Raw genomic sequence first — 288,358 nt, forward strand, 5'->3', positions numbered from 1 at the left:
TCACAACATCATCTCGTTTCAAATCACCTAGACCTAGATCCTCATAAATATAGTAAGGCATTACATTGATCGATGCACCTAAGTCTAACATTATCTTTTCAAATGTCATGTTTCTAATTGTACAAGGGATAGAAAAACTCTCTGGATCCTTAAGCTTTGGTGGTAGCTTCCGTTGGAGCACGGCAGAAACCGTCTCACTCATTGTGACAACCTCATTCTCTTGAATTATCCTCTAATTGGTGCACAATTCTTTCAAAAACTTAGCATACCTAGGATTCTGTTGTATGCATTCAATAAGAGGCATGTTCACTTCTACCTTCTTGAAGATGTCGAGCATGACTTGATCAGAGTCATTCTTCTTTTGCTTTGCAAATCTATTGGGGAAGGGAACACGAGGAAGAGCATTAGTTGAAACTAAACCACTAGAGTTAGGATCCTTACCTTTGTCATGCGCAGCATAATTACTTTTGGGAAGAGGCATGACATCATTAGCTTTAGAGGAGGCAAGGTCCTTCTCTATGTCATTAGCATTGAAACTCTCGGCCTCTTTTCCTTTAGAAGGCACAATCTTCTTGTTTTGCTGCAATTGAGCATCCAAGATCCTCCCACTTCTTGTCATCATAGCCTTCACATTAGGATTTGGCTTAGTTTGGCTCGGCAACTTACCTCCTTCATGAATCTTGCCCATGAAGTCGATCACTTGTCCCATCTGCTTCTTAAGCTCGGTTATGTCTTTAGAATGAGCTTGTTGACCTGTAACTAAAGCTTGAGTAGCAGAGTTTAAATTTTGTTGCCCTTGAGCAAGGGACTTCAAAAGTTCATCATAGTTAGGTGAAGATGCATTATTCGAACCATGAACGTTAGAGTTAAAGAGAACATAACCGTGAGGTACCTGAGACCTTATAAAAAAACTTGAAGGACGAGATCCTTGACCTTGAGCATTGGATGGTTGAGCATTGTTGTTCCAACGAAAGTTGGGATGGTATGTGTTTGAGTAAGGATCATACCTAGGCCTTTGTTGCCCCATGAAGTTCAACTCCTATTTAGTCATTGCACCATTTGGACAATTTTCGGTTGTGTGATCTTTGAGTGAACAAATGCCACATGCTTGAGTGTTGATGGTTGAACCATTGAGTGCCTGACTAGAACGTCAAGCTTTCTTTCTAAAGTAGCCATCTGATTTCTTGCATCAACATCATACATCCCACGGCTCTTGCTTCCTCTATTCTCCTTAGAACTAAATTGGCGATTGTTGTCGGCCAACTCATCAATCAAGGTGTAAGCTTCTTGACTGGTCTTGATCATGAATGTGCAGCCACATGCCGAATCCACCATATTCTTGTTAGTGGTGTCGAGTCCTTCATAGAAGAATTGTACCAAGTCATCCAACAAAATACCATGGTGAGGGCACTTCCTTTGTAGTTCTTGAAATTCCTCACATGCCTCGTAGAGTGAATCACCATCCTTTTGAGTGAAGTTCTGAATCTCCCTCCTTAGTCTTTTCGTGAGTTGAGTAGGGAGGAATTGTTTCAAGAACTTCCTAGTCATTTCGTCCCATGTGGTGATGATTCCCGGAGGCAGAGAGTACAACCAACGCTTAACATCATCCTTAAGAGTAAATGGAAACAAAAGCAACCTCAAGCCTTCTTAAGACAAATGATGAATTGATTGGAGCTTACAAATGTCCAAGAACTCCCTAAGGTGAACATTAGGGTCTTCCATTGAGGAACCAGAATACTTAGGCAGTTGCCCAAGCAATTGAACCGGAATGGAGAAGTTGGCTTCATTAGGTGGAGTGAAAGCAATGCATGAAGGTGATTCAGGGGTGGTGGGGATGAAAGCATTCTTGAGTGCCATTGGAGCACCAACAAGAACTATATCACGGTCTGCAATTGTGTCTGACTCTAAATTGAAGATGAAGGGGAAGGAAATCTCCTCCTCTTCTTCTGATCTAGGTGGAGAGTTTAAGATTGAATTGCTTGGAAATGATTCGAAATCTAAGGGTCCACTCATGAAAGAGTTGTTTAAATCTCTAAGTGCTTGAATTCGATCTTTGAGCTCATATTTTCTCTTAGATATTTCGGACATGCATAGTTCCTGTAACATGAAAATATAAAAGTTAGCATTGAATAATAGAAAATGAAGACATGAATCGTGCCCTTCCTTGGTCATATACACGGCACACTTATGGAAGAGGCATGACAACTATGTTGTCATGTTACAAAGTTAGTTCTTTATGTTTACAAAGTTCATACAATTCACAAGTTCTTTTTGCTATTTCAATGATTGAATGATCGATTGATTCTAAGTTGTAAATCAAGGTGGATGTGCGGCCTAAGTATGGATGTCTAGACACAAGATCAAGTCTTTGTTTCAGAAGGCCGTATAGCTCAATTAGAGATAGTGAACATGGTAGGACTCATTTGTTGAACTACGGAGAGCGAACTCCCTATCGACTCCATCACTGAGATGTATGTCATTCAATAGTTCTCTGAGATCCAATTTTGGTCCCATGCACCAGGGTAATAAAAGAGCGTGCCCCTTACTCAGCTGGACAGAAACTTGGGTGTTAGACAAATCTCCAAGTGTTAATAAAAGCCGCCCTCAACCTCATGCAAAAACTTTGGAAGAAAACATGAGCAGTTCATGCTAATATTAACAAAAGGGACTTTACCTATTCCGTTCGATTTATAACCTACAAAAATCATTCATTCAATCATTAAAAATAATAACCTAAGATAAAATTACTATATGTTACAACAAAATAAGATAAGCATATACAAATTTACAATATGAACAATGCATTCGAAATTAAAAGATTAGAGATCCATAAAGATGGATCCCCGGCAACAGCGCTATTTGAATTCGAAATTAAAAGACTAGAGATCCATAAAGATGGATCCCCGGTAACGGCGCCATTTGATCGGTTCAATTACTCGAGATCAATATTAAGCATGTAAGCATCGTTAGTAGTATAAAACAAGAGGATATCGTTCACAAACCGGGGATCCAACCAGGGTAAAGAATCACAAACATTTAACAACGAATTCATAAGAGTTTAAAACATTTGAGATATATTTCGGATCAAACAAAAAATAAACCTAAACTAATATATACATGTGATCAACCAACCAATACATAAGCAATTACCAAACAAATAAAAGAAGAACAAAGGTAACGAAATCTACTCTCAATCATGTTCATGCCGTAAGTATCATAGTTCATCTTAAATTCGATCATGCATCAAATTCCTACTTGGTTCCTAATATTATCAAGCTCAACTACTTGTCTTGCTACGAAATCTAACATACCAATTCATCATGCAATTACGTATTACAAAGAGAATTCAACATGTTTAAAGCACCTATCCAATGTCGAACATAAGATCATAATCGGTGGGAGAACAAAGAACAAACAATTAATCCACTACTTGTATCATAATCGTTACTAGCTTTGAATGATTAACATATGCAACATCAACTACTTGTCTTAATCACACATGCAATATAAGAACACACCGAAAATGAATTAAGAACATAAACAAACAGAAACTCATGGCATAAAACCTAAAATCATTGAGTTAAAATCGAAAACCTTAATTCATCATGTCACTAAAAAGTTACAAATATCTCATAGACAAGAATAAAAATAACTTTAACAAAACCAAAACATAAATCATCCAAGAACAAGAACATAAAAACCCGAAAACTAAACATGAAGATCATAGAGTTACACTTTATAATTCTCCTCCCAAGGTTTCTTACAAAGGTAGTCTGAAATCTTCAAAAGTATGGTATCCAAGGCTCCCAAGCTTTGGACAGAAAATATGGTGAAGGGTGGTGCATTCAGATTCTATGGTGCTTGGTGAATGAAAGTGTTTGGACAGAGCTTTGGCAAGTCTTGTGAGCAAGGTTGATGATCTTTTTCTGTGAAAATGAGGTGCTATATATAGAGGAAGAAACTCAAGGGAGGCTTACCACAAAGTCAACAAAGTTGAAACCAAATTGGTCTAGATTTTCTCAATTCGGCAGATCTGACCTTTGTCTCTTGTTTCGGCCATAACGTTCTCTAGAAAATAGATATTGAGCGGATTCCAACGGAATTGAAAAATAGACTCCCATATCTTTTCATCCATAAATCATGCATTTTCTCAATCATTTTGAGCTGTCCAGGGGAGCCCGTCAAAGTTGGATGATCTGCATTGCCATAATTCTGATTTCTATAAGGATTGGACATTAATTGCATATCTTCTTCATTATTTAATGATAATTTCTTTTGCACGAGTTTCTTCCTTTGAATTAGGGATGCAGCAAAAGTCTTTAATTCCTGCTGCAATATTTGATTTTTCTTACCTCTTCTCATTAATTTGTTGCATGTCTTCTTTGACTTTCTTGCCTCTTCTCATTAATTTGTTGCATGCCTTCTTTGACATTCTTTGGTGCAGGGATTTATGGAGATTCTGATACATATTTGTGCTCTATATGCAAGAGAAACAAGGTCCCAAGTTTCCCTCATAGCCCTTGGATCAAAAGCAAATCAATGGCTGAGATAATTCCGCCGAGCTCACTGGACTTCCGAATAATGATTCGGTCATATCTCCATGTAGGAATAAGATATTGATTTGATTCCAAATCCTACAGAAACTAGACTCACACACAGCTTTCAATCTATATAAGGTACATCTTCTAATTCGATCTGAGCTGTCCATGGGAGCCCGTCGAAGTTGGACTACTTGATAACATTTTGATTCTTGCATGGATTGGGCTTTTAAGTGCATATCTTCTTCTCTTTAATAATTATGATTTATATGCACAAAAATATCTTCATATACACCTTGGAAATTCATCTCCAACTTGGTTTTAGAATCCAACTCCCAATAGGAAACCATCAATGTCGCACGACCTCTCCTTATTCCTTGCGCAACTAGGATTCCTTTTCTTCTCCAACATGGATTTGTATTTCCTAATAAAAATAAGTACGTTAGAAACAAAGAAATAGGAAAGGATGAATTCTACACGAACAAGGAATCATATCTAAACAAGCATTCTTAACACTTAGCACGATTTCATCATCAATTAATTCATAATCGATATAAGCTATACCTAGACATTTATTTATACAAAAGAAACTAATACATACTAAATAAGAGGTAACAAAGAGTAAGAATAGGGCATAAACGCATTAAGAACGTCACACTTTGTGCTCCTACCAGTTGGTCCAAGAACTAATCCCCCACGACCTCAAGAAGGATCAAAATAACCTCACCCAAATGTATTCGAATGAGCTTGAGGAGCATGTAGCATGAGTGGTTAACAATGACAAGCGTGGTTGTGTATCTCTCATACCATGTTAAACAACGACAAACGTGGCCCGTGGACTAACTATACTAATACTGTCCCAACAAAGCCACCTCGCAGGTGTTAGGTTTTAATCATAAAAGACCACGGTACAATTAGGTATTATTCACCTATTTATAAGCTTTATTTCATTAGTCACTTTTCAGAAATGGAATCTCTCATCTCCAACACGCCCCCTCACGTGCAACCTAATTTATAGGTTTTCACATGAAACAGATTAATCCACACTTTGGGATTGAACAAACCCAAGGCCAGCCTCCAACGAACACTTAATGATAATCAAATCGGAAACTTTCCAATGATAACATAATGGAACCCAACTCGGGCCTATGATAAAGTGGTGCTCAAATTTGGGCCCACAAAAGATTGGAGACACAACTTAAGAGAGACCCGCTCTAATATCATGAAAGAACAAGAGATAATTTATGAATGTAGGCTTGAATCTCTTAGCCTTGCGTATGCATCTATATATAGCGATAGCAATTAGAATCTAATAAGCACAGTTTACAAGACAACTATGATATGTCAATATACAGCTAAGAGATCATGAACAACTAGGATAAGATATAGAGAAATCAAGGATTCCTCTATCGGAACTAGAAGAAGTCATAGAACCGGACTCTACAGCTTTTGTGCGTACAGTAGACGCCAATACACTTGGTTTATCAAGTCTTTCATGATGACCTCTAAAATGCATATCCTTGAAATTTTTGACATCTAGTTGCTAAAATTGAGGTTTTGATTCGTAGTCGGTTCACTTTGATTTGTTGAGCACTGTATGAAACGACCCGTCCGAAAATTAACCTATTTACGCGTCAAAATCCAATTTATAACAACCGAACCAATATCTAATCTAAAATGATTGCGGCTGCACCCAAACCTTAGTTGGGCTGTCTACGTACCTTTTACAAGGGATCAAGCCATTCGTAATTCAACTTTGTAAGGTAGCACCATTAAGATCGAGGAAATAAGCCAAGAATCCTATTCTCAAGTATTTAATACATCAACAAATCTAGTAAATCTGATTAATTAATTCTTACTTCCTAGGACGAAAACAAAATCAATCCAACAGTTGGATTTTCACGATTTACAATTCGCAAATGCGTATTTTCAACAAACTTAACGATTCTTCTCTTCATCGATTCAATCTCACAATCCACTCATGAATTCCTTACACTGAGAGCGTTATTTTGAAACCTACGACCCGGCTGGATTCTGGCGCCACGCGTTGCCTACCCACCGCTGCCGCTACCGGCAGCCTACGATCATCACCAAAATTTATCAACACAATCTACACAACATTCTAACAACTCTCTAATTCATTAAAAAGACCGAATCGGAGTCTAAACACATCAATCGAATACAAATAGAAAAGTCCCAATTCATGAAACCCTAGAATTTCAAATCGTCGATTCTCTTACCTCGGTGCATGTTGGCTCGATTCCTTTGGAGGGTTGCTGCTGGAGATGAAACATTCAAAACCCCTCAAGAAACTCGAGCTTGGGAAAGTGGGTCTTTTACCCCGATGAACATGCCGCCAAAAATTTGAAATTTCAGTTTCTTCTCCTTTTTTATTTATTTTTCACACCTTATTTATACAATTTTCTAAAAATACACCATATCATTTTTGATTCGTAACTTTTTCATACGAACTCCGATTTGAGCTTGTCACGTGTCTACGAATTCATATCGATGAGTCTTACAACTTCTGTGAATGAAGTTTTCCCGAAAAACTTATGCAACAAAAAGTCATTATTTAGAGTCTCTACACTTAGTACGACTCCCGATAAATGTAAAAGTAAAATCGTAAGGGTAAAAGATTCGAGGCGTATCAGTTCTCCCATTCTTATAAAAATTTCGCCCTCAAAATTTACTTACCTGGCAAAAGGGAAAAGGGGTATGGTTGCCTCCCCTAACCTTTTTTCTCCCAAAATTTAATGATGACCTCCCAGGTCATACACGCATCAGAAGGTGGTCCCACCATGCCTCAATCTAATAAAACATACATCTCAGAATACGACTATTGTTCTATATATCGGAATGAAAACCACTCATGGCACCACTCCCCTCTTCCGATGCCGCTGGAAATGTGCCAAATCCTTTTTCTTAGATTTGTCCAACTATTTTGACAGAACCAATAATTATCATCAAAAACTCTAGAAGCTGCCTCTTACAACTGTAGCTACTTGAGCGTACACTTGTATGCACAGTTTCACTCGTATCAGGCAGAAAGATGCAAGTATCAGGCAATATGACTTGCATCTATATTCTTTGCTTTTACCAATTCTGCAATATGGAATTTACACCCCAAATTCTAAATTATGCTCACCACAACACCTCATTACTCTTGGAAGACAAACAACACTTCCATATACACTCGCTCTCCACTCAAATGTGGATATTTTGAGATTCTTGATCCTCTCCCTTCTTCCACTTGCCCACCTAAGTTCTTCTGTAATAGCTGAGACACGGATTCCATTCACTCTTGGGGCAAGTCCTTTGAAAATCAAGGATTAAAGTACTATAATTATTGTAGTGCATACGGACATCTCACATTATTAACCTTCTATATATTGAGATCTGAATGTCCTAAATTCTCGGTCTTTTAGCTTCGACAATTTCAAACATTCTTTATTGATTCACTTTACCTCAACCTTCCAAAGCGATCATATAGAAGGAAAGTTATCCTAAATATCTCATCTCACGAGGAATAACCAAAGTATAAATTAACTCATCGCCTATTTCTTAAGATCTTTTAGCCCCAAATGAAAAGGACACCCGTCCATAAAGATCATGACCTCTCGGGTAAAAACTGAATCAGCAAGTGGTCCCACCGCACTACGATCCAATAAAAATGTGTTGCAAAATACAAATATTGAACTACGTATCTAAATACACACTACCCTTATTACTCCACACAATAGACAAGCTAGAACTCGAATTGCTTTTCGAGCCAATACGAAAATATTTACTCCTAAGAGTTCTCAACTCATATTTCAATTCTAGATAATCAATAGTGTCACCTCAATCCGTTACTGTGAAGCATGATATTCAACAAACAGAACTACTATCAAAAGGAGATTACCAAAATAACCTAATAACTAGGGTGAATCGTGCAGGGACCACCATCAAAGAAGGCATACCAAACTTTCGGCATAATCTCTCCTAAAAGTAGCTGACCCTACCTGCACGAAAATGACACTTCTAGTAATCACACAACCACCTCAACACGTGGAGCCCTCTGATCCTCTAGTCAAAACGGTCTCCGTGATATTTAAAACAAATTCAGGCATCAACAATAATAAATCACAACCTACAAAATTCATAAAGACGTCTGTTACGCTATGAGACGTTAGGACACATAATATCGATCGACCCTTGGAGCTTTCTGCTCCTCTTAGACCACAACTGTCCAACCTACTTTACGACAACAAGAGTCGTTAATTAACGTAAAATATAATTCTCGAGAGTCTCATTTCTGAAGTAATTACTAAAATACCGAAACTAACTTATTATTTTCTGAGATTTCCAATCTCTGATAAATATTCGACGAAACATAGAAAATAAACTAACCCTGCAAATCTCTGAAAAGTAATAATCATAAAATAGAAACAGACTAGCCCTGCTACTCAAAATAATAACTCAAAAACAGAAACTGGACTAGCGTAAAGATATCTCAAGTCATAATGTAAATTAGCCCCACTAGTCAAAATAATACTATCAGGCCGTATAATGTGGACTTCCCCGCTAGTCAAAATGATACTATCAGATAATTAAGGATCATTATAGAACTTCGACTAGCCCCGCTAGTCTACATAAATAATTAAGAATAAAAACTAGAAGCCGACTAGCCCTGCTAGTCGAAACAAATATAGAAAATAACTTGAAATGGACTAGCCCCGCTAATCAAATAGGATAACCAGTAAAAAGTGGCCTAGCCCCGCTAGCCTGAATTAAATAAATAAGAAACGTTGTACAATATGCCCCCCCGGCAAAATATATACATATATAAATATCAAGTTCTCAATACCGTCACGTTACGTTCACAAAGAGGGTATTGAATCATCATATCATTGCCGGCTATGTAACATCGCCTCCCAGGTGGAAATGAGGATAATCGTAAAAATGGATATCATTCTTATCCGTTGATCATGCCTCCTTTTATGTTGCTAAAGGAGAAGATAACGGAAAGATGGAATATGATTACGTTAATCGTGCCCCATTTATAGGATAAAAGGAGAGGATGCTGGAATATAATAGAAAATCATTATTATCTGTTGATCTGCCTCCTTTATATAGTTAAAGGAGAGGATACCGGATAAGAATATATAGAACGAGTACGGTTCCCAACTGTACGTATAAATCTCAATATCAAGCAAAGAATTTGAAGAAAGAAATAATATAATCCGACATATCCCACACGTCGCAAAATAAGAAAATAAAACAGTCAAGAGAAATAATCATATATGAAATTCAAATTAAACGTAGACACCTAGAAATCTCATTTCCTAATAAATGTTCATCAAGATTTTCCGTGAATCCCATTGTCGGATAATTATAGACAACATCTAAAGATATTAACTAAGGCGTTAAATAAATCTCACATTCATTTCCCAAGTCAAATAAATGGAACTCTATATAGATAATCAACAACATAATAATATAATTACGGTTCCTAACCGAAATAAATAAATAAAAGGATGTATAATCAATTAAAATTCAGGGGATTGCCATTCCCGGCCACACCCACTCAATTTAATTATTCAAAAGCCGTTATGAATAATTAAGAAAATAAACTCAATATAACGCCAAAATTGATTAAATCCATTTAATCATGCATGCATATAATTTAAAATAACAGAAAAAAACTGTCTATTCACGGAAAAATCTAGCATCTAAATTTGATGCTTGTAAACGTAAACTGGGCAACCTCAATTAATTTCAGCTTTACAACCCCATTTCGAGAAGAACATGGAGAAAAGCCGAGTCAAATGGATAAAACTCACTCAACTCGGTTCTAAGAGAACGCACACATAAATCCATAAAAACCTAAGATTTCAGAGACACAAAATTTTCCAAAATAAACGTATTGTCTCCCACATCTCAGCAAGCCCATCGGTCAGAGGATCATGTTCTGATACCAATGAAACGAACCGTCCCAAAATTAACCTATTTACGCGTCAAAATCTAATTTATAACGACCCAACCAATATCTAATCTAAAATGATTGTGGCTGCACCCAAACCTTAGTTGGGTTGCCTAAACCGGGAGGGTTATTTTGAAACCTACGACCCGGCCGGATTCCGGCACCACGCGCCGCCAGAACAGTGGTAGCGGCGCCGCTACCGGCGGCCTCCGATCATCACAATAATTCAACAACACAATCTACACAACATTCTAACAACTTTCTAGTTCATTACAAAGACCGAATCGGAGTCTAAAGACATCAGTCGAATACAAATAGAAAAGCCCCAATTCATGAAACCCTAGAATTTCAAATCGTCGATTCTCTTACCTCGGTGCATGTTGGCTCGATTCCTTTGGAGGGTTTAATGCTCAAGATGAGACCTTCAAAACACCTCAAGAAACTCGAGCTATGGCGGCCGAAGGAGGGAGTTCCGATCAAAAAAGCGATCGACGATGGCGAAACTTCTTGGCAATGCCGCTGCCACACGGCGGCGAGATCGGGTCGGCTACCAACCCAGATCGACAGACGGTCGAGCTGGCTCTCAAATGGGACCGGTGCGTCGGTCCGAAGTGGCTGGACGACAGCGTTCCGGCGAGAAGAAGGCGGCGGGGTCGGCTCGGGTGTGGGCTCGGGAAAGTGGGTCTTTTACCCCGATGAACAGTTCCGCCAAAAATTTGAAATTTCAGTTTCTTCTCCTTTTTTATTTATTTTTCACCTCCTATTTATATTATTTTCCAAAAATACCCCATACCATTTTTGATTTGTAACGTTTTCATATGAACTCCGATTCAAGTGTGCCGCGTGTCTACAAATTCGTATCGATGAGCCCTACAACTTCTATGAAGGAAGTTTTCTCGAAAAACTTATGCAACGAAAATTCAATATTTAGAGTCTCTACATTTAGAACGACTCCCGATAAAAGTTAAAGTAAAATCGTAAGGGTAAAAGATTCAGGGCGTATCATTGTAAGTTTCAACACCCTTCAAATATGTTAAGACTAATTCATCAAATTTGAGGATGATATCTATGCAATTTTATATTTGGAGTTAGGATGTTCTCCTTGTGATTCGAAACAGGACAATTATTCCCATCTCTAGCTTTCTTCCAGTTTTGAAATCCAACAACAGTGAATGTTGTTCCAGAGTCGTTCTAAGTATAGAGACTCTAAAAGTTGACTTTTTGATTCATAAGTGTTTGTTTTCAAGAAATTTCCTTTCCGAAAGTCGTAGAGCTTGTCGATACGATTTTGTAGACACGTGGCACACTTAAAACGGACTTCGTATGTGAAATTTGTTAGCAACCAAAGTTTGGCTCTGAATTTCGGAAAGTTATTATTTTAGGGGAAAGGTTATAAATAAGAATGGAAAGTTTTCACTTTGGGAAAGAGAGAAGAAGGAGAAAAAAATATGTAGATTTTCTCTAAGCTCGTGATTTTCCTCTCGACATTGGGCTGCTAGATCTCCGTCGTCTGACCACCATAGACGGGCGTACCAGTCCCAAACGAAAGCTAGCAATGTCCCTTACAAATTTGTGGTAGCGGCACCTCCTATTTCGCCGCCATTCAGAAGTGGCGACGCCCGAAATTTCCTCCGAAAAGTGCAGAAAATCGCCGAACTTCACCTCACCGGAACTCCCTCTTCCGGCCACCAACTGGAAAACTTCTTAGTGCGTTTTGAAAATCTCCTCCCACAGTATAATCTCTCCAAAGGAATCAAGCCAATTCAAAGTGTAAGTACCTAAATCAAATGTTTGAAATTCTAGGGTTTCGATTTAGGGGTGTTTAGATTTTTCTTGAAATTGGATAACTTAGGCTTAAAATTGGTTATTGTTGTAGTTGAGAAAGTTATTAAAAATGTTGTTTAGGTTGTGGTGGTGATCGGAGGTGGTCGGAGTGGTGGCGGCCGATTGCCACTTTTAGCTACGCCGAGGGTGGTTGCCATCGTGCCGTAGTTGTTTTCGATGGCCTTTTGAGTCGTCCTTTGGTTGAGAGCGGTGTAGGAATTTTTGTGGAATTTTTAGAGGGGTTTTGAGGTGGTTTATGCGATTAATTCCCCATAATTAATCGTAAACGAGATGAGATCTCGATCCGTAAATCTGGAAACTCTTAGTATTAAGATCCTAGAATATTTTGGGGAGTGTACGGAGGTCGTTGGTGAAGTTGGAGGATTTTCAGTTGAAGTTAGAATGATTTAGGTTCTTTTACACAAATCCGAGAGGATACTTGTCACATCCCGGAATTGGAACATGACAGTATATTGAGATTTTTTAAAGAGGATTAGCAGGCAAATAGAGCGATTAGGTTTTGCTCAGACACTCACTAACGTGAACAAGTGAATAAAATTTTTCGACAAGATTAACATGCTCACGAAATAATGAATAATACTACTTTACATTTCCGCAAAAATAAATAAATTTATACAATAAGAATGCGGAAGGTAGCGTTAATGCTACCGGCCCAAATTAAACAAGTAGATAACCTAATTTTTATTACAAAATAAAGGTGGCTATAACTCAAATTATAACCTCAGGAAACTTTACTCGCAAAACATTGTTAATAAATATAGGGATGAGATGCAATAAGGATGAACACGAACACTAACTCTCAAACGAGGCTCCTAGCTCCGGAATTAACAATTGGACCTGGAAGACAAATATCGTAGGGTAAGCGTCGTCCTCGCTTGCCCAGTAGGGGCCAGCCCCGCCCATGAGGTTTGAAAATAAATATCAGGTAAGGATAAGTTTTATAAAACATTGAGGGTAGGTTTTTGGCCAGAGAAAACCATATTCGAAATATAATGCAAGTTTGGGAATATCATGCTAAAATAGTTTATGGAGCTCCAAATATAGGGTAAGGCAAATTCAACTTCAAGCAATGCTCGACCGATCCTAGCGACTAAATAGTCGAGGCCAACTATACGTCTGTTATAATAACAGAGTAGCGAGAGTGTCCATTTAAACATAATACCCTCAATAGTATAGAATAAAATGGTTCCAATAATAAATTGGGCATTGCCCCTCCGGAGGTTCACGAACATCGACACCATAGGATTACCTAGTATGTTAGGCTCATGTCACTCTCAGGTCACACACGCGAGGATTCACTACTTACCCTATCTCCAAATCGTGCCTAGTCTCGAGTTGTCACAACATTTAATGCATCATAAATTATTCAACCGAGAACTAGACCATGCAATTTATTTGGCCAAATACAACACATGAGAGTTAGCTCCCCTACCTGGAATGACGTGCAAAATCTCAGTCGATATACAAATCCAATGTATAGCTCCTGCTGTCGCTGCAAGTCTCCAAAAGATCCTCATAACATCAATTTATGAGTTCATGAGGTATACAAGAGTCAACATCAAAGTCAAATATCGAAAATAAGTTGACTCAATCATTTTTCTAGTTTGACCAGGAAAATCAAACTTTGACTTTCTGTTGACCAAGTCTTTCCTGGTTTGACCAGGAATTTACCATGTTGCCCAATTCTCGGAAAATCTGAAAATGATCCAACTTCAATAGTCGATAGATACTAAGCATACTTTATGGATATATAAGTTACTCAGCATCATATCGACGATTTATTTATTATAATGACACATTTCTAAGTTAAATAGTTCTCGATTCTCGAACCGGGGAAGAATCGGAACTATTATTAGCGTAACTAAAAGTTACGTTTATTCGTTGTCTTTTTAGTTAAAATCGGGTTTTCACTAAGTTACCATAAGTAAAAGTAAAACCGTTAAAATCATTTAGTAAATGGTAAAATGTAACTTAGGATAAAACCGTAAACAGTAAAAATAAATAGTAAAACAGTAACTTTCTCTTACAGGGGCATTTTGGTCAATTTACCCTTTCAATTCCGATCTATTTTCCGGTCACAAATCTGGTCTCTAATCTCTCCCAAAACAACATGCAAACTCCTAGCAAGCTTTACAAAAATCCCAATAACTCTACCATTCCAAATTCATAGACGTAGACGCAAAAGATTGAAGTTTGCTACCTCAGTGAATTGCCAGAAACTACATCGATGAAGGTTGAGTTCTCTGCCTTCAAAAAACGAGCTGCTGCCTTAACAATTTCCAGGACTTGTCCAAGCTCCCTATATCATCGCCCGTTTTAAAGAATAAAGAAGTCGGCAGGGAGGGGGTTTCACGACGGAGGCCCAAACAAAGAGAAGACATTAAGATCTGATTCTAGCAGATCGAAGAAGAACTGAGTTTAAGAAGCAAAAGGGATAAAAATTTGATTACCAGTAATGAGAGGAATCAGTCACTGGAGCAGCTCAATCTCGCCGAGGAGATAGAAGAAGAATCAATGGTGATGTGCGTCGGTGTGAACCCAGAAAAGAAATAGAAGAGGAAACTCAAATCAGTTTAAATTTTTAGGATTTGAATTGAGAATCAAACTGGGTTCTGAGGATATAGAGTCGGGCTTACCGTTTTCGAGATTGAAAGAATGACTGGAGCTCCAAGCTTCATCGGAAATCCTCAGATTGAATTCCACTGCTCTTAATTCGTTTTGGAGAAAATAATTGATGCATGAGCCACTGTTGGTATGGCCGTGAAGGGGAGAAGGAGGAGATGATGATGATGATTCTGCATGTGTGAATCTCGCCGGAGTGGTGGCGCTAGACGGAGGAGAAGGAGACGGTGTGGTGGTGCGGTCTTGGTGAAGGAGAAATGAGGGAGAGAGAGCACGAGGAAGAAGGAAGCAAAGAAGTTGGGCTCGGGCTCGGGCCCGGGTCAAGATATTTTTGGGCTTTTTCTTAAAAGCCTGAAAACAAATACCCAAAACAGAAAATTATTTGAAAATAAAAAAATAAAACGCAACTTTAGAAATTTGTAAAAACAAAACCGTGCGTCGGAAAAATATTCCGAAGAAATTTCCGAGCTCGTGGGGACGTGTAGCTTAATAGTAATGTATTAAACTACATTTTCGACACTTAATATAAATGTCAATTAATTTGTCCTAATCTGTCGGTAATTCGAGATTAAAAATCTCGGGTCTTACAATACTCACCCTGAGGAGAGCTTGGAGCACCGGCATGGGTAGCCATACTGTGAGTTTACGTGCTTGTAGTCTCACATTTAGAATTATGGGCTAGCTTGATCTTTGTTGATTTACAACACCAAAAGGATACTAAGTTCGCTTTATGGGCTAAGTGCGTTCTCGATTCTCAAACCGGACGAGAATGACAGTTGTCGTTTAATTGAAATTAGATGTTCTTGTTACATCACCATTTATTTAAATTAAATAAATAATTTTATGTTTAAAAGTAAGACCTTGATAGCCACCTACAAGACCGTGAAAGTAACTTGTAAAACCAAAAGGCCATAATCGTAAAACCTGATATCGACGGTATTTTGATACTTTCACACATCAATAAAATAGTAAATAGGCGTCTGTAACAGTAAACCATAGACTTACCCCAAACCTCCTCTGATAAATCTCTGGCACCAAATTCGGCCTAACAACAATTCGAAATCAACATGCAAGGTTACCCATACTCTAAGATTGATTTCAACAAGCGCAAAAGAACATCAACTATTGTGCTGAATCAGACATGAGCTAAATATTGAGATGACTTAAATGATGAAAAACTAAGAATATTGAAAATATGATCAAAGTATAAATCAAAATGTGATAAAGTGGCTCTACTAAGCATAGAAGATGGTAGAATAAAAGTCCCAGTGGCTAGTAAGCATTTTTCCTTTTGTCTGTAAATCTGTAATATGCTCTCTTTGGCCCAATTTGGGTTTGACGTGAAAATATCAAAAATGAAAAACTCAATTATAAATAAATAGGATCAGTGTTCCGGGAGAATTATTATTTTACCCTTGTGTGTGTCTTAGCCTAATAGGTTTCCTGTTAGGAGATAGATTAACATCTCCGTAATAGATTAGGACTCCGAATCCTACGGGATTGTGGTTTTGTAATGCCTATATATAGGCCCCCATATCATTCAATAATACACAATTTTTCATCCTGAAACACGTTATCAGCACGTTGCCCTAAAACCCTGAAATTTTTAGAGTCCTAGAATTTTTTTCTTCTTCTCCTCCGCCGGCCGCCGTTGTCTCCGGCCTCCGGCATCTCCTCGTCGGCGCGCCTCCTGCTCGCCGCCGCATCGCACCCCCTGCAGCCCTTGCTCCCCGCCCCGCACATAGCCCCTGCACACACGCAGCCCCTGCATGCACGCTCGCCACACCTGCACGCCCCGCTCGCGACCCCTGCAGCCCCTGCATCCTGCCCTGCAGCCCCTGCGACCCCCTGCTGCCCCTGCACGCAGCCTCCGCAACCCCTGCACGTAGCCCCGCAGGGTCTCCTCCACATCGCTTCGCAAAAACATCTTTTTGCCCCGCAAGTCCCCGCATCAAAGCATTCAAAATTGCTCCTCCCGCATATTCACAAAAGAAACGTGAACTTCACAAGCAGTCTTCGCTCAAGAGAAGCTACTCCCGTCTTCTTTACCCTTTTGGGCCTATGGCCTGCCAAGACCAATAGCCCTTTGGGCTTCATATTATATATTTTTTTCTTTTTCGGTTTTTCCTATTGACTTATTACATCGTTTGTTCGCACGTTTAGTTTCTAACTAATGTTCACGTGCTCGTATAGGAAAAATGATCAATTGTCGTACCATTGTGATGACATCCATGCCTGAGACGGACGTTACTCATGCGCAATTTATGACATCAGTACGAAGATCGAAAAGGAATTCATCAAGCAACTTCTTGCATGACGATCGATTTGCAAAGCAATTTAATTATATGCGGTCTATTTGGCAGACCAACAAGTATGTTTTTCTTAAAGTTGCTGCTTTTGAACATATATATACATAAATTATCGGGCGCTATTAGCCTTTTTCATGTCTTCTTTTCCGGTCTTTCTTATAACACCGATGAGACCAAAGAGGGATATGATTCCCCTCTTGGTCGACGTTTTTCGTGTGACGGTCCTGGGGGAGTCACGTTATTATTTACAGGGAAGAAATCGATTTCGTGTGGTTGTCTGAGTACACCGCTGTTTTGGGTGCGATCATGAGAATCGCCGATATGCATCGATTATTTTATGACCATATACATCACAACCCTTCTAATTCCGGTTACATACTTGAATATTTCGATTATTCGAAACCTATACAACCCTCGTTTCTCATGGATGCGTCGCCATCGCGACTGTTATTTGAATGTTTGAGTTCTCTTAAACTCATGTCTATAAACGATAATCCCAAGGTCTACGTACTCATTTATTTGAGTTGATTCATTACTCTGAAGCAGCACTATTTGCTGACAAAAGATCCCAAAAATAACGAATTATATGGGACACACTTCAAGTGATTTAATGAACGTCTATGACGTTGTATTATCAGAGTTGACCTTGATGCACACTCCACATCCAAGAAACGCATGCCATTTTTGGCACCTTTATCTATTTCTTGAGGGAATTTTGGAGATGGAAAAGTAACATTCTTCCATTCTCAAGTAAGCAAACATTTTGAGCCTCAGGCTAAGGCTCCGCCCGATCTGATATGCAAGATTTTGTTGCTACGGACTTTTGATTAGTCAATCTATTTTGACTATGTCTTCTGCTTACTATTTTTCAAGTATGACGTTGGCATTGCCATGATTATTGCTCGACTTTAGCTTAAGTCGTCTATTGGAATTGGAAGTTTGGTTGTGTTGTATTAAATATTAGCATATTCAATAAAATTTCTTGTTTACAAGATGGACTCGTGAGAATTTTATTTGCCTTGGCTTAGCATGCATGGTCAACGTTTGCAACTCACGTGGTTTTTAAATTGGCCGCTTTTGGGTTACATGGGACCCCAATAGCACTACATTATGATTTTGGACCTTCAAATTTGGAAAACGGACCTCGAAACGTCAAAATTGACGTTGTTTTTCCCGGTTACTGTTCCGGCATTTCCGGAACGTTTTCCGGCGTTTTACCGGCGTATTCGCCACCTTCCGGCCATATTCCAGCGTTTCTGGCACCGCCACCCGGTTCCTACCAGCGTCCCCGGTTCCTACCAGCATCCCCTGTTGGACCTGAAGTTCTGGCCTCCATACCAGTCAGTTTCCGGCCGCCGCCGGCCGGTTTTCCGGCAATCGGTGCCGCCGGTTTCCGGCGAGTTTTTCCGACGATTTTTTTGTTGTTTCTCGTCATTTTTCCGGCCTATTTCCAGCAGTTTTTACTGCCACGTTTTCCCAGTCCAAATTTCACCCGGTTTTGAGTTATTTTGACATGGTTTTCCGGTTAATTTTCCGGTTTTCTCCGTTTCATAGTTCAAACGATTTTATTATTATTGGTGACCACCCACACCAATTGGATGGTCTTTACCACCCAAACTGTTTGGTATTCAATTGCTCCAATACCATGTTTTTCCAACTCTTAAGTTGAAAAATGTAATTATATTGCCATGTGATACACTCGATGGGATTGCAAATTTGTTTCAATCCCCCCTCTTATAATATCCTACGACGTATTGTTTAGAGAAGTTCACCGCGTCGCTCACTCTCTTAATCTAAATTTTGAGAATGTCCCACCGTGAAATCGAGTGTCTTGCTGATTGCGTAACCACCCACACTGTCCTACGGCGCAGGTAGTTGTTTTACGGATCTCGTGCGGAGATTGTGTTCTATATCTTCGTGCCTTACTAAGTTTTTAAGGCCATACATGCCAATGATGGATTTTCATCTTGATATTTGTGTTAAGAATGGAGAGAAATAAATCTGTCAGATTTCATTGACAATAGTTTTTTCAAGCTTAGACAATAGCTTTGTTAGCATGCAGACATAGCAAAAGCTATGTCTGCAGCAGTAGCTATAAGTAACCCAAGATTCTTTGAATCATGGGTTCGGTTTTGCTGTCTCCTCGGTTTTGACATGATCGTTTTTTGGTCATTTTGAACAAGATATGATGATTCGAGTTCTTTGAAATTCACATTATCATCTATTTTTCATATTCACGAAGCGATTGGAGGACCACCTCACCCGTGCTCCACACGGTGAGGCCGAGCCTGCCCTTCTCGGCGGCTCCATGGCATTTAGGCCATCGGTGGCGGCATCCCATCCTTCACAGGAGCTTGTGATGCCTCTCGTGTTTTCTAATGCCTCCATGGCAATCTCTGATGCCCATCGCTCATTTTGCAAAGCCTTTTCTTTTGCTAGATTTCAAGGAAGTCTTTATTTGCTAAGGCTCCAACCGAGAACATTCCATTCTTACAAAGTATTTAAGGTGACATTAGTGGACCCTATCCAACTGAATACAGACATTTTTCGGTATTTTTATGGTATAGGTTAAGAGCATCGAAGCGTTGGTCACACGTCGCTTTGCTTTCCACAAGGAATGCTGCATTTGCTAAGTTTTTTGCTATGATCATCATACTAAGGGCTCACCACCCTTCCTATCCTCTCAAATCTATTCGATTGGATACCGTTGGAGAGTTCACCTTCACGACTTTGATGATTTCGTTTTGCATATCTACTAGGATCGTCGTTGAACATATTATTCCTCATGTTCATTCATTGCACGATCCAGCAGAGCTCGGACTTGGTTATGGGTACTAACCTGTCGATTTTTGCATGGGGATATGTAATGATGTTCCATGCAGCGACACCTAATCGTTTTAGACCCACAACTTGCCAAGTGTTTAGTGCGTACCAGATGGTTACTGGATACGATCCCAACGTTCTTTTCATTAAACGCCTATTTGGTTAAAGTTGTTTATGTGCCTCTATTGTAGTTATCTCAATGGGTCTACTTGAAACGATTAAGTATTCTGGTTGGTTATGATTTATGAATCACCAACATTTGTCCGCTATTTCCAATCTACAATCGTTGATCTCTATCATGCGATATTAGCAGACGGTCACTTTGATGAGACATCCTCCCCGTCGTTAGGGGGAGATATGGAATGCTCCCATTCCGGTTTTAACGCCAGGAATTGACGTGGTATGGCACTATGTCTCATTAAGATCCCGCACTACTCAAAGTTAGCAAATGTGCAACGCATTATCTACCTCTAGAAAGTCAAAGATTCGATGCTCAATGACTTTACCGATATTGAGAAAGTGACGAGATCGCACATAAATGCTGTGATGTGCCGGTAAGGTTGGAACTCTCAGAATATGAGAGAATCTCATATGACCTGGTCCTAGCACCGTTGGCACCATCCCTGACAGTGGGAAGGAAGCCGGCGATGGCACCATCGTACGCTGTGGTGTTATCGGCGCCCGTGGTATTGCACCACAAAACAAGGGCGGCAAACGCAAAGATGGACTAGTAAGGGTCATAGCTTCGGTCTTGGCTCCTACCTAGATGAGGGGGAGACCATTATTCTCTGGAATCAAAACCAGAAAGAAGCGAGATGCGTAGGCACAAGTATTTCGCCCATCATCAAGAGATATTCTCTAAACATATGTATCAACTAAGTTTATGTGGGACGCTACAGACTCCTTTTGTTGATGTTAGAGAAGAATAGAAATCTCACAAATTGATCATATACAGTGCGCACGTGTGTTTAATGGATTGATCTCCCATGATTGATGATGTATTCGCTTATGCTCTTATTCCGTTGTAAAGTATCAACGATGAGCAACTTGACCGAAGTGGAAAGAATCAATATAGGCTGAACTAGACTTGTTATGTTGATCGTTGTTCGTAAGTGTAATGAGAAAGATGAAGTCATGCGATATATGCAGGACTTATAGCCCAAACATTGTCTCATTATCCTAGTATTGACTACGATGAGTTATATTCTCTCGTTATGGACATAATTGCTTTCCGCTACTTGATCAGTAGTAGTATTCATGAAAACTGATTTGCAGCATATGATAGTGGTCATAGAATATCTGTAAAGGGATCTTGACGCAGATATGAGAGTGCCCGAGGGACTTTAAACGCCTCCAGACCACGGAGAGCTTATGTAATCAGATTGCGACGTTCGAGAGAACGTAGTACAATCGGTTACAAGAACTCATACCCATATGTGTTCATATGAAAGCTAATTCTTGATTCTCTATTCCGTCTAAGTATATATGATGAAGAGATTCAATGAGCAATAGATTCATATATGTAAGTGTTGTTGGGACACTATTGCTTTCATTATGACGTGATTAACTCTGCGCCTATGCATCGTCATTGGACTTGCATTGCTCCTTTGACATAGGTTTAGTTCTACACTTATTGAACCAACACAAATCCTATCCACACCAACGCCGCCAGCAGCTCCAGCAACATCAACGTACGCCTTGGTGTAGCAGTCGACACTGGTAGCATAAAGGATGCGTACGGTTCCGTCTCGGACCAAAATCAGTCCTTCATTGGTCCATTCCCCCATTCTTTTGTGAAAGACACATTGAATGTGACAAATCAGAATCTGTCCAGTTTCGTAGGTCAACTTCAACGAGACCTACAAGACAGCTCGCTTGATGAAATATGGTGAAATTAGTACCGTTAGAAAGGCCTATGTGTCTACTTTTCAGGGACACTAACCATTCATTCATAGCTATCATATTGAGTGAGTTATGGCGTTTTAGCAAAGTAGGACAGTTCTGTCCGAAAATTTGCAAGTCAGTCAACTTCGACAGAGCATTGTGAACTGCTCCGATCGGATTAGGTTGTGAACTTTATGTCATTGGAAAGCCACGGGTGTCTACTTTTCAGAACATTTTACGGTTCACTGATACCTATTTGAACGAAGAAGTTATGGCCATTTAAGTGAGTGAAGGTCATTCTACCCGAGAATCTGATTTTCATTGCAAACTCTTGTTTTGAGTTGTTATGCAATCTTATTTCCTAAGATATAAGTTTGGCTAAGTATAGCATGTATGATCTAAGGATGTGTGGCTAGATGAATGATTAATCATTAGCCTAAGACTACGTTTGAGAAGCATGTAATGAACGTTGTATACGTTGTTCTTTGTACTTCATGATTATGGCACTAGTCAGGGGGAGTTGTTTCGTAGACTTCAGGGGGAGTCTACCTCACATGATGCTATTAAATGTAGACGGTGCGTTGTGCTCTTTTCCCTTCAATCAAGCTTTTGTTTTTACCCAAGAGGTTTTTATTTTGCTTGACAAGGTTTTTACCGAGGCAACGATGTGTGCACCATGCAACCTAGGCATGCGACACAAGGGGGAGTGTTCCGGGAGAATTACTATTTTATCCTTGTGTGTGTCTTAGCCTAATAGGTTTCATGTTAGGAGATAGATTAGCATCTCCGTAATAGATTAGGACTCTGAATCATACGAGATTGTGGTTTTGTAATGCCTATATATAGGCCCCCATATCATTCAATAATACACAATTTTTCATACTGAAACAATCAGATCCTATTTACTTTATAAAATCGTACATGGTTATTTAAACTAAATTTTACAAATACACACATTATAAAAAAACTTACTAAACAAACTAACACTATTATAAGTAAAAAATAAGTGCTCATGTTACTCAAACCTCAATACCAAACTAAGTTTTGTAATAACCCTTTATGATAGACTTACGAAGACAAGAATTTTATTACTAGATAATGTAAAAATAAAAATAAGAGATGTGGGAATGAACGGTCTAGACTTTACCGTGTATATTCTCAGTCGTGCACATAAGATACTTTCAATATAATGACAGAAATATGGGGGCATTTTTAATAATGACCACTAAATTAAAAAAATTCTTCACTTCACCAACTTTCCGATCTTATATTCATACGTAGACCATTTAATTTTCAGATATATATGAGTAGATAATTCCTGTAAATTTTCATCAAAATTGAAATTGTTAAGGCATTCATGACAGCAATTTACAAATTAAGTATTTAAACGATTTATCTTTGATAGTTTTGAATATTTTGATCTGTCTATTAATTTAATATATTTTTGATATCCTAAAAATCATGCATTTTGGCAAAAGTTTGTAGACTGGATCTACTAATATAGACCTTTTTTTAAGGAGAAATTTAGACAATTTCTCCAATTATGTGTGTCATCCATGCATAAGAGCTATGCTAATCTTCTTTGTATCGTTCCAATTTTATCGGATGTTCCATGAGGAGGGAGAATATAGACTCTTTGTTTTTGGTTAAGAGAATATTGACCTTAGACCTATGTAAATGGTTTAGATGTTAAAAGACCAAAAAGTGGGTTAAAGTGAAAAAGTGATTAACTAGTCTAGGAGTTTTCTTAATTGAAAAGGCCCGTGAGAAATATAAAAGAAGAAATAAAATAGGAAAAGTAGAAACACATAAATTGGGTCATTTGGGTGAACAAATTTGATAAGAAGGAAAGAAAGAAAGAAATGGGAAGGAGATGTAGAATTTGGTGGCCGAAGCAGCTCTCCTCGACGAGATCAGACTCCAGTTTGTTGCTTGGCTGGTTCATTTCCTCTTCTTCTTCTTCTCTGGACGTTGTCATAGCTTTCGCCTTCTCCGATCCCCAGAAAACCCTTCAGGTGAGAGCAATCCACGATTTCATTTATGGGATTGACAATTCGTTACAGTAAAATTGCACACTGTTTTCAGGGAGTTGTTGATGACACAAATGCAAAGATGTCCGTATTGCTTCAGGGCAGGTCAAAGTTGTGTGTTGTGGGTCAGTTTGATTCACTCGTTAAAACTGAACAAGATGACCAATGCCGGTCATTCTCTTGTGGATGTAACAAGCTCTGTGGGTCACTAGAAGAAGTGAATAGGTATTGGATTCACATGTTACGAGAGGATCAACATCTGTTTGGGAAAGACATGAGTTGGGTTCCTAGAATGCAGCACATTCATTGGAATGGGGAGATAGTGTCTCGATGTCATGTCCACGTATGTAAGTCATGAATGTTTCTGTGGCTTGTGTTAGCTTAATCTGTCTTCTTTTGGCATTTTTAATTAGACGACTTGTGTTGGTGAATAATACGATTTCGTTTGATGATCAACTTTAGCTGATATTTTATGAGACTCCCATCTTTGGAGCGCACCATTTCTCATTACATCTTTGGAATTCTTTGGACCAAGCAAAAACTCCCTTGAGAAAACCCAATTGGGTTCATGAACTCAACCAAAAGCAGCCACTTCTTGATTTGGTAATAGAGTAACCCAGGAATATCTTGTGATCCGGTCCTATCTACTTCGTAACTGTATTAATGTTTATTTGTTATCTTTAAATTCAGGATACGGTTATTTTGGCCATTAATAGCGCCTGTGCCGCTGAAAAGGCTTTCAACAGATGCTTGGGTGCCAAGAAATCTTTTGTTGGCTTTAACATTATTTACTTGTATGCTCTGGACACGCTGTCCCTTCCCATTTTCTGCATCTTATGTCTATCTCTTCTCTTTAGTGCTAAAATAATTTGTTTGGTATCGTTTCAGGTTTCTTGGCTTCATATGGAAACTCTTTTCTGTGCTTGTAGCTTCGCTATCCACCTTATTCTACGCCATCCTTCAGTTTCTGTATAAGCTTCTGAATTATGCATCAGACTCTTGGACATACATTATCTTAGTAAAGGTATTCAGCAGTGCAAGGATAAATATGAGAATCCGATTTTCTCAGATTGTTTATTGGCCAGTTTTTCTTCAAGATAATGGCACGAGGTAATCTGAAGATTGATTCTGAATCCTAGGAAATTTTGGACTGATATTTTTAATGTCCTTACAAATTGCATTCCGCTTGATAGAGTCTATGCTGCATTCAAATGTTTGTTTGAATTTAGTAGCTCATGTGGATATGTATGTTGAAGAAAGCGTAATTATCATTACCGAGTTGTGTGCCATTCTGATATATATATAGAGGATTTTCAGGTGCGGATGTCCCGATTCCGGCGACGGCAGGCCGCAACGGCGGGGCTACAGCCACACTCCCCACCTCCCGGCGGTCCCGTTTATGCCGGCTGGAGCTCCATCGGCGACACACGGCTGCGGAATCACGAAATCGCCAGAATTTGCCCAGAAACTTGAATTTTACAGATTTTGGCTGCCGCGGGTAGTTAATGGAGCTCCGGCCGGCATAGATGAGACCGCCATGAGGTGGGGAGTGTGGCTGTCATGGTCCACCCTGCCGTTGCGGCTTGCCGTCGCCGGAAACGCTGAATCCGCACGGTGCAGACGTCCGCACTGGAAGCGGCCTATATATATATATATTAAACATAAAATATAGGACATGTTTATTTTGGTGTGTCATAAACTTTCACAGTTAAATTCCTTTTTTTTCAATAGTCTAAAGGTTTTTGATCGAAGTTGTTGCAGGCTTTTATTTTGTTTACTTATTTACCATGATTGTCATTCATCTCACCCTTTTCATTTTCTGACCTTAAAATTAAGCGTAAGCATCAAGTAGATAGTCATTGATGAATCTACCTCATCTTAAGTGTTCTCTAGTTTATTCTTGTTTCTTTTGCTAAACCGTCATCTTTGGAGTAGGTTCCTTTTATGTTGTTGTTGTTGGGTTTTTTTTATTTATCTTTATTTTAGGACTACGCTCCTCTTATATATTCTCCGATTAGACTGCAATTCTATGTTTGCTAGGTCTCAATCAAGTGTAGAAAATGCAGAGAAAGCGGCATTGCTTAAGCATTCCATGTGGTCAAGTTTAGCTGTTGATGCACTACTGGGGAACTTGATTGGTCTGGTACTGTTGAATCATGCCGAATCTATTTGCATATTGGTTCTGAAATTTGCCAGTGACGTCACCAATGAATTGCTGCGCTCTGGTTGTGTGTGGTTGATGGGAGTCCCTGCAGGTTTCAAGTTAAACACGGAATTAGCAGGAGTTCTTGGGATGGTATCTCTAACTGCTATACAGATTTGGACTACCATATGGATCGCTTTGGGTTTTCACTTTCTTTATGTCATCAGAGGACTTGCCATTTCTGGGATCATTTTTGGGTTGACTGTACCTGCTGCTTTGATCATAGACTTCATTGCACTAGTAACATTGCATGTGTCTACTCTTCATTGGTTGATATCCCTTCTGTATTCAACTCAGATACAGGCATTAGCTGCTTTATGGCGCCTTTTCAGGTAATACTTTCGGCTGTTTTTTTTTAATTTTCTTTAAATAAAATATCAGTGCAACTGAAAGTACAGTAAACCATACTTTGTTCTGCCAAAATGACTAACACATATTCAATTTTTAATAGATGTGATAGTGTATTTTCTCTAAATATAGAATTATGATCTCTGTTACAGCACTTGCTTCTTTGTCGAGCATTTACGATCATAGTGGAGTTTCAATCGGTCCTCTTGACTACATTTTATTCTCGTAGTTCTGGTTGTTCACTACTTAGTATCACCTTTAGCTGTCCATATTTCAAGTGGCTATAACCATTAAAGCAAACTCAAAAGTCAAATTGGTATGCCCTTGCCAATTTTAGGGAAACCAGCCAGAGGGAAATGTTGTCTTACAAGGCTACTAGAGTGCTAGAGGGTGAGGGCAAAGGAATGCCGATATAGTGAAGGTCTGTCTGTAGGGAGCAATGAAGTCCACATTAATCCCCTAAAAATAGCTGATTATATCAAAGAATTAATGTGGGAGCCAAGTTCAAGTTATGTCCAATTATTTCATCCAATTACTATCAGCATTATATTAAGAGTTATTAACAGTTTGTTCTTGTTTGATAATGCAAATCACAGTCAGGTTACCCTGTTTTTTGGTTTTATTTAAAAAATAATTTTGAATTATTAACCGTCATTTTTTTCTGTCTGAAAAATCCTAATTGAATTTTTTTTTGAGGGATTTCAATGATTCCTGTATTCTAGGCGAAGTGTCTTTTGATTCATGCCTTATACAAAGGGGGAACTTTTGAAATTTGAAAGATCAGAGATAGTGAAAAAAATGTTTTAGATTTTTTGCTTGTCGTTGGAGAATGGGTGCTTTTGAGTTCCCTTTGTTGTGATGCCAAAGGAACATTGTGAACCCTCTGCTAAATTTTATATGGGATCGATTTCTAGGACCTTATAATTGTCTAGCTGGTAGCTTCTATCCCTTTCTATATTTTATGCATTGTAGTTCTAGGATGATGAACATGACTGGGCTAACCTGAATATGGTTTAGAAAGCTTTTGAGATCATATATGATAATATGAATAGAACTAAGTGACATGGTTCAGACTTCAGAGGAGATCCTTGGTATGTCTCTCAGATGTGTTAGCAAGATATCGGACGTGCTGCTGCAATTTTTTTTTCTGCATCCTTGAAGATTGTTTATGGAGATGTAAGTAAGATAATAAATTCTATGAGTCTTGTGTTGTTTTATTCAGCAAAACGGTTTGAGTTTGTTGGTGGATAAGATTTGGGTCTGGACTGTTGCTGAAAGGGGCATTGAGTCGATCAACCAACCTATGGAGATATAGCTTCGTACTCAACCTAAAGGGAGATTCCATAGATATACAATGCTCCATTTTAATGGGCGTAGACCCAGGCATGCTAGGAAGTATAGCTACCCTAAGCAGGAAAAGATCTTTACAGAGGGGACTGGTGAGAGAGTAGGAAGAAAAGAGAGGGAATGGTATAGCACTACAGGGAATATGAAAACAAATAGGAATTAGGAAGCATATGGGGATGCCATAACAGAGGTCAACTAAAGCTTATGCCAAGGATGACCTTGGTGCTAGGGAAACATGCTGTGTTGGCAATTTTTTTTAGGGAGAAAACTCAGAAAAAGGTTGGATTTGTTCAGTTCAAAATCAGTTTTTGCCTTTTTGGGTCTCTCTTTTCCTTTGGGCATTGGTATCTTCCGAGTTAGACTGTAAAGGAAATACTTCTTTTATCTAATCTCTTGTATAGGGTTTCTGTAACTTTTTGGTCCTTTTTTTTCATTTTTTTTTGCAGACAGCCTACGTCTGCAGCATTCTTTTGTTTGTACAGACTACAGAGTGTCATTAATGCTTCATATATAATGTAGAATGATCTCCTTGTAAGAGTGCTGTAAATTTATAATATACTGTACTAATTTTTTTGCATTACCATGTAAGTAAAGGATTTATGGGTCTGACTCCTAGTCTAAAAAGATAGCTTCTTTTCTATCTATTGTATATATATGTCTTTATATCTGTGTTGATGAATGTTTGTATATGTGCACTTATTCTCGTGCAAAACTTGCTTTGTCTTATGTCAATAAAAATGTTCTTAAGGTTTGATTTGATGTGAACTGCACTTTTCTGTAAGCGTTTTTTCTTGTGATCTTGGCAACAGTTGTTCACATTCATAAAGAAATAATATTTACAGTTAACTACATGATAATTTTGAATTTCTGGTTATGTATAGTTTAGGAAGTGACCCAAAATATGTCCTTTATAAGTGATTGGTTTGGCTCTTTCATAACATCTAGTTGCTCATTAAGTTGCTAAATATTTCCAGGGGTCGAAAGTGGAATCCTCTTCGTCAGAGATTAGATAGTTATGACTACACCGTGAAGCAGCACATCGTTGGATCTCTTTTGTTCACACCAATGCTGCTTCTACTGCCCACAACTTCTGTTTTCTACATCTTTTTTACCCTTGTGAACACAACCATCAGCTTAATCTGTATACTGATTGAAGTCACTATATCTGTTATTCATGCTACTCCATATATCAAAGTTTTCCTGTGGTTGGTCAGGCCAAGAAGATTTCCTTCTGGGATATGGTTTGAAATCAAATCTGTTTGGAGTCAGGACCCTGATTCTTGTGAGGATATGCCTGTTCCAAATTCATGGCACTCTCGTACATCAACTCCTTGGTACACAGACAAAGCGCTGATATGATGGTCTTGTATTCTTGTTTAAGCCCACGTAGAAACTTCTGGGCTAAGGAGGTTACACCCATTGGCCTGACATACCGGTACAACTGTGCAAAATGAGTCTCATACTCTCTAACAGTCATATCCCCCTGTGCTAGCTCAAGGAACTCAAGCTCTAGATTCTCCTGCACTGTAGCTAGAAAATACTTCTCTCGAAAGAGTGTCGTGAAACCATCCCAGGTCAAGGTAGACACATCTACCGTCTGCCTCGTACTCTTCCACCAATCTAGTGCATCATCTTTCAGAAAGAATGTGGCTATCATCCTCTTCTTTATCTCAGACCACTCTATCATCTCAATGTAGGTTTCCATGCTCTCGACCCAGTGGTCCGCTACCATATGATCCAGCCTTCCATGAAACGACGGCGCTGACATACCACTGATATCCTTGATCAACTTTAGCACACGACCATCGTCTCTAATGACAGCTGTGGGGTCAACCTGTCCTTCCTGTGGTGCCACCTCCTCATAAAGGTTCTCCACATTGTGGACTCGGCCTCGACCTCTCGCCCGTCCTCGGCCTTTTCCACGGCCCTTTTCCAAATTCATCACCTTGAAACAATTAAATACTAGTCAATACATGTGAAGTCTTGAATCTGAACAAAATAGATCCAACATATATTAACATGAAATTTCAAAAGATGGTGAATCATCGAGTATCATCACAATACTCACTAGAGGACCAAACCTTAAGGTATGGCTCCTAACACTCTTGCGTACCTGATGACATATCAATACCGAAAAGCATGTGATGGGGGCCCGCTGCAGTTGGGTCATCGCTCCTGGATGATATTGATAATCGCCAAATACGCACTTAGGCTCTGATACCAACTGTCACGACCCCAAAATTTTGAGTATGAAAAACTGTAAAACAATCTCATTAAATCGAAATCATTTTAATGTCACAGCGGATCATTTCTGAGTTCAAAATACAACTCAGTCAAACCGATTATTACAAACTAAATTTATAAATCGACATTATAACAAATGAAAATGTATAAATCCTATCAAAATCCTCACAAAAATCCACACAAAATCCTCACCACAAGATCGGATAAAAACAACTTCGAGTCCTCAGAGCGGTCCATCGATTTCCGCTAATCCACACCTACGGAATTATCCCCTACACCATCGAATAGGTGCACCGGGATTGTAAACTGATAGGAGCACAAAGTGTGACGTTCTTAATGTTTATATGCCATATTCTTATGCTTTGTTACTTCTTATTTAGTTGTTTTAGGTTCATATTTGTCATTTCTATGTTCTAAGTAGAGCTATGCCGAATTTAGATGATTTGATGATGAAATTGTGCTAAGTGTTACAAATCCTTATTGAGCTAGGATTCCTTACTCGACTAGGACTCTACTTTCCTATTTTCATTCTTTCCTATTCCTTAATCGTCGATTTCTTTTCAGGAAAGACAAATCATATTTGGAAAGGAAGTAGAGTTGCCGAGATGCATTCCTAGTGAGACAAGGAAATCAAGTCCGAGTTGAAGAAGGAAAAGAGGCGGCCGGCCTAGCTACTCCTAGTTGGACCAAGAATGTTGCCGTGCAGCCCTTAAGTGATCTTCCTATTGGACTTGGTTTCCTACATCAAGTTGGATATGGAGTACATGAATCAAAATCCATAACAAAGAGGATTTCAGTTTCCCAATTGGTTTCTATCTCCTAAATGGGACGGCAAGAGGCTTCCTAGACTCCTATATATAGAGGCTCGGCCTTCCCATATTTTCATCATCAACCTTGCACATAAATCCCAAGCCATAGCTCTGCCGAAATACTCTTCCATCCTCCAAGAAATCCTAAAACCGAAATTCATCATTTTCCACCCTTTGGATTCGAAGCAAGTAGCCTAGGATCTTCGTTTGCTTGGAATAAACCCCGTAGGAATATTCCAAAGTGTAACTCTATGATCTTCATGTTTTATTTCGGTTTTATGTTTTCTTGTTCTTGGATGATTTCTGTTTTTGTTTTGTTAAAGTTCAATTCAATCTTGTCTATGAGATAGTTGTGACTTTCGAATTGTGTAAGAACTAAAGATTTCGATTTCTATTTCAATGATTTCTGTTTTGATGCCCTGAGTTATTGTTCCATGTTCTTGATCAAATTTCGATGTGTTCTTATATTGCATGTGTGATTAAGACAAGTAGTTGATGTTGCATATGTTAATCATTCAAAGTTAGTAACGATTATGATACAAGTAGTGGAGTAATTGTTCTTTGGTTTTTCACCGATTTTTGATTCTAAGTTCGGCATTGGATAGGTACTTAAGACATGTTTATTTCTCTATGTGATATGTAATTGCATGATGAATTGGTATGTTAGATTTCATAGCAAGACAAATAGTTGAGCTCGAATGTATCTATGTATTAGGAACCAAGTAGGAACTTGATGCATGATCGAACTTAGTGTGGAATCTTGATACCTACGGCATGAACATCAATGAGAAGGGAATTCGATGGCTTCTGTTCTTACATGATTTGTTTGGTGATTGTTTATGTGTTGGTTGGTTGATCACATGTATATATTAGTTTAGGTTTTATTTACTGTTTTTATGTCTCAATCCGAAACTTATATCAACTTTTTATATCTTTATGAATTCGTGTTACTTGATGTGATCCTAAGCCCTGGCTGGATCCCCGGTTTGTGAACGATACCCTCTTGCTTTATACTACTAATGATGTGTTTAGGGTTAAATATTGATGTCGAGTAATCGAGCAATCATCAAATGGCGCCGTTGCCGGGGATCCATAAGAGATGGATCCCTAACTTTTAATGCGAATTCATTGTTTATATTGTACATTTGTATATTCTTATCTTGTTTTGTTGTACATATAGTAATGCATCTTGGGTTGTTGTTTTGGTGCTTGAGTGAATGATTGTTGTAGGTTGTAAATCGAACGGAATAGGTAAAGTCTCTTTTGTTAATATTAGCCTTAACCCTTCATGCTAGCTCTCGAGTTTGCATGAGGTCGAGGGCGGCTTTTATTAACACTTGGAGATTTGTCTAACACACAAGGTTAAGTCCAGCTGAGTAAGGGGCACGCTCTCTTATGACTCTGGTGCATGAGACCAAAATTGGATCTCAGAGAACTAATGACTGACATACATCTCGGTGATGGAGTCGATAGAGAGTTCGCTCTCCGTAGTTCAACAAATGAGTCCTACCATGTTCACTATCTCTAATTGAGCTACAAGGCCTTCTGAAACAAAGACTTGATCTTGTGTCTAGGCATCCATACTTAGGCCGCACGTCCACCTTGGTTTACAACTTAGAATCAATCGATCGTTCACGCATTGAAATGGCAAAACGAACTTGTGAATTGTATGAACTTTTGTAAACGTAAAGAACTAACTCTTTGTAAACTTGACATAGTTGCCGTGCCCTTCCCCATAAGTGTGCGTGTGTGTGACTAAGGGAAGGCACGAATTATATGTGTTCATTGTGTATTCTTCAATGCTAACTCTTTAACTTTCGTACAACAGGTACTATGCATGTCCGAATTTTCTAAGAGAACACAAGAGCTCAAGGATCGAATTCAAGCACTTAGAGATTTAAACAACTCTTTCATAAGTGGACCTTTAAATTTCGAAACATCTCCAAGCAATTCAATCTTAAAACTCTTCACCTAGATCAGAAGAAGAGGAGGATCTTTCCTTCCCCTTCATCTTCAATTCAGACTTAGACACAATTGCGGACCGTGACATAATTCCTGTTGGTGCTCCAATGGCACTCAAGAATGCATTCATTCCCACCACCCATGAATCACCTTCATGCATTGCTTTCACTCCACCTGATGAAGCTAACTTCTCAATTCCGGTTCAATTGCTTGGGCAGCTGCCTAAGTACTCTGGCTCTTCAATGGAAGACCCTAATGTTCACCTTAGGGAGTTCTTGGACATTTGCAAGCTCCAATCGATTCATCATCTTTCTCAAGAAGGCTTGAGGTTGCTTTTGTTCCCATTTACCCTTAAGGATGATGCTAAATGTTGGTTGTACTCTTTGCCTGCAGGAATAATTACCACATGGGATGAAAAGACTAGGAGGTTCTTGAAGCAATTCTTCCCTGCTTAACTCACGAAAAGACTTAGGAGGGAGATTCAGAACTTCACTCAAAAGGATGGTGATTCACTCTATGAGGCTTGGGAGGAATTTCAGGAACTACAAAGGAAGTGCCCTGACCATGGTATTTCGTTGGATGACTTGGTGCAATTCTTCTATGAAGGACTCGACACCACCAATAAGAGCATGGTGGACTCGGCATGTGGCTGCACATTCATGAACAAGACCGGTCAAGAAGCTTACACCTTGATTGATGACTTGGCTGACAACAATCGCCAATTTAGTTCCAAGGAGAAGAGAGGAAGCAAGAGCCGTGGGGTGTATGATGTTGATGCAAGAAATCAAATGGCTACTTTAGAGAGGAAGCTTGACGTGCTAGTCAAGGCATTCAATGGTTCGAGCATCAACCCTCAAGCATGTGGTATTTGTTCTTTCAAAGATCACACGATTGACAATTGTCCAAATGGTGCAATGACGGAAGAGGAGTTGAACTTTATGGGGCAACAAAGGCCTAGGTACGATCCATACTCGAACACATACAACCCTGGACTTAGAGATCATCCAAATTTTCGTTGGAGCACCAATGCTCAACCATCCAATGATCAAGGTCAAGGACCTCATCCTTTAGGTTTGTTTGTGAGGCCTCATGTACCTCAAGGTTCTGCTCCCTTTAACTCTAATGTTCATGGTTCGAATAATGCATCTTCACCTAACTATGATGAACTTTTGAAGTCTCTTGCTCAAGGGCAGCAAAATCTAAACTCTGCTACTCAAGCTTTAGTTACAAGTCAACAAGCTCATTCAAATGACATAACCGAGCTTAAGAAGCAGATGGGACATGTGATCGATTTCATGGGCAAGATCCATGAAGGAGGAAAGTTGCCGAGCCAAACTGAGCCTAATCCTAACGTGAAGGCCATGATTATAAGAAGTGGGAGGATCTTGGATGCTCCATTGCAGCAACACAAGAAGGCCGTGTCTTCTAAAGGAAAGGAGTCCGAGAGTTTCGATGTTAAGGACTTAGAGAAGGACCATGCCTCCTCTAAGGCAAATGATGCCGTGGCTCTACCACAAGGAGATCATGCCGTGCATGACAAAGGTAAGGATCCTAACTCTAGTGGTTTGGTTTCAACTAATGATCTTCCTCGTGTTCCCTTCCCTAGTAGATTTGCAAAGCAAAAGAAGGATGACTCTGATCAAGCCATGCTCGACATCTTCAAGAAGGTGGAAGTGAACATGCCTCTTATTGAATGCATACAATAAAATCCTAGGTATACTAAGTTTTTGAAAGAATTGTGCACCAATAATAGGATGACTCGAGAGAAGAAGGTTGCCATAATGAGTGAGACGGTTTCTGCCGTGCTCCAAAGGAAGCTACCATCAAAGCTTAAGGATCCATGGAGTTTTTCTATCCCTTGTACAATCGGAAACATGACATTTGAGAAGATAATGCTAGACTTAGGTGCATCTATTAATGTAATGCCGTATTATATCTATGAGGACCTAGGTCTAGGTGATTTGAAACGTGACAATGTTGTGATTCGATTGGCTGATTGTTCCAACAAAGTCCCTTTGGGCTATGTTGAAGATGTTCTTGTGCAGGTTTCGAGCTTGATCTTTTTTGCCGACTTCTATGTCATAGACATGGAACCAACTGAGGCATATGACAAGGAGGTCCCTATCTTTTTGGGCCGCCCCTTCATGAGGACTGCACGAACAAAAATTGATGTGTTTAGTGGATCACTCACCTTTGAGTTCGATGGTGAAGTGATTAGCTTCAACATCTTTGAAGCTATGAGGTATCCTCTTTCGGAGTTAAGTGATTGTTTTTCAGTTGACATTCTTGATTCCCTTGCAGATAAATATCTAGATACCTTGACAAATGACGAGTTGGCACTCACCATTGCCCAAGGGGCCGGATTTACAAGTGATGGTTCTAACATTTCGGAGTTAGAAGCTAACAATGCCGTGCCATCCTTCATTCTTGAGAACGTGACCTCTCTTGAGGTTGCACGTGAGGTAAGCTTTGTCTCTCCTAGTCCAATTCTCTTAACTACTAACAAAAATCTTCCTTCGGTGGTGCAAGCTCCGAAGCTTGATCTTAAGGTTCTTCCGGACCACTTGAAGTATGCGTTTTTAGGAGAAGAGGATACATTGCCCGTGATCATTTCTTCTGCACTCAATAAGGAACAAGAGGAGAGATTGATTGAAGTGTTGAAGAGACACAAGACGGCAATAGGATGGACCCTAGCCGACATCAAAGGAATCAGCCCTACCATGTGTGTGCATCGAATATTGCTAGAAGATGGTGCCAAACCAACCAAGGAAGGTCAGAGATGCCTTCACCCACCAATGATGCAAGTTGTAAAGGATGAAATCACTAAGTTGCACGATTGTGGCGTGATCTACCCCATCTCGGATAGTAGGTTTATCTCTCCCATTCAAGTTGTGCCAAAGAAGTCAGGCATCACGGTGGTGAAGAACAAAGATAACGAGTTGGTGCCTCAAAGGACAGTGACCGGTCATAGAGTGTGTATTGACTATAGGAAGCTCAATGCTACAACAAGGAAGGACAACATGCCATTGCCATTCATTGATCAAATGCTTGAGAGGTTAGCTGGTCACTCTTTCTATTGTTTCCTTGATGGATATAGTGGATACAACCAAATAAGTGTTGCGGAAGAAGATCAAGAGAAGACTACGTTCACATGCCCTTTTGGTACATTTGCTTATCGTCGCATGCCTTTTGGTTTATGCAACGCCCCAGGTATGTTTCAATGTTGCATGTATCACATTTTCTCTGAGTATATTGGTTCTAAAATTGAAGTTTTCATGGATGATTTTTGTGTCTATGGTGAAGATTTCGAAACTTGTTTAGAAAATGTTGTACTTGTGCTCAAACATTGTGAAGAAACTAACTTGGTTTTGAATTAGGAAAAATGTAACTTCATGGTCACGCAAGGCATTGTCTTAGGCCATATTGTTTCATCTAGAGGAATTGAGGTTGATAAGTCTAAAATAGATCTTGTGCGTCACTTACCCCTCCCCACAAGTGTGAGGGATGTTCGATCGTTTCTTGGACATGCAGGTTTCTATCGTAGGTTTATCAAGGACTTTTCCAAGATTGCGAGACCAATGAGTTCATTGCTTCAAAAGGACGTTCCCTTTCACTTTGATGATGATTGCAAGCATGCATTCGAGACTTTGAAGAAGCTCCTAACTTCAGCACTGATCATGGCACCGCCGGATTGGTCTTTGCCATTTGAGTTGATGTGTGATGCCTCCGACTATGCAGTTGGAGCCGTGCTAGGGTAGAGGAAGGACAAGCAGCCCTACACCATCTACTATGCCTCACGAACACTCAATGATGCTCAACAGAACTACATCACAACTGAAAAAGAACTTCTTGCCGTGATCTTTGCTCTAGATAAGTTTCGTTCTTACTTACTTCAATCCAAAGTTATTGTTTACACTGACCATGCAACTTTGAAGTATTTAATGACGAAGAAGGATGCCAAACCAAGATTGATTCGATGGATTCTTCTACTCCAAGAGTTTGATCTCGAGATCAAGGACAAGAAGGGAAGTGACAATGTTGTGGCGGATCACTTGAGTCGTTTGGTGAGAGATGCCGAGCCCTTGGCTATCCAAGAGAGTTTTCCGGATGAGCAACTCTTTCGAGTTGAGGTAAGTGAGCCATGATATGCAGATATTGTCAATTATCTTGTTTCTAAGCAACTTCCGGATACTTTATCGCATGCTCAAAAGAATAGACTCAAGGCATTAGCTAAGCATTATGTTTGGGATGAACCATACTTATGGAAACATTGTGTTGATCAAATCATTAGGAGGTGTATCCCTGAACATGAACATCATTCTATACTTACTTTTTGCCATTCTGAATCTTGTGGAGGACATTTTGGTTCACGTAGGACTGCTCTTAAGGTGTTCGAATGTGGTTTCTTTTGGCCTACGATTTTTAAAGATGCATATCATTTTTGCATGACTTGTGATAGATGCCAACGCATGGGGAACTTAGGATCTAGAGATCAAATGCCTATGACACCGATTATACATGTCGAAATCTTTGATTGTTGGGGTATTGATTTCATGGGACCTTTCCCTAGCTCTAATGGTTTCTTCTACATACTCGTTTGTGTGGATTATGTTTCGAAATGGGTGGAAGTAAAAGCCACCCGGACTAATGATTCTCGAGTTGTTGCAGATTTCCTTCGTTCTAATATTTTCTCTAGGTTTGGTATGCCGAGAGTTATCATTAGTGATGGAGGATCTCACTTTTGCAACCGGACCATCGAGGCGTTGTTGAAGAAGTATGGAATCAAGCATAAGGTTGCTACGCCTTATCACCCTCAAACAAGTGGACAAGTGGAGCTATCTAATCGTGAGATCAAGAGAATTTTGGAGAAGTCTGTTGGACCATCACGCAAGGATTGGTCTCAACGATTGGATGATGCTCTTTGGGCCTATAGGATGGCATACAAGACTCCTCTTGGCATGTCACCATTTTGATTAGTCTATGGCAAGGCGTGCCATCTTCCTGTGGAGCTTGAACATCGCGCATGGTGGGCGGTGAAGAATTTTAACATGGACATTGATGAGGCCGGATTGCATAGGAAATTACAATTGCATGATCTTGAAGAGATTAGAAATGAGGCCTATGATTCGGCAATAGTTTACAAGGAGAAGACTAAGACATTCCATGACCGCATGATTAGGAAGAAACACTTTGTCGTTGGGCAGAAAGTTCTTTTGTTTAATTCTCGACTTAAGTTGTTTCCTGGTAAATTACGTTCTAGATGGATAGGTCCTTTCATTATTACTAACATCTTTTCTTCAGGTGCTATCATGATAAAGAGTATGGTGAAAGGCACCGAATTTCAGGTCAATGGACATCGCTTGAAGCCTTATTTGGAGAATATGGAGAATCATGTGATTGAGGAGACGTCTCTCCTTGATCCTACGGCAAGAAAGTGATGATTTGGAGATAGTCTAGGCTATAGACTCTAAACTTAAGCCAATGAAGGAGCCATCAACGAGTGTTTGCATTTTCTATCCCTTATCTCTTTTTAATTTTCGTTGCTTATCATATTGTACATTGAGGGCAATGTAAGTTTTAAGTGTGGGGTGGGGTTTACATCATTCGTTGTATTCTATTGTTGGATGCTTATGTGTTTCAAATTTGTCGTTTTGATTTTCGAATTTTAGTGTAAGTTTTTGTTCTGTTTTTCGATTTTTAAGTTGTTTAGTTGTTTTGTTGTTGTTTTGAGTCCTAGGTATGCCTTTGACTGTCTAGGATGAGTTGATCTTTGAATTTATGGTTGAGAGATGATCATGATATTGAATTGAACTTCATTGTTATTTGATGGTTAATCGATGTGTAGATTTTGTACGAACATGTAGTAGATGAGGATTTTGAAACTTAGGTACAGAATGAGCATGTTCCTTACTTGTTTGAATTCATGTGACCTATGTGAGATTCGAGCCATACTTGTGCCTTTCTTTAGAGAGTTTTATTCTATCGTTTCTTGGCTTTATAACCTCATTACGTCTATTTTGATCAATTCGTATGCCATAGAATTGCAATGAACTAGAGAATGCTAGAACTTACTTTGTGAACCTTTCGAAGCTTTATGTCATAATATACTCTGATTTTGAAAAGGATTGTTGGATCTTTTTAGGATTTCCACCACTTAAGCCAAAAAGCCGTATATCCTTATTTGAGCCCTGCTTGGGACACCTTAGTGTTAACCCCTTTGAGTCTACGTTAAGCCTTTTCTTTCATTACCAACATGTTATATCCTTGCTTAGTATAGTTATATCTCTACCTTGTCTTTGAGGCTTGGCAGAGCCGATTTTGGATGTTAATATGGAGTGATGCTTTGATTCAAGTGTGGGGTTATGCTATTGTATATATGTATGCCGTGAAAAGAGTATGAAAAGAAAGAAAAATGAATGATGCCGTGAGAAAAAGAAGAAAAAAAAATATATGCACGATTAAGAAAAAGAAAAGAATGAATGAAAAGAATGATGAAGAGATCTCGGCATACAAGTTGTTTTTGGTGAATTTGGAGTTGTGATGTATTTGTTGAAGGCTCAATAATGTTATATTCTAGCCTTTGTTCGTTTTCACAATGTTTAAAGTGAAGAATGGGTCCAACATGATGATATTTGGCCCTTGTTTTATGGAGTATGGTGACATAAGGTGGATGCTTTGCTCTACTAAGTCTTGAGGATGACCTTTGTGATTCCTTTATCCTGAAAAATAATATCAATGCCGAGCCTAAGCCATCCATTTTCTAAAGATCCGCATGAATCTTAGAATGAGTAGCTCTTGATTTGCGGAGTTTGTTTCATGAGTAAGCTTATGGTTTGGGTTCATTTGTGCATATGATTGGTATCTTTCATGAGGTTTTTCGATTTCACTATATGTTTATAACTCTTGTGTGTGAAAAGCTTTTAAGCATATGCCATGTTCTTGAGAGAAAAGATTTGGAGTGCATATCCTTTGTGAGTTGAATTTGAACTTGTTTTGAACATGTCGAGCTTAATTTCACCTTTGTTTCTGCCATGTCTTACTTGTTAAACGAAATCTCATGTTTATTAACCATGTCTTACTTGTTATTCTTGATGCTATGAGTTTGAAGATCTCTGAGACAGAATGTTCAAGGCATTAGTATGTGTGTCGTTAGTTTTGTTGCTTTGATTTTGTTTTATGTTTTGATTTCTCTTTTTATAGTGTTTGCTAAGGGACTAGCAAAGTCTAAGTGTGGGGTTGTTGATAGGAGCACAAAGTGTGACGTTCTTAATGTTTATATGCCCTATTCTTATGCTTTGTTACTTCTTATTTAGTTGTTTTAGGTTCATATTTGTCATTTCTATGTTCTAAGTAGAGCTATGCCGAATTTAGATGATTTGATGATGAAATTGTGCTAAGTGTTACAAATCCTTATTGAGCTAGGATTCCTTACTCGACTAGGACTCTACTTTCCTATTTTCATTCTTTCCTATTCCTTAATCGTCGATTTCTTTTCAGGAAAGACAAATCATATTTGGAAAGGAAGTAGAGTTGCCGAGATGCATTCCTAGTGAGACAAGGAAATCATGTCTGAGTTGAAGAAGGAAAAGAGGCGGCCGGCCTAGCTACTCCTAGTTGGACCAAGAATGTTGCCGTGCAGCCCTTAAGTGATCTCCCTATTGGACTTGGTGTCCTACATCAAGTTGGATATGGAGTACATGAATCAAAATCCATAACAAAGAGGATTTCAGTTTCCCAATTGGTTTCTATCTCCTAAATGGGACGGCAAGAGGCTTCCTAGACTCCTATATATAGAGGCTCGGCCTTCCCATATTTTCATCATCAACCTTGCACACAAAGCCCAAGCCATAGCTCTGCCGAAATACTCTTCCATCCTCTAAGAAATCCTAAAACCGAAATTCATCCTTTTCCACCCTTTGGATTCGAAGCAAGTAGCCTAGGATCTTCGTTTGCTTGGAATAAACCCCGTAGGAATATTCCAAAGTGTAACTCTATGATCTTCATGTTTTATTTCGGTTTTATGTTTTCTTGTTCTTGGATGATTTCTGTTTTTGTTTTGTTAAAGTTCAATTCAATCTTGTCTATGAGATAGTTGTGACTTTCGAATTGTGTAAGAATTAAAGATTTCGATTTCTATTTCAATGATTTCTGTTTTGATGCCGTGAGTTATTGTTCCATGTTCTTGATCAAATTTCGATGTGTTCTTATATTGCATGTGTAATTAAGACAAGTAGTTGATGTTGCATATGTTAATCATTTAAAGTTAGTAACGATTATGATACAAGTAGTGGAGTAATTGTTCTTTGATTTTTCACCGATTTTTGATTCTAAGTTCGGCATTGGATAGGTACTTAAGACATGTTGATTTCTCTATGTGATATGTAATTGCATGATGAATTGGTATGTTAGATTTCGTAGCAAGACAAGTAGTTGAGCTCGAATGTATCCATGTATTAGGAACCAAGTAGGAACTTGATGCATGATCGAATTTAGTGTGGAATCTTGATACCTACGGCATGAACATGAATGAGAAGGGAATTCGATGGCTTCTGTTCTTACATGATTTGTTTGGTGATTGTTTATGTGTTGGTTGGTTGATCACATGTATATATTAGTTTTGGTTTTATTTACTGTTTTTATGTCTCAATCCGAAACCTATATCAACTTTCTATATCTTTATGAATTCGTGTTACTTGATGTGATCCAAAGCCCTGGCTGGATCCCCGGTTTGTGAACGATACCCTCTTGCTTTATACTACTAATGATGTGTTCAGGGTTAAATATTGATGTCGAGTAATCGAGCAATCATCATAAACACAAACCCGGTAAGCTTTGCAGCTCGAATGAGTAAACAACAAATGCACCTTGCATAAAAATATATACGAAAATCCATAAAACATCAATTATAAATGCACTCATGACTCATTAGACGGCCCATCTGGTTGTCTAATAATGTAAAAATATATATGCTCATGAGAAGTTGGGCAACCCCTCTGTTTACCCAAATGCATTTATAATACGGGTACTCATGAGCGCTGGTACACCTCTGTTACCCTTACGTAATACGCCACCGACATTGGATAAGTACCTGTTACCCAATATCAAAAATATGGGTACTCATAAGCCGATAACCCATCTGTCACCTGTTATGTAGTATCCCGGCAGACAGACTAGAGCTCTACTGTATCGTAATTTCCCCCGGTCAAATGCTAGGTTCCGACATGCCGTAACTTTCGCTCTACAGACTAATCCGAAGACATAACACATCCGAAGACAAAAACACGTCCGAAGACAAAAATGTTTTAACAAAACTCGATGTTAAAACCACGTACCAACAATCATCACATGATATTGTACAAATCAAATCAACATGCTCGATACATAAATCTCATCACCAAAATAAACTTATTCGCAATGAAAACATGGCAGTATATAATATAGCAAACTATATATATGTATCTATTTATCATTTATATAAATACAGATTCCACTATATCATATACATGTCATATTTCATTCTTTTAAATTCTGCATAATCTTGAATCTCTGCAAGGGCAGATTCGTAAATGTGAGATTTTACTCACCCTATAATCTCGAGCGTAATTCCACGATTCCGAAAGTAAATCCTTTACTTGAATTATCGATCACCTTGAAAAGATAAGAAGTGAGTTTAGAATCGTTACGTAAAACCTTAAATGCCGAAACAGTAATAATATTTTATTGTCCAGCAAATTTCTGGTTTTTATAAAATTACTGTTCACATGTTACTATTCACGTAATAATGTACAAATACACATTAAATACATTTCATGTACGAGTACATACTATTTACGTATTTATGTATGTCGAAACACTATTCAATTATACTATGCGTCTATGCATTGTCATTGGACTTGCATTGCTCCTTTGACATGGGCTTAGTTCTACACTTAGTAAAATCAAGGTCGCCAACAGCTCGAGCAACATCAAGGTACGCCTTGGTATAGCGGTCGACACTGGTAGCATAGAGGATGCGTACGGTCCCGTCTCAGACAAAAATCAGTCATTCATTGGTCCATTCTCTCATTCCTTTGTTAAAGACACATCGAATGTGACAAATCAGAATCTGTTCAGTTTCGTAAGTCAAACTTCAACGAGACTTACATGACAACTCACTTTATGAAATATGTTGAATTTGGTACGGTTGGAAAGATCTATGTCTACTTTCCAGGAACACCAACTATTTATTCATAACTATCGTATTGAGTGAGTTATGGTCATTTTAGCAAAGTAGGACAGTTATGTCTAGAAATTTGCAAGTCAGTCAACTTCGATAGAGCACTGTGAACTGCTCTAGTCGAATTAGGTTGTGAACTTTATGTCATTAGAAAGCCACAGGTGTATGAATATATAGCTCATTGAAACTCTTCATCATCTTTACTTAGATGGAGTAGAGAATCAAGAATTAGCTTTCATATGAACACATATGGGTATGAGTTCTTGCAACCGATTGTACTACGTTCACTCGAACGTTGCAATCTGACTGCATAAGCTCTCTGCAGTCTGGAGGCATTTAAGGTCTCTCAAGCACTCTCATATATGCGTCAAGATCCCGTAATAGATATGCTATGACCACTATAATATGTTGCAAATCAGTTTTCATGGACACTACTACTGATCAGAGATTGCCATAGAGGTATTAAAAACATGGAAGGCATCACAAGCTTCTGTGAAGGAGTGGATGCCGCACCGACGACCTGTATTCCGTGGAGCTACCGAGAGGGGTAGGCTCGGCCTCACCGTGCATGGCACGGATAGACACGGCCTCACTGTGAGGAGCACGGGTGAGTTGGTTCTCCAATCGTTTCATGAACATGAAAAATAGATGATCATGTGAATTTCAAAAAACTCTAATTATCATATCTCGTTCAAAGTAACCAAAAATGATCATGTCAAAACCGATAAGATAGCAAAACCGAAACCATGATTCGAAGAATCTTGAGTCACATAAAACTACTGCTGCAGGGAAGCAAAGCTATGTCTGCGAGCTAACAAAGCTACTGTCAAATCTTTAAAATGTTATTTGTCAAAGAAATCTGATAGATTTATTCCTCTCCAATCTCAACACAAGTATCAAGATGAAAATTTATCATTGGCATGTATGACCTTTTAAAAGTTAGCAAGGCACGATGGTATAAAACACAATCTCCGCACAAGATCCGTAAAACAACTACCTGTTCCATAGAACAGTGTGGCTAGTTACGTAATCAGCAAGACACTCGACTTCGCCGCGGGCATCATCCAAATAAATTAAAAGAGTGAGCAACACGAGAAACAATTCCAAGCAATGCCCCGTAGGACATTGTCAGAAAGAGGATTGAAAACAAATAGTACAATCCTATAAAATGTATCTCATGGCAATAGAACTACATTCTTCAACTTAAGAGTTGGTAAAACATGGTATTGACGCAGTGACATACCAAACAGTCAACTAGGATGGTAAAAACCATCCAAAATCGGTGTAAAAACACACTTAAAGAGTGTCGGTGAGTGTAGATAACAGACTTGGATAAAATTGGAAAATTAACCGCAAAAACCATGTCAAAAAAACTCAAAACCGGGTGAAATTTAAAATGGGAAAACGTGGTAGAAAAATATATTGCAAATATGCCGGAAACATGACAAGAAACAACGAAAAAACCGCCGGAAACTGGCGCCGCCGATTGCTGGAAAACCAGCCGGCCGCCAGAGCTGGCCAGTATGGAGGCCAGGGACGTCAGCAAGAACTGGATGGTGGCGCCGGAAACGCTAGAAAGTGGCCGAAAAGAGGGCAAACTAGAAGCGGCGCACAAGGCTAGGAGGACGGGGACGACGTCAACCGACTGGTTTTCCCGAAGGAGAATATGGGTGCCCAGAAAAATTTCCTGGGTGCCCATAGTAGATTCAATTTCTGATTGATATTTTCTTTATTGTATTTCAACAATAATTGGTCAGCAACTTATAGTTTTTTCCGGCGATGCCAATGGAAGAGGTTGCCAGAGCTAAGGATTTCAGGGTTAGGATTGATTTTTCTAGTGGTGGCCTCGTCGCTCAGACACTTTAGAACAAAGTGCACGATAACTTGTTTGAGGAGGAACAAACGAGAATAATAACATAATGGAACATAACGTAACTCCAAAATATATACGCATTACATAAGTGCAATTCCGTAGGATTAGGAGTCCTAATCTATTACAGAGATGCGAATCTATCTCTAACAGGAAACCTAATAAGGCTAAGACACACACAAGGATAAATAATAATTTTTCCGAAATATTCTCTTAATTAAGGCTAATAAACAAGACATCCCTGTCCTAACCCAAATAATAAAACAATAAAAAATTCTCATAAGCTTAAATGGCAACCCTGTCCTAACACAAATTTTTTTTTAAAAAAACATTTTCATAAGCATTTAATTTGAATAAAATTGAGAAACGTTATAACGCATTTTTATTGATATTTTGTCTTTTTTTAGGTGAACATGTGTCCAATTGCAACATCAATTTACTAATTGCTAACATATTAGAGTACAAGGTAACCATTAACGTTGAAACCCTCATCCATGCTTCAATTTATTTTCTATCTAGGTTTTCTGGGTTTATTTTCAAAAATTATTCCCTCCACGGCCGTGGAGGGTCACAGCAAGTTAACATGACATGTGGCAATTATTTATTGGTTCAGTTAAAATAGTAAAAATTAAAACCTCGGGTTGCGCGTGGGATATATTACAGTATTTTTTATTTTTCTCTTCCCATTTCTCTCTCTCTCTCTCTCAAAGTCTCAATTCCAGCCGTGCAACATCAATTTGATCAATTCTCCGATCAGAGGATTACCTCCACCTATTTCTGTCACGAATCTCTAGCCTCACCATGACTCCTCACTCCAGATCGCGTCCGAGCCCCACTTTTTCCAACACAAACTCTAACAAAGAATATGTCGCCAAAGTCTTCACGCTGACGCTGATGAGCACACACATGCTTCGATCTCCTCCTCAAATTGATGCCACTATGTATTTCTCTCACTAGCTGACCATGAAGAACAAGGTGTAGTTGAGGTCAAAGCCGATGAAAGCACCGTCGTGGTTTGCATCGTGGCGGCGAAAGATTATAGATCGAGTCGGGTCGTTTCTGACTTGAAGTCAGGTATGTGAGCCTAACTTGGTGCAATAATTGTATATCTTATTAAAGTCTTTGGCCACTCAATGAGGTATTAGAATTATTTGGCTCTGGATTTGATGAGAATACCAAGGACTTATGTGCAACGACAGTTTGAAAGATTTGGATCGTCTGGGTTTTGGGGGAAGGAAGAGAAACAGATGAGAGTGCACACCGTGGGTAATCTACTATAGAATATTCACGAAGCGTGGATTTTGAAATTTCGGGGCGCGTAGAAACCCATGACGAAGCGTGCTAAGTACGCGCTGAAAATTAACCCATGTGAAAGCTCATGCCGTGGATCGAATAACCACCGGTTTATTTTGTGTAGGTCTATTAAAACCTTGTTCATTTGATAGCTTGCTTTATTTATACTAACCTTCATGCGCACGCAATGCGTGAGCGGAAGGGCCAGACTCACGTGTGTATTTGTTTTTGCTTCAATTGGGACCAAACTAACATTTTAGAACTGCCCCAATTTTTTTTCTTCTCCCCTGCTCAATTCTATGCTTGGGGAGTTTTTGTTTTGGATTTAGTGTGTGTATTTTACCATCATGTTCAATCAACAATAAACCAAGAGAAGTATAGTTTCATAAACTTTGATTGGGCAATTTGAGTAGTTCAAAAATTTAACCAGACAACATGTCAACTCTCATTTTTACTTTATTAATAGAAAATTAGTGGCTCGATTTTTTTTCTTACTTCTTAGTTCAAGACCTTTTCTAGGTTGTTTTTTAAAGGGTATGTGTTTGCATTATGAGGAAATTAGAGAAAACAAGGGTCTTTAAAGGGAGATAGAAAATTGAGTTTTGGTTAGCCTTTGTGATTCAAAGCAACAAAAAACCCCGAAGCAGAGAAGGGAGCCTTGGATTTGGAGCTTGGAAAAGGAGGGGTGTGGCGTTGCATTTGGAAGTCTCTGTCGATAACTGAATAAAAATAAATACATTACAATAAATACATTATCCTTCTTTTTACAGTGATATTTACACCACTGATATTTCAATTTCTGCATGCAAGAAAATGATGTCAAGTTGTCACCCTTTTTTTGTAGAGAAAATATATATGCTAACATAGTGTTGTAGCGACTCTAAATTCTGAACAGTAAAATTTCAAAATTTAGAACGCTAACACTCTAAAATAATCTCAATATAATTGAAATTACAATATAGCTGTGGAATATCGATTTTGAGTTCAAACAAATAACTCAATTACAACTTGAATCGAAACTCACTATTTACACTTAAGTAAATAAATACAGTTGTAGGACTCCACTATAGCCTCACCAAAACTAAAAAAACTGAAATCAAAACAGCAAACTGCTAACAGCTGCTCGACTCTCCAACTACAACTACATACTGCCTGAAACATTACCCCATGCACTATTGGTTGGTATACCGGGATTACAAACACAAACTCGGTCAGCTTCACAGCTGATATGAGTAAACTAAATATGACTACTCAACAACATCACAACATGTTTGGCACTATGCAAACCTCAACATTTATCTCACTACCACAACACTAACTCCCCAAACGACATTCACAATCATACCGGAATGTACATTATATTTACCATTTAAATGTACATATATATAACACCAAGTATATTACAATCTCACTATATTTAAATCAAGTATTTTACTTAAATAAACAAGTTAAGAGTAGATAAAATTTAGTTATCGCCAAGTGTAACTTGAATAAAATGAGGTTTACTCACCTCAAACTCCGCTTTCGCAACTTCAAGTGAGACTTCCTCACTTGCTTCCACACACACCTAAGAGACAAGAAAACTTCACTTAATAAAAGGAACTCTGAATATAAATAAAACAACTCAAAACTCACCAAAAATTCAAAGGGCTTTGTGCCCTCATCTCGCCTTTCTAACACTCTCAATTAATCCCCTTGACCACAAAAACGTGTCTAGGAACTTAGCTTTGGAATTTCCTCTCACCCAACCAAACTAACGCTTACCTTATCAACAACTCTTCTCTTGGAACTTCCAAACCGAAAACTACCACAACCAAACACCTCTCCACCTACCCAAGCTAGTAACCAACAACTAAACTTCTAAACCACCAATTATAGTGACACTTCACTCCAAACCAAACACTAACACAAGAATTGAACTCAACTCACTTGACTGTCACCAAAACCCACTTAAACAAGTCCTTGATTGACATTAAGATTTCTCCCAAATCAAAGCAACCAAAGGGTTAGTTTCAAACTTACCTAAACTATCCTGGAACTTAAATGTAAGTCACAAACTACCTCTCCACTGGAAAACAAAAACAACACAACATCACACACACCCACACAGCCGGCCAAACCTCTTAAAATACCTCACTACTCAACTTCACTTGCGTAAACCGAAACTAACTTCCAAACATGACCTCAGGAGATCACTCTAACACTGTGGCATCTGCTACCTGCCACTTCTAACTCAAATCACCCTTCACTTCCGGCAAAACATCACCCAAAAACCCCCAAGCTCTTCAAACTCACTAATACTCTCAAATCTCCCATGAATACCAAATGTGCTCAAAACCTCAACATGAAAGTTGTAGAATACAACTAGATAAAGGTTTTCTTACCCCCTACCAAGCTCGAAACGGCGGGAAGTCGTCAGAAATCGGCCAGAAAGTTCTTGAGATTTGAAATCCACCAACAAGTTTAAAACTACAAACCAAGCTTTTAAAACTATTGAAATCATGCCCAAAGGGGAAGCCAAGACCGAAAGATGCAAGCCTCTCACCTTGGACTCACTAGAAAACACTGAAATTGGCAGAACTGAAACCGGGTCAGAAACCGGGTCAGCGGGTCAACTTTCAGTCTTCGATTCCCGCCGCTCAATGCAAACTGGTGCAAGCCACCAGCACAAGGAAGAGCGCACGAAGGAGACGAACGGATCTGGGCTGGTCGCACGGTCGAGTGACGTCGGACGGCGCGAGAAAAGCCGTGTCGGGTCTGCCGGGTCCGGGTTAGGTCAAACGAAGATCTTTGGTTCTGAAGGAAAGAGAGGTGCGGGGACAAAGAGAGGAAAATGGATTAGGATGAAATGATATTTGTGAGGTTTCTATTTCTCTTTTTCCTTTTTATACTTTTACCAAATCAGAAACCAAACTTCTGTTGCTAACAATTTTCACATAAGACATCCGATTAAAGTGTGCCACGTGTCTACGAACTCGTATTGACGAGCTCTACAACTTTTGTGAATGAAGTTTTCTTAAACGAGCGACGGATTAGAAGTCAACTCTTGAGTCGAATGAATTCAATTGAATAACGCGTTTTGGTTCACGAACCCAATTCTACTTCGAATGAAGGCTATTTGAAATAGATAATAGCATTTTAGTTCCAAGGAAGTAGAAGAAATGACAATGAAAATTTGGGTTATTACAAGTGCACTATAAGAGATAATAGCAATAACGAGCAATTTTTTTGTGACAACCCAAAATCTGTTGCAAAAACTTGACAAATGCGAGGAAACTTCATTTGTCCTGCACAATCTCATTAGCGACAACCAATTTGAAGCAAAAAGTAAGCATTTGCGATAAATTTAAACCAAAATATTAGTTATGCGACAACATTTACCAGTTGTCAGCTACTGTTTTTGTGACAACTCTAATTTCCTAGTAAAATATTGATTGGGCGACAAATTGAAAAGATGGTCGCTTATTATTTATGTGACAATTTGCTTTTTGTAACTGAAGACAGTTTTGACGACATATTCTGCAAGTTATCGAATACCGTATTTGTGATAAATTTTACTTGCTGAAAATCAATTGGGTGACAACTTTAGTAAGGTGTCATGTAATTGTTTCTGTGACAACTTGATGTTCCTCGCTAAAAAGTACTTCAATAATGAATACTGTTGGTTGTCATTTAATGGTTTTGTGACAAATTTAACTTTCTCGCATAAAGTAGGCATTTGTGACAAATTAATAGTTATCGCTTATATGACATTTTGCGACAACTAAATTCCCTAGCAAAATGTTAATTATGCGACAATTTTTTTAATTGTTGGTTAATATTTATACGATAACTTTAATTCTCTTGCAAAAAATTAATTATGTAACAAATTCAAGGGAGCATCACTTTTTTGTTTATGTTACAATCTAAGTTTTCTCGCTGAAGGCAATTTTTACGACAAATTGTGAGTTGTCAGATCTCTACTACTATAAAGCCAGCACCCTTCAAAAATCACCAAATTATGTTTTACCAAAAATACCCTGTTCATTAAACACAATTACACAAAAGGATTGTTTTTAAAAACCTTTAAAAAACAAAATAGAACATGTAACGACAAATAAAATTTGTTTTATAAGATGACAAATGCGATAAATTAACACGTGTATCGCACAGGTTACAAATCTAGTAATATTTATGTGACAAATTTATTTACAAATTGAAAATTAACCAATTGAGCGATAACTTTGTGAGTTGTTAGATAATATTTGTGACAAATTTTATTTACTGTCTCACATATTGCAAAAGCAATAACTGTGTATTTTCATAAATTTTGACAATGGGAGAACACTTTAAGCGACAACTGTTTGCAACAACTTTCAGTTGTTACTTTTCGAATGAAGAGAGAAATATAGACTTTATATGACAATTTTGGATTGTCGCCAAAGTCGTTATAAGTTGTAGTGGTGCAGGTTTCACGTTTGATTCCCCCCTTTTCTAAATCTGGATGTTTGGTTCTTCCGTGATGAGTTGATCGGTGTTTATACAAATTCGGGAGCCTTATGCTCTATATAAGCTCCGAGCAAACAATATATCTCCAAATTAATATGGCCACAATAAGTAGGTGAGTTCTTCCACGTCCGAGGAGCCCGCGGTTTGCCAATTTTTATTAAAGAGATTATAAACAACCACAATTTAAAACTTTATATATCTCGATAGTTCTACTTTCCCAAGTGACTTTGACTTCGTTCCGTTGTCACAGGTATACCGGAGACAAGATTACAAGAATGTGTTTGGCCCAGCATTCCAAAGCTACCCCAAAACACACTTAAAGAAATCACGTCACTCTCCCTTAAAAAATATAAATAAATAAATACAGAAATTGTCATTCTTGGACTCCTGTTGTTATAAGGAAAACACGAGCTGCTCACGTCCTTCAGTTAATTAGTGTTATGTGATTACTTAATTGATCTACTTCATGTTGGACACTGACACGACGATACGTCTCCTGATCTGTATGGTCCTAATGCGGTATGTAACCCAGGGTACCTCATTTTTCTTTCATAATTTCTCTCTTCATTTCATGAGGGTTCTTACCCCAATAATAATATCTCATCGACTTCCTCAAACCTGGTTTGACAATCTCTGCAGTTTTCAGTAACTGGAACTAGGTCATGCCTTGGTTGTCAATAGACTTTGTAATGGAGGACAAGCACAATATTAGTCCTAAAATGTTGAAATTTATCGCTGTACGTGTATTTAAAACCAATGTGTGACATGTTATTCCATGAATGCCGCGATAACATCTGCTCGAAAATCATATATACAATCATGTCATGTGTTCAAACAGCTGCACAGTTCTCAGTTTGTCTTTTCTATTACATGTATTAACAACACATTTGGGATATCATTCTAGCATGTATCAAAAGAAGCATATACAAAATCACATATGGGATCATTTAGTATGTGTCAAAAGAAGCAATTACAAAATGAAGTAAACAACGGCAGGTATTAGGCAAAATACCAAACAAACAAATTTGTAACCATTATATCATGCAATTTGCAATCTTCAATTCTTCCTTAGAAAATAACTTACTCTATACCCTATGCTTCTGCCATTCGAACGGTACAAACAATAGCTTAGTGATTCAACTGAGGTTTCTCCAACCAAATAGCTTCTACAAATTTGTTGCATCTGCACTATTTAAAGATATTTGATCAGCTGATACCATCCAACACAGGTATACTTGGGCAAACATTATTATCATTAGTACAGACCAAAAACATATCATCTGTGCATTTCACTTGTCCGATGCAGGACTTACATAAGGATGCTTAGACACTTGGATTTTTTCCAAAACTAAAGGATATGATCTCCCTCTCATATGCTGGTGACATGACAAGTGTAGAACTTGCAAGTTTCTTTCACCAAGATGATATTATAGGTACTTTCTCGTAGATGTAATTATGTGTAGTTTGAAAATGAAAATATCCATAATCTTTTTGTAAAGCCCAATATTAGTTTGCACACATTTGTGCAGTTTGAGCTCCCTTTTGCAATTATCATCATATATTTATTTTATAAATTGAAAGAAGAAAAGTGGGAGGATATGCACTATTACCTTAGCGAATGACTTCTGGCTTGAATGGGTTTGGAATTCCATTATTCGGAAGAACTGTTTCAAATGCCTCAACAAGCAGTGCTACTTTTCTACTCCGAGCTGGAGTTAATTTAGCAACAGCCTTTTGCAGTGCATAATCAAGCATCCACTCCTCTGCATTCTTCCTCTCATCAATGTTTTGATGCTTTAGATTAACTTTTTCTGCTTCAGGATCCGGCTCCAAGAGCATGTTCTTTGGCCTTCGTGGGTCGGATTTTTTTCCTTTCTCCAATGCTTTGATAAACCTATTAAGCAGAATCATTTTTTTCAGATTTCTCCAGTTCTTTGACATTTTCTGTTTTGGTTTTTCTACCATCAGTACTTCCTTGACTTCATCCCCGATGACAGCATTATTAGAGTTCAGCAATATTTGTTCTGGATCTTCTCCTGCTTTCGTTTTAGATCCTCTGAAGCTACCTCCGGAAAATTTGGAAAGAGTAGCGAAAGATTTTCCTTCTATGCAAACTTTATTTACTGCTGGTTCCTGGTCTGGAATGAAGTTCCTAGTATCTGCTTGCTCGTCTTCAGATTCATCCTGGCTTTCAGGAAGAAGGATTTCATCAATCGCTTTCTCCACCAGCTTGACAGTTTCAATACGGCGGAGTTCATTATTTTTATTGTCTGGATGCTCATTTGTCAAGCTCAGCTTTGGATCCATCTCCGTGCAAGGCAATTTTTCTGTGTTTTTTCCTTCTTCCTCGTCTGCTTCATCACGTTGTTCACCTCCATCTTTTTCAGCAATGCTTGATACCATGTGCTTATATACAAAGTACCATAGCCTCGTATAGTTCTGTTTTTCCAGTTGAGTAACATGTGTTACATCAGCATTGCTCCCTGAATGAGATTCTTCAGGTGGAGAGCTTCCATTTGATCTTTCTCTTGCTGTCATTATTATGGGAGCTAAAGAGATCACCATGGCTTCAGACAAATCTGATTCTGCACCACTCCTGTTGTTGTTGTTTAATGCAGCTGTCTCTCCATCACTGATTTCCACATCAGAATTCAAACTGCCAACAGTCATATATTCTGCAGCGAATTCTCGAACTGTTCTGTTTTCAAGAACTTCATAATTGGTGCTACCATATTCCTCATGCTTCAACGAGGTTTCCTTACAGAAGTGGGGACCTTTACTTCCTGAAGAAGAAACATTGGGAAACTCTGTACCATTGTTAATGGTAAAGACTTTGTCCTCGCCATCAGTCTTGAAAGAAGCATGTGTCCCCTGCTGCTCCTCATCTGTGTCTCCAGAAGCAGGTATATCGACTGCTATTTTAGTGGACCCGTTTCCTGTATTCGATTCTTCAAGCATAGAAGATTTCATTGGACTTGCCAGTTTATCCATATTAACAGGTAAGTTTTCTTCAGGACATGACATACCGCCGAGCAAGATTCTGGCAGAAGTTCCAGAATCACTCTCTTCACCAGTTTCATGAGCATTTTGAATCAACAAGCCATTGCAGGCTTGAAGATCTGCTCCAATAGAATGTATTGCATTGGACCTCTGGTGAGTTGTAATATCAGGGAAAGGGAGAACTGTTTCAAAAGCTTCTACGAGTAATGCCACTCTTCTTTGTTGAGATGGAGGTAGCTTACTTATCACCTTTTGAAGTGCATAATCAAGCATCCATTCATCAGCACTCTTTTTGTCTTCAATTGCCAGCCGTCGTAGATTAATGTTTTCTGCCTCCGGGTCAGGATCTAAGGGTAGGTAATTTGGCTTCCGGTAACTGAAGTTTTTTACCTTTTCAATTGCTTTCACAAATCGCTTGAGAAGAATAAACTTTTTCAGACTGCTCCAGTGCTTGGGCATGTTCTGTTCAGAGTTGTATTCTGCTGCTTTCTCCTTGGGAGCATCATAGTTTGCAGCTTCCAACTGTGTTTCTTCTGCATTGTGTACCATTCTGTCATCTGAATAATCACCAAGAGTTAAGATTCTACGCTCCTCTCCTTCATCATTACTCAGCTGCAATCCTTCCTCATTTGAGTTTATGTCACTAGTAACTGATTCATCATCATATGAGCTGTCTAGAACTTCTGGGAGAAGAATTTTATCAAATGCTTCCTGGACTATATCAATGGCATTTTTCTGACAGAGCTCTAGTACTTGATCTCCTTCACTTGAATTTGTTGACACTCTATGGTCAATACTTTCAGGAAATGATGGATTGTTGGTTTCAAGCGCACCACTGGTACCTTCTACTTGATATTCTTTGACTTCCCCATGAAGAGGGAGATAGTTTCCAACAGCTGCTGAATTACCCTTTACTGCATGTTTGTACATCAACTTCCACATACTGATATACTTGTTATTTTTTGCTTGCATGCTACACTCTGCACTTTCATTTTTGTCTGACTCCACATTACCATTTTTATCAGTCACCAGACTACCATGTTTTAGCTCAAGGGCTATAATTTGTTCCATAGGTGCCACACAACCAGAAGCGCAATTATTTTCATGGTTTTCATTGTCAGTTGTTGGTTTCACAACTTCATCAGGGAGCTTGACAGTGGTACAATCATCAGATTCGACATCTACTGGAATTGGTTTAGGACTGCTGATCTTCATTTTATCAGTGGAAATGAAATCACCACCATCATTGAGACCAGATGCAGCACATTTCTCTTCTTTTAGGTCTGAGTTGGTGACTTCAGAAGCTGTTCCAATGCAACAACCTTCCAAACATAAATCACTAAGTGATGTGGGTAACCCCAAATCATGTTGTACGACTGTGGTCAGATCACTCGTATCCTTTAGACTCTCCTCCAAAGTTTCATGAAACAGCTTCTCCGGATCATCAGATAGATCATAATTGTCTTCATCTTCTTTGCTGCAAGTTTCAGCAAGGTCATGCAAGAGCTCTTCACTGCCCAATTTTCGCCTCACAGGAGAGATCGTTCCATGAACTTCATCATTTCTATTGATGACCATGAGAGTCGGTGCATCTTCCTTCATTTTGCTGGACTTTTTCGCTCTCTCTGGGGATTGAGTTGCCTGTATTGTTCCCTTCTGAGTCTTCAATAAGCGCCTCCTTATCGAAATGAGCCTCTGGAGTGGAGGTACATTTGCGTGGCGATGACCATGCAGAGAACAATAAGTAAATGGACAAGGCTTGGTGGCTGAAGCTCCTTCAGATTCACTTCCTTCTGGACGAACATCCTTCACCTGAGGAGGGGACTTGCAATGCTTGAGAGCTGAAGAGCAAGTGGCTCTTTGTACCCCCAAGTCTGGAAATTCAGAAATTTCGGATTGTTTCCGAACCACACGAATCTTGGATTTTGCTTTAGACAATCTAGCTGACTTGTGAACAGAGTTGGGGGTTGAATTACAACTTGATTCCGAAGAGCAGTGAGGACTTCCCTGAATCTGGGTCCTTTTCTCACTAAAGCAACAGGTCTCCTTCAAAAAGTTTGGCGATGATGATGATGATAATGATCTATACTTATTCAATTGGGTTCCTCCAGAGCTTTGCCTCACCAAAGAGCTCTTGAATTTCACACTCGACATTCTTGTTAGATTGTTAACAGGCTTAAAACTAGACCTCCTTATCAATACTCTACCCGAGTTCTGCAGAAAAACCACCACCCAGAAACAAAAACAAAAACAAAAACAGCCAATGATCCTCAATTTCTTTGTATAATAACCAAAGCACTAAAACTAAAGCTAGATGGCAAAAATGAATAGTAAACTTGCCTGGGGATCATCTGCAGTTGCATCATTGGATCTGCGCTTGGATCTTCTCCTCGACGGCGATTTTGCAAGCTTAATTGATCTCAACTTGTTCAGCTTCTTCTGCAGCTCTGGCTCTCCTCTGCTTCTGCCATTCTGGTTTTGGAGAACATATGATTCATCAGGCGTCATCATCATCATCGGAACCTGCCCCGAAAATAGGGTATCATCAGAATCACATGCCTCCACAACTTGAAGCTCCTTTGAACTCATAGTTTAGATGGCTTCTCGTCTTCGGATATTGAATTGGAGATCGGAAACCATAGACTGGTGCACACAACACAAACAGGAAGGCTGACTTGGCCATCATGACTTGACTATAAATTTATTCCATATGACACAGCTAACTCAAAGTCTCTGGGTCAGAAGGACCGGCACTTTATGCTCTGTAAATCCCATTTCAATGAATGATAAGATTTTGCCCAGATCAGATCAATAAATGGTAACAGTAGTGAATGTTAGATGAGAGAAAACCCACCAGAAATGGTCACATACGTAGATATGTCAGTTATTACTTGAATATAATTTTACTATTGTTTTTTTAAGGAGAAAGGCTACATAATAATATTACAAGATGAATCTAAATTATACAATGTGTAATACTAATACGTTGAACTGTTGAAGAAATCGATAAAGCATAATTACACAAAAAAACACATCTGAAAATTGAAAATCATAAAAGAAAATAAGATGTACAAACACATTGAGAATGACTTGTAAACTTGATGTCACGAGACCTCACTGCACTACAAATGTCAATAAGAAAAGTGTACAAATAATCGTAACAATAACTATGACCGTATCTGATTCAATTACGATGAAGATTCGACCCAGATACCAACTCTCCCACATCACCACTATCCTCACACTCCAAAGAACATTGCCTGCCCAAGGTTGTCACCAGATACCAACTATCTTGGCCATACATAACCGCCTTTATAGATCTACAACCATGGAACACTACAGAGAGTTGTGGGTTTAGAAACCAATTTGGGTTTCTTGAAGAGAAGAGATATGACAAAAGTTGGATCCTTTGTCTACGACAAGGATGTCGAAGATGGTACCCTTCGAGGAGAAGAGACGGTGTCAGAGGTGCTGGCTTTCCATGCCCAAGAGCACCCCACTCCCAACCCTAGTAGTGAATCTTTGCTAATTATTGTTCGGCAATTTTATAATTTTAGGGGAGTGAAATTTGCAATCCCTAAATTGTAAACCACACTCCCTTTACAATTTTTTAAATCGTTTCCTTATCTCTAAGGCATGTGCTTTTTGCTCTATATCTTTGCCTTAGTAGAAACCATTTGACCGATATAATTCCTACAATTTCTCATTTGACAACTCGAGACCTTGAGTGCGAATTCCTCAGACAATTGAATAAACTTTAGGAAGAACCCGATATTTGCAATGGGGATTGTGGGAAGGGTGCAATACCAAAAATTGTTTGTAGGATCTTAATCGGAGTTGTTGTCATCTACCTGACATTGAGATTCAATATGTTTCTGGTACTTCTTTCGATACACGATTCACACCTAGTGTGCCAATTGGTAAAAATTGGAAGTTAACTTCATGGAGCAACAAAGATAACTCAATACCTATGAGCTTCACCTTTATATTTGATCAAGTAGGGAATGTGAATATGTTTACCAACTTAGAGGAATCGATTCTTTATTGGAAAGTGGAGAGCAAGGTATATGATTAAACTCATATGAGTTTCGTCTTCAAGTACTCATAACTTGCTTTTGTTACTAAATTAGAAAGAGATCTTCTCTATAAACAATTTGGCCGAAAATTGCATGATAATTATACAAGATTGGTGACAAAATTTTATTTGAGCATTCAATGGTTTAACCTGGAATGACACCAACAGTAAGTAATCTTCTTGTCTAAGACAAAAGAGTAATGTTGTGTTCTTCGTTTCCTTTTGGATCTCACGTGAAATTTTCTACAATTGGGTTTCCTCAAATTGATGTTCAGTTTTATTGAGACAGTCTAGTACATGACATGCCTGAGAGATAAAGAAATGGTGCTTATAAATGTACCCAACAAATTTCTTTGTATACCAAACATTACAAACATTACAACTTTTACCACTCTTTTTCTCATTCTGCTCTCGTATTTAAATATATATTTAAAATATTATTTATGTGATCAAATAAAGAAACCCAACACCTCTTCTTTTGAACAAAGGAACCCAACACCTCTCGATTTTTCCATTACCAAACAAAGAATACCAATACCTCTCCATAAAAATATGAAGATGACGGGATTCAAGACCAAACAACTTATCAATCGCTTTTTCTTTATTTCACACATATGTTCTTAATTTCAAGATTTTTCATTCAACTAAACAACAAAAAGACCATAAGTTATGATGAATTGCAAGATATGATATAAAAGATGATAATTGACAAACAGAGTTAAGAAGTTCAAGGAAGTAAGTGGGAGAGGGATTGAGAGACCAAAGAGTCCTGCAACACAACCCACCATGCGACCACTATTCTTACGTAAAATTCTATCAAATCTCGGTACTTCCCAGATTCCCAGTACTCCCACGCAATCATTTTTGTTTCTCTTAAATTACACCAACTCTAACCTAACCTCATAATCATATTATTTAATAATCTGATATATTATTTTTATAATTGTGCTCTCATATTCTTCATACATACAAATTCAGAAAATAGTACGGTGATACGGTGAAGGGCTATAGAGGAAGAGCTCTCCAAGATACGAACTGATATATATTATTATATTTTAATTTGTTTTCTCAATCTAAAGTTGGGGTAAAAATGTTAATAAAAATAATGTTGGGTCTACTAAGACATTTGTTGGGTACATTTAGCAATACCCATAAAAAACTACATGGGTACTGTTAAATGTACCTAGCAAATATCTCGGTATACCTAGCAGTAAAAATTTGTCTCTTAAATTCCAACTTTGTCCTTTGAACAAGAAAAGGTAGATTTGACACCCAACTATTTTAGCATGGGTGCTTCTAAATATACCCAACAAATTTCTATTTAGTTATTTTCCAAATTTACCCTTAATTCTAATGATGAACCCAACAACGCAAAAGCAGGTGTTTCACCTTCATTGAATAAAAGCTCAGGTAACTATTGATGAATCATGTATTTCAAAACGGATTCCATTCATTGGTGCAAGTACATACACCATCTGGATATGAAGCATAAGAGATTAATGAATCATTAGGTGTCAAAAAAAGTTTCATCCATTCATTATTTCGTTTCGATTCTTCAAAACATATATGCTAAATAAGTTATAAAAGTTAAAACACAAAAGTTAGAGATCAATTTATGGAGCAGGAAGCACTGGGCTCTATTATTTTATGTTTTCTATTCATTCGTTCCTAGCTTAATTATTCTTGAGAATTAAGATTGATGTGGCGAGTAAAAAAAAGAAGAAAATGGGCATATGTAAAAGAAGAGGATCATTGCCCATAAAACATGCAGAATGAAATTGAAAAACAAGACCAGTGCTCTAGCGAAACTTGATTAAAAAAATTTCTTTTTGCCAGTTTTGTGATAAGTTTATGTCGATAAACTTTTTGCGTTTATTGGGATTTGAATTTTCTTGCTGAGTGTAGCAAAATAAAGGACCAAATTTGAATGTTTGTGTTGCTAAGTATAGTTAGAAATTTATTGGGTATATTTAGCAACTCCCTTTCAACATTTGCATTTGAAGGGGCTGACCAACTTTCTGGCTCCCTTTCTCAAGTGTTTGAGTTTTTCTAATAAAAGTTCTACGTAAACTTGAAGTCAATAATACGTTGGATGCAAAGTTTTGGAAAGTTATTGGCTTAGATCCGTAGTATAACAAAAAAAATTCTTAATAACTCAAAAAGGATTGTGTCTTGCATCTAATAAATTGGGGAGAGATCTAAATTGGGTGACATCTAATGTAGATTGTAGAGGTAGCGGGGAAGGAGAAAGCACTGGATTGTGAGTGATCAACTATTGAGGGCAACAAAAGATAAAAATAGTGTTAGGTCAACATTAACCTTGTCATTCTTGCTTTATTTTTAGTTTTTTTGCTTTACCTTTTTGTATATTTTTCTATTTCTTATTATGTTTCCTAATCATGCTAGGAAAATGAGGAAATGATCGGAAACACGTCAAAATGAGTGGATTTATGGCACATTTCGGAATAAGGTGAAGAATCAAAGTCAAATGAGTAAAAGCGAAAAAGTCACTAGAAGATGAAATTAACCGTCAAAGTCTGGCTATGAGAAGGTGATTGCCGGAATATAGTGGTGGTTGAATTCAACAAGTCAATAGAGCATTGTTGAATCATTAATGGTGGATTTAAATTCAAATTAGATGAAGATAAATGAAGGGGACCATCTCTAGGTTTTGTCTTTAGCTAATTACCCTCATACCTTCACCATTTCTTCTCCACCAAAATATATTTGGCTGTGTTGGTTATTTTATGAGACAAGATCCACTATTTGTGCTTCCATCCTTGTCTACCACATCTAACTCTTCATCTCTTTATATTTCCACCCTCGATTCTTCATTTTAGATGACAACTCTAACAACTCAAAAAAATGCCAACTCTCAACTCTTTCCCTCTCCACATTCTTCAATTATCATAGTTCTTCATTTTTTAGGTAGTTTAGTGTAGCCCTTGTGTAGAGAGAAAAATGTAGCATCTTGGGTTGATAACCAAAACCTAAGATTCAACACCTCTTGATCAATCACAGTTGTGGATAGATTCATGAAGCTTTGTTCTTAATCTTTCTTTTGTGTATGTAGATTTGTATAGTATTTTGGGTTTGAGAAAAACCAAAAAGACTATACTTTGAAGCTTCACATCCTATTATTTTATGATGGCTTTTATGTATTTGTCTATCTATTGTGAGTAGTGGAGTTGAGGCTAGGCTAGTCTCACCCACAGTTATGTGCAACAGTGTAAATTCTTTATTTAATTTTATGTTGTTACACGTTTGAATCTATTGGCTTCTATACTTAATGATACTAAATGTGTTAGCTACTTTTGTCACCTATAAAACATGTTTAGTAAACTAACGAACCAAAAACTTAAAATTGACAACTTCTTGAATCCGTAGCATAAGTAGAATTTAGGTGGTGGCTTAGTGTTTTTTACGGGAAATATTAAGTGTTTCTTACGGGAAATATTAAGTGTTTCTTAGTACATAGCCCACTTATATTATAAGGTAATATATAATTGGGACTAAAGTTGTGTGGTCTAATTTGGCTCCAAAAGACTTTATAAAATTTTATGATTAGTTGGTTTCTTGGTAGCTTCATCAAAGCACTAGGGGAAAATTTGTCAAACATATTTCACATCAATTATGGGTTACATTTGTACATGAGTAAGGGTAGGTGCTATGCCTAAGTCTCTACTCCTCTCATTGATCTACTCTCTACACTTGTTAGTTTAGTTGCTTTATTTTTACTTTATCTTATTTTAGTTAAAATTAAACCCAACAACCGTTTCACTACCATCCATTGTTAATATTACCACTTGGTGGTGTTGGCTTATAAAGGGCTTACACCACTAAATTGTAAAAATGTAGACTTGCATGTGTTTTTAAGATTTTATTCACGGTAATTTAGTTAGGGTGGAGTTACTCAATCTCTTGAGTACGATATTCTTATTTTTTCACTCTATACTAAAACTTGACCTCCTAATCTTGGAAGTAGGTAGCTTCACACATAAACACATACAATTATCTTATGTGATGCAACCAACAAATAGAAATGGACTTTTTTTTTATTGCTGAGTATACTAAGATATTTGATAGGCACATTTAACAACACCCATATTATATTACCACTTGCTCCTTATTTGGTGCAACTTGGTGCACATATATGATTATGGTTAGGATCATAGTACATGTATACAATTGAAAACGACTATGTAGTGTAGTTTTGTCATCCAACATCTAGTCATATTGTTACGACCTAGATTTTTTATTGTAATTATTACCGTTATGTTTAGGTATAGTCATTATTTTTATCCTAATCTTAACAGTTATGCTTTTGTTTGGGTCAGAAAGACTTTAATTAACTCGTAGACTCTGAGTAGTCTAAATTGGAGTTCCGACGGAGGAAAATTTCTTTCGGAAAGTTACTATTTTCAATGGAGAGTTTTAAAGAAGGAAGTTTCTATTTTGGGAAAGGAAAGACAGACAAAAAGAGAGATACCAAAAAAAAAAAGCAGAGTAGCTGATTTTCTCGGGCCCCGTACCGCCACCTTCTCCTCGTCAGATTGTCGCCGTCTGATCATACTAGACCGGTGCATAGGTCTCGTTCGAAATCTTACTCAATCCTCGACATTTTTGAGTTGGTGGCCGGCCCTATTTCGCCGTTGTTCAGGAGCGTTGAGATCCGCAAGCCCACCGCCATAGAAATCTTTTTTTGGTCAGACCTCCTCCCTCCAGTCACTAAACCTCAAATTTCTTGTTGAGTTTTGCTTATCTCAATCTCATCGACATTCTCACAAAAGGAAATGAGCCAATTCGAAGTGGGTAAGAAGTTTGAACAATCTAGGGTTTTGAAAATGATATTTTTCGGATTTGTTTCAATTCGACCATTCTGAGTTGAAATTGGTTGTTGTTGTAATTGAGAAAGTTGTTGAGCGTATTGTGTAGATTAACCTGTTAAAATTTGGTATTTGGTTGGAGTTTGGTTGTGGGCTGCCACTGTTAGCGGTGCCGCCACCTTTTTAGGTAGTTTTGGTGTTGGTTTAAAGTGCAGCTGCGAGTGTAGAATAGAATTCCCAATTTTACTTAAGGTGAAGGGTGATATGTGAGAATCAAACATTTATAGAGGTAGTATTTCTCTAAGTTGGGTAGTGATTATAGAGAAGAAACCATTTATAGAATATAGCCAAATTAATAGCTTAGATAGATGAAGTGTGTTGGTGAAGCGGGGGAGATTTGGGATAACTTTCAATTAGTTAGGAAAGATCAAGGATGTGAGAACGAGTTTAAGAGTCCGTAATTCTATTATTTAATCATTTTTAGTTGATTTGTTAATTGAAACTCGTCTCTTAAACAGGATGTGAGGTAACTCAAGGTCAAGAAACTTCAAACCGACACCTGGCGTAGTTGGTTATAGTGAGTGGATAATTATTTTGAAGTAAATGCATGCATGATTAATTGAATGTCTCTATTTTCTTGAAAAATAGTTCTTGATTTATGAATGTTGAGTTGAAAATGGGATTTTCGGGAATTTATGCTCTATTTAAATTACACCTATTAATTTCATTGATTTTGGTTTGGATATTTATTCGAAAATGAGATTTCTAAAATTTATATGATTTAACCAAAGCTATGTTTGTATGTTTGAGATCAAAAGGAAGAAGTATGCAGTCTCAAATGAGGGAAGGTTCATCCGGCCATAAACAGAAAAAAAAAAAAGGAAAGAAAAGAAGAAAAAAGAAGGAGAAGACTAAGAGATATTTCATAAGAATGCATGTGGCCTAAAAGAAGGGAGAATGCATGTCACCAACAAAGATGATCATCATTAAATGGTGAAGGAAAGAAGAAAAGAAAAAGGAAAGAAAAAATCAGCCCATAACCATGCAGTCCCTCTCCCTCATTCCTCTATAAATAGGTGGCATTTTTTCACATTGGCATCACTTCTCCTTTGCAAATCTACACCGAAACTCTGCCAAAATAACTCCACAACTCACCACAAAAATCAACAGCTTTTCCTCCATCTCCATTCACTACTCACCTATGGGTCATTGTATTTTTGTAACTTTAAGATACTTTGTCTATGAAGATCTTTTTGTTTTGTGGATGTTTATTCTTTGGTTTTGTATATTGTTGAATAATTTCATATTTTATTTGTTATTTATGACAATTTGCAATCCTTATATTATAACAATTTATTTATATGTGATTCAATTCATGTATTCTTCATTGCATTTATATGTTTTTAGTTAATTTTTAGATATGTGCAACCGATTTTAGTGTTTAAATTCAGTTTTTGTGATATTGGGTGCTATTTTCATCTACCAATTTGGTACGCATCAAAACATGCGATGAGTAGATTTGGTTTGTATCAATTTAAAGGGTTTAAAATTCTGAAAATTTGCATGTATCTCATGGTGAGTGACGCCGCCATGTTAACATATCTCTGATAAAACTTTTGGGCTTATATGTTTCCTTGTTTAATTTATACGTTGAATGTCTTCAAACGGGTTAGCATTAAGTTTAGGATTTGGCTCTGAGTTAGTTCTAAATACTTAAGAAGTCTTACAACAATTAGATGACCGCTAAGGCTCTAATTAGATTGGAACTAAAAATATGTAAATATGTGTTGAATGCATAATTGAAACTGAATGTGTAATTGTTATGTGTTTTTAAGATTGTTTTGATGAAACTTTGTAAAATAGGAGTCGATCATGTAAACAGTAGTTTATGTTTTATTTTTACGTAATAATTAGATAAATATTTTTAAATCCACATTTTTATTTGTTAACACTTTTAAGTCTAAATTTCACTTCAATTCCCGGAACAGAACTATCTCTGCTTATTATATACAAACGATGACATTTTACAGGATTCATTGTGAGACGCTCACACGTCGCCTCAAGCAGTATAATGCAAGAGGATATCGTTACAAGCCGGGGATCCAAACCAGAGAATGAATCACAAACCAAACAACAACGAATTCACAAATAGGATATAAGTTTCGAAGATTACGCTTTAAGGACAGAAAATAAAACCGAAACTACTATGTACAAGTGATCAATCAACCAACACACAAACAATCACCAAACAAATCATTATGAACCTAAAATAACAAATTCCAATCTCATTCAAGTTCATGCCGTATGTATCTCTAACAACTCAGAATTGATCATGCAATTAGGGTCTTTTGAGGTTATCCTATCACATTGACACTTAACACATTCAAGTTTAACCCCGAGCCTTACAAGAAATCTAACACACTAACCCTAATGTGCCACCCAAGTAACAAGTAGAGAAACGTGTTCAAAGCACAAGTCCAAACCGAAACCTAGATAGTCATGCTACGCCCCAAGCATACATAACAACCTAAGCAAATAATTAGTGAATATCACAAAGAAAAAAAATAACTAATTAACCCCAAGCACCATAACTGTTTGTACCTTTGGATAATTAACACATGCAATCATCAACCCCAAGTATCAATCACACATGAAACATAAGAACACACTGAAAATTCTCTAAGTATATGAAAAAAAGCATCACGGCAAGAAAACCTAAAATCATAGATTGAAATCGAAAACTTCTAATTCATTACATAATTCGAAAATCCAAAACAATCTTATAGACAAGATCATAATAAACTTTAATAAAACCTAAATAGAAATCAACCAAGAACAAAAACATCAAAAATCGAAATCTAAAGATGAAGTTCATCGTATACACTTTATGTTATTCCTCCAAGGCTTCACAAGAAACTAGCACGAAAATTTCCAAGGAATGGATGTCCTAGGTTCTAAGCTTTGGACAAAAAAGATGATGAAGGGCTAGATAGTTCACATTCTAAGGTTCTTGGTCTTGAGGATGTGTTTGGACAGAGCTTTAGCTAGTACTTTGGCGCAAGGATTGATGATGAATATATGTCCATGTCGTGCTCTATATATAAAGAGCAAATCATACCCCTAGCCGTCCCCATGAGGAAATAGAATCAGATATGGAAGCTGATATCTTATTTGATATGAACTTTGATTTTTAAATCTAACTCCAACTCTGAATGAGAAACCAAATACGCAAGGGAGATTGTCCTTGGGCTACTTCTCCAAATCCAACATGACTTTGACTTCACACGACAACAAGCTTTCCTTGTCAAACTCGAGAAATAGTCTTCTTGTTCTTCTAGGAATGCATTACGGCTCCACTCCTAGTCCATATAGGATTCGTCTTTTCTGAAAAGAATCGATAAATTAAAAATAGGAAAGAATGAGAATAGGAAAGTAGAGTCATAGTCGAGTAGGGAATCATAGCTCAATATGGATTTGCAACACTTATCACATTTTCATCATCAAATCACTCATATTCGAGTTAAGCTCTTCCTATACACGTATTCATACAGAATGAACTAAAACACATTAAATAAAAAGTAATAAAGAGTAAGAATATGACATATATACATTCAGAACGTCACACTTTGTGATCTTATCAACGATTACTAGACCTACGACTAAGAGCTCTGTGTTCTCGGCATCTACAATGAGCGGCTCTGCGACGAGAAGGTCAAGTGGAGTACTCTTGATGCCTATTTGTACTTGCTTATTTATCCCAACGACTCCTATCTCGTCGTTGGTGGGTAAAATCAAGATAGAAGATGAAGGGAACAAGGGGAGGGTAGAATAGGGCAGTAACACCAGGTCCCTTGCGTGGGCCAACCTTAATGTCAAAGAGGATCGGGTGCCCACAACAAATTTCTTCCAACCTCCTTTGTGTTCATGTATTGAGACGAAAGTTTTGTCTTCAACTTTGGGCTTGAAGCAAAAGTATCAAATTTTGATTATTAATCTTTACTGAGGGGCAGTAATTCTGTTACTGAGAGGTCATAATTTTATTTCAGTAATAATTCTAATACTAGTAATAATAGTTTATTGAAGGCCAATAAGTTTAATTATTATTGAGGTATAGTAATAATAATATTTATTATTTTGATACGGTGATAATTATTTTACTAAGTGGTGGTATAATTTGGTTTACTAAAAGTTGGTAATTTATTGTTTGAAGTTACCAGACATCAGTTATGATATTTTGGAATTCATAACATATTTATTTAGAGTTAGTAATTTATTATTGAACGTTACTACATCAATTTATTATTTGGGGTTATTATGAGTGAATAATTTATTACTAGGGGTTTTTGAGATTAGTAATCTATTATTAAATGTTACTGGGGCTAGTAATTCAATGCTTAGAGTTATTGTATATCAATAATACACCATAGTTGAGATTATAACATGCTTAGAGTCAGTAATTTATTATTGGACGTTACTATGTGATACACCTCAAACCTTTTAACCTTCTTACGATTTACTTTTACTTTTTACTCAGATCGAGAGTTGTACTAAGTATAACGACTCTAAAAGTTTACTTTTTAATGTGTAAGTTTTTACAGAAAACTTCCTTCACGAAAGTTTTAAGGCTCATCAATACGAGTTTGTGGGCATGCGACACGCCATAATCAAAGTTCTTATGAAAAAGTTACAAATCAAAAACTATATTCGCGCATTCATCTCCATAGCCCTTTTTCTTTAGGCCTTTTAGGCATTTTTGGAAATTGTATAAATAAGGGGGTTGAAAGGAGGAAAATGAGAAATTTTCAGAAATTCAAAAATCGTGCCACTGTTCACCAAGTAACCTAGTTTCCGTCTCTAGCGCCAATCATCATTGTTCGGCCATCGATCGGAACGCTACTGGTGCCAATCGATCTGCCTCGCCATTTCTAGTCGATCCATACTAGTTTAACGCTACACCAACCACCATACGCGATGCAACAATGACTGCAAGTTCAAGCAGAAGCCAACACCATCGTGCGGCCTGTTTCTGACGACTCTGGAGCTCGGGGCTACTGCAAATCGACATTATTCTTCTCTCTGGGATCGAATCAATCGGAGTTAGGCTGGGATTTGGCCTACATCGTGATTTCAAATTCGGTGCACTATTATGAATTTCAAAGGGGTTTTCCAACCACTTTCCGGCCGATCTGGACTTCGACATAGGTATGAAAAATGTGTATTTTCGTGTGATCTACAACTTTGATGTTGGGGTGAAGTTGTTTTGGAGAGGTTGAGTGTCACATCCCGAGAAGGGATGCAAGCAGTATGTTAAGGAAAATAGACGAGAAAGAAACGAATTAAGTAAAGAAGTCTTACTTAGAATACTCGGAACATAAAACAAAACATGTTAAAGGTGTACAACTTCAAAGAATTTAAACTTGTACACTTCTATATAACAAGAACCTAGCTAGAAGCTCAAGACAAATGAATAACTACACTTTACATTTCTGCAAAATAGAAGAGTTTACAAAGTGTAGGATAGTGGAAGATATAATAGTAATGCACAACCGATCCTAGCGACTAATAAGGCCAAACTGTTGACCTCAAAAGTCGAGGCTAACCGCCTCTGTTGCAACAACAAAGGAGCGAGAGTGTCTTCACCAACGGAATAGAACCCAGATTGGGAATTTACCTTTTCTTTCATTCCTAAATCTAGAAATCCAAGATAGGAGTCATTTCTTTGTTTCTAGTGAATTCCATAATCAATAATATGTGCTCCCACTTGCTCCAACTCCAATTCAATCCAAACAGAGACATTAAAAGAACACAAATTAACACAACAGCTCAAAGTGTGTTCTACAACCCAAATTGGAATTCACCAACTTAATCAACATACATACATCATGTTCTTTACCCTTTAGTTTAATTCCAGAATTTGGAATCTCTAACAGTAGCTTCTCCATGCTCCATATGGTTTCCAATATCGAGTTCTAGGCTTTTGCTCCTCACCCAAACTTAAACGTTTTACCAAAAAGATAGTTTGACGATCCAAAGCTCCTCATCAACTCTTGCCACACCAGAGTCACAAGGAAATGCAAAGACGTATACGAACCCAGGAAAAAGAGGAAAGAAGTTTAGGTTCGAAATTAGAGGAAATAGGTACACCACCGAAGTGAAATAAAAGAGAAAAGATAAGCTTACCGTCATTTCGTCAAAGAGATGCCGAGAAAGTTAGGGGTCTTGCAGAAGAATTCGATACCACCTCCAACCCAAACGTCATCGGAAGAGGAGGAACACAGAGATGTTCATCGGTGAACTCAAACCCATAAAAGAAAAGGGGTTTTAGTGAACTAATCATAAATCACGAAACTGAAGATTGGAGATAAGATATAAATGGGCAACGATCCAAGCTTACCAATGAAGTAGTCATGGGTTTCGTCGGAGCTCGATTTCCTTAAATCTTGATTGATTCCCAAATTGACATCTTCTGCTTTTCGGGCTGTAAGCTTGATCTATCAACATCAATAGAGAGGAGAAATAGAGAGGAATGTAATGGTGAGATTGCATGTTGGAAGATTGTTGTGTTGGCGGTGCTAGATGGCAAGAAAGGAGGTTGGAGTTCCTGGAAGAATAAGAGAGTTTGGTTCTGTGTTTCTGTCGAATAAAGAAAAACACTGAGGTGGAAGACCAGAGCTTATTCGACGCACGGGCCGTATAAATGCACGGGTCGGTTGCAGAGGCACGCTAAGAATGCAATTTGGCTGTTGTTGGACAGCACCACACATTACCAGCAAGTGGCAGCACACAACTCCTTCTCTAAAAAGAAAACAAAAAAAAAACCCTTCTGTGGGTACAGATACTTCCTCTCGTCCCCCACCTCATCTATAATATCAGATCTCGGCACTTCTCAACTGATTTTGATTTTCGATTGCTGCATCCTACTTCTCATCTCATACTACATCTTCATCGGAGCCGTCCCGCTTCTGTACACATTCGCTTTGTGCCACCGATCCGCCGCTCAAGGTGTTCACGTACGATCTGCACACAGTCGCAATGTGCCACCGGTCCGTCGCTATGAATCTGGGCCGTGTTCAATTTCGACGATGAAGGTGAGGGAATGGTGATGATGGTCAATGAAGAACTAGCGGCGAGGGTTTGCAGAAAAATGAAAGATTAGCGGGGGGTTTATCTCTTGATATATTTTGTTCTGGTGAATGAATTTGATTTGGGTGGGATTTTGGGTATTGTTTTGAATTTTATTTTATATTAATCCTTAAGATTTAGAATTAATAAGAATTTAAGACGTACCATATATGGATAGAAAGCTGTGTGAGTCTAGTTTCTGTAGAATTTAGAATCAAATCAATATCTTATTCCTACATGGAGATATGACCGAATCATTAGTCGGAGGTCCGGTGAGCTCGGCAAAATTATCTCAGCCATTGATTTGCTTTTGATCCAAGGGCTGTGAGGGAATGTTGGACCTTGTTTCTCCTACATATAGAGCACAAATATATATCATAATCACTATAAATTCCTGCACCAAATAATGTCAAAGAAGACATGCGGCAAATTAATGAGAAGATGTAAGAAAGTCAAAGAAGACATGCAACAAATTAATGAGAAGAGATAAGAAAAATTAAACATGGCTGCAAAAATTAAGTTCTTACTGGCTCCCTAATTCAAAAGAAGAAATTTGTGCAAAAGAAATCAGCATTAAAGGATGAAGAAAATATGCAATTAATGTCCAATCCTTATAAAAATCAGAATTCTGGCATTGCAGGTCATCCAAATTTGACAAGCTCCTCGGACAGCTCACAATGACTCTGAAAATGCATGATATATGGATGAAAAGCTATGGGAGTCTATTTTTAAATACCGTTGGAATCACCTCAATATCTATGTGTTAGAGAACGTTATGGCCAGAACAAGGCACAAATGTCAGATTTCCTGAATTGAGAAAATCTAGGAAACCTCAACCAATTTGGTTTCAATTTTGTGGAATTTGTGGCCAGCCTCCCTTGGGTTTCTTCCTCTATATATAGCACCTCATTTCCATAGAAAAAGATCATCAACCTTGCATACAAGTATAGCCAAAGCTCTGCTTAAACACTTTCATTCACCAAGAACCATAGAATCCGAATTCAGCACCCTTCACCATATTTTCTGTCCAAAGCTTGGGAGCCTAGGATACCATACTCTTGAAGATTTCATGCTACCTTTGTAAGGAAACTTGGGAGGAGAATTATAAAGTGTAACTCTATGATTTTCATGTTTAGTTTTCGGGTTTTTATGTTCTTGTTTTTGGATAATTTATATTTAGGTTTTATTAAAGTTATTTTTATTCTTGTCTATGCGATATTTGTAACTTTTGAAGGACATGATGAATTAAGGTTTTAGATTTTAATTTAATGACTTTAGGTTTTATGCCATGAGTTTATGTTCATGTATGTTCTTGATTAATTTTCGGTGTGTTCTTATATTGCATGTGTGATTAAGACAAGTAGTTGATGTTGCATATGTTAATCATTCAAAGTTAAAAACGATTTTGATACAAGTAGTTGATTAATTGTTTGTCCTTTGTTCTTCCACCGATTATGATCTAAATTTCAACATTGGATAAGTGCTTAAACATGTTGATTTCTCTATGTGATATGTAATTGCATGATAAATTGGTATGTTAGATGTCGTTGCAAGACAAGTAGTTGAGCTCGATAGTATCCATGTATTAGGAAACAAGTAGGGACTTGATGCAGAATCGAACTTAAGATGAACTATGATACCTACGGCATGAACATGATTGAGAATAGATTTCGATGGCTTTGTTCTTATGTAATTTGTTTGGTGATTGCTTATGTGTTAGTTGGTTGATCACATGTATATATTAGTTTCGGTTTTATTTTCTGTTTTGATACCGAACCTACATCCCAAAATCCTCAAACTCTTATGAATTCATTGTTAAATATTTGTGATTCTTTACCCTGGTTGGATCCCTAGTTTGTGAACGATATCCTCTTTCTTTATACTACTAATGATGCTTACAGGGTTAATATTGATCTCGAGTAATCGAACCGATCATCTAAACACCCAAGTTTGAGTCCAGCTGAGTAAGGGGCACGCTCTTCATACAATTGACATACAACTCGGTGATGGGGGGTCGATAGGGAGTTCGCCCTCTATAGTTCAACAAATGAGTCCTACCATGTTCACTATCCATAATTGAGCTACACGGCCTTATGAAACAAAGATTTGATCTTGTGTCTAGACATCCATACTTAGGCCGCATGTCCACCTCGGTTTACAACTTATAATCAATTGATCATTCAATCATTAATGGAAAAATGAACTTGTGAATTGTATGAACTTGGTAAACGTAAAGAACTAACTTTGTAACATGACAACATAGTTGTCGTGCCTCTTCCATAAGTGTGCCATGTATATGTCTAAGGAAGAGCACGTTTCTTGTCTTCATTTTGTGTTGTTCAATGCTAACTTTCTAACTTTTATTTTACAGGAATTATGTATGTCCACTATATCTAAGAAAACACAAGTGCTTAAAGATCGAATTCAAGCACTTTGAGACTTACAAAAATCTTTCTCGGGTGGACCCTTAGATTTCGAATCATCTCCAAGCAATTCAATCTTGAACTCTTCACCTAGATCAAAGACAAACACAATTCCGGACTGTGGCCTAGTTCCTGCCGGTGCTCCAATGGCACTCAAGATTGCTTTCATCCCCACCACCCCTGAATCACCTTCATGCATTGCTTTCACTCCACCTAATGAAGCCAACTTCTCCATTCCGGTTCAATTGCTTGGGCAGCTGCCTAACGACTCTGGTTTCTCAATGGAAAACCCTAATGTTCACATGAGGGAGTTGTTGGACATTGCAAGCAATCAATTCATCATCTTTCTCAAGAAGGCTTGAGGTTGCTTTTGTTTCCATTTACTCTTAAGGACGATGCTAAGCATTGGTTGTACTCTCTGCATGCGGGAATTATCACCACATGAGACGAAATGACTAGGAGGTTCTTGAAGCAATTCTTCCACGCTCAACTCACGAAAAGACTAAGGAGGGATATTCAGAACTTCACTCAAAAGCATGATGATTCACTCTACGAGGCATGGGAGGAATTTCAAGAACTACAAAGGACGTGCCATCACCATTGTATTTCGCTGGATGACTTGGTGCAATTCTTCTATGAAGGACTCGACACCACTAACAAGAGTATGGTGAATTCGGCATGTGGCTGTACATTCATGAACAAGACCAGTCAAGAAGCTTACACCTTAATTGATGACTTGGCCGACAACAATCGCCAATTTAGTTCCAAGGATTAGAGAGGAAACAAGAGCCGTCGGGTGTATGAGGTTGATACAATGAATCAAATGGCTACTTAGAAAGAAAGCTTGACGTCCTTGTCAAGGCATTCAATGGTTCGAGCATCAACACTCAAGCGTGTGCAATTTGTTCATTGAAGGACCACATAACCGAGAATTGTCCAAATGGTGCAATGACTGAAGAGGAGTTGAACTTCATGGGGCAACAAAGGCCTACGTATGATCCTTATTCGAACACACACAATCCTGGACTTAGAGACCATCCCAACTTTCATTGGAACAACAATGCTCAACCGTCCAATGCTCAAGGTCAAGGACCTTGTCCTTCAGGTTTGTTTGTGCGGCCTTAGGTACCTTAAGGTTCTGTTCCTTTTAACTCCAATGTTCATGGTTCGAATAATGCATCTGCACCTAACTATGATGAACTTTTAAAGTCTGTTGCTCAAGGGCAACAAAATTTAAACTCTGCTACTGAAGCTTTAGTTACAGGTCAACAAGCTCATTCTAAAGACATAATCGAGCTTAAGAAGCAGATGAGACAAGTGATCGACTTCATGGTTAAGATCCATGAAGGAGGTAAGTTACCAAGCCAAACTGAGCCAAATCTGAATGTGAAGGCCATGATGGCAAGAAGTGGCAGGCTCTTATATGCTCCATTGCAGCCAATCAAGAAGGCCATGCCTTCTAAAGACAAAGAGGCCGAAAATTTCAATGCAAATGACCTAGAGAAGGACCATGCCTCCTCTAAGGTCCATGATGCCGTGCCTCTGCCCCAAAGTAATCATGCCATGCATAAGACAGGTAAGGATCCTAACTCTAGTGGTTTGGTTTCAACTAATGCTCTTCCTCGTGATCCCTTCCCCAATAGATTCACAAAGAAGAAGAAAGATGACTCTGATCAAGCCATGCTCGACATCTTTAAGAAGTTAGAAGTGAACATGCCTCTCATTGAATGCATTCAACAAATCCCGAAGTACGCTAAGTTTCTGAAGGAGTTGTGCACAATAAGAGGATGACTCGAGAGAAGGAAGTGGTCATAATGAGTTAGACGGTCTCAGCCGTGCTACATGAAGCTACCACCTAAGCTCAAGGATCCAGAGAGTTTTTCTATCCCTTATACAATCGGTAACACAAAGTTTCATAAGATAATGCTAGACTTAGTGCCTTACTACATTTATGCTAACTTAGGTCTAGGAGATTTGAAAAAAGATAGTGTGGTTATCCGAGTAGCTGATTGTTCCAACAAAGTCCCTTTGGGCTATGTTGAAGATGTTCTTGTGCAAGTTTCGAGCTTGATATTCCCTGCGGACTTCTATGTCCTTGACATGGAGCCAACTGAAGTAGATGACAAAGAGGTCCCTATTCTGTTGGGGCGTCACTTTATGAGGACTACAAGTACGAAGATTGATGTGTTTAGTGGATCACTCACCTTTGAGTTCGATGGTGAAGTGATTAGCTTCAACATCTTTGAAGCCATGAGGTATCCCCTTTTAGAATTAAGTGATTGTTTTTTCAGTTGACATTCTTGATTCCCTTGAAAATAACTATCTAGATACCTTGGGACATGACGAGTTGGCACTCATCATTGCCCACGGGGCCGGATTTGCAAGTGATGGCTCCAACGTTTCTGAGTTGGAACCCAATGATGTCGTGCCATCTTTTGAACTAGAGAATGTGACCTCTCTTAAGGTTTTGCCACGTGAGGTAAATTATGTCTCTCCTAATCCAATTCTCTTAACCACTAACAAGAATCTTCCTTCTGTGGTGTAAACCCCAAAGCTTGATCTTAAGGTTCTTCCGAACCACTTGAAGTATGCGTTTTTGAGAGATGAGGATACATTGCCAGTGATCATTTCATCCGCACTCAAGAACAAGAGGAGATATTGATTGAGGTTTTGAAAAGGCACAAGACGGCCATAGGATGGACCCTAGCCGACATCAAGGGAATCAGCCCTACAATGTGTGTGCATCGAATTTTACTTGAAGATGGTGTCAAACCGACTAAGGAGGGTCAGAGACGTCTTCACCCACCAATGATGCAAGTTGTCAAAAACGAGATCACTAAGTTACATGATTGTGACGTCATCTACCCTATTTCGGATAGTAGGTGGATCTCTCCTATTAAAGTTGTGCCAAAAAAGTCTGGAATCACGGTGGTGAAGAACAAGGATAACGAGTTAGTGCCTCAGAGAACGGTGACTGGTCACTGTGTGTGTATCAACTATAGGAAGCTCAACGCCACAACAAAAAAGGATCACATGCCGCTGCCATTCATTGATCAAATGCTTGAGAGGTTAGCTGGTCATTCTTTCTATTGTTTTCTTGATAGATATAGTGGATGCAATCAGATTAGCGTTGCGGAGGAAGATCAAGAAATGACGACATTCACATGCCCTTTTGGTATGTTTGCTTATCGTCGCATGCCTTTTGGTTTATGCAACGCTCCAGGTACGTTTTAACGTTGTATGTATCACAGTTTTCTCTGAGTATATTGGTTCTAAAATTAAAGTTTTCATGGATGACTTTTATGTTTATGGTGAAAATTTCAATGCATGTTTAGAGAATGTGGAACTTGTGGTTAGACGTTGTGAAGAAACTAATTTGGTTTTGAATTGGGAAAAATGTCATTTCATGGTTACGGAAGGCATTGTTTTAGGCCATATTGTTTCATCTACATGAATTGAGATTGATAAATCAAAAATAGATATTGTGCGGCACTTACCCCTTCCCACAACTGTGAGGGATGTTCAATCGTTTCTTGGACATGCAGGGTTCTATCGTAGGTTCATCAAGGATTTTTCTAAAATTGCGAGACCATTGAGTTCATTGCTTCAAAAGGACGTTCCCTTTCACTTTGATGTTTATTGCAAGCACGCATTTCAGACATTGAAGAAGCTTTTAACGTCAGCACCCATCATGGCACCGCCGGATTGGTCTTTGCCGTTTGAATTGATGTGTGATGCATCCAACTATGCAGTTAGAGCCGTGCTAGGACAGAGGAAGGACAAGCAGCCCTATGCCATTTCCTATGCCTCTCGAACGCTTAATGATGCTCAACATAACTACACCACAACTGAGAAAAAACTTCTTGCTGTGATCTTTGCTTTAGATAAGTTTTCTTACTGACTTCAATCCAAAGTTATTGTTTACACTGACCATGCAGCTTTGAAGTACTTAATGAAGAAGAAAGATGTCAAACCAAGATTGATTCGATGGATTCTCTTACTCTAAGAGTTTGATCTTGAAATCAAGGACAATAAGGGAAGTGAAAATGTTGTGGCATACCATTTGAGCCATTTAGTGAGAGATGCCGAACCCCTGGCCATTCATGAGAGTTTTTCGGATGAGCAACTCTTTCAAGTTGAGGTAAGTGAGCTATGGTATGCAGATATTGTGAACTATCTTGTTTCTAAGCAATTCTCGGATACTTTATCGCACGCTAAAAAGAATAGACTTAAAGGTTTAGCTAAGTATTACATTTGGGATGAACCATACTTGTGAAAACATTGTGCTGATCAAATCATAAGGAGGTGTGTCCCTGACTTTGAACATCAATCTATACTAGCTTTATGTCATTCTGAGTTTTGTGGTGGTCACTTTGGGTCACGTAGAACAGCCCTTAAGGTGTTCGAATGTGGTTTCTTTTGGCCTACTATCTTTAAAGATGCATATGCTTTTTGTATGACTTGCGATAGGTGCCAAAGAACAGGTAATCTTGGTCCTAGGGATCAAATGCCGATGCAACCTATTATACATGTTGAAATATTTGATTGTTGGGGCATAGATTTCATGGGACCATTCCCTAACTCTAATGGTTTCTTGTACATACTTGTTTGTGTTGATTATGTTTCGAAATGGGTGGAAGCCAAAGCCACCCAGACTAATGATTCTCGAGTTTTTGCAGATTTTTTTTGTTCTAATATTTTCTCTAGGTTTGGTATGCCGAGAGTTATCATTAGTGATGGAGTTTCTCACTTTTGCAACTGCACCACTGAGGCTCTGTTGAGGAAGTATGGTGTCAAACATAAGGTTGCTACGCCTTATCACCCTCAAACGAGTGGACAAATGGAACACTAACCGAGAGATCAAGAGGGTATTGGAGAAATCAGTTGGACCAACTCGAAAGGATTGGTCCCAGAGGTTAGATGATGCTCTTTGGGCTTATAGAACTGCATACAAAACCCCTCTTGATATGTCTCCTTTCAGGTTAGTCTATGGCAAGGTATGCCATCTACCTGTGGAGTTTGAGCATCGTGCATGGTGGGCTGTGAAGAATTTTAACATGGACATTGATGAGGCCGGATTGCATAGGAATTTGCAATTGCACGAACTTCAAGAGATTCGGAATGAGGCCTATGATTCAGCCATGATTTACAAAGAGAGGACTAAGGCGTTTCATGACCGTATGATTAGGAACAAGGCCTTTGTCATTGGGCAGAAAGTTTTATTGTTTAATTTTTGACTGAAGTTATTTCCTGGTAATTACGTTCTAGATGGATAGGGCCTTTCACTATCACTAACATTTTCCCTTCTGGTGCAATAATGATACGGAGTCCAGTGCAATGGAAGGAATTTCAGGTAAATGGACATCGCTTGAATCCGTACTATGAGAACTTTGTGGAGCATGACGTTGAGGAGACTTCTCTCCTTGAACCTAGGCCAAGCAAGTGAATTTTTTGGAGATAGTCTAGGCTTTGGACTCTAAACTTAAGCCAATGAAAGAGCCATCAACGAGTGTTTGCATTTTCTTATCCCTTATCTCCTTTTAATTTTCATTGCTTATCATATTGTACATTGAAGGCAATGTCAGTTTTAAGTGTGGGGTGGGGTATACATTATTCGTTGTATTCTATTGTTCAATGCCTATGTGTTTTGATTTGTTGGTTTGATTTTTATTTGTCTTGCTTTGATTTTCGATTTTTAGATTGTTTTTCGATTTTTGCTATGTTATGTTGTTTTGATTTTGTTTTGAGTCTTAGGTATGCCTTTAATTGTCTAGGATGAGTTGATCTTTGAATGATTGGTTGATAGATGATAGCGAAATTGAACTTCAGTGTTATTCTTTGGTTAATCGATGTGTAGAAATTGTACAAACATGTAGTAGATGAGGATTTTAAAACATAGGTACATAATGAGCATGTTCCTTACGGAATGAGTTTTAAGATCCATCATTGCTTCCTCCTAGAGCAAATGAGTCAAAAGTAGAAGATAAAGAATCATCTTCATTCCTTGACATGCTTTCTTGGTTTCTTTCTCTTGTTGTATAATATTTTCCTATAGCACCAATACATGTTCATGTTCTTCTACTCTTGTGGTCTTCATCATGGGTTACATGTGTGAAGTATGGTTCACAAGTGAATGGGCTCATATGACCTTCTTGGCTTCCATTATAATCTTGAACTCCATCATCACCTCCACCAGCACCGCTGTAAATTCCCACTATCATCACCTCTAATGCTTGATGAACCTCCTGATCTTATACTAGAGTCATCATTTCTTCTTGAAGAAATATGTGAGTCACGAGAGGAATGAGGTAAAAGATTAAATTAATACACTAAGTCATTAATTGATTCATTATCAGTTCCCAAAACATGTTCTTGAACAACTTGCTCTACATTTATTCTTTCTGCACGGGCTTCTCGTGCAACAGTAGGAGATGGATTGCCTTCTTTATCATCTAAATACAACGGTCTAATCCATTTCATAAAGTTGATATATTTCTTCATCATCAAACTCAGTACCAATATCAAAGACATCCAAAGGATCTTTTTGATCAACATGTGAATGAGCTGCTTCTCTATCTCAAGTTTTAAACTTCATGTTGTAATAACAATAAAGCAATTTCTCTAGGTGAATATATCCCAACTTGTTTCTCTGGTTGGTATGGATTAGTGCAATTGTGCTCTAGTTCCTCTCACACGCAGACGCTGATATTGTTTATGATAATACTTTAATAGCCAACTTTCTCATAGTTGGTGCACTACTTCCTTACATTACCCACCAATTAATTATATTAAGAATAAATAATGTCAATCAGATTCTCAATAAAATAATTATATGAACTTATTAAATATATGTTATATACTTACTAGGAGACATTTCTGATTTGGCTGCAATTGTTGTTGGTGTTCTAAAGTTTAGTTTTGCATCTTTGAAATATGTAAGTTGAATATCACAAATAATAACATAAATAAAATTACAGCTTATGATTACAAACTTTGAAAATATAAGTTATAAAAGAAAGCATGTTGCATCAAATTAACCTCTTTTCCAAATAGTCTTATTGTTGGAGAGTTCGGGTCCAATCTAGAAAGTATTTTATGCACTGCTTCAATAAGCTCACAATCATCTCCAACGCCTGATCTGTAGTTGTATCGAGGATATAAATAATAACTTATATCAAATATGCATACACAATATATATATATATAATTAATGAGTAGTAATAAATATGATTAATAAGTATATTTTGTATATAATAACTATAGATATATTTTCTAAAAACGAAATAACTGTAGATTTAAATATACATGCCGAATGAAAAATCGTGCAACAAAGTGTTAAACCACTAATCGTTGATAATTTTGACCACCCATTTTGCTTCATGTTTTTTCTCCAAGTCTTGATTCACCACACACATAAGCTCATAAACAACACGCATGGTTGGATAAACTTATGTATCAACAACGAGTAGTATTTTGTAAAGTGGCTCAAATATTTGACAGATATTCTCCGCCTGAGTCCAAAGCGCGTGTCTAGAATTATTGTTTCGACAACCCGGCGATGACGAGTTCGACTAAAATTGATGCTAACCCACCAATCACTTGCAAATATTTCTTCAATCCATATTTTTTCTTGATCAAGTCTTCCAATGAAATAAAGTTTGTTTCAAATCAGTTCGGTGCAGCACGAACAATTTCTCCTTTACAAAACTCTCACATAGATCGATGCAATGGGCTGCACAAGAAGTCCAATAAATATTATGGTGCTTCATCAACTTCTTGCCAACTTCTTTGTGCAGGTGCATGCTCTCTTTCCCATTGTGATTGTTTAAAGTATAAAATTGTTCGTCGCATTTATACATGCTCTTCAGGACCCATGTCGTTATCGTCATATTCTTCATCATCACTATCATCTTCTGAGCCAGCTAATTCCACACGGAATTCTGCTCGAATGTCTTACATCATATGTTGTTTCTTTGGCTTCTTAACTTGTTTATTCATCAATAAGGACTTCTTCACTTCCACAAGAATTGATTCACACTGTTGCACATTGTGAACCCCTGAATTTTTTCCTCATTTCCCGACAATTAGAACACACTAATCGACATTTATCTGAGATGTTAAACAAATAGTTCAATATTTGTTTATTAAACTACACGACACCACGAGCGCGGAAGTATTTCTGCACTTGTATTATTTTCTATGTTTTTCTAAAGATTTTTATTTTAAATTGATTTTCAGTAATCCTTATATTCTATTTTTAACTCCTAGCCGTCAAAGTATTTCCCTCTTCTAATTTGGCCCAAAAACCATCCTCTCCTTCCCCCCCCTCTCTCTCTCTCTCTCTCTCTTCATCTCCTGCCCTTCCTCTGAAACGGAACAGAGGCAGCAACCTTTGACCGGCCGCGCCGCCGCCGTCCAACTGCGTTGAAGCACGCCGCCACTACCATTCTCTCTCCCTCACCGAGACCTTTAAGACCTCATCCTTGTATGTAATATTTGAGTAATTTCCAACGAGATTGAAATCGAAGCAGTACGATGTTGACGAGCCTCCGGCAAGGTTCTGGGGTTCGACGCAATCCCTCCTCCCTCTTTTCTAGTAAGCCCGAGCATCCATCCTCTTTCATACTCCTTATTCTCCTTCGAATTGCCGAGCCCAAGCTTTAGTTCTCAACCCTATCCTTTGTTTTTACTCCGCCATGAGCTTCCCACTCCGACGACTGCGTTTCTCCGAAACAATGACCTAGGCAAACTCGAGGAGCACTGCAAGGCATCAGATTGATGCCAAAAGCTTGAAGGAGAGCCACGGTGAGCAGCAGTAGCTCAGATTCACAGCAGCAGTTCACAACGGCGACTGCCTCCATCGTCGTTCTTCCTTGAGTTATTAAACCTCCTTATATTCCTCTTATTTTTTTTGTTGTTGTGTTGGGTTTATGGTTCTGAAGCTTGTTGTGAGATTGCATGATTATTTGGAGTAGATCTAAGTGTGGTTTTTTGCTTGAATTTGTGATCATAGAAGAAAGGGTAAAAACCCTGGCTTTTACTGTTACGGATACCACTTTTCACTGTTTTACAGCCATGTGAAATTATCATTATGCCCCTGACAGATTTATGTTTGGAAAATTACTAAGCTTTACTAATTTTCTATTAAACTTTACGGTTATACCTTCCACAGATTTAAAAGCCTTACTATTTACCGATGTGGTTTTACAAAATAATTTCTCTGGTCTTTTGTTTTTAAATGTAAAGTTATTTACAAAGTTTAACTCAAAAATATGGCGACGTAACCCGCGACGTTTAATTCAAACGTTGACCTTGGTCCTCACCCAGTTCGAGAATCGAGAGCACAATAATATTAGAAGTGTGTTGGAAATAATAATGTAAATCACCATTACATTATCAAGTATCTTTAGCCCCTAAAGCGTACTTAGTGCAATTTGGTAAACTAAATCGACAATTATCGAGTTTAGCGAGTTTTGGTCAACTCGGTGAACTTGGTCTATACTCTAGTCAACCTAAGGGACTTGGTCTATACGCCACTAGCACCTAATCCAAGTCCTTGCGAACTAGCTGCTAGGTGCTTAAAAGTAGGGGTGATCACTTGTCTTCTCTAACTCGATGCAGGTGAGACGACCCAACTGTAGTTAGGTTTAAAAACCATTAATATATATACATATATATAAATATAACAGTATATATATAGACAGTAGCGTAAAAACACGTAATGAAAGCCAACCCGAGACTATAACAAGTCTCGTAAGGTTTAGGGCAAGTCAAGTAAAATCATTCATATGTAAAATATGTGACTCAATTCGAAATAAAAAATGTGCCGATGGGGTATACCAAACCCGACCGGCTCGAAAAATTTGACATCTTGGAAAAATATCGGTTAGCGTGACAATTATACCGGAAATATAAAAAACAATTTCAGAGACTCACACTATTGTTACATCCTGGGACCGCTCCGCCGTAACACAATATTGTTCGCTTTAGGCCTAGCCCTCACGGTTTTGTTTCTGGGAGCTCACGAGCAACTTCCAAGTAGGTCACCCATTGTAGGATTTCTCTAGCCCTAAAAGGTTAACTTCGGAGTTCCCATCACCTCTGAAACCATTGAGCCCCTAAAAAGCCTCGTGTTAGATGGAAGTGGGCATGTACATATAAGGCACATCACCCTCTCTCCGTTGGCCGATGTGGGATATTACATTACGTAATGCTCCGCTTTATTTAATTAATTTCTTCGTAACCGTATTCATCATTATTCGCGTACTTCTTTAGTCAACGTCTCGAGCACTCCACTCGAGTTAGTTGGTAAATTTATCGAGATACTTTTATTAACATTGAATCTAGTTTACGTCTCAAGCCCCCACTCCAGACTAGATGGTTTAGTTATTAGTCTAATATTTATTTATGAGCGGTACTCGTTGTCCTGATTTCTTGTACTGTCACTCATAATTAAGTATTTGATAACACTCGGTTTATCCGAGCGGGTCAAGCATGGCACCTGTTCAATGTGTTGCGAGAGATTTCCCTTGGGAAGTTAATGCACGCTGTCCACTACATGGCAATCAAAAACCACTCTACTCCCCTTGTCACTTAAAGGCCTGAAGAAGAAGGCCATAGAGTGAGATGTATCCCGCTTAAATGCTATTATTTTGTAGCGGGTGAGTACTTAGCTACCAGGAATTAAATACTATAGTTATTGATATACAATATTTAGTTATATAGTAAATTGGTGATTCGATTGTCTTGATATCCGACATCGTATGTCTTTTCAGTATTGATAAAGTTGTTAACCAAATGTCCCGCTCTAGATTTTATTCACGGTGAAACCGTCGTCCTGATATTCGGCACCGTGTGTTTATTAGTTTTGGTGAAACCGTTGTCCTGATGTCCAACACCATATTGTATTATCGGTGTTTTCGTTGTTTTGATATACAGCACCGACTGTGTCTATTTACGGTGATTCTGTTGTCCTGATATCTGGCATCATATATTCCATCGTGGGTGGTACCAAGTTTTAAACCTCGGTACCGTGACTCATGATTAGGTAGTGCATGATAACTAATTCACCCGAAGGTGAGCTGAAGCATCGAACACTAGGGATTTCGATTCCCCTACAGTTTTACTTTATTATATTCTCCGATCGTGGTGTTAGCCCCCCGTTTTCGCATATGATATCATTTTGCTTATCAATAACCAAACGTTGTTTTGGTTTCCCTTTTACTCTGACTTTCTTACTTTTTACTTGAGCATCTCTTCTTATGTTTTCTTATATGAGCATTGCACCGTTCTCTTATCTTCTTTCATTTTCAAACCCTACCTCGATAGGGTATAGGCCCCAAAACGGGTTAGCGAGGACGAGTGCTCACCTCCTTATTTTGTAGGTAGTGGCGTTTTTCTTGAGGCTAGTAGCTTGGTAGCGTTTGAGGCTCGTTGGTTGCTTCCCATTCCCGAGGATCTTACTCCTCAGTGCTTCAGCTTTCCGATCTCCGAGTTGGATTCAGTAGACACATTTGGCGTTCTCTGGTGATTCTCGTTTTCCGATCTTGTCATTTACTTCATTGTCAGACCGAGTTGGCTCGTTAAGACTTAGACACGTTCTTTGTCTGGTGTTTGAGTCTTACATTTCTATCTTCCACATTTGTATTTATTTGCCTATATTTTTTATGTGCTCTTCATTTCTTATTGCCAGTGGTTTATTTTTTTATTCAGCCTTGTAGTTTCGAGTTGATAGGTAGTCGACGCATCGGGTTCAACGTGTCGTTTGGTTATTAATTCGGGGCTACGACGAATATTGTTGCATTCCGGTCCTAGAAATGGTTCCGGTTGTGACACTCATTATGTCAAGGATTCAGGCCGTTGTGATGATCGTGTCACTTCACTACTTTTCATTGCAAGGTAGTTGCATATACTCTCATTTGTGTTGCGAGGGGTTTGCTCTCGGTGCTCCCATGCTAGATCACGTCTATGTCAGCCACTACTCATCGTATCACCTTTGAGAAACTCCTTTAATAAAATGAATAAAATTAGAGTTCTAGACAAAATAAATTAAATTAATAATTAAATACGTAAAAATCATTGACTAAAATAATTATTACTATAATTAACTAAAACAACAAGTAAATTACAATTTAATAATTCTAAATTTCTAATGTACTTACCAGCAAGGAACAAAAAAGAATATTAATTTTACTTGTTAATCTCCTATATGATGTAGGATTGTATTTGACAACGTAAAAAAAATTATTAACTGACTAAAAAAATATAAATTACAATTTAATAATATTAATATGTTTACCAATAAGGAAGAAAAAAGAATATCAACAAAGCCTCACTCATTAATATATTTGAAACTTGATGCTAATATATTTAGAACTTGAGTAGTGGTGCAAGTGTGCAATAATGCATTACGTTCTAATGTATTTATAGTGTTTTAAACTTTTAATTTGAAAAGTAGTTATAAAATTGAATTGTAATAATGTGATAAAGTTCGTTGGGATTCGGTAACCAATTTTTTTTTGTTGGCTACACATTTGTCCTTGCAAATGAAGGATCAGGTGTTCGATTCCCCTGAAAAGCATGATTGAGTCTTAATTTATGGTGGCGATATGTGGCGAAATGAGGTGGTGGCGCACACTGAATGTGTCTATATATTGATCTTTTCCCATAATTTTGAAACTATCGTGATATATCCAAAAATTTCTAATATTTCCAATATATCCAGAAATGCAGTTCGGCACACGAAATTAAGCTGAATGTGAAAGATATATCCCTTGCCGAGAAAAAACGAAATTATTATTTCAGCGATAAATTCGATTTTTCAGTCTTTGTGCTGAACAACATTTCCATGAAGATGAACGCGAAAAAGATCGAAAATCAAAGGTTTAGGCATCAATAATGGCAGAAACTTAAAGCTCGATCAAGTCGGCTGCAAACTTGTTTTGCTACGACTACACCATGCAGAATAAGCTCTATATTGATCGTTGTTATTCATCTGGCAAGAGAACTACCACTGTCAAGAGAACCACCACCGTCAGCGCCGAGCGGCTGAAAACGCATAGATGTCTTCACTTTAAAGGCTATGCGGACATCCGGTCTCGATTGCCCCTATATATATACACACACTAAATAAAACAAAGAACGAAGTCATGATCACAATTGTCAAAGCATTACAATCACAACAAACTATAGAAGTATAATCAAATTGAACATGAAGATGCATAATATTATCATTACAGAACCAACACAAAGTTCTAACAAATAAGTACAATCAACCAAAATGAAGGTCTACACAACTGGGTTTATATATATAAATATATATATATATATATATATAGATTCTCAGTCACAGGCCTTAGTTTTTTGTTTATGGATGAACAACGTCAACCCTCAGATCCACTTAATTGACACTCAACGGCTATGATTAGAAACAAAAACAAACGGGTCTCTCTTAAATCTAATATGGGTGGGTTTTAATAGATCCACCTCGGTAGTGTCGGGGGAGTAAGAGTGAGAATTGACCTTCTCACTTTTCCCAGATTTGGGTTCTTGAAGGCCTGGAAAAAAGTTTTCAATATATGTACTTCACAATTATGCATATATCTATATATATATATATATCACTACTATTTGTGAGTCTAAGACATAAGATTCAATAATATCACCAAAGCCATTGATGAAGCCAATTTCTAGAAGGTTTACACCATATCAATGATTCAATATATGACAAAACAATTATACAAATCAAGAATCATACCATATGTCATAACAGATTCAATCTTACTTCATTAGAATTATAGATGTTCAAAATTGTGAGTGGACAACCTTATAAATGAAAACCCAGAAAAATATGATAAGGAAAAGATAGATGTTTACAAATGGTTATTTTAGATTCCTATATTCAACCTTGCGTTGCCATATACAACCAAGAGGAAACCCAATACCTCAAATCGACAATTTGATAAATATATACATTCCCTTATCATCTGGTATGATTGGTACCGACATGAATCTGGGATCCATATAAGAATTTGAGAGGATCAGATCGATTATGCTCGCTCTCCTAATCTAATTCATGATTCTTCCAACCTTACCTTGTGAGCTTGCTTTCACCCTTTAACTTCACCTTAATTGATTAATTTGTTTCTGCATTTCATTCGAATCTTTGTCAGGTGTATTCACCCAATCAATTTTATTTAATCACTTCTCAGTCCTCTGACACCACTGAGATGGACAACTGGAGATGGAATGTATTACCCATTAAAACCAAACCCGTATCCGATTTATGTTGAACTCCGGTAATTAATCGCCAAATTCATGTCGCCTGACTCTGATCCCCGATCGCTAGACTTCTATTGCCGGAATCCAGTTGCTAGAATAATTTACTGATCCTAAATATCGTCTATTAATAAATTACTGACCTACAGTGACACAACCTGACATGACCTGTCCTAAATATTTACTTAATATTTTAGGGTAAGTCATGCGGGGATCACTATTCTAGGAACTATACCAAAATCTCGACATAGTATCCCTTGAAAGTATGCCACCTGCACAAAAACAACACTTCTATAATAACAAATCCAACCTCAATACTTGGAATCATCGTGCTTCCCATAATATCCTAAACTCCACAATCATAAATGAATATTTTGAATCTAAGTAACAACTTAGAATATAGGAGCAACAAACGAGGATATAGTCATAATATCCAACCTCAACATCCATATATATTCAACAACAAATTTAAAATCATAATGAAAATTTTGTGGTAATTAGAGCATCTAAAAGGAAATACAGTGACTCGTAGGTTAAACAGGTAACCTACAGTCAAATGACGAGACTGCGACCTAATTCTCAACTGCTACTAAGTAAATCCGCTAGCCTGCAACTGGACATTGGAAACCAAAGGACCTAGGGGAAAGCATTTAGAAGAAAACACGTTAGAGTGAGTAGACCATAAATAATAAACTTAACTTACAAATAAGTTAAACATTTAAAATAATTAATACTTTCCCACTTTGATATTTATAAATAAACATGCATGAGAGTAACAAATTTAAAATAGACGTAATTATGATGATTGTTCAATTACTCGACATCAATATTTAACCCTGTAAGCATCATTAGTAGTATAAAGTAAAGGGGTATCGTTCACAAACCGGGGATCCAGTCAGGGCTTAGGATCACAAATACTTAACACGAATTCATAAAGATATAAAAGGTTTGATATACGTTCGGATTGAGATATAAAAACAGTAAATAAAACCTAAGATAATATATACATGTGATCAACCAACCAACACATAATACATCACCAAACAAATTCATACAAAGCTAATGAAAATCAAGTTCTAGTCCTCCTTTAAGAGTCATGCCGAGACACTATCATGAATAACTAAGGTTGGATCATGCAATTAGGGTCCTAAGCAGTAACCTAAACACATAGACACTTAACACATTCGATTCATTCCAAGTGATCTTAATCGAAATCTAACATACTTATCCTACCATGCAATTCCAAAGCCATGCATATTGAACTCATTAAGCATGTCACCTACTTAACCCCCAATCATGCAATTTCGAAAATCACATAGAAAAGATAAACACATTCATGGCATAAGTCATAAATCCAACAACCTAAATATCATGCTACAAGCATAATCATAACACTTAGGAATCGAAATTATTCATACACAGTACACGGCAGAAACTAAAATCATAGAACTAAAAACCTAAAATCGCAACTTTACATAAATTGAATCAAGTAGCTATTTCATAGAAAAAATCGAAACAAGATTACTCTACACAAATCGCATGCTCAACCAAGAACAAGAAAAACCAAAACCCGAAATAGACAAAGAGAGAATCATGGTTACATTTTATCAATCAAGCGATCTCACAAAGTATAGCCGTGGCTTCTAGGTGAATGGAACGTCTTCACAAGCGTGCTTGAAGGCAATAGATTGGTGGAGAATGGTGGAATCGGTTTTAGGATTTCTTGGAAGGGTGAGGGATTGATTCGGCAGAGCTAGGCTTGTACTTGTGTGCAAGGTTGATGATGAATGAATGGGGAGGCCGAGCCTCTATATATAGGAGAAAATAAACCCTCTTTGCCGTCCCAATTAGGAGATAGAATCCAATTGGAAAACTGAAATCTTCTTTGATATGGATTTTGATTCATGTACTCCAAATCCAATTTGATGTAGGAAACCAAATCCATCTTGATGTAGGAAACCAAATCAAATAGGGAGAACACATATGGGCTGCACGGCATGTCTCCTTGTTCAACTAGGAATAGCTAGGCCGGCCTCCTCTTATCTTTCTTCAACTCGAATATGATTTTCTTGTCTCACTAGGAATGCATCTCGGAAACTCTACTTCCTTTCCAAATATGATTTGTCTTTCCTGAAAAGAAATCGACGATTAAGGAATAGGAAAGAATGAAAATAGGAAAGTAGAGTCCTAGTCGAATAAGGAATCCTAGCTCAATAAGGAGTTCTAACACTTAGCACAATTTCATCATCAATTTATCCAAATTCGACATAGCTCTACTCAGAACATACAAATAACAATTATGAACCTAAAACAACTAAATAAGAAGTAACAAAGCATAAGAATATGGCATATATACATTAAGAACGTCACACTTTGTGCTCTTATCAACAACCCCACACTTAGACTTTGCTAGTCCCTTAACAAACACTAAAAAGGGAAATCAAAACATAAAACAAAAATCAAAGCAACTAAAACTAACGACACACATACTAATGCCTTCAACATTTTGTCTCAGAGATCTTCAAACTCATAGCATCAAGAATAACACTCAATCAAGATAGATATGATGAATTCAATGGTTAATAAACATGAGATTTCGTTTAACAAGTAAGACATGGCAGAAACAAAGGTGAAATTAAGCTCGACATGTTCAAAACAAGTTCAACTTCAACTCACAAAGGATATGCACTCCAAATCTTTTCTCTCAAGAACATGGCATATGCTTAAAATATTTTCACACACAAAAATTATAAACATAGTGAAAATCGAAAACCTCATGAAAGATACCAATCATATGCACAAATGAACCCAAACCATATGCTTACTCATGAAACAAACTCCACAGATCAAGAGCTATTCATTTTAAGAATCATGCGGATCTTTAGAAAAGGGATAGGTTAGGCTCGGCATGAATATCATTTTTCTGGGTAAAGGAATCACAAAGGTCATCCTCAAGACTTAACAGAGCAAAACATCCACCTTATGTCGCCATACTCCATAAAACAAGGGCCAAATATCATCACGTTGGACCTATCCTTCACTTAAAACATTGTGAAAACGAACAAAGGCTAAAATATAACATTATTGAGCCTTCAACAAATACATCACAACTCCAAATTCACATAAACAAGTGCCATGCCGTGATCTCTTCATCATTCTTTTCATTCATTTTTTCTTTTAACCGTGCATATATACTTTTTATTCTTCTTTTCACACGGCATCTATCAATTTTTTTCTTTTCCATACTCTTTCCACGGCATACATATATACAATAGCATAACCCCACACTTGAATCAAATCATCACTCCATATTAACTCCAAGAATCGGCTCTGCCAAGCCTCAAAGACAAGCTAGAGATATAACTATACTAAGCAAGGATATAACATGTTGGTAATGAAAGAAAAGGCTTAACATAGGCTCAAAAGGGGTTAACACTAAGGTGTCCCAAGCAGGGCTCAATGTATGGAATACGGCTTTTTGGCTTAAAGTGGTGGAAATCCTAAAAAGATCCAACAATCATTTTCAAAATCAGAGTATATTATGACATAAAGCTTCGAAAGTTTCACAAAGTAACTTCTAGCATTCTCTAGTTCATTGCAATTCTATGGCATATGAATTGATCAAAATAGAAATAATGAGGTTATAAAGCCAAGAAACGATAGATAAAACTCTCCAAAGAAAGGCACATATATGGCTCGAAACTCACATAGGTTACATGAAATCAAAACAAGTAAAGAACATGCTCATTCTGTACCTAAGTTTCACAATTCTCATCTACTACATGTTCGTACAAAATCTACACATCGATTAACCATCAAATAAAAATTAAGTTCACTTCAATATCGTGATCATCTATCAACCATAAATTCAAAGATCAAATCATCCTAGACAGTCAAAGGCATACCTAGGACTCAACAAAACAACTCAAAATCGAAAAACAAAACCAAAAATGACACTAAAAACACTAAAAATCGAAAGTCAAAACAACAAAATTGAAACACAAACATCAAACAATAGCATTCAACGAATGATGTATACCCCACCCCACACTTAAAACTTACATTGCCCTCAATGTACAATATGATAAGCAACAAAAATTAAAAAGAGTTAAGGGTTAAGAAAATGCAAACACTCGTTGATGGCTCCTTCATTGGCTGAAGTTTAGAGTCTATAACCTAGACTTCTTCTTACAACAACTAGGAATCCATCTCTCTCTACTTTGGAAATCCCAATCCGGATGGAAATCTCCTTCTTGATGACACACGCACGCTTTCCTTGTTTGACTAGGAGTGTCATGGCCACTCCTCTCCTAATCCAACTAGGAATTGATCATGTCAACTCCTTGAATTACTCCATGGATCCGTTAAGCATCGGTGGTAGCTCCAACCTATTGGGGAATGTACACAAGCAGGGACATTAGTTGAAATTAATCCACATGAGTTAGAAAACTTACCTTTGTCATGAACGGCATGATCAACTTGGGATAAGGACACGGCATCCTTGTCTTTGGAAGGCACGGCCTTCTTTGGTGGTGGCATGAGAGTGTCGAACTCTCTCACTCTTCATCGCATGAAAGAATAAAAAAATCGTACAAGAAAGATACAAGGTTTCGTTCAAAAATCATACAAGAAACATACAAGGTTTCGTTTCTTTCACAAAAGTCTTCAATCAAAGCGACATCCTAAGATAAAATTACTATATAGTACAAGAAAATAAGATAAGAATATACAAATGTACAATATGAACAGTGAATTCGAAATTAAAAGATTTGGGATCCATTTATATGGATCCCCGGCAACGGCGCCATTTGATGATTGCTCGATTACTCGACATCAATATTTAACCTTGTAAGCATCATTAGTAGTATAAAGCAAGAGGGTATCGTTCACAAACCGGGGATCCAGCCAGGGCTTAGGATCACAAATACTTAACACGAATTCATAAAGATATAAAAGGTTTGATATAGGTTCGGATTAAGATATAAAAACAGTAAATAAAACCTAAGCTAATATATACATGTGATCAACCAACCAACACATAATACATCACCAAAAAAATTCATACAAAGCTAACGAAAATCAAGTTCTAGTCCTCCTTTAAGAGTCATGCCGAGACACTATCATGAATAACTAAGGTTGGATCATGCAATTAGGGTCCTAAGCAGTAACCTAAACACATAGACACTTAACACATTCGATTCATTTCAAGCGGTCTTAATCGAAATCTAACATACTTATCCTACCATGCAATTCCAAAGCCACGCATATTGAATTCATTAAGCATGTCACCTACTTAACCCCCAATCATGCAATTTCGAAAATCACATAGGAAAGATAAACATATTCATGCCATAAGTCATAAATCCAACAACCTAAATATCATGCTACAAGCATAATCATAACACTTAGGAATCGAAATTGTTCATACACAGTACACGGCAGAAACTAAAATCATAGAACTAAAAACCTAAAATCGCAACTTTACATCAATTGAATCAAGTAGCTATTTCTAGTCCTCCTTTAAGAGTCATGCCGAGACACTATCATGAATAACTAAGGTTGGATCATGCAATTAGGGTCCTAAGCAGCAACCTAAACACATAGACACTTAACACATTCGATTCATTCCAAGCGGTCTTAATTGAAATCTAACATACTTATCCTACCATGCAATTCCAAAGCCACGCATATTGAATTCATTAAGCATGTCACCTACTTAACCCCCAATCATGCAATTTCAAAAATCACATAGAAAAGATAAACATATTCATGGCATAAGTCATAAATCCAAGAACCTAAATATCATGCTACAAGCATAATCATAACACTTAGGAATCGAAATTGTTCATACACAGTACACAGCAGAAACTAAAATCATAGAACTAAAAACCTAAAATCGCAACTTTAGATAAATTGAATCAAGTAGCTATTTCATAGAAAAAATCGAAACAAGATTACTTTACACAAATCGCATGCTCAACCAAGAAAAAGAAAAACCAAAACCCGAAATAGACAAAGAGAGAATCATGGTTACACTTTATCAATCAAGCGATCTCACAAAGTATAGCCGTGGCTTCTAGGGGAATGGAACGTCTTCACAAGCGTGCTTGAAGGCTATAGATTGGTGGAGAATGGTGGAATCGGTTTTAGGATTTCTTGGAAGGGTGAGGGATTGATTTGGCAGAGCTAGGCTTGTACTTGTGTGCAAGGTTGATGATGAATGAATGGGGAGGCCGAGCCTCTATATATAGGAGAAAATAAACCCTCTTTGCCGTCCCAATTAGGAGATAGAATCCAATTGGGAAACTGAAATCTTCTTTGATATGGATTTTGATTCATGTACTCCAAATCCAACTTGATGTAGGAAACTAAATCCATCTTGATGTAGGAAACCAAATCCAATCGGGAGAACACATATGGGCTGCACGGCATGTCTCCTTGTTCAACTAGGAATAGCTAGGCCGGCCTCCTCTTATCTTTCTTCAACTCGAATATGATTTCCTTGTCTCACTAGGAATGCATCTCGGCAACTCTACTTCCTTTCCAAATATGATTTGTCTTTCCTGAAAAGAAATCGACGATTAAGGAATAGGAAAGAATGAAAATAGGAAAGTAGAGTCCTAGTCGAGTAAGAAATCCTAACTCAATAAGGAGTTCTAACACTTATCCCAATTTCATCATCAATTCATCCAAATTCGACATAGCTCTACTCAGAACATACAAATAACAATTATGAACCTAAAACAACTAAATAAGAAGTAACAAAGCATAAGAATAGGGCATATATACATTAAAAACGTCACACTTTGTGCTCCTATCAAATTCCAAATTCAATATAGAAAACTAACAAGGTTATGTTCACAACTCACGCTTCTCGAAATAGCAATGATCAAACTCCATACTCTGATCTGTCACATCACTCACCAAAGCAAATACCATACCGCAACACACTGCTCCAAATTACAAGTGTATCCTCTCACTCCCTTGAACTATATTTGCAAGATCTATATCGTCACCGGTACATCCCCTCTCTTCCGGTTCTATACTATCTACGCCTTGCCGATTCATTCCCTCTCTTCCAGTTTTATACTCTCTACGCCCTGTTGGTTTATCTCATCTCTTCCGGTTCTATACTCTAAAGAGACCACTAGTTCATCCACTCTCTCCTAGTGTCTCAACACACACCTCAAAGTCTCCGACACAAGCTTCATGAAATAACCCCGAAACTTACTCAACAACATAAAACCCAACACCCTTTTTCTAACTCAGCCACAACATGTCATGACTAACCAACAAAAATCTCCAATATCAGGTACAACAAACAAGACAATCACACAACACCAAACATGATCACACAAGAAAATTAACAACATTCTCTAAAAATAGAACAACATGCATTTATATTTAAAACAAAGTCCACTCACAATATAAAGCTAGTAGCATTCGAAGTGAGGATCCTCGTCAAGCAATGTATTCGTACGTCATCCTAGATCACCGAACAACACATAAATAACAATTTTTATTCATACACGTTCACAAATTCGTAAACTACAACTCAGACAACTCCCCTGAGACGGCTGCGTATGGGCCCCACAAGCCACTGCATCCAACTACTCCAAAACCACTTGATTCCAACATCAAAATCGTAGATCAAGAGAAAAAGAAACATCTTTCATACTTGCAACAACGCCCATATCGGCCGGGAAGTGGCCAGAAAATGATGTTCCAACTTGGAATAGTACCACGTAATCCAAGATCACGTTATAGCCCAAACTTCGTTCCAATGCTAGTAGAAACCAGCCCATAGGAGAGAAACGAGTCGACTTGATGTAGACCCTAGCTCTGGTTTGCACCAGCACAGCGGCGACGATGCAGTCCCTTGCAGCCTTTGCTGCTCTTAGCACATCGGCTGGACGGTTGCGGGGCTAGGCTCAAAAGATAGATAATGTCGAGCCAATCATTTTGACATGTGGCTCAAGCCGAGGCGTTGCCGGACGGCGGAGAACGGAGGGAAAGAAGATCAAGCTGGGAAGAGAGGTGTACAGTGGCGCGATAGGGGGATTTTTTTGAATTTTTCTGATTTTTCTCTTTAATACCTCATATTTATACTATTTTCTAAAAATGTCCCAAACACTTTTTGATTTGTAACGTTTTCATATTAACTCCGATTTGGGCGTGCTGCATGTCTATGAGTTCGTTACGATGAGCTCTACAACTTTCCTAAATGAAGTTTTCTCAAGAAACTTATGTATCGAAAAATCAATTTTTAAAGTTGTTATGCTTAGTACAACTCTCAATTTGAGTAAAAAGTAACCGTAAAACCATAAATAAGAGAATAAGATACGGGTCGTATCACGACCCGCCCCAAAATATAACCTAATATCTAGGGTAAGTCGTACGGGGACCACTATTAAAGGAGGCATATCTTAGCATAATCTCTCTGAAAAGTAGTCAACCCTTCGAGCACAAGAAGGATACTTCTATTTTAATACATCCATCCTCAACCCCTGGAGACTCTGTGCTCTCCAACACACAAACCCATCTCCACCACAAATTCAAAATAATCAGAGCAAGACTAAAATCTTTCAATTAAACTGATGAAAGTTGTAATAATGACTATGCCTCACTCCAGGTACCATTTACCTGCAAATTGAGCGGTTGAAAACAAAGGGATCAGGGGAAAGTAATTTTAAAAAAAAAATCGTTAGAGTGAGTGGACGAAAAATCAATACTGAAATAAAGTAATCGATTATAATTACTTCCCCTATTTTCTATACTACGAAATACTGATGCGTGCGATTTAAGGTTATAAATACGAAATTTAAAGTATTACTCCCAATGATTTCTCTCCAAGGAACACAAGCAAATATGAGGTGAGACAATGACTAATAATTACCACCCTCACTCTCAAAAATAGAAGCAATCAACACAATAATAAAGCAATGCCGAACCTCACATGCATGCCCGTCACATAGATCACATACCACTATAACACCACCACTCACATCATACAAGTACCATGCACATCCCCCCACTCTCGGAATATATACTTGTGGTCCATTGGTACATCCTCTCTCTATTAACGATCTAGTAACGCCTGCAATACTGCCGGTTTATCCATTCTCTTCTGGTATCATCTCTCAATAACATCATAATATTGTCGGTTCATCTCCTCTCTTCCGGTTCTAGTAAGAGGACTAGCCCCGCTAGTATCATATCATCAAAACACTGCCGGTACATCTCCTCTCTTCCGATTCTAGTAAAAGGACTAGCCCCGCTAGTCATAATAATATAATCATGTTATATAGTATGCCCCTGGGAAATAATAATACTCCCAGGCTCCTAATACCGTCACGTCGACGTGATGGTATTGGGCTGTCGTGGTATCGTCGACTATACCACATCGCCTCCCAGGAGAAAGAGGGATATCAAAGAATACGGTTCTTAACCGTATGAAAATAAATCAATAAATATGCTAGTCCATCCCATCTACATCAACTATACCGAAACATCACCACGAGTCTCACTCGTAAACCTAAATCCAACACTCTTCTCAAACTCATACTCCACATCGATACCATCCAACTGACTAACAAAAATAACAAAAATCACAACCCAGATGATCACCGACTTTCTACATTTCTCCACATAACCGATATCTTTCCTTTGCAATTAATATCACAATCTCACCACAACCACACAACACGTATATCAATTCCGACACGACGTAACATAACACATATCTTTTTTCTGACAACGAAACCCTCAACCACCACATCAAAACAGACACACACAACCCACATCATATCAATCATCCATTAAGCCAATCACACAACTAGACATATCACAATTTCAATTCCAACTAGACATATCACAATTGCATCAACAAACCAATGCTAAAGGAATAACCGATAGTTTAGGAAAACAAACCACATGCATATATATTCAAAAGCAAGATCCACCCACCATATATAGCTAATAGCGTCCGGAGGGAAGATCTCCATCAAGAAAAGTATCCAAACGTTGTCCTGAGTCAAGGATCAACATATCAATAATGATTCACATTCATATACGATCACTAATTTGTGAATCTCAACTTAGAAAACTCCCCACTCGCTCCACTACAACAAATAATGACTTTGGCGACAACCCAAAGTTGTCACATAAAGTCTATATTTCTCGCATAATTGGAAAAGTGACAACTAAAAATTGTCGCAACCGGTTGTCGCTTAAAGTGTTTCACTGATTGTCAAAAGTGACGAAAATACACATTTATCGCTTTTGCAATATGTGAGACAATTGATTCCTCACATTTGATATACAACGAGAAACGTAAGTTTATCGCAAAAACCATATGTGAGACTTTAAATTTGTTATAATTTTCAATTTCTGAGTCATAATTTACGTTGCATATTTAATTGGCGAGAGGTTATTTTTGTTACAATTGTATAACACAAGGTTTTATTTACGTCGCATATTTCATTGGCGAGACTTTATATTTGTTACAATTTTCAATTTCTGAGTCATAATTTACGTTGCATATTTAATTGGCGAGAGGTTATTTTTGTTACAATTGTATAACACAAGGTTTTCTTTACGTCACATATTTATTTGGCGAGACTTTTTTGTTGTCACATTTTCAATTTCTGAGGCTTTATTTACGTCGCATATTTCATTGGCGAGACTTTATATTTGTTACAATTTTCAATTTCGAAGACTTAATTTACGTCACATATTTATTTGGCGAGACTTTTTTGTTGTCACAATTTCAATTTCTGAGGCTTTATTTACGTCGCATATTTAATTGGCGAGACTTTATTTTGGTTACAATTTTCAATTTTCGAGGCTTAATTTACGTCGCATATTTCATTGGCGAGGCTTTATTATATTTCGTTGGGTTTGTATCGACAAAACAACACTACATAACCACTTATTGCTCAAATCACCACCGCACGCGCTGCCATAGGCGCCGCTACACGTAGGCCCCATGCGCCACGCACTCAATGTAATACCCTGATATTAATTCTCGAGTTATTAATTCACTCCCAATTTTTTTCTGATTTTCTTTTAAAGTTCCGACTCGACACGTGATGATCACTACGATGACATACAGGTTGTTACGAGTTCCTGAGCATTCGTGGTTTAATTGTCCGACACTTGATGAATTTGCTACATTTTTTTAAAGAGTTTATATTTTAGAGAATTATTTTCCTAAAACTAAAAAGCGTGGTTTAATTGTCCGACACTTGATGAATTTGCTACATTTTTTTAAAGAGTTTATGTTTTAGAAAATTATTTTCCTAAAACTAAAAAGCCTTCCATTTTTCTAAGCCATTAGATTTCCCATATTTTTATCCTAGACATTAAAATTATATTTTCTTTCTTTAACTAAATTGGTTGGCACGTGTAGGACACCAACCCCTCATTTCTTTCCCTTGTGCCACCAAAGATATACATATATGTTTTCCACCGAAAATTATTCAATGCACGGCCTGTGTAGATACACGGGTTATCCTAGCCGTGCATTCCTCCAAGTGGAACTAGTTTGGGTTCACACTCCAACTCGGCAAAAAAATGGCGAGAGAGGTTGAATATAAATTCCTCAATTCTTTAATCTATCTGTGGACTGTGGGCCACAACACTGACAACATAATCTTCATCCTGTGATATCTTCGCAGCTTTGAGATGTGATGTAGATAGTCATGATTCTGTGTTCTAACCATGAACCCAGTTCTAAAGAATGGTAATAGTGGCGAATCTTTTTAATTTCAGAGGCTTATATAGCAGCGGTGGTATCCGGGCGTCGATTCCTCCATGTCGACGGAATCGGAGGAGAAGGGACAACCGCCAAGGAGTAGGCGGCAGGGATGGTTGGCTGCATGGACAAAGATATCTCCCGAAGAATGGCGTCGTACACGGCACCGGAAGTCGCTGATGAGTGATTTGCCCATAGAGGCAAGGAGGACGAGGCCTCAGGGATGTGGAGGTCGAAGAAGGTTATCGACCGCAAGGATGCTTATAGGCGGCAGAGGCTTGATCAGATCATATCACCGGAGCGGCAAGATCCATTTGCAGCGGGGAAGAAGAAACGAAATCTGATCTTCTATAGTGATTTGAAATAGAGTTGTAGCCTTTACAGCATCGATCACCCAATAAGAATTGTCAGAGAGTTCCCGATCGTCTATATGTTTCAATCTAAATACTGAATATGAATTTGACCTTGTCTCTAACTGTATGTAGATTTGGGTATCTGGAAAACACGTTTGGATATCTGGGGTGCAGATTTGGGTTTATTGGGTTATGGACCGTTTTTATAATTGATTTTAAATATATTCTTTTAGGATTACTTTTCTGATTTGTTAAATATTTTCAGTTAATGTAGGGAATTTGGAATATTAATCTCAATTAAGAAATAAATTTTCTAATTTATTGACAGTTTTCACTTCATGATAGAAATTCACTAATTCATGTTTTTGTTCGGGTCTGATTTATAAGGGCGACACTAATTAACACATTATATACGACTAAAGGCAATCAATGCACAGTTAGAATTATTTTAAAATTATCATATGTATTGATAAAGTAAATTACTGTAAGACCGTATTAATTTTCTGTGAATTTTTTAAGCACAAAGAATATTTTATAAATTTTTAGAAGATTACTAATACTTAACTAAAAGCCAAATATGAACACGTGACGAAATCCTCCCCACCATCTGGCCACGTCATTTTGTCTTTGATTTTTTAAATGATTTCAAAAATACAAAAACTCTTTAAAAATAGCACAATACCCGAAAATATCACAAAAATTACTATGCACTCTTATTGATGCATCTACTCATGTAAATTATATATATAATTATATTTATTTAACACGGCCTCAATTTAAGGACTATTTAAGGAATGAGGCAAAACAAATTAGTCGTGTCGATCGCGTTCTAAATAGCTGGATAAAGGGCATCAATGTGAGAATGTACTAATTTTCGGTGATTTTTTTGAGTTCTGGAGCCATTTCTAAGGATTTTTTAAAGCTAAAAAATAATTAAAGTCAAATAAAAATATAGAGTGTGGTCAGGAAACTGCCACATGGCAGATGTTAACTTTATATGGGTTTTTAAACTTCTGAAACTTTCTTAAAATGTTAGAAAATGGCTTTAGGGTTCAAAACATTCCATAAAAATTACCACTCTCATAGAATAATGCATTCTATTCGGCTATTTAAAATTTTTTAGATGTTCATATGTGGATGTAGCTGCCCTTATGGATGTATAATGGTACATGTGTTCTACCTCTCGATCAAGACCCAAATATTGACCAAAATAAGTAAAATTTGAACCAAATCCAAATATCACTACAGTGATCGCATCTAACGGTCAAATATTATTTTTTTCAAATTCAATAACATGAATTTTAACGTGCCTACTAAAGTGGTATAACTTGTTTTATAGGTTTTATGTACGTGTGTTCGTTTTCAAACTAGCTACACTATGGAAAAATAATTTTCAAATTTCAACTGCAAGATGTCATTAGTACTATGCATGATGGCAACTGTAAAAATTTCACATATTTTCGATTACGTTTGGGTCTTGAACCACTTAGTTGACATTATGTAGCATTTTTCATCCCTAAGGGCAGCCGTGTCACTTGAACATAAATATTTAGAATTGTTTAAAGATCTGGATAGAGGGCATCAATGTGAGAATGTACTAATTTTTTCGGTGAAATTTTTGGATTCCAAAGCTTTTAATGAGGAGTTTTTGAAGCTAAAAAATAATTGAAGTCACTAAAAAAATATTGTATGTGGGTTTTTAAACTTCTGAAATGTTCTAAAATTGAAGAAAATGGCTCAGGGGTTCAAAAAATTCCATAAAAATTACCATGCTCTCAGAATAATGCGTTCTATTTGGCTATTTAAAAAACTTTAGATTTTCATATGTGGAGGATGTCGATGCCCTTATGGACATACAATGATACATGTGTTCAACCTCTTTATCAAGACCCAAACATTGACGAAAATAAGTAAAATACCATATACAAATCTCACTATGATGATTGCATCTTACGGTCAAGTATTAGTTGTTTTTTCAAATTCAACAACATGAATCCCAACGTGTCTAAAGTGCTATAACTTGTATTATAGATTTTATGTATGTGTGTTCAAATTCAAACTAGCTATACAAGGGAAACTAATTTTGAAATTTCAACCGCCCGATGTCATCAGTTCTCTATATGATGGCTACTGTAAAAATTTAACATAATTTCGATTACGTTTGGCTCTCGATTCTATTAGTTAACATTATGTAGTATTTTTCATATGACAGCCGTGTCATGTGCGCATAAATATTTGGAATTTTTTAAACACCTGGATAGATGGCATCAATGTGAGAACGTACTAATTTTCGGTGAATTGTTTGGGTTCCGTAGCTATTTATGAGAAATTGTTTAAGCTAAAAATAATTGAAGTTACTTAAAAAAATATTGTGCAGTCAGATTTCTGCCACGTGGCATATTTTAACTTTATGTGAGTTTTTTAAACTTGTGAAACTTTCTTAAAGTGTTAGAAAATGGGTTGAGATTTCAAAAAATTCCATAAAAATGACCACGCTATTAGAATAATGCATTCTAGTCGGCCACCAAAAAAATCCATAGGTGGAGGACATAGCTGCCCTTATGGACGTATAATGGTATGCGTGTTCTACCTCTCGATCAAGACTTAAATATTGACTAAAATAAGTAAATTTAAACCAATCCAAATCTCACTACAGGTCTTCGGTGATCGCATCGAACGGTCAAATATTATTTGTTTCAAATTTAACAGTATGAATTCCAACTTGCCTACTAAAGTGGTAAAACTTGTTGTATAGGTTTTATGTATGTGTGTTTGTTTTCAAACTAGCTACACTAGGGAAAAAGAATTTTGAAATTTCAACCACTCGATGTGATTAGTACTTTGTATGATGGCTACTGTAAAAATTTCACACATTTTCGATTATGTTTGGGTCTTGATCCACTTAGTTAACATTATATAGCATTTTTCATCCTTAAGGGCAGCCGTGTTATTTGAACATAACTATTTGGAAGTTTTTTAAAGAGCTGGATAGAGGGCATCAAATATGAGAATGTACTAATTTGCAATGAATTTTTTGAGTTCATAAACTATTTATGAGGAGTTTTGAAGCTAAAACAATAATTGAAATCACTTAAAATATATTGTGCGGTCAGAAATCCGCCACGTGGCATATATTTTTTTAACTTTATGTGGGTTTTTTAATTTCTGAAACTTTCTTAAAATGTTAGAAAAAGGCTCGGGGTTTTAAAAATGTGAGATTCTATTCATCCCTCTCAATATAATATTTGCACATCCATCTATTTCCTAGATCGTTTTGACTATGTTAATGCATATGAAATTACCAAAAAAATATAACAATAATAATACAAGAAGGGAAATAATTCCTTACTTATCTATTATAAAATATAAATGTAGATAATTATCATTTATATTTATTGCTAGACAATCCAAAATGGGATAACAAATTGCATTAAATGATTTAATTGATTACTTTTTGATAAACATCATTAGTAAAAAATTTAATGTAGTTGATAAACATCAAATTGAATGTGAACGATTTAATGTATAAACTATAAGGTTAATTCCTCCTATGGTACCTAAAGTATAACTATATAGAATTTCTCATAAACTTCGATTTGAGCCAAAAAACAAAACTCGTTAATTAGATGTTAGAATATTTCATATACGTTGATGAACAAACCTCGTTAATTAGAGGTTAAAATATTTCATATACGTTGATGTTACTATCAATAAATGAAAAATATAGTTTACAAATTATTATGAATATAGAAAACGAGTGGAAAAGTGATCGAATTAATTCGAGAGTATAATTTGTGTGATTATTATGCATTTTTCGTGTTGTATATAATAAATGAATTTGAAAAAGAGTATGAATGAAATTAATAGATAGTAGTATGATTTGATATATTAAATTAGATAATGGGCATTTTAGGAAAACTTTGGATGTCTAAATAATATTTTAGGAATCTATAAAAGTAAAATAGTGGTTTATTGAGTAATGCTGTCTAAATACTGTTTTTGGAGGTATAAATAGATGCTCTCTTCAAAATATTCCATACAAATTACCACACTATTAGAATAATGCATTCTATTCCGTCATTTAAACCCTTTTAGATTTTCATATTTAGAGAATGTAGTTGCCCTTATTGACATATAATGGTACGCGTGTTCCACCTCTCGATCAAGACCCAAACATTGACCAAAATAAGTAAAATTTGAACCAAATCTAAATCTCACTATGGTGATCACATCTAACGGTCAAATATTTGTTTTTTTTTTCAAATTAAACAGTTGAATCCCAACGTGCCTACTAAAGTGGTAAAACAAATTTAGGTTTTATGTATATGTGTTTGTTTTCAAAAGTAACTACACTAGGGAAAACAAAATTTGAAAATTCAACCATGATGTCATCAGTACTCTGTATGATGGCTACTGTAAAAATTGCGCATATTTTCGATTACGTTTGGGTCCCGATCCATTTAGTTAACATTATGTAGTATTTTTCATCCTTAATGGTAGATGTGCGCTGTGCCATTTGAACATAAATATTTAGAATTTTTTTAAAGAGTTAGGGCATCAATGTGAGAATGAACTAATTTTCAGTGAATCTTTTGGGTTCAGAGCTATTTATGAGGAGTTTTTGAAGCTAAAAAAATAATTGAAGTCAATTAAAAAAAATATAGTGCGTTTAGAAATCCGCCACGTGGCATATTGTAAATTTATGTGTGTTTTTAAATTTTTGAAACTTTTTTAAAATGTTAAAAAAATTACTCGTGGTTTCAAAAAATTCCGTAAAAATTACCACACTATTAGAATAATGCATTCTATTCGGCCATTTAAAAACTTTTAGATTTTCATATGTGGAGAATGTAGGTGCTCTTATGGACGTATAATGGTACGCGTGTTCTACCACTCGATGAAGACCCCAACATTGACCAAAATAAGTAAAATTTGAATAAAATCCAAATCTAACATCGGTGATCGCATCTAATTGTTAAATATTGTTTTTCTTCATATTTAACAACATGAATCCCAACGTGCCTACTAAAGTGGTATAACTTGTTTTTATAGGCTTTATGTATGTGTGTTCGTTTTCAAACTAGCTACACTAGGGAAAAATAATTTTGAAATTTCAACCGCACGATATCATCAGTACTTTGTATGATGGCTACTATAAAAATTTCACATATTTTCGATTATGTTTGGGTCTCGATTCTCTTAGTTAACATTATGTAGCATTTTTCATTCCTAAGGGCAGCCGTGTCATTTGAACATAAATATTTGAAATTTAAAAAAACATACTGGATATAGAGCATCAAAATGAGGGCAGCCATGTTGCATATTTTAACTTTATGAGGTTTTTAAACTTTTGAAACTTCCTAAAAATGTTATAAAATGGCTCTGGGGTTTAAAAATCCATAAAAATGACCACGCTTTTAGAGTAATGCCCTCTATTCGACTATATAAAAATTTGGAGATTTATATTCGGGGGACGTTCGATAGTACAGTTGTTCTTCCTCTTGGTCAAGATTCAAATATTGACAAAAAATGATTTTTTTACCAAATTCAAATATCAGTATTGTGATCACATCTAAGAGGGGTGTATTCAATTAAGAGTTTGTTGGATTTTTTTAGACTTCAAAATTCTATGGGTATTCAATCTGGATTTTAAAAAGTCCATGTAAATCTTGATGTATTGGATTCGGATTTTAAAAATTCTATTAAAATACGTTGGTATTCAAAACTCTATGTATTCTCACCGATTTTATTAATTGTTGGATTTTGAAGGAGTTTAGAGACCTAGATATAAATACAAAATCGATTGGGAAATCTGGCCTCCTCCCTCAAGATTTTGAGATTTTGTCTCCTCTCTCTCTCTCACACTCCCAAAAGATGAGAGCTCACTGGATTTTCTCCACGATTAATACCAAGCTCAGGCTATGATGGATGGAGTAGACAAGGGCTATGAGCCTATGGGTGATGGAGTAAATTTTGATGTGGCTCCACCCAAAACGGCGTAATCGCCACCGCGAGCGACTCCAGTAACTCCCTCTTGTGACCATCGATCTCGACAAAAGTCCAATATCTTGTGCCATCACCTCGGAAGGTATCAAACCCACTCTTTATTTTCATCTCTCATCATACATAGTTGAATCTTGATCTGGTAGTTCTTACTGGGATTTTGCTTCTATTGCACATTTGTTAAGGTTCAATCTACTTAAATCTACTATATGTTTCTCAAGTCCTCAGAGCTCGACGTTCACTTAAGGACTTTCAATCCACCACTTATTTTCTGGTTGTACGTCCAGTTCTTCAAGAATTATTACTCCAATAGTGCAACTGGGAGAATCTCGACTTTGTTAGTATATACTATATATCTGTGCTCCTATCCTTGTATGAAAGCCAGTTGTCAATTTCCAGGGTTCAAATGTGTGTCAGATTAGGATTTTTGGAGTTAGACTGAAATATTGTTCTCACTCATCAAGTGCTAATTAATGATCATATCATGAGCCTCGTATTTGTATTGATCGATGATGAAAAGGGTTGTTAGCTCTATAGTTACCTCTGTCGCTTAAGCTTCTTGAAGGACATTCTAGTGTGTAAGTACCTAGCTATGTAATCATTGGAATTTTACAATAGAATTATGACAAGAACATTACAGGAACTCATGTTGATAAAATTGCTTCTATGATTTAGGGACTAGCTAGCTTGTCATGAGATAATGGAAATGACAATGAAATATTGGATCCATGATAGGAGCACAAAGTGTGACGTTCTTAATGCGTTTATGCCCTATTCTTAGTCTTTGTTACCTCTTATTTAGTATGTTTTAGTTTCTTTTGTATGAATAAGTGTCTAGGTAGAGCTTATATCAATTATGAGTGAATTGATGATGAAATCGTGCTAAGTGTTAAGAATCCTTGTTGAGATAAGATTCCTTGTTCGAGTAAGATTCATGCTTTCGTATTTCTTTGTTTCTAACGTACTTATTCTTATTAGGAAATACCAATCCATGTTTGAGAAGGGAAGCTTCCTAGTTCCACAAGGAAAAAGGAGAACAAGATTTGCACTTAAAAGCCCAATCAATGCAAGAATGAAAATGCTGTCAAGATTCGTAGTCCAACTTCGACGGGGTCCCCTGGATAGCTCCGATCGAGTTAGAAGATGTGCCTTATATGGATAGAAATCTATGTGAGTCTAGTTTCTGTAGGATTTGGAATCAAATCAATATCTTATTCCTACATGTAGATATGACCGAATCATTGATCGGAGGTCCAGTGAACTCGGCGGAATTATCTCAGCCATTGATTTGCTTTTGATCCAAGGGCTATGAGGGAAACTTGGGACCTTGTTTCTCCTACATATAGAGCACAGACACGTATCAGAATATCCATAAATCCCTGCACCAAACAATGTCAAAGAAGGCATGCAGAAAATTACATGAGAAGAGGCAAGAAAGTCAAAGAAGGCATGCAGCAAATTTAATGAGGAGAGGTAAGAAAATCAAACATGGCTGCAACAATTAAGACTTTTGCTGCCTCCCTAATTCAAAGGAAGAAATTTGTGCAAAATAAATCAGCATTAAAGGAAGAAGAAGATATGCAATTAATGCAAAAGATATGCAAACCTTATAGAAATCAGAATTCTGGCAGTGCAGATCACCCAACTTTGATGGGCTCCCCTGGATAGCTCCAAATGACTGAGAAAATGCATGATATATGGATGAAAAGCCACGGAAGTCTAGTTGAAATTTCCAGTTGGAATCATCTCAATATCTATTTTCTAGAGAAAGTTATGGCCACAACAAGGGACAAAGGTCAGATCTGCCGAATCTAGGAAACCTCAACCAATTTGGTTTCAACTTTGTGGACTTTGTGGCCATCCTCCCTTGGGTTTCTTCCTCTATATATAGCACCTCATTTCCACATAAAATGATCATCAACCTTGCACACAAGCCATAGCTCTGCCCAATCAATCCCTCACCCTTCCAAGAAATCTTAAACCCGATTCCACCATTCTTCACCTTCATCTATAGCCTTCAAGCACGATTGAGAAGAGGTTCCATTCCCCTAGAAGTCTTGGCTACACCTTGTAGAATCGATTGATTGATAAAGTGTAACCATGATTCTCTCTTTGTTTCAATTCGGTTTTTGGTTTTCTTGTTCTTGGATGAGTATGCGATTTGTAATCTTGTTTCAATTTTGTCTATGAAATAGCTACTTGATTCAATTTATATAAAGATTCGAATTTATGTTTTGGTTTTATGGATTTTCTGTTTTTGGTTTCTGCCGTGTACTATGTATGAACAATTTCGATTCCTAAGTGTTATGTATGCGATTGTAGCATGATATTTAGGTTGTTGGATTAAAGACTTATGCTATGAACATGTTTATTCTTTTCCATTTGATTTTCGAAATTGCATGATTGGGGGTTAAGTAGGTGACATACTGGATGAATTTGATATGCATGGCTTTGGGATTGTATGGTAAGATGAACATGTTAGATTTCAATGAAGCCGAGTGGCAAGAATTGAATGTGTTCAGTGTCTATGCATATAGGTTACTGATTTGGAACTTAAATTGCATGATCCAACCTTAGTTGTTCATGAGCTAATCTCGGCATGACTCTAAAAGGGAGACATAAGACTTGTTTCGATTTCTCTATGTGAATTGTTTTGGTGATTGTTTATGTGTTGGTTGGTTGATCACATGTATATATTAGTTTAGGTTTTATTTTCTGTTTTTATATCTCAATCTGAACCTATATCAAACCTTTTAAACTCTTATGAATTCGTTGTTAAATGTTTGTGATTCTTTACCCTGGTTGGATCCCCGGTTTGTGAACGATACCCTCTTGCTTTATACTAGTAACGATGTTTACAGGGTTAATATTGATCTCGAGTAATCGAACCGATCAATCCACTACCTCCATGTTTCTTGACATACATTTGGCCAGTTTCTATTATGCTGATTTCAAATATTTCAAACCATGCCATGACATCTCTTTTGCATTTTCCAATCATTGCTCCTACAGAATCCAACGATCGGTAAGCAACATAGAGGCAATTAGTTAATTGGGGATTAGACTGTAGGACTGATGGCATGTTAATTTGCATATCTGGCTATTATGGTACCTGTAGTTTGATTGGTTTTCTTTGTAATTTATGTGCTTGCAAAAGTATGTGTATTCTATATTGATGGTTTTGATTACTGTATAAGGATAAGCACATTCTTGAATATTTTGGGTGAAGTGGCTGGTCTATAAGGTTACTAGGCATGTCTAATGTTTCATTTTTCAAGGTTGCAAAATACCAAAGGACTGGAAAAATATACAAATCAGTTTCATGATGTCATTATTGGATTTTGAAAGGTTGCTGGAATATATCTTTGATTCCAATTTTTTTCTGTACTGATTGCCTCTCTGTTTCATGTTCTTCTTCACTCTCTTGTGTTTTGAGACACATTAATTTCCTCTTATAAGTTGGCTTTAGCTTGTACTGTTGGAGCTCCATGTTCAATATGTTGTAGTCTACTTTGCAACTTTAAGAGTGATAGACAAAAGATTAAGTAACAAGAGGTTCAAACTAAAACTATAATGTTGACACTGGTACCTGGGGAACCTATAATGTTGTACAATGACATATTATTTCAAGTCAACATGTTTTAACTTTATGTTCTATGTTTTGATCAATTTTTTTTCTTTTATTTATTACAGTTTCAACAGTCTATGGACTTATAAAGTCTAAAGAAATCAATCTAATAAAATCTGACAAAGTCTATATGGAATCAAAACAATCTATGGAATTTACATATTCCATAGATTATTAAAAGTCAGTCAAATTTTGATTTTTAAAATTTTTGTACATCATGATTATCTATTTAATATTTATTACACTTTACAATATATCTTCTCTTAAGTAATTTAATTATTATTAAAAAAATTATATAATTAACTTGAACGTATTGTTAAGAAGTGAGAAAATTAGTTACTTCTAATTCGATCTGAGCTGTCCAAGAGTTTAAAAGATTTGAGATAGGTTTCAGAATCGATATAAAATAAACCTAAACTAATATATACATGTGATCAACCAACCAAAAAATAACAATTACCAAATAAATAACATAAGAACAAAGGAAACGAAATCTAATCTCAATTAAGTTCATGCCGTAGGATTCATTATACATCCTAGAATCGGTAATAGTTAAGTTCCTCCCAAGGTTCCTAACTCAATAACACTTTAACACATTCGAACTCAGCCCCAGCCTCATTCGAAATCTAACATACTAACCCATCATGCAACCCCAGTCACATAAAGAAATTAACATATTCAAAGGCACAAGTCTAACAGAACCTAGGCAATAATCGGTGAACGTGACAAAGAACAAACAATTAATCAACTCCCAAGTATGAAAATTGTTTATAACTTTGGATATTACACATGCAACGTCAACTTTCGGGTATCAATCACACACATAAGTAAGAACACACTGAAAATCCTTTAAATAAATAAATAGAAACTCTTGGCATAAAACCTATAATCGTTGAATAAAAATTGAAAACCTTAATTCATCATGTCATTCGAAAGTTACAAATATCTCATAGACAAGAATAAAAATAATTTTAACAAAACTTAAACAAAATCATCTAAGAACAATAACATAAAAACCCGAACTAAACATGAAAGTCATAGAGTTACACTTTATAATTCTCCTCTCAAGGTTCCTTACAAATGTAACATGAAATCTTCAAGAGTATGGTATCCTAGGCTCCCAAGCTTTGAACAGAACATATGGTGAAGGGTGGTAAATTCGGATTCTATGGTTCTTGGTGAATCAAAGTGTTTGGGCAGAGCTTTGTTAGGGTAATATTAACCTCGTAATGTTTATCTTATTCTTATTCTTTTGCTTTATCTTTTCGTATTTATTTATTTCTTATTATGTTTCCTACTCATGCTAGGAAAATGTGCAAATGATCGGAAACACGTCAAAAAGAGTGGATTTAGCGCACATTCTGGATTCGGGTGAAAGTTTCAAGCCAAAAAGAGCAAATGTAGAGATTTCACAAGAAAACAAAAGTCAACGCCGGAAAATGATGGTTAAACTCCGGCAATGAGAAGATGGTTGCCGGAAATTGTGATGGTTAAAGTCAATAAGTCAATGAAGCATATTGGTGAATTATGAATTTTGTATTTTAATTTACAATTTAAATACAAAATAGAAGAAGACAAATGAAGGAGACAAATTAAGAATAAGATCCACAATTTGTGTTCCATGAATTGGGGATTTAAATTTAAAATAGAAGAAGACAAATGAAGGGGACAATTTTAAGACAAGATCCACAATTTCTGCTTCCACATTTATCCACCATATCTAGTCATTCATCTCATTACATCTCCACCATTCATTTGTGACCTTAAGGCCTTTAAATACCCTCATTCTTCCCATATTTGTGCAATCTCTTTTACCACATTAAAAGTCCATCAAAACTTCATCATTTCCATAGTTTTAATATCGTTTTCTTAGGCCTAAGTCATAGATATCAAGTTGTGCAAAGAGAAGTGTAAAGTGTCTTGAGTTTTCACCAAAAACTAAAGATCCCTTACACCTTTGATCAATCACAAACTTGTTTCATAGATTTGGGTTGGAGTAAAGAGTTGTGATAGTGTGTGGGGTTTTACCAAAGTCATACTCACTTCATTCTCTTCATCCTCTACTCATCCTCATTGTCAACCCTTGTTCTTTGTTCCTAGATTGTGTGGATAAATAATGGTGTTCATGGAGTTCTTCCTTTGTTAAAACCCATTAATATCATACTTAGAAGCACTTTCTTTCTTATTACATCTTTGTGGGTAGTGAACCTTTAGAGGTACGGTTTGGTATTATTTGTACCAAACACTTGGTAATCTCTTTTCTCTTTACTCTATTTCTCTTTTGATGTATTTCATTTTCAAGGGTTTGTTGTATTTAATGGGTTGTGAGTAGTTAGATTTGAGGCTAGGCTAGCCCTAGCCAAACTCATGTGCTAATGAATTCATTTTACTTTTGATTGATGTTGATGCATGTTGAATCTATATGCTTCTACATTTAAAATACTTACTAAATGTGTTGCTAGTTTTGTCACCTAGAAACATGTTTAGGTAATTAATGAATCGGAACTTGAACTTGACAACTTCTTGAATCCGTGAGCATGGGTAGCCTTTAGGTGGTGGTTTAGTGTTTCTTATGGGAAATATTAAGTTGCTTGAATTTCTTACCTTGAACTTAATGCTTGTGCCATGAGTGTAATTAGTCTAAGGGGGTGTTATGCTTGTGGTACATACCCCACTTGTATTATAAGGTAATATAAGTGGGACTAAGGTTGTGTGATTTAATTTGGCTCCAAAAGACTTTATTAAATTGCATGATTAGTTGGTTTCTTGGTAGCTTGACCAAAACACTAGGGGGAAGTTTTTCAAACATATTTATACATTAATCTTTAGTTACATTTGTGCATGAGTAAGGCTAGGTGCAATGCCTAAGTCTCTACTCCTCTTTTGATTCTATCTCTACATTTACATTTCTTTGTTGTTTTTGTGCAAGAATTAGTTTGCTTAGTTTAATTCTAAAATCAACCAAGTAGATTCACTACCACTTGTTAATACCATCTCCATGACTCATAGCTTCCAAAGGGCTAAGGTTGTGAACTTGTAAAAGTTAGAATGCATGTTTTTCTAGTTTTTTTTTCCTTGCGGAAATCTAGTTAGAGTTGAGTTTCCCCCAATCCCTTGGGTACGATACTCTACACTTTCCATTACTAAAACTTTACCTCCTATACTTGGGAGTAGGTAGTTTCACACATAAATACACAAAATCATACTTAAGTGATTCAACCAACAAGTTTTTGGCGCCGTTGCCGGGGATTGAGGTAAAACTTAATTCTTATTAGGTTGTTCTGGGACTAGAGAACCCAATTTTTTTTCTAGTTTACTTTTTGTTTATGTTTAATTTTTGTAAATATCTACTTTATTTTTGAAGTTGACACAAGTATTTTTGATAAGTGGAATGGTAGTTGTGGTAAGAAGAAAATAAATTGCATGCATGTTTAAAATGGAAAAGTAATTTTGCCTAATTATTATTTACTTATTACTTGTGTAAGCTCACATTCCAATTGGTTAAAATTTGTAAATTTAAATATAAGGTACTCACTTTCTTTAGAATTAGAAGTTGATTGGAACTTGTAAATTTCAAAATAAATTGGATTAGGGGCTTTATCCTTGTACCGTCGAGTTTAATCTCTCTTCATCGAAAAGTTGAGTGGTAAATAACACCCAAGGATGAAATTCCTCTTCTATTTTACTAAGTGAATCAGATTTAGATATTTTTTGTAATGTATTTGTTTATCGCTCTTCCAAATAGGCGCACTTTAGTAGGATTATGATGTCTAGGTAAGTGGATAGGGATTTTATCCCGGGCGTTGTGCCGTGTACTAAGTGGCCTCACCTACCAAAGCCGCGTCTACGCTTACCTGGTCATAATTCGAAAAATGTTACCGGAAAGAAGAATGTTAAACTAATTAGTGCATTGTTTGGAACTACGCCAAGATGCACTTGGATTGGAATTATGCCAATTTCGTTACACTTGAGTTGGAATTACGCCAACTTGAAAAATCCTTATCCTTTTTGTTTTTCTCACTACAAGTTTTGATTGGTTTCTAATTTTCTAGAAATTATTTACAAGTACCTTGGTAAATTCTTAAAAAAACAAACATAAAAATAAATCTAAATAATTATTGTTGCAATTTTAATTTCTTATATATATCTTGCATGTTGTTTTATTGCTATTTACTTACTTGATCTTTAATTGGTTCCTTACGTGTTCATGTCCTTATCTCCTAAGTTTGAAAAAGGTTTACAAATGATTCTAGAGGCCACCGATCAAGAGACTCCCATTGGGATTGGACAAAAGTTCAAGACTTGTGCATCTACTAGTTTGTTTGGGGAAGATTCAAGTGATTCAAGTGAGAATGTGGAAAGTCTGGAATTGGTGGTTAATGACCTAGCTACCTTTGAGAGGTTGTTCAATTTTGACAAAGAGGCACGAAAATGGAATCCTAATTTTGGTCCGAGAATATACAAGATAGTCATGGCGGATGGTGAACCAAGGGATGAGTTGAGAGAGCAAAGGCCTATCCGAGATTGTGTCTTGCCTACACTTTCTACACACTCAAGATGCATAGTGCTTCCTCCATGTGCATCATCTTTTGAGATCAAGCCTAGTTTTCTTCAAACCTTGCCAACATTCTATGGGTTACCGAACAATGATCCTTATCACCACTTAAGTGAGTTTGAGGATGCATGCGCAATTTTAATTTCTTATATATATCTTGCATGTTGTTTTATTGCTATTTACTTACTTGATCTTTAATTGGTTCCTTACGTGTTCATGTCCTTATCTCCTAAGTTTGAAAAAGGTTTACAAATGATTCTAGAGGCCACCGATCAAGAGACTCCCATTGGGATTGGACAAAAGTTCAAGACTTGTGCATCTACTAGTTTGTTTGGGGAAGATTCAAGTGATTCAAGTGAGAATGTGGAAAGTCTGGAATTGGTGGTTAATGACCTAGCTACCTTTGAGAGGTTGTTCAATTTTGACAAAGAGGCACGAAAATGGAATCCTAATTTTGGTCCGAGAATATACAAGATAGTCATGGCGGATGGTGAACCAAGGGATGAGTTGAGAGAGCAAAGGCCTATCCGAGATTGTGTCTTGCCTACACTTTCTACACACTCAAGATGCATAGTGCTTCCTCCATGTGCATCATCTTTTGAGATCAAGCCTAGTTTTCTTCAAACCTTGCCAACATTCTATGGGTTACCGAACAATGATCCTTATCACCACTTAAGTGAGTTTGAGGATGCATGCGCAATTTTAATTTCTTATATATATCTTGCATGTTGTTTTATTGCTATTTACTTACTTGATCTTTAATTGGTTCCTTACGTGTTCATGTCCTTATCTCCTAAGTTTGAAAAAGGTTTACAAATGATTCTAGAGGCCACCGATCAAGAGACTCCCATTGGGATTGGACAAAAGTTCAAGACTTGTGCATCTACTAGTTTGTTTGGGGAAGATTCAAGTGATTCAAGTGAGAATGTGGAAAGTCTGGAATTGGTGGTTAATGACCTAGCTACCTTTGAGAGGTTGTTCAATTTTGACAAAGAGGCACGAAAATGAAATCCTAATTTTGGTCCGAGAATATACAAGATAGTCATGGCGGATGGTGAACCAAGGGATGAGTTGAGAGAGCAAAGGCCTATCCGAGATTGTGTCTTGCCTACACTTTCTACACACTCAAGATGCATAGTGCTTCCTCCATGTGCATCATCTTTTGAGATCAAGCCTAGTTTTCTTCAAACCTTGCCAACATTCTATGGGTTACCGAACAATGATCCTTATCACCACTTAAGTGAGTTTGAGGATGCATGCGCAAATATCAAACTCAATGGCATGAAGGAAGAAGCGCTCAAGCTCCGGTTATTTCCTTGCTCCCTTAAGGAAAAGGCGAGGATGTGGTTGAACAAGCTCCCATCCAATAGTATTGGTTCATGGGAAGATATGCAAAAGAAGTTTATTATGAAGTACTCCCCTCCTCAAAAGGCTAATGCAAGAAGAACCAACTTGATGACCATTGAGGAGCAAGATGAGCTCTTTCATGAGACGTGGGAGAAGTTCAAGGATATTGAGCTTAGTTGCCCTAATCATGGCTAATCTCAAAATATGCTTATGAGCCTATTCTATCAAGGCTTGACATCTGAGACTCAAAGGAAGGTTGATAATGCAAGCAATGGTGATTTCATGGACTTAGTGGCGGATGAAGCCCATCGAGTATTAGAGAAGCTTGCGGAGCGGTCTCAATTGTGGGATAATAATCCGCAAGTTCGTAAGCCTTCTCCTTCTTCACATTTATCTCTAAGGGAAGCAACTCAACCGAAAACCGGTGGCATGTATGAAGAAAGGCATCAAGCTTGGATGTGCATTAATAGTTTAAGAGGTTAGACCTACTCCCAAGTATAGGAGGTCAAGTTTTAGTAATGGAAAGTGTAGAGTATCGTACCCAAGGGATTGGGGGAAACTCAACTCTAACTAGATTTCCGCAAGAAAAAAAAATTAGAAAAACATGCATACTAACTTTTACAAGTTCACAACCTTAGCCCTTTGGAAGCTAAGAGTCATGGAGATGGTATTAACAAGTGGTAGTTAATCGACTTAGTTAATTTTAGAATTAAACTAAGCAAACTAATTCTTGCACAAAAACAACAAAGAAATGTAAATGTAGAGATAGAATCAAAAGAGGAGTAGAGACTTAGGCATTACACCTAGCCTTACTCATGCACAAATGTAACTAAAGATTAATGCATAAACATGTTTGACAAACTTCCCCCTAGTGCTTTGGTGAAGCTACCAAGAAACCAACTAATCATGCAATTTAACAAAGTCTTTTGGAGCCAAATTAAATCACACAACCTTAGTCCTAATTATATTACCTTATAATACAAGTGCGCTATGTACCACAAGCATAACACCCCCTTACAGTAATTACACTCATGGCACAAGCATTAAGTTCAAGGTAAGAATTCAAGCAACTTATTATTTTCCATAAGAAAACTAAGCCATCACCTAAAGGCTACCCATGCTCACGGATTCAAGAAGTTGTCAAGTTCAAGTTCCGATTCATTAATTACCTAAACATGTTTCTAGGTGACAAAACTAGCAACACATTTAGTAAGTATTTTAAGTGTAGAAACCTATAGATTCAACATGCATCAACATCAATTAAAAGTAAAATGAATTCATTAGCATATGAGTTTGGCTATGGCTAACCTAGCCTCAAATCCAACTACTCACAACCCATTAAATAAAACAAACCCTTGAAAATGAAATACATCAAAAGAGAAGTAGAGTAAAGAGAGAAGAGATTACCAAGTGTTTGGTAAAAATAATACCAAACCGTACCTCTAAAAGTTCACTACCCACAAAGATGTAATAAGAAAGAAAGTGCTTCTAAGTATGGTATTAATGGGTTCTAATAAAGGAAGAACTCCATGAACACCATACTTTATCCACACAATCTAGGAACAAAGAACAAGGGTTGACGATGAGGATGAGTAGAGGATGAAGAGAATGAAGTGAGTATGACTTTGGTAAAACCCCCACACTATCACAACTCTTTACTCCAACCCAAATCTATGTAACAAGTTTGTGATTGATCAAAGGTGTAAAGGATCTTTAGTTTTTGGTGAAAACTCAAGACACTTTACACTTCTCTTTGCACAACTTGATATCTATGACTTAGGCCTAAAAAAACTATCTTAAAACTATGGAAATGATGAAGTTTTGATGGAGGTTTTATGTGGTAAAGGAGATTGCACGAATTTGGGAAGAATGAGGGTATTTAAAGGCCTTAAAGTCACAAATGAATGGTGGAGATGTAAGGGAATGAATAGCTAGATATGGTGGAAGCACAAATTTTGGATCTTGTTCTTGAAATGGTCCCCTTCATTTGTCTTTTTCTATTTTAAATTTAAATCCCCAATTCATTGAGCACAATTTCCGGCAACCACCTTCTCATCGCCGGAGTTTAGCCGGCATTTTCCGGTGTTGACTTTTGTTTTCTTGTGAAATCTCCACATTTGCTCTTTTTTGGTTTGAAACTTTCACCGAATCCAGAATGTGCGCTAAATCAACTCTTTTTGACGTGTTTCCGATCATTTGCACATTTTCCTAGCATGAGTAGGAAACGTAATAAGAATTAAATAAATATACTAAAAGATAAAGCAAAAGAATAAAAATAGGACAAACATTACTAGATTAATATTAAAGTCTCGAATATTAAAAGATAAAGCAAAATAATAAGATACCTAATGCCTCGGTCTTCCCCAATAACAATTCATGCCTTGATAAAATTCTCGAAAGATTTAAAGCAAGTTCTAGATTGTAAGCACAATGAAACAACTAGTGCATTATAAACATTTATGTACTATCATCGGCTCAAAATATCACATAGGCATAGATCGTTTCAACAAATATAGTCCTCATCTTTCACACATGAATGCATTTAAAATGACATATGCAATATGACTCTAAACACATGTGAGTACAAAATGCCAAATCCTCATATTAACAAAGCATTGATTTTTAACCGCTCAGCATTCTCAAAATCAATCTATCCAAATATGATGATTGTTTTGTTATTGGCACCAAGCAAGTAAACCACAAACAAATTTTTTTTGCATTTTTCAAAATATCTTTATTTTTATGGATTTTTTTTATTTTATAAAGTGCCGTGAACAATAGTGAAACAAATATAAGGTGTAAACTATGTTTATTAATTACCACATGCTAGTCAATACAAACTAACCAACACAATTGCCTAGCAAGCACCTCACACTTAAAACATCATATAGTCCTTAATGTGGTATGAAGCTATTAAGATCCTATCAATGTTTTGGGGAGCATGCATCAGTAGGGCCACAACTAGCATTCAAAACAACTAACTAATAAAGCAAGAGAGAGAAGGTAGTCACCTCACACTTAAACTTTGGATAATCCTTTTAATAAAAGCTAAATCTTTTGTGTTTCATCCATTGGTCAAGTATGAAATGACTATCCAAACTCTCATTGTCATAATTTATTAACATGGAAACACAAACACAACTAATCATACTTAGAAAAATGAGAGTGAAGGATAAGAAAACGCAAACTCTTTAAAGATCTCATGTAGTTCCATAGTGCAGATTGTTGATGGTGAAAACCCACAAAACCCGTTGGGCCTTGCAATCCCTTAGCTCCATCTTATTGTGCTAACTCTTTGAGTTCGCCAAGATGGGTTTAAGTTTAAAGACATTAACAAGGTCCATAATTCTTCTTCAAATGGTGAGAGGGTCCTCGAAGTACTTCACCTCCGTCTAAGTATCTTTTGGTGCACCCACTACGTAAGGCTTTACTCGATGACCAAACCTTAAAGGTAGATCCATCTCTTAAGTTCTTCAATGTGACCTCTCCATGACTAAATACTTCAACAAGCTCAAATGGCCCAATCCACCTTGATCTTAGCTTGCCGGGAAACAACTTTAATTTGGAGTTGAAAAGAAGTACAAGTTTCCCAACCTCCAAGTGCTTGGTTTTGATCTTTTGGTCATGTAATGCCTTAGTTTTCTCTTTATAAATCTTTGCATTCTCATAGGCATCCATTTGAAGCTCCTCTAGCTCACAAAGCTCTAACTTCCACTCCTCACCACACTTTTCTATGTCAAAATTGAGGGTCTTCAATGCCCAATAAGCCTTATGCTCCAACTCAACGGCAAACGTCAAGGATTTCCATAAACAAGGCGATAGGGAGACATTCCGATAGGTGTTTTGAATGCGGTTCGGTAAGCCCATAGAGCATCATCAAGCTTCATTGCCCAATCTTTTCTAGTTGTAGACACCACCTTTTCAAGGATGCTGTTTATCTCCCGGTTTATTTCAACTTGGCCATTTGTTTGGAGGTGGTATGGTGTCGAGACTTTGTGCTTAACCCCATACTTCTTTAATAAGGCCGCAAATGGCTTGTTCATAAAATGAGAGCCTCCATCACTAATTATTGCTCTAGGTGTGCCAAATCTTGTGAAGATATGCTCTTTAAGGAACTTGAGCACAATCTTGTGGTCATTTGCCTTGGTGGCCACGGCCTCAACCCATTTGCTTACATAATAAACTCCCACAAGGATATAGAGATAGCCATATGAACTTAGGAAGGGTCTCATAAAGTCTATGCCCCATACATCAAATATCTCCACTTCAATCATATAGTTCAACGGCATTTGGTCTCTTGAGAAAATATTGCCTACCCTTTGCAACGATCACAAGAGCTCACATAAGAATGCATCTTTAAATAATGAAGGCCACCAAAACCCAGAATTAAGTACTTTTTGGGCCGTTTTCTTTCCTCCATGGTGACCGCCAAATGCTTGATCATGGCAAAAAGATAAGACACTTTGTATCTCTTCCTCTGAAATGCACCTCCTCACCAATTGATCCTTGCATTGCTTGAATAAGTATGGGTCATCCCAAAAATAGTGTCTTGCTTCTTTAATAAGTCTCCTCCTTGAATGGAAATCAAATGTCTTAGAAAAGCATTTCCCCCCACTTGCCAAGAAGTTAACCAAATGTGCAAACCATGCTAGCTTCTTCTCAACAATGAAAAACAACCTCTCATCCGGAAAGGATTCATTCAAAGACACCCCATTATCTTCACTTTGATGAGTAAGTCGAGAGAGATGATCCGCTACCAAGTTAACCTTGCCGGGCTTGTCGACAATTCCAATGTCAAACTCTTGATGAAGTAAGATGCACCTCAAAAGTCTTGGCTTGGCATCACTCTTAGACAATAAATACTTGAGTGCGGAATGATCCATGTGGATAATGACTTTAGACCCCAAGAGATAGCTTCGGAATTTTTCTAAGGCAAATACCACCGCCAATAACTCTTTCTCGGTGGTAGTATAGTTTACTTGGACATCATTCAAGGTCTTGCTTGCATAGTAGATGACATGCAAGAGTTTCTCCTTACGTTGTCCCAACACTGCTCCCAAGGCGTAATCACTTACATCACACATAATTTCAAATGAAAGAGTCCAATCCGGTGAGCAAATAATAGGAGCATTGGTAATCAACTCCTTTATCCTCTCAAATGCCTTCAAACATGCTTCATCAAATATAAATTGAGTCTCCTTGGCCAATAGATCACAAAGAGGCTTCATTATCTTGGAGAAATCTTTTATCAACCTTCGGTAAAAACCGGCATGTCCAAGAAAGCTTCTTACACGTTTTACATTCACGGCAGGGGGCACTTCTCAATGATTGCAACCTTTGCTTTATCTACTTCAATCCCCTTAGATGATATTTTGTGGCCAAGAACAATCCCTTCTTGCACCATGAGGTGACATTTCTCCCAATTAAGCACTAGATTCGTCTTTTCACATCTCTTAAGGACAAGGGAGAGATGACCAAGACATTCTTCAAATGAATTCCCATACATAGCAAAGTCATCCATGAAGACTTCTACAAACTCAAGCAACTCGGCAAGAATGGCCATGACACACCGTTAGAAGGTTGTGGGTGCATTACACAATCCAAAAGGCATTCTCCGGTAAGCAAAAGTTCCATATGGGCATGTGAAAGTTGTCTTCTCTTGATCTTCGGGGACAATTGGGACTTGATTATATCCACTATATCCATCAAGGAAACAATAGAATGCTTGTCCCGCAAGCCTTTCTAACATTTGATCAATGAAAGGGAGTGGAAAGTGATCCTTCCTTGTTGAAGCATTCAACTTGCGGTAGTCGACACAAACCCTCCATGTGTTTGCAATTCTTTGTGGAACCATCTCACCCTTGTCATTCTTCACCACCATCATTCCTCATTTCTTAGGCACCACTTGTATCGGAGACACCCATTTGGAATCGGAGATAGAATAGATCATTCCATTATCAAGGAGCTTAATAATCTCATTCTTCACCACCTCTAACATGTTGGGGTTCAATCTTCTTTGAGCTTCCCTTCTTGGTTTTGCTTCATCCTCCATGTAAATATGGTGCATGCAAAGAGAGGGACTCAACCCCTTTATGTCACTAATCTTCCATCCAAATGCACTCTTATGCCTCTGAAGAATATCAAGAAGTAAAGTCTCTTGCTTATGTGACAAGCTTGAAGAGATAATGAGGGGCAAGGTGCGGGAATCATCAATATAAACATACTTCAAATGTGAGGGAAGAGGCTTCAATTCAATAGGGCCCGAACTCAAAACCGAAGGATTAACATTCATTGAGAGATAATTGATAGTGGCATGCACCTCACAAGTCTCATCTCTTGAATAGTAACCATCATCTTTTGTGGGCAAAGGCAAAGCAATATAAGTGTCAAGGTGATCCCCGACTTCCAAAGTTTCATCCTCACAAAAATACATCCCAAAGTGTGCTAGTGCCGACTCAAATGCATCATTTGATGAAGTCTCATGAAACATGTGCTCCACCAAGTCATCAATCTTGTCTTCCACTTCAATAGAATAAACTTTTTGCAACCTCATGGGCTTTATTAATTCATCAAAGATCTTGAACCCAATTGTGGTGTCATACACAGTCATGGTGAGCAAACCCAATTTCACATCAATCTTTGTCCATGTTGTGGCCATAAAAGCTCTACCAAAGATAATATGGAGATCATCTTGGTAAACATCCTCCATGTCAAGAATAATGAAATCGGCCGGTATGACCAACTCGTCAAATTGCACTAACACATCTTCCACAACTCCTCTTCGATACCTCACACTTCTATCGGCTAGTTGGAGAGAAATTTGTATAGACTTATGCCGCTCAACCCAAGATTTTTGTAGACACCATAGGGCATCAAATTTATGCTAGCCCCAAATCCATGAGTGCCTTCTCAAATGGTCTCTCACCAGTCTTGCAAGGAATAGTAAAAGAACCCGAATCTTTGAACTTGGGCGGTAACCTCCTTTAAAGTACGACACTAATTCTCTCATTCAAACACACCTTACCATCATTCTTCAATGTATTCTTATACCGCTTGTGAGTGCTTAAGTCCTTGAGAAATTTAGCATAAGTAGGAATGGTCTTGATTGCATCAAGAAGAGGAATATTGACCTCTACCTTCTTGAACACATCAAAACACTCTATGGACTTCTTCTCTTTCTTACTCAAAGCATTCTCTTGGTATACCGCTTGTGGAAAGGGAAGTGGCGCTTCTTCTTGCATTTCTTCCACACTCGACTTAGACCCACTTGCTCCCATAATGTCACTCTTGGACTTGCCTTGGCTCTTCAAATACTCATCACTATACCCCAAGATCACTCCATCATGTCTCAAAGTATCCTCCATGCCCTTGTTCTTCTTTTGAAACCCGGGAGGCACTCGTGACACTTTAGGATTCAACAAAGGTTCCGTTGGTGCATCCACCTCCTTATCCTCATCATTAGGAGCAACCTTGTTGTCATATACCTTCCCTCTTCTCAAAGTTGTTATGGCCTTGGCTTGGTTGATTCGTGGATTGTTCTCAATCATGGAAGGCAATTATCCTTGCTTCCTTTCTCTCATCTCATTAGCCAATTGCCCCATTTGTACTTCAAGCTTATGCAATCCTTGAGTAGTGGAGGCCACATCATTTCGAACATTTTGAATAAGCTCATTTTGATTTGCCAAAATCTTGGCAAGCATCTCTTCAAGGCTTGATTTAGGAGCATCCACTTGAGAAGGAGGCGGCACTTGAGTATTAGGAGCTTGAAATGAGGCCTTGCTTGATAAGGTGGCTTAGGATAAGTATTGCCACTATAACTTCCATTAATTGCACCCTTATTTCCTTGGAAGCCGTGGCTCCCACTAGCACCTCCATAGTTGCCACTCCCTTGATTGTTGCAATTCATGCCTTGGTTCTCACCCCATGAGAAATTAGGGTGGTTTCTCCATCCGAGATTATAAGTGTTGGAATAAGGGTCATTCTTGGGTCTTGAGTATGTCATTTGCTTACATTCTTCAATGATCTCGGGAAAACAATCTCCATGAGGGCAAGATAAAGTGTCATGATTCACTCATTGACAAATTAAACACACTTGTGGCCCTTGAACCTCATTACCTTTCTCACGGCCTCCTTGCTTGTCTTACTTCAAAAGCATATCAAACTTCTTGTTAAGACTTTCTTGTTTCACACATAAATACACAAAATCATACTTAAGTGATTCAACCAACAAGCTTTGGCTATACTTGTGTGCAAGGTTAATGATCTTTTTCTATGGAAATGAGGTGCTATATATAGAGGAAAAGACCCAAGGGAGGCTGGCCACAAAGTCCACAAAGTTGAAACCAAATTGGTTTAGTTTCCTAGATTTTCTTAATTCGGCAGAGCTGACCTTTGTGTCTTATTGTCACCATAACTTTCTCTAGAAAATAGATATTGAGGTGGTTCCAACGGCATTTGAAAATAGACTTCCGTAACTTTTCATCTATATATCATACATTGTCTGATTCATTGTGAGCTGTCCAGGGGGATGACCTGCACTGGAAGAATTCTGATTCTAATAAGGATTGGATATTAATTGCATATCTTCTTCCTCCTTTAATGATGATTTGTTTTGCACGAATTTCCTTTTTTTTTTTTGAATTTGGGAGGCAGCAAGAATCTTAATTGTTGCAGCCTTTTTTGAATTTTCTTACCAGTTCTCATTTATTTGTTGCATGAAGTCTTTGGCTTTGTTACCTTTTCTCATTTATTTGGTGCATGACTTCGTTGACATTCTTTGGTGCAAGAATTTATGGTGTAGATTTGTGCTCTATATATAGGAGAAACAATGTCTCAACTTTCCCTCATAGCCCTTGGATCAAAAGCAAATCAATGGCTGAGATAATTCTGTAGAGCCCACTGTACCTCCGAGTAATGATTCGGTCATATCTCCCTGTAGGAATAAGATATTGATTTGATTCCAAATCCTACAGAAACTAGACTCACATAGCTTCTATCCATATATGGTACATCTTCTAATTTGATCTGAGCTGTCCAGGGGAGCCCGTCAAAGTTGGACTACGAATCTTGACAGCTTTCTGATTCTTGCATGGATTTGGCTTTTAAGTGCATATCTTCTTCTCTTTAATAATTATGATTTATATGCATGAAAATATCTTCATATACACCTTGGAAATCCATCCCTAACTTGATTTTGAAATCCAACTCTCAATAGGAAATCATCAATGTCGAACGACCTCTCCTTATTCCTTGCGCAACTAAAATTGCTTTCCTTCTCCAACATGGATTTGTCTTTCCTAATAAGAATAAGTACGTTAGAAATAAAGAAATAGGAAATGATGAATCCTACTCGAACAAGAAATCATATCTCAACAAGGATTCTTAACACTTAGCACGATTTCATCATCAATTAATTCATAATTGATATAAGCTCTACCTAGAAATTTATTTATACAAAAGAAATTAAAACTTACTAAATAAGATGTAACATAGAGTAAGAATAGGGCATAAACGCTTTAAGAACGTCACACTTTGTGCTCCTATCAGGGTGTTAACATAGTCCCAAAGCCATTGACAACTAAATCTTGATCAAATATGTTTTGTTTTCAAAATATATGGACTTGATCGACTACATGGGTAAGTAAAATAGGATTTTATTGTATGGTTTCTTAAATGGTTAATGGTTAAAGACTATGTTAAATTTTGTGATGTAGGATTCTGGTTTCTTATTTCTTAGACTTGTCAGTATGTTAAGTGATTTTTTGAACTATGCTATTTTACAGGAATCATTACTTGTTCTTGAGTGCTGTCTAATCTCCTGAACTAAACTTATTGCAGGGATTATACTTTTCTTATCTTATTTCTTGTGACGTGAATTCTTGAACTACATTTTCATGCAAGATTCAATATTTGTTTTCTCGTATGTTCTTTCTGGTGTGAGTCAGTGTTGTGGGTTGGCGTTGTGTGTGTGAGTCATGTGTTGACTATTCTGGGGAGTGACTTCGGGTTGCCGTAACCTCAGGTATAGATTAGAGTGAGTGGATTGGTCGTTGGTCTCATCTTGGGAGTGACTTCGGGTTATCGTAACCTCAAGGGTAGAGTTGCGTGTGTGGGAAGTGGTTGCCATAGTTGTGGAATGGTGTTTCTTTTACTGTTTGTGATTATTTGTTTACTTATCTTTTGTATTTTATTGTATGTTTAAGTGATTTATGAACTATGCGATTATGTAGGAATCACATATCTTTCTTCTGTGCTTTTCTTCTTGTGATACATGAATTCCTAAACTATGCTTTCTTGCAAGATTCACAAATTGTTTTCTTGTTTAGCGGTGTGAGTTGAACCTTGAGTTGAGGTGGAGAGGATGTTGTATGTGTGGTGGGCGTGGTGTTATTTTTGTTGATTTATTGTAGGGTATTCAATGTTAGTTTACTCATACCAGCTATAAAGATGACCGAGTTTGTGTTTGCAATTCTGGTGTATCCATCAATGGTGCAGGGGTAGTGTTGTAAGTAGTACGTAGTTGCAGTTAGATAGTTGAGCAGCTGTCAGCAGTATGTTATTTTGTTTTTAGTTCTTTTAGTTTTGGTGAGGCTCAAGTGGAATTCTACAACTATATTTATTTACACAAGTGTGAACAGTAAGTTTCGATTCAAGTTATGACTGAGTTGTTTGTTTGAACTCAGAATCGATATTCAACAGCTGTATTGTAATTTCAATTATATTAAGATTATTTTAGAGTGTTAGCGTTTTAAATTTTGAAATTTTACTGTTCAAAATTTAGGTATGTTACAGACGATTTCTTCGACCTCCGCCAACCTTGTTCTTCGTTTCCGAAAGCAAGTTGTGGTCTCTGGGTACCTTGGGTGGCTCAAGGCAGTTGCAACAACGTTTGAGAGGCGAGCAAGACAGCCATGCAGCCCGGATTTGAAGTGGTGGACCACAGAGACAACGGGATCTCTTTTCGGTGCTTCGCTGAGGTAACAATCGAATTACGATTCATTTGATTTTTGTGTCGTTGTGATCGTATTGTTGTTTCAATTTTGTTTGGTATAATTGCATCTTAAGTTTGGTTGGTTTTGCGTTAGAGTATTGGCCGGAGTAGGTGATCGGAGAATAGGAGTTAAAACTCTGATTTTTACTGTTATCAAGTTTTCCTTTTACTGTTTTATCGTTGAGTGAAATTACTAGGATACCCCTGTTAACTTTCAGTATTTAAAGTCATACCTCTGACAGATTTACTTTGCTGAAATTACCATTTTATTATTTACATTTACCTTTTTAGATTTACCATTTTATTATTTCGGTAAATCTTCAGTTAACCTTTTACCTTAACCATTTTATCTTTAGGTTTCTCGATTTAAATCAGATTACAGAAAATTAGTAACTTTTCGCTAAAACATAATTTTAGCTTTACGATTAAACATTAAACTGGATTTCCTCCTGGATCGGAAATCGAGGAACTCTTAAACATGAGATTTAAATGCCGGAAGAATAAATTAAATCTTTCCATTTATTGTTATCCGTGCGTTTCTTTAGTCGACGTCTCGAGCACTTCACTCGAGTTAGATAGTAAATTTACCGAGATACTTTATAAATGGTGAATCCAATATACCTCTCGAGCCCCCACTTGAGACTAGATAATATAATTTTTTATTTAATATATATTCGTGAGTGGTACACGTTGTCCTTATTTTGATACCGTCACTCATAATCAATTAGTCGTTAGTACTCGGTGTATCCGAGTGGGTAAACTGTGGCACCTGTCACTCAGGATTAAATACTATATTTTTCTATATACAATATTTATCTATATTGTTATATGGTGAATCTGTCGTCCTGATGTTCGGCACCATGGTTTATCCACGGTGATTCTCGTTGGTTGTTGTCTAGTCCCGAGGATCTTACTTCACAATGCTCAGTTTTCTGATCTCCGAGTTGAATTTAGTTGACGCGTTTGGCGTATTCTGGTGATTCTCGTCTTCTGACCTTATCTTTTACTGTCTTGTCGGACCGAGTTGGCCCATTGAGACTTTGATAAATTCTTTGTTTGATGTTATAGTGTTACATTGCTACCTTCCATATTTCTTTTTATTTACGTCTATATTTCACTTGCTTCTCATTTCTTATCATTAGTTTGTTTTTATTTTATTCATAGCCATGTAGTTTTGAGTTGATAAGTAGTCGACATATCGGGTTGGACGTGTTAGCGGCTTCTTAATTCGGGTCTACGACGAATACTGTTACATTTCGGTCCCGGAAATGGTCCCGAGGTGTGACAGTACATTTGTCCTCTTGTGATCTGTCCTCATATATATATGTCACAACCCGACCCGGGTCATGACTATTGAGGATTTAAAACTGAAATTAAAGTAAAACTCCTTTTTGGTTTTGAAACAATGAAGAAAGAATTAAGTTCAAGTATTGTACTTTTTTTTTCACTGAACAAAACTTATAAGAAGCTATCTAAAGTAAACCAAACTAAATTTTATAACATGGAGAAGAGTTATACAAAACATTTACATACTCACAAGATCTACTTTACTTGCAAGGTTTTATAATACAAGAAAAGAGAGCACCTCACCTAGGTTAACACTTCACCTCTACACAACTTGTTTTCTATTTACAACATAGTGACAAAAATAGAGATCCTAGAAACAAAACTAGGCCTCAAAACCTTCAAACACAAGCAGCATGGTCCAACACACACATATATACATATACATAAATCAGAACCCCATAATGCTTATGACAACTCTAGTATCTCACTAACTTGCCCAGTCATGGATCGGTTACCAAAAAACAATGACAAAGACATAGGGGATGAGCTTACAAGCTCCGTAGGAAAGGTAAATCATTCTAACTTGGAATATGAAGGAATATTAGAATATATGAGGAGGAAAAAAGTGGTATCAACCTTAAAGGAAACTGCTTGAAATCAAGGAATATAAAACAGTGACATGAACAATTAGTAATAAGCATCAAGTTCAGCTCATATAAGATATATAATTCATCTTAAAAGTGATTCAATGAAGAACGAAAAAATAAGGTAAGATGAGCCGAAACCAAAGTCGCTTATAGACAGTCAATTACGTTGAAAAGATATACTCATCATGAAATCAACTAAAATAGCAAGACCTCAACTCTTTTTGCTTTAGAAACTGAATTCAGATATTAGAAAGACCCTTCCATTCACTGTAATAAATCTAGCAACAATAGTTCAAAATCCCTCCAAATGAAAAATCCCAGCGAAATTCTCAAAATCCTTATATCACCAGTTAGAGCCCTTTGCTCGCATTAAGACCACCCAGCACACCTCGTACAAGCGGATTTTGATCAGGTTTTGGGTCTTCCACCCTAGGGAGGCAAAATTCCTACTGAACCAAATAAATACAGTTGAAAGCCAAAATTGGTCTTTCCATGTCATAATACGAAAGCTATTTTAATGTAACCAAGTTGATTCCCGTAAAACAAAAGAAGGAATGGTTGTAGCTACTTCCTAAAACTTAGATGAGTTTACTGTAAGACTACTGTATATAGGAATTTGTATAAAGCAACTTAAAAATGAGAATATTTTCTTGATGTAAAATATGATAAAAGAAATAATAAAACTAGGAAGAGAATGAGGAAGATAAATATATTATGCTTGCTACACTTATTTTGTTATTAGAAATTGTGATAATAACAGTGATATCAACTAATGAAATCTTAGAAAAGAGTTTTAGCAGTAATAAGAATTCATCTTTGGTTCAATCACAATATGCAAATACATACCAACGTGGGTGGGAGAGTAACATGAATAACTTTTATGATTGGGTGATGGAAACAAGTGAATAGCAAGAGCTAAAGAACGATTAAGTTTTCAAGAGTTGACTTTTGACTCGTGGTTTATCTTTGAAAACTTCCTTCACGAAAGTTGTTGAGTTCATCGTTACAAGTTCGTAGAAATGTGGCACATGTAAATCGGACATCAACGACAAAGTTACGAATCAAAAACCTTGTAGGGTATTTTTGGAAGGTGGTAATTAGAAGGTTTTGTCACGCCCCGATCCCGAGGTCGGCGGGTTTTACCCCTACCGGACGCCGGTCCCGACGCAAGACTTAATGTTATAGTGTGGAATGTAACAAAACTAAACAACAACTTCTTTCTAGGGTCTTCACTCTACCTATGCTCATCCAATCCTTTCCTGACTCAATACAATCTACACTTTTCTGTAAAATAGTGTATATATGGGTGGATGAGTAAAACCACGCGCTCAGTGAGTGGGTAATGTATTATGCTAGCAAAGTCATGTCATTTTACTTACTCTATAAAATAGTATATCGTATACGCACAGTTCACAACAATGCGCTACATCGCACAATCCCTTCTTATTGGTTATCCTTCAATTTAATGATCCTCACGGGTCACCTAATGGCCTATTGCCCTATACCTCAGTGTGCCACATCCTTACTTTGGATAACCTAATCAAGAAGTTCACATGTTCTATGACTAGTCAATCAATAACTCCAACACGATAAAATATATATAACCCAACATATATCACAAATCGACATACTTCACTTTAAAATAGAGAGATATTTAGAAATATATCAAAAACATAGTTTTTGACTAATTTAAAAGCATATAAGAATATTTCAAACACATTACATAAAGCACTCACCTCGAAAGTACAAATCGTCACCTAGACCGTAAACCAAAACTCCCAAAACCAGCCTTCTAGACACCACCATCGAATCTAGCCCAAACCTCTAGGATAAAAAGAGCATGCTAATACGAATCCATAGCCACTCGCGGATTGCAAATTGGAATTATGAATCAAAAGTTATGATAGATGCAAATTTCGTCGCAAAACTAATAAAATAATAAACAAAACTAGAGAGAGAAAGTATTTCGGGAGAAAGAGAAATCACACGGGTCAAAATGACAAGTGGCAATCATTGATTGGCTATCTAGTGCCACATGTCGAAACAAGAGGAAACACACTACAAGTTGACACATGTCCTATGACTAAGGGTTATGCTAACATCAGCGTCAGCTGGTGCCTCTTTCGTCTATCACGTGTCACCACGCGGTCCAATCCGAGCATGTCGTCACCACGTGAACACTGTTCGATGAAACTTTGATCAATCTCTAAAAATAGCTTGGGACTCTGAAAAAATTCACCAAAACATATGGCGAACTCGTGACGACTTCTACTTTCTATTTATCAAAAGAAAAATAGAATTTCACCTACTTAAAAATCGGGATATTACAGGTTTAAAGGGTGAAAATCAAAAAGGGAAAGTCAAAATTTCCAAAAATGAGATCGTACCCCCAACCTTCTCTCTCCTCTGTCTCTCTCTTTCTTCCAGAAAACTGCACCAGCGTTGTCCTTCCATGTCTGGCGACACCACGACACCTTCCACCTACCAAAATGTTTAGCTCGACATTCTCCATTGTTTGAGCCAAGTTTCGAGCCACACCGGCTGTCGAGTGAAGAGCAGCAGTAGCCGCAAGTTCACAGCCATTTGCACCATCGTTGTGCAGTCGTTTCCGACGAAGCTCGAGCTCGAAGCTTCCATCCGACCTTTTTCCTTCTTCTGGGCTTGGCTCCGTCGTGCTTGAGGTGAGATAGAGGCCGTATTAACTTCATTGATGTGTGGAGCTACCTAATTGTTCCGGCGACTATACGGCCACTTTTCGGTCGAATTAGGCTTCAATGCAGGTATGAATGTTCCTTAAATCCTTGTGATCTACAAGTTTTCTGTTGGAGTCATTAGGTTTTGACGAACTTTAGGAGTGGTGGTGTGTGGGGCCCACACGCAACTGCATAGGACAGCGTGTGGAGGAGCGGCTGATAGTTCTTATAGTAATGGTTTACTCCATTAAGTTGTGATCTTCAATACGAGCATGTACATATATAATTCGCTTATGTTGGATTAAATTGGAGATTGCTGATGGTGTTGTTGTAAGTAGTATGACTAATTTTGGTTGGTTTATGGAAGTTAGAGATTGTTATAATGGTGTAGTGATCATAAGAAATTAGTATGGTTCTCCAAAGACCTTGGTAGATCATGGAGGGTGGTTGTTTCTCGGAAATTTAAGAGTTAAATGCCGTAGTTAATTAAATTAAATTGTCTTGTTATTTACTAAGGTAAATTAGATTCATTTAGGCCTTTAAATTGGAAGCTTGGTACTTGCTTTGGTGATATTGTTGGCGTAGCGGGATTACGAAGTGAGTAAACCTCACTCATTACAATTTAACTTGAGATATTAACATAGTTCATGTGGCATCAACTTTTATAAATTGTTCTAAAAATACTTTTGATTTAAAATTACATGAACTTGATCATTTACGGTTCGTGGGTAGGTAAAATGAAATTTTAATACAATGATTCCAAAGGTTGGTGCTTGTGAACTATGATTAATGTGAAGTGTGAGATATATTATTCTTATTGATATTGATGTACTATAGTCTATTTGTACATGTATATTTAATAGTAATAATAATATACATATACATGTACCTATATTATATTCTTATTTGATATTGTTACATATTTATTTGATGTTGGCGGATCAGACCGGAAGGGAAGAAAATGTACCTTCCGGTAAATTAGTTTATTGGCATGATATAATTATTTTATAATGCTGTGTGAGAGTCGCTTGGTTTTATTTTGGTACACAATTATTGATAGGAGCACAAAGTGTGACGTTCTTAATGATTATATGTCATATTCTTACTCTTTGTTACTTCTTATTTCATGTGATTTAGTTACTTTTGTATGAATAAGTGTTTAGGAATAGCTTAATTCGAATATGAGTTATTTGATGATGAAAACGTGCTAAGTATTAGAAATCCATATTATTCCTTACTCGACTAGGACTCTACTTTCCTATTTTCATTCTTTTCTATTTCTAACTTGTCGATTCTTTTTTGGAAAGACAAATCCTATATGGACTAGGAGAAGTGGAGCCGTGATGCATTCCTAGGAGAACAAGGAAACCATCCCCGAGTTTGACAAGGAAAGCTTGATGTCGTGTGAAGGCAAAGCCTATGAGAGGTTCAAATCTCTTGTAGCATCATGCACAGCCCATGGCATTAGAGAAGGTATGTTGCTTCAGTAATTCTTATGAAGGATTGCTACAAATGGAAAGAGAGTTCCTTGATTCAACTGCTGGTGGATCGTTTTTGGACAAGAGCAATGTAGTAGCAAAAGATCTGTTGGAGAAGACAGCTATGAACAACCAACAATTTGGAACATCTGCTAGTTCTACACGGCAGGTACATGAGACCAACTCGAGTTCAAGCTCTGCTCTAGAGGACAAGGTTGATAAGTTGTCCAAGATGATCAGTCATTTCATGAAGACTAGTGGAGCTCAAGTTTGTGGAATATGTACGGATGGGCACCCTACTGATCACTGTCCTCAAGTTGCTTCTAGTGGAGGGTATGAGGAAGTCAATGCCCTTGGTTATCAAGGAGGTCAGAGGTACAATCAATTTTTGAATACCTACAACCCTGGCCTACGTGATCATCCAAACTTTCGTTGGTCCAATAATGAGAATGTACTAAGCCCACATCAGAATGCTATGTAATTTGGGCCTCGTCCGGCTGGTTTGTTTAGACCACAAACTCCACTACTCAATGTTCCACCTCCCAACGTGGCTAGTACTCCTAATTATGATGAGATGTTGAAATCTTTAGTTGCTGGACAAAGTCAATTGAATACCGTGACTCAAACTTTGGTGGTGGGTCAACAAGCGAATAGCAAGGACATTGCGGAGCTAAAAACGCATATGGGCCAGGTAGTAAACTTCATGGGCCGTTTTGCTGAGCAAGGAAAGTTGCCAAGTGGTGTCATACCTAACCCAAAGAATGAGCAAGCCCAAGCTATCATGACAAGGAGTGGGCTCGAGCTAAAGGAGCGGCCTAGTATTGCTAGGAAGGCCCAAACAACCCATGTTCTTGAGAAGGGTGACGAGTTGGCTATCATGAATGTCTTGGAGAAAGATCCAGCTACCTCCAAGAAGGAGAGTGTGCCGATCCATGAGACACACAAAGGTACAAATGCTAACTCAAATGAATTAGTTAAAACTAATCCTATTTCGGATGTACTTTTCCCTTCTAGGTTTGCAATGAGCAAGAAGGATAAATCTGATGAGGAGGTGTTAGAGGTCTTTAGGAAGGTGCAAGTTAACCTTCCATTGTTAGAGTGTATCAAGCAGATCCCTAAATATGCAAAATTTCGTAAGGAGCTTTGCACTTCAAGAAGACAAATTAGGGAAGAAAAGTAGTGAAGATGAATGAGATAGTTTCAGCTGTCATACAAAGGAAGCTACCCCCTAAGATTAAGGATCCAGGAAGTTTCTCTGTCCCATGTAAAATTGGTAACACATTATTTGATAATGTTATGCTTGATCTAGGTGCTTCGATAAATGTCATGCCATATAATGTTTATCAATCACTAGGATTAGGACCTTTGAAGAATGATAATGTGATTATCTAATTAGCAGATCAATCTAACAAGTACCCTAAGGGGTATGTTGAGGATGTCCTTGTGCAGGTCAGTCACTTGATTTTTCCTGCAGATTTCTATGTGCTAGACATGGAGGTATCACCCTTAGAGACAACTCCACTACTTTTGGGGAGACCGTTCATGAGAACTGCAAGGACATGCATCGATGTTGCAAATGAGAGTTTGACGATGGAGTTTGATGGAAATGTTATCAGCTTCAACATTTTTGAGGTAATGAAGTACCCAGTTTCTGACATTAACTCGTGTTTTTCTGTGGATGATTCTATTGCACAGGTTATGTCAGAGACGTTGGAAGCATAGAAATTAGCTATAGAGCAAGGGGCCGGATTTGACAAGCATGGGAACCGTGTCCCAAGAGAGGAGTGGGCTGACTTTGAGCCCAAAATTTTTGAAATAGTGAATGAGCTTGAAGCTCAACCATACAAAAGGTATCTCTCTTTCTTGTCAATTCCCATTTCCACTAATAAATTGTTACCATCTATGGTACAAGCCCCAAAGTTAGATTTGAAGGAGCTTCCAGATCTTTTGAAGTATGTGTACCTCAGAAAGAATGATACACTACCAGTTATTGTGTCATCAACACTGACTAAGCAGCAAGAAGCTAAATTGATTGATGTGCTTAAGAGGAACAAAACCGCTATTGGATGGACTTTGGCAGATATCAAGGGGATCAGCCCTACAACTTGTGTTCATAGGATACTTTTGGAGGATGACGCCAAGCCTACAATTGATGCTCAGAGGAGATTTCACCCACCAATGATGAAAATCGTGAAAGATGAGGTGATCAAGCTGCTTGATTGTGGAGTGATCTATCCAATCTCGGACAGTCGGTGGATTTCACCAGTGCAAATTGTGCCTAAGAAGAGTGGGGTGACTGTTGTGAAAAATGAGGCGAATGAGTTGGTACCCCAGAGGTTGGTGACCGATCATAGGATGTGCATTGATTATAGGAAGTTGAATGCTACAACACGCAAGGATCACATGCCTTTGCCATTCATGGACTAGATGTTGGAGAGATTAGCTAGACACGAGTTCTATTGTTTTCTAGATGGGTACAGTGGGTACAACCAGATATGCATTCATCTGGAGGATCAAGAGAAGATGACATTTACATGTCCATTCGGCACTTTTGCCTATCGACGCATGCCTTTTGGTTTGTGCAACGCACTAAGTACATTTCAACGATGTATGCTTGCTATTTTCTCTGACTATATCGAAAATATTATTGAGGTTTTTATGGATGATTTTAGTGTTTATGGAAAAGACTTTGATGCATGTTTAGAGAACTTAGAGTTAATCTTGAGAAGGTGTGTAGAAACTAACCTTGTTCTTAATTGGGAAAAATGTCATTTCATGGTGAATCAAGGGATAGTTTTGGGACATATTATATTTGCTAAGGGTATTGAGGTAGACAAGGCTAAGGTTGATATTGTGCATCACTTACCCTCTCCCACAACTGTGAGAGAGGTTCGTTCTTTCCTTGGTCATGCAGGATTTTATAGGAGATTCATCAAGGATTTTTCTATGGTGGCGAGACCTATGTGTACCCTATTGCAAAAGGAGGTGTCGTTCATATGGGATGATGCATGTGAGAAAGCGTTTTTGAAATTGAAGAGTTGTTGACTAGTGCACCCATCATTTGTCCTCCGGATTAGAACCTGCCCTTCGAATTGATGTGCGATGCTTCGGACTATGCAATTGGGGCAATGTTGGGCCAAAGAAAAGAGAAGAAGCCTGCAGTGATTTACTATGCGTCTAGGACTCTTAATGAGGCCCAGATAAATTATTCGACTACTGAAAATGAGCTTTTGGCTGTAATCTTTGCTTTAGAAAAATTTCGATCATATCTTTTGCATTCTAAAGTTATTGTGTATTCTGACCATGCAGCCTTAAGATATTTGATGACTAAAAAAGATGCTAAGCCCAGGTTGATCCGGTGGATACTGTTGATTCAAGAATTTGACCTTGAGATTAGAGATAAGAAGGGAAGTGAGAATGTGGTGGCTGATCATTTGAGTAGGATCGTGCGAGATGAGGAAAGAGAGCCACTACGTGAGACTTTCCCAGATGAGCAACTCTTTGGGATGGAGGTAAGTGTGCCTTGGTATGCAGACATTGTCAATTATTTAGTTACTAAGACTTTTCCTAGTACACTTTCGCATGCTAATAAGGCTAAATTGAAGAAAATGGCTAGACATTATATGTGGGATGAACCGTATTTATGGAAACAATGTAGTGATCAAGTCATTAGGAGATGTGTCACAGAAAATGAGCATAGGTCAATTCTTAACTGTTGTCATAATGAGGCATGTGGAGGTCATTTTGGGCCTCGTAGAACAGCTTTGAAGGTGTTTGAATGTGGATTTTATTGGCCTACTATTTTCAAAGATGCATACATGTTTTGTGTTTCTTGTGATAGGTGTCAACGGACAGGTAAGATTGGTCCAAGAGATCAAATGCCCCTTACTCCTATTATTACTGTCGAAATTTTTGATGTGTGGGGTATAGATTTCATGGGTCCATTTCCTTCATCTAGAGGATTCTTGTATATCTTATTGGCTGTTGATTATGTGTCAAAGTGGGTGGAGGCAAAGGCCACCAAGACTAATGATTCAAAAGTGGTTGCAGGTTTCTTGAGAACTAACATATTTTGCAGGTTTGGAGTACCACGTGTTTTGATAAGTGATGGAGGTTCTCATTTCTGCAACCGGACAATTGAGGCATTGCTCAAGAAGTATGGAGTAACACACAAAGTTTCGACACCATATCATCCTCAGACAAGTGGCATGGCACTAGTGTCCAACAGAGAAATCAAGGGAATTCTGGAGAAAACTGTAGGTCCAACAAGGAAGGATTGGAGTGATCGGTTGGATGATGCATTATGGGCCTACAGGACCGCGTACAAGACGCCTATTGGGATGTCACCATTCAGATTGGTGTATGGGAAGGCATGTCATCTTCCAGTGGAGTTAGAGCACATATCATGGTGGGCGGTGAAGAAGTTCAACATGAGCTTGGATGAAGCAGGTCTACATCAAAAGTTGCAGCTCAATGAGCTTGAGGAGATTAGGAATGAGGCTTACGATGCTTCGTGGATTTACAAGGAGAAAACTCGTGCTTACCATGACAAAATGATTAGAGGAAAGAAGTTCCAAGTGGGCAAGAATGTTCTGTTATTCCATTCGAGGCTTATGTTGTTTCCAGGGAAACTTCGTTCGCGTTGGGTTGGCCCATTTGTTGTTACTAACGTGTTTGCTCATGGTGCAGTTGAGATTAAAAGTGATACAACAAGGAAAGCATTCAAGGTGAATGGGCATCGACTTAAGCCCTACTATGAGCCATTTGAGGAGCACACGTATGAGGAGACAATTGTGAGAGATGCGCCTAACGGAGAATGAACATGAGAGAGTCTAAGCTGAGAGACTATAAAACTCAAGCGCTACATGGGAGGCAACCCATTTCAACCGTATCTGTGGAGGAGTCATCTACGGGAGTTTGAATTTTCTAATCCTTTCACTCTTATGGTTGAATTGTATATGTGTTGATATGTGATCTTATTCTATGCTTGTGAATTACATTCTTACTATTGAGCTTACATTGAGGACAATGTAATTTTCTAAGTGTGGGGGTAGGGTTGCAAGTTCATTGATTGTTTGTGTCATGATATAAAAAAAATCCAAAAAAATGAATTAAAAAAAAATTGCTTTATTGAGTCTTAGGATGCCCCTAAAGTCTAGGATGATTATGTCTCTAAAATACATAAATGATGGTTTTGCATTTTCATACGAATTGAATTGTAAGTTTCATTGATGATGTGGATTTGGTATGAACATGTGAGATTTGGATTGATTGATTATGACATATATGTTTTAGTCAGTTTAAAGTCCATAACAGCCTGTGAGTTTTTGAGCCTATATGTACTTTTTTTTTCATGAGATGTAATTTGAAATTTCGTAGTTATTCATGAACCTCACTATTCTTTGCATATTCAATAACTATGTGTCATAGCTTTTAATGGACTCTAGAATTTACTAGAACTCACTTTTGTGATTGTTGAAACTTTTTAAGTCATAAAATGCTCTGATTTTGAAAATGATTTATGGATCATTTCTAGGAATACCACCACTTTAGCCAAACAACCATGTATCCCTATATGTGCCATGTTTGGAACCCCTTAGTTGAACCACATTTGAGCCTACATTGAGCCTTTTCTTCATCACCTATGTTATCTCCATGCTTAGTATAGTTACCTCTACCTTGTCCTATAGACTTGGCAGATATCTTATTGAGATGATGTTGTGAGGATGATGAAATAATTGTGGGGTGGAAGACATTTGAAAAAAAAATCAACAAGCTTTTAAGCAAGCATTGTCGAAAAAAAAAACAAGAAAAAGAAAAAAAAAAGGAATGATGAACTCGGCAAGAAAATAAAAAATGTTATGTTGTCTTCCATTTGTGATTTGGAGTTAAGTTGTAATTGAAGGTCTAAAAATTTTTACTTGACCTTTGTCCATGTTCACTTTGTGGTTAGAATGATAATTGTACCCAACTTGTTATATTCGGCCCCTGATGGTGTGTGGTGTCATAAGGATGATGTTTATTCTGCTAAGTCTATAGGATTACCTTTGTAATTCCTTGATATTTGATAGGAGCACAAAGTGTGACGTTCTTAATGCGTTTATGCCCTATTCTTAGTCTTTGTTACCTCTTATTTAGTATGTTTTAGTTTCTTTTGTATGAATAAGTGTCTAGGTAGAGCTTATATCAATTATGAATGAATTGATGATGAAATCGTGCTAAGTGTTAATAATCCTTGTTGAGATATGATTTATTGTTCGAGTAGGATTCATCCTTTCGTATTTCTTTGTTTCTAACGTACTTATTCTTATTAGGAAATACAAATCCATGTTGGAGAAGGAAAGCAATCCTAGTTCCACAAGGAAAGAGAAGAAGATACACTTAAAAGCCCAATCAATGCAAGAATGAAAATGCTGTTAAGATTCGTAGTCCAACTTCGACGAGGTACCCTGGATAGCTCCGATCGAGATAGAAGACGTACCTTATATGAATAGAAAGCTATGTGAGTCTAGTTTCTGTAGGATTTGGAATCAAATCAATATCTTATTCCTACAGGGAGATATGACCGAATCATTGATCAGAGGTCCAGTGAACTCCGCGGAATTATCTCAGCCATTGATTTGCTTTTGATCCATGGGCTATGAGGGAAACTTGGGACTTTGTTACTCCTGCATATAGAGCACAAATATGTATCAGAATCTCCATAAATCTCTGTACCAAAGAATGTCAAAGAAGGCATGCAGCAAATTAAATGAGAATAGGCAAGAAAGTCAAAGAATGCACGCAGTAAATTTAATGAGGAGAGGTAAGAAAATCAAACATGGCTGCAACAATTAAGACTTTTTCTGCCTCCCTAATTCAAATGAAGAAATTTGTGCAAAATAAATCAGCATTAAAGGAGGAAGAAGATATGCAATTAATGCAAAAGATATGCAATCCTTATAGAAATCAGAATTCTGAGACTGCAGATCATCCAACTTTGACGGGCTCTCCTGAACAGCTCAAAAGGATTGAGAAACTGTGCCTTATATGGATGACAAGCCACGGAAGTCTAGTTGAAATTGCCAGTTGGAATCATCTCAATACCTATTTTTTAGAGAAAGTTATGGCCACAATAAAGGACAAAGGTCAGATCTGCCGAATCTAGGAAACCTCAACCAATTTGGTTTCAACTTTGTGGACTTTGTGGCCATCCTCCCTTGGGTTTCTTCCTCTATATATAGCACCTCAATTCCACAGAAAAACATCATCAACCTTGCTCACAAGACTTGCCAAAGCTCTGCCCAAACACTTTCATTCACCAAGCATCATTGAATCCGAATTCACCACCCTTCACCATATTTTCTGTCCAAAGCTTGGGAGCCTAGGATACCATACTCTTGAAGATCTCTTGCTACATCTGTAAGGAACCTTGGGAGGAGAATTATAAAGTGTAACTCTATGATCTTCATGTTTAGTGTTCGGGTTTTTATGTTCTTTTTCTTGGATGATTTATGTTTAGGTTTTGTTAAAGTTATTTTTATTCTTGTCTATGAGATATTTGTAATTTTCGAATGACATGATGAATTAAGGTTTTCGATTTTTATTCAATGATTTTAGGTTTTATGCCATGAGTTTCAATTTATGTTCTTAATTAATTTTCGGTGTGTTCTTATATTGCATGTGTGATTAAGACAAGTAGTTGATGTTGCATATGTTAATCATTCAAAGTTAAAAACAATTTTGATACAAGTAGTTGATTAATTGTTTGTCCCCTTTGTTCCTCCACCGATTATGATCTTAAGTTCGACATTGGATAGGTGCTTTAAACATATTGATTTCTCTTTGTGATACGTAATTGCATGATGAATTGGTATGTTAGATTTCGTAGCAAGACAAGTAGTTGAGCTCAATAATATCCATGTATTAGGAACCAAGTAGGAACTTGATGCATGATCGAATTTAAGATGAACTATGATACTTACGGCACGAACATGATTGAGAGTAGATTTTGTTACCTTTGTTCTTATGTTATTTGTTTGGTAATTGCTTATGTGTTGGTTGGTTGATCACATGTATATATTAGTTTAGGTTTATTTTATGTTTCATCCGAAATATATCCCAAAATCCTCAAACTCTTATGAATTCGTTATTAAATATTTGTGATTCTTACCCTGGATGGATCCCCGGTTTGTGAACGATACCCTCTTGATTTATACTACTAACGATGCTTACAGGATTAATATTGATCTCTAGTAATCGAACGGATCAATATTCCATGCCTTTAGCTACGCCTAAATATTTACCTTATCTAATGATCCTAATGATTCTTAAAATGAGCAAATCTTGGTTTGTGGAGATGATCACAAGAGTTGAGCATATGGTTTTGGTCCATTTGTGCACTTAGTCGTTAAATGAGGTTTTCCTATGTTATTCACAAAGTGCTTTCATTTGTTGAAATATGCAAGTCATTTGATGTCTTAATATCGTTTCTCTTGCATATACTTGTGTTTGAATGTTAACCATGAATCTGAGTGAAAAGAAGAGAGTATGCCTTGTGAGGAGGATTGGATTGACTAAACATGTTAAATGTTTATTGTCTCTTATCTGACTTATTCATACTATGAAGCATGTTTATGAAACTTAGAATTCATGTGCTTACATTCAAATGCTTAAACTTGAAAGCTATGAGTTTTGAGATTCTGAGGCAATCATTTAGGGGCAATAATGTCTTATTTAGTTTTATTGCTAAGGGACTAGCAAAAGCCGTGTGGGGTAGTTGATAGGAGCACTTTGTGCGACGTTTTTAACATGTTTTTACCTCAATTTGTAATTTACTTAGCCCTTATTGTTGTACTATTGAGTCATTGAGTCGTAAGTAAGAGTTTTGGGCGGTATTGGATGCATTTTTGTGCTTACATGAGTTTAAAACGCATAATTGGTCTAGAGTCCTAGTTTGACTAGGAATCCTTATTAGGTTTTGAAACTAATTATCTCTTACTTATGATTTTATTTTCTTATTTTCAGATTTCATTGAAGAAATAATTAAAGAAAAAGAGATGGAGCCAATTCATGCAACAATTAAATAGAAGATGATCATTAAAGGCATAAAACATGACATGTTTTAGGGAATAAAACATGGCATGTTTTAGGAAATAAAACATGGCATGTTTTAGGGATTAAAGTATGGTTTGTTTTAGGAAACAAAACATGGCATGATTTAAGGAATTAAAGCATTGCATTATAATATGAGGAAAGATGCAACTACCCTCATTATTTCCTCTACATATACATGGCTTCATCTCTCAAATAATGGACTTCTCATTTGCATTCAAGAGCTAAACCTCTACCAAAATACTACCTCAAACATCCTTCACCAAAACAGCAAGCCATTCTCCCCATATACAAATTCCATCTCCACCGAAATCACCATTGAAGACACATCTCCAAGGTTCTTACAACGTGTGATTCTCGCAACTCTTCTCCACGGGTTTGTACGTTTTTGATTTTTTTACAATACTTTGTCTATGAAGATTGTAGTATGATGTTTGTGTGGGATTATTGTTTTGTATTAAGAATCAAAATTTTCAGATTGTTTTATTGGATTTTTGGTTCTTTGCCAAATTGATGGTTTCCTATAATTAATGAGTTTGTATTTCTATTGTTGTGTTCTAATCATCTTTCTCATACTTTTAGATAATTTTCAGATATGTGCATATGAATTTAGTGCTTGGATGCAGTCCCTAAGATTGTGTTTGAGTGCTAGATTCATCAAACATATTGACACAAATCGAATCATGCCCTAAGTGGGTTCGGTTTGTGTTGATTAAAAGTGGTAAAAATTCTGGAAATTTGCATGTGAAACCATGGTGGGTGACGCCATACATGAAACATGTCTCCAACAAAGATTTGGTGCTTAAATGTAATCTTGTTTGATTTCTACTCTAAGTGTTATTGAATTCGATTGCATGCAAATTTAGATTAGACTCTAAGTCAATCTAAATGTTAATTGAAATCTTGCATGATTAGATGATCCCCTAAGGCTCTAATTGTATTGGTGTCTAAAAAGTATGTAATTGGTCGAATTAGAATAGATGATAGGTTCGAACTTGTAATTATGTGATGTAATGGTAAATTTGGTTTAAGTTTGTTAAAGAGAAGTCAATCATGTAAATAGTAATTTAGGTTTTATTTTAGTAGTTAATAACCAATCCCAAACCCCCCATTATTTGTTGACACTAAAAGTTTAGAGTTCCCTTCAATTTCCCGGAAAGAACGATCCCTGCTTATTCTATACTAACGATGATGTTTTACAGGGTTTATTATAGATGTTTTAACAACCGCTCTATCAACTCCTACACTTGTATATTTCGAAATGTAAAAGAAAGAAAGAAAGAAGAGTTATGTTTTTGTTAGAAGAAAGAGAACGAAAATTTGTAAAAGAAAGAAAGAAGAAGTTTATATTTATTTATACTTGTATTTCATACGTTGTAAAGATACTAATATGTGTTCTTTTCAGGCTAATGAATGTCCAAGATTAGTGGTTAGTCTGAAGAGATTAATGCACGCCTGAAAAGAATTCAGCCTCAAGCCCAGTTTGATAACATATCCATTGAATCAGATTCATTTCACGAAGAGAGTGAGTTTGGGTCCATTTCGCCATTTCCAAGTGCATCAAGTTGTAGTGGGCTCAATCCATTATTCTTTGAGGATCCGGAGTTGGAATTGTTGACAAGCCCATTTCCATTGGCCTAGTTGAATTTCGATCTACCTGATCCAGAACCTGAAGTTCAAATTCCAATTCAAGAAGAAGTAATGGCATCGATTAGAGAACAAAATGGTCAAGTTGAAGGAGTAGTTGGTGGCACAACGCCCTCTAACATTGCGTATCTTGTCCCAGAGGAGGGCAAGACTAGTGATTTCATTTTGAAGAGTGGATTTCTGGACCATTTGCCCAAGTTTCATGGACTTTCTGGTGAGGATCATAATCAACATCTCACTTTGTTCCAGTTCAATTGCGAAACTATTGTCCAAGAGGAGCAGACATTCAGATTGTGAAGATGAAAGCATTTCCTTACTCATTGGAGGATCGTGCTCAGAAATGGTTGTTTGAGGTGCCAGTTGGTAGGATCACATCTTGGACTACTATGGTGAACGAATTCTTGTCTAAATACTTCCCATCTTCAAGAGTTACTCATATAAGGAAGCAGATCACTGGTATAAAGCAAGGGCCGGATGAGTCGTTTTACAACTACTATGAGAGATTCAAGTCTCTTGTAGCATCATGTCCAGCTAATGGAATAAGGGAAGGTCTATTACTTCAATACTTTTATGAAGGCCTTCTACAAATGGAAAGAGAGTTTCTTGATTCAGCTACTGGTGGTTTGTTTTTGGACAAGAGCAATGTAGTGGCCAAAGATATATTAGAGAAAAGAGCAATGAACAACCAACAATTTTGGGACATCTGCAAGTGCTACACGGCAGGTGCATGAAACTCATTCTAGTTCGAACTCTGCTCTAGAGGAAAAGTTGACAAGTTGTCCAAGATGATAAGCCATTTCATGAAGACTAATGGAGCTCAAGTGTGTGGAATATGTACGGAGGGGCACCCTACTGATCAGTGTGCTCAAGTTGCTTCAAGTGGAGGGTATGAGGAAGTCAATGCCCTTAGTTATCAAGGAGGTCAGAGGTACAATCCATTTTCAAATACCTATAATCCTGGCCTACGTGATCATCCTAACTTTCGATGGTCCAACAATGAGAATGTACTAAGGCCACATCAGAATGCTATGCAATTTGGGCCTCGACCGGCTGGTTTGTTTAGGCCATAGGCTCCACTACTCAATGTACCACCTCCAAACGTGACTGCTGCTCCAAATTATGATGAGATGTTGAAATCCTTAACTGCTGGCCAAAGTCAGTTGAACACCATTACTCAAACTTTGGTGGTGGGTCAACAAGCGAATAGCAAGGACATTGTTGAGTTTAAAACGCATATGGGCCAGGTAGTTGACTTTATGGGCCATTTTTTCTGAGCAAGGGAAGCTGCCAAGTGGTGTCATACCCAACCCAATAAATGAGCAAGCCCAAGCTATCATGACAAGGAGTGGGTTTGAGCTTAAGGAGAGACCAAATGTTGCAAAGAAGGCCCAAACATCCCATCTTGTTGAGGAAGAGAGTGAGGGTGACGAAATTGCCTTGAAGATGGACTTAGAGAAATATCCAGCTACCTCCAAGAAGGAGATGGTGCCGTCCCATGGTCCACCCCAAGGTATGATTGCTAACTCAAGTGGTTTAGTTAAAACTAATCATTTTCGTGTGTACCTTTCCCTTATAGGTTTGCAAAAAGCAAGAAGGATAAATCAGATGCGGAGGTGTTGGAAGTCTTTAGGAAGGTGCAATTTAACCTTCCATTGTTGGAGTGTATCAAGTAAATTCCCAAGTATGCGAAATTTCTCAAGGAGCTTTGCACTTCAAGGAGGAAAACTAGGGAGGAGAAGGTAGTGAAGATGAATGAGACAGTTTCAGCTGTCATCCAAAGGAAGCTACCCCCTAAGATGAAAGACCCGGGAAGTTTCTCTGTCCCATGTATAATTGGTAACACGTTATTTGACAATGTTATGCTTGATTTAGGTGCTTCAAAAAATGTTTTGCCTTATAATGTTTATCAATCACTATGATTAGGACCTTTAAAGAATGATAATGTGATTATTCAATTAGCTGATCGATCTAACAAGTACCCTAAGGGGTATGTTGAGGATGTCCTTGTGCAGGTCAGTCACCTGATTTTCCCTGCAGGTTTTTATGTTCTAGACATGGAGGTATCACCCTTGGAGACAACTCCACTGCTTTTGGGGAGACCGTTCATGAGGACTGCTAGGACATGCATCGATGTGGCAAATGGGAGTTTATCAATGGAATTTGATTGAGATGTTATCAGCTTCAACGTTTTTGAGGCTATGAAGTACCCAGATTCTGACCTTAACTCGTGCTTTTCTGTTGATGTTGTTGATTCTATTGCACATGTTATGTCAGAAACGTTGGAAGCATAACAATTAGCTATGGAGCAAGGGGCCGGATATGACAAGCATGGGGATTGTGTCCCAAGAGAGGAGTGGGCTGATCTTGAGCCCAAGATTTTTGAAATTCTTTGTGAGCTTGAAGCTCAATCGTACAAAAGATATCCCTCTTTCTTGTCAATTCCCATTTCCACTAACAAATTGTTTCCACCTGTGGTTCAGGCCCGAAAGTTATATTTGAAGGAGCTTCCAGATCATTTGAAGTATGTATACCTTGGAAAGGATGATACTCTCCCAGTTATTGTGTCATCAACGCTGAGTGAGAAGTAGGAAGCTAGATTGATTGATATGCTTAAGAGGAACAAGACCGCTATTGGATGGACTTTGGCGGATATGAAGGGAATAAGCCCTACAACTTGTGTTCATAGGATCTTATTGGAGGATGGCGCCAAGTCTACACGTGATACTCAGAGGAGATTGCACCCACCAATGATGAAAATCGTAAAAGATGAGGTGATCAAGCTGCTTGATTGTGGAGTGATCTATCTTATCTCGGACAGTCGGTGGATTTCACCAGTGCAAGTTGTGCCTAAGAAGAGTGGGGTAACTGTTATGAAAAATGAGGCGAATGAGTTAGTACCCCATAGATTGGTGACCGGTCATAGGATGTGTATTGATTATAGGAAGCTGAATGCTACAACACGCAAGGATCACATGCCTTTGCCGTTCATGGACCAGATGTTGGAAAGATTAGCCGGGCACAAGTTATTTTGTTTTCTAGATGGGTATAGTGGCTACAACCAGATATGCATTCATCTGGAAGATCAAGAGAAGACGACATTTACATGTCCATTTGGCACTTTTGCCTATCGACGCATGCCCTTTGGGTTGTGCAACGCACCAGGTACGTTTCAGCGTTGTATGCTTGCTATTTTCTTGGAAACAATGTAGTGATCAAGTCATTAGGAGATGTGTCCCAGAGAATGAGCATAGGTAAATTCTTAATTTCTGTCATAGTGAGGCATGTGGAGGTCATTTTGGGCCTCGTAGAACAGTTTTGAAAGTATTGGAATGCGGTTTCTATTGGCCTACTATTTTCAAGGATGCATACTTGTTTTGTGTTTCTTGTGATAGGTGTCAATGGACTGGTAATATTGGTAAGAGAGATCAAATGCCCATATCCCCTATTATAATTGTTGAAATTTTTGATGTGTGGGGCATTGATTTCATGGGTCCATTTCCTTCATCTAGAGGTTTCTTGTATATCTTGTTAGTTGTTGACTATGTGTCAAAGTGGGGGAAGCAAAGGCCACCAGGACTAATGATTCGAAAGTGGTTGCAGGTTTCTTAAGAACTAACATATTTTGCAGGTTTGGAGTACCAAGAGTTTTGATAAGTGATGGAGGTTCTCATTTCTGCAACCTGACAATTGAGGCATTGCTCAAGAAGTATGGAGTGACCCACAAGGTTTCGACACCATATCATCCTCAAACAAGTGGCATGGTAGAAGTGTCCAACAGAGAGATCAAGGGAATTCTAGAGAAAACTATATGTCAAACAAGGAAGGATTGGAGTGATCGATTTAACGATGCATTATGAGCCTACAGGACTGCGTACAACAGCCTATTGGGATGTCACCATTCAGATTGGTATATGGGAAGGCATGTCACCTTCCAGTGGAGTTAGAGCACAGAGCATGGTGGGCGGTGAAGACATTCAACATGGACAAGGATGCAGCCGGTCTTCATAGGAAATTGCAGCTCAATGAGCTTGAGGAGATAAGAAATGACGCCTATGATGCTGCATGGATTTACGAGTAGAAAACGAGAACTTATCATGACAAGATGATTCGTGGAAAAGAGTTTGTAGTTGGTCAAAAAGTTCTTTTATTCAATTCTAGACTTAAACTTTTTTTTGGCAAATTACGTTCTCGTTGGGTTGGTCCATTTGTTGTTACTAATGTGTTTGCTCATGGTGTTATTGAAATTAAAAGTGATAAAACGTGTCAAACGTTCAAGGTGAATGGGCATCGACTTAAGCCCTACTATGAGCCTTTTGAGGAGCACACGTATGAGGAGACAAGTGTGAGAGAAGCGCCGAAAGAAGTATGAGCATGAGAGAGTCTAGGCTAAAGTACTATAAAAGTTAAGCGCTGCATGGGAGGCAACCCATTTCAACTGTATTTGTGGAGGAGTCGTCTACGGGAGTTTGCATTTTCTAATCCCTTCACTCTTATGGTTGAATTGTATATGTGTTGATGTGTGATCTTAGTCTATACTTATGAATTACATTCTGATTATTGAGCTTACATGATCATTGTTTAGTTGTTTTTGCTTTGATTTATTATTTGATCATGTTATAAAACGAAAAAAATTAAAAAAAAATGATAGAGAAATCGAAAAAATGTGTTGTTTTGAGTCTTAGGATGCCCCTAAAGTCTAGAATGATTATGTCTGTAAATACATAGATGATGGTTTTTCATTTCATAAGAATTGAATTTTAAGTTTCATTGATAATGTGGATTTGGTATGAACATGTGAGATTTTGATTGAATGTAATATGACATACATGTTTGGTTAGTTTTAAGTCCATAACAACCTGTGAGTTTTTGAGCATATATATGCTTTCTTCTTGAGTGATAATATGAAATTTCGTGGTTGTTTTGTGAATCTCATTATTCTTTGCATATTCAATGACTATGTGCCATAGCTTTTAATGGACTCTAGAATTTACTAGAACTCATATTTTGTGATTGTTGAAACTTTTAAGTCATAAAATGCTCTGATTTTGAAGGGGATTTATGGATCATTACTAGGACTATCACCACTTGAGCTAAACAGCCATGTATCCCTATATGTGCCATGTTTGAGACCCCTTAGTTGAACCCCATTTCTGCTACGTTCTTAATATGTTTTTACCTCCATTTGTACTTTGCTTAGCCCTTATTGTTGTAATATCAAGTCATTGAGTCACAATAGGAGTCTTGGACGGTATTGGATGTGTCTTTGTGCTCAAACGAGTTAAAAACAAAGAATTGGTCTAGAGTCCTAGATTGAGTAGGAATCCTTATAGGACTAGGAAACCTAGTTGGATTAGGAGTCTTCATCTTTCTACGTTTTAGTCGCATTGGCGATATCTTGAGAGTCCTGTTTGCATAAGGAATCCTTGTTAGACTAGGAAACGTACCATTTGGGAAAGTCCTACTTAAAGTCAAACTCTTTATTACGAAACTTTCCTAAATGAACTTTCTTGTTCTAGTAACTTACTTGTTCTAGAAAGTTTCTTTTTTGCAAATTAGAAACTTTCCTAATTTAGTTGAGTTCATCTATTACATGTGTCTTTTTAAGACAACAAATGTCTAGATTAAGACATAAGTTTCGAAATCATTATCTCTTTTCTTATTATTTTCAGTTCTTATTTTCAGGATTGAAGAGATAAATCAAAGGATAATACATGGCAGCAAATTGAGGAAAAGAATGAGTTCTTTGCCGTATGGGATAGGAAGAGAGAGAGAGCACGGCTGAAGTCCATATCCAAGGAGAAGATGGAGTCCAAGCCGTGAATAACTCTTGTGCTTGTGAAGGAAGTTTTGCCGTGTATTCCAATCAGCAAAGGAATAGGAGAGCCGTTCCATTCAAATCAGTCATGGATAAAGAGTCCGGCCATGTATACAAGAGGAAAACAAGGAGATAAGAACTTGTTCTACAAGGAAGACAAAGGGAGTCATTCGATCCAATTGAAGAGAGAATATCACATCCGTTAATCTCTTTGATCCAGCCCAATGCCGAGCTGCTCTCTCATCCTCCTTCCTCTATATATAACACGACATCCCTCACAAAATACCATCACCATTCTCTCACAAACAAGGCCGAACCTCTACCAAAATACATCAAGAAAATTCAAGCCAAAAACCTTCATCCATCACCACCAAACCATGCTCATCTTCCTCCTCTTCCAAATCGAAATCATCCTTGCTTCATCCTTCAAGGTTTCTAATGTGTGATTCATCCATAGCTTGTAATTTTTATTTAGGTTTTCTGCAATTTTCGATTTTATTGTATGAATACTTGGATGATCTTTTTGGTTTCATATATGAAGAATATAATTTCAGACTTCTTTGGTTTTATGTTTTGATTGTATGAACTTTTGATCATGTATGTATGTCGTGTGTAATAGCTAAGGGCAGTAGGATTTTTGAAATTATTTTAGGTTTTATTTCAATTAATTCCATGAACTTGTACATCTAAATCAATGTTTGAGGAAGCCAAGGTCATGGTTCTCCTAAGGTTGCGATTTAATTCACCAAGATGTTGTTTAATTGAGTATGTGCTTCGTATTTCAATTATTGATACTTGTTTAGGGTTGTGATAGTTCTAGGAATTTGCATGCTTAATCAAGATGAGTAACGTCATGTTTGCTTACATGTCTCATATTCGACTTAATGTGCTTATGTGCTACTTTGTTGTTTAACTAGTACTCTTCGTTATGTTGAACTATTTTTAGCATATCTTTAGGATCAATCATATTTCAAACTAGACTTGTCGAGTCACCGAAATGTCCACTAATGTATTATAACCTTTATATTAGGTTTATAATAAAACTATCACATTGTGAAGTGACTATATGAAGGAAACTTCTCGGAATGGATCAACACCATCCGATGTGGTCAGTATATATATTTAGTGATCATTTTAAAATTTCATCCAATTCGGAACTCGTTTGACCGTTAGAATTTTCGGTAAATCGAAAACACCACTAATATGCCCTAAGGGAGAACATATTACAAATATACGAATTCCTAAAGCCGTTTGCACATATGAAATCACCTGATTTTTATTACCTATCGTGTGCGATCGAACTGAAAAAATCTATTGGGAAAGCCCCGGTCAATTGGGTTTCAATATGTCAAAATGCCTCTTTTTTAGTTAACCGTTGGTACGAACGGTCAAACCATGTCCAAAATGGACAAAATTTTTACGGGTTCCCTAAATATATATACCGATCACATCTACTGGTGTCGATCGACCATATTTCGAACCGGACTTGTCGATCGCCGAAGTGTCCACTAATGTATTATAACATCTATATTAGGTTTATAATAAAAATATCACATTATGAAGCGACTATATGAAGGAAACTTCTAGAAATCGATCGACACCATCCGATGTGATCAGTATATATATTTAATGATCATTTGAAAATTTCATCCAATTCGAACCTCGTTTTACCGTCGGAATTTCCGGTAAACCAAAAACAACACTAACATGTCATAAGGGGGGACCCATTACCAAGATGCGAATGAGGAAAGCTGTTTACATATTTGAAATCACCTAATTTTTGTCACCGATCGTGCGTGGTCACAACGAGAAAAACCATTTGGCAAAGCCCCGGTTAAATGATGTCTGAATTGGATGAATTTTTTATAAGGTCCCTAAATATATATATCGATCACATCTATTGGTGTCGATCGACAATATTTCGAAACTAGAATTTATTTGTGACTTTTTTAGAATGTTTTCTAATAATTGTTTTATTGTTTCAAACCCTTAAATTAGAGTATTATATTTTTTCTAATATAAGTCTGCAAGGCCCGGTCCGTAAAAGTCCTCAATGCCCGCTTTAGGTGGGCGGAGTTGGATCTTCATATTTGTGAAAATACTCGGCCCGACCCGCCACTTATTTAAATTTACCCGATCCCGACCCATCACTCATAGGCCCGGCCCGCCCGTTCACAAGCCCTAATTTCACATACCAAAGTTGTGTATAGTTTAAAACTTGAAATACCAAAATAAAGTTTGTCAAAACATGAGGTACATAAGTTTATAAAGGCCAAACGTCAGGTACCGTCCGGACAAATCTCCCTTTTTCATATAACGATATGGGATGGATCACGTGCATACGTCGTGTGAAGTAACAGTACACTGCTGAGTGCTGAGGGCTGGATTTGGCGACATTGCCGATCTGAATCAATCCTCTGTGAACCAAAATGTTCATCAAGAGCTCTGACAGATCATACCCTCCCAAATGCCTATTTTGATTGCTCTGTAAACCGACCCAATTGGGGAATTCTGGAAATGGGAGGAGGTTCAGCTCTTAAATTAGAATCATGGCAGATGATAATGTTGGCTCTCCTATTAATGCTCGGCTCTTTCTACGCTGGAACTCTCTTCCGCCAAAATGCTCCCGATTACGTCTCTCAGCTTTCCTACAATTTTTCAGTTCCCGGTAAGCTTTGTTTCTTGGTCCAATATCGAATTTAACAGATTTCTGGGTACTAAATCTGAGTTTGATTAGAACAATTTTATACTGTGGATTATGGCAGGTACTTCCACTTTTGCAAATAGGGTTAAATTAACATATAGAAGAACACCACTAGTGATACCAGAGACTGGTGTGGATGTTTGTCCATTGAGTTTCAATGAATACATCCCTTGCCATAATGTTTCCTACATTCAAACTTTGCTCCCCAGTTTGGACACAAGTAGAAGACAAGAGCTAGAGAGACACTGTCCTCCAGTAGTAGAGCGCTTGTATTGCTTGGTTCCCCCACCCAAAGACTATAAGATACCAATAAGATGGCCAACCAGCAGGGACTATGTGTGGCGAAGCAATGTGAATCACACTCATCTTGCTCAAGTCAAAGGTGGCCAAAATTGGGTTCATGAGAAGGATCAACTCTGGTGGTTCCCAGGTGGCGGTACCCATTTTAAACACGGTGCACCTGAGTACATTCAGAGGTATCCGCAATGATTTTGGTTTCTTACCCCTTTGTCTCTCCATTGATGTCATTTACAATCCTGCACTCTTTGTATTAGTACTTATATGGCATTGAGGTATATAATTTTCATGTGATTAAGTTGATGTCAACCTAAATCACTGATCAAATTTTGGGGTGGCTTACATTAAATGCAACATATTTTGACATTTTATGATGTTGATTTCAGAATTTTCAGTTGCTCTAATAAATTTTATTGGGTTTTGCAGATTGGGAAATATGATAACCAATGACACAGGTGATTTACGTACTGCAGGGGTTGTTCAAGTTTTGGATGTTGGTTGTGGGGTTTCCAGCTTTTCTGCATTCCTTCTTCCCTTGGGTATACAGACCATGTCCTTTGCTCCCAAGGATGGCCATGAGAATCAGATTCAATTTTCTCTAGAGCGAGGGATTGGTGCAATGATCTCTGCAATAGCAACAAAGCAATTGCCATATCCCAGTAGCTCGTTCGAGTTGGTTCATTGTTCTAGGTGTCGTGTCGATTGGCATGCAAACGGTAACTGTCTGTTATATACATAGTTCATATGTATTACTGATCTACATGGTATCCATATACAATCATATTAAAAGAAAGATAAAGCTAAAGAAGTTTAAATGTAAAATTAAGTTGGGAGTTCAATGTCTCCACAAGATGGTATCTGTTGATATCAAAACAATGAGAGATCATGAACTCAGTATTTACAAATTTCGATTGCAAATTTATATTTTTCCCCATGTTCGATGAATGTGACTCACATTATTCGTATAGCAATTTATCATGACTTATTTGCCCGGTATTCTATATAAAGAATAAACTATAATACTTTTGTGCTGGGATACGAGGAATAACTATGCAATATATATATTTGGTGAGAATACTGTATCAGTGACTGTATTAACGGAGTAGTGTGTCAAGTCTTGTTACTGATTTACTGCTCCTTTGTGAGTTGGTCTTATGTAGTGTTCATTTTTTCATGTGTGTGCAGATGGGATTCTTCTAAAAGAAGTGAATCGCCTTCTGCGTTCTAATGGATACTTTGTGTATTCAGCTCCACCTGCTTATAGAAAGGATAAAGACTTTCCAATAATTTGGGACAACTTAGTGAATCTGACTTCGGCAATGTGTTGGAAACTCATTTCTAAAAGAGTTCAAACTGCTATATGGATGAAACAAGAAGATCAGTCATGCCTTCATCGCATTTCAGAACAGAAACTAATTGATATATGTGATGCTGCTGATGATTCTAAGCCATCCTGGAATATGAAATTGGGAAACTGTATACAAGTAAGGGGCATGCATACAAATGCTCCAAAACTACCTCTTAAACCAGAGCGTCTTTCAATATACTCAGAGAGCCTAAAAAAAATAGGTTCACTGCTTCTCCTTTTCATTTTCCTTTTATTTTACTTTATATATCTACTGCTTTCTGTACTCCCCAAGTTGACGTGAGGCGCCTTCATGCACATAACACCATTTTCCTTTTATTTTACTTTATATATCTACTGCTTTGGTTATTATGATGCATATTTACTCGTTATATAAAGTTACAGTGATGAGGACATCATAGCCAAACCTTTCTAGTTTTATGAACGGAAGAGATGGAAAATAGAGCAACCAATCATTACTTTTCTTTATGGTTTGATTGATTTCTCTCTGGATATTAATTGGCAGCTTAAAAGAAGTCTGATCCTAGGAGTCTTTAGGCTTAGTGTCATTTCAAGAGTCTTCTTGTGCTTTTAGTTTCTTTTCAAATTAGGAGTTTAAGTTTTACTTTGTTAGCTCTTTTATGTTTCAGTTTCTGATATTTAAGAGCCCTAATGAGTATTTAAAGCTAGTAGTTGTCAGTTATGAACTTTAGTATAAATAATGTAAGAGCCAATAGGCTGATATATGTTGTGTGGAATAAAGAGTTAATCAGATTTTCTGAGTTTTCCTGTGAAGGGATTGGTGTGAAGCCCGAAGCCTAAACAAGGATGTGAAGCCTACACTAGGGTGTGAAGCCTAATTAAGGGTGAGAAACCTGGGAGTGATTCATATTGTCAAAGAGTTCTGTGTGTGTTTTAGCTCTAAGATTTAGAGTTTGTTGATCCTGGTTCCAAGCAGCTACTATCCTGCGTCATACAGCAAACATTAAGGGTTATATTCATGCCTAGGCAATCCATATATCCACATAAGTACCTAATATTGACTTCTGATCAGCTATATATAGTTTTACTAAGATTGTTGATCTTTACACAAATAGTACTTGACTATGTATGAATTTACTATGTTTTTCCTTTATTCCTTATAGTCCTATTTCTTACAAACTGAAACGCATCACACTGAGGGTTAAACAGAGAAAGATTGAGCTTGCAGAGAAAGATTCTAGAGTTATACTCTGTAGGCTGCAGGTTCTTTTCACCCGATCCTGCTTTGGAGACCTCATCTCCAAACTTAAACCAAATTTTGAGCAGGCCTCATCAATGTTATAATATAAGGGTCGGAGAGCTTGTAACGGGAGAGGGGTTTTCATTTTTTATTTATGAACTTCAAAAATAAATATTGCTCAGTCTGACAGATTTGTCATCATTGTGTTCATAATAGGTATAAGTCAAGAGGATTTTACTTTGGACACTGTCTTTTGGCAAGATCAAGTTCAGCATTACTGGCGGCTGCTGAATGTGAACAAGACAGAAATACAAAATGTCATGGACATGAATGCTTTTAGTGGTGGATTTGCTGTGGCCTTAGATTCATCGCCCATGTGGGTGATGAATATAGTACCTGCTACCTTGAAGAATACTTTGTCTGCCATTTATGACCGTGGTCTGATTGGTGCTTTCCATGATTGGTATGTTTTTTTTTGTAACTGTGGTGTCCTGATGCGAGAATCTGAATATCAATTTGTTGGTTTAAATTGAAAATAAAGAAAATTATGTAATTAAAAGTTAGAAAATAGATACCCAAAGTTGGTATTTGACATCTTATCCCTATCCAATGTCAGGTGTGAACCGTTTTCTACTTATCCACGCACATATGATCTATTGCATGCCAACCATCTCTTCTCTCATTATAAGGAATGTGGAGAAGGCTGCTTGTTGGAAGATATCCTTTTGGAAATGGACAGAATGATAAGGCCACAGGTAAAATAATTGATTAATGTTATTTGTTGTTTGTGATCTAGTATCTAAAACATAAACTTATGGTATATGTTACAATAAGGTTGGAAAACAATTTCTCGTCATGCTAAGTTGGAAAATAATACCTTTTGTATACCTCTTATGCCAAGCTGCATCATTAGATCACCATCCTTTTCCTTCCCTATTTCTCTGAACTATGAAGTCGAATATACATTATCATCTCCAATCATCTTTTTGGAAATGATTTTTTCCAGTCATCTTCCAATCATTAATCATTCTTTTGTCATGACCTATGAAATCAAATATACATTCTCATCTTCTGATCATCTTTTTATTCCAAGCTGCATCATTAGTTCACGGTCCTTTTCCTTGCCTTTGTTCATGAACTATGATGTCGAACATACATTCTCATCTTCCAATCATCTTTTTCTAATATACTTTCTTTGCTTTTGTGTTATTGGACATTATATTAACCTTTTGAAATAATAGTAATAATAATAATAATATCAATAATAATCATAAAGCAGTGTGAATGCAAATGTGTAAGTAGTGAGGGTGATAGATCGTTACTAAGAACGTCTATAATAAACCATGTAAAACATCATTGTTATTATAGAATAAGCAGAGATCGTTCAGTCTGGGGAATCAAAAGGGTCTCAAAACTTATTATGTTATTGGGTGATTTGATTTTGATTATAAAACTACTACTGAAAATAAATCCTAAATTACTATTTACATGATCGACTTCTCTTTAACAAACTTAAACCAAATATACCATTACACCATATAATTACAAGTTCGAACATATCATGCATTCTAATTTAACCAATTTCATACTCTTTAGACACCAATACAATTAGAGTCTTAGGAGATCATCTAATCATGTAAGATTTCAATTAACATTTAGATTGACTTAGGGCCTAATCTAAATTTGCATGCAATCAAATTCAATAACACTTAAAGTATAAATTAAACAAGATTATATTTAAGCATCAAATATTTGTTGGAGAATGTTTCATGTGTGGCGTTACCCACCATGGTTCCACATGCAAATTTCCAGATTTTTTTCCACTTTAATCAACTCAAACCGAACTTACTTAGGACATGATTCGATGTGTGTCAATATGGTTGATGAATCTAGCACTCAAACACAATCTTAGGGACTGCATCTAAGCACTAAATTCATATGCACATATCTGAAAATTATCTAAAAGTATCGGTTTTGGGCTGTTTGGTCCATCAATGCACGGCTAGGATCTTGTGCATCGAATGACTCCTTTTTCATGGTAAATTCAGCCTTTATCTCCTCCTTTCTCTCAAGGTATATCACGACTGAACTCTTATCCTTTTTTATTTCAAATGGCACGGCTCCTCTCTTCATAATCCTTAGGTGTACACGGCTTCTCTTTGAATGCACAGCTGAACTCCCTTCTTTTTCTCAATGAACTTGGACGGCATCTTGTCTTCATTATCCTTAATCCGTGTGTTATCTTCAATTGGTCTTCCTTTGTCATACACAGCTCCTACTTTCTCTCTAGAAACTCACGACATCTCTTCTTATCCATGAGCTGATTGATAGGCACGGCAATGGACTCCTAGAAATTCTCTAGAGTCTCACACGGCTATGAACTCCTTTTTCTCCCTTTGATGTCGTGTATTATCCCTTCAATTCCGAAATTAATCTCCTTTAAATCTTGAATGATAGCTCGGCATATGACTCCTCTTTTATTCCAAACCGTGAATAGCTTCCTCCTCAAGTCTTGTTGTGCTCTTCCTCTTCTTATCCCACACGGCATAGAACTCATTTTCCTCTTTGATTATGTCTTAAATTCATATCTGAAAATAAGAAAATAAAATCATAAATAAAGATAATATATTTCGAAAATTATGTCCTAATCTAGACAATTGTGTCTTAAAAAGACACATGTAATAGATGAGCTCAGCTAGATTAAGAAAGTTTCTAATTTGCAAAAAAAAAACTTACTAGAACAAGTTACTAGAACATGAAAGTTCATTTAGGAAAGTTTCGTAAAAAAAGTTTCAGTTCAAGTAAAACTCTCAAATGATACGTTTCCTAGTCTATCAAAAATTACTAATGCAAGAACTCTCAAGATATCACTAATGCGATCAAAACGTAGAAAGATAAAGACTCATAATCAAACTAGATTTCCTAGTCCTATAAGGATTCCTACTCAAACTAGAACTGTAGACCAATTCTGCGTTTTAAACTTGTTTAAGCACAAAAATGCATCAAATACCACTCAAGACTCCTACTACAACTCAATGACTCAATAGTAGGGTTGGGACCGGTACGAGACGGTCCGGTATTGTGCTCATACCGATACCATACCGATTTTATATTTCGGTATCGGTTCGGTACTACCATTTTCAACCTCAATACCGAACTGAACCGATACCGTTCAGTTTCGGTACGGTTCAGTACTTTTTCGGTACCAAACTGGCAAATTGCACAAAACCTACATATGCATCATTCACTACACTAACTAGGTTCAATTATGAAAAAAATTCACATAAAAGATACAATTAACAAACTTCACATTTTCACAAAGCTGAAAAGATACAAATTGAAAGCAATTCCTACAACGGCATATACTTCTGCATAAATTGAGAGTTTTACACTATTCAAATTCATACTTCTACATAAGAAAGTAAACACAAAATCCAAACTCTTTCGATTTGAAACGAACACAAAGTCAAACCATAACCCAAAGAAAGTAAAACCCAAAACCCAAACCGAAAGGCGAAGACGCGAAGTGAAAGAATGAAGTCGTGAAGTGAAGGAGACAATGAGTTTTCGATAGAATGGTTAGGGTATATTAGCTTTTGTGAACCCTAAAACCCCCCCAAAAATGAGTTTTTATGGTTTCGGTACGGTTCGGTATGTTCGGTATCGGATCTAATAGAACCGACCCGTACCGATTATATACTTTCGGTATCGGTATCGGTTCAGTATTGGAAATTTGTACCGATTCATTCCGTCCCGTTGAGATTCGGTACGGGACGAACGGTTTCGGTACCATTTTTTTGGTACCAACTCCTAGCCCTATTCAATAGTACAACAATAAGAGCTAAGCAAAGTACAAACGGAGGTAAAAACATGTTAAGAACGTCGCACAAAGTGCTCATATCTTGAGACCTAGAAAACCTAGATGTTTATAATGATTGGTAAGAACACCTTGAGCAGCAATTTAATACAATTCAGTGAATTCACCAAGTAATTGTTAAATTGTACTGTGCCATAGATCTTTCACCATCAATATTTTTAGCAGTTTACAATGTACTTTTTATAGCAATAGGGCTTAATTTCTTTTATTCTCCATATTAAAAGCATTAAATTTTATTTCTAACAGTTTTTACATTCCTAGGATCGATCTTAACATGTTTCTTCTTTTGTATTTCATTTGTTGCACTCCAATTTTACTTTTATGTATTTGTCACCATATATTTATTTATCATTTTGCTCACTGGATCAAAATATAGAAGTGTTTCTTATGAATATTTGTTTTTGAATACACAATTGTTATTTTCATTGTCATTTTCCGTATTCCCATATTGATATAGCACCAAGTGAATTGACAGAATGTAGAGTCTAAGGATATAGAAAACGAGGGAAATCAGGGATTTAGAAAGACTAAAGTGACTGTTCTAGTGTTTATTAATCACACGGACTGTTCTGCATAGATAGCTACTTCTTGAAACCTTACATTCAAATGTGTTCATGAAAAAAATTTCATATGACAATTTCATGCTAATGCATTTCTTCCAGCACTGTTAAAATTGTTTAGCACTTGGTGCTGGAACCCACTGGTGGATTACTTTATTAAAGAGTAACTCTTTCTTTTTTGGCCCGCCAAAGTATATCTCTTGCAACTTGTTACCATCCCAAGTTGCAAATGATTCGTAATGGTATTGTGTTGATGTGCAGGGATTTATTATCATTAGAGATGAGGAAGCTTTCACATCAAAGATCCAGGATCTTGCTCCAAAGTTTTTATGGGAGGTTGAATCACATTTGCTGGACAACATAAGGAAGAAGGGTGAAACCGTGTTAATATGTAGGAAGAAGTTTTGGGCAATCGTCTGAAATGTATCAGCAGACGTACAGCTTTGCCAATATAATTTCCTGAAGATGTAAATTTCATTTTGCTTTCTCTCTTTTGTTTTTTCTTTTGGGTGGAAGAGATGCTAAGAGCCTAGCAACTGATGTGTAATTCAATGTATATACCTTGATACATTGAATGTGTTATTCTATCTGTGGGGTGAACTTATTGCATGTCCCCATAGATTAGATGAATGTCGTCGAAGAGTGTTTATTCCCTGCATTATGTCATGTTCAGTGTAACCCAAAGTTCACCCCGTTTACGGGGTAGATACTGTAGTGACTTATGTTTTTTGCACTGTTACAAATGTCTATACTGTTCCGAACATGTACAATAGAGTTTATTTCATCCAAATGTCCCAATTTCTAGGAAAAGCTATCTGCACAGATGTAATATCTTGTTGCTACTTACCAGCAAGTTATTGTGGGAAGGGGTGACAGGAGAAAGGTCGTCCTTAAAAACAAAAGAAAGTTATTTTAGTAAAATGATATTTGGATGTTCAGTCCAAGAGGAAGGGTGGGTGAAGTGACAGTTCTTTACGAGGGTCCAGGGAGCAGCAGGGTGATTGAATCAGAAATGCAAGTTGAGTTTTGGCTAATAAACTCGCAGTTTAACATCAATTGGATCAGTATATATGGTCTGATTAATAATCAATACAAGTGAAAAAGGCCATGTCATCCATAAAACTGTTATAACAATAGCAGCAAAAGCAATTACTGATGCTGTCTGGAGCTTTGTGTCTTGCCAACACCACTTAATGTCAATGAATCACTTAATGTAGATTGGCCATCCACTTTCACTCTTAGGCTGTTTATTGGATAAGATTCGACGATTGCTCTTGGGAAAATTCTCTTTGTTGGCCATCCTCCCAAATTGTTAAGAATTGCTGCTCATATTGGATGTCATAACACCTCAAATTCTTCGAGAACTATTTCTCACAGGTCCAACAAACTGAAGCTTCTCCCTAAACATTATGTGAAGTTCATTTCAAGCAACAGCACGTTTTATTATTTGAGATAAAATCTCGATTTTGGCTCGCTGATTGGTTTGTCAGAGTATTGGTCACTCACTTGTAGATGTCTGGCTTTAATTCAAGGTCTAAAAGCAAACAAGAAAAGCATGCTTTTTTTAGAATAAGGGTCGAATGAGATCCAGTTTATTGGTTGTATACAGAGGAAGATGTGATATCCCATGAAAGACACATAATTTTCAGATGAATTGATAGGTGCAATCCTTTATACCAATTGAAACCCATCATGTGTTGAGAAACTAATTTTGATGCCGATGCTTCAGCTTGCCTCACTTGGCCATAGGCAACAATCATAGGAAGTGTGTGGATCGGATCCATGCCTTCATTTTTATATGTTGATAAATTTGACTCTTGTTCTGTAAGGATTTTGTTGCGGATGCCTATTTACCACATTTCGACATCAGATGTTTGAATATGCGTTCCTTACTAGAAAAACTAATCTGTATATATCAATACATTCAACTTTACTAGTTCAGTTAAAATTTCTTGTGTTGTAATTCTCTTTTACATATGTTTCTTGACTAGTGCTTCATGTAGTATAGTATTTTTCTATGTCTATTTCTATTTCATTGTATATATAGTAAATGCTATTGTGTTGTTGACTTGTGCATGAGGGTAAGTATTCGGGTACTAATTGTATTCCCCACGTTTTGCTGCGGTTTTATTTTCATGAAGCATCGTATACTTCATACTTCAGTTTGAGGTTAAAATAAAGCGAAAAATTGGATGGCATGGGTGCATTATTCAAAGTTGTAGCAATTTTTTGTGCATTCATTCATGATTTGGGAGTCGACAACGATGAACAACATTTAAATGGAATAAACGATGTAATCCAAATTACATAGTTTGGGACTTTTGTAACAATATAACAGGAGCTGCATTTTGTGTAGAACATGTGCATAGACTACATACTATTTAATTACGTATAAAAAATAAAATAAAAATGTTGTTACAAAAGACCAAATGAGCTATATAAGTTTTGGTGTCCATGCAGCACAACACATCCTAATCAGGGTCAATATGTGGGCGGATCTCTAATATGTTATGTTCATGCCTAAATTGAAATAAAGGAAGAAGTTATATGAATGAAAAAGGCTAGAACTCATTAACACAACTAAAAATCTAATGAATTCAAATGAAACCATTCGCACCTAAGTATTGCAAAATCAAGCATTCAAAAAGTCAATGTTGTTTATTGGCAAAGTGCATAATCAATCAAGGCCAAATGATCATGACAATAAGTTGAGACCAAATCAAAAACTTAAAATTTATGAAAACAAGAACCAATCTTAAAAATAGAATTAAGTTCACAATCAGGTATGCTCTTACCTTTGAGCCTCAGAAATGTAGAAACCATCCAGACACATCAAGGCATAGGTAAGTATATCACAGCTCATATACTCAAAAGACAAAGGGAGAAACTAACTAACCTTCTTCTAGTGTTAGGTTAATATTAACCTAGTAACGTTTGTCTTATTCTTATTCTTTTACTTTATCTTTTTGTATATTTATCTATTTCTTATTACGTTTCCTACTCATGTTAGGAAAATATGCAAATGATCGGAAACACGTCAAAAAGAGTGGATTTAGCGCACATTCTGGATTCGGGTGAAAGTTTCAAGCAAAAAAAAAACAAATGTGGAGATTTCACAAGAAAACAAAAGTCAACGCTAGAAAATGCTGGTTAAACTCAGGCGATGAGAAGGTGGTTACCGGAAATGGTGTTGGCTGAAGTCAATAAGTCAATGGAGTATTGATGAATCATGAATTGTGGATTTAAATTTAAATTCAAATTCAAAATAGAAGAAGACAAATGAAGGTTACCATTTCAAGAACAAGATCCACAATTTGTGCTCCATGAATTGTGGATTTAAATTTAAATTCAAATTTAAAATATAAAAAGACAAATGAAGGAGACCATTTTAAGAACAAGATCCACAATTTGTGCTTTCACATTTGTCCACCATATCTAGTCATTCATCCCCTTACATCTCCACCATTCATTTGTGATCCTAAGGCCTTTAAATACCCTCATTCTCCCCAAAAACGGATTACACCCTTTTACCACACTAAAACTCCATCAAAACTTCATATTTTCCATAGTTTCAACATAGTTTTCTTAGGCTTAATTCATAGATATCAAGTTGTGTAGAGAGAAGTGTAAAGTGTCTTGGAATTTCACTAAAAACCAAAGATCATTTACACCTTTGATCAATCACAAACTTGTTTCATAAATTTGAGTTGGAGTAAAAAGTTGTGATAGTGTGGGGGTTTTACCAAAGCCATACTCACTTCAATCTCTTCATCCTCTACTCATTATCATCCTCAACCATTGTTCTTTGTTCCTAGATTGTGTGGATAAAGTATTGTGTTTATGGAGTTCTTCTTTTGTTAGAACCCAGTAATACCATACTTAGAAGCACTTTCTTTCTTATTACATCTTTGTGGGTAGTGAACCTTTAGAGGTACGGTTTGGTATCATTTCTACCAAACCTTTGGTAATTTCTTCTCTCTTTACTCTACTTCTCTTTTGATGTATTTCATTTTCAAGGGTTTGTCGTATTTAATGGGTTGTGAGTAGTTGGATTTGAGACTAGGCTAGCCCTAGCCAAACTCATGTACTAATGAATTCATTTTATTCTTAATTGATGTTGATGCATATTGAATCTATGAGCTTCTACACTTAAAATGCTTACTGAATGTGTTCCTAGTTTTGTCACCTAAAAATATGTTTAAGTAATTAATCAATCGGAACTTGAACTTAACAACTTCTTAAATCCATGAGCATGAGTAGCTTTTACGTGGTGGCTTAGTGTTTCTTATAGGAAATATTAAGTTGCTTGGATTTCTTATCTTGAACTTAATATTTGTGTCATGAGTGTAATTACTCTAAGGGGGTGTTATGCTTGTGGTACATAGCCCACTTATATTATAAGGTAATATAATTGAGACTAAGGTTGTGTGATTTAATTTGGCTCCAAAAGACTTTGTTAAATGATTAGTTTGTTTCTTGGTAGCTTCACCAAAGCACTAGGGGGAAGTTTGTCAAATATATTTATGCATTAATCTTGAGTTACATTTGTGCATGAGTAAGGCTATGTATAATGCCTATGTCTCTACTCTTCTTTTGATTATATCTCTACATTTACATTTCTTTGTTGTTTTGTGCAAGAATTAGTTTGCTTAGCTTAATTCTAAAATCAACCAAGCCAATTCACTATCACTTGTTAATATCATCTACATGACTCTTAGCTTCTAAAAGGCTAAGGTTGTGAACTTGTAAAAAATTAGAATGCATGTTTTTCTAGTTTTTCTTGCGGAAATCTAGTTAGAGTTGAGTTTCCCTCAATCTTTTGGGTACGATACTCTACATTTTCCCTTATTAAAACTTGACCTCCTATACTTGGGAATATGTAGCTTTACACACAAATACATATAATCATACTTAAGTGATGCAACTAACATCTAATTGTAAATGAATTTTCAATCTGCAAGCTTTAAGTTATTACCTATAAAAATAGATAACAAATGATAAGTAATAATGAGCACAGTCAAACAAAACAAGATAAAAGGCATGGTTTTTCAACTAATAAAAGTAATAAACTAAAATTGATATGCCAAAATCAATATGGTATACATAGAGCACATGCTCTATGTGTCAAATCACAATTTGTTTTCTCTAGGGTTTTAGTTTTGAATAAAGGAATGTGTTATCCAATAAATTTACATGTATGAACTCCAAGAAGCATGAGAGAAGATTTCAACTACCTCCTTCAGCTCAAACGCGAAATGTGTTGCAAAAATCAGAAAATGGTGATGGTTTATTACTAAAACAAACGAACAACATCTTTGCATTTGCAATTCCTTTGGAAAACAAAAGGCATGCAGATTCACAATCTATTTGCACGTCAAATTAGTGAATCAATTGAGCCACACAATGCATAAGATGAGAATAACTTACCACTTTCCTCAACCCCTTTTGACTGAGAATTCAAATCTACTCCAAACTTGGTAATATTATCAAATGCATATATGTTGTTTAAAGACCAAAAGAAGTGCTCAAATATCAAGCAAACCTCGATATCGCAAACCTAGAATAAGATTAATCCACACTCGATCATCACCAAAACGGGAAAAAAATTAACAATTCAAATAAGTTCAGAAGGCGTATCATATACAAGAATTGAACAGCTTACTTAGCTACAGTTGTGAGCTTCTAAGCATAGAAAAAATATATCAGAGAGTCTCTAAACCAAACAGAGACAGAGAGAGCATAATGGACGAAAGTGAGTCGGCTGATCGAAAAAAATATGCTTCATTTTACAATCTCACATTTTCCCTCCCCAAAAGTTTTGACAACTTTGTCACTTGTAAACAATATTACAGTAAGCCATTAATCAACAAATGAATAAGGACTGAGGACAAAATTGACCTCATTAGTGAACAGTAATTGCATGAATTCCTAAACTCACCAAATATTATATTATAAATATGTAATTTTGAAAAGCATAATAATCTACTACATGTAGTTCATGTAATTCATGTTAAGAAAAAAAATAACGGGAAAGAAAGATGGAAAGAGCTAGCTGGACCAAACATACAGAGAAAAGCAAAACTGATGGAAAAGGTTGTGTCTAATTGTCAGGTGGCATGCAGCTGAGAAAAGCAAAGCTAATAGTAGTCCAATGGTTACTTTCTCTTAACTGCAGTTAACACAGTGCCGTAGGAGAAGGCAGAGACATCACACCCTGAGATGACAAGAAAGAGGATGGGAGAGATCGAGGGGATGGATCATTTCGTGAATGACAAGTCCATCTGTGAGATGCATGAAGTAAGGAAAAGGCATGCAAAAAGAATTAGAGTGATCAGATGGATCGACTAGTTTGAAAACCAACAAACAAAGGATTAGACATATCACTGCTATTGATATGAGATGGGATGATCTCTCTGTCTCATACTACCTCTCATCCCATTTTAATGAAGAGTCCCATATATCACCACTAGCCTAGCAACTAGGCGGTCTCTGAGAGAGAGTACTTAAATAAATATATATATATATATTACCAGTGCACGAGGGAGTCAGTGCCAAGCCAAGCCAAGACAACACCACAACTATGTGCATCTGCAAGATACAACTGAATCCCTCAGAGGTTCTTCTGCAGTTCTGCTGCCGCTACAGTAATAAATTACATGCTGATTCAATAATCCGGGACAGAGAGAGAGAGAGAGAGAGAGAGAGAGAGAAAGAGGAGATGGGTTTCTGACACATGTGCATGGAGATGGGTTCCTAGCTATACCGGAAATGAATATGTTGTTGTATTGTATGGTACGGTTGTTTGCCGTCTTCTGGTAAAATTTAAAGAATTTAAAGTGACCATGCTAGCTATGGACTGGTTCTCATTAACGATCTTAAGAAATTATGTATATTGATTCAAAGAAAGTGTACGAAGCGATCTGTGTGTGGTATGCCGGATGTTGGGACTTGGGGGGAAGGAACAGATCGATGGAGTTGAAAGGTCAGTTCAGATGTCATATCCAGTTCAATTCTTCGTCACATCTCTCTCTCTCTCTCTCTCTCCCTCCCTCTCTCCTCGTCTTGTCACCTCTCTCTCTCCTCGTCTTGTCACATCGTAGCCCATATCATTAAGACACCCATAACGTTGGTTTTTTCTTTGAGATAGAATTAAAACACCCGTCAGGATGAATGATCCCTGCTTTCTGGAAAACTTAAACTCGATCGGAGTTAAATAAGGACGAACGTACGTACTAACAAATAACTCATGTTTTTTTTTTGAGAGGTAGATTGATACACACTAATATTGTATGAGTTTTTTTTTCCTAAATAATACTAAACCCTAAATTTCATATTTTTTGTTACAGAAAAGTGCAAGTGCATAAATATATTAGCTCATATCAAGACCATTACATACTATCACGGTATCATCTAGAGAAGAGGATTAAAGCTTACAGACGAAAAGACATCTACATGGTATACAAGAATAGACCATTTATGAAGGAACTAAAACTCACTTTGTTTTAAAGGCAGGCCTATATCCATGGACAAAGCATAGAATTTAGGTTTAAGAAAAGCTATCTAAATCTTTCCTGACCCATCACACTAGGGCTAGGGAGTTTCCAAAGTACTGATACTTGAGAACATCTTCTCTCATCACTTTTGCTTTCGAATCTATTTCACCCGACTTGAATTTATTCTTGGTACTTGGAGGGCGGCCATGCTTTTGCTTCGAAGGAGCTTCAGAGACTTGAAACAGTAGTGTCAATAAGAACAAACTTACTTTCTAAATTCTCTACTAGACTAAATGATTTAGCAGAAATTTGAGAAGGGAAGGCAGGGGTCTTAATACGCTTTGAGGGCATGTCTCTTGGAGTGTTAGACGTACGTACGTAGTTGCAAAAGGAATGTACGTACCATGAAAAAGGAAGGAGTAGATTTGGTATCGGCGGAGCTCGAACAAATGAGAATTGAGAGCGGGTTGTACTGTAGCTGATGCTTAGGGTTGAAAACTTAAATTTTTAAATTTTTGTGTAATAAACTAATGATGTTTGGACCATTTGTGACTGTGTAATGATGGCAAATTGGCTATCTACTTTGTTCGGTCCAGATCCTAATGAGATTGATTCCGGGTGTGATGTATTCTTAAATACACAAATCTCATCTAGATCTCATCTCGAATTTAAAGAGTGAGACCGGACGCGGGTCTAGCCCCATTATGTCCCGTGCCCAGCCCTAGTTAGTCTTATTTCCTACTAGTGCAAGGAAGATGGGAAATAAGATTTCCTTCTAAATTAAGATAGAAGTTTTAATAAATGATGATACTTGTATGAGGTATATAAACCATTAGATAGTACTCGTTCCCATAATGCAAAGCTCAAAAGCCTTCAGGTCAAATATTGATATCTTTAATATTCAGTTTTTAGTTTTTATGAGTATATTTTCTCCAAAAAAGTTTCAGCCAAATTATTTAACGTTTCGATACCGAACTTAACCAAAGTAATGGACAAACCAAAAAATTTCAACCTGAAATGTTCATGTTCATAATTCCAATGATTATGATTACCCAAACGTTAACTTGTAACACCCCAACCCGAAAATAGGTTTCTTGTAATTTTAAGGCTTTGGACTTCGGTATTTAAGTGTTAAGTATTCTATATATTTCTTGTGGCTAGGTTACCCGGTTGAGCAAGTTTTTGAGGACGATGCCGAGATAGAACACACTTAGTCATATTTCATTGTGAGTTGGATTTTGTTTTTAAGGAAATTGCATGCAATTCACTTATATGATTTTTTTTTGAGTTGGTATTTTATTGACTCATCATGATCATTTTTTAAGTTTTCTCTTAAATTAATTGTCTAAGTATTTAGGTGATCTTGTGATATAAGTTTCAAGTAAAGTTGCTTGTGTTTGAAAAAGTAAGAAGCTCCTATTATGCTTAATTTATGAGTCTTATTTATCAATTTGATCCTCATAGTGGTTTATCATGTTTTCTCATGAATTCATTACTTATGTCTTTATCGGATTATATAGTTTGTGCATTTTTAAAGTAAATTACTTGTTTTGGAGTAAAACAAAATGAACATCCCAAATGCTTTACAGATATGATGTAATAAAAGTTAATGAGTTACAAAAGGGAGGAAGCTTTTGTTTTGAGTAAGTAAATTGAAATTTTCATTTGCTATACGAGTACCCAAACCCAAAAAGTACGATATATGATGATTCAGTTCTCCAATTATATGCATGTATACCTCCTCGCTTTGCTTGTGTATTGGCGGACGCACAAGTGCATGACCAGTTTTCCCGCTCTACCTGATGTGTACAGGTGTACAACCAATTATCCCCCCCCCTCTCTTGCTCTGCTCATATTGAGTTAGCTCGACATGAGTGCATGATCAGTTGTCCGCCACAGTCTGCCTACTTGACTTAATCCTTGTAGGTGCATGACTAATTTTAGCTGTGGGTACAAGTTTGGTAATGCTTTGAGTTCTAAGTTATTTTCAGTGATCAAGTTTCCAAAAAGTAACATGTTCATCCTTAGTTTTGTCTTCCTTATGAGATTTTATTATTATATTTGTACTATGAGTTTACTACATAATACAGTTCTTAAAGACTTGAAGTATTTCACATGTTTTACAACTCAGTGATTTATCTTCCCTAGTATATAAGTTTCATTGCATGCAAAACACTTTGCGAAAGAGAAATGATTTTAAGGAAATCAAGATTTATGAGAAGCAGTTTTACTATTAGCTTGTTTTTGTCTTCTCACTGAGTTTATTTCACATTTTCTATGTTATTATCTGGGCTCTTTGGTTTTCTGTTTTGCCCATGTTAGTGTAACTGAGGTTGGTACAATACTCACATCAGGGGCATATCCACTCAAACATCAGGTGTGCTTGTATATTGCTTAGTTGAGTTGTAGATATGTTGATATGAGAGTAGTCTGATGCTAATATCTATATTGATGTTGTGTTAAAATATTAGAGATGAGATACTTGATATATATTGTATTCATTGATGGATGTTGGAGTACGTGGTTGTAGTGGAGGAGAGTTGGTCTTAGTTGAGAGAAGTAGTAGCCTTGTGTTTTTAGAAGTGCATTATTTGATCTACAAATTTTGGGATAGTCCATTTTTAAGGGAGGTTATGCCGAATTTTTGACATAATCGTTCTCTAAATTTTGGCTACACAAGTCCATCTCAAAATTTCAACGGAAAATTCAGGAGTGTGTCTATCATAATCAATTTGGCAAGAAAATTTAGAGATGACCTACTCATTGGATGCTAAAAATAAAACAGTCAAAATTTGATATCTAACCGGAAACTTAGTTTCAAGGACGATGAACTTCGTATTATAAAACTCACCAATATGCTCCAAAGCGCTTTTATGTAAACTATTACATCGTGCATTATTACATTGATTTTTGAAGAGAATATCTTCTATATTGGCAGGGGGAGAGTCTCCTCGATCCGACAATCATCTAACATTGGAACGCCTAGCAGAGAGGTAGACTTTTTAGTGATGTAAAGAGTTTGTAGGAATTCGACTCTTCAAAAAAAAAAACAGAGAGAGAGAGAGAGAGAGGCAATATTCATTCCGACTTTGGAGTGATATGATGTCGTTTTATTGCAAGAGCGGCCTCTCCTCCACACGGAGTTTATATAGGTGGGCCTTCCACCATTTCATGAATCATGTCACTAATTGAGGACCAATTTTGTCCTCCTCTTGCTGAAAATGAACCTACTTTATACACTCAACAACTCAAGCTGCTTGATACAGATTATTATTTATATAATGGTATATAAGAACGTAAACTCTTAAGAACATTTTCCATTTGTAGTTAGCTGAAATACCTAGGGCCATTAGCAATAGTTAAGTACTTAATTGTAATATGCTGCTTAACTGTCTTCTTCTCTAATACGTTCATAAACTAACTTTTGGCATTGATTCGCTTTTGGGATTTTGGTATTTTGATTCATTAATTTCTTTATTTTTTGTACTTTTGAGCATATATTAATCTTGTCATGATTGATTGAGTTTTTTTGCAATTGATTATCTTTCTGTAACCTTGATTTTCTTAACTTTCTTATGATCAAAAGAAAGAGTTCATGTCAAATGAGATAATGATTTTCTCAAAGACCATGCTTATTTGAACTATTAGATCGTGTCCACAAATTGTATGCTAGTGTTTGTCACAATATCACGAATCATTTTACCAAGTCAAAATCTGACCTACCTTCCAATACTTTCAAAGGAAACACATACACATAACGAAAAAATGTCTTATCAAAATCCATTTGGGAAAAGCCGACACGCAAAAGCTGAAGAAAAAAAAAATGAAAGAAGAACAAAATGTCTTCTCAGACCCTGAGAGAGAGAGAGAGTTGGTAGTGTGCATTAGGAGTTTGAGCTGACTCCAATGACATTCCACCAAAATATATATATATATATATATATATATATATATATGGAATTCCATATATATGAATGTTTGACCCTTAAACCTCCACATAGAAACCTAACCGCACTTCCCATTTATGGAATTGTCACTTTCTTCAGAGTAACGATTAAAACATCTAATCAAAAACTTAGTCACCAAACAATACATCTAGATATGGATAAAGACATATCGATCTATGGGGTGATATCTAAGAGTTTCATGATTGCGGTAATCGGTTTTAGTTGACTCTTGACTATATATAGAAATATAGAATCTTAGGTGGTACGCATTTTATTGAGTTGTTTCTCTTCATTTCTCCACCTCTCACTCTCACTCCGATCGACTCTGATGGATTACAAAACAAAATGATTTTACGACCTGACCCTGATATATAAGGTTGTAACTCATCTGGGATTTCAACGTACTCTTCTATATATATAGACACACACAGCTAGCTATAGCAAGCTAAAATATCTGATTTCAAACCACTGAGTACACTTTAAACTGATATAAAGAAAGATCATGTAAAATCATTTGCATTGTAAAAGAGGCTACTATAATGAAAAACATACGGTACAGTACGTGAGTTGATACATAACTATACTGAAACTTTTAAGATAAAACCTTACAAATAGATATGTTTTCATTATATATGTATATACATGACCCTTCTAATGAGAGATTCTTTTTTTTTTGTTTAAAAAATAGATAGCTAATTCATCAACTTTTCGATTACATTTTCACATCTCCATTGTTCAATTTTTAGAGTCTAATGTGTTGATCACCTCTGTAAAATTTCAGCCAAAATGGTGATCGTTAAGGCATCAAATTTGGTGAAAGCAATGAACGCACAAAATCTATCAAACTTGAACCTCATGTTTATAAGTTAATTTTTCCAATTTTGAATGCCTTAAAAATCTCCATTATGACTGACATTTTACAGATATGATCTACACATTAGACTTTAAAAGTTGAACGGTGGAGATGTGAAAATGTGATCGAAAAGTTGGTGAATGAGCTATCCATTTTTTAAACAAAAAAATCAATATTAAACCGTATTTTTATTAAACCCTCTTCGTATCTGCCCTCCACCTCCAATGAACGATAATAAATCAACATCCTCAATATATACATGAGAATTACATGTACATACAAGGCTTTTCCGTGGTCTTTATTTATTCTTATGGTACGGATGTTCATTTTTAACTAATTTTTTGATCGAGTTTTCACATCTTCACCGTCCAATATCTAAATAATAACATATAGATCATCTCCAAAAAATTTCAGTCATTTTGATAACCGTTAAGATACTCATAACTTTAATTTTCTACTTAAAATATGAACGGTTCAAGTTCGTCAGATTTCAATTCGTCCATTGTGTTTGATTAGTTCGATACCTTACCGATCTTCAAATTGTCTGAAATTTTGTGCAGATGATTTATACGTTATTACCTAAATATTGGACGGTGAAGATGTTAAAAGTCGATCAAAAAGTTGGTAAAAAATGGAAATCCTTACATAAGAATAAATAAAGACCTCCTTACGGAAATGTTGTATATATATACTAAGGGTCGGCAATGGGGTGGGCTGGGCCAGGCTTTCTTATAATATCAAGATCCATGGGCTAGGCCTTATGGGCTTTTTCAGGACAGGTTGGGCTTTTTGGATGGGCCAGGCCAAACCGATTATATTTATTTGTAATTTATATTAACTAAGAAAAATTAGGATGTGGTAATTATTGAACTAAATACAAAATATAAGAAATATACCTTAATAATTTAATTAATTGACATATTTAACAAATAACTAGATATTTGGTTTTAAAAATGAATGGGCTTCGACGAGGTTTTGGGCGGGCTTTTTAGGGCTGGACCGGGCTTTAGCATTATAGGCTCCAATGGGCCGGGCCTAGGCTTTATACCATTGGCATTTACCCAACCTTATGCTCATAATGCTAGGCTTCAATGGGTTTTTCACTGGGTCAGGCCGGGCCTTGGCACATAGGGTCGCCAGGCCGCCCACGAGCTATTAGGGTCGCATGCCAAATGATGACCCTTAATTATATACACATATAAATGTATGTACCCATGCATATATATGCAATAATTAAGTGTTTTCATTATGGAACTATATATGAATATATATGATGCAAGAACAAGATGAATACCCAGTTGATTGAGGATTATTGATCAATCCTAGAACACACAAGGCATACAAGACTTCACAAACTTAGAAAACTCTATCAATGTAATGAGAGTAAGCACAGGTTTTATCGTTCACAACCGATGATTAAGGGTGCTCCACATACTAACCAACAATCATTCACTATACAATTTACAAGATATAAGCGATTTACAATTTGGTTTTGATCGACAACTAACTATCATACAAGCTCATAGTAACGATGGATGGATAAGAAAGATGCAACTACGATCTATATGTTCACGTTGATTATACTTTACTTATAACATGTTTGGAATACATATGCATAACATCTCATTCAAGATGAAGAGTGTAGTCCCGGTTAGCGGGCACTCGACTCTTTAAGTCACCTCTAAATGTAAAGAAACATATCTCCCTGACCATAATCTCCTATCAATCATACATAGACTAGATGAATTGTGACTTCCCTAACCAACGTATAAAATACTTTGAAGTTGGACCAAATAACATAGAACTCAATCTCTGACTTCTGAACCAATGCTTAAGATCAAGACTCACTCTCGTGTTATCCCATAATTAGTTACAATACGCACCAATTAATCCTAGCATACATTCTAGAATCAATCAATACGTAAAAATAAATCATCCCCAAAAAACTTTCAGTCATTTATGCATATTCCACGTTACAAATCAAGAATCCTAAAAAACCTAAACATATAAAAATCGTAAAACATGCATCATTCTACTTCATTCTAATGAAATCAAAACAAAAAAAAACAAATTCTGAAAAAGAAATCCATTCTATAAAATCAAAAGAATTCGAAGAAAGCAAGGAACAAGAGATTACAACTTTGTATTGAACACAAGAAAAAAGAGGTGAAATCGATGATGATGATCTTGATGACCTCTTCTTGTCGAAAGAGCTTCTTGGTCTCCTAGATAGGATTGAATCTAGAGCGAAAGGAAGGAGAGCGTGTGAGCTTGGTGTTTCTGAAAGTTGTGATGTACAATTTATCCCTCTTGCCTCCTATATATAGGGGATGGCAAGCAAATATTACCCCTTCTCCAAATTACTTGAACCAATCATAAGATAGTAGAATCCAAATCCTAAATGAACATCATATCCTTATCTCTTTCCTTATATGATTTGATTCATTCCTCATGCAATTATGATTCCTTATGTGACTTGGATTCAATTTCCTTTACTTCCTTTGTCAAGCCCTTATCGGAACCTAGCATGGATTGGGTTTTATCCATCATCTTATGCGTTGATAGTCCTTGTGCAAGTCATGTGATCTTATAAAATCATCTAATATCAAATCTATAGAAAATCCAACGCCAGAGAGCTCTCCTAGTCGACTTTGGATTCCTTCTTGGACTTGGATTTCATTTCCTATCCAATTTGGACTTCACATTCGAGATAGATTTATTCTCTCATTCTCATTCACATTCCTGATTCACTAGGAAAATATTTACTAGCTAAACTCAGACACATTTCTCCTTGCACGGCCTCATCTCCTCTTGTTATCTCTCTTTGTCAATTCTTTCATAGATAGAAACCGAAGACATAAAAGTAAGTCAAATTGATAAAAATAAGGGAAATAACATTCTAAAATATAAAAAGTAATGCCCTAAAACATAGACAAATTTCCGTTGATCAATTATGCAAATCTCATGATCGATATTCCTTTTTAGTTAGGACAACTCCAATAATGGTGCTAAATTTTTGTTTAAGTCCTAAAATAGAACTTTACATCTCCAACAACTGGTTTTAGGGGGTTCTAGTCTTGATTTTATAAGACTTTGACCTAAATTGAGTCTTATATCTAATGATTTTTCAATACCAAAACCTTAACAGTGTATTGGGCCCTCATCAATTGAAATAGGTTATAACACTCCCATATAGCACTCACTACAACACATATGCCTTTTTCCAATGGGCATTTTCTAACAACATCAATATTTGTCGGAAAAAAACACTATTTCCAACAAAATACACATGATCGTCGAAATTTCATCGGAAATAGTATATTAGACATACATCATTTCCAACAGACTTCCAACGAGGTATGTTTCCGTTAGAAACAAACTTGTTATTTCTGACAAGTTACTATTTCGTTGGGAAGTTGTTGGAAATATGAAGTCATTTATGATCAGACTTAGTTTCATCGTTAAGTCGTCGGAAAATATAGAGCTTAATTCCAATCATACTAACACAGTTGAAAATTAAACATTATATTCTTGGTAGATCAATAATGCACCTACATTAGAATGCAAAACATAGATCGATCAACCTTTTGTTATCCTATCAGCTGCTACCAGGTTTTCATACTTCCACTCGAATGATCAATACTGCACACAAAACAGTTCATTATTTCATTGACTTACATGTTAAAAATACACACACAACACACATATATAAATCATCAATAGAGACTTAAAGCACAATACCTCACTAATCATCATTTTCTTCCTCGTTACGGTTTGCATATGTGTGGCTTGTCTGAGATTCTTCTTGTTGGTACGGTTCCTCATTGTCAGTTGGCATTTCAAAGACGTTTCGGGGTTTAGTCTCCATCACAACACTCCAAGTATTATTCTTTATGCATTCAATATAATAAACTTGGGTTGCTTGAGATGCTAACACAAATGGTTCCTGGGTATTCAGCTTACCCTTATTGTTAACACTTTGTATGTCGTAACAATCTTCCTTATAACCTTTACCTTTAGTAGCTGTGTCAAACCAATCACACTGAAACAACACAACTTTATTCTGGTATGTATACCATAGCTCACCAATATCTGTAAGAGTTCCATACCAAGACACACAATCAATGTGGTTTTCTCCTTTGACCATAACTCCACTATTTTGTGTTTGCATAGTTACATCACGTTGTAGGGTATGAAACCTAAATCCACATATATTATAACTGCTATAGTAGACAACCTGCTTTAGAGGTCCATCAGCCAAAGAATGCATTTGAGCACCCACAACTCCATCTGCATACATTTGGTCGATCTACATGTGGAAAATAAAGACACATAAAAAATTATATATAATTATTTATATTTTTCTAAAATATAAATGGTTTATACCTTTTCAGAAAACCAGCTCACAAAATATTATTTGTGTAAATAATCCACCCAATCATCACCATGTTGTGCACGAAGAACGTCCTTATGTTCACTGTACAAAAACAACTTAAATATTAATTATTGTCATATACTATTAGAAAATTATTTACTCATGGTATATAAAATTCCTTACTCAATATAAGACAAACACTCGTCACAATTTGTTAGGACATAATGGGCTGCAACATGGTGAAGATCTGCAGTCATTACTTTCAAAACTCCCTTCCCAACAGTTTTACCCGGTAACGAGAAGATAGATATCATAGACTTGCCTTGCAACGGTTGTCCTCCATCATAGTTCCTCTATACTCGGTTAAATTTTGTCTCAACTTGACGTAAATATCTAGAACAAAACGTGACACACTCTTCTGCCAGATATCCTTCTGCAATAGAACCTTCTGGATGAGCCTTGTTACGAACATAAGTATTTAACTTATGCAAGTACCTATTTATCAAGAAAGTAAACATTATATTAGATAATTTAATTAACCATCTATGTAATATAAGTTACATATACTAGCCTAATACTTGTTAAAGGTATTGAGATCATGGTATGACAGTTCTCTTCAATTATGGAGATTGTGGGTGAGCAAGTCAGCAACCGTAAAAAAAACATTATTTTTCGGTTTATTATTTGTCAAGTTGCACTCTTATCTCTCATGAGAATATACTTTCATATAGTGGTGATTAATAAACTCTGGGCAAATTAGGCAACTTAAAAATTTAACCATTTGACTTTTTCAACTTTTCTTCTGGCTTTATTGATAGAAGATTTAAATTCAACCACCTTTCAAGTGGAAACATCCATCTATATTGTACAGGACTGGCCACTTTTGCATCCCATGCCAAATGAATTGACAAATGAACCATGATGTCAAAAAATGCAGGAGGGAATATCATTTCCAACTTGCATAGAGTTATGGCAATTTGATCTCCAAGAAGTTCCAAATCAGGGACACTCAATACTTTAGCACACAACTCTCTAAAGAAGTAAGACAATTCAATTAGTGCTTCACAAGGGTTTTTAGTTAGCAATTCTCGCACCACAAGCGGAAGTCTTTCCATGAAAATGTGGCAATCATGGCTTTTCATTCCAGCAATAATGCGCTTTTTACTATTCACCCAATGAGACACATTTGAACAATAACCATTAGGAACTTTCAACTTTAATAACCATTCACATATAACTTTGATATCATCGGGTGACAATGCATAAGGTGCTGGATCATAAACTAGCTTCCCATCCTCCTCTCTAGGCCAATACTTTTTCCTTATGCCCATAGCTTTGAGATCAAGTCGAGCATTTAAAGAATCTTTTGTTTTTCCTTCAATGTTCATCATTGTGCCCATCACTGCCTTCAAAATATTTGTTTCGATATGCATTACATCATAGATATTGCGTAACATGTTTGTTTTCCAATAAGGCAGTCTGTAAAATATGCTTACTTTTTTCCAATTGTGAGTCTTTCCAAATCCAGGGATTATATGTTTTTTTTCTTCTTTCCGAATTTTCCCGTCTTCAAACCCTGAAGTTCGTCTACAATTTCCTGACCAGATCGTCTCTTTGGTGTGCATTTATGCTCTCTTGTGTTATCAAAAAGTTTTTTTTGTACGCCATGGATGACCCACTGCTAAAAACCGACGGTGTCTCATATAACACTGTTTTGAGCCATGTTGAAATCTACGATGCGAAGTCTCTGACGCACAACTTGGACATGCCAATTTTCCGGAAGTATTCTAACCCAGCATATAACCGTATCCACGAAAATCATTAATTATCCATATGACTGCAACTCTCATCTGAAAGTTTTGCTTTGTAGAAATGTCGTACGTCTCTTTTCCATGGTCCCATAATTCTTTTAACTCATTGATCAAGGGCTCCAGGTAAACATCAATATCTTGACCAGGACTGGTCGGTCCTGGAATGAGTAAGGACAAGAAGGTGTATGGCTCTTTCATGCACATCCATGGAGGAAGGCTGTACAGAAATAGCAAAACTGGCCAAGTATTATGACTTAAACTCAAATTTCCAAAAGGGTTGAATCTGTCGGTTGCCAAGCCAAGCCTAACGTTCCGGGGCTCGTCCCCGAATGATGGATGAATTTGATCAAATGATTTTCAAGCCTTTGCATCTGATGGATGCCGTAAAACACCATCTTTCACACGATCCTCGAAATGACACCTCATATCTGGAGCTGTCTTAGATGACATAAATAGTCGTTGAAGCCTTGGTGTGATAGGAAAATAAAGCAAAACTTTCCACGAAATCTTTTTTGACTTTTCCCCTTTTTTCTTTGTGGTGGTGCTTGGTGTCTGCCACCTTGAAAGTTTGCACGTAGGACATGATTTTGCATCCACAAGATCCCCGTAATATATTACACAATCATTTTTACATGCATCAATCCTCTCATAATGAAGTCCGAGCTCTTCAACAATCTTCTTCGCTCTATAGTTTGAATTCGGTAGTTTGTCACACGTTGGGAATGCTTCTTTCAACAACTTCAATAGCTGGTCAAATTCTTTGTTACTCATGTTGCCAGTACTCTTAATATGCATCAAGTTAATAGTGAAGGATAAGTTGGAATATTTTTCGCACCCAGGATATAACGGCACCTCCGACTCGTCCAACAGTTTATAGAACTTGTGTGCATCACTTCTGGGATCTTGTTGGATACACTCTTCTATAAGCTCTTGCACATCATCACACTGATCAAAACCTGCAGAAATATCACCGTCATTGTAGTTCTCGCTATCACCTGCTACACTACTATCACTATCTTCTTTCTCCCCATGTTTGTTCCATACTATATAGTCCTCCATAAAACCTATGTATAGAAGATGTCGTTGTACAGTTGTTGGAACAAATCTATATGTGTTTTTATCATCTCTACAAGGACACCTTACTTTTCCATCTGAGTCTAGAGCATGACTAATAGTGAATTCCATGAAACTTGCGACTCCATTGAAGTATTTTGGATCTGATAATTTCATTTGCATCCATGATTTATCAGTTGACATTTTCTGTAGAAGAAAAAGATTTTAAATGTATGAATACATATAGTTGGAAAATGTATTAGGAATTATATTGATCACACAAGTGATTCTAAGTGGTGAACAAAACTGGAAGTTCGGCCTAAGTATGGTCGTCTAGACCCGAACGCTTCCTTTCTTTCAGAAGGCTGGATAGCCAGATCGAGAAATAATGAGAGGCATGACTCATTTTAGTGGTACTACGGAGGCTCTACCCCTATCGGCTATTCCCACACACTACAATATAGGTGAGTAATCATGCATATAAGTTACACACTAAAATATTTACTATATGGAACGAAAAGTACAATGAGATTAATACGTTTAATAATATATATTAATAATATTGGTATTAATTAAAGTGATAGGCCTTATAAAACTGTCTAACGTATTTTCTTCTTATTTAGCATCTGCTGATATATATTAATATTTTTTAAGGTAACCTTTTTCATTTTGAGAAATTGATAAATATTAACTTTTTTTTCTTTTGAGAAACTGATAAATATTAAGCTAAACATAATTTAATACCAAAAAGGATAAGACAATAAAAAGTAGTGAGGATAGAGAATTACTTTTCAAAGCACAAATACTTCTTCCAGCCCCCGCTCCTTCACGTCTCCTTCCCCCGTATGAAGTCTCCTCTTATCTTCCTTCTCTCTGATTTTAATAATATTCAGTTAGTAAACATATATATATATATATAATATATCTACCCATTTAATACGGATAGTGAGATTATAATACCTTAAATCTTTGGCACGTTAGAAAAAGTTCTTCCAGATGGTTACTTAGCCTCAACAAGGTACACAAACCAAATCCTATTGCTTCACTAATCTGAACCAAACATAACATAGATAAGTACAGCATTTAATGGAATTTTAATGCTCAATCTATTTGAAGTCATGCATAGCATCACACTCTAACAGGTACCAACGGATGAAATTGTTAAAATTTCAAAGAATAATAAGTAACTAAACCAAAGAACTTCATATAAAGGCTGACACGAAAGAAAATTTTGAGAAACCACTCAATTAATAGACCTATATATGTAGGTAAAGTCATAAACCATACCTTAATTGTTTTTTGTCGGTGAACTTCTACGTCCTTGAGAAGATGTCTTCTTCCTAAGAATTGAGCAAACCATGAATAAGGACAAAACAATAGAATTGAGATGAAAACAAGAACTACATATGACTGATATGAGATGATCTTAGTGAGAGGATCTTATATAGTAGCACAAAATCCAACGGTCAATTTCACCTAACTGATTGATGGTATGAGATTTCCTATTCTCTAGGGATTTTGCTCATGAATTGGTCAAAATCTATCTTTTGGTAATTTAGATGTAGTGCAATACTAGTTGGGATAAGCTCATCCGTACTACCAGACCAATATACATGGATTTATTTCATTTCATTTTGGCTAAAAAATGAACATATTTATTGTAAATTTATTAATAATTTTTTTGTAATCAGTATTGTAGATATATACGTAGGTATGTCTTATTGAATGTAATGATAATTGCATGAGTTAATTTTGCTTATCTTATAGCTAGCCTTTTATTTGGACTTTCTTCAATTGATTGTAATCATGTCTTTAGTAGAATTGATACTAGTATAGTTTGGATCTTTCTATGACATTATAATGAGATACGTTCCATAGCTTTTTGAGTCAATGGACTAGTGTTTTAAAAAAAATGGACTAGTGTTATATGTTACAGAATATTACAATTTAGCTTCAATTGATAAGGTGCCCTTTTAAACGGGGATGTGTTCTATATATTAGTCTCAAGATCATGAAGAGACTTAGAGACAATAAAATCGTGGATCTGTTAACTATATATTAGCAACATCTTTGTCATCGGTGTCTAGAACTAGCATTTTCAAGAGATCCAAAATAATTAACATCTTAATCAGTCATTGATGTAGTGTACAAAACAACAATATTGAATATTTGGTAGGAGGTAATGACATAGTATCTAATAATGACAGAGTATAATTATATATATATATATATAAGCATAGGTGGGTTTCTCTACGAGAACAAAAAAAGCTAAAATTATAATTATACCTTACGAATTGGTGTAGATGCTCACACCTTCCTCTTTCTGCAAAAACTTTGGGATTTTCAATTAACCCTAAATCCTCTTTCTGCAAAGACGCCATCTCTACCTCAAAATTTTCTTATGCCTGCTAAGTTTCATTCCCACTCAATTTTATATTCCCGCTCTACTTTGCCCAATTCACTAGATTTCCGCTAGATCATGCGCAGCACTAGTAAACTGCTTCACCCTCAAAGTAGCTTCGCTCTGAATCGCTCTCTCATGGCGAACCCTTACGAGCTCAAAAGGCTTGAAATCATTCGTCGAAACGAGGAAAGATTATCTGCTATGAACATCACACCCTTGATCGCCCAACCCAAAACCAAATGCCAAAGTAAGTGATCATCAGAACACTCTCACCGTCTCTGTTATTCGTCAACTGATTATGTACCTTGCTTTAATCGTATTCCAACTTATCTTTGTAGATGTGTTCCCATTGAAGCAAACCAACCAAGAACAGGTTTCAATTTTCTACTCTTTTGTTACAAAATTTATTGTAGTATGTAATAGCTATTTGTTGTTGCCTATGTAGATTGAATTTAATTTTGTTTATAACAATACTTGAGTAAAGAGTCTTTTTATTTTTTGTCAATGACTTGGGTGAAGAGTTGATAACTGATCAGTGTTTCTAATTTAACTTCTTAATCATCAATTATTGTACTCATGTGCAATAACATTTTCAGATTGAAGCTTAATCACTAAATATATACACATTGATAAATATGTATGATGAACTATGTAAAACATTAGCATTATCTTTAAGTATTTAACTTCATATATAATTACCACTACAACACTAGCTTTAGTAGGTTGGGGGAAATGAGAAGGCATGGCTTCAGAATTAATTAAGGAATGCAAAGAAACCCCAAGCAAGTACTAGAACTGCAGCTATTATGCTAGCTCGGTCTGTCATTCATGTCTAAGGTTGTTGTACTTTAGTGGAAGCTATAATTATTAAGTTTTTTGAAAATGAAATTGATTTCATTATATTACATTGTAGTCATGACAAGGAAACAAAAAGAACAAAATAAGGCAGTGGACACTTCACATCCTGAGTCTCCTTCACTTTCTCCACCTGAAGACATTCCGAATGAAGAAACAAATGATGAAGAAGAGGTGGAAGAGCTGGATACTGATGGTACAAAAAAGAATGGTAAAGGCCCTGCAAAAGGCGATAAAGGCTATGGTACGAATGCACGGGTTTTTCGAAAGAGGTAATGATCTTTATAGGATTGTGCTACATCTTTTATTATTTGATTTTGCTTAGGCTTTATTTTTACATTCTCTAAACTTATGTTGTGGTCAGGTTCATAAGTCCCACAGCATTGCGGAGCATTTGGCCCCTCTTCAGGGCAGAGCTGAGCAGGCCGTACACAACATGGGCAGCATATCCGCAAAAAGATTTCGATAAGTTGTTCAGAAAGTGGAGGAAAAAAAAATTCAAGTTTAATTGCTCCGAGGAAAAACTGAAAGATGCATTCACCGGGCACATCAAGAGAAACTACGGCGGTTGGATGTTGGCAATTCGAAACAGTGTTTTTCGGAAACACAAGAGTGTTGCAGCTCGATACTCCAATAATCCTTCATTCTTGAAGCCAGAGATATGGACTCTTATGGTTGATGAGTGGCTCAAAGGAGATTGGCAGGTGATTTGATTATTAACTTCATGCAATTTGTTTTCTTTAGATTCTAGTTGCTTCCTTCATTCAAGTGTCTTTAATTTGATCACAAACTGAATTTAGACATTTTAGCTTTCCAATTTCATATATTAAGTGCATTTCATGCTAATGAATGTGTCTCTCATTTCAATTCAACTTTATGTATTCAAGCCACAAAAGCTTATCATGTTTTCTTAAGAATCTATTCTCTATTTTGTGATATTTTATTCCTATATAGAAACAACTCTAATTCACTTGAAGTTTTGCATACATGTAGCTTAATGTGTCTACGACCTTCTATAAAATTATCAAAATAATTCATCAAGTATAGGTTACCTAAATAGTTCTCCATTGATCACTATCCAGTAGAGTAATTACAGCTAGTTTGTGACTTTTTCATTAATATTTCTTGTGTTTCTCGTTGTGTGTTTCTTTGGAATGAAATATAAAGAACATGAGTAAGCGAAATGCAGCCAATCGTGACAAATTGCAACTGCTTCATACAGTCGGTTCAGTTCCTATGGCCAAATATATAAATGATGAGGTAAACATAATGTTTGAGAAAGAAGGTGGCGGCTTGTACATACTATTGTTTTTTTTTCTTATTATATATTGCTATGCTCTAAGCTTATTTTGGTTTTTTTTGTATGAGTAACCTTATTCATTTAATCTTCTAGATTGATAGGACTGGAGTTGAACCAAGTCCAATTGAAATGTTTAGAATGTTTCATGTTTCAAAGACCAAAGATGATCAGCCCGAAGAATGGTCGACTGGGAAGGCAAATGAACTCTATGTAAGACTAGTATTTCGTTTTCTAATTTCTATCTACATGATAGTATGTGTTTATGTTGGTTAATATATATGTTTCAATTTAAGCAAGAAATGGAAGATGAAAGACTTTTGGAGGAGATGATCAGAGATGATGGAGAAGAACCGCTGGATGATTGGGGAATATACAAGGAGATAGTTGCAAAGCCTAAACATGGAAAAATTCGTGGCTTAGGTGATACAATGGAACCACCGAATGAGTTATGTGCTTCGAGCAGCAGTAAGTCTTGCACTAATGGTTCATGCTTGGAACGTGAAAAAGAGATTGGAGAACTAAAACAAGAAGTCGGAACTCTTAAGGATGGGTTGGCTGATATGAAACAACTTGTTCAAGCTCTTATTGCTAATGTGGCACCATCTCTGGTAAATAAATGCATACTATGCCCCATTTTCGTTAGTGCTTTCATATTGTCCGGTTTATTTAGTTTAATATGAAAGAGAGAGTTGAGCTCTTTACTTTACCTTTTTCATTTGAACATGTTTGATCTTGTGAAGTTACTAATGATTGAGTAAAACTTAATCTTGGATTGATAATTGTTTGCTGGGAATTTCAATGGGCAAACAGAAATATCATATATACTTAGCACTTGACCCCCCTTTAGGCATATATGATCTTTATGTTTTATCCCCCTTTAGGCCCTTGCTTAGCACCTGGCTTTTATAATAATTTTCTTATTAGTTGATAAGTGATTACTCTTTAAACACATCAATTTTCATATTGCCTATCATAATGATAAAGGAAATCAAAAAGCCTGTCTATTATTCAATTAATTCAACATGTATGCCTTATTTAGCTAATACATCTCAGATGCAAGGAGAAGTCTTTGTCCATGGTTTACAATTAATTCTTTGTCCATCCCTTATTGTCTTATTTGTCTTTGGTATGAATACTTAGCATGGACTTTTGTGTTACAGTCTACTTCTCCAATCTCACCTGCAACTGCAGCTGCACTGACCACAAAAGATACTAATGGAGATACTGAAGCACGTGCACCTTGATACTACTGTTGGTGACTGCTACTTATGAAGATTTGAAGAAACTTTTATCTATATATTATATCTATCTATTTATCTTTTCTATTTGAGGCAATATAGTCTCTAAATAATTAGACTCTTTGTTCTTGTTTAGTATGTTGTCTTGTATTAAGTCTACTATTAGGTACAAATGATGTTATTGCTTTCTTACTTGCCTTAAGACTATGTAGTTGAATTTAGTTTGAACAGTCACTATGTATTTGTTAAGTTCTTATTTTGGAAAAGTAGTGAATTTCTAAGAAAATTAGAATTCAACATTGTACTAAATAGTGGTTCCCAATAGTATTTTTTTCATTAAAAATAATATAAATTATACAAAAATTGATTTCAACGACTAGTTTGGACGGAATATGTCATCGGAAAATATTTCCAACAACAACGGTCGTCGGGAATGCATTGTCGTAAAAAGTATACCGACAAAGAAATTGGTCGATAATAAGTCGTCGGAAATGTTACTTTTGACCGGAATATGGTCGAAAATACCTCGTTGGAATTGAAACTATTCCCACGAAGTTCCAACGAGTTCATTTGAGGGAACATATAATTAATTTCAACAAAAAATCGACAAACTTTCTTGTTGGAAATGAACAACTATTTCCAACGAGTGGTGGGAAATACACTATTTCCGACGGCTTCCAACGAACGACTTCTCGTCGGAAAATTTTTTCCAACTAAGATGACATCATTTCCAACCAATTCCGTTGTTGAAAATAAAACTTTGTGTTGTAGTGACTCAAAATCATATTTTAATCAATAATAGTCTAAATAGCACCCCCATATAGCACCTAATTATTGGAGATTGATAAATGAGTCATATATGAATAGTGTAATAAAGGGTGCTAAAATGAAAATAGCACCTCTAAATAGAACTTATGGTTGGAGTTGCCCTTAGAATAGTTAAATAATTTCCATGTAGATTGAAGTAAGAACATATTAATTTTGTTAAAATGATCCTTAATTTATGTGGTGAGAGGACTCAGAGGAGTAGTTGCATTTCCCATAGTTTAGAACTTTAGATCGGGGATATCAACATGGAATGATGACATGATATGAAACATTAATTGACGCCGCTCGATCAGATCCCTCTCAAGATTTTTCTTTCAAAGATTCAGTATTAATTTGGAGATGGTAACATTTTCCCCGTCTTGTAAGAGTTGTAACCGGAAGAAAAAAAATAATGGAAATGGCATATGCAGGCCAATGGCGTTCTCAATCGATCAGCAGCCTATGCATAATAAGCAAATTGTCAAATGCTGACCCAATAATTAACTTATGAGTTATGAATTGATGATGCAGATCAGAACGAACACACTATATAAACTGAACTTCGATTTCACTCCTTCAAGTAAATAGTTGTATCAATCGGTCACTGGGTGCAAGCGACATTGATCAGTACGAATGAATGAATAGAGTTAGTGATATTCTCCTCGATCAAAATTAAACAGTAATATTGATTGATTTCCCTTCTGGAAGATTGATGTTTCTTAATTTGAATTTTCAAATATCATCTGATTTCTCTTCTCTAATTAGTGCATGAATTTAGTTCCCATGCAATAAGAATGAACAACTCTAGTAACTACGTACAGTTGAGGTAGTTGATGCATGCGTTACAAATAAATATATAGGCATATATAATTGCATAGAAGTAAAGCGGGAAACCCTAATGAAGTAGTGTATCATTGACTACGTACAGTCGGTACAGACGCACAGCCATTGCTCATTACGTAAATCTAATTACACGTCATATGAGAGAGAGAGAGAGAGAGAGAGAGAGAGAGAGAGAGAGAGAGAGAGAGAGAGAGAGGTGTGAGGTGAGCTAAAAGCCTAAAACAAAAGAAAACAAAAACAGATGGAAAGAGTGTGGTGGTGGGGAGATTGAAAAGACAAGTCGAATGCCAAATCGGAGGTGTTTGAATTGGGTATCATAAGACAGTCAGTGGGTTGTGCTAAGGATTTGATTTTTACCTTCTCTTTCCCCAAATTTTCCATTTCCATGGCAAAACAACAGCATATACCAGCTAAGGAAGAAGCTAATTCATTCATTCAATTAATTATTCAATTTCTCCCTCCAGGCTCCAGCCCAGAAATTCAATGCTAATTTACACTTGATTAGAACACTTCAATATATCTGGATGGTTATTAACTAACAAACTGTGCTTGTTTAATTTGCTGTCGTCGCACGTCTGCAGTCCATTTCTACTAGATACTGCAAAAACTAAACTGCTCTACAAAATTTAATAAACTTGATTGCTATGTTTGTTTGTTTGGCAGCAGTCCCAATATGTGTGATATTATTCGAGTTGAGTTGGGTGAATCTTTGAATTCAAGCTCCTCGATCCCTTGTTCTCGAACTTGACTTGGCTTCTCTTCCCTTAATGAGGATTGAGCCCCAGCCGACGCGCTTCCCGATGCCCTCCTCATCACTTTCAACTCTTGTCCACTCGCTCCATCTGCTCCTATCTCATATAGTCATGTCGCAAATTCCCCCTAATTATCACTTTAGCCGTAGAATTATGGTTTGATCGACACTTTAGTTATTAAATAAAAAAAACACTCAATTTGGTCATCCAATTATACTATTTATATGTTACATTGGTCATTCCGTTTATTTTTACCGTTTTTTCTTATTAACTCGAAAGGTGGTTCGAAGATTAAAGCAATTAAATAACAATTTTTTCATTTTCTCTAGCTCAACACTTTAATTATTTTCTAATTAGAATGACAAATATGACAATATATATTAGGATTTAAAATGACCAATGTAGCATACGAGTAGTACAACTAAATGACCAAAGTGAAGTTTATTAAAGTTCAATGACCAAAGTGTTAATCAAAACATATTTTGATGACCAAAATGATATTTATACCCTTGAAATATCTCAACTTTGCCTTAGGCCTCACTCATTTTATTTAGTTAACCTCGCATTTTTTGTTCATTAAAAAAATTAATAAGATCAAATTTAAGGGAAAACAACTGGAAGAATATTAAAAGATAATTTACCTATTCATTTTAATTTAGATCTCCGCTCATCGCTTTTCAATATTAAACAAAATTGTCCAATTGACATTGTAGAAATGATTAACTATGCATTTTTCCGATGCATGCATGATTTTAGTTCTTAGTATGGTGTATGTTGGAGAGTAGAAATCCTACATTAGAAAAATATATATTAAAATGTAACTTTTAAGTGGACAGATATATACTTAATTGTATAGAGGATTCTAAATTAAAATTTCTTTTGAGACAACATTAATACAATGGTGAACAACATGTCACGCTTGTTACGGTTTAACAATATGTTCACAACTTCATATCAACAATTTATAGACACATCAGTGCGAATAAATAATCCTTATTTATTTTGAATAGGGACAGTTATGTATTGTCATCCCACATAAACCACAGAATTCAACCCGTAACCTATTAAGATCGTGCTTACTAACTAGGAAAGAGAATGACTTCACATGGAGTGATTCACATTCACCCTTAAAATGGATGCTTACTAAGCTACTAACCAATTGGGAAATATATTCCATGTGGGTACCACAACAATTTCACGAATGACAACCCTTTTTTTCATCCTTGTGGACGGAGTAGGTATCTTAATTATGAGAGAATTAAATTTTTATGCCAAAATTATCTTCATTATCTATTGATAATCCAAAAATATCCTTTATAGAAACACATAATCCACATTCTGGGTTCCGATTTCTACATCTTGATAAACACATGAAATTAAATCAAACCGCTTTACAAGTAAACATAAAGACGGGAATGACTCCTCTCTCCCATTCCTGATTCTCTCTCATAATTCCTTGTCAATCTTGTTACGGGTTAGTAAAAATGCCCTTATTAATTGAAAACGTTGTAATACCCCATGATGGTAAATTACGATAAAAGACAATAAATCTTTTAAACTTGTTTAATCTTAACATTTTGTTTACCAAACATGTACCTTAGGTCATCTCTAACCGGAAATGCTAAAACTATTTATCGATGTGACATTAACCGTCTCCAACCCATAAGACTACATTTTAGCCCTAAATTATATTTTAAGATTTGAGGTTGTTATTATATGTTTAAGTATTATAATTTGGTATTAGATTTTTATTTCAAGTAAATAAGTTTTTTCATCATTAAGATATTTATTCCAACATTTTAATTATATATTTTAATTAAAATTATTATCAGCTTTCACTCCTCTCATTCAATTATATTTGACGTGATAGTATATTTAACAAAATAAAAAAAATAAAGCGAAGATATTGCGAATTCATCTACCTTATGTCAAATAACTCAAAGGCAAGAATGATCAAAAGTGTCGTAAATATATATCAAAAGTAGTTGTTTGCTTCAAATAAATATAATAGTGAGGTTGTATGAACCGTTTTCTTCCAATAGAGAAAAGGATATATTGAGGTTATATATATATATATATATATATATAGTCCTTATCCAGAGTGAAGCTTCACTCTGGAATTACAGAGTGAAGTTTCAATTTTGGCACACTTTTCGGTCAAATTTTTTCACCATAAGCGATTCAATATTTAGGTATGGTATTCAAGATCATCTCTACAATTGAGATTTACATCGTTCGTGTAAAATCTCAATTTTGAAAGCTCAAACCATTGTCAAATTGGATGAAACTTTGTAGAGATGATCTTGAATACCATACCTAAATATTGAATTGCTTATGGTGAAAAAATTTGACCGAAAAGTGTGCCAAAATTGGAACTTCACTATGTAATTTCAGAGTGAAGCTTCACTCTGGATAGAGACTGTATATATATATATATATATCTTTAATCCATTTAAGTAAAGACTATTCCTAATTTTAATCATTAAAATTAAAATTATTGTATTAACCAATTGAAATTAAAATTAATTATATCAATCATATAATTTAAAGTTAATTGTATTAATCATCAAAATTAAAATTAATTATACTATTCAACAAAAATTAAAATTAATTATACTAATCAACAAAAAAATATAATTAATTGTATTAATGATCAAAATTAAAGTTAATTGTATCAATCATCAAATTTTAAATTAAATTTATTGATAAAATTATAATTAAAAAAGATGTAATTGATAAAATGTGGGGACCTATTAAATAAATAAATGATATTTGTTCTCTACTCAAAAGGTTAAAATAGTCTTAATAATACCTTTTAAGCCAACTCCAGCCCAAGCTTGTTAAGGGATAAAAGCCTAAAATGTAGCCCTAACTATCTCCAACCAATCTGGTTAATGGCTAAAAGTAAGGTTAAAAAAATGCTAACTGCTAGCGGGCAGAAAAGCTGGGGACTAACACCTAGAGGTCTAGGCGGGGAGTTGACGGTTTTTAATTTTTAACTATGAATGCATATATTTATAAAATCAAGAATATAATTGGTATTATAACATTCAAATATAGTGAAAAATACTCAAAATGTAGATAAAATGTTCCATAACAATAGTACAATAAGATTCTAGAAAAAAACATTGTGATTTTGATTTCCAAGCGTATGCCTGAAGAAATTCAAACTGAAGTCTAGTCGGTTGATTAGGCGGACTAGTCGACTGACTTTCAACTTCTCGCCAAGCTTTGGGGACTAGGATATAATTGGGTGGTGTGTGACCACCTAGCGCCTTGGCGGGGACTAATCGGGCATATGCGGAAATCTTTAGAACCTTGGCTAAAAGACCATAATGAGAGGTCTAAAAGGCGCTCTTAATAATGTATTTTAGTTATTTGAGTGGTTTTTTTTATGTCATTTATTTATTCAATAGGTACCCACATTTAATTTTCAATATCAGCTATATTTATTGTTTTATTAATACAATTAATTTAAAATCTGATAATTAATGCAATTAAGTTTTATTTTATTTTTGGTGATTAGTTAAATTAATTTCAATTCTTTGTTGATTAGTAAAATTAATTTTAATTTTAATGATTAATACATATAATTTTAACTTTTATGATTAATACAATTAATTTTAATTTTAAGGTTTAAAATTAAGATTGGTCTCTACTTAAATAGATCAAAGAAAATAATATATATGTTGAAGGAAAATCACCATTAGTGTGCCATGGTTAAAGCAAATAAATGAATGAGTTAATGACGTTTATGGTCAACAGATGTAACAGATCAATCACCATTATGTAGCCTTAATTACCATTGTAATTGCCATTTACTTCTATTGTAATCTTGACCTTTATATAAAGGGGATTATCAATGAGATGAATATATCATTTTATTTTCCCTACAACACGTTATCAACACGTTTGCTTTAGATTTGAGTTTTAGCCAAAGACTAACAAGAAAACCTAGAAACCATAGCTTCTGCCAAAAAGAATTTTTGTAGAAGAAGATGAAGAAGGCAGAAAAGCACCCACATTTCTTATCTAGGCACCCGCCTCCTTCTTTGTTCTCACCGTCGGCACCCTTCCACCGCCGATCCCCTCCATCGACTGAACGCCGTTGTAGCATAGTTTTTGCAAATCGATGAACTTGACCCGACCTGGTCCGCTGGTCGCCCCGAATCCGACCCAAGAACATAAAGAAATATGTTTACCACTTTCTGGTATAATTGACAAGGTAATTTAAATTATTACACTCAATGAATCATATTTTCTATTCACTTAATTGAAATGGAAACTATGATTAAATGTGACCTAATCATTTAATTTACTATTTGACTATTTACTACTCTTTGTGGTGAATTAGTAAATTAGTATTCGTTATATGATTAAATATGACCTAATTATATAATTCTAATTGTTTTGTATGTAATGTATCACTTACACTACGACGATTAATACGATGATTCAATCGAACGTGAAAAGCAACCACGTTACAGGCAGTTATTTGGTAAATTTACAAATCCGACGACACTTTACTCAGATCTGCGGTTGCAGACCTCGACCCGGCGACTCCTAAATCGGATCCATTGACTCGAACCGACCCATGAAAAAAGAGGTTTTTACATCTGGTTATTAAAAAAATTAATTACCTCTTATGGTAAACAGTCAAAGGTAATTATTTTGTTACTTTTACCACTCAATGAATCATATTTACTATTCACTGTTACTGATGTCAATTTAACAACTACTGTGTAAATGGTAAATGTGCAATCCACTTTACTTTTTATATATTATTTATTACCTTTATTGAATAAGGTAAATTAAAATCAAATGCAATTTCATTACATACGATTAAAGTGACTAATCATATAAGTGTTATTGTTTTTTTGCATGTGATTTATTTATAACCATGTGACGAGCAACATGGAATCATGAGATCAATAATGGCTTAAATATGCAATTTATTTGGCAAACTAACAACTAAGATCTAAATTAGTATTGTTGGTTTTATTGCATTTCATTCATATAAACGAAATTATATATGTTATGTGAGGAAAGTACTCTCTAAATATTATTCATGCTATATGCTATGCTTTTTATCAAAAATTAATTACTTAGCATGTCATTAAATCGTGATTCTATGATTTAAATTTTTAAGCATTATATATTTATACATGGTCATTGATATGTATCATGAATATGATAATTGCCTAAGTTTTGTAAATTACTTAACCATGTTAAATGATATGCTCTATTTGTTGCATATGCTATGTTTATATAATTTTTATAATTATGTTATTTAGCATATGATATGAGCATTGTCATGATAACAAAATTTCATTATAGTTTTATAATTCAAAAAAAAAAAGAGGACAAACATATTCTTGTGATAAAAGTATTTTCATGAAGCATCGAAAAATACGACCATTTCAATTATTGGTCTTGGAATCCGATTTGTATTTCTTGGAAATTAATTAAATTGTATATCTTTACTGTGATAAAGCAATTTCATAAAGCTCCAAAGTGGCCATAATGTATTTTTGTATGTTTAATTTTCATGTAAGTCTATTTAAACTTTTAGACTTCGAAACTAATAAGTCACGTACTCTATTTACAGTTGGTTAAACCAACACAACATATATTGGACTCTAAAGAATTTGAGTACCGACATTCCCTACAAGTCAACCAAGGCTCAACCACGATCGAATTATGCAAACATGTTTCCCTGCACGTAACTTGGAAGCATATTTAAAATCTTGAATGACAAAGAAATGCCTCTCAAGACAAAGAAATGTCTTTCAGAAAAAAAAAATTCTCAGAACGAACGATAGATAATAATGAAGAAATAACCCTAAAGCAAAGAGCAAATATTATGAACATGTAGATTCATACAAACCGATCCATGGCAATTGATAACAATGTACTGTTTGAAAAATGATAGGGAATATGATATGAGCAATGAAATGTCTTCTTACAAAAAGAGTATAGAATAATGAGAGTACGACAATTTGAAAAAGTATATTAAATATCAAACTACGAGGAGAAAGCTCCTCAATTTTAAGAGCGACACAAATCTATGTCAATTCAAAATGTTTCAGACTCTATTACAGTCTGTCATTAATTTTCCAAGATATAATTGTAATGACTGTTATATATGCCTAAAATTTCGGTATCGAAGTACCTTTAGATTGGACAAGACATTGATGCAATCGTTGACATACAACCAAAGTTATGAATTTTTCTCAATGAATTGAAAATATTCAAATATTAATCCAGATATACGCGGTTTGATTATAGGGTTCGATTTTTAATATTTGACTTTGCGAAGTATCGCATAAAGTAAATCAACTTCACAAAATATTAGTATGACATGAATAACTGAATGCAAAAAAATGCATCATGCGATCCTCACAGTAGTAGTACTGAAGAATAATCGTACTATATCCATGGATATAAATAATAATATTAATAATGATCGCTAATATATAATCATTCGGGATTGAAAATATATATGCATTATGAGATGGAGATATTGTTTTACGATTCTATCAAATTACTCTAAAGAATATGGTTTATATTCCATTTTCATGTCCTACCGATATACTTCATTGACACTTTATGTAACAAGGGTCAACAAGAGACAATCGAACCCTCATACGTTTTAAATATTTATGTCAACAACTTTCCATATGAAAAAAATAAGTGAGATTACGATTGACATCCTTTGCATTATCTCTAATGATTGCGGATGTAACCGCGTATTACAGAAGTTTATATGTCAATTTAGAAAGTATATATGAAATTGCTAAATTGAATCCCACAATATCAAAAGAAAATGAATTTCGGGATCTTGACATATTTGGGCTTTGACATATATGTGTATTTGTATATTTAAAGAATTATATACAGACACTCATATTTTGGATAAATAGAAGTGAAAACAAACGAAACAAAGAACTGTAAAAATCCTAGAAATATAATTTTATGGAGGAATTGAAGATGTGATTTCATTCCCATATTTCGTCGCTCCCCTAAGACGGAACTGTGAAATGTTTGATGCACAATTATATGCACTAACACCATATTATGCTTCTTATATCCATTGTGATTAGGCATGTAAAGCTAATTATTCAAATATTATCAATCTTTTAAAGAAATTTGGATTGAGATCATCCTATGCAAAAGATATGTATTCTCACTGTGTTCAAGGATTGAATCCAACGAAAATTATGTAGATTAATTCAACCAACTTGTGAACACTTTAAATAATTTATGGTGTTGGTTGATGTGTCGACACGCTGGTCACGTGTCATCACACCATTCACTACTAAAACTAATGTTAATTATGCTAGTTACAAAGCCACTTGGTCTCACGGAAAATGACTAAAGTACTAGTTTTCATATTGGTAAATGGTAATGCGCACCAATCTTTCCGTTTAGGGTAATGTAATATTTGCATACACAACTTATTACTTATTAGTTTTTGGCTATCACCTTAATCATTGTAAAATGAATTACAATCAATAACATCGAAAGATCAAAATACTTGAGCTCACCAGGATTGACATGGATCTACAATCCTTGAGCTCAACTAGATTAACCTACGTGCCAAATTGCGATGCCACATCGCATAACGGTGAAGCCAACTAATGTGAATAAATGTTCTTACTGAGACGAGCATCTAGATAGTCCGCTATATTGCAACTTTGACAAGCGATCTCTTTTTCCGCTAGATATGTGGAATATCACTTTGATGAGACAATTTTCTCGTTGTTAGGGTGAGATAAGAGCAGAGAATGTTCAAGTGCAACGACATGAATTATCGTGGTTTGTCCCCACTGTGTCTCATCTTAATCCCCACTATTGCACAAAGTGATGAGATCACAAATATTAGCTACAAATATGCTTGCAAGGTTCAATGTCCTATGAAGAGGACATGACGCCACCCAAAAGGAATTGGGCATTGCGTTGTGTCACGAGCTGCACAATTGGTTGTGCCATCGTGACACTTCCTAGGCGCTATGCCGAAGAGTGGGTGTCGAGCGGCAAGCATGCAAGCTGATTGCGGGCTGATTGGGTGTTCAGTGGCATGTCCAGGTGGCAGTTTCGTAATTAAGATGAACTTCTAGGTTCGAGGCACTTAGGCTCGGAATTTGGAAAAAATCTGAACACGGAAAATGTCTGGGACGTCGAAAAGAGTTCAATCCACTTGACAACATATTTTTATGAGCTTGTATAAATTAATTATGGAAGTTGCCCCTCCTCGGATATTTGATGTTTCCTCCTGCAAGGTCTAGTTTTCTCCAATATGCTCTATAGGGGGGTACCTGGTGTCTGACTCTCCACCACCCTCGGTGCCGGCCTTATGGGGCACTAAGCGAGTCACTCTTGGGGGACCTTGGGGAACCTAGGAGCCGGGCGAATGTCACCAAAGAGTGGTGGCATGCGTTTCCATGAGTCAGGAAGTCTCATGGACAATATTGGCCGGTAGGCCGATATTGCGGGTCCATGCGGGTGGCGAGGTTCGTACGTGGGCGATCCTTATGCCAGCGGCATGGGCGAACTTGTGGACTTAAGGAAGATGTGTCGGAACCCCGTGGTGCGCAATGGCCACGGAGTAAAGCGACGTGGGCATAGGTTAGGGGTTCGACCTTGCCCAAAGGAAAGAATTGCCAAAAAGCATGGAAGGGTGACACCGTGCTAGAAGGAAGGAAGCCTATAGTGGGCAGATGCAGGCAAGTGGCATATGAAAGATATGCTGGCAAGACGGATACGATGTCGGATGATATGTGGGAGGTGAGCCGTGGAGGCGAGCCTCGCCCAACAAAGTTAACACCCTAGGGGCCGAGTTACCCATATGATTATCCCCATGGGTGAAGTGTGGACAAAGGATGCCTATATGCCGAGTGAGCATGATGATGGATGCTCAGGAGGCAAGTAACGTGCGCATGCTTCCAAAGGACGGTCAGATAGAAGAAAGCGAGGACCATCAATGTCTCGACCTACTGTCATGTCGCTTGCTACGAGGTGCAAGGTGCACGCTTGTTAGTAAGGGGTTGGCATGGAAGCCTATCGGTTGGGCGAGTGTCATGGGAACACCATGACACGAGGAAGCGATCGGTAAGGGGGTTGGCATTGAAGCCTATCGGTTGGGCAAGTGTCGTGGGAGTACCATGACACAAGGAAGCGATCGGTAAGCGGATGGCATGGAAGCCTATCGGTTGGGCGAGTGGCATGGGAGTACCATGACACGAGGAAGCGATCGATAAGTCACAAGTTGTGAGACTCATGTGTGAGTAGCTTTCGTTGGTGGAACCTCACCAGCAAAGGATTGTAAGAGAGTATGACTGGTATGACACAGGAGGCGCACAAGTAAGGAAAAGAAAATTGGCATCAGGAATGCATGTTGAGTTAGGCTGGCCTTGGTTAGGAGTAACCTTGGCGCCGCACGGGTCATATTCCGCTCCGTAGTAAGTCGGCCCGTGACATGTTGCCACCACAAATGGTGGCATGTTGACACCATAAAGTGGCATAAATGGTGTCATAGACCGTGGCTCTCCAAGGAAAAGAGGGAGACCACCTTATGTTCGATATATACTCGATTAAATGAAAAAAGCGAGTTTGGCACAATTAGATCCATTGATCCATAATCTCAAATCCACCTCATGAGAATTCTTAGATTTTGGTAATCATTGGGGGACGTCTCAGATGTTAGAACAAATCCTTGAATATATAGAGATCTCTACAAATACAAACCACATGAGGATGTAGGATATTAAGTCTTCATATCGAACCATATTTCGTTGAGAAATAACAACGTAGTAATTTTGTCCCAATGGAAAGAAGCGATCCAGCATGAACTAAAGTTCACTAACAATGAGATATGTATTTGGGCAGGTGAAGCCGACACCGCAAGTGTAAAACCTATCATATATCTTTGTTAGGATACGTATGAGAATTAAGAGTATAGACTCACCTTATGGCGCAAGGTCTCTCACTAACTCACTGGAATCGACTACGAGGAGATATTCTTTTGTAATGGACCACTAAGAGATATTCTCGTAATGGATGTCATTGCACTCCACTACCTTATCAGTTTGGTAGTTTTCGAACAACTGACAAATGCAGCTTATGGTAAAATAAGGTATCTCTATGGGGATCGAAATTAAGAGATATACATGAAAGTCATAGAACACACTTTATCCACCCGAGAAATGGTTCTAGATCACGTAGCGTTACAAAAGGAATTGAAACGTTCAGGAAGTAAAATATTTGATTATGAATAGAGATCAGATGTGTTATGTCATTGCGTATTCAATATGGATTTACAGAGTCTTTTGATGAACTAAAAAGATGTCGCCATTACAAATTCTAAGTTGAGGATGAAAAAGATCATTGGGAAGACACAGTCTCAAAATGGATCTTGATGACTGTAATATTGATGATTAAACCATCAATCGGCTTTTAAGCACTCTAAAGGTTAAAAGTGAGGTTTCCTTAGTTCCCATGATCCGTCAAAGTCTTTAAAGATAGAATTGTTTTCGTCTAATTGAAAGATGACGAAAAAGTGTTGGGAATGAGATTACCTATACAAGTGAAAAGACGTATTATTGCACTTAACACAATATACTTGACTCGACCTCTCATTCGTTGTATAGCTTAGCGCCCACGCAACAATAATACATAAAAGTTTAGGTTTATAGTCCCTATACCTATAAAGAAAAGAGAAAACGACATGATGAAAATGAATATTATCCACGTCGTTGCATATTGGCGTAAAGAAATACGTACCAAATAAAACACATAATTAAATATGTAAAAGTTATCAAAACTCTCATGATTAATGTAAAGATCAGGGGGAGGTGCAGACATCAGGGGGAGTCTAGCACATATATATTGTTAGGTTAATATTAACCTAGTAATGTTTGCCTTAGTCTTACTCTTTATCTTTATATTTTTGTATATTTATTTATTTCTTATTACGTTTCCTACTCATGCTAGGAAAATGTGCAAATGATCGGAAACACGTCAAAAATAGTGGATTTAGCGCACATTATGGATTCGGGTGAAAGTTTCAAGCCAAAAAGAGCAAATGTGGAGATTTCACAAGAAAACAAAAGTCAACACTGGAAAATGCCGGTTAAACTCCGGCAATGTAAATGTGGTTGCCGGAAATGGTGGTGGTTAAAGTCAATAAGTCAATGATGCATATTGATGAATTATGAATTGTAAATTTTAATTTACAATTTAAATTCAAAATAGAAGAAGACAAATAAAGGAGACAATTTCAAGAAAAAGATCCACAATTTGTGCTCCATGAATTGGGGATTTAATTTTAAAATAGAAGAAGACAAATGAAGGGGACTATTTCAAGAACAAGATCCACAATTTGTGCTTCTACATTTGTCCACCATATCTAGCCATTCATCCTTACATCTCCACCATTCATTTGTGACTTTAAGGCCTTTAAATACCCTCATTCTTCCCAAATTCGTGCATTCTCCTTCACCACACTAAAACTCCATCAAAACTTCATATTTTCCATAGTTTTAACATAGTTTTCTTAGGCCTAAGTCATAGATATCAAGTTGTGCAAAGAAAAGTGTAAAGTGTCTTGAGTTTTCACCAAAAACTAAAGATCCTTTACACCCTTGATCAATCACAAACTTGTTTCATAGATTTGGGTCACTTCATTCTCTTCATCCTCTACTCATACTCTTTCTAAACCCTTGTTCTTTGTTCCTAGATTGTGTGGATAAAGTATGGTGTTCATGGAGTTCTTCTTTTGTTAGAACCCATTAATACCATACTTAGAAGCATTTTCTTTCTTATTACATCTTTGTGGGTAGTAAACTTTTAGAAGTACGGTTTGGTATCATTTGTACCAAACCCTTGGTAATCTATTCTCTCTTTACTCTACTTCTCTTTTGATGTATTTCATTTTCAAGGGTTTGTTGTATTTAATGGGTTGTGAGTAGTTGGATTTGAGGCTAGGCTAGCCCTAGCCAAACTCATGTGCTAATGAATTCATTTTACTTTTAATTGATGTTGATGCATGTTGAATCTATGGGCTTCTACACTTAAAATGCTTACTAAATGTGTTGCTAGTTTTGTCACCTAGAAACATGTTTAGGTAATTAATGAATCGGAACTTGAACTTGACAACTTCTTGAATCCGTGAGCATGGGTAGCCTTTAGGTGGTGGCTTAATATTTCTTACGGGAAATATTAAGTTGCTTGAATTTCTTACCTTGAACTTAATGCTTGTGCCATGAGTGTAATTACTCTAAGGGGGTGTTATGCTTGTGGTACATAGCCCACTTGTATTATAAGGTAATATAATTGGGACTAAAGTTTTGTGATTTAATTTGGCTCCAAAAGATTTTGTTAAATTGCATGATTAGTTGGTTTCTTGGTAGCTTCACCAAAGCACTAGGGGGAAGTTTGTCAAACATGTTATGCATTAATCTTGAGTTACATTTGTGCATGAGTAAGGCTAGGTGCAATGCCTAAGTCTCTACTTCTCTTTTGATTCTATCTTTACATTTACCTTTCCTTGTTGTTTTTGTGCAATAATTAGTTTGCTTAGCTTAATTCTAAAATCAACCAAGTCGATTCACTACCACTTGTTAATACCATCTTCATGATTCTTAGCTTCCAAAGGGCTAATGTTGTGAACTTGTAAAAAGTTAGAATGCATGTTTTTCTAGTTTTTCTTGCGGAAATCTAGTTAAAGTTGAGTTTCCCCCAATCCTTTGGGTACGATACTCTACACTTTCCCTTACTAAAACTTGACCTCCTATACTTGGGAGTAGGTAGTTTCACACATAAATACACATAATCATACTTAAGTGATTCAACTAACATATATTAATCTTATATGTAATAGGTGTGTTGTGCTCTTTTCCCCTTCGACCAAGATTTTATTTTCTCCCATTGGGTTTTGTTACTTGCAAGGTTTTAATGAGACAACAACTAATGCACCATTATATCTTTAAACTCGGCACAATGGGAGTGTTGAAGGAAAACACTATTAGTGTGCATTCGTTAAAGTAAATAATGGAATGAGTTAATGACATTTATGGTCAACGGATGTAACAGACCAATCACCATTATGTAGCCTTAATTATCATTATAATTACCATTTATTCCTATTGTAATCTTAACCCTTATATAAAGGGGATTATCAATGAGATGAGTAAATCATTCCATTTTTGCTACAACAATTTTGACAATTTTTTCTCTATTTTTGAGAAATTTTACCAAAGCTAGTGGAGATTCTCTTACACCATAGACCTTTAAAGTAGATTTAAATGAACAAATGACAGATTAGTATCAAACAAAATTATATAAAAATAAATTCACCTTAAAATTTCTCAGTAACTTCCTTAACTCCCACTTTTCCACATTTTTCTCTACTAAGTATTTCTTAAATAGATATTGCATACAGTGTGGGTACTTTGTTGCTAGTATTATTTATTAAAATATTAGGTAAAAATTCTTAGGATCTTTGTATGTCCCTCATCTATAATAAACACATTAATGAAGTCCTTTATAGATAAACAAAAAAAAACATTAGGGAGTGTGCATGAACATATACCGGTAAAGGCACTCAGGCAATTGTCTTTCCCCAAAGAGACATTTCACGATTTGAATTGAAATATTGTCTTGCTAATCATCATGGCATTTGTCAAAAGTTGGTGTTTCATCGACGGGTATCCATCAATATTCAGTAGACGCAAAACCAACAGCCACAAGTCATTCGGTTTTCATTCTTTAATTTCTATTTAATTCACAATCCCGCTTTCACGAATTTGTGCATCTATATAAATGTACATCCATGATTTATCGTCTACCAAATTGGGAATCTACAAATGAACAAGGAAGATGGTCTCTAAGGTTTCCCTCTCGTTTGTTGTTCCCTGTAAGACACGGTTTCATTTGTGATTGGGAAATAGGATTTAGAATTAGTGAAATCACCATTGTCGACTTGTATATATGTTTTTTAATACGTTCCTCCATCCTAATGTTCCTTATCGTTGGTATATATAGGTCTATATCTACTGACCTTGTTCGCCTTTTGGCCTAGTACGTTCTCTTTAATAAAATCCCATCCAGTTTCAGAAAAAAAAGAGCGATTACAAGCCAATTTCATCATAATATGTTTCATTGCGAGGAACATTCATTTTTACAAAGGAGAATTGAACATTGGAAATGAAATTTCTGTCACTTAATTTGAATGCTCTCATAGTTTTACAATAGCAACATAATATAGTTTTTACACCGAGAACTACATGATAATAATTGGAAATCTAATATTTTTATGGGTGCCTCTTTGTAATATTCTTTCTCTCCCAAATATACTGGAATTTTCACAAGAAAATCACCATGTTTGATAATACTGCATTACAATAACTACAGTATCAAGTTTCTTTTGTCTAAAAGATAGTGTAAAGTAGTTTGGACCAGATAAGTCACTATTGTCTAACAGCAGTCAACAAGAATACAGGAAATATATGATATGATATTTTCCCACTCCCATCCATAAAAGTGTTGTTTCTAAATTGGGGTAATTACTGTTAATAACAGTAGCTTAGGGTTATTCTGATTTCTGATAGTAGCACACTCGTCATTAGGAGGATATAATATCAAGTTTATGTTGATATTTCTAATCACCAAATTGAATTGTTTAATCATGACCCTGACCCTCCCATCATTTTCCTCCCTTTCCCGTCCTTTTTTAACTAATCAATTAAATTAATTTTTAATTTATTTTTAGATTTCTTTCTTTAAAATAGCTCAGCCGCCCAGAACAGCCACCCAATTTGCGTTTGCTCTCGCTCTCTCTCTCTCTCTCTCTCTCTCTCTCTCTCTCTCTCTCAACAAAATATCTACCAACACAATACAACTACAACACCCCCACAATAGCACTCCATCATTTCCACAAAAGAATCTCTCGCCTTCACATAGATACAGTGGCTTCTTCTTCTTCTTCTTCTTCTTCTTCTTCTTCTTCTTCTTCTTCTTCCTCTTCTTCCTGCTTGTTCATCCTTTCAGCAGCAAAAGCAGATAAAAATAATTCACGGAAACGAGCATGGAGAGGCCATTAATATCTTAGCGTATCAGAGCCTCTCTACCAGTCCCTATCTTTGTTTCTTTCTCTCTGTCTCTCTTGAATGAGTGACAACCCTAAAACAGTACTTCTCAGAATTCAAACTCACCAGAAACCTACCCAGCCGTGGATCCATCAACCATGAGCAGCTTGGAGGACTCCCTGAGATCTCTGTCCCTGGACTACCTCAATCTCCTCATCAACGGCCAAGCCTTCAGTGACGTCACCTTCAGCGTGGAGGGTCGTCTGGTCCACGCGCACAGGTGCATCCTGGCTGCCCGGAGCCTCTTCTTCCGCAAGTTCTTCTGCGGGCCGGACCCTCCTTCCGGACTGGACCCGATGTCGTCGCCGGGATCGTGTAGGTCGGGTACGTCGTCGTCATCGACGTCACAGAGAGGGATGAGTAGTTCGCAGGTAATACCGGTGAACTCGGTCGGGTACGAGGTGTTCTTGTTGCTGCTGCAGTTTTTGTACAGCGGACAGGTCTCGATAGTTCCTCAGAAACACGAGCCGAGGCCTGATTGTGGGGAGAGGGGCTGTTGGCACACGCATTGCACCTCCGCCGTCGATCTCGCACTTGACACTCTCGCCGCCGCTAGATCTTTTGGTGTTGACCAACTCGCATTGCTTACTCAGGTCTTTGTTCATTTTGCATCATTACTCACTGTGTTTTTCCTTTCTCTATTGGTTTTTCTGGGTCCTGTGTGATGCACTGTAGTCCAGTGCACTGCAGTCTTATGTTTGGTGGGCTTTGGGGGAATTACTGCAACTAATGCTTACTTCAATCCCTTTCTGGGTTTCATTTTTGCCCGCTGCCAAAACTAAAATATTTATTATTTACTTTCTCATTGTGGATTTTCTCAGAATGATCCAACTGGGTGGAGGAGTTTGGTTTTCCTTTCGAATCCCATGCCTCCTTTTTGTCCACAGTGATATATATTGACTTTAATTTCACCCCTCCTTTGCCTTAATATATAGGGTGTTCATTCCTCTTCTTCTTTCTAGGTAAATTTAGTATGTTCGTGTAATAGTTGTACGACATGTTTTGTTGGTTTTGTTCTTAGATTTCATGTCCAAGACGAGCTAGTTTCTTGAATTGGGTTATTTTTTTTCCTATCTCGGAAATGAGTATGAGTATCCATGTCTTTCTAAATTTAGATCTTGAAACGATCCCGTCTTGTCTTTCCACAGTAATCAATAGGAGATCTTTCCTAAACATTCACTTCCCCAATTTGGATGATCCCGTCAGGAATACAAAATTCAAGAAAAGGACCACCTGCCCCATAATTTTAGCAAACACATCCCATCATCACATTTCACAATGCATTTGTCTCTCCCCTCACTCACTCACTCACTCACTCACTCACTCACTCACTCTCTAATGCCTAATATATGGAAGATTAATTTGCTTGCCTTTTGTAATTTTATTTTTCGTTTGTGGCTCTCAGAAGCAATTGGCTAGCATGGTGGAGAAGGCGTCAATTGATGATGTGATGAAAGTGCTGTTAGCTTCCAGAAAGCAGGACATGCACCAGCTCTGGACAACATGCTCTCACCTTGTTGCCAAGTCTGGTCTCCCGCCGGAGGTACTCGCCAAGCACCTTCCCATCGACGTGGTGGCCAAAATAGAAGAGCTCCGCCTCAAATCCTCCATCGCACGCCGCTCAATGATGCCCCACCACCACCATCACCATCACCACCACGACATGGGTGCTGCTGCTGATCTCGAGGACCAGAAGATTCGTCGAATGAGACGAGCATTGGATTCATCCGATGTCGAACTGGTGAAGCTTATGGTGATGGGGGAAGGCCTAAATCTCGACGAGGCACTAGCATTACACTATGCTGTTGAAAGTTGTAGCAGAGAGGTAGTGAAAGCGTTGCTTGAACTCGGAGCAGCCGATGTCAACTACCCAGCCGGGCCAGCGGGCAAAACCCCACTCCACATTGCCTCTGAAATGGTGTCTCCGGACATGGTGGCCGTACTCCTCGATCACCATGCTGATCCTAATGTCCGAACCGTCGATGGAGTCACTCCCCTAGATGTGCTTCGAACCCTAACGTCGGATTTTCTCTTTAAAGGGGCTGTTCCTGGACTGACTCACATTGAACCCAACAAGCTCAGGCTCTGCCTTGAACTTGTTCAGTCGGCTGCTCTTGTTCTCTCCCGTGAAGAAGGCAATAACAATGCAAACAATTCTGCTTCTAATTCTTCCAACACGGCCATTTATCCACCGATGAGTGATCATCACGATCATCATAGCACAGGCAGCGGCGGCAGCAATATTAGCCTTAACTTGGATTCGAGATTGGTGTATTTGAATCTTGGGGCAACCGGGTCATCCACAGCTCAAAATCAAATGGGGTCTTCAAGAATGGATGGTGAAGATCATCATCAACATCATCATTCTCATGGTAGACAAGGAGGCTGTGATCCATCAACAATGTACCACCACTCCCATGACTTCTAGGCTCGATCATGCATCCATCACTTATAATATTGGAGAGAAAATTCATGAATATTATTCCATGGAAATTAATTAATATTGAATTTTATAATCTCTTGGTCCATCAGTCTTTTCTAGCTCGTTTTTCTGTTCAGTGTGCTTTGTTGTCTGTGATTTTCTTTTGTAGGCTAGCTTCTTTGTTGGTTCATCATGAAATGGAATGTCCTAGGAGGTTTTGATTGACGAGACATACATATACAAAGTTGGGTCGAGTAGGAAGCTAATCATAATGAATGATCTGGGATCGATTTTGTTTTTATAAATTTGAAATGCCTGCTTCTGATGAGTTCTGATCACTGATAGTTGCGAAGAGGATATCGACCATGGAACAGAATGGAGTAGCTAGATCGGTGGAGACACAGGTCAATCTATTTTTTCAACCCTTCAGAGTTTTGGCTATGGCCTGTCATTTCATCCCATCTTCTTTGTATTTATTGAGCTATCTAATTTAATCAATTATTTATTATGGTCATAATATTTTCTTTGTCCCCCACTCACCTCTCATCATCCCCTCTCCATGAAATATATTATTATTTTTCATATCTTTTTTTTTCAACCCGCAGAAAGATCGACTTCCAATTGCTGATATATATTCAATCGAAAAAAAAGTTGTGCAATTAACACGTCCCAAAATGCTATTCATATCCCCTATGTGATGAAAGTCAATCATAAAGTAAATTTAAGAAGTGAATTTGTAAATTTATTTAAATCCTAGTGATAGAATATTGAAATGGTTGTGTAAATAGCAATTTAAGACGTGTTAATAACACATTTTAAAAAAAGGGATTTGATAATTTAAATAATCATGCATGTTCGTAAATGTTCTTGCAAATGCTTGACGAAAATAAAAAAGGAAAGTTTCTTTATGATCTCTCAGAAAGTGTAAATCACACCTCCATTATGTATGCTTGTGTTGAAGAGTGGGTTTAGCAGCACACACTCCACACAGGGAACTGATCTTAATTCCATGCATATACAGTGGTTGAAATGTAGTATCTTATTAGCAAGTTGTTAGGTCTAATTAATATAATAGTGAAGATTTTAAATATTTATTTGGACACGGGTGTAGGGTACTTAATTGATAAACAGAGAATTATAATTGGGGATATGAGCTGTCTCTTCTCAATGAAATATTTCTTATATCTCATCTCTCTGCTGGGACAATAAGCTTTCAGTAGCTATAATCTGAAGAGACTTTGCTGTGGATTCTGGTTTAATTATATATATTAGAGAACTAAAACGCACAAGAGAGAACTGACCGGACCAAAATGAGTGGTTGTTTATTGTATGAACATGCAAACACACAAAATCAGGATTAATATCAAAATCTGTAGTCCGGATTCCCTCTACTGTAATCATCTTTTTTGTCTTCCCTTGCTTAATCGATATGGACCTAGCCTTTAATTAGTGCAAACAGTGCTTATGCTTCCACAAAACAATACAAAACTTACAGCTAAAAACCCTAGTTTCTTTAATATACTTTTGTCTATATCTATATATTCTACATCTATATATATGTTGCGTATATATATGTATTATATCCCTTTGTGGTAGTCAGTTGTCTATTCCAGATCTCTCGGACTTGGCTAGCTAATAGAGTAATAGCTACAATGTGGGCTCTTGCATTTAGATCGACTATCAATACTTCCAACTAAAGGCAGCAAAGTATCTGTACAGACGAGAAAACTGGTTAACTGAATTTCTTTTACTGCTTCACTGGTTCTTTCACTTAAGTAATCGAAACAAACAAGTGAAATCATCCTGCTCCTAATTCTACATAAAGAATCGACTATCTCGACAATAGTTCTACACGGCAGCCACATGCATGCTTGATCTGAATACGCATGTTCAACTTTCATATCACTACCAATAAGGTAGTCCAATTAATTCGTTGGCCAGATAGCCTTTTGTTTCACCAGTTGGATGCAATGCTACGGATGTTGAACATAGATCTGCATACACCTAGCTAGCTAGTGACTGCAATAATCAGCTAATTACGAAGCACTTGGTCATTATGTATATATCAAAACGTGATGATGTAATTAAAATCATTACATGCATGTACTGAAATATCCGAGATTTTTAATCTCGTTTAACCGACACATTAAAATTAAGTAATCGACATTTATCGATTATCGTAGTTAATAAGTTGATATTAAACTACATGTCGCCATAAGCGTTCTCGATGCTCTAATTTCTTTTTATTGACTTGAAAAAATATTTTCTTGTGTTTTAAAATATTTACATAAATATGTTTTTATGTGACTTAACTCTGACCCGTCAATTTGACATCATAAATTCTCTGCCGTTTGATTTAAATTATGGCATTTTGTTTGGGCCACTGATCTATGGCTTTGGAAAGCCCATTTTCTCTTTATTTACCAGTAACCGAGCCTAAGATTAGGCCCAAAATCATGTCCTTTAGATATCCAACCTCTCTCTCTCTCTCTCTCTCATTTCTTCTTCAGCTCCTCATCTCTCTCCTCTTCTTCCACCGAGACCGACACCGATTGTCACTTTCTTCTCATCATGCCGCCGTCGTCAAGGCGAGTTTTGCACATGCATCACCACCCTTGTGTTTGTCTCTCCTTCCTCTACTTGGCCATGGCCATCGGTCACCACTATTCTTCAATTTTCCGGTTTCATCGAAAACACAGCAGCCCCAAGCTTCCATAGATTCCGACCTGGAATCAGGACTCTGGCGGTCTCTCTGGTCCTTTTCTGGTAAGCCAAACCTTTACCCTTCACTTTTGATTAAGTTATGCCTTCAATTCCTTGAATTGAAGCTAAATCGAATTTGTCTTATTTCTGCCATGTTGACACCACTATCTTTGCTCCGTTGTTCTTCTTTTCCCATGGTCGCCGTCGGAACTCCGATGAGCTATTTTGGCCGTGCTCGGTAAGCCTATTCATTTTCTTCATTTGTCAACCTTTATCCATCTTCAACTACTTGAGATCAGAACTTAATCTCCTTCTTCCTCTTTTTCTGTTTTCCTCCATCGTGAAATCACCAACTCCGGTGACTTTCGAATCGTCCATTCCTGACGACGAGACGGACTGAGAACTTAGTCCTTGAGATTTTGGGCAGTGACCATGACCTTGGATGAGTCTCAGAGTGGCAGCATCTGTAATAACTTGAATTTCGTTATTCATTTCTTGTAATATCATGGACATTAATGAAATGTTATTTTGGTTATCCATATTCTACATCTTTTAAATAGCCTTCATTCGATGTAGAAATTGGTTCGAGAATCATTAAGTCGTTTTACGATTTCATCCGACTCAAGAGTCGACTTTTAATTCGATGCTCGTTTTAGAAAACGTCATTCATGAAAGTTGTAGAGCTCGTCAGAACGAGTTCGTAAACATTCAACATGTAATGTTTAGGAGTCGGAGGAGTGAGAAATTAATTACGAAAGTTTTTTGTTCTGAGGGGTAAAATGGGGAGAGGATTTGAAAATGTCTTTTCACACTGACCTTCTCCCTCTCCTTCCACCGAACTCACCATTTCACTTCTTCTTTTTCTCCATCAGTTCCTCTTCTCACTCCACCGACACTCCCTTTCATTTCTCAAATATCTTCATCTTCACCATCGAAATCTTTTCTTTTTCTCCCTCAATCTTCCACTTCCAACCTTACAGCAGAAGTCACTGGGCTTGTGGACATCACAGGGCAGAGCAGTACCGAGCTGAGGTGGAGACAAGTCGTCTGAAGAGTTGTGCCACTGCCTTGGAGTTTCAGCAGATCACACAGCCACCTGGGTGTTGTTTCTGGTGAGCCTAAGGCTCGGGTTCACTTGGAATCAGCCTTGGCAGTCCCTGGACTGCATCCTTAAGTGTTGGTGGAAGTTTGGGCTTGAAACTTAAGTTTGCTGTGACTCTTTCAAGAAAAAAGATACCAGCTGCAACTCCAGCAGCTCCCTGTCCTTTCTGGGCAGTCACCGAGGTAAATACCTCCCCCATTTCTTTGATCAATGTTTTAAATTTAGTGGTGTGGCTGAGTTGGAGTTAGTTTGGTGATGTTTTGGTGGCTATGTTTGTTGTGGGACTAGCTGGTTTTGTGTTTAGATATTGAGAGTTAGAGTCATGTGGTCAAAAGGGTAGTGAGATGTAGTATTGGGAAGTTGTTTGAATGGTGAAGGGCTGTGCACAGTCCCACTGTATTAAAGAAGAGTGTTTGAGAATTTGAGTGGTAAAAGGTGGTTAGTTTTAGTAAGGTCGGCAGTAAAAATTGTGGAGTGTTTGAGTTTAGAGTTTCGGTTTGGTGAACTAGGGGTAGTGAGATTTCAGTTTGTTTCGATTTATGAGTTAGGTCGAGAGGGTGACCTTAGTAAATTAGGAGCTTGAACTTTTGGTTATTTTTGGGAAGGTTGAATTTTTAGTTCATAAGAGGGTAGTAAGGTTGTCTTGGGTTATTTTCCTTACTAAGTGATTCTTGTTGTCACTTAGCTGTATGAGGTGAGACGAGTTTTCATACTCGGTGAACTATACGTTGGAGCAAACTTAGAGGTGAGTAAACCTCATGTTTGGTCTAGTGTGAACTTACTTTTTGTATCTTTTTACTTCTTGTGAGATTGAAATCTAAATGTGAATATATTTAGTGATTCATATACGTATATCTAAATGATAATAGGATATGCATATATTTATCACTAAGTGTATAAAGCTAGTATGTTTGTGAAATATATTGTGTATTTTTAGTTGGTTTATATTAAATTTTAGAGGATAAGACCGAGGGGGAATAAAATGTACCTCTCGGTAAATTGGAGGTTTTTTGGAGGAAATATTTGTATAGTCGAAGTGCTTATATGTTGTTTGGCTGGAGGGGAAGAAATTGTACCTTTCGGCATCTATGGAGATTATTTGTGTGTCGTTGACCGGAAGGGAATAAAATGTACCTTTCGGTATTATTGATGTTATTGTTGTGGTGTTGTGGAGTAGGTTGGGTGAGTTGTCAAAAAACTTGTTGCCAAAGGGGCGACAATGTGTTATTTTGATTGTTACGCCACAGTGGCGATATACAGTGTCGGAACCATACCTTGGCCGAGTTGGGGAAAATTAATCTAGAGCTCTAGTTTGTGCATATTATGCATGGGAGCAAAGTGCTGACCGACTCATGAATATTATTGTGGAGAACCATTCATGGGAGTAAAGTACTGACTGACTCATGAATATTATTGTGGAGAACCATTCATGGGAGTAAAGTGCTGACCGACTCATGAATGACTTCAGTGTTGTGGTGCGTCATTTGTGATGACGCTAGCGATGTTGTGATGTGAACGTCACTGAGTGTGTTAATGTTAATGCTGTGGTTATTATTGTGAGAATGTGGTAATAATGATATTATCTGAGAAGTTCTTAGATAAATGTTTGTTGAGTATTTCTTTTCATTTACTCATAACAAGTGTATAGCTGACCGAGTTGTGTTTACAATCCCGGTGTACCAATCAATGGTGCAGGGGGTAGTGCTATAGGTAATTCTTAGTAGCTGTGACAGGAGGGGTGCACTGCTTGATAGCTGAGAGTTGTTTTTGATTTAGTTTCCCTTTTTAGTTCTCGTGAGGTGTGTGTGAGAAATGCTAAACTGTACATCTTTACATCGTGTAATTATGTTTATGTAATACAGTTTGTAAACCGAGTTGTTGTTAAACTTGGTTGAGATATTCAGCTAATGTAATGTAATTTCATTGATTGAAGTTATTTTAGAGTGATAGCATCCTTAAATTCAAAATTTTATTATTATGAATTTAGGGGTGTTACAACATCAATTATGATCGGAGCTCGTAGAATGCTGCAGCGTCACCTTCACTTATGTACAACCACTGAGGTAGCAATCTCCTTCTTTTTTGCTCCACTGTTGCTGAACTTGAGATTTTGGTGATGTAGACAAACTTAGAACATTGTTGTATGTTGAAATTGGATCGAATGGAATTGATTTTAGGCTTACATAACCGATCGGAGAAGCATGGGGTAAATCCCCTGGTTTTTATTGTTACAGTATCTGTTTTACTGACATGTGAAATTACCTTTATGCCATGGTAGAAAATAACAGTTTTACTGTTTATGGTTTTACTTTTATCTTAGGGTAATTTATTAAAACCTAAATTTAACTTGACAACAAATACTAGTCGTTAGTTCCGATTTCCGCCCGGTTTAGAACTGTGTTGGAATTGTCATTGAGTCAACTATGGTATTGAGTGTCTTTAATAATCATAAAGTACACTTATTATCGTCGATTGTCTAAAAATAGACTATTTTCGGGTTATCCGAGAATTAGTCGATAAAAGCGAACAAGGTCAACATATTCAACTCCTGGTTAAACCATGAAAGACTTGGTTAACAGAAAGTGAAAGGTTGACTTTCCTTGCCAAACTAGGAAAGGAGATCGAGTCATTAATCTACAACCTTGAGATTCGAGTTTAATTGTTCCGAATTTCACGGAGTCAAAAACGACATTATAAGAGTTAGTCAACACTCGGAGCAACAAGATTGGAGCGGGAGCATATATTATAGACTTGGGAATTCTGCACGTCATTCCATATAGGGGAGCTAACCCTCTCATGTTGATTTGGCCAGTTATATAAAGTTCATAGTATATGACTCGGGATTGTTATATTATTGAATTACTATTGATGCATTAAAATGCTTGTAAAAACCCCCGAGACTAGGCATGTTTTTAAGATATGGTTGTATGAATGTGATAGGAGCACAAAGTGTGACGTTATTAATGCGTTTATGTCATATTCTTACTATTTGTTACGTCTTATTTAGTATATTTTAGTTTCTTTTGTATGAATAATTGTCTAGGTAGAGCTTATATCGATTATGAGTGAATTGATGATGAAATCGTGCAAGTGTTAAGAATCCTTGTTGAGATATGATTCCTTGTTCGAATATGATTCATCATTTCCTATTTCTTTGTTTCTAACATACTTATTCTTATTAGGAAATACAAATCCATGTAGGAGAAGGAAAGAAATCCTAGTTCCACAAGGAAAGAGAAAAAGATATGCACTTAAAAGCCCAATTCATGCAAGAATCAAAATGCTATCAAGATTCGTAGTCCAACTTCGACGGGGTCCCCTGGATAGCTCCGATCGAATTAGAAGACGTACCATATATGGATAGAAAGCTGTGTGAGTCTAGGTTCTGTAGGATTTCGAATCAAATTAATATCTTATTCCAACATGGAGATATGACCGAATCATTACTCGGAGGTCTAGTGAACTCGGCGGAATTATCTCAGCTATTGATTTGCTTTTGATCCAAGGGCTACGAGAGAAACTTGGGACCTTGTTTCTCCTACATATAGAGCAATAATCTATATCAAAATCACCATAAATTCCTGCACCAAAGAATGTCAAAGAAGGCATGTAGCAAATTAAATGAGAAGAGGTAAGAAAGTCAAAAAAGGCATGCAACAAATTAATGAGAAGAGGTAAGAAAAATCAAACATGGCTGCAACAATTAAGACTTTTTCTGCCTCCCTAATTCAAAGGAAGAAATTTGTGCAAAAGAAATCAGCATTAAAGGAGAAAGAAGATTTGCAATCAATGTCCAATCTTTATAGAAATCAGAATTCTGGCAGTGCAATTCATCCAACTTTGACGGGCTCCCCTTGACAGCTCACAATGATTCAGAAAATACATGATATATGGATGAAAATATATGGGAGTCTATTTTCAAATGCCGTTGGAATCAGCTCCATATCTATTTTCTAGAGAACGTTATGGTCAGAACAAGGCACAAAAGTTAGATCTGCCGAATTGAGAAAATCCAGGAAACCTCAACCAATTTGGTTTCAACTTTGTGGACTTTGTGGCTAGCCTCCCTTGGGTTTCTTCCTCTATATATAGAACCTCATTTCCACAGATAAAGATCATCAACCTTGCTCACAAGACTAGCCAAAGCTCTTCCTTAAACACTACTTATCATCCTCAAAGCCATTCAAGCCAAAAACACCATCTTCCTTTCATTCCATTCGATCCAAAGCGCTACGCCTAGGATTTCCATTCAAGTTAAAGCCGTACTGCATTGTTTTGATACCGCTAAAGAGATTTACAAAGTGTAACTCATTACTTCTTCAGTTATGTTTTCGGTTTGGATTCTTTGTGTGATGTTGTGTTTATGTTTAGCTACTTCCGAATTTGTGGAATAGTCTCATGTTGTTTACGATTTTGCAAGATATTATAAAGTAGTTCTGATTTTGTTTTCTATGATTTCCCTAAAAGATAACTTATCCCTTTTGTAATAAAAAAGTTTATAGCTCGAGCTCACATCTAAAACTGTTAAGGTTTCTTAAACTTAGCCTACCTCACTTTCAAACCACATAGGTGGGTTGGCCATTACTGGGTGAGCGAGGACAAAGCTCACCCCTACTATAGTTTTGGTGCAGGTTTAGAGCCAACAAGAGTTTAGGAAATGTGATGTTTATGAGTACACATCATTTGGGCCGTTTGAAGTCATTTTTATTTTATTAACTCTCTCTTGTATCTTGTTCTTATTGAGATATAAGTTCCGAGGTTGTATCATAAATCATGTCACTTTTGTTGTATATTTTGGGTTGCCATAGTTGTATTTGTTTTGGGCCAGTGACTCTTTGATCACCTTCCGTTGTTTCAAATTATTGTAAAGCTCGCATAATTAGTTCACGTGTGTTCCCAAAGTCGTAATTTGAGTTTCTATTTTCAAGTTAAATTTGTAAACTTAGTTTGTTGTTTGGCGAAAAATTTGTACAAGTTTTCAAGCTAGCGAGTGTTCAAACAGACTCTGTTCATTTAACTCTAATACAGTCATTTTCTCTTCCGGGATGTGACATCTAAGAAAAACATAAGTGTACCACATCATATGGACAAACCCCTAGTCTACTCCGAGCATCCTAACCCTTTAGAACTTTGGTTGATTAACACATGTAATCTAACTAGGAGTATAGAACACACACATCATAGTAAGAACACACTGAAAATTCTCTAAGTAATTTAAAAGAAACTCACGGCATAAAACTTAAAATCATTGATTAAAACTTGAATTCATTCATCAATATATAATTCGAAAGTCATATACAATCTCATAGACAAAATCATAGTAAACTTCCAAATTCATCTAACACTAAAAGCAACTGAAATTGAAATCTAAACAAGAAGTTCATAGTATATACTTTAAGTTATCCTCCGAGGTGTCACAGAAAGGTAGCACGAGATCTTCAAGGGTGTGAGCATCCTAGGCTTCGACCTTTGCAACAAAAGATGGTGAATGGCTGGATGATTTCGAAACTAGGACTTTTGGTGGTGAGTATGTGTTTCGGTAAATCTTTGGCTAGTACTTGGCTCAAGGATTGATGATGCAAATATGTGTGATGCCGTGCTCTATATATAGAGAACAAATCAGACCCCATGCCATGTAATAGAGAGAGGTGGAATCAAATATGGACATGTAAATCTTCTTTGATTTAATTTTTGATTCTTGAATTCCATCTCAAACTCTATGTAGGAAACCAAATCTGAATGAGAATCTCCTCTTTGAATGCACACGACATGATTTCCCCTTCTCCAACTAGGAAATTGACACGACCTTACTTCTCCTTCTCCATCTGTCGTTCTTGAAAAGAATAGGCAAGTTAGAAATAAGAAAAGAACTAGAATAAGAATGTTGAATCCAAGTTGAGTAAGGAATCATATCTCAATATGGATTTCAAACACTTAGCACATTTTCATCATCAAATCACACATATTCGAGTTAAGATCTTCTTAAACACTTAGTCTAATAAAATGAACTAAAACACACGAAATAAGAGGTAACAAATTATCTCCACACATTGTGCTCCTATCATATTTATTTCACTCCACACTTAAATTAAGCATTATCCTCAATATATCTCATCAACATAAATTTGTCTATAATTTTTAGAGCATTCCTACGTGCATTTTTGCTTGTTATTTCTCTTAACTTTACCAATTTAACTTACTTTTATGTTATAGGTAATAAAGATGATCAAAACAAAGAAAAAAGATAATTAAAACGCCCCGACCCCAAATTACTCGGAAGTAATTCAAGCACGTGGTAAATTCAATTGGAATCAAGTGGCAGTGGTGGTGATCAGAGAAAAGAATCGAATTGGAAAACAATAAGGGCTTTGTCGGGTTTCTCTTCCGATCTAGGTGTTATGTGATTTCGTGTGAGTTTTGTGAACTGAGATTGATATAGGGAAGGGAGAGGAATTTCTTAGTGGAGATGCGTAGTTCAGAAGTCCCTAGAATGGCGAGTTGGTGGAAGGAGCAGTGGGGCAGACCAAAGAAGGAGAAAAGCTTGAGGAAGGAGGAAAAAAAGGAAAGAGGGAGATGCCACCTAGAGAAAAGAGAGGAGAGTTTAAGTGATGTGGATGCCCTTTTTCCATACACACAACTCTAGTCTTGAGGTTACGGCAACCCGAAGTCACTCCCTAAAACATACCAACGACCAATTCACTCACTCAAATCTATACCTGAGGTTACGGCAACCCGAAGTCACTCCCCAGACATACCAACGACCAATTCACTCACTCAAATCTATACTTGAGGTTACGGCAACCCGATGTCACGCCCTAGTATAGACAACACTCACACAACACACACAAAGCTATTCCTGAGGTTACGGCAACCCGAAGTCACTCACCAGAATAGACATCCCATTTGACACAACACTCATGCTAAAACAACACCGACAACACAACACTCATGCTAAAACAACACCGACAACACAACACAACAAAACTCAACACAACTCCACACAACTCAATCCCACACCACTTCACTCACACAAGAAAGAACATATAAGAAAACAAATAGTAAATCATGCATGAAAATGTAATTCAGAAATTCACGTCACAAGAAATAAGATAAGAAAAGTGTAATCACTGCAATAAGTTTAGTTCAGGAGATTACATAGCACACAAGAACAAGTAGTGATTCCTGCATAATAGCGTAGTTCATGAAATCACTTAACATACAAGTATAAGAAATAAGAAACTATAATTCTACATCACAGCATTTAACGTAGTCCTTAACGATTAACCCTTTTAAAAACATACAATAAAATCATGTTTTACTTACCTATGAACCGTAGTCGATCAAGTCCATATATTCTGAAAACAAATCATAGTTTATTAAGATTTAGTTTGTTAATGACTCTGAGACTATGTTAACACCCTCACACCACAAATAACAGATAATATAAATCAACACACATTTAACATGACCGTCCTATCCAACAACCTTTCAAACAATTTTATTAAAATTCCAGTTTCACTTACCCATGGACCGTTGGTGATACAATTTATGTATTTAGAATGATTTTTAGGTTGATGGATCAAGAACCCTGCTAACAAGCACATCATCATTAACATCATAAAATCTCATAACAATGTCAAACATCCACAAATAATTCTATTTTTTTGCCCCTTGGGCCGCACCAATGAAAATCACACACTCACACACTCACATTCATTTTGCCAAAAACACCGCCACCAATGCAAAACACACACTCTCATTCATATTGCCAAAAAGACCTCCACTTAAGGCAAAACATTTTGACACTCACCACATGCCACTTTGGCGAAACCACACAAGCACATCATCAATAATACCGGAAGGTACATTTTATTCCCTTACGGCCAAACAAAACACACAACACTTCCACTATACAATTATTCCATCCACAAACCTCCAATTTACCGAGAGATACATTTTATTCCTTCTCGGTCCCATCCACCACAATCAATATAAACCAACAAAACGCGCACAATATCTCAAGGCGATAGATAAATATAACATATGAACAATGAAATTATATGCACGTTCACATTATTACTTAGAGGTATATATATATATATATATATATATATATCACCATAACTATATAAAGATATCAATCACACAATAATATAAATAAGGACATTACATACTCAATGATAGATATGTGCATATCTCATTACCATTTAGATATACATATATAAATCACCAAATAAATACACAATCTCCAAATAAATAAAAATAAGCATTAAAATAAAATATGTACAGTTACCGCCAAGGGTAACCAGTTTAAACGTGAGGTTTACTCACCTTAAATCTGCTTTGCGACTTTTGCAATCTTTAAGAGAGATCACTCACTTTCTTCCACAAATCTATGGGACATAAACATCACTTAGTAACCAAAACTAAACCATAGTACTTTGACTAATAAACTCACTCTTACAAGAATTCATGTTAGTAAAAAACTAAAGGAAACCATTCAACCCTTTCCAAGCTCACTTGGTTTATTAAATAGCTCAACACCCCTCCAACTACCCAAACTTCACACAAAAGCCAACCTCTCGGCCTCTCACCCAAACTTGCCAAAAATTTGCCAAACGCAATAGCAACTACCACCGGCCACCAGTTCCTCCAATCTCTCAATAACAACACAAAACACAATAAGAATCCAACTTCTGACAACAAATAATAATCAACGAATTCATCTAACATAAGAAAATGACCTATGTAGACACTCGTATCGACGAGTACATCCCAATGAAGCAAACCATTACTCCAAAACATGACCCACCACATCGCCACATGCCGCCGATAGTGGCGGCACCGCCACTAATTCCGGTTACCACCAATGATCACCAAATTTCACCACCACAACCTAAAAAATATTTCCAACAACTTCCTAGTTGACAACAAAGTCTAAAACAAAGCTTAACACCTCCAATATCTGAATTTCCGAAAAGCCCCAAATCAAGAACCCTAGAATTGAATTTTCTTGGTTCGAGTTCTTACCCTTCGATTTAGCTAAATTCCTTTGGAGGAGTTGTCGATAATGTTGAGGCAAAGAGATTAAGATGGGAGGTGTAACCTAATCTCGCCGGAAAATCGAAGGACACAAACCGAGTCACAGTCGGGTTTTCGGGTCGACTTTCGGGATTCGATGTGTGAAAACCGGTGTGCTACTCCATGATCCACCACCATAGGGAGGCGCGTAAGGAGGAGACAAAGCGATCTGGAACTGTCGAAGTCGGCCGGAAAAGTTGAGTCGGATCGGCCGTGTCCGGGTCTGGTTGGACGAAAATCTTTGTTTATGAAGGAGAGAGAGGCGCGGGAAAAAAGAAAACAAAAGGGATTAGGCTGAAATGAAATTGTGTGGTTGCTATTTCTCTCTCTTTGTATTTTTATACTCTTTCCAAATCGGAAACCAAATTTTCGTTGCTAACAACTTTCACATACAATATCCGATTAAAGTGTGCCGCATGTCTACGAACTCGTATTAACAAAGTTTTCAAAATTCCGTGAAGGAAGTTTCCTGAAACAAGCGATGAATTAAACGTTAACTTTTGAGTTGATTGAATTTAATCAATTAACGACTTATTGGTTCTCATATGTGGCAAAACAAAATTATAACCACTTTCTTCATTCCATTAAACTCCGAGAATTACAAGAAATAGAAATAAATATTCATGTTATTATAGGAGTAGCGGCAACGGTGGTGATTGGAGAAAAGAATCGGACCAGAAAACACTAAGGGCTTCGTTGGGTTCCTCTTCCGATCCAGTTGTTCCGTGATTTTGTGTGAGTTTTCTGAACTGAGAATGATATAGGGAAGGGAGAGGAAGGTCTTAGTGAGGTGCGTCATTAAGAAGTTGGTGGAGGGAGCAGTGGGAAAAAGCAAGGAAGGAGAAAGGCTCAGGGAAGGAGGAAAATGAAAGAGGGAGATGCATCCTAGAGAAAATAGAGGAGAGTTTAAGTGATTACGGTGTCCTTGTGAAATTACTATATTTCTCTTATAGAAACTTTTAACTATGGTTGATAACAACTCTTACGTACATTAAGCGCTTTAAGCGTGTCGCGCGTGTCTATGAATTCATATCGTTGAGCTCAACAACGTCCGTGAAGAAAGTTTTCACAATAACCTAGGAATTAAAAGTCGAATTTTTAAGTCTCTATACTCAAAATGACTCTTGATATGAGTAAATGATAAGGGTAAAACTGTGTGGAATTGAACAAGGTTTGGGTTGTATCAATAATAAAATGAGAGAATTGACAAAGAAAGATATAAGTGGCAAGAAAAGCTTGGACTCAACTAGGGCCTTTATTAGAGTTTAACAGGCTAATGAATCCATCACACACATGAAGTCCATATTGACTCTAGTATTGGGATAACATGAGATTGAGTCTCGATAGCATACATTGGTTCAGAAGTCAGAGATTAAGTTCTTTGTTATTTGAATCAACTTCATGGTACTTCATACGTCAGTTTTTGTGTAGGGTAGTGAAGTCACAGTTTATCTATTATATGCATGATTGATAGAGAATTCTGGTAAGGGAGATAGGTTTCTTTACATAAGAAAGTGACTAAAAGAGTTGAGTGCCTCCTAACCGGGATTAAACTCTTCATCTTGATCAAAGATGATCTTATGCATATGTACGTTTCAAAAACATGTTATAAGTGAAGTAAAATCAACATGATCATACCGATCATGACACATTTATCTTTCTTATCCATCCATCTATACTATGAGCTTCTGTGTGAAAGTTAGTTAACGATCAAGACCAAATTGTAAATCCCATATACTTTGTAGAATGTAGTTGAATTCGATTAGTATGTTAAAGCACCCTAAGTCCCCATCTTAAGAACGATAAAACCAATGCTTACTTTTATTACATCTGATAGGGTTTTTTGATTTGTGATATCTTTTCTTTCTTTGTGTGTTTAGGATCGATCGGTATCATAGAAGCACATAGTTTAGGCGTGAAATTATGAAAATAATGCACCCCTCTTGTAGAACCTCAAAATCAGAACTGAATTGTAAAACAATACAAGGATAGAATTTAAACATGAAGCACTTTATTGAATAATATATAACACCTTGAATCACTTGAACAACTATAGTTTCACCAAAAACAACTGGAAAAATAATATATATATATATATATATATATATAATAAAGTTATTTTTGTGGATAGACTCTTGATGCTCGCTAGGTGTGAGTTCGTTCATACAAAAGAGCCATACACCTAGGTAAGCACATGTGCAGGCCGTATATGTGGATGCACGAATACGTTTTGCCTGAAGTGCAATACAGTTGTCACATGGCCACTGTCATTCTATGCCTGTTACGACCCGAATCTTTTACGATTCGTGGTAATAATAGTTTAATCTTTTTCTCGGAACGAGAGTCGTACTACGTGTGACGACTCTAAAAGTTGACTTTTCGTTGTTTAAGTTTTCCGAGAAAACTTCCTTCACGAAAGTCGTAGAGCTCGTCAATACGATTTCGTGGACACACGGCACGCCTAAATCGGAGTTAGTATGAAGAATTTACGAATCAAGATGTATTTGGGGTATTTTTGGAATTTAGTATAAATAGGGGGTGAAAATCAGAAAAAGGGGGATAATTGGAATTTCGGGATTTCGCACCACTGCTCACCGATTTTCGCCCGAATTTTCTCCGGCGCCGTTCTCCGCCGTCCGGCCACCGATCGGGGCACCACCGGTCCCGTTCGAACCGTCTCGCCGTCCTCCGTCGATTGGTACCAGCCCCGATGCCTGCCGACCGCCGTGCACGGCGCAGCAACACCCGAAAGATCCGGTCAAAGTCAACGCCGTCGTGCGGCTGTTTTCCGGCAACTCCGGAGCTCGGGGTTACCTTCATTCGACTTAGTTTTCCATTCTGGGCACGAATCGAGCTGGATCGCGAAGTGGGTATTCGGTGCACTGTTCCGACCTTCCTCCGCGTTTTCTGGCCACTTCCCGGCCGATCTGGGCTTCTACGCCGTCGTGAAAAAGGTATGGTTTCTCGTGATCTACAACTTTGATGTTGGAGTCGAGTCGTTTTTGTAAGGTCAAAGAGGGGTGGCGCGTGGGGCCCACGCGCAGCCACTGTGGCGGCGCGTGGTGACCTTTTTAGGGCGGTAGGGTACCCCTTTATGTAGCATTCGTCGTTACGAACTCATAGACATTTAATCGACGTATTTGGTTGTAGAATGTTGTTAGTAAACTTAATTATCGTATAAAAGATTAATGTGATTGTTGCGTGTTTGGTAGATGATGATTATGATAATGTTGTGTATGTCGGATGTGTGTGATAGATGAATCAGAATGATTATGGGATTTGCATGATTATGGTTGCGTGTGTCGACACCAGGATACGGTTGTGGTGATACGAATCGGTTTAGTGGTGAGGTCGGGTCGTTATGATAAATAGTTGAACTACGAATGGCTTGATCCCTCGTAGAGGGTACGTAGGCAGCCCAAACAAGGTTTGGGTGCAGCCACAAACAAGATTAGATATCGGTTTACGTTTGCAAGCATCCAATTTTAATGCTAGGTTCTGACTGTGAGGGGACTTCTATTTGGAATTATATTGCATGCATGAATAATTAGTAAGGTAATTTGGCGTTATAAGAGTTTAATGGTTTTTCTGGATTAATTGCGATGATATTTAGTTGTCTTGAATATATATATATATATATATATGAGATATATATATTTATAACCCCTTATTTGTTTTTGATCAGAGATTGGGGATTTTTATTCGAGAACGGGGTTCTTGGGATTTTTATAATTATATTGAGATTTATACGTACGGTTGGGAACCGTACTCGTTCTAATTATTCTTATCCGATATCCTCTCCTTTAACTAGTTAAAGGGGGCACGATCAACGGATAAGAATGATTTTCTATCTTATTCCGGTATCATCTCCTTTAATCCTATAAAGGAGGTACGATCAACGGAATCATCTTCCATTCTATCTAGTATCCTCTCCTTAGCAACATCAAAAAGGAGGCATGATCAACAGATATGAATGATATTTATTTTTGTGACTATGTTAGCATATTGTTCTACTTTTCCGCTTGAGAGACGATGCCGCCTGGAGGGCGATGCCGCCCGAGGGGCGAGGTTATGTGATATCACTATTCCGCCTGGAGGGCGATGCCGCTTGGAGGGCGATGCTGCCCGAGGGGCGAGGTTACTTGATAGTACTTTTCCGCCTGAGGACGATGCCGCCCGAGGGGCGAGGTTACGTGATATCACTTTTCCGCCAGGAGGGCGATGTCGCCCGAGGGGCGAGGTTACATGATATCATTTTTTCCGCTTGGAGGGCGATGCCGCCTGAGAGGCGAGGATATATAGCCGGCTAGGATAGGATAATTCAATACCCTCTCCGTGAACGTGACGTGATGGTATTGAAAACTTGAGATTTGATAGGTATATATATATTTTGGCCGGGGGCCTATGGTACGATATTGTTATATTGTTGCGACTAGCGGGGCTACTCAGCTTCTAGCTATTTGTAATTATTTATGTGGACTAGCGAGGTTAGTCGGGTCTCTAGAAGGATCAAATATTATTAGTTTGACTAGCGGGACTAGTCTATTTTTATATTTGCCGAATGATTATTCGAGATTGAGAAATCCCCTAAATTGATTAGATAGTTCCGGGATTTAAGTAATTATTTCGGGAATTATATATTACGTTAAATAACGACTTTGGTGGTCGTAACGTGGGTTAGGAGGTTGTGGTAAGAGGAGAGGAAAGCTCCAGGGATCGATCGAGGTTTTGTGTTCTAAAGTCTCATAGCGTAATGGATGTCCTTATGAATGTTATAGGTTGAGAAATTTTATTGTTGATATATTTGTGATTTGTGATTTGTGTTTGAGGACAATGTGAAATTATGGGGAGCAGATGGCTCCAGATGTCAGGGTGGTTTTGAGATATTGATCGGTTCGATTACTCGAGATCAATATTAACCCTGTAAGCATCGTTAATAGTATAAAGCAAAAGGGTATCGTTCACAAACCGGGGATCCAACCAGGGTAAAGAATCACAAACATTTAACCACGAATTCATAAGAGTTTAAGAGATTTGATATAGGATCGGATCAAGAACATAAAAATAAATCCTAAACTAATATATACATGTGATCAACCAACCAACACATAAACATCACCAAACAAATCGTCACAAGTAGCTTCAAAATCATAATCTCATCCTATGCAAACACCGAGCCTTAGCGGACAAGTATTGAGTGAACAAAAAACAACCTAATGCCGAACTAGGTTACTTAGCGCATCCCTAACTCGAAACATGGCCTTGTAATCCTATCTTAGCGCTTAGAAATTACAAGGTAACATGTCTTTCTCAATCTTACCACTTCATTGATTCATCTCTTATCTAATTACTTAGTGCATCTTAGATAATAAACGGATCATGGTTAATTCCTAGTGATTACTAACAAGTCAAGCATGTCACTTACTTTAACAAGTTATCAAAAACACTTAAGAATCCTATATGCAGAACTAACTTAGCGCCTTGAATCACATATAGTTAATGCCTAAGAAAGAGAATCATTAAATCATTGAATTATAAACTCATGATATCTACATAGAAATCATAGACAACAAAATCAGAACTACTTTATAACATCTTGCAAAATCGTAAACTACATGAGAGTATTCCACAAATTCGAAACTAGCCAAAAACATAAACACAACATCACACAAAGAATTCAAACTGAAAAGATAAGTGAAGAAGTAACAAGTTACACTTTGTAAATCTCATTAGCGGTATCAAAACAAGGCAGCACGGCTTTAACTTGAATGGCAATCCGAGGCGTAGCGCTTTGGATCGAATGGAATGAACGGAAGATGGTGTTTTCGCCTTGAATGGCTTTGAGGATGATGAGTAGTATTTAAGGCAGAGCTTTGGCTAGTCTTGTGAGCTAGGTTGATGATTATTTTATGTGCAAATGAGGTGCTATATATAGAGGAAGAAACCCAAGGGAGGATGGCCACAAAGTCCACAAAGTTGAAACCAAATTGGTTGAGGTTTCCTAGATTCGGCAGATCTGACCTTTGTCCCTTGTTGTGGCCATAACTTTCTCTAGAAAATAGATATTGAGATGATTCCAACTGGAAATTTGAACTAGACTTCCGTGGTTTTTCATCCATAGATCATGCACTTTCTCAATCATTCTGAGCTGTCCAGGGGAGCTCGTCAAAGTTGGATGATCTGCAGTGCCAGAATTCGGATTTCTATAAGGATTGCATATCTTTTGCATTAATTGCATATCTTTTTTCTCCTTTAATGTTGATTTCTTTTGCACAAATTTCTTCCTTTGAATTAGGGAGGTAGCAAAAGTCTTAATTATTGCAGCCATGTTTGATTTTTCTTACCTCTCCTCATTAAATTTGCTGCATGCCTTCTTTGACTTTCTTGCCTCTTCTCATTTAATTTGCTGCATGTCTTCTTTGACATCCTTTGGTGCAGGGATTTACGGAGATTCTGATACATATTTGTGCTCTATATTCAGGAGAAACAAGGTCCCAAGTTTCCCTCATAGCCCTTGGATCAAAAGCAAATCAATGGCTGAGATAATTCCGTCGAGCTCACTGGAACTCTGAGTAATGATTTGGTCATATCTCCCTGTAGGAATAAGATATTGATTTGATTCCAAATCCTATAGAAACTAGACTCAAAATACTTTTTATCCATATAAGGTACGTTTTCTAACTCGATCGGAGCTATCCAGGGGAGCCCGTCGAAGTTGGACTACAAATCTTGACAACATTTTCATTCTTGCATGGATTGGGCTTGTAAGTGTATCTTCTTCTCTTTCCTTGTGGAACTAGGATTGCTTTCCTTCTCCAACATGGATTTGTATTTCCTAATAAGAATAAGTATATTAGAAACAAAGAAATACGAAAAGATGAATCCTACTCGAACAAGGAATCATATATCAACAAGGATTCTTAACACTTAGCACGATTTCATCATCAATTCATTCATAATTGATATAAGCTCTACCTAGACACTTATTCATACAAAAGAAACTAAAATATACTAAATAAGAGGTAACAAAGAGTAAGAATAGGGCATAAATGTATTAAGAACGTCACACTTTGTGCTCCTATCAGATATTAGAAGTGTCGTTTTCGTACAGGCAGGGTTGGCTACTTTCAGGGGAGACTATGCCGAAATTTTGGTAAATCTCCTTTGATAGTGGTCCCCGCACGATCTGCCTCGAAAGTGGGGTACTTTTGGGGCGGGTCGTGTCAATGCCCATGTGGGGTCTATAATTAGATCCTTCAGACTCCTCACGATAGTATGAAACATTTTTCGCCAAACTCGTGTTAAATCATATATCGTATGTTGGGTGAGACAAATTAACTACTTGCTCCTTTACTCACGAGGGTGCGAACCCCCCACAGTAAAAAGGAGAAAGGTCATTCTTCTCGTCGGGTGACTTGGGGCACTCCTCGGATGGGGTTATAGTGAGTAGCCCGTTCGCAAAAAAAAGAAGAAAAGAACAGCTATGACAGGGCAATTACACGTACACACTATTACAAACGCCTGAACAGAGGCTGCTTCTATCACATCCCAGAAGGGATAATAACAATAGTGGAGTTTAAAAATTTTAGATTTAACAAGCGAACAAACGAACAGTGTCCGTTTAAACACTCGTCAACTTGGAAACATGTAAAAACATTTCGCAATAGAACAAACCAAGTTCACAAACAAAACTTGAATTTGAAAACTCAAATGCGACTTTAAAAATACACTTCGAATAATTATGCAAGCATTACAAAGTTTTTGAAACAATGGAAGGTGAACAAATGGTCACCGGCCCAAAATGAATAGAACAACGACATCCCAAAATATAGGGTCCGGTTTAAGGGACATGAATGTTTACAAAATTTTTGACACTTTTTAATAACCATTAGATATTAAAACAATTAACGATCTAGATTAAATGTGAATGTGATGTCAACAACCCACAAGGTGATGTGGCATATGATATGGCAATTCATATTCTCATTTTTTCACAGAAATTAAGCTCAATATTTCCGTAAGGAAATACAAAACCAAACTTAATTCAAGTTCATATAATTCAGAATCAACCATACACAATAATAAATTGAATAAAAAAGAACAAGAACAAGAAGAACAAAAGAGGAACGCAAGAAGAAGAAAAAACAACCTCACAAGAATGAAAAATTGTTGATCTTGTGGACACAATTGCGCGCACAAGTAAATTCATCCTTGGCCAGAAAACTATGCGTGTATTGGAGGTATGGTGGTGATATGATGAAGCATGATTGATAGGAGCACAAAGTGTGATGTTCTTAATGTGTTTATGCCATATTCTTACTCTCTGTTACCTCTTCTTTACAATGTTTTAGTTTCATTTGTATGAATAAGTGTTTAGGTAGAGCTTATATCGATTATGAGTGAATTGATGATGAAATCGTGATAACTGTTAAGAATATTTGTTGAGATATGATTCCTTGTTCAAATAGCATTCATCCTTTCCTATTTCTTTGTTTCTAACGTACTTATTCTTATTAGGAGAGACAAATCCATGTAGGAGAAGGAAAGCAATCCTACTTGTGCAAGAAAAGAGGAGAGACTGAAAATTAGTTTCCTAGTAGCATAAGGAGAGACCGTGCGGCATTGATGGTTTTCTATTAGGAGTTGGATTTCAAAACCAAGTTGGAAATGGATTTTCAAGGTGTATATGACGATATTTTCGTTCATAGAAATGAAAATTATCAAGGAGACTAAGATATGCACTTAGAAGCTGAATCCATGCAAGAATCATAAAGCTGTCAGGATTCATAGTCCAACTGTGACGGGCTCACCTAGACAGCTCAGATCGAATTAGAAGTCATTCCTTATATGGATGGAAAGCTCTACGAGTCTATTTACTGTAGGATTTGAAATCGAATCAATATCTTATTCCTACATGCAGCTATGACTGAATCATTTCTCGGAGGTCGTCGGCATAATTATTTCAGCCATTGATTTGCTTTTCCAAGGGTTGTGAGGGAAAGTTTGGGCCTTGTTTCTCCTATATATAAAGGCACAAATTTATATTAGAATTATCATAAATTCATGCACTAAAGAAAGTCAAAGAAGGCTGCAACAAACAAATGAGAAGAGGTAAGAAAATCAAAGAAGGAATGAGCAAATGAAGGAAGGAAAATCAAAGAAGACTGCAACTAATGAGATAATAGAGAGAATTGCCTCCCTAATTCAAATGAGGAAATTTGTGCAAAACAAATCAGTATTAAAAGAGGAAGAAGTTATCCAGTTAATGTCAAATCTTCATCAGAATCAGAATTCTACCCGTGCACGTCATCCATCTCTGACGGACTCCCCTGGACAGCTCACTATGACTCAAACAACGTATAATATATGGATGAAAAGCTACGAAAGTCTAGTACATTACAATTAGAATCACTTCAATATCTATTTCCTAGCGAGAGTTATGGTGACAACAAGACACAAAGGTCAGCTCCGCCGAATTGGGAAAATCTAGGAAACCTAAACAAATTTGATTTCAACTTTGTGCCGACCTCCCTAGGGTTTTTCCTCTATATATAGCACCTTATTTCCACATAAAAGAATGATCAATCATGGCACCAAGTACTGACCAAAGCACTGCCCAAACACATACTCACCACCAAGAAATCATAAATCTGAATTTAATTCTTCATCATCCCTTGTTCCAAGCACGTTGACTGAAGCAGCTCCATCCCCTTAGAAGTCTCGGCCTGCCTCTGTGAATGTGTACAGATTTCATAAAGTGTAACATGATTCTTTTATGTTCAATTCGGTTTTTTAGGTTTCTTGTATTTGGATGATTACAATGTTTGGTTTTTGTTAATCTATTTTGACTTTGTCTATGAATTTGTAGTATGATTTCGAGTTATATAAAGATGATGAATTTTAGGTCTTGTTCTATGATTTCTGGTTTCTGCCGTGCATGTTGTTGAAGTAATTTTGGAAGTATCTAAGTGTTATGTTTGCCTTGAGTATATAGTATGACATCTAGGTTGTTGCTTTTAAGACATGTGATGAATTCAATGATTCTAATTGCTGCGTTGAGTATGCATGTTAGGATTAATTGATTAGAGTTCAATGAATGACGTTGAGCAATAGTTGAATATATTTAGTGTCTATGTGTTTAGGATAACCGTTGAGGACTCTAATTGCATGATCAAACCTTAGTTACTTATGATATGTTTCGGCATGAACCATAGGGAGAATGAAACTTGATTTTCGTTGGCTTTGTGTACCTTATTTTGGTGATGGCTTGTGTGTGTGTTTGATTGATCACTTGTATATATTAGTTTAGGTTTTTATTTTCTGTTTTTATACAATCCGATCGTATATCTCGAATCTTTTAAATTCTTATAAATTCGTTGTTAAATGTTTGTGATTCTTTGTCCTAGTTGGATCCCCAGTTTGTGAACGATACCCTCTTGCTTTATACTACTAACAATGCTTACAGGGTTAATATTGATGTCGAGTAAATGAACCGATCAATGATTATATCCGTGTGGTTTGAATATAAGGTAGGCTAAGTTTTATGAAAACTTAAAATAGTTTAAATGTGACTAGCTCGATAAAACATTTTATCACAAAAGGGTTAAGTTATCTTTCAGGGAAAAACAATGCAAACAATGCATGATGACCATCAATAATCATCAAGTCAGTAGTGACGGATCCTAACGACTAGGAGGCGAACAAGTTACCTCTTAAGCCGAGGTCAATCAACTTTGTTGTGTTTCAACAAAGGAGTGAAAGTGTCCATTTACTGGAATGCCCTCAATAAAATTGTAAAGTATAGATCCAATAATAAACAGGGCATTGTCCCTCCGGAGGTTTACGGTTATCGACACCGTAGGATCACCTATAATACTAAGGTCTCGTTCACTCTTAGGTCTACTCACTAATCTCACAATCTGCCTATCCTCAGGTTTTAGCATTTCTAAATCTCATATGAAATTTCCAACAAATAAACAATTACTGAAACATAGACAATGAATTTAAGGACACGAAATACACAAAGGGGTTAGCTCACCCTATCTGGATTGAAGTGTAGAATCCACGTTGCTCGATCAATTCTAAAGTAATGTTGTTGTTACTGCTGCTCTTGCCTTGTATGATCTCGGAGCATCAACGTAACTCTGAATTCATATATCACATGGGAGTCAACAGTCAACACCAAAGTCGATCATAGTAAGTTGACTCGATTCTTTCATCATAGTTTGACCAGTGAAGTCAAATGTTGACTTTAGTTGACCAAGTATTTCCTGGGTTGACCAGGAATTGTTAACGTTGACCAAATTTAACCAATATTCGACTAATTCTCGAATGACTCGAAAATAGCCTAACTTAAACTATCAAACGATATTAAGCATGTGTTCAACACACTCTGAATCGTTTCGATGACATTTATATTTTTACTGACACATTTCTAATTTAGACGAATTCTCAATTTTTGAATCAGGAGAGAATCAGAACTTCTACTACTTGTCGTAACTGAATGTTACGTTTTAATCATCGTCATTTTAAATAAGTGTTGTTTTTCACTAAGTTACCATAGGTTAAAGTCAAACAGTAAAATAGTAAAACTTTTTAACAAATAGTAAAAAGGTAAGTTAGGATAAAATCATAAATAGTAAAAGTCAAACAGTAACTTTCTGTCAAGGGCAGTTTAGTAACTTCACATTGTGGTAAAACAGTGAAAAAGTAAGTTTGTAACAACCAAGATTTTCACCTTATCACTCCAATCCTATTTCCGGCCTCCAAAACCAACTCCGATCAAGCCTAAACTAACATGGAATTCACTCAGAAGCTTCTGAACAAATCATCAACCACCAAATCGACAGAACATAAGTAAAGCGAAAGATATTGCTACCTCCACAAGTCATCAATTTCAAACCGGGGTTGTTGCATCGTGTGCCCCAAATTCTAGTCACCTGTGTTGCTCCAACATTGCTCCAAAGCTCCTGCTTCACGTCTGGGCCATCCTCAAGCTCGTCTCACCATTCAGAGAAGGAGAATAAAGGATCGTCAGAGTTGTGGACGTCATAACATAAAAGGGACAGAGAAAGGAAGAGAGATTTAGGTTTCAATTCCAGAATTTAAATGAAGAATTGGATTGGGTCATTGTAAAGATGACTTGACTTAACAAAATAAGTTAGAAAAGCTCACTGGATTTTGAGAACTATCAGAATTCACCGACTACATACCCCTGCCTCTATTTCGAAATGTCAAAAATGGAATCTCAAGGGTGATCGATGGGTATAGAAATGAGGAGAAGAGATTGGCGAGTGTGATGGTGACGATGCATGTCAGGTTTTGGCCGGAACGGCGGAGGCGCGACGCCAAAAAGCGGCGGTGGTCTGGGTTCGGTGGAAGAGAAAAGAGAGAGAGCTCTCTCTGTGTTGTCGAAATAAGGAAGAAAGAGAGAGTGAAATGGGTTTTAAGAAAAAGAGGGTTTGAACCCGGGTATTGGGCTCGGGTCATGAGTTAGAGAATTGAGCTTCTACAAGCCCTAAAAGCAAAACCCAATGTAGAAATACATTTTCAGAAATTGTAAAACGAAGTACAATTTAAGAATTCGTAAAAACAAAATCGAGCTCAGAAAAATATTTCCGAACTTGTGGCAACGTGTAGTTTAAAAATTAATGTATTAAACTACGTTTTCGACATTTAAGATAAATGCCGATTAATAATTCCTAATATGTCGGTAATTGAGATTAGAAATCTTAGGTATTACAACTTCAGCTCTACAAAAAGAGTTAAACTCCTTGACCAAGATGTCTTCCTTAATTGGGGACTTAAGGGACTTGTTGTGGGACATACCTGAATAAATTATTCGCTAAGAAGCATGGACACGGTAGTTTCCCCACGTATTGCGTGTTAGATACGGACAAGACACGGATATGTTCGGACACACAAGAATACGTTCGGACACGCAAGAATACGTTCGGACACGCGGCTCTAGTTTGGACACAATTTGGACACATCGTATCCTATGGACATGCGAATCCTTTGCCTGTGAAGAATTTTTTCTGTCCTTGTCGATCATGCACTGTTCTTATTCTTTGAAACCGATGAGGCAATCGTTGTTGAGAGTCGCACACATGAGGCCATCAAGGTTAAGCCAAAGAACCGGGTTAATTCTTTGTTAGAATTGTTGTTGATATTGAAAGTTCTTTGAAGGTTTGCGGTGGGTTTGACGTGGTGCCGTAAAGGATGAGGATGTTGGCAAACGAAGGTGGGGTTTTTATCCATGCGGGGATGGAGGTTGAATAGGAAGGAATTTTGGGATCTGATGTTGATTTGTAAACTTGCATCAATCGATTCTCTTTCTTCTTTCGAATCAAGAATACCCAAGTTTTTGAAGTAAGAATTAAGAGGGAAAAGAGAGAGGACCCTTAACTTATAAAGAGGCATGATCTTGAGTGTCTGGTTTTGAAATTTACCATGGCTTGATCGAAAAAAAGAGACAGATGCATGTCAAAACTCAAAACAACTTCTCACTGGGTAGATCTGAAGCTCGTAGTTGAGATTTAAGAAGGATAGAGTCGAGAGGGGGTTGGGTTAGTGGGTTTTTCTTCGTCATGTGTTCTTCTCAATTAGGCGGTTGTGGTATATAAAAAAGTTGTGAGGTCATTCTGCATAATGAGGAAGAAGATAAAAGGAAATTGATATTTATGATATTAATTACCAATTACACTCACAACCTTTGATTGCACGTACCAAATTTGACTATCATTTGACTTTAATAACCCCAAAATGTATTCATTCATTAATGGTTCTCTATCAATATTTTACACTCGTGTTCATGTTCTTTGTCAAATAAATTAATAATTATATGATTTTATTATAAAACAGTAAAAACAATATACCGTAAATTTATATAGTTATATTTATATATTAAATATAATTTTTAATTAACGTATTCATCATGTGTCCGTATTTAAAAAAAATCAAAATACTGTGTCAACGTATCGAATCATGTCCAATACGGACACTCATGTCCGTGTCCGTCCTTCATAGATTATTCGTGCTCGAGCATATGTAACCCAAACCCCTCCTAAAGTTCCCGAACACCCATTTTGGCATATGCACAGCTCCAGTCGTGTGCATCGACGCTCACACATAGGGTATGACGTGCCCATGTAGTTTTCACCAGTTATTGAAAGCGTAGTGTGTTTTCCACATTTATAAAGAGGGTTCTGAAACCTCCCAAGTAAGGTAAGTGACCCCTTCCCAACCTTTTTCCTCCAGAAAATCACATGATTATTGCTGACACCCTCAGGTCGTCTTACCCTCTAAACCCTTTCATATGTCTTAGAGGAAGCAGTACAGGCGGAAGAAGTGATATGTACGTAACCCGTCAACCCCAAAACATGTATCACCACCACTATCATGATTTTGTTTACCTAGCATGATTAACATCTATCTTTTTAAAATCTATGGGTGATTGCCTTGCTATACCACTATATTTTTCTTGAAGGCAATATCTGCAATACTGATATTTTGGATTGATTTTGCAATGATCTAAAACCCTTAATTTCAACTCAAGAGTCAACTTTTCTACATTTGACACAATTTATATGCTTCCTGTTTAGCTGAACTCATTATCCAAAGTATAGTATATAAGTCAATATAATGAATGAAACGTGGTCCTTTGTTTGAAGTAAAATCTTAGATCTTAGCATTATACTCAATAGACATATGGAAGTTGTTTTTGATATGGAGCATACTTTTTTTTGAATCCATGGTCAAATAATATTTATGTTCTACAAATAATTTAAAAGATAATACACCTGAAAGCTGACAATTAGACTTACCTCTTAGGGCTCACAAATTTAATCTAAAGCAACTTGACATACAAATGTAAGGTACACCCACCTTTCAAGACAACGAAGTATCAGAAATTACAGTGCTAGAGAAGATTAGGGAATAAAAAGAACGAAAAAAAAATCTCTACACACACTAGCCAAATGGATTCAGTTCATCTTATTTGATGGAGAATAGATGTCCACCTTTTTACTAAATCACATCATTCATGCCCACTTAAAAGCTGTGCAAGACCAAGTAGTGCCAGCCCATAGCCTAGCAGGCCCAACAACCGACGCACCAAAGTCCATTTGAGAACCCAACCTAACATCTCGCGATGCCTTCAGCGACCACCGGCAACAGTCATCAACTCTAATATCCCATACACCATTGTTGACATCCAGCAAACCCTTGCGCGCCGCCGCAAAAATTGCCCCAGCTAATAGCCGACCAGATGAGCATACTAAGGCCTGCCATTTTCTCCATCGACAAGCAATTGATATTGATTTGTCGATCTCTAGCAGACATGTAGGGAAGGAGTGATATTTTAATGGATCAAACACATATTGGTTGATATTACCGGATTCTTGAAACAAATCTATTATAATCATGTTTTAAAAAGCGAATGCACATCTCAAATCGTTTTCTGGAGGCCTTCAGTCTTAAAACTTGAGACGCATAAGGCATAAAACTTATGTTATAAAAAATTAGTAGTTAAATGTGTAAATATATAATTATACACATAAAAAAATATATATACATAAGAACTTACAAATTTATTGCATTTAGATATAATGAAATTCATAATCTACACATTTAAGATAGTTTTCATTAAATTAAACGCATTATATAAATAAATATAAAAAAATACTCAAAAAGATTATTTTTAAGACGTAGTAAAATACGTAAAAAACGTAACATAAGACGTAAAAAACGTAAGCTTTTTAAGTCTCGGTACCCAGACCGAAAAACAGATGCGTTATGTAAATAACTTTAAGCTTTTTAAACCTCAGTCGAGCATTAAAATGAGTTTTTTAAAACATTGATTATAGTTGTTATCATGACAACGACAGAATGACCTTTCCCATGCTTGCCTCGGCATGAGAACAAAAGTCGAGGGTCAGTATAACAAGGCCTCTCCTATCCATCATGTCTCGTAAGCTTTATTATTACACCACATCGTATAGAAAGATCTTCTATCTATACATAGTGACAATACCTTAAATAAAGGCCAATTTGAGCAACAGATTAGAAGAAAAGCACACAACAACAAAACAAAAACAAAAAAACAAGAAACAAAATCAAATCAAACATAAACTAACGAATAAAGGATATGCATCTTAAATGGCATCAGACGATGGGAAAAGCTTTTCCAGCTTAATGTTTGAAAGAATTCGGTTTGGGTCTAACTCCATTCGTGCTTTGTTGTAGGCGTCGACTGGAAAACGCTTCCTTAGCCTTGCCTGTAAAGCGGTAAGCTGTTCTTTGTCCTTTGGAACCTGTTCAAGGAATGAGTAGGTAAAATTAAAAAGCAGCTTGATTGGTTTAATAATAAACTTAAATGTGTAGATGTAGCCCAAATTTTGACTTTATTCACTGGCAAAATCCCATGAATGGTTGCATATATGAGAAACCAAATTCCAGGTGCCATTTAAAAAGAACATAATAATAATGATAAATGATTAATCATACTTCAAAATGTATTTACTACCTCAATCTTGGCCCAGTGTTCATAACAAGAATACGTATCCCACAACCGTATCTGGGTTAGATGCCTGTAGTGGAAAAACTCTTCTGTAATATCCTTTCTTTGGCGGGCATCTGTTGTTGGAAGATACATGATTATGCCAACCTGATACAAATTAAAAACAATGTTATTGGTAGTAGTCGGTGACACTTAATAAAAGAGGTCAGTAATCCAGAGGTGTTGGATACAAATAAAGCCTAAACCCAACTCAAATCATCCCTTGAAGTTCTTTTCCTCATACGTCTAATGTTTTTAACTTAAAACTCAATTGAGTTGGACAGAAAGAAGTGATTCAGGAAGATGTCATACGCATGGAATTTTTTGCACGGAGGAGTGAATTCTGTATTGTACGCATGCAAATTAACATCCTCTCGAGCTCGAACAGACTCTAATGACACTGAGTAAATTAAATGGCTTATATTCAAACTGCTTACCAAAATCATATTGACACAGTGACTCTCCCTGAAACTAAAACCTTCAATCATATGGTGCAACTACACATGTTTTTTTTTTTTCAAGTGAAATCAGTAAATTTTGTAAACTATGTACGCCAAGATGCACTTATCTATCATTACCACTAGTACCTTTATATCTGAAGATGCATACTACAAATTAACAAAGGACAAAAGGAATAGCGGTTCATGAATTTACCCATGAAAATATATCATCCTCTCTTGAGCTTGAAGCTGGACTCATGGGGCTCTTACTGCTGGCTGTCCAACGCTGCTCTATTGGAGCAGGTGCAGGGATCTCTTCTTTCTCTATTAGCCGTTTTAGATCTTCAATGTATTCAAGGTCTTTCATGCTGGGTTTGGCAATGGTTCCAGCTGGAAAGCAAGTCTCCGAAACCCACTGTTGGCCACCACAATCAAAGCCCAGAATTTCATCACTCCATCCTACTCTGTATCCCTCAGACTTCGTCCAGAACTCTGCCTCAGCTTGATTCACTTTCACGATATGATCTTTGTTGAGAGGATTTAGGGCAAGGAGTTTATCACGCAACTCTGTAAAAGAGAGCTCATTTATATCTACACTGTTGTCTGGAACTACTCTGCATTTATTGCATGAATGGTTGACCACAATTAGCAAATGAATTTACACAATAGCAAAAATGGAATGTACTGCTATAAACAAAGAAGAACAAAATACTGGTCACTTCTTGTATTTTAAGAGTCTCGACAGTTTACTTCTCATATTTTCAATTTCAACCAATCACTCCTACAATTTAATATCACACAATTTGGTCCTATCATTAATTGTCTGCTTAGTTTTGCTGTCAATTTGCTAAACTGAAATCTTTTTTATGCCAACTCAACCAGTTATGTCCATATTATCCTCATCTATCTTAAACTGAAAATTCTCAGATTCATCAAGAGCGTGCCAGCAGGGTGACCACAGTCTCAGTCACCAACATGGGCATAAACTAACCTCCTCTAAGTCTTCTCTAACCTCACTTTCTGGTCTCAGTCTTCTTCACAATCAAAACAATCTCCAAATCTCCCACTCTCTTCCAACAGACTCTATTCTCTCCATAGGCATCTCCGCCACCAACAAACCATCAAAATCAAATATCAAGGACTTCACCTTCTCCACCTAAATCATCAAAATCAGACCTTTTGATATGAGCAGGGCATATGCTTAATCTTCATTACAACCCAAGATGCTCATTAATAGATAAAGAGTTGTTAGCTTTGGAAGAACGAACCATTCCCCGGTGCTCATCGCTTTTCGGCGCATCCTCATCAGCATAGGCTTTGGATTCTACCACGAACTTATTCACATCATCCCCGTTCGGGTCAACCACGTCCACCTCCGCCACCACTAGCTCTCCTCTCTTCACCTCCATTCCTGCTTATTCACCGTCAGCATTGTTTGGGATTACCGCTCAGTTCAGCTCAACCTCTTCCGCTGTGTCACTGTTGTTTGGGACCACTGCTCATTTTGGCTCAACCTCATCGTCGCCGCCGCCACCCTCTACCACCACTCCAAACTTGTTTGGAAGCTCTGCTCCGTTGTTTGGAATGTCATCTTTGAATATGTACTCTTAACCAGTTGGGTAATCAATTATGGAAGAAGTTAAAATTTCCTTTCTTTTGTTTCCATATGGAGGAGGCATCTGGGTTTGGAGCTGCAGTAGTGATACAGAAGGAGGATTTTGCATTTGGGGTCTGCCATGGTGGTGGAGGATGGGTTTTTGATTTGTGTCTTGGGTAAGAGTGAAGGTTATAATCAACATTTCACATTCTGATATGGTCTAAATCTAGTATTTAACAGACATTTTTAACAGATGTAAACAGAATGGAGCAATTGATCCAAAATTGAGTATGAGGAGTGATTGGTTGAAATTGAAAGAATGAGGAGTAAACTGTCGAAACTCTTAAAATAGTGACCAGTATTTTGTTTAACAAAGAATCACAAACTAACTGAGGAAGAAAAGAGAGTGAGAACATGGTGCAAAGCTTAACAGAACAATATTAAACGAAGCAATACACATGAAAAATTAAGGAAATCAAGCTATTTCAATCCCCATTACAGAAAACGTATCCCTTTGGTACAATTGAGGAACTTGTAATGAAGGAATTTGTTCTTCACCTTCACAGATTCCAATTAACTACCCTACCGGAATACCCAAAGAAACAAAGAATATGACATTTTTTTCTAGTGAGGAAACAAGACCAATGAGTGAATAATGAAATCAAAGACTATCATTACGTTTTAGAGAGAGAACCAGGAAATGATGTTTATGGAAGACACTACAAGGTCGCAGACTCACAGTTCCCAAACAAAGCATCCATGAGCAAAGACTATTATGGTAAAAAATGATTGAACAATGAGAGGAGGCCCTCCCAAAATTAATTTCTTCACTATTGTGAAAAAACAAACTGCAGTGACAGATAAGAGTCCTCATCTCATTGCAAAATGAACTTTTCAGTGACCTTTAAAAAACTATCATACAATCCTTTAAAAGGCCAACTTTTGATCAAAGTCATAAGATTCTCATTACATCATGCTAGAGCAAATTCTTCTCTAAAGCCTGCTCAGATCCCATTTATCTATATGAGGGAAATGATTCGTGATAAGGATTGCCTAAGTACTTAATCCTCTTTCAATTTAGCCTGAGACACAATCTTCCAAATTACGTAACAGAATTGATCCACTTAGCCTCAAGAAAATCAAACATCTTTTGTTAAAGCCTTTAGGAAGAGGAGGATAAATACAAGGTCCGCCATATAAAGGTTCTCTATGTCTTAACATTGACGTTTTTTTTTTCTTGTATTATGAACCATGAAAACCAACTGCAAAAGTGAAATTAGGTCCGCTGCTAACCATTTACAGGCTTTGAATGGCCCACACGTTTTGTTCCCTATTAACTACAAGTCTTGTACACGAAAATCATCAACCGCATTTCTCCATCTATGACCAAAATCCTTAATAATAATTAAAAAAAAATCTAGGAAGCCCTGCTCAATAGAACCAAATACCTACTTTGCAGACATTTAGTACTACTTGACCCATAGTAACCATCTTATCAATAGAACTACCCAATCTCATCATTTAAAGTTCTTGACTAGGGCTGGCCATATATCGGTTCGGTTCAGTTTTTGTTCCAAACCGAAACCGAACCGTTTTAATCGAAACTGAAACCATTCACGGAATTGATTTAGTATGAACCGAAACAATTGGTTTAACCGAAATATGCAAAATTTTAAAACTTTGTAAGAGGTGAGACTCGAACACCTAACCTTTTTGGGTAGGAGGTGATGCCACAAACGACTACATCACACGCACTTCTTAGTAATAACTAAGTAAAGATTATATTTATTCCCATTTTGATAGATATTTTCAATAAAACATCCAAATGTCAATGCTGGAATTCAAACTCCTAACCTAGAATATAACAAGCATGCACTTTACCAACTGCACTAGACAATTTTATATGTTTTGTTTTGTTATTGTTTGTTAATACCCATTATTTATTATTTTTTAAATTATTAAATTAAATTCGGTCGGTTCGGTTCGGTTTTAACGGTCGGTTTGATCACCTAAACCATTTTCAAACCGTTTAAACCGGTTTTGGTTTGGTTTTCTTCATTCTCCAAACTACATCTCTTCGGTTCGGTTATCCGGACCACATTTTCATTTCGGTTTGACCAGTTTTTCTTGTTTAATTCGGTTTATGCCCACCCCTAATCTTGATGTTCTTGACAAACAAACTGCAGTTCGTCAACTACGTCAAGTCAAGGATTATTTTCCAACTAATGGGTTGACTAAAAATATTTTTGGTCATCACTATGTATAGTAGAAAACTACAGATTAGTTACTACTGGTGTTTTGTCTATTTTGCCTGAAGACTGAATAGAATCCCTTCCTAAACCAAAGAATGTACATTTCTGTAAGACAACTTTAAAAGATTTTGTTCCCCAATACAGTATGTCATTTAGCTCAAGTAGTACATACTTGTAACCTTTGCTTGACTGTGTTTGATCATTATTTTCTCCAGCTTGGAGGTTCTTTTGAAAAGAGTAATTTGGAAAACTAGGAAATAAATTCATTCAGAACTTGATTTTAGACTACTGAAACCAAGCTGTAATTGTCAAGACTCTCGCTAACTGCATTGACTAACTTAATTACTTCCTTGACAAATGCTTAGTAAAAAAGCATCTAAGACAATCACATGTCACTTTTTTTTATGAGACGAAACCCAATAACATAGTGAAACTTTCTAACTATTTGCATGCTCCTTGCCAAAAGAAAACTGAAAATGAGAATACAAATAACAAAAGGGCAATAAAAAATAAGACAAGATGTTCATCGCAAGCAGCTTATAACTGAGTCACAAAGGAATAATTATCCCCTTCTATGTTCCCTTGTAGATTCTATAAATGAAAAAGGATGTTGGACAACTGTACCTGTACTTCCTGAGGCTCTCTCTGTATAGATCACGAACATGCTGAATGGCTTCATCCGCTGTGAATTTTGGTTTGAACTTAGGCGGACCTTTCCATTTAGAGACAGGGTTGCACGTTACAACCACAACAGTGTCGGTATATGGAATATAGAGATACTTCACATGTTTGTTCTCAGAAAGCAATTTCCTGACGATAAAGAAAAAATAATCTTTAACCTGTGTGAAACAAATGGATCCTGTATCATTCATTGCTCATTTATATTGTGTAATACTCAGTACATTAAACACGTAGCCAGTGGTAATATGAATAAGAAAGAGACAAATGTGGAAAACGGTCTGAATTTGTAGCTAAGGAACAAGATCTATCTAAAGATATAAGCACCTTAAAGTGCAGTGTGTGGTTGCCAATTGTTTTTTTCATAGAATGTAGTGCTCAATATTTTCTAGATCATTAACAAAATATTTCCATGATTTTTTCAGCACTCGGTTCAAGTGTTATACCATCCAACAGATTATTGAAAGACCCCATGCTACCGACTAATTATATGTTCTCTAAATCCACCAACATTTTCATAAGAATTGATGTAGCCAACTCAATGAAAAGACTAACTCATTACTTGTGATTTTTCTTGATTTCTTCCATGTTAGAAACAATAGTGTGCTCCACAAGCTCCTGTCTCTCAACACATTGGATGGTAACTTCGGAAACAACTCCAAGACCGCCCAGGCCGCAGCGAGCTAAATAAAACAGCTCCGGATCTTTCTCCTTGGAGACTTCTATCGTTCCTTTAGCAGGAGTGACCAATTTCATGCTGATCACCTGCTCATCGATTGGCGGCAGCCTGGCACCAGTACCATGTGCACCCACCTAAAACATAGAAACATAAACACATAAACAAGATATGAGAATGAAGAATGTAAAGGCGAGAAAAGCAAAGCAGACCTGGACAATGCCACCAATCTGCTGCTCCCTAATGGAGGCAAAGTTTTGCAGAGTAAGGCCTTGGTCCTTAATCCCATCAACCAACTGCTGGACCCTGATCCCAGCTTGCACTCTGACTCTCTTGCTCTCCTTATCCACCTCCAGAACCTTATCCATGAGGGCTAAATTGACCATCCCAGCCCTGGACAGCCCAATCCCATTGGGGGACAGTCCAGACCCGACGGGGCGAATTCTGTACTTGTTCTCGTTGGCCTCCTTGACTACCTTCTCGAGCTCCTGGAGGGTCTCGGGCTGGTGGAAAACCCGGGTCTGGACCTCGTGGGTCCCGCTCCAGTTGGAGACGGTGTGGAGCTCCTCGGGGAGAGGGGCGTAGCGGAAGATTTGAGCCTTTTTGTGCTTGGCGTCGTCGGGAAATGGGAAGGAGTAGTAGGTGGCGGCGCCGCAGAATAACACGAGGGCTGTGTAGCCCATGTACTTGCGGAGCTCGGAGGCTGATGCCGGCGACGGCGAGGGTGTGGGTGGTGGTGGAGCATTGCAGAATGCACGGCGTGTTGGGTTTTTAACGGTGGGAGTGAGATTTCTGGGGAGGAGGGATTGGAGTGAGCGTTTGAGAGTGAGAGCTCTCTGCATTTTCGTATCTGCGTCTTTTACTTTTGGGGGTGTCCTTCAGTTTTCGGGTTTATCGCTGAATTGTGAGGACCCAGGGTTTATTGGTCAACTCACACTCGCTTCTTATTTTATAGAGGGCAGTCAGGGCATGGAGCATGCTTCTATGGTTTTGGCAATACAGGTACATCAAAATCAAACAAAATAAAAAAAAATACGTATCAAAACATAGAGGCGTGGAGTGTGCTTTCACAAACCAGAGATTACATAATGACGATAAGCAATCAAACTAAAGATTACAGAATACAGATGCTTAGTGTTATGCTTGGAGCAAACAGGGCTTGCTCACCATAATTGATTTTTTTTATTATTTTACCATTATACTCCTCAAAAATTACTTTAAAATGAAATGTATGTTTGAGGATGAAATACTTGTATATTATTGAATGATATGGGGGCCTATATATAGGCATTTACAACACCACAATCCCGTAGGATTCGGAGTCCTAATCTACTACGGAGATGCTAATCTATCTCCTAACAGGAAACCTATTAGGCTAAGACACACACAAGGGTAGAATAGTAATTCTCCCGGAACACTCCCCCTTGTGTCGCATGCCTAGGTTGCATGGTGCACACATCGTTGCCTCGGTAAAAACCTTGTCAAGCAAAACAAAAACCTCTTGGGTAAAACAAAAGCTTGATCGAAGGGAAAAAGAGCACAACGCACCAACTACTTAAGGATCTTAACATGTGATGTAGACTCCCCCTGAAGTCTACCAAACTCTAGTGTTCTGATAAGCGACGCATGCCAATGCTCTTCACATGTTTCACAAAAGTAGATTTAGGCAAAGACTTGGTGAACAAATCCGCAACAAATCCCATGTCAAGGGAACCTTTCAAGTATCGAAACAAATGCTTGATTCCATTCCAATGACGTAGCGTGGGTGCGGAGCTAAATCTAGCCAATAAGTTCACTGCGAAAGATATGTCCGGTCTAGTGCATTGAGCAAGATACAATAGTGCCCCAATCGCACTAAGGTATGGGCCATCTCAGCATCGTCGCCACAAGGGGCGCCGGCAACACCACGGCGTACGGTGGTGCCGCCGCCGGCCTCCGTCCCACTGTCAGGGGCGGTGCCAACGTTGCTAGGTCCACGAGCTTGTCTTCCACGCCCGTATTTCGGGACATCCAACCGTGCCGGTACGTTCGCAGCGGGTATGTTTGATCTCGTCACTTTAGCAATATCTACAAAGCCGTCGGGCATCGAATCCGCGACTTTCTGGAGGTCGATAATGCGTTGCACTTCTAACTCACTTTGAGCAGTGCGGGGATCATAATGAGACATAGTGGGGACACACCACGTCAATTCCTGACGTTCATTTGGAATGATAACATTCCCATCTCCCCCTAACGACGGGAAGCATGTCTCATCAAAGTGACAATCTGCAAATCTTGCAGTAAAGAGATCTCCGGTGGTTGGTTCTAAGTAGCGGACAATCGTTGGGGAATTATAGCCAACATAGATACCTAATCGTCTCTGAGGACCCATCTTAGTACGCAGCGGAGGCGTAATAGGCACATAAACGGCGCAACCAAAGATGCGTAAGTTTGAAATATTGGGTTCGTAACCAGTTACCATCTGGTACGCACTAAACGCTTGGTTAGCCGCGGGTCGGAAACGAATAAGTGTCGCTGCATGCAACACTGCATATCCCCACGCAGAGACCGGCAGGTTAGTACCCATAACCATTGCCCGAGCAACAAGCTGAATACGCTTGATGGTAGCCTCTGCTAGACCGTTCTGTGAATGAACATGAGGAACGGGATGTTCAACTTCGATCCCAATAGACATGCAGTAATCATCAAAAGTTTTGGAGATGAATTCTCCAGCATTATCCAAACGAATGGATTTGATAGGATAATCGGGGTGGTGAGCCCGAAGTTTGATGATCTCAGCTAATAACTTAGCAAATGCAGCATTCCTTGTGGATAGCAATGCGACGTGTGACCAACGCGTCGATGCATCAACCAATACCATAAAATATCGAAAAGGTCCGCATTCTGGTTGAATAGGTCCACAAATGTCACCTTGGATACGTTGTAAGAATGGAATGTTCTCGGTTGAAGCCTTAGCAAAAGAAGGACTTCCTTGAAATTTAGCAAGAGAACAAGCTTTGCAAAACGAGCGATGGGCATCAGAAATTGCCATGGAGGCATGTGAAAGCACGGGAGGCATCACAAGCTCCTGTGAAGGAGGGGATGCCGCCACCGACCGCATGAAAGCCGTGGAGCTGCCGAGTGAGGCATGCTCGGCCTCACCATGCGGTGCATGGGTCGGCACGGCCTCACCGTGCGGAGCACGGGTGAGGTGATCGTCCAATTGCTTCCGGGACTTGAAAAATGGATGACCATGTGAATTCTTAAGAATTCTAATCATCATATCACGTCCAGGGTGCCCGAGACGGGCATGCCAAAGCATATAAGAGTCCGAATCACAAAAGTTGCGTTCAACCGCATATGATTCAAAGATCCGAATGGAAGTAAGATACAATCCATTCCCAAGACTCTTCATCTTCTCTAAGATGCGGCGATGACCTGCTTTCTCAGAGGTAACGCAAAGATATTCCTCTCCATTCTCAACATAAGTATCGAGGTGAAAACCATTGGCACGTATGTCCTTAAAACTTAGCAAGGTGCGGGGAGACTTCGGCGCATAAAGAGCGTCTACGACATTAAGAGTCGTACCATTAGGCAACATGAAAGAAGCAGTGCCTCTTCCTTGAATGATGGATTTCGAGCCAATCATTGTAGTCATCGAAGAAGTCGAAAACACTAGATCCGTGAACAACTGCCTGTGCCGTAGGACAGTGTGGGTGGTTCCGCAATCAGCTAGACATTCGATTTCACCGCGTGACATCTACAAAATGACAATTAAGAGAGTCAGTGACACGGGAACAATTCTATACAATACGCCGTAGGATATTGTAAGAAAGGGAATCGGAACAAAGCGCGATTCCATCGAATGTATCACATGGCAATAGTACTACATTCTTCAACTAAAGAGTTGGAAATCATGGTATTGAAGCAGTGAAATACCAAACAATAAACGAGGGTGGTAGAAACCATCCAATAAAGGTGTGGAAAACACACACAAAGAGTACCGGTGAGTGCATAGAACGGACTTGGAGAAAACCGGAAAAACAAACCGGAAAACCATGTCAAAAGAACTCAAAACCGGGTGAATTTTGGGCGAGGAAAACGTGGCAGCAGGGGCTGCTGCAATATGCCGGAAGAAACACGAGAAAACGACGAAAAAATCGTCGAAAAACTCGGTGGAAACCCGGCGGCACCTATTGCCGGAAAAACCGGCCGGCGGTTGTCGAAACTGGCCGGTATGGAGGCCGGGACTTCAGGTCCGACAGGGGACGACGGCAGGAGCCGAGTGGCGGTGCCGGAAACGCCGGGAAATGGCCGGAAGACGGCGAATACGCCGGCAAAACGTGCCGGAAACGCCGGAATAGTAACCGGGGCCGGCCAAGGCAAAACGACGTCGTTTTCGACGTTCCGAGGTTCGTTTTCCGAATTTTAAGTTCCAAATTCACAATGTAGTGCTATTGGGGTCCCATGTGACCCAAAAAGCGTCCAATTTAAAAACCACGTGAGTTGCACACGTTGATCATCATGCTAAGTGTCGGATAAATAAAATTCTCAAAGAGATCGTCTTGTAAGCAAGAGTTGAGGAATTTTATTGAATGCCAATCTTTAATACATCACACATGAACTTCTAATTCCAAATTCAAAAGACTATTACAAAGTCAATGAAAATAACAATGGCGGTCGGCCATAACAATACGTGAATCATAAAGCTAAAGAAGCTAAAACGACTAATCAAAGTCGGGAGTATCCATGGTAGCAACCGGAGGCCTAGCTTTAGAAGCAAGGGGCTCGGGTTTCATGGAGATATGGTGAGTCTCGATCTCATGGTCCTCATCCACATGATTCGATTCGGGTTGTAGAAACTTCTTGTAGGCGGAGTAAGCCTTGATCATCTCTTTGCTAGCGCGACAATCGCGATTAAAGTGGTTAAAGGAGCCACATTTGAAGCATGGAGACTTGCCATTACCGGAAGTGGAGGCATTAGGAGGTGCACGGCCTCCTTGGAGTGTGGGACGGGGACGGCCTCCCCCTGAGGGTGCGGCGCCGCCACCATCACGGGTCCATGTATTGGACCGAGGCCGAGATCGGCCTTGTTGCCTCCCACCACGAGAGTTGTTATTTTGGTGCTGATATGGAGCGTTCCTTGATTGATTCTTTTGCTTAGGAGCTTTCCCATAGTTAGCCTGTGGCGTAGAAATTCTTTTAGTGCCAACAGGTCTATTGTTGTTGTTGAGGAGAATCTCAGAATGTTTCTCCTTTTTAGCTAAGAGTGCCATTAGGTCGGCAAAAGACCGGATCTTCCCTTCTTCTACATGAGTGCGGTACATATGAGCTTGAACCTCATAGTTGATTGGAAACGTATCCAATGTCTTATTGAGAAGATCTAGGTCGGTCTTGATGACACCAACGGTGCCAAGATCGGATTGCAAGCATAGCATATCCTGATTGAAATCATCCACTCTCTTATAGTCCAATAGACGGATGTTATCCCATCTAACGGTCAATTCAGGAAGAAGCTTATCATGAACGTTGTTGTACCGCAAGCGTAGTTTGTCCCATAATTCTTTAGGATCTTTTACGTTCAAGTATTGCCTCTTGAGAGTTGCATGGATGTGACGTCTCATAAAGATGAGAGTCTGAGTCTTAGCCATAGGTGGGAAATCAGCAGGAGGGGCGGCAAACATGCCTTCAATCCCTCGGCTCTCGAACGCGAGTTCCATGTCGGAAACCCAGCGGTGGTATTCCTTTCCTTCTAGATCAAGAAGGCCAAATTCCGGTCGAGATGGCGATGACATCTACAAACACGAATACAGAATCGATTAGATTCAAGTATAATAGGAATTAGAAGGGGTGATGTATATGGTCACAAGAAAAATCGATGCAAGCGGCGATACTCATGATCGCACCCAAAACAGCGGTGCACTCAGGCGACCACACGAAAATCGATTAACTTCCCTTTCAAAACAATCGTGACTCCCCCAGGACCGTCACACAGAAAACATCGACCAAGAGGGGAAACCCATCCCTCTATAGTCTCATCGGCGTTATAAGAAAGGCCGGAATGAAGACAAGAAGAAGGCTAATAGCGCCCGATATAATATATCTATACGTTCAAAAGCGGGAACGTTTATAAAAATTTACCTTGGGAGGTTTGTAGTATACGGGAGTAGCTTCTCTTGAGCGAAGTCCTTGCTTGTGACTTTCACGTCTCTTGCGTGAATATGCGGGAGGAGCAATTTTGAATGCTTTGAGGCGAGCAGCAGGTGCGGCGAGCGGCGAGCAGCGAGTGCGGCGAGCGGCGAGCGGCGAATGCGGCGAGCGGCGAGCGGCGAATGCGGCGAGCGGCGAACGGCGAGCGGCGAATGCGGCGAGCGGCGAACGGCGAGCGGCGAATGCGGCGAGCGGCGAATGCGGCGAGCGGCGAATGCGGCGAACGGCGAGCGGCGAATGCGGCGAGCGGCGAATGCGGCGAGCGGCGAATGCGGCGAACGGCGAGCGGCGAATGCGGCGAATGCGGCGAACGGCGAGCGGCGAATGCGGCGAGCGGCGAATGCGGCGAATGCGGCGAGCGGCGAATGAGGCGAATGCGGCGAGCGGCGAATGCGGCGAACGGCGAGCGGCGAATGCGGCGAGCGGCGAATGCGGCGAATGCGGCGAGCGGCGAATGCGGCGAACGGCGAGCGGCGAGCGGCGAATGCGGCGAGCGGCGAGCAGCAGGGCTGCGGGCAGGGGCTGCAGGGCTGCGGAGCTGCAGGGCTGCGGGGCTTGCGAGGGGCAGGGGCTGCGAGGGCAGGCAGGGGCTGCGGCGGCAGGCAGAGGCTGCGGCGGCGGTGCGACGGAGGGAAGAAGAGAAGAAAAAAAAATCGGAAGGCTCTAAAAGATTCAGGGTTTTAGGGCTTCGTGCTGATAACGTGTTTGAGGATGAAATACTTGTATATTATTGAATGATATGGGGGCCTATATATAGGCATTTACAACACCACAATCCCGTAGGATTCGGAGTCCTAATCTACTACGGAGATGCTAATCTATCTCCTAACAGGAAACCTATTAGGCTAAGACACACACAAGGGTAGAATAGTAATTCTCCCGGAACAATGTATAAGAAGTACAAAAAGTTTTATTCACAAAATACAATAAAAATAAAATAAAATAACTGAAAAGTGGAGCAGATTTCTCCCTAATCCTTGCAATAACCGTCTTATTTTGTTATCACACACCTATAGGCCATGTTTGGCAAAAAAAGATAGGAAATAGATTAGGATAGTAATTAGATTAGATAAGGATAAGATATGATTTGTTTTAATGATTTTCATGTGTTTGGTTAAGAGAAAAAGAGCTGGGATTGGATATGTTCTCAACAGAGATTCAAAAGCATTGTAAACACACCACCACCACTTAAATGAGTCTGCGTCCTCTTCTTCTCTCCCCAAATCTGACTTGACCAATACTTGAGTTGAAGGTCTTCACAACAAACCAGTTCTCCATCTCACACTCCTCCACAAACACCGCCAAAGCTCTATTCTTCATGGTTAGAGTCACGGGAGGTCAGGGCAGAGTAAGTCGTGAATCATTGAGTAAACCGGGTTAGGTCTGTAAACTTTGTAAGTTGGGTTGTTGTGAAATTTTAATTAAAACTTGCAAGCGCATGAATCATCATTGGTATAGTGTGCAAGTACGAGGTCGTTCCAATTAGGAATTGAGAATCGATTTAATCCTAACTTAATTAATTTAAACTAAGAATATAGATTTTGGGTTTTTAAATAACAAATTATAAAAGAAACAAACAAGATAGAACCTAGGGTATCAGAATCAACTACTAACAATCATATTTTATGTATCAATGCAACTAATGGATTCTTTTATATCTCTAGATGATAATTCCCATATCTAAGTCCAGGTATGACACTTAGACCATAGTTTTCCTTAAGAGTATGATACTCTCCAGGTACAGCAAAGGTCATATCCTAACATGCAGTCTATCCAGGTACGTCATAAACTTAACATGAATGACTCATTACGTTCTAGAAAACAAGAGAATCATGCAAACCATTACTTTATGTACGAAAATAATGTAATTCACCCTAATCACAAGATGCTAAGTTGAATTATATTGCATGTACGCCTCAAATTCATCTTCTAATTACTATATGCAAAGCCCTAAGGTGATCAATCAAAGAACTTAACATAGAGCATCAATTCAAATAGTGACTAAGAATTCATTATAAAGAAACTATAAATCCATCAATGAAATATCAAACTACTTTAAAAAAATCATGATTGGGCATCATCCTGGCCCTAGAATAAGGTTTAACAAACTACGGCTAAGAAAAACATAACAAAAACATAAAATAATGGAATGGTGAAGATGGATGGTTGGTCTCTGCTCCTTTGGCATCTACATTGTGCTCTGGAGACCTCCTCTCATATGAAATTCGTGCTCCCCTATATAGAGAAGATTATTGCTCATCTTTCACTTAAGTTTCTTTGTAAGACTTGGATTCTAGACTCCTCTCTTGATATGGAATGGGAAAACCTTGAAATATCTCTTCTAAAAGTAGGAATCCATGAACTATCTACATCTTCATCTGAATCATTGACCTTGATGTATTGAAATTGAATGCACTTGGCAACACAACTTGAGTTCTCCATGAATGCTAGTGAACCTGAGTAGGTTTCAGCTTTCACCTCTCGTCCCTCAAACGATCATAACTTGCTCTCAGAATATCGAAATTAAGATCCGTAAAATCCTACAGAAAATAGACATCCGCATCTTTCCAATGATATATGGCTCATAGTCTGATTTGATTTGTAACTCCCTCAGGAAATCAGCAAAGTTGGATGTTCTGCACAGGCAGATTCTGACAATATTCATAATCGCCATTTAATATTTGTTAGCTCATTTTAGCTTATTTTCTTCTCTCTTTGACACAAACCTATAAACACACTAAAATAGCATAAATCAATCATAAATTAGAGAACTAAACATATAAACCAAGAATATGATGCATAGAAATATAGGATAATATGAGCACATTAGTGGATATGGTTAATCGGAGCTAACTGAAATCCAATGGATCTGAACTTCTAGATGGGTGAGGTGTTTGGTGATCGGTGATTGTGTTTTTAGGTTTGGCGGTAGAGACACAAACCAGTCGGTGATTAGTGGTTCTATTTTGGTTAGAAGGATGGTGGTCAATTTGGTCAAACATCAATCTTTTTGTAATAATCCTGGAGGATTGTTTTATATCCCATCTCTCCAACATGAGATGATACCTACCCTGACAAGATATAAAAACCCTATCCTAGAACCATATGAATCACCAAAAACAAGATTGGAGATAATTTTCTCCTATCCAGCTAGTAATCTGGGCAAACAAACGCAGCCATATGGTGTGTTTGGTTTCTAATTTGATTAAGCAAATAGGCTATGTTAGCCAAAATGTACATGAAGTAACATATATATCCTTGCAGCATATGTTAATTTGAAATTTCTTTTAATAATTAAGGGGTAGAAAGGTAAATAACAAAATCAAAATAAAGCAACATGTTAATTTATATCTTTTTTAAGTAAGAGTTTATTAAATAGATATTTCTGAAAATTTGGCAAGACCCACAAAACCCCAATAATTATGAGGTTGGTGGGGAAATAACCAAACTCATAAATAGTCATTCGTAGCTCATTACAAGACAATTTTGTTCATCTTTAAGCAAGCCTAATACATAGCAATATTATACTATTAGGGTACTTGGACAATTTAGTACCTAATGTATGAAAATAGACAATTTGATACTTAAAATTCTCAATTATAAGTCATTTGGGTACTTTTGTAAGTTTTGACCATATTTCCAGGTTCATTTTTCATTCTAACTCTAACCTTCTTAATTCACACTGTTTTTGTTACAATGGGGACCTAAAAGGCCCAAGCAAGAAAACAAAGAAGACTCAATGTTGGAACACACTACAAAACTCCTAATTCTAGTCATTCCAGCCAAATCATCAAGAAAGGCTTGAGCAGGCGAATCATCAAAGTTAAGCAATCCCAGATCATGGCTATTGCTATGTAATAGCCCGTGTATTTTAAAAATTAAATTTATATATATGCGCAAATGCAAATGATATTAAAATTCATATCAAAACGGGTTAAGTGAGATTTGTTAAGAAACATATTTGAGCTCACTAAATAATCAGAATGCCTTGTGATATTATTAAATTAGTCATGAGGTGGAAATATATCGTTTAATAAGCTTGATTACAAAATCGGTGACACACATTTGCTCGTACTTTCGTGACTTGATCAATTAAAGTTTGATGCTTATCAAGTAGTTGATATTATCAACAAGACATTTAAATTAAGAGAACATTTTATGAATGCTACATAAACTTTAGACACTGAGAATTAAGGTTGTCTAACTTTCAAAACCATCATATAAGTACATGAACTAATGATTTGGACCCGACTTAAGTGCACACCATTAATCACTACATTACGACTATGCCATTATAAAAAAAAACAAAGGGTAACATTGTATAATCATCCACAACTCTTTCGTAGATCTTCAACTTCTCCATTCGGCACTCTCCCGATCCCATGGCTGAGTGGAGCTGAAATCCAAATCCTCTCCAAATGTGTTTTCTCGTACTAGAGAGAAATTGGGGGATTGATTGGAGGTGGTTGCAACTCTTATTGCAGACAGTGCACTGGTTAATTTGTCTCGGCAACGCGGTGATGGGGCTTGGTCATCTATGCTCCAGAAAGTGGATGAGCAAGCTCAAAAGTTTATGGTTCCTCTTCCTCTTTCCTGTGGTGTTGATTTAAATTAAAAATAGGTTGCAGTAGAGGAGGAAAGGACGCGCAAGATGAGAAAAGACCAAGCAACGTGATTGTGCAATTGATGCATTTAGTTTAGACCAAGATGGGGGGAAAAGACACTCATAATATCAACTGACCTATAGACCCAGAACAAAATTGATATTAAAGCTTCATCACCACTGAGAAGACTAATTTGCGCTTAGAAGTATGATGGGCACCATTAGAACTATGGTATATAAATGTTTGGATCAGTTTGAGAGGGGGGAGAAGAACAAAACGAGATCGACTTGAGAAAAAGTTGGGATAGCAACGAAGAAGATGTGACCTCTTCTCCGTCATCTGGTTGTCCCCTAGCCTCCCACCAGTGGCCACGACTTTGTCTCAACGTCAGGGTTATTCTTGTGGTTTTGGTTATCAGATAGGAGCTCTACTGTTAGAGATTCGAAGAAGAGAGGGATTGCTTTTCTCCAATCGAGTTACCTATTCTGGCCGTGTCTCATCAACGCACCGGTTGTCAAAATTTTGTCTTGATGTCCCATACTATTCATCTATTCAGGTGGGAAGTTAGTAGGAAGAATTGAAGAGGGGAAAGTTATGAGTTTCCATGTCAGTATTATGTGCTTTCCGGTGAGCTTCACTTTCAGGTAAGGTATCGAAATTGAGCCACTCAACATGCTTTATGTGTCTATGCCATTGGTAATTAAATTTGATTGAGTTTTGGAGGAAGTATATTTTTGGGGAAAATTATTAAAGATGACACCTTCAATTCGGATTAATATTGTTGTTAATCCCGGTCGAGGTGTCACATGCTATTCTTGGCCAAAGAATCAGCAACCATATTGCATTCCCTAAAAGTGTGAAGAAGTTTGACATTCTGAAGATTAGACATGATGGAAGAGCAGCTAGCAAGGAGAGAACTCAAAGGATCCAGCTTCACAATGTCTTATGCATTAACTGAACAAGCACAACAGAATCAGATTCAATGATCACAAGAGCATATAAAATGAAGTAAAGTGTGCATTTAATTAATTCACACTTTACTTCAAGTGCATATGATATAATCACCGACAATGTCTCTACATCTCCTAGAAACGCGTACTTCAAGTAGTCGGGAAGTACCTTAAGATCAAGCTTTGGAGGATGCACCACTGAAGGTAGATTCTTATTAGTAGTTCAGAGAATTGGAAGGGGAGACACATAAGTTACCTCAAGTGGCAAAACCTCAAGAGAGGCCACGTTCTCTAATACAAAAGATGGCACGACATCATTGACTTCCAACTCAGAAACGTTGGAGCTATCACTTGCAAATCCGGCCCCTTGGGCAATGGTGAATACCAAATCATCATGTGTCAAGTTATCGAGATAGTTATCTGCAAGAAAATCAAGAATGTCAACTGAACAACAATCACTCAATTCTAAAAGGGGATACCTCATAGCTTCAAAGATGTTGAAGCTAATCACTTCACCATCGAACTCAGAGGTGAGTGATCCACTAAACACATTAATTTTAGTTCTTGCAGTCCTCATGAAGGGACGCCCCAACGGAATAGGGAACTCCTTGTCATCTGCTTCAGTTGGCTCCATGTCAAGGACATAGAAGTCCATAGGGAATATCAAGCTTGAAACCTGCACAAGAACATCTTCAACATAGCCCAAAGGGACTTTGTTGGAACAATCAGCCAATCGGATAACCACACTATCTCTTTTAAAATCTCCTAGACCTAGATCAACATAAATGTAGTAAGACATTACATTGATCGATGCTACTAAGTCTAGCAATATCTTATCAAATTTTGTGTTACCAATTTTACAAGGGATAGAAAAACTGCAAGGCCTTAGGTGGTAGCTTCTTTTGGAGCACGACTGAGACTGTCTCACTCATTGTGACAACTTCCTTCTCTTGAGTCATCCTCTTATTGGTGCACAACTCCTTCAGAAATTTAGCGTATTTCGGGATTTGTTGAATGCATTCAGTGAGAGGCATGTTCACTTCCACCATATTAAAGATGCCAAGCATGGCTTGATCCGAGTCATCCTTCTTCTTCTTTGTGAATCTATTGGGGAAGGGGACACGAGGAAGAGCATTAGTTGAAACCAAACCACTAGAGTTAGGCTCTTTACCTGTGTCATGCACGGCATGATCACTTTGGGGTAGAAGCACAGTATCATTGACCTTAGCGGAGGCAGGGTCCTTCTGAAGGTCAGTTGCATTGCCTTCTTGGTTGGCTGCAATGGAGCATCCAAGATCATCCCACTTCTTGTCATCATGGCCTTTACATTGGGATTCAGCTCAGTTTAGCTCAACAACTTACCGCCTTCATGGATCTTGCCCATGAAGTCTATCACTTGTCACATCTGCTTCTTAAGCTCGGTTATATCCTTATTAGAATTGGCTTGTTGACCTGTAACTCAAGCTTGAGTAGCAGAGTTTTATATTTTGTTGTCCTTAAGCAAGGGACTTCAAAAGTTCATCATAGTTAGATGCAGATGCATTATTCGAACCATGAACATTGGAGTTAAAGGGAACAGATCAACCTGAGGCCTCACAAACAAACCTGAAGGACGAGGTCCTTGAACTTGAGCATTGGACGGTTGAGCATTGTTGCTCTAATGAAAGTTAGGATGATCTCTAAGTCCAGGATTATATGTCTTCAAATAAGGATCATACCTAGGCTTTTGTTGTCCCATGAAATTCAACTCCTCTTTAGTCATTGCACAATTTGGACAATTCTCGGTGGTGTGGTCCTTGAAAGAGCAAATGCCACACACTTGAGTGTTGATGCTCGAACCATTGAATGCCTTGACTAGAACGTGAAGTTTCCTTTCTAAAGTAGCCATTTGATTCCTTGTATCAACATCATACACCCCATGGCTCTTACTTCCTCTATTTTCCTTGGAACTAAATTGGCGATTGTTGTTGGCCAAGTCATCAATCAAGGTGTAAGCTTCTTGACCGGTCTTGTTCATGAATGTGCAGCCACATGCCGAATCCACCATGCTCTTGTTTGTGGTGTCGAGTCCTTTATAGAAGAATTTCACCAAGTCATCTAATGAAATACCATGGTGAGGGCACTTCTTTTGTAGTTCCTAAAATTCCTCCCATGTTTCATAGAGCGAATCACCATCCTTTTGAGTGAAGTTTTGAATCTCTCTCCTTAGTCTTTTCCTGAGTTGAGCAAGGAAGAATTGCTTCAAGAACCTCCTAGTCAGTTTTTCCCATGTGGTGATTATTCCCGTAGGCAGAGAGTACAACCAACGCTTAGCATCGTCCTTAAGCGTAAATGGGAACAAAAGCAATCTCAAGCTTTCTTGAGACAAATGATGATTCAATTGAAGCTTGCAAATGTCCAAGAACTCCCTAAGATGAATATTAGGGTCTTCCATTGAGGAACTAGAGTACTTAGGCAGCTGTCCAAGCAATTGAACCGGAATGGAGAAGTTGGCTTCATCAGGTGGAGTGAAAGCAATGCATGAAGGTGATTCAGAGGTGGTGGGGATGAACGCATTCTTGAGTGCCATTGGAGCACCAACATGAACTAAGTCACGGTCCGCAATTGTGTCTGATTCTGAATTGAAGATGAAGGGGAAGGAAAGGTCCTCATCTTCTTCTGATCTAGGTGAAGAGTTTAAGATTAAATTGCTTGGAGAAGTTTCGAAATCTAAAAGTCCACTCGAGCCAGAAGCTTGTAAGTCTTTAAGTGTTTGAATTCAATCTTTGAGCTCTTGTGTTTCCTTAGATATAGCGGACATGCATAGTTCTTGTAAAACGAAAGTTAGAAAGTTAGCATTGAAGAATACAAAATGAAGACAAGAAATGTGCCCTTCCTTAGTCCTATACATGGCAGACTCATGGAAGAGGCACAACACTATATTTTCATGTTACAAGAGTTAGTCCTTTACGTTTACATAGTTCATACAATTCACAAGTTCACTTTGCCGTTTCAATGATTGAATGATCGATTGATTCTAAGTTGTAAACTGAGGTGGACGTGCGGCCTAAGTATGGATGTCTAGACACAAGATCAAGTCTTTGTTTCAGAAGGCCGTATAGCTCAGTAAGAGATAGTGTACATAGTAGGACTCATTTGTTGAACTACGGAGAGCGAACTCTCTATCAACTCCATCACCAAGATGTATGTGAGTCTGTAGTTATCTGAGATCCAATTTTGGTCTAATGCACCAGGGTAATTAAAAAGCGTGCCCCTTACTCCACTGGACTTAACCTTGGGTGTTAGACAAATCTCCAAGTGTTAATAAAAGCTGCCCTCAACCTCATGCAAACCCGCGAGCTAGCATGAAGGGTTAAGGCTAATATTAACAAAAGGGACTTTACCTATTCCGTTCGATTTACAACTTACAACAATCATTCACTCAATCATCAAAACAACAACCTAAGATATAATTACTATATGTTACAACAAAATAAGATAAGCATATACAGATTTACAATATGAATAGTGAATTCAAAATTAAAATATAAGGCATCAATCTTTATGGATCCCCGGCAACGGTGCCATTTGATCGGTTCGATTACTCGACATTAATATTAACCTTGTAAGCATCGTAAATAGTATAAAGCAAGAGGGTATCATTCACAAACCGGGGATCCAGGCAGGGTAAGAATTCACAAAAAAGTTTAAAGTTTTGATAGGCACGGTTAAGATATGAAAAAGAAAATAAATCATAAACTAATATATACAAGTGATCAACCAACCAACACACAATACATCACCAAAACAAGTCATATAAAGCAACGAAAATCAGATTCTAACTCTCGTTAAGGATTCATGCCGAAACAAGTCATAACTAACCAAGGTAGGATCATGCTATTAGGTCTCAACCGAAATTCTACATGCATAGACAATTAATTAATTCGACTCTTGCTAACCAGCCTTCATTGAAATTTAACCTAACTCTTCTTATGCTACAACTGTACACACAAGTTCATCAACTTATAATCACAAATCATTAATCCAACAACCTACTTATCATGCTACAACCGTACACACAACAAGGGGTATCAAAATTAATCAAGAACAAGTCACGGCATAAAACCTAAAATCATAAAACCAGAAACCAAAATTACAACTTTATATAACTTGAAATCAAATCACAACTTCATAGACAAATTCGAAATAGATTAACAAAATTCAAACTACATCATCATCCAAACAAGAACTAAAACACGAAAATAAGATTAGAAGAATCATGGTTACACTTTATGTAACCGCAAGAGAGTAGCAAAGACTTCTAATGGATGGATCTTCTAGCCGAACTCGCACTTGAAGACAAGGGATGGTGAAGGTATGGTGAATTTGGTTTTAGGATTTCTTGGATGGTGAGTATGTGATATTCCCCGAATCTTTTACCCTTATGATTTTACTTTTACCTTTTATCGGGAGTCATACTAAGTGTAGGGACTTTAAATATTGACTTTTTGATGCGTAAGTTTTTCGGGAAAACCTCCTTCACGAAAGTTGTAGGGCTCATCGATACGAATTCGTAAACAAGCGGCACGCCCAAATCAGAGTTCACATGAAAAAGTTAAGAATAAAAAATGGTCTGGGGTATTTTTGATTCGTTACTTTTTCATGCGAATACAACTATTGTTCCCACCACGCATCGATACAATAACACATACATCAGGGAATATAACTATTGTTCTATATATAAATGGGAATGAGTATCTCTTAATAAAAGAATTTGACTTGAAATATCCTCTGATTAATTATTTAATATTTCTAAAAATTGGGGTTACCCCACAGATCAGAACCAAGCACCTCTACGACTCTTCCGATATCCTATCACGATTGCTGCATACCTACTACCATGATATACTATAAATCATTCAATCTCAACTTGAAGGATTTCCAAAGTCACAGGCGATCAATTCTTTAAAAGTGACACCAAAGGCTAAAAAAAATCAATCGATCAATTCCTTAAACGATACTCTGTTCCATACTTAAGCAATGCCAACAAGCCACGCAGTTCGTATATATGTTCTCATTATGAGTACCAACTAATTCCCTTTTAACAACACCACTAAAGTTATGAGAAGCTTGGGTTGGCCGGGAAGTGGCTGGAAAAACACTAAGATGCCGACCGGGGGGGGGGGGGGGGGGGGGGTTGTTGACTTTCTGATCTCCCATCTGCAGCTCATTCTGGGATACAAATGGCATGGAATCAGGACTAGAGGGAGGATTTAGGTCGGATAGATGCAACCCCTAGCTCCGAAGTCGCAGGAGACGGCGGGGCCGACCTTTCCAAGCGTTGAAGCTCAGAGCATGGTGGTCGACGGGATGCGGCACCGGTGTAGATCGATGGAGGACGGCGAGGCGGTTCAAATGAGACCGTTGGTGCACCAATTGGTGGCCAGACGGCGGAGATCGGCCGGTCAGAAATTTTCGAAATTTTCACGCATGTATGATAGTTGCTTATCTCTTCTTGATTTACAACTTTGATGTTGGAGTCTAGTGGTTTTGATGTAGTTGCAGGCGGTGGCACATGGGGCCCACGCACAGCTGTTGTGAGGGCCGTGTGGGAGTTTTTAGAGCAGTGAGTTGCTCCATTGAATAGCATGCGTCGATACGAACTTATCGACATATTAATCGTTGAATTTGATTATCGTATGAGGTTGTTAATCTAGATTATCGTTGGCAGGAATAAAATATTTTTGCCGTAAGCATTATGTTAATCTAAGGTTGGCTGCTATGATTGTATTGATTGATATGGATATAGTGTTGTGTACTTGATGAATGATGGTTATGAGGTTTACGTTGTTATGTTGAATGTGATAGGTTTGTGGTAAACATGTGGGTTCTGTGGTTTCAATGCGTTAGAGTGTTTGCCCTAGTGAACTGTTGAACTACGAATGGCTTGATCCTTGGAAAAGGGTACATAGGCAGCTTAACCAAGGTTTGGGTGCAGCCACAAATACTTTAGATTAGATATTGATTCGGTTGTTATAAATTGGATTTTTAAGGCATAAATAAGTAATTTTTGGGCGGGTTGTTTTAGTATGTGTTTGGACAGTTTGGTTAGTAATTGCACAAGGTTGATGATGATTTCCGATGTAGATTCGTGCCTCTATATATAGGAGAAACAAGGCCCCAAGTTTCCCTCACTGCCATTGGATCAAAAGCAAATCAATGGCTGAGATAATTATGCCGAGCCCACTGGACCTCCGAGTAAAGATTTAGTCATATCTCCCTGTAGGAATAATATATTAATGCGATTATAAATCCTACAGAAAATAGACTCGTAGAGCTTTCTATCCATATATGACACGTCTTCTATGAGAGTTTTGCAAGTGTGGGAGTGTGTTTCTTTCAAACTGCGTATCTTTCTATCGTTTGTGTATCTTTACTATTCCAATTGTGTATCTTTTCAATTCTCGTTTGAGTATCTTTCTGAACGGCTTTCTGATGCGAGTTTCTATTGATTTTGAGAGTTTTGCAAGTGTGGGAGTGTGTTTCTTTCAAACTGACCATCTTTCTATCATTTGCGTATCTTTACTATTCCAATTGTGTATCTTTTCAATTCTCGTTTGAGTATCTTTCTGAATGGCTTTCTGATGCGATTTTCTATTGAATTTGAGAGTTTTGAAAGTGTGGGAGTGTCTTTCTTTCAAACTGAGTATCTTCATATCGTTTGCGTATCTTTACTATTCCAATTGTGTATCTTTTCAATTCTCGTTTGAGTATCTTTCTGTAAGGCTTTCTGATGCGAGTTTGTATTGAATTTGAGAGTTTTGCAAGTGTGGGAGTGTGTTTCTTTCAAATTGAGTATCTTTCTATCGTTTGCGTATCTTTACTATTCCAATTGTGTATCTTTTCAATTCTCATTTGAGTATCTCTCTGAACGGCTTTCTGATGCAAGTTTCTATTGAAATTGAGAGGTTTGCAAGTGTGGGAGTGTGTTTCTTTCAAACTGAGTATCTTTACATCGTTTGCGTATCTTTACTATTCCAATTTTGTATCTTTTCAATTCTCGTTTGAGTATCTTTCTATAAGGCTTTCTGATGCGAGTTTATATTGAATTTGAGAGTTTTGCAAGTGTGGGAGTGTGTTTCTTTCAAACTGAGTATCTTTCTATCGTTTGCGTATCTTTACTATTCCAATTGTGTATCTTTTCAATTCTCGTTTGAGTATCTTTCTGTAAGGCTTTCTGATGCGAGTTTATATTGAATTTGAGAGCTTTGCAAGTGTGGGAGTGTGTTTCTTTCAAACTGAGTATCTTTCTATCGTTTGCGTATCTTAACTATTCCAATTGTGTATCTTTTTAATTCTCGTTTAAGTATCTTTCAGAACGGCTTTCTGATGCGAGTTTCTATTGAATTTGAGAGTTTTACAAGTGTGGGAGTGTGTTTCTTTCAAACTGAGTATCTTTCTATCGTTTGCGTATATTTACTATTCCAATTGTGTATCTTTTCAATTCTCGTTTGAGTATCTTTCTGTAAGGCTTTCTGGTGCGAGTTTATATTGAATTTGAGAGTTTTGCAAGTGTGGGAGTGTGTTTCATTCAAACTGAGTATCTTTCTATCGTTTGCGTATCTTTACTATTCCAATTCTGTATCTTTTCAATTCTCGTCTGAGTATCTTTCTGAACGGCTTTCTGATGCGAGTGTCTATTGAATTTGAGAGTTTTGCAAGTGTGGGAGTGTGTTTCTTTCAAACTGATCATCTTTCTATCGTTTGCATATCTTTACTATTCCAATTGTTTATCTTTTCAATTCTCGTTTGAGTATCTTTCTGAACGGCTTTCTGATACGAGTTTCTATTGAATTTGAGAGTTTTGCAAGTGTGGGAGTGTGTTTCTTTCAAACTGAGTATCTTTCTATCGTTTGCGTATCTTTACTATTCTTATTGTGTATCTTTTCAATTCTCGTTTGAGTATCTCTCTGAACGGTTTTCTGATGCGAGTTTCTATTGGAATTGAGAAGTTTGCAAGTGTGGGAGTGTGTTTCTTTCAAACTGAGTATCTTTACATCGTTTGCGTATCTTTACTATTCCAATTGTGTATCTTTTCAATTCTCGTTTGAGTATCTCTCTAAACGGCTTTCTGATGCGAGTTTCTATTGAAATTGAGAGGTTTGCAAGTGTGGGAGTGTGTTTCTTTCAAACTGAGTATCTTTCTATCGTTTGCGTATCTTTACTATTCCAATTGTGTATCTTTTCAATTCTCGTTTGAGTATCTTTCTGTAAGGCTTTCTGGTGCGAGTTTATATTGAATTTGAGAGTTTTGCAAGTGTGGGAGTGTGTTTCATTTAAACTGAGTATCTTTCTATCGTTTGCGTATCTTTACTATTCCAATTCTGTATCTTTTCAATTCTCGTCTGAGTATCTTTCTGAACGGCTTTCTGATGCGAGTGTCTATTGAATTTGAGAGTTTTGCAAGTGTGGGAGTGTGTTTCTTTCAAACTGATCATCTTTCTATCATTTGCATATCTTTACTATTCCAATTGTGTATCTTTTCAATTCTCGTTTGAGTATCTCTCTGAACGGCTTTCTGATGCGAGTTTCTATTGAAATTGAGAGGTTTGCAAGTGTGGGAGTGTGTTTCTTTCAAACTGAGTATCTTTACATCGTTTGCGTATCTTTACTATTCCAATTGTGTATCTTTTCAATTCTCGTTTGAGTATCTTTCTGTAAGGCTTTCTGATGCGAGTTTATATTGAATTTGAGAGTTTTGCAAGTGTGGGAGTGTGTTTCTTTCAAACAGAGTATCTTTCTATCGTTTGCGTATCTTTACTATTCTTATTGTGTATCTTTTCAATTCTCGTTTGAGTATCTCTCTGAACGGTTTTCTGATGCGAGTTTCTATTGGAATTGAGAAGTTTGCAAGTGTGGGAGTGTGTTTCTTTCAAACTGAGTATCTTTACATCGTTTGCGTATCTTTACTATTTCAATTGTGTATCTTTTCAATTCTCGTTTCAGTATCTTTCTGTAAGGCTTTCTGATGCGAGTTTATATTGAATTTGAGAGTTTTGCAAGTGTGGGAGTGTGTTTCTTTCAAACTGAGTATCTTTCTATCGTTTGCGTATCTTTACTATTCCAATTGTGTATCTTTTCAATTCTCGTTTGAGTATCTTTCTGTAAGGCTTTCTGATGCCAGTTTCTATTGAATTTGAGAGTTTTGCAAGTGTGAGAGTGTGTTTCTTTCAAACTGATCATCTTTCTATCGTTTGCGTATCTTTACTATTCCAATTGTGTATCTTTTCAATTCTCGTTTAAGTATCTTTCTGAACGGCTTTCTGATGCGAGTTTATATTGAATTTGAGAGTTTTTCAAGTGTGGGAGTGTGTTTCTTTCAAACTGATCATCTTTCTAGCGATTGCGTATCTTTACTATTCCAATTGTGTATCTTTTCAATTCTCGTTTGAGTATCTTTCTGTAAGGCTTTCTGATGTGAGTTTCTATTGAATTTGAGAGGTTTGCAAGTGTGGGAGTGTGTTTCTTTCAAACTGAGTATCTTTACATCGTTTGCGTATCTTTACTATTCCAATTGTGTATCTTTTCAATTCTCGTTTGAGTATCTTTCTGTAAGGCTTTCTGATGCGAGTTTATATTGAATTTGAGAGTTTTGCAAGTGTGGGAGTGTGTTTCTTTCAAACAGAGTATCTTTCTATCGTTTGAGTATCTTTACTATCCCAATTGTGTTTTTTTTCAATTCTCATTTGAGTATCTTTCTGTAAGGCTTTCTGATGCGAGTTTATATTGAATTTGAGAGTTTTGCAAGTATGGGAGTGTGTTTCTTTCAAACTGAGCATCTTTCTATCGTTTGCGTATCTTAACTATTCCAATTGTGTATCTTTTTAATTCTCGTTTAAGTATCTTTCAGAACGGCTTTCTGATGCGAGTTTCTATTGAATTTGAGAGTTTTACAAGTGTGGGAGTGTGTTTCTTTCAAACTGAGTATCTTTCTATCGTTTGCGTATCTTTACTATTCCAATTGTGTATCTTTTCAATTCTCGTTTGAGTATCTTTCTGTAAGGCTTTCTGATGCCAGTTTCTATTGAATTTGAGAGTTTTGCAAGTGTGAGAGTGTGTTTCTTTCAAACTGATCATCTTTCTATCGTTTGCGTATCTTTACTATTCCAATTTTGTATCTATTCAATTCTCGTTTAAGTATCTTTCTGAACGGCTTTCTGATGCGAGTTTATATTGAATTTGAGAGTTTTTCAAGTGTGGGAGTGTGTTTCTTTCAAACTGATCATCTTTCTAGCGATTGCGAATCTTTACTATTCCAATTGTGTATCTTTTCAATTCTCGTTTGAGTATCTTTCTGTAAGGCTTTCTGATGTGAGTTTCTATTGAATTTGAGAGGTTTGCAAGTGTGAGAGTGTGTATCTTTCAAACTGAGTATCTTTACATCGTTTGCGTATCTTTACTATTCCAATTATGTATTTTTTGAATTCTCGTTTGAGTATCTGTCTGAACGGCTTTCTGATACGAGTGTCTATTGAATTTGAGAGTTTTGCAAGTGTGGGAGTGTGTTTCTTTCAAACTTATCATCTTTGTATCGTTTGCGTATCTTTACTATTCCAATTTTGTATCTATTCAATTCTCGTTTAAGTATCTTTCTGAACGGCTTTCTGATGCGAGTTTATATTGAATTTGAGAGTTTTTCAAGTGTGGGAGTGTGTTTCTTTCAAACTGATCATCTTTCTAGCGATTGCGTATCTTTACTATTCCAATTGTGTATCTTTTCAATTCTCGTTTGAGTATCTTTCTGTAAGGCTTTCTGATGTGAGTTTCTATTGAATTTGAGAGGTTTGCAAGTGTGAGAGTGTGTATCTTTCAAACTGAGTATCTTTACATCGTTTGCGTATCTTTACTATTCCAATTATGTATTTTTTGAATTCTCGTTTGAGTATCTGTCTGAACGGCTTTCTGATACGAGTGTCTATTGAATTTGAGAGTTTTGCAAGTGTGGGAGTGTGTTTCTTTCAAACTTATCATCTTTGTATCGTTTGCGTATCTTTACTATTTCAATTGTGTATCTTTTCAATTCTCGTTTCAGTATCTTTCTGTAAGGCTTTCTGATGCGAGTTTATATTGAATTTGAGAGTTTTGCAAGTGTGGGAGTGTGTTTCTTTCAAACTGAGTATCTTTATATCGTTTGCGTATCTTTACTATTCCAATTGTGTATCTTTTCAATTCTCGTTTGAGTATCTTTCTGTAAGGCTTTCTGATGCCAGTTTCTATTGAATTTGAGAGTTTTGCAAGTGTGAGAGTGTGTTTCTTTCAAACTGATCATCTTTCTATCGTTTGCGTATCTTTACTATTCCAATTGTGTATCTTTTCAATTCTCGTTTAAGTATCTTTCTGAACGGCTTTCTGATGCGAGTTTATATTGAATTTGAGAGTTTTTCAAGTGTGGGAGTGTGTTTCTTTCAAACTGATCATCTTTCTAGCGATTGCGTATCTTTACTATTCCAATTGTGTATCTTTTCAATTCTCGTTTGAGTATCTTTCTGTAAGGCTTTCTGATGTGAGTTTCTATTGAATTTGAGAGGTTTGCAAGTGTGGGAGTGTGTTTCTTTCAAACTGAGTATCTTTACATCGTTTGCGTATCTTTACTATTCCAATTGTGTATCTTTTCAATTCTCGTTTGAGTATCTTTCTGTAAGGCTTTCTGATGCGAGTTTATATTGAATTTGAGAGTTTTGCAAGTGTGGGAGTGGGTTTCTTTCAAACAGAGTATCTTTCTATCGTTTGAGTATCTTTACTATCCCAATTGTGTTTTTTTTCAATTCTCATTTGAGTATCTTTCTGTAAGGCTTTCTGATGCGAGTTTATATTGAATTTGAGAGTTTTGCAAGTATGGGAGTGTGTTTCTTTCAAACTGAGTATCTTTCTATCGTTTGCGTATCTTTACTATTCCAATTGTGTATCTTTTCAATTCTCGTGTGAGTATCCCTCTGAACGGCTTTCTGATGCGAGTTTCTATTGAAATTGAGAGGTTTGCAAGTGTGGGAGTGTGTTTCTTTCAAACTGAGTATGTTTACATCGTTTGCGTATCTTTATTATTCCAATTGTGTATCTTTTCAATTCTCGTTTGAGTATCTTTCTGTAAGGGTTTCTGTTGCGAGTTTCTATTGAATTTGAGAGTTTTGCAAGTGTGGGAGTGTGATTCTTTCAAACCGAGTATCTTTCTATCGTTTGCGTATCTTTACTATTCCAATTGTGTATCTTTTCAATTCTCGTTTGAGTATCTTTCTGTAAGGCTTTCTCATGCGAGTTTCTATTGAATTTGAGAGTCTTGCAACTGTGGGAGTGTGTTTCTTTCAAACTGAGTATCTTTACATCGTTTGCGTATCTTTATTATTCCAATTGTGTATCTTTTCAATTCTCGTTTCAGTATCTTTCTGTAAGGCTTTCTGATGCGAGTTTGTATTCAATTTGAGAGTTTTGCAAGTGTGGGAGTGTGTTTCTTTCAAACTGAATATCTTTCTATCGTTTGCGTATCTTTACTATTCCAATTGTGTATCTTTTCAATTCTCGTTTCAGTATCTTTCTGTAAGGCTTTCTGATGCGAGTTTATATTGAAATTGAGAGGTTTGCAAGTGTGGGAGTGTGTTTCTTTCAAACTGAGCATCTTTCTATCGTTTGCGTATCTTAACTATTCCAATTGTGTATCTTTTTAATTCTCGTTTAAGTATCTTTCAGAACGGCTTTCTGATGCGAGTTTCTATTGAATTTGAGAGTTTTACAAGTGTGGGAGTGTGTTTCTTTCAAACTGAGTATCTTTCTATCGTTTGCGTATCTTTACTATTCTTATTGTGTATCTTTTCAATTCTCGTTTGAGTATCTCTCTGAACGGTTTTCTGATGCGAGTTTCTATTGGAATTGAGAAGTTTGCAAGTGTGGGAGTGTGTTTCTTTCAAACTGAGTATCTTTACATCGTTTGCGTATCTTTACTATTTCAATTGTGTATCTTTTCAATTCTCGTTTCAGTATCTTTCTGTAAGGCTTTCTGATGCGAGTTTATATTGAATTTGAGAGTTTTGCAAGTGTGGGAGTGTGTTTCTTTCAAACTGAGTATCTTTCTATCGTTTGCGTATCTTTACTATTCCAATTGTGTATCTTTTCAATTCTCGTTTGAGTATCTTTCTGTAAGGCTTTCTGATGCCAGTTTCTATTGAATTTGAGAGTTTTGCAAGTGTGAGAGTGTGTTTCTTTCAAACTGATCATCTTTCTATCGTTTGCGTATCTTTACTATTCCAATTGTGTATCTTTTCAATTCTCGTTTAAGTATCTTTCTGAACGGCTTTCTGATGCGAGTTTATATTGAATTTGAGAGTTTTTCAAGTGTGGGAGTGTGTTTCTTTCAAACTGATCATCTTTCTAGCGATTGCGTATCTTTACTATTCCAATTGTGTATCTTTTCAATTCTCGTTTGAGTATCTTTCTGTAAGGCTTTCTGATGTGAGTTTCTATTGAATTTGAGAGGTTTGCAAGTGTGGGAGTGTGTTTCTTTCAAACTGAGTATCTTTACATCGTTTGCGTATCTTTACTATTCCAATTGTGTATCTTTTCAATTCTCGTTTGAGTATCTTTCTGTAAGGCTTTCTGATGCGAGTTTATATTGAAATTGAGAGGTTTGCAAGTGTGGGAGTGTGTTTCTTTCAAACTGAGTATCTTTACATCGTTTGCGTATCTTTACTATTCCAATTGTGTATCTTTTCAATTCTCGTTTCAGTATCTTTCTGTAAGGCTTTCTGATGCGAGTTTATATTGAAATTGAGAGGTTTGCAAGTGTGGGAGTGTGTTTCTTTCAAACTGAGCATCTTTCTATCGTTTGCGTATCTTAACTATTCCAATTGTGTATCTTTTTAATTCTCGTTTAAGTATCTTTCAGAACGGCTTTCTGATGCGAGTTTCTATTGAATTTGAGAGTTTTACAAGTGTGGGAGTGTGTTTCTTTCAAACTGAGTATCTTTCTATCGTTTGCGTATCTTTACTATTCCAATTGTGTATCTTTTCAATTCTCGTTTGAGTATCTTTCTGTAAGGCTTTCTGATGCCAGTTTCTATTGAATTTGAGAGTTTTGCAAGTGTGAGAGTGTGTTTCTTTCAAACTGATCATCTTTCTATCGTTTGCGTATCTTTACTATTCCAATTTTGTATCTATTCAATTCTCGTTTAAGTATCTTTCTGAACGGCTTTCTGATGCGAGTTTATATTGAATTTGAGAGTTTTTCAAGTGTGGGAGTGTGTTTCTTTCAAACTGATCATCTTTCTAGCGATTGCGAATCTTTACTATTCCAATTGTGTATCTTTTCAATTCTCGTTTGAGTATCTTTCTGTAAGGCTTTCTGATGTGAGTTTCTATTGAATTTGAGAGGTTTGCAAGTGTGAGAGTGTGTATCTTTCAAACTGAGTATCTTTACATCGTTTGCGTATCTTTACTATTCCAATTATGTATTTTTTGAATTCTCGTTTGAGTATCTGTCTGAACGGCTTTCTGATACGAGTGTCTATTGAATTTGAGAGTTTTGCAAGTGTGGGAGTGTGTTTCTTTCAAACTTATCATCTTTGTATCGTTTGCGTATCTTTACTATTCCAATTTTGTATCTATTCAATTCTCGTTTAAGTATCTTTCTGAACGGCTTTCTGATGCGAGTTTATATTGAATTTGAGAGTTTTTCAAGTGTGGGAGTGTGTTTCTTTCAAACTGATCATCTTTCTAGCGATTGCGTATCTTTACTATTCCAATTGTGTATCTTTTCAATTCTCGTTTGAGTATCTTTCTGTAAGGCTTTCTGATGTGAGTTTCTATTGAATTTGAGAGGTTTGCAAGTGTGAGAGTGTGTATCTTTCAAACTGAGTATCTTTACATCGTTTGCGTATCTTTACTATTCCAATTATGTATTTTTTGAATTCTCGTTTGAGTATCTGTCTGAACGGCTTTCTGATACGAGTGTCTATTGAATTTGAGAGTTTTGCAAGTGTGGGAGTGTGTTTCTTTCAAACTTATCATCTTTGTATCGTTTGCGTATCTTTACTATTTCAATTGTGTATCTTTTCAATTCTCGTTTCAGTATCTTTCTGTAAGGCTTTCTGATGCGAGTTTATATTGAATTTGAGAGTTTTGCAAGTGTGGGAGTGTGTTTCTTTCAAACTGAGTATCTTTATATCGTTTGCGTATCTTTACTATTCCAATTGTGTATCTTTTCAATTCTCGTTTGAGTATCTTTCTGTAAGGCTTTCTGATGCCAGTTTCTATTGAATTTGAGAGTTTTGCAAGTGTGAGAGTGTGTTTCTTTCAAACTGATCATCTTTCTATCGTTTGCGTATCTTTACTATTCCAATTGTGTATCTTTTCAATTCTCGTTTAAGTATCTTTCTGAACGGCTTTCTGATGCGAGTTTATATTGAATTTGAGAGTTTTTCAAGTGTGGGAGTGTGTTTCTTTCAAACTGATCATCTTTCTAGCGATTGCGTATCTTTACTATTCCAATTGTGTATCTTTTCAATTCTCGTTTGAGTATCTTTCTGTAAGGCTTTCTGATGCGAGTTTCTATTGAAATTGAGAGGTTTGCAAGTGTGGGAGTGTGTTTCTTTCAAACTGAGTATCTTTACATCGTTTGCGTATCTTTACTATTCCAATTGTGTATCTTTTCAATTCTCGTTTCAGTATCTTTCTGTAAGGCTTTCTGATGCGAGTTTATATTGAAATTGAGAGGTTTGCAAGTGTGGGAGTGTGTTTCTTTCAAACTGAGCATCTTTCTATCGTTTGCGTATCTTAACTATTCCAATTGTGTATCTTTTTAATTCTCGTTTAAGTATCTTTCAGAACGGCTTTCTGATGCGAGTTTCTATTGAATTTGAGAGTTTTACAAGTGTGGGAGTGTGTTTCTTTCAAACTGAGTATCTTTCTATCGTTTGCGTATCTTTACTATTCCAATTGTGTATCTTTTCAATTCTCGTTTGAGTATCTTTCTGTAAGGCTTTCTGATGCCAGTTTCTATTGAATTTGAGAGTTTTGCAAGTGTGAGAGTGTGTTTCTTTCAAACTGATCATCTTTCTATCGTTTGCGTATCTTTACTATTCCAATTTTGTATCTATTCAATTCTCGTTTAAGTATCTTTCTGAACGGCTTTCTGATGCGAGTTTATATTGAATTTGAGAGTTTTTCAAGTGTGGGAGTGTGTTTCTTTCAAACTGATCATCTTTCTAGCGATTGCGAATCTTTACTATTCCAATTGTGTATCTTTTCAATTCTCGTTTGAGTATCTTTCTGTAAGGCTTTCTGATGTGAGTTTCTATTGAATTTGAGAGGTTTGCAAGTGTGAGAGTGTGTATCTTTCAAACTGAGTATCTTTACATCGTTTGCGTATCTTTACTATTCCAATTATGTATTTTTTGAATTCTCGTTTGAGTATCTGTCTGAACGGCTTTCTGATACGAGTGTCTATTGAATTTGAGAGTTTTGCAAGTGTGGGAGTGTGTTTCTTTCAAACTTATCATCTTTGTATCGTTTGCGTATCTTTACTATTCCAATTTTGTATCTATTCAATTCTCGTTTAAGTATCTTTCTGTAAGGCTTTCTGATGCGAGTTTATATTGAATTTGAGAGTTTTGCAAGTATGGGAGTGTGTTTCTTTCAAACTGAGTATCTTTCTATCGTTTGCGTATCTTTACTATTCCAATTGTGTATCTTTTCAATTCTCGTGTGAGTATCCCTCTGAACGGCTTTCTGATGCGAGTTTCTATTGAAATTGAGAGGTTTGCAAGTGTGGGAGTGTGTTTCTTTCAAACTGAGTATGTTTACATCGTTTGCGTATCTTTATTATTCCAATTGTGTATCTTTTCAATTCTCGTTTGAGTATCTTTCTGTAAGGGTTTCTGTTGCGAGTTTCTATTGAATTTGAGAGTTTTGCAAGTGTGGGAGTGTGATTCTTTCAAACCGAGTATCTTTCTATCGTTTGCGTATCTTTACTATTCCAATTGTGTATCTTTTCAATTCTCGTTTGAGTATCTTTCTGTAAGGCTTTCTGATGCGAGTTTCTATTGAATTTGAGAGTTTTGCAAGTGTGGGAGTGTGTTTCTTTCAAACTGAGTATCTTTACATCGTTTGCGTATCTTTATTATTCCAATTGTGTATCTTTTCAATTCTCGTTTCAGTATCTTTCTGTAAGGCTTTCTGATGCGAGTTTGTATTCAATTTGAGAGTTTTGCAAGTGTGGGAGTGTGTTTCTTTCAAACTGAATATCTTTCTATCGTTTGCGTATCTTTACTATTCCAATTGTGTATCTTTTCAATTCTCGTTTCAGTATCTTTCTGTAAGGCTTTCTGATGCGAGTTTATATTGAAATTGAGAGGTTTGCAAGTGTGGGAGTGTGTTTCTTTCAAACTGAGCATCTTTCTATCGTTTGCGTATCTTAACTATTCCAATTGTGTATCTTTTTAATTCTCGTTTAAGTATCTTTCAGAACGGCTTTCTGATGCGAGTTTCTATTGAATTTGAGAGTTTTACAAGTGTGGGAGTGTGTTTCTTTCAAACTGAGTATCTTTCTATCGTTTGCGTATCTTTACTATTCTTATTGTGTATCTTTTCAATTCTCGTTTGAGTATCTCTCTGAACGGTTTTCTGATGCGAGTTTCTATTGGAATTGAGAAGTTTGCAAGTGTGGGAGTGTGTTTCTTTCAAACTGAGTATCTTTACATCGTTTGCGTATCTTTACTATTTCAATTGTGTATCTTTTCAATTCTCGTTTCAGTATCTTTCTGTAAGGCTTTCTGATGCGAGTTTATATTGAATTTGAGAGTTTTGCAAGTGTGGGAGTGTGTTTCTTTCAAACTGAGTATCTTTCTATCGTTAGCGTATCTTTACTATTCCAATTGTGTATCTTTTCAATTCTCGTTTGAGTATCTTTCTGTAAGGCTTTCTGATGCCAGTTTCTATTGAATTTGAGAGTTTTGCAAGTGTGAGAGTGTGTTTCTTTCAAACTGATCATCTTTCTATCGTTTGCGTATCTTTACTATTCCAATTGTGTATCTTTTCAATTCTCGTTTAAGTATCTTTCTGAACGGCTTTCTGATGCGAGTTTATATTGAATTTGAGAGTTTTTCAAGTGTGGGAGTGTGTTTCTTTCAAACTGATCATCTTTCTAGCGATTGCGTATCTTTACTATTCCAATTGTGTATCTTTTCAATTCTCGTTTGAGTATCTTTCTGTAAGGCTTTCTGATGTGAGTTTCTATTGAATTTGAGAGGTTTGCAAGTGTGGGAGTGTGTTTCTTTCAAACTGAGTATCTTTACATCGTTTGCGTATCTTTACTATTCCAATTGTGTATCTTTTCAATTCTCGTTTGAGTATCTTTCTGTAAGGCTTTCTGATGCGAGATTATATTGAATTTGAGAGTTTTGCAAGTGTGGGAGTGTGTTTCTTTCAAACAGAGTATCTTTCTATCGTTTGAGTATCTTTACTATCCCAATTGTGTTTTTTTTCAATTCTCATTTGAGTATCTTTCTGTAAGGCTTTCTGATGCGAGTTTATATTGAATTTGAGAGTTTTGCAAGTATGGGAGTGTGTTTCTTTCAAACTGAGTATCTTTCTATCGTTTGCGTATCTTTACTATTCCAATTGTGTATCTTTTCAATTCTCGTGTGAGTATCCCTCTGAACGGCTTTCTGATGCGAGTTTCTATTGAAATTGAGAGGTTTGCAAGTGTGGGAGTGTGTTTCTTTCAAACTGAGTATGTTTACATCGTTTGCGTATCTTTATTATTCCAATTGTGTATCTTTTCAATTCTCGTTTCAGTATCTTTCTGTAAGGGTTTCTGTTGCGAGTTTCTATTGAATTTGAGAGTTTTGCAAGTGTGGGAGTGTGATTCTTTCAAACCGAGTATCTTTCTATCGTTTGCGTATCTTTACTATTCCAATTGTGTATCTTTTCAATTCTCGTTTGAGTATCTTTCTGTAAGGCTTTCTGATGCGAGTTTCTATTGAATTTGAGAGTTTTGCAAGTGTGGGAGTGTGTTTCTTTCAAACTGAGTATCTTTACATCGTTTGCGTATCTTTATTATTCCAATTGTGTATCTTTTCAATTCTCGTTTCAGTATCTTTCTGTAAGGCTTTCTGATGCGAGTTTGTATTCAATTTGAGAGTTTTGCAAGTGTGGGAGTGTGTTTCTTTCAAACTGAGTATCTTTCTATCGTTTGCGTATCTTTACTATTCCAATTGTGTATCTTTTCAATTCTCGTTTCAGTATCTTTCTGTAAGGCTTTCTGATGCGAGTTTATATTGAAATTGAGAGGTTTGCAAGTGTGGGAGTGTGTTTCTTTCAAACTGAGCATCTTTCTATCGTTTGCGTATCTTAACTATTCCAATTGTGTATCTTTTTAATTCTCGTTTAAGTATCTTTCAGAACGGCTTTCTGATGCGAGTTTCTATTGAATTTGAGAGTTTTACAAGTGTGGGAGTGTGTTTCTTTCAAACTGAGTATCTTTCTATCGTTTGCGTATCTTTACTATTCCAATTGTGTATCTTTTCAATTCTCGTTTGAGTATCTTTCTGTAAGGCTTTCTGATGCCAGTTTCTATTGAATTTGAGAGTTTTGCAAGTGTGAGAGTGTGTTTCTTTCAAACTGATCATCTTTCTATCGTTTGCGTATCTTTACTATTCCAATTTTGTATCTATTCAATTCTCGTTTAAGTATCTTTCTGAACGGCTTTCTGATGCGAGTTTATATTGAATTTGAGAGTTTTTCAAGTGTGGGAGTGTGTTTCTTTCAAACTGATCATCTTTCTAGCGATTGCGTATCTTTACTATTCCAATTGTGTATCTTTTCAATTCTCGTTTGAGTATCTTTCTGTAAGGCTTTCTGATGTGAGTTTCTATTGAATTTGAGAGGTTTGCAAGTGTGAGAGTGTGTATCTTTCAAACTGAGTATCTTTACATCGTTTGCGTATCTTTACTATTCCAATTATGTATTTTTTGAATTCTCGTTTGAGTATCTGTCTGAACGGCTTTCTGATACGAGTGTCTATTGAATTTGAGAGTTTTGCAAGTGTGGGAGTGTGTTTCTTTCAAACTTATCATCTTTGTATCGTTTGCGTATCTTTACTATTTCAATTGTGTATCTTTTCAATTCTCGTTTCAGTATCTTTCTGTAAGGCTTTCTGATGCGAGTTTCTATTGAATTTGAGAGTTTTGCAAGTGTGGGAGTGTGTTTCTTTCAAACTGAGTATCTTTCTATCGTTTGCGTATCTTTACTATTCCAATTGTGTATCTTTTCAATTCTCGTTTGAGTATCTTTCTGTAAGGCTTTCTGATGCCAGTTTCTATTGAATTTGAGAGTTTTGCAAGTGTGAGAGTGTGTTTCTTTCAAACTGATCATCTTTCTATCGTTTGCGTATCTTTACTATTCCAATTGTGTATCTTTTCAATTCTCGTTTAAGTATCTTTCTGAACGGCTTTCTGATGCGAGTTTATATTGAATTTGAGAGTTTTTCAAGTGTGGGAGTGTGTTTCTTTCAAACTGATCATCTTTCTAGCGATTGCGTATCTTTACTATTCCAATTGTGTATCTTTTCAATTCTCGTTTGAGTATCTTTCTGTAAGGCTTTCTGATGTGAGTTTCTATTGAATTTGAGAGGTTTGCAAGTGTGAGAGTGTGTTTCTTTCAAACTGATCATCTTTCTATCGTTTGCGTATCTTTACTATTTCAATTGTGTATCTTTTCAATTCTCGTTTGAGTATCTGTCTGAACGGCTTTCTGATACGAGTGTCTATTGAATTTGAGAGTTTTGCAAGTGTGGGAGTGTGTTTCTTTCAAACTTATCATCTTTGTATCGTTTGCGTATCTTTACTATTTCAATTGTGTATCTTTTCAATTCTCGTTTCAGTATCTTTCTGTAAGGCTTTCTGATGCGAGTTTATATTGAATTTGAGAGTTTTGCAAGTGTGGGAGTGTGTTTCTTTCAAACTGAGTATCTTTCTATCGTTTGCGTATCTTTACTATTCCAATTGTGTATCTTTTCAATTCTCGTTTGAGTATCTTATTGTTTCTGAACGGCTTTCTGATGCGAGTTTCTTTTGAAATTGAGAGGTTTGCAAGTGTGGGAGTGTGTTTCTTTCAAAGTGAGTATCTTTACATCGTTTCCGTATCTTTACTATTTCAATTGTATAACTTTTCAATTCTCGTTTGAGTATCTTTCTTTAAGGCTTTCTGATGCGAGTTTCTATTGAATTTGAGAGTTTTGCAAGTGTGGGAGTGTGTTTCTTTCAAACTGAGTATCTTTCTATCGTGAGCGTATCTTTACTATTCCAATTGTGTATCTTTTCAATTCTCGTTTGAGTATCTTTCTGAACGGCTTTCTGATGCGAGTTTATATTGAATTTGAGAGTTTTGCAAGTGTGGGAGTGTGTTTCTTTCAAACTTATCATCTTTGTATCGTTTGCGTATCTTTACAATTCCAATTGTGTATCTTTTCAATTCTCGTTTGAGTATCTTTCTGTAAGGCTTTCTAATGCGAGTTTATATTGAATTTGAAAGTTTTGCAAGTGTGGGAGTGTGTTTTTTTCAAACTGAGTATCTTTCTATCGTTTGCGTATCTTTACTATCCCAATTGTGTATTTTTTCAATTCTCGTTTGAGTATCTTTCTGTAAAGCTTTCTGATGCGAGTTTATATTGAATTTGAGAGTTTTGCAAGTGTGGGAGTGTGTTTCTTTCAAACTGATCATCTTTCTAGCGATTGCGTATCTTTACTATCCCAATTGTGTATTTTTTCAATTCTCGTTTGAGTATCTTTCTGTAAGGCTTTCTGTTGCGAGTTTCTATTGAATTTGAGAGTTTTCCAAGTGTGGGAGTGTGTTTCTTTCAAACTGATCATCTTTCTATCGTTTGTGTATCTTTACTATTCCAATTGTGTATCTTTTCAATTCTCGTTTGAGTATCTTTCTTTAAGGCTTTCTGATGCGAGTTTCTATTGAAATTGAGAGGTTTGCAAGTGTGGGAGTGTGTTTCTTTCAAACTGATCATCTTTCTATCGTTTGCGTATCTTTACTATTCCAATTGTGTATCTTTTCAATTCCTGTTTGAGTATCTTTCTGAACGGCTTTCTGATGGGAGTTTCTATTGAATATGAGAGTTTTGCAAGTGTGGGAGTGTGTTTTTTTCAAACTGAGTATCTTTACATCGTTTGCGTATCTTTACTATTCCAATTGTGTATCTTTTCAATTCCTGTTTGAGTATCTTTCTGAACGGCTTTCTGATGGGAGTTTCTATTGAATTTGAGAGTTTTGCAAGTGTGGGAGTGTGTTTCTTTCAAACTCATCATCTTTCTATCGTTTGCGTATATTTACTATCCCAATTGTGTATTTTTTCAATTCCTGTTTGAGTATCTTTCTGAACGGCTTTCTGATGGGAGTTTATATTGAATTTGAGAGTTTTTCAAGTGTGGGAGTGTGTTTCTTTCAAACTGATCATCTTTCTAGCGATTGCGTATCTTTACTATCCCAATTGTGTATTTTTTCAATTCTCGTTTGAGTATCTTTCTGTAAGGCTTTCTGTTGCGAGTTTCTATTGAATTTGAGAGTTTTCCAAGTTTGGGAGTGTGTTTCTTTCAAACTGATCATCTTTCTATCGTTTGTGTATCTTTACTATTCCAATTGTGTATCTTTTCAATTCTCGTTTGAGTATCTTTCTGTAAGGCTTTCTGATGCCAGTTTCTATTGAATTTGAGAGTTTTGGAAGTGTGAGAGTGTGTTTCTTTTAAACTGATCATCTTTCTATCGTTTGCGTATCTTTACTATTCCAATTTTGTATCTTTTCAATTCTCGTTTAAGTATCTTTCTGAACGGCTTTCTGATGCGAGTTTATATTGAATTTGAAAGTTTTTCAAGTGTGGGAGTGTGTTTCTTTTAAACTGATCATCTTTCTAGCGATTGCGTATCTTTACTATTCCAATTGTGTATCTTTTCAATTCTCGTTTGAGTATCTTACTCTTTCTGAACGGCTTTCTGATGCGAGTTTCTATTGAAATTGAGAGGTTTGCAAGTGTGGGAGTGTGTTTCTTTCAAACTGAGTATCTTTACATCGTTTTCGTATCTTTACTATTTCAATTGTATATCTTTTCAATTCTCGTTTGAGTATCTTTCTTTAAGGCTTTCTGATGCGAGTTTCTATTGAATTTGAGAGTTTTGCAAGTGTGGGAGTGTGTATCTTTCAAACTGAGTATCTTTCTATCGTTTGCGTATGTTTACTATCCCGATTGTGTATCTTTTCAATTCTCGTTTGAGTATCTTTCTGTAAGGCTTTCTGATGCGAGTTTCTATTGAATTTGAGAGGTTTGCAAGTGTGGGAGTGTTTTTTTTTCAAACTGATCATCATTCTATGGTTTGCGTATATTTACTATTCCAATTGTGTATCCTTTCAATTCTCGTTTGAGTATCTTTCTGTAAGGCTTTCTGATGCGAGTTTCTATTGAAATTGAGAGTTTTGCAAGTGTGGGAGTGTGTTTCTTTCAGACTGAGAATCTTTCTATCGTGTGCGTTTCTTTACTATTCCAATTGTGTATCTTTTCAATTCTCGTTTGAGTATCTTTCTGAACGGCTTTCTGATGCGAGTTTCTATTGAAATTGAGAGTTTTGCAAGTGTGGGAGTGTGTTTCTTTCAGATTGAGTATCTTTCTATCGTTTGCGTATCTTTACTATTCCAATTGTGTATCTTTTCAATTCTCGTTTGAGTATCTTTCTGAACGGCTTTCTGATGCGAGTTTCTATTGAATTTGAGAGGTTTGCAAGTGTGGTAGTGTGTTTTTTTCAAACTGAGTATCTTTACATCGTTTGCGTATCTTTACTATTCCAATTGTGTATCTTTTCAATTCCTGTTTGAGTATCTTTCTGAACGGCTTTCTGATGGGAGTTTCTATTGAATTTGAGAGTTTTGCAAGTGTGGGAGTGTGTTTCTTTCAAACTCATCATCTTTCTATCGTTTGCGTATATTTACTATCCCAATTGTGTATTCTTTCAATTCCTGTTTGAGTATCTTTCTAAACGGCTTTCTGATGGGAGTTTATATTGAATTTGAGAGTTTTTCAAGTGTGGGAGTGTGTTTCTTTCAAACTGATCATCTTTCTAGCGATTGCGTATCTTTACTATCCCAATTGTGTATTTTTTCAATTCTCGTTTGAGTATCTTTCTGTAAGGCTTTCTGTTGCGAGTTTCTATTGAATTTGAGAGTTTTCCAAGTTTGGGAGTGTGTTTCTTTCAAACTGATCATCTTTCTATCGTTTGTGTATCTTTACTATTCCAATTGTGTATCTTTTCAATTCTCGTTTGAGTATCTTTCTGTAAGGCTTTCTGATGCCAGTTTCTATTGAATTTGAGAGTTTTGGAAGTGTGAGAGTGTGTTTCTTTTAAACTGATCATCTTTCTATCGTTTGCGTATCTTTACTATTCCAATTTTGTATCTTTTCAATTCTCGTTTAAGTATCTTTCTGAACGGCTTTCTGATGCGAGTTTATATTGAATTTGAAAGTTTTTCAAGTGTGGGAGTGTGTTTCTTTTAAACTGATCATCTTTCTAGCGATTGCGTATCTTTACTATTCCAATTGTGTATCTTTTCAATTCTCGTTTGAGTATCTTACTCTTTCTGAACGGCTTTCTGATGCGAGTTTCTATTGAAATTGAGAGGTTTGCAAGTGTGGGAGTGTGTTTCTTTCAAACTGAGTATCTTTACATCGTTTCCGTATCTTTACTATTTCAATTGTATATCTTTTCAATTCTCGTTTGAGTATCTTTCTTTAAGGCTTTCTGATGCGAGTTTCTATTGAATTTGAGAGTTTTGCAAGTGTGGGAGTGTGTTTCTTTCAAACTGAGTATCTTTCTATCGTTTGCGTATCTTTACTATCCCAATTGTGTATTTTTTCAATTCTCGTTTGAGTATCTTTCTGTAAGGCTTTCTGATGCGAGTTTCTATTGAATTTGAGAGTTTTCCAAGTGTGGGAGTGTGTTTCTTTCAAACTGAGTATCTTTACATCGTTTGCATATCTTTACTATTCCAATTGTGTATCTTTTCAATTCTCGTTTGAGTAATTTTCTATAAGGCTTTCTAATCGAGTTTATATTGAATTTGAGAGGTTTGCATGTGTGGGAGTGTGTTTTTTTCAAACTCAGTATCTTTACATCGTTTGCGTATCTTTACTCTTCCAATTGTGTATCTTATCATTTCTCGTTTGAGTATCTTTCTGTAAGGCTTTCGGATGCTAGTTTATATTGAATTTGAGAGTTTTGCAAGTGTGGGAGTGTGTTTCTTTCAGACTGAGTATCTTTCTATCGTTTGCGTATCTTTACTATTCCAATTGTGTATCTTTTCAATTCTCGTTTGAGTATCTTTCTGAACGGCTTTCTGATGCGAGTTTCTATTGAAATTGAGAGTTTTGCAAGTGTGGGAGTGTGTTTCTTTCAGACTGAGTATCTTTCTATCGTTTGCGTATCTTTACTATTCCAATTGTGTGTCTTTTCAATTCTCGTTTGAGTATCTTTCTGAACGGCTTTCTGTTGCGAGTTTATATTGAATTTGAGAGTTTTGCAAGTGTGGGAGTGTGTTTCTTTCAGACTGAGTATCTTTCTATCGTTTGCGTATCTTTACTATTCCAATTGTGTGTCTTTTCAATTCTCGTTAGAGTATCTTTCTGTAAGGCTTTCTGATGCGAGTTTCCATTGAATTTGAGAGGTTTGCAAGTGTGGGAGTGTGTTTTTTTCAAACTGAGTATCTTTACATCGTTTGCGTATCTTTACTATTCCAATTGTGTATCTTTTCAATTCTCGTTTGAGTATCTTTCTATAAGGCTTTCTGATGCGAGTTTATATTGAATTTGAGAGTTTTGCAAGTGTGGGAGTGTGTTTCTTTCAGACTGAGTATCTTTCTATCGTGTGCGTTTCTTTACTATTCCAATTGTGTATCTTTTCAATTCTCGTTTGAGTATCTTTTTGAACGGCTTTCTGATGCGAGTTTCTATTGAAATTGAGAGTTTTGCAAGTGTGGGAGTGTGTTTCTTTCAGACTGAGTATCTTTCTATCGTTTGCGTATCTTTACTATTCCAATTGTGTATCTTTTCAATTCTCGTTTGAGTATCTTTCTGAACGGCTTTCTGATGCGAGTTTCTATTGAATTTGCGAGTTTTGCAAGTGTGGGAGTGTGTTTCTTTCAAACTGATCATCTTTCTATCGTTTGCGTATATTTACTATTCCAATTGTGTATCTTTTCAATTCTCGTTTCAGTATCTTTCTGTAAGGCTTTCTGATGCGAGTTTCTATTGAATTTGAGAGGTTTGCAAGTGTGGGAGTGTGTTTTTTTCAAACTGAGTATCTTTACATCGTTTGGGTATCTTTACTATTCCAATTGTGTATCTTTTCAATTCTCGTTTGAGTATCTTTCTGTAAGGCTTTCTGATGCGAGTTTATATTGAATTTGAGAGTTTTGCAAGTATGGGAGTGTGTTTCTTTCAGACTGAGTATCTTTCTATCGTGTGCGTTTCTTTACTATTCCAATTGTGTATCTTTTCAATTCTCGTTTGAGTATCCTTCTGAACGGCTTTCTGATGCGAGTTTCTATTGAAATTGAGAGTTTTGCAAGTGTGGGAGTGTGTTTCTTTCAAACTGAGTATCTTTACATCGTTTGCGTCTCTTTACTATTCCAATTGTGTATCTTTTCAATTCTCGTGTGAGTATCTCTCTGAACGGCTTTCTGATGCGAGTTTCTATTGAAATTGAGAGCTTTGCAAGTGTGGGAGTGTGTTTTTTTCAAACTCAGTATCTTTACATCGTTTGCATATCTTTACTATTCCAATTGTGTATTTTTTCAATTCTCGTTTGAGTATCTTTCTGTAAGGCTTTCTGATGCGAGTTTATATTGAATTTGAGAGTTTTGCAAGTGTGGGAGTGTGTATCTTTCAAACTGAGTATCTTTCTATCGTTTGCGTATGTTTACTATCCCGATTGTGTATCTTTTCAATTCTCGTTTGAGTATCTTTCTGTAAGGCTTTCTGATGCGAGTTTCTATTGAATTTGAGAGGTTTGCAAGTGTGGGAGTGTTTTTTTTTCAAACTGATCATCATTCTATGGTTTGCGTATATTTACTATTCCAATTGTGTATCCTTTCAATTCTCGTTTGAGTATCTTTCTGTAAGGCTTTCTGATGCGAGTTTCTATTGAAATTGAGAGTTTTGCAAGTGTGGGAGTGTGTTTCTATCAAACTGAGTATCTTTCAATCGTTTGCATATCTTTACTATCCCAATTGTGTATTTTTTCAATTCTCGTTTGAGTATCTTTCTGTAAGGCTTTCTGTTGCGAGTTTCTATTGAATTTGAGAGTTTTCCAAGTGTGGGAGTGTGTTTCTTTCAAACTGATCATCTTTCTATCGTTTGCGTATCTTTACTATCCCGATTGTGTATCTTTTCAATTCTCGTTTGAGTATCTTTCTGTAAGGCTTTCTGATGCGAGTTTCTATTGAATTTGAGAGGTTTGCAAGTGTGGGAGTGTGTTTTTTTCAAACTGATCATCATTCTATGGTTTGCGTATATTTACTATTCCAATTGTGTATCCTTTCAATTCTCGTTTGAGTATCTTTCTGTAAGGCTTTCTGATGCGAGTTTCTATTGAAATTGAGAGTTTTGCAAGTGTGGGAGTGTGTTTCTTTCAAACTGAGTATCTTTACATCGTTTGCGCATCTTTACTATTCCAATTGTGTATCTTTTCAATTCTGGTTTGAGTATCTTTCTGAACGGCTTTCTGATGCGAGTTTCTATTGAATTTGCGAGTTTTGCAAGTGTGGGAGAGTGTTTCTTTCAAACTGATCATCTTTCTATGGTTTGCGTATATTTACTATTCCAATTGTGTATCTTTTCAATTCTCGTTTGAGTATCTTTCTGTAAGGCTTTCTGATGCGAGTTTCTATTGAATTTGAGAGGTTTGCAAGTGTGGGAGTGTGTTTTTTTCAAACAGAGTATCTTTACATCGTTTGCGTATCTTTACTATTCCAATTGTGTATCTTTTCAATTCTCGTTTCAGTATCTTTCTTTAAGGCTTTCTGATGCGAGTTTCTATTGAATTTGAGAGGTTTGCAAGTGTGGGAGTGTGTTTTTTTCAAACTGATCATCATTCTATGGTTTGCGTATGTTTACTATTCCAATTGTGTATCTTTTCAATTCTCGTTTGAGTATCTTTCTGTAAGGCTTTATGATGCGAGTTTATATTGAATTTGAGAGTTTTGCAAATGTGGGAGTGTGTTTCTATCAAACTGAGTATCTTTCAATCGTTTGCATATCTTTACTATCCCAATTGTGTATTTTTTCAATTCTCGTTTGAGTATCTTTCTGTAAGGCTTTCTGTTGCGAGTTTCTATTGAATTTGAGAGTTTTCCAAGTGTGGGAGTGTGTTTCTTTCAAACTGATGATCTTTCTATCGTTTGCGTATCTTTACTATTCCAATTGTGTATCTTTTCAATTCTCGTTTGAGTATCTTTCTGAACGGCTTTCTGATGCGAGTTTATATTGAATTTGAGAGTTTTGCAAGTGTGGGAGTGTGTTTTTTTCAAACTGAGTATCTTTACATCGTTTGCGTATCTTTACTATTCCAATTGTGTATTTTTTCAATTCTCGTTTGAGTATCTTTCTGTAAGGCTTTCTGATGCGAGTTTATATTGAATTTGAGAGTTTTGCAAGTGTGGGAGTGTGTTTCTTTCAGACTGAGTATCTTTCTATCGTTTGCGTATCTTTACTATTCCAATTGTGTATCTTTTTCAATTCTCGTTTGAGTATCTTTCTGAACGGCTTTCTGATGCGAGTTTCTATTAAAATTGAGAGCTTTGCAAGTGTGGGAGTGTGTTTCTTTAAGACTGAGTATCTTTCTATCGTGAGCGTATCTTTACTATTCCAATTGTGTATTTTTTCAATTCTCGTTTGAGTATCTTTCTGTAAGGCTTTCTGATGCGAGTTTATATTGAATTTGAGAGTTTTGCAAGTGTGGGAGTGTGTTTTTTTCAAACTGAGTATCTTTACATCGTTTGCGTATCTTTACTATTCCAATTGTGTATCTTTTCAATTCTCGTTTGAGTATCTTTCTGTAAGGCTTTCTGATGCGAGTTTCTATTGAATTTGAGAGGTTTGCAAGTGTGGGAGTGTGTTTTTTTCAAACTGAGTATCTTTACATCGTTTGCGTATCTTTACCATTCCAATTGTGTATCTTTTCAATTCTCGTTTGAGTATCTTTCTGTAAGGCTTTCTGATGCGAGTTTCTATTGAAATTGAGAGTTTTGCAAGTGTGGGAGTGTGTTTGTTTCAAACTGAGTATCTTTACATCGTTTGCGTATCTTTACTATTCCAATTGTGTATCTTTTCAATTCTGGTTTGAGTATCTTTCTGAACGACTTTCTGATGCGAGTTTCTATTGAATTTGCGAGTTGTGCAAGTGTGGGAGTGTGTTTCTTTCAAACTGATCATCTTTCTATCGTTTGCGTATATATACTATTCCAATTGTGTATCTTTTCAATTCTCGTTTGAGTATCGTTCTGTAAGGCTTTCTGATGCGAGTTTCTATTGAATTTGAGAGTTTTGCAAGTGTGGGAGTGTGTTTCTTTCAGACTGAGTATCTTTCTATCGTTTGCCTATCTTTACTATTCCAATTGTGTATCTTTTCAATTCTCGTTTGAGTAACTTTCTGTAAGGCTTTCTGGTACGAGTTTCTATTGAATTTGAGAGGTTTGCAAGTGTGGGACTGTGTTTTTTTCAAACTGAGTATCTTTACATCGTTTGCGTATCTTTACTATTCCAATTGTGTATTTTTTCAATTCTCGTTTGAGTATCTTTCTGTAAGGCTTTCTGATGCGAGTTTATATTGAATTTAAGAGTTTTGCAAGTGTGGGAGTGTGTTTTTTTCAAACTGAGTATCTTTACATCGTTTGCGTATCTTTACTATTCCAATTGTGTATCTTATCAATTCTCGTTTGAGTATCTTTCTGAATGGCTTTCTGATGCGAGTTTCTATTAAAATTGAGAGCTTTGCAAGTGTGGGAGTGTGTTTCTTTAAGACTGAGTATCTTTCTATCGTGAGCGTATCTTTACTATTCCAATTGTGTATCTTTTCAATTCTCGTTTGAGTATCTTTCTGAACGGCTTTCTGATGCGAGTTTCTATTGAATTTGCGAGTTTTGCAAGTGTGGGAGTGTGTTTCTTTCAAACTGATCATCTTTCTATCGTTTCCGTATATTTACTATTCCAATTGTGTATCTTTTCAATTCTCGTTTGAGTATCTTTCTGTAAGGCTTTCTGATGCGAGTTTATATTGAATTTGAGAGTTTTGCAAGTGTGGGAGTGTGGTTTTTTCAAACTGAGTATCTTTACATCGTTTGCGTATCTTTACTATTCCAATTGTGTATTTTTTCAATTCTCGTTTAAGTATCTTTCTGTAAGGCTTTCTGATGCGAGTTTATATTGAATTTGAGAGTTTTGCAAGTGTGGGAGTGTGTTTCTTTCAGACTGAGTATCTTTCTATCGTTTGCGTATCTTTACTATTCCAATTGTGTAACTTTTTCAATTCTCGTTTGAGTATCTTTCTGAACGGCTTTCTGATGCGAGTTTCTATTGAATTTGCGAGTTGTGCAAGTGTGGGAGTGTGTTTCTTTCAAACTGATCATCTTTCTATCGTTTGCGTATATATACTATTCCAATTGTGTATCTTTTCAATTCTCGTTTGAGTATCGTTCTGTAAGGCTTTCTGATGCGAGTTTCTATTGAATTTGAGAGTTTTGCAAGTGTGGGAGTGTGTTTCTTTCAGACTGAGTATCTTTCTATCGTTTGCCTATCTTTACTATTCCAATTGTGTATCTTTTCAATTCTCGTTTGAGTAACTTTCTGTAAGGCTTTCTGATGCGAGATTCTATTGAATTTGAGAGGTTTGCAAGTGTGGGAGTGTGTTTTTTTCAAACTGAGTATCTTTACATCGTTTGCGTATCTTTACTATTCCAATTGTGTATTTTTTCAATTCTCGTTTGAGTATCTTTCTGTAAGGCTTTCTGATGCGAGTTTATATTGAATTTAAGAGTTTTGCAAGTGTGGGAGTGTGTTTTTTTCAAACTGAGTATCTTTACATCGTTTGCGTATCTTTACTATTCCAATTGTGTATCTTTTCAATTCTCGTTTGAGTATCTTTCTGAACGGCTTTCTGATGCGAGTTTCTATTGAATTTGAGAGGTTTGCAAGTGTGGGAGTGTGTTTTTTTCAAACTGAGTATCTTTACAACGTTTGCGTATCTTTACTATTCCAATTGTGTATCTTATCAATTCTCGTTTGAGTATCTTTCTATAAGGCTTTCTGATGCGAGTTTCTATTGAATTTGAGAGTTTTGCAAGTGTGGGAGTGTGTTCCTTTCAGACTGAGTATCTTTCTATCGTGAGCGTATCTTTAATATTCCAATTGTGTATCTTTTCAATTCTCGTTTGAGTATCTTTCTGAACGGCTTTCTGATGCGAGTTTCTATTGAATTTGCGAGTTTTGCAAGTGTGGGAGTGTGTTTCTTTCAAACTGATCATCTTTCTATCGTTTCCGTATATTTACTATTCCAATTGTGTATCTTTTCAATTCTCGTTTGAGTATCTTTCTGTAAGGCTTTCTGATGCGAGTTTATATTGAATTTGAGAGTTTTGCAAGTGTGGGAGTGTGTTTCTTTCAAACTGATCATTTTTCTATCGTTTGCGTATATATACTATTCCAATTGTGTATCTTTTCAATTCTCGTTTGAGTATCGTTCTGTAAGGCTTTCTGATGCGAGTTTCTATTGAATTTGAGAGTTTTGCAAGTGTGGGAGTGTGTTTCTTTCAGACTGAGTATCTTTCTATCGTTTGCATATCTTTACTATTAAAATTGTGTATCTTTTCAATTCTCGTTTGAGTAACTTTCTGTAAGGCTTTCTGATGCGAGTTTCTATTGAATTTGAGAGGTTTGCAAGTGTGCGAGTGTGTTTTTTTCAAACTTAGTATCTTTACATCGTTTGCGTATCTTTACTGTTTCAATTGTGTATTTTTTCAATTCTCGTTTGAGTATCTTTCTGTAAGGCTTTCTGATGCGAGTTTATATTGAATTTGAGAGTTTTGCAAGTGTGGGAGTGTGTTTTTTTCAAACTGAGTATCTTTACATCGTTTGCGTATATTTACTATTCCAATTGTGTATCTTATCAATTCTCGTTTGAGTATCTTTCTGAATGGCTTTCTGATGCGAGTTTCTATTAAAATTGAGAGCTTTGCAAGTGTGGGAGTGTGTTTCTTTCAAACTGATCATCTTTCTATCGTTTCCGTATATTTACTATTCCAATTGTGTATCTTTTCAATTCTCGTTTGATTATCTTTCTGTAAGGCTTTCTGATGCGAGTTTCTATTGAATTTGAGAGGTTTGCAAGTGTGGGAGTGTGTTTTTTTCAAACTGAGTATCTTTACATCGTTTGCGTATCTTTACTATTCCAATTGTGTATCTTTTCAATTCTCGTTTGAGTATCTTTCTGTAAGGCTTTCTGATGCGAGTTTCTATTGAATTTGAGAGTTTTGCAAGTGTGGGAGTGTGTTTTTTTCAAACTGAGTATCTTTACATCGTTTGCGTATATTTACTATTCCAATTGTGTATCTTATCAATTCTCGTTTGAGTATCTTTCTGAATGGCTTTCTGATGCGAGTTTCTATTAAAATTGAGAGCTTTGCAAGTGTGGGAGTGTGTTTCTTTAAGACTAAGTATCTTTCTATCGTGAGCGTATCTTTACTATTCCAATTGTGTATCTTTTCAATTCTGGTTTGAGTATCTTTCTAAACGGCTTTCTGATGCGAGTTTCTATTGAATTTGAGAGTTTTGCAAGTGTGGGAGTGTGTTCCTTTCAGACTGAGTATCTTTCTATCGTGAGCGTATCTTTACTATTCCAATTGTGTATCTTTTCAATTCTCGTTTGACTATCTTTCTGAACGGCTTTCTGATGCGAGTTTCTATTGAATTTGCGAGTTTTGCATGTGTGGGAGTGTGTTTCTTTCAAACTGATCATCTTTCTATCGTTTCCGTATATTTACTATTCCAATTGTGTATCTTTTCAATTCTCGTTTGAGTATCTTTCTGTAAGGCTTTCTGATGCGAGTTTCTATTGAATTTGAGAGGTTTGCAAGTGTGGGAGTGTGTTTTTTTCAAACTGAGTATCTTTACATCGTTTGCGTATATTTACTATTCCAATTGTGTATCTTATCAATTCTCGTTTGAGTATCTTTCTGAATGGCTTTCTGATGCGAGTTTCTATTAAAATTGAGAGCTTTGCAAGTGTGGGAGTGTGTTTCTTTAAGACTAAGTATCTTTCTATCGTGAGCGTATCTTTACTATTCCAATTGTGTATCTTTTCAATTCTGGTTTGAGTATCTTTCTGAACGGCTTTCTGATGCGAGTTTCTATTGAATTTGAGAGTTTTGCAAGTGTGGGAGTGTGTTCCTTTCAGACTGAGTATCTTTCTATCGTGAGCGTATCTTTACTATTCCAATTGTGTATCTTTTCAATTCTCGTTTGAGTATCTTTCTGAACGGCTTTCTGATGCGAGTTTCTATTGAATTTGCGAGTTTTGCATGTGTGGGAGTGTGTTTCTTTCAAACTGATCATCTTTCTATCGTTTCCGTATATTTACTATTCCAATTGTGTATCTTTTCAATTCTCGTTTGAGTATCTTTCTGTAAGGCTTTCTGATGCGAGTTTCTATTGAATTTGAGAGGTTTGCAAGTGTGGGAGTGTGTTTTTTTCAAACTGAGTATCTTTACATCGTTTGCGTATATTTACTATTCCAATTGTGTATCTTATCAATTCTCGTTTGAGTATATTTCTGAATGGCTTTCTGATGCGAGTTTCTATTAAAATTGAGAGCTTTGCAAGTGTGGGAGTGTGTTTCTTTAAGACTAAGTATCTTTCTATCGTGAGCGTATCTTTACTATTCCAATTGTGTATCTTTTCAATTCTGGTTTGAGTATCTTTCTGAACGGCTTTCTGATGCGAGTTTCTATTGAATTTGCGAGTTTTGCATGTGTGGGAGTGTGTTTCTTTCAAACTGATCATCTTTCTATCGTTTCCGTATATTTACTATTCCAATTGTGTATCTTTTCAATTCTCGTTTGAGTATCTTTCTGTAAGGCTTTCTGATGCGAGTTTCTATTGAATTTGAGAGGTTTGCAAGTGTGGGACTGTGTTTTTTTCAAACTGAGTATCTTTACATCGTTTGCGTATCTTTACTATTCCAATTGTGTATCTTTTCAATTCTCGTTTCAGTATCTTTCTGTAAGGCTTTCTGATGCGAGTTTATATTGAATTTGAGAGTTTTGCAAGTGTGGGGGTGTGTTTCTTTCAGACTGAGTATCTTTCTATCGTGTGCGTTTCTTTACTATTCCAATTGTGTATCTTTTCAATTCTCGTTTGAGTATCTTTCTGAACGGCTTTCTGATGCCAGTTTCTATTGAAATTGAGAGTTTTGCAAGTGTGGGAGTGTGTTTCTTTCAGACTGAGTATCTTTCTATCGTTTGCGTATCTTTACTATTCCAATTGTGTATCTTTTCAATTCTCGTTTGAGTATCTTTCTGAACGGCTTTCTGATGCGAGTTTCTATTGAATTTGAGAGATTTGCAAGTGTGGGAGTGTGTTTTTTTAAAACTGAGTATCTTTACAACGTTTGCGTATCTTTACTATTCCAATTGTGTATCTTATCAATTCTCGTTTGAGTATCTTTCTATAAGGCTTTCTGATGCGAGTTTCTATTGAATTTGAGAGTTTTGCAAGTGTGGGAGTGTGTTCCTTTCAGACTGAGTATCTTTCTATCGTGAGCGTATCTTTACTATTCCAATTGTGTATCTTTTCAATTCTCGTTTGAGTATCTTTCTGAACGGCTTTCTGATGCGAGTTTATATTGAATTTGAGAGTTCTGCAAGTGTGGGAGTGTGTTTTTTTCAAACTGAGTATCTTTACATCGTTTGCGTATCTTTACTATTCCAATTGTGTATTTTTTCAATTCTCGTTTGAGTATCTTTCTGTAAGGCTTTCTGATGCGAGTTTATATTGAATTTGAGAGTTTTGCAAGTGTGGGAGTGTGTTTCTTTCAGACTGAGTATCTTTCTATCGTTTGCGTATCTTTACTATTCCAATTGTGTATCTTTTTCAATTCTCGTTTGAGTATCTTTCTGAACGGCTTTCTGATGCGAGTTTCTATTGAATTTGCGAGTTTTGCAAGTGTGGGAGTGTGTTTCTTACAAACTGATCATCTTTCTATCGTTTGCGTATATTTACTATTCCAATTGTGTATCTTTTCAATTCTCGTTTCAGTATCTTTCTGTAAGGCTTTCTGATGCGAGTTTCTATTGAATTTGAGAGGTTTGCAAGTGTGGGACTGTGTTTTTTGCAAACTGAGTATCTTTACATCGTTTGCGTATCTTTACTATTCCAATTGTGTATCTTTTCAATTCTCGTTTGAGTATCTTTCTGTAAGGCTTTCTGATGCGAGTTTATATTGAATTTGACAGTTTTGCAAGTGTGGGAGTGTGTTTCTTTCAGACTGAGTATCTTTCTATCGTGGGCGTTTCTTTACTATTCCAATTGTGTATCTTTTCAATTCTCGTTTGAGTATCTTTCCGAACGGCTTTCTGATGCGAGTTTCTATTGAAATTGAGAGTTTTGCAAGTGTGGGAGTGTGTTTCTTTCAAACTGAGTATCTTTACATCGTTTGCGTATCTTTACTATTCCAATTGTGTATCTTTTCAATTCTGGTTTGAGTATCTTTCTGAACGGCTTTCTGATGCGAGTTTCTATTGAATTTGAGAGTTTTGCAAGCGTGGGAGTGTGTTTCTTTCAAACTGAGTATCTTTACATCGTTTGCGTATCTTTACTATTCCAATTGTGTATTTTTTCAATTCTCGTTTGAGTATCTTTCTGTAAGGCTTTCTGATGCGAGTTTATATTGAATTTGAGAGTTTTGCAAGTGTGGGAGTGTGTTTTTTTCAAACTGAGTATCTTTACATCGTTTGCGTATCTTTACTATTCCAATTGTGTATCTTATCAATTCTCGTTTGAGTATCTTTCTGTAAGGCTTTCTGATGCGAGTTTCTATTGAATTTGAGAGTTTTGCAAGTGTTGGAGTGTGTTTCTTTCAGACTGAGTATCTTTCTATCGTGAGCGTATCTTTACTATTCCAATTGTGTATCTTTTCAATTCTCGTTTGAGTATCTTTCTGTAAGGCTTTCTGATGCGAGTTTCTATTGAATTTGAGAGGTTTGCAAGTGTGGGAGTGTGTTTTTTTCAAACTGAGTATCTTTACATCGTTTGCGTATCTTTAATATTCCAATTGTGTATCTTTTCAATTCTCGTTTGAATATCTTTATGTAAGGTTTTCTGATGCGTGTTTCTATTGAATTTGAGAGTTTTGCAAGCGTGGGAGTGTGTTTCTTTCAAACTGAGTATCTTTACATCGTTTGCGTATCTTTACTATTCCAATTGTGTATCTTTTTCAATTCTCGTTTGAGTATCTTTCTGAACGGCTTTCTGATGCGAGTTTCTATTGAATTTGCGAGTTTTGCAAGTGTGGGAGTGTGTTTCTTACAAACTGATCATCTTTCTATCGTTTGCGTATATTTACTATTCCAATTGTGTATCTTTTCAATTCTCGTTTCAGTATCTTTCTGTAAGGCTTTCTGATGCGAGTTTCTATTGAATTTGAGAGGTTTGCAAGTGTGGGACTGTGTTTTTTGCAAACTGAGTATCTTTACATCGTTTGCGTATCTTTACTATTCCAATTGTGTATCTTTTCAATTCTCGTTTGAGTATCTTTCTGTAAGGCTTTCTGATGCGAGTTTATATTGAATTTGACAGTTTTGCAAGTGTGGGAGTGTGTTTCTTTCAGACTGAGTATCTTTCTATCGTGGGCGTTTCTTTACTATTCCAATTGTGTATCTTTTCAATTCTCGTTTGAGTATCTTTCTGTAAGGCTTTCTGATGCGAGTTTTTATTGAATTTGAGAGTTTTGCAAGTGTGGGAGTGTGTTTTTTTCAAACTGAGTATCTTTACATCGTTTGCGTATCTTTAATATTCCAATTGTGTATCTTTTCAATTCTCGTTTGAATATCTTTATGTAAGGTTTTCTGATGCGTGTTTCTATTGAATTTGAGAGTTTTGCAAGCGTGGGAGTGTGTTTCTTTCAAACTGATCATCTTTCTATCGTTTGCGTATATTTACTATTCCAATTGTGTATCTTTTCAATTCTCATTTGAGTATCTTTCTGAACGGCTTTCTGATGCGAGTTTCTATTGAATTTGCGAGTTGTGCAAGTGTGGGAGTGTGTTTCTTTCAAACTGATCATCTTTCTAGCGTTTGCGTATCTTTACTATTCTAATTGTGTATCTTTTCAATTCTCGTTTGAGTATCTTTCTGAACGGCTTTCTGATGCGAGTTTCTATTGAATTTGAGAGTTTTGCAAGTGTGGGAGTGTGTTTTTTTTCAAACTGAGTATCTTTACATCGTTTGCGTATCTTTAATATTCCAATTGTGTATCTTTTCAATTCTCGTTTCAGTATCTTTCTGAACGGGTTTCTGATGCGTGTTTCTATTGAATTTGAGAGTTTTGCAATTGTGGGAGTGTGTTTCTTTCAAACTGAGTATCTTTACATCGTTTGCGTATCTTTACTATTCCAATTGTGTATCTTATCAATTCTCGTTTGAGTATCTTTCTGTAAGGCTTTCTGATGCGAGTTTCTATTGAATTTGAGAGTTTTGCAAGTGTTGGAGTGTGTTTCTTTCAGACTGAGTATCTTTCTATCGTGAGCGTATCTTTACTATTCCAATTGTGTATCTTTTCAATTCTCGTTTGAGTATCTTTCTGTAAGGCTTTCTGATGCGAGTTTCTATTGAATTTGAGAGGTTTGCAAGTGTGGGAGTGTGTTTTTTTCAAACTGAGTATCTTTACATCGTTTGCGTATCTTTAATATTCCAATTGTGTATCTTTTCAATTCTCGTTTGAATATCTTTATGTAAGGTTTTCTGATGCGTGTTTCTATTGAATTTGAGAGTTTTGCAAGCGTGGGAGTGTGTTTCTTTCAAACTGAGTATCTTTACATCGTTTGCGTATCTTTACTATTCCAATTGTGTATCTTTTTCAATTCTCGTTTGAGTATCTTTCTGAACGGCTTTCTGATGCGAGTTTCTATTGAATTTGCGAGTTTTGCAAGTGTGGGAGTGTGTTTCTTACAAACTGATCATCTTTCTATCGTTTGCGTATATTTACTATTCCAATTGTGTATCTTTTCAATTCTCGTTTCAGTATCTTTCTGTAAGGCTTTCTGATGCGAGTTTCTATTGAATTTGAGAGGTTTG

General features: G+C 37.0%; 6 protein-coding genes, 4 non-coding genes and 2 pseudogenes across 12 annotated transcripts; 7 read left to right on the plus strand and 5 right to left on the minus strand.

Annotated features, from left to right (window-relative positions):
* The first annotated feature begins 1,393 nt into the window (after positions 1–1,393).
* Positions 1,394–1,500, plus strand: LOC126801342 (small nucleolar RNA R71). The gene has a single exon (XR_007672832.1). It is a non-coding gene; the product is annotated as a small nucleolar RNA R71 (small nucleolar RNA).
* Positions 1,501–23,504: 22,004 nt separating this feature from the next.
* On the minus strand, positions 23,505–23,613 carry LOC126801320 (uncharacterized; annotated as a pseudogene).
* A 199-nt stretch (positions 23,614–23,812) lies between these two features.
* Positions 23,813–29,273, plus strand: LOC126796974 (N-acetylglucosaminyl-phosphatidylinositol biosynthetic protein gpi1). Its single transcript, XM_050523678.1, has 7 exons — positions 23,813–24,001; positions 24,072–24,359; positions 24,479–24,619; positions 24,707–24,810; positions 24,905–25,126; positions 26,057–26,551; positions 28,889–29,273. The coding sequence occupies exons 1-7, from the start codon at positions 23,849–23,851 to the stop codon at positions 29,271–29,273; spliced, it is 1,788 nt and encodes a 595-aa protein (XP_050379635.1). The 5' UTR covers positions 23,813–23,848.
* A 4,120-nt stretch (positions 29,274–33,393) lies between these two features.
* On the minus strand, positions 33,394–33,500 carry LOC126801339 (small nucleolar RNA R71). The gene has a single exon (XR_007672830.1). It is a non-coding gene; the product is annotated as a small nucleolar RNA R71 (small nucleolar RNA).
* A 905-nt stretch (positions 33,501–34,405) lies between these two features.
* LOC126796976 (uncharacterized) lies at positions 34,406–142,292 on the plus strand (annotated as a pseudogene).
* LOC126798144 (calmodulin binding protein PICBP-like) lies at positions 51,643–56,539 on the minus strand. Of its 2 annotated transcripts, none has more exons than XM_050524994.1 (3): positions 56,137–56,539; positions 52,407–56,010; positions 51,643–51,979 (listed from the first exon to the last, which is right to left on the minus strand). In XM_050524994.1, exons 1-2 carry the CDS (start codon positions 56,383–56,385, stop codon positions 52,408–52,410), a joined length of 3,852 nt encoding a protein of 1,283 aa, XP_050380951.1. In that variant the 5' UTR covers positions 56,386–56,539; the 3' UTR covers positions 51,643–51,979; position 52,407. The 2 variants fall into 2 exon arrangements, with proteins under 2 accessions (XP_050380951.1, XP_050380952.1); XM_050524995.1 differs by having other exon boundaries at positions 51,643–51,984.
* On the minus strand, positions 72,742–72,848 carry LOC126801344 (small nucleolar RNA R71). Its single transcript, XR_007672834.1, has one exon. It is a non-coding gene; the product is annotated as a small nucleolar RNA R71 (small nucleolar RNA).
* A 7,877-nt stretch (positions 142,293–150,169) lies between the features above and the next one.
* LOC126799446 (probable methyltransferase PMT7) lies at positions 150,170–158,520 on the plus strand. Of its 2 annotated transcripts, none has more exons than XM_050526650.1 (7): positions 150,170–150,478; positions 150,576–150,990; positions 151,238–151,527; positions 151,997–152,380; positions 153,595–153,841; positions 153,995–154,133; positions 158,077–158,520. In XM_050526650.1, the coding sequence occupies exons 1-7, from the start codon at positions 150,328–150,330 to the stop codon at positions 158,233–158,235; spliced, it is 1,785 nt and encodes a 594-aa protein (XP_050382607.1). In that variant the 5' UTR covers positions 150,170–150,327; the 3' UTR covers positions 158,236–158,520. The 2 variants fall into 2 exon arrangements, with proteins under 2 accessions (XP_050382607.1, XP_050382608.1); XM_050526651.1 differs by having other exon boundaries at positions 150,206–150,478; positions 150,724–150,990.
* A 22,648-nt stretch (positions 158,521–181,168) lies between these two features.
* Positions 181,169–183,150, plus strand: LOC126796977 (uncharacterized). The gene is made up of 4 exons (XM_050523680.1): positions 181,169–181,310; positions 182,008–182,116; positions 182,200–182,514; positions 183,067–183,150. Exons 1-4 carry the CDS (start codon positions 181,285–181,287, stop codon positions 183,148–183,150), a joined length of 534 nt encoding a protein of 177 aa, XP_050379637.1. The 5' UTR covers positions 181,169–181,284.
* A 17,344-nt stretch (positions 183,151–200,494) lies between these two features.
* Positions 200,495–203,208, plus strand: LOC126799449 (BTB/POZ domain and ankyrin repeat-containing protein COCH). Its single transcript, XM_050526654.1, has 2 exons — positions 200,495–201,285; positions 202,098–203,208. Exons 1-2 carry the CDS (start codon positions 200,791–200,793, stop codon positions 203,118–203,120), a joined length of 1,518 nt encoding a protein of 505 aa, XP_050382611.1. The 5' UTR covers positions 200,495–200,790; the 3' UTR covers positions 203,121–203,208.
* Positions 203,209–231,810: 28,602 nt separating this feature from the next.
* Positions 231,811–239,100, minus strand: LOC126799447 (L-galactono-1,4-lactone dehydrogenase, mitochondrial). The gene is made up of 6 exons (XM_050526652.1): positions 238,414–239,100; positions 238,088–238,338; positions 237,472–237,657; positions 233,213–233,612; positions 232,526–232,666; positions 231,811–232,313 (listed from the first exon to the last, which is right to left on the minus strand). Exons 1-6 carry the CDS (start codon positions 239,041–239,043, stop codon positions 232,155–232,157), a joined length of 1,767 nt encoding a protein of 588 aa, XP_050382609.1. The 5' UTR covers positions 239,044–239,100; the 3' UTR covers positions 231,811–232,154.
* Positions 239,101–252,049: 12,949 nt separating this feature from the next.
* LOC126801329 (small nucleolar RNA R71) lies at positions 252,050–252,156 on the plus strand. Its single transcript, XR_007672820.1, has one exon. It is a non-coding gene; the product is annotated as a small nucleolar RNA R71 (small nucleolar RNA).
* Positions 252,157–288,358: the final 36,202 nt, after the last annotated feature.

The sequence above is a fragment of the Argentina anserina genome, chromosome 6 (assembly GCF_933775445.1).
Source record: "Argentina anserina chromosome 6, drPotAnse1.1, whole genome shotgun sequence".
Classification (NCBI taxonomy): Eukaryota; Viridiplantae; Streptophyta; class Magnoliopsida; order Rosales; family Rosaceae; genus Argentina; species Argentina anserina.

What these genes read in the sequence shown, in the direction of transcription:
- LOC126796974 (XM_050523678.1), top strand. Translation starts at nt 23,849, where the DNA reads ATGGGAAGGAGATGTAGAATTTGGTGGCCGAAGCAGCTCTCCTCGACG. An exon ending in TGTCTCGATGTCATGTCCAC is followed by an intron (nt 24,360 to 24,478) that starts GTATGTAAGTCA and finishes GATCAACTTTAG; the next exon opens with CTGATATTTTATGAGACTCC. An exon ending in GGCTTTAACATTATTTACTT is followed by an intron (nt 24,811 to 24,904) that starts GTATGCTCTGGA and finishes GTATCGTTTCAG; the next exon opens with GTTTCTTGGCTTCATATGGA.
- LOC126798144 (XM_050524994.1), bottom strand. Translation starts at nt 56,385, where the DNA reads ATGAGTTCAAAGGAGCTTCAAGTTGTGGAGGCATGTGATTCTGATGAT. An exon ending in CAACTGCAGATGATCCCCAG is followed by an intron (nt 56,011 to 56,136) that starts GCAAGTTTACTA and finishes GTTTTTCTGCAG; the next exon opens with AACTCGGGTAGAGTATTGAT.
- LOC126799446 (XM_050526650.1), top strand. Translation starts at nt 150,328, where the DNA reads ATGGGAGGAGGTTCAGCTCTTAAATTAGAATCATGGCAGATGATAATG. An exon ending in TGTCGATTGGCATGCAAACG is followed by an intron (nt 151,528 to 151,996) that starts GTAACTGTCTGT and finishes ATGTGTGTGCAG; the next exon opens with ATGGGATTCTTCTAAAAGAA. An exon ending in AGAGAGCCTAAAAAAAATAG is followed by an intron (nt 152,381 to 153,594) that starts GTTCACTGCTTC and finishes TGTTCATAATAG; the next exon opens with GTATAAGTCAAGAGGATTTT.
- LOC126796977 (XM_050523680.1), top strand. Translation starts at nt 181,285, where the DNA reads ATGAGTGGCTCAAAGGAGATTGGCAG. An exon ending in GGCTCAAAGGAGATTGGCAG is followed by an intron (nt 181,311 to 182,007) that starts GTGATTTGATTA and finishes CTAGATTGATAG; the next exon opens with GACTGGAGTTGAACCAAGTC. An exon ending in CTAATGTGGCACCATCTCTG is followed by an intron (nt 182,515 to 183,066) that starts GTAAATAAATGC and finishes TTTGTGTTACAG; the next exon opens with TCTACTTCTCCAATCTCACC.
- LOC126799449 (XM_050526654.1), top strand. Translation starts at nt 200,791, where the DNA reads ATGAGCAGCTTGGAGGACTCCCTGAGATCTCTGTCCCTGGACTACCTC. An exon ending in AACTCGCATTGCTTACTCAG is followed by an intron (nt 201,286 to 202,097) that starts GTCTTTGTTCAT and finishes TGTGGCTCTCAG; the next exon opens with AAGCAATTGGCTAGCATGGT.
- LOC126799447 (XM_050526652.1), bottom strand. Translation starts at nt 239,043, where the DNA reads ATGCAGAGAGCTCTCACTCTCAAACGCTCACTCCAATCCCTCCTCCCC. An exon ending in GAAATCAAGAAAAATCACAA is followed by an intron (nt 237,658 to 238,087) that starts GTAATGAGTTAG and finishes CTTTATCGTCAG; the next exon opens with GAAATTGCTTTCTGAGAACA. An exon ending in GAGAGCCTCAGGAAGTACAG is followed by an intron (nt 233,613 to 237,471) that starts GTACAGTTGTCC and finishes CAATAAATGCAG; the next exon opens with AGTAGTTCCAGACAACAGTG.